The 283,294-nt window shown below is 52.2% G+C and overlaps 4 protein-coding genes and 1 pseudogene across 14 annotated transcripts; 2 read left to right on the top strand and 3 right to left on the bottom strand.

The window, feature by feature from the left end:
• Positions 1–7,901: 7,901 nt before the first annotated feature.
• Positions 7,902–37,465, bottom strand: CPZ (carboxypeptidase Z). Its single transcript, XM_008018025.3, has 11 exons — positions 37,290–37,465; positions 30,916–30,948; positions 28,872–29,246; positions 26,058–26,270; positions 22,808–23,004; positions 22,084–22,245; positions 21,552–21,710; positions 15,402–15,537; positions 13,155–13,294; positions 9,148–9,247; positions 7,902–8,401 (listed from the first exon to the last, which is right to left on the bottom strand). The coding sequence occupies exons 1-11, from the start codon at positions 37,375–37,377 to the stop codon at positions 8,046–8,048; spliced, it is 1,959 nt and encodes a 652-aa protein (XP_008016216.3). The 5' UTR covers positions 37,378–37,465; the 3' UTR covers positions 7,902–8,045.
• Positions 37,466–39,541: 2,076 nt separating this feature from the next.
• On the bottom strand, positions 39,542–48,622 carry GPR78 (G protein-coupled receptor 78). The gene is made up of 3 exons (XM_008018024.3): positions 47,895–48,622; positions 46,894–47,007; positions 39,542–42,423 (listed from the first exon to the last, which is right to left on the bottom strand). The coding sequence occupies exons 1-3, from the start codon at positions 48,560–48,562 to the stop codon at positions 42,114–42,116; spliced, it is 1,092 nt and encodes a 363-aa protein (XP_008016215.3). The 5' UTR covers positions 48,563–48,622; the 3' UTR covers positions 39,542–42,113.
• Positions 48,623–99,536: 50,914 nt separating this feature from the next.
• LOC103246433 (ADP-ribosylation factor-like protein 2 pseudogene) lies at positions 99,537–100,454 on the top strand (annotated as a pseudogene).
• A 32,045-nt stretch (positions 100,455–132,499) lies between these two features.
• Positions 132,500–178,899, bottom strand: TRMT44 (tRNA methyltransferase 44 homolog). Of its 6 annotated transcripts, none has more exons than XR_005235121.2 (12): positions 177,971–178,897; positions 174,839–174,953; positions 171,290–171,509; positions 169,190–169,258; positions 168,242–168,349; positions 166,462–166,533; positions 158,380–158,486; positions 156,590–156,773; positions 153,805–154,237; positions 150,904–151,020; positions 145,632–146,348; positions 132,500–140,955 (listed from the first exon to the last, which is right to left on the bottom strand). XR_005235121.2 is itself a non-coding variant. In XM_008018022.3 (12 exons), exons 1-11 carry the CDS (start codon positions 178,893–178,895, stop codon positions 147,778–147,780), a joined length of 2,553 nt encoding a protein of 850 aa, XP_008016213.3. In that variant the 5' UTR covers positions 178,896–178,899; the 3' UTR covers positions 146,243–146,348; positions 147,765–147,777. The 6 variants fall into 6 exon arrangements, 5 of the variants coding, with proteins under 5 accessions (XP_008016212.3, XP_008016211.3, XP_037839061.2 ...); XM_008018022.3 differs by lacking the exon at positions 132,500–140,955 and adding an exon at positions 147,765–147,980 and having other exon boundaries at positions 146,243–146,348; positions 177,971–178,899; XM_008018021.3 differs by having other exon boundaries at positions 132,500–147,980; positions 177,971–178,899.
• An 11,008-nt stretch (positions 178,900–189,907) lies between these two features.
• Positions 189,908–252,273, top strand: ACOX3 (acyl-CoA oxidase 3, pristanoyl). Of its 6 annotated transcripts, none has more exons than XR_012091646.1 (19): positions 189,908–190,115; positions 194,652–194,809; positions 195,189–195,422; positions 196,278–196,352; positions 196,826–196,915; positions 200,052–200,195; positions 202,983–203,071; positions 209,300–209,396; positions 211,806–211,988; positions 214,191–214,313; positions 216,456–216,576; positions 219,170–219,292; positions 219,609–219,722; positions 226,884–226,999; positions 233,252–233,426; positions 234,755–234,822; positions 238,644–238,730; positions 242,815–244,273; positions 245,181–252,273. XR_012091646.1 is itself a non-coding variant. In XM_008018017.3 (18 exons), the coding sequence occupies exons 2-18, from the start codon at positions 194,666–194,668 to the stop codon at positions 242,932–242,934; spliced, it is 2,103 nt and encodes a 700-aa protein (XP_008016208.2). In that variant the 5' UTR covers positions 189,908–190,115; positions 194,652–194,665; the 3' UTR covers positions 242,935–252,273. The 6 variants fall into 6 exon arrangements, 4 of the variants coding, with proteins under 4 accessions (XP_008016208.2, XP_072868650.1, XP_037839057.2 ...); XR_012091645.1 differs by having other exon boundaries at positions 245,178–252,273; XM_008018017.3 differs by having other exon boundaries at positions 242,815–252,273.
• The last annotated feature ends 31,021 nt before the right edge of the window (positions 252,274–283,294 follow it).

Here is a 283,294-nt window from a genome sequence, read left to right as displayed (position 1 = left end):
TCTTCTCTGCCCGGTGAGCATCAGGGTGGCCAGCTCTCTGCTCGGACCTGGGATGCAGAGGGGGTCAGAAGGACACAGCTCGCTGCTCCCTCCCGCACAGCCTCACAGGTCAGCAGGGACCCCAGACAGGGCAAGCCGAGCACCCGGTGAGCCAAGCACCCGTGAGCCAAGCCGAGCACCCGGTGACGGGGACGATGGGAAGCCCTGGGTGCACACCAGACCCCACACGCGTGCTCTCTCAAATCCCCTCGCCCTAAACACTCCCACCAACACTGTTGCCTGGTTTCACTTCCTCCTCTCTGGAGACTCCGTGCTGGTCTCTTCACAGAGCCTTCTCCCTGACTCCTTTTTATAAATTGAGATAAAATTCACATAACTTAGTATTCACCATTTTAAAGTGCTATTCTTTGGGTTTTTGTATTTCACATTTGTACAACCATCACCACCCTCTAACTTCAGAACTTTTTCATCATCCCTCCAAAAACTACATCCCCATCACAGTCACACACCCCCCAGCCCGGGTGACCACATTCTCACCTCTTCTATGGTACACGAGCTGTTCACGTCATCTACTTCATCTTAGGTCAATTTTACCCACTTATATTTATATTTTAGTATATGTTACATATTTAATGCATATTTTTCTAGGAAGTCTTCTCTTTTTTTCTTGGTGTTCAACTTTAGTGAAGAGTTATATAAAGAGTTCTATGAAGTTTTTTTAAAAATATATTTTAAATCTCTTCCCATTTTTTAGTCACAACTCTTGTTTTTCATTGTGTCTCTTTTGCTTTCTTTATTTCTTCATCAGGTTTATGACAGATGTGTCTGTTTTGTTGTGTCTTTAAAGAACCAACTCGGGGGCTTCTGAGTATTTTCTACCATTTTCATTTGCTTTCTATTTGTTTTGTCATTTTCATCTCTTTTTCTAATACTTTCTCTTTTTTTTTTTTTTTTTTTTTTTTTTTTTTGAGACTGAGTCTCGCTTTGTTGCCCAGGCTGGAGTGCAGTGGCGTGATCTTGGCTCACTGCAACCTCCGCCTCCCGGGTTCAAAAGATTCTCGTGTCCCAGCCTCCCAAGTAGCTGGGATTACAGGCACCTGCCATCACGCCCAGCTAATTTTTGTATTTTTGGTAGAGATGGGGTTTCACCATGTTGGCCAGGCTGGTCTCAAACTCCTGACCTCAAGTGATCTGCCCACCTCAGCCTCCCCAAGTGCTGAGATTACAGGCTTGAGCCACCACACCCTGCCTCTAATACTTTCTTAAAGTGATAGATCGATTCCTTTCTTATAGTCTTTCTTCTTCAATACCGAATGTATTTAAGGCTTTCTTGTTTCTCACTGAGGAGCTTCCCTTTTTGTGGCTGTCAGATTAGTTTCTAATTCCAGCTTTCATTCTCTTTTAATTCCAAGAATGTCATACAGAGTGATTCCTTTCCCAAATCTCCTCCCCTCTCCCTGTAGTAACAACACCCTTGGTGTTTACTGGGTCCACATTCACCCAGGATAAAAGATGCATCTCCCAGCATCCCCTGAGTCAGCTGTGGCCATGTGACTACTTCTGGCCAATAGGGTATGAGCAGAAGTGATGGCGCCCTCCATGTCTGTCTGCTGGGGTACAGGTGTGACAGTGAGCCAGTTGGGACCATGTGGAGGAGGGCACCCCCTGAGATTGTGGACCAGCAGCATGATGAAGCCTAGGTGCTCGGAGAGCACCCAGCTCCCTGCCCACCACACAGCCCAGACTTGTGTGTTAGAAATAACAAAAAAAAGTTATTTTTATGTTCATAATGGTGATCCACTCTTCTTTGGTTCTCAGCCATGCAGCTAAACCTATTCTGTAAGATTAAAAGTACAGTTTAACAGTATATTGCTTACTTTCCATATACTGAGAGTTTCTGGGGGGAGAGGAGCAAAAATTTATTATTTCTAATTTTTCTAGAATACAACTAGAAAAAAAAATCTACCTTTTCAACTTTCTTATGGTTTTCTTTGCAACTACAAACATCATCAATGTTTATAAATGATCAATGGGTCTTTGACAAACTGTATAATCTCTATGTGAAGCAGGGGATGTTTTACACATTTATTAAATCAAATTTACTGGTTATGTGGTTCAATTCTCTAAAATATAATTTATTTATTTATCATCTATTAAATTGGTCTGATTCTGAAGATGGTACCTAGCATGGGGCCGTCTGGGATCCTGCTTTTATTAAGTTCTTATATTTCTAAATAACTTGGCTTTTATAGAGTTGGCTGCTGAATTGATTCATGTATAATACAGATTTATTTTTTATCTTACTCACTACTTATTCACAATGTCTTTCCCACTTCATGTTTTGCTCTTCACCTCGCCTCCTCTGTACTAAAGTGAGCCTTGCTGTCCGGCCTGCGGCTGCTTGGCACTTTTTTTTTTGACAGAGTCTCGCTCTGTTGCCAGGGTGGAGTGCAATGGTGTGATCTCGGCTCACTGTAACTTCTGCCTCCCGGGTTCAAGCAATTCTCCTGCCTCAGCCTCCCAAGTAGCTGGGATTACAGGCACCACCACGCCCAGCTAATTTTTGTATTTTTAGTAGAGACGTGGGTTCTCCAAGCTGGCCAGGCTGGTCTCGAACTCCTGACCTCGTGATCCACCAGCCTCGGCCTCCCAGAGTGCTGGGATTACAGGCGTGAACCACTGCACCACTTTATTTGAAGCCTTGTTTATCACTGGCCCATAATCATGCTTCTTTAAAACGCATGCGACATGTTTTCAGCCCAGTCAGATGGTCTTTTAACGGCTCCTCCCCGCTTCTCCCTCCTGTGGCTCTTTTGCGGTTCCCTGGGGTTTGCAGTGGGCTCAGAACCCCGAGGGCTCTCCCCTGCTCAGGGTCCCCGCGTAGTCCTGGCGCTCCCGTGCCACCAGGCGGCACTGTTCCCTTCCATCCTCAGCATCAGACTCCCAGTCCCGCAGGACAGGAACCCAAACACCACCTCTACCAGCGACTGGGAGCCCCTTCTCCCCACCACGCCTGAGCCCCCGGGGGCTTCCGGCCACTTATACCCCCAGGCCCGGGAGGTCAGCCGTGGGATGCATCTCGATCGCATGCTCCTCATTCCACATTCAAACCTCACTTTCCCGGGGCTCTCACATGGCCTTGAATCTCTCAGGGAGCTGGGCAGCCCCTGCTTCCTCTTCCTCCTGCTGGCCCTGTGCTAAGTCCATGCTAGTCTGCTCAGAGGAGGGTCTGGGGTCATCTTCCCTTTATCCTTGCCAATCTGGACGTGTCTTTCTTTCTCTGTGACCCACGAATTCTATCTGAAGAGGCAGTGAGAGAGTGGCAGAGAACACAGTCCCAGCCCAAAACCAGGTTTTCTGGTTTCTAACCCTGGCTCTGTGATGGTGCACAAGTCACTTGACCTGTCCGTGCCTGTGAAATGGGGATAATTCTAATGTGTCTCTCCTTAAGGAGAGGAAACAAGTTGAACAAGTTCAGACAACATTTAAGTTATGCCTGGATGGGGAAAACAGTCCAAGGGTATCAGCTATTATTATATCATTTATCATTAGTAGTAGTATTCATGCTGGGGTATAGAGTGCCAGGGCAGAGCCCTTTCCTCTGAACGCTTTATAAACATCCATCGGTCTTCTTTTATTTGTTTATTTATTTTGGAGACAGGATCTTGCTCTATCACCCAGGGTGGAGTGCAGTGGCACAATCTCGGCTCACTGCAACCTCTGCCTCCTGGGTTCAAGCAATTCTCCCGCCTCAGCCTCCTGAGTGTAGCTGGGATTACAGGTGCCTGCCACCACGACCAGCTAATTTTTTGTATTTTTTTAGTAGAGATGGGGTTTCTCCATATTAGCCAGGCTGGTCTCAAACTCCTGACCTCAAGTGATCTGCCTGCCTCGGCCTCCCAAAGTGTAGGGATTACAGGCGTGAGCCATCGTGCCAGGTCTTTTTTCTATTAGATTTTATTTCCCTATTATTTGCATATGGGGCTACTGGATCTGTTCTCAAAATCTCTTTTCCCTCATAACTTCCTCAAGGCGGCATTTTTGCTTTATGTTTCAGTCAGGTAATTCCTCCATTTGTTCCTCCCCAACATGAATTTAGAACTCAGAGACAGGAGTCGCTCCTCTGATTCAACTCGTAAATGGGTTTTTCATTTACAAATAATGATTTCTAGTTCCAGAAATTGTTCATGCTACTGTTGAACGTATCTACCTGTCTGTCCATTGTTGTGTTTTAAGAGGCAGCACCTCTCCCTGAGACCAGTCCCCTGGGGACCCACTCCTCAGGGTCTCAGCTCTAGACACATGGCCTCCTGGCCAGGCACGGTTTCTGGAGGGGCTGTGGCTCTTCATGGCACCTTGGTCTTCTCAGCTGCTAGGAATATTAAAAGTCAATCATCAGAGCTTATTTGTAGCCCTAGTGGGTTATATCCCAGAACGAAAGGAACTTGAAGAAACAACTGGAGCTGTTTGCAGTGATTGCACTGTGGGTAGCGGGCTGGCCCTGGGCTGTGAGACTATCGTGTGTGCTTTGGATAAAGCAGGCACAGTTGTGTGACTTTCTACTCTGTCCTTCCCCTGCTTTGCCCTGAAGTCTGGGATTCTCTACACAGGAGAAGGTTATTCTGGTTTGGAATTGGAAGTAGCAACATGAACCCTCTGTGTTTTTTATTTTTGTTGCTGTTTTTGAGATGGAATCTTGCTCTGTTGCCCAGGCTGTGGTCCAATGGCATGATCTCAGCTCACTGCAACCTCCGCCTCCCGGGTTCAAGCAATTCTTCTGCCTCAGCCTCCAGATTAGCCTGCCACCATGCCTAGCTAAATTTTTTTTTCTTTTCTTTCTTTTTTTTTTTTTTTTTTTTTTTTTTTTTTGCATTTTTAGTAGAGATGGGGTTTCACGATGTTGGCCAGGCTGGTCTTGAACTCCTGACCTCAGATGGTCCACTGGCCTCAGCCTCCCAAAGTGCTGGGATTACAGGTGTGAGCCACCCCTCCCGGCCTTATGTGTTTTCCCTTTAAAAACAATTGGATATCTAGCTCTGTCCATGGACAGGCCTGGAAGCAGTGAGCACCCCTGGAGCAATAGGCAGCCCTGGTGCACGGCTCCGTTTTCCCAATGCCGCGTCCACACTAGCGTCCACCCGAACCACTGCCAGAGAGGCTCTCCAAATGAAAATGAGGTTCGCTCGGGAGTCGGGCCTTGCAGTGGAAATACATATGCTGGAGTCCGCTGTGCGTATTCAGGGAGGTACAAGCACAGAGGCTTTCATGGGAAAGTGAGGAGAATCACGTCATTGTTTTGGGATAATTATCCTTGCCACAGGAATCGATAACACGGGTGGTAAGAGTCTGAGGCTGGGCAGGCGTCCTCGCAGAAGTGTTTTGTGTGTGAGGTTGTCATGGACTTTGCTCACGAGTGTGCTGTTTGCCGTCTTCTGTGATCGATTTATGGGGAATACCGTCAGGGTTGTTCCCAGCTTTATTGGTTGGGGTTCTGGTTTGCTTTGTTTTTTAACACAGGTGTCTCCATTTTGATTGTGACAGCTTTCACACTGGAAACCAGGGGACGGCGGAAAGTGAGAGGGGGCAGCAGGCCCCAGCCAGGGGGTCCTGCCAGAGGCAAGGATGTCACTACGGACTGCGCAGATTCTAGCAACAGGACACAGAGCCAGGCGTGGTGGCTCACTCCTGTAATCCCAGCATTTTGGGAGGCCGAGGTGGGTGGATCACCTGAGGTCAGGAGTTCGAGACCAGCCTAGCCAACATGTTGAAACCCCATCTGTACTTTAAAAAATACAAAAATTAGCCGGCGTAGTGGCAGGCACCTGTAATCCCAGCTACTTGGGAGGCTGAGGCACGAGAATCACTTGAACTCAGGAGGTGCAGGTTGCAGTGAACCTAGATCGTGCCACTGCACTCCAGCCTGGGCAACACAGTGAGACTCTGTCTCAAAACAAACAAACAAAAAAGGACATGGAAGTGCGGAACGGTCCCCCACTGGCTGCATCTGGGGTGGTGTGTGGAGAGAATGCCATCTCTTCGTCTCCCCCTCCCCAGCTCCCACTCTTGCCATGGCCCTCCTGCACAGCCTTCCCCAAGGCTCCCTGACCAACTCCTCATTCCCGTTTCTATGATGGGGACCTGGTCCTTGGCCCCTGACATGAACTGGGCTCTGGAATGATCCTTCCGCCCCACACACCCACTGATTAGGCTTTTCCCTAGACAATGTGAATGGATGGGACAGAATGAAGTGCAGGGAAGGCCTCGTGCAGGTGCCCCACGGGGGCACTGAGACTGAGCGGCCACCTGCACACCCTGAGTCCTGGGCAACTTGCGCCCGCTGTCTCCACACCCATGTCAGCAAAGCAGGAAGCAGAGGTCTGCTCCACACGCCTCCTGGGGTTTCAGAGGACCCCTGCATGGTACCCTGTATGCAGTGGAACCAAATAAATGTAGACCTTCAAGTCACTAGGCACATGGATGAATGTAGGGTGCAGGGGCTCAGGAGAACATTTGAGATGTTCCCCAGACACTCCAGATCATTACCCATGCCTTGCTCAGCTAACCAAGCTCTGCTGTGCCAGTGCAAGACTCGAGGGCTGCAGGCTGCCTGAGCCCTCCCCGTGCCTTCCCCTCAGAGCACACCGCCCAGCACCGGGGGTGTGCCTGCTCCTCTGGGCTTCAGCTGGGAACCCCGAGGCCTTCGCGTCAGGGCATAGCTGCCAGGAGGCAATGGAATGAGGCTGAGGGTGCTGGTGGGGACCATGCTGTCATTCGGTTGAGGTCGAGGCACTGCTCAGAGTGGATGCCCATTTCCATGGGGGGCCTGCCCGGGCCTGGAGCTCTGGAAACCAGGATAGCCGATGGGCACAGCCGGGAGCGCGTGAGGGGCCATTACGTGGCAGATGTTACCCTCTCCTAGGGGCTGAACCGTGTCCCTCCCACAAAATTCATCTGCTGAAGCCCCAGGTCCTCAGTGTGATCTTATTTGGAGGTAGCATCTTTGTAAAGGTAACTAAATTAAAATGAGGGTCACTAGGGTCTTATATTAGGCCCTAGCCCAGTATAAGAGGAAATGTGGACAGAGACACACGTAGTGGGACGATAATGGGAAGAGGGGGGAAGGATGACCGCCAACGAGCCGGGGAGTGGCGCCAGGAGCCTGCCCTGCCGACAGGGCTCTGACGTCAGCCCCCAGGGCTGCAGGAGGACACACTTCTGCTGTCGAAGCGCCAGGTCTCTGCTGCTTTTTGACGCAGGCCTGGCTGGCTCAGGCACCTTCTCTGCTGCATTCTCTGTTCAGGCTATGGGACCCCTTCCTGGAGGACCCTGGGACTGACAGACTTTCTGGATGGTGAGAGAGGGGACAGGAGAGGGTCCCTGGACCCAAGTAGCATGATCGGGATGAGGGAGGGCCCAGGAATATCCACCCCCATGGAGCCAGGCCCCCCTGGAAGCCTGTGAGCCTGAGTGTGGTCCCCTCAACCATGCCACGAGGTCCCAGGCTCTGGTCAGCTCTCCTGCCCTCGAGGTCTTGACCCTACCTTGGGGTTACCTGCTGCCCACCCCCATCCTCCCATTTAGCGCCCCCTCTTCTCCTCTGCACTCCAGGACACATGAGCTTCAGCTGCAGGATCCAGAGTTCAGCTCCTACAGAGGCTCACGCCATTGGCCCACCTCAGTTTCCCATTTGAAGTCAGTTCAAGGCCTGGTGGTCTGGGAAAAGCCAGCTAGTCCCACTGGCCCAGCACAGATGGGCTGCAGTCTCGGGCCTGCAATCGGGACCTGTGGGCAGCAGAATAGCTGCCTGGGGTTGCCCCACGGGGCCCAGGCCACAGCTGTCCTCAGGCAACAAGGGTCAGTCCCCAGCCTTCCCTGGAAAGCGCCTTACACACAGACTCTCATTCCAGTGGAAAGTGGATATAAACACTTTAATAAAACGGCAGCGGCTTTGTGGAATGTCCGTGGCAGACAAAATCAAGAGCCAGGGGCCCGGGACGCGGAGATGGGCCTGGGTCTCCACATCCGGGCGGGTGCTGGGGCTGCGGCTAGTACTTGAGCAGCCAGCGTGGCCTGTGCGTGCTCAGCGACGTGAAGTAGGACCACCACCAGGGCTTGCTCCCGTCGGCCGAGGGCTGCCTGCGTGCCCGGAGTGGGTCAGGCTCCATGGCCTCCCCCAAAGAGCTGGCACCTCCCAGCGGGTCGTGGGGCCCAGTCCTCCGCAGCCCGTGAAGAAAGTTCCTGGGTCCCACCCCCAGAGGCTGCAGAATGAAGTCGACACGGCCAGCCCTCTTCATCCGGGCAGGGAGGATGACTTTCTTGATGACCTTGGTGTAGCCAGGGGCTTGGGCAATGACAATGTGGGTACCTGGGGGCAGCAATCTCCAGTAGTCGCCATCAGGGGCTGAGGACAAATAGATTACAAATGATTCTCAGGAGGACTGCAGACCCAGCGGCGGGGTGATGGGTGATGGGTGATGGGTGTGAGTGGGGAGAGGTTGGCAGACGCCAAATGTGCACTTGCCTCTGTGAGCCTGGAATGTCCTTCCCACCTCTTTTCTCTGTCCGACTCTTTTTTATCCCTCAAAACCCTGCTTAGGCACCCCCTCTTCTCTGAAACCTTCGATGACCACTCCCATCTCCCATACCCAACCACAGTCAGCAAAAGTCCTGCTCTTCTCTGGACCACATCTCTGGCAGGTAACACACATCACAGCATACTGTCATTTTTCATCAGCTGTGAAATCCCTTTAAGGGCAGCCAGAGCCCGCACGGGGCTGGACACCCCGGCTTGTCAATGGGGTATGAGCTTTGGGATTGAAACCAATAGGTTTATGGGTGGAGTCGGCTCTCCCCAGCACTCTTGGAGAAGGAGGCATTTTCGTAGGAATACAGAGCACGCATCCACCCGTCATTCAGTAGCCATGGCCGGGCAAGCTCTTCCCTCACCAAAGGCTGCAACGAGATGCAGCCTGCAGCAGGCGCAGACCCTGCTTCCTGCCCACCCTCCCCGACCCAGCCAGCCTGGGAAGGAATGGAGCATCCTGCCAAGGGCTGGGCACACTGTGAGCGTGTGAGGGTGCCGGCTGCCACTGTGTGGCATTCCCTTGGCAGACGTGGGCCCCAGGGAACCGCCAGGGACGTGCTCACCTGTGGTGATGTCGTGGCGAATGCCTTTGACTAAGATCCGGGCGTTTTTGACGGGCTTGCCGAATTTGTCCATCACCACACCTTTGATGCCCCGGTGCACCTAAAGAGACCGGGGAGAGACCACAGAGATGGCGTGAGCTCTCCCAGTGAGCATGGAGGCCATCAGCTTGTTCCCCACATGCTCCTCAGAGCTCGGTATCTCGGGGAAACCACCCCACAGAACCCCACTCCGCCAGCCCTCGCGCTGCCATCTTTAACCAGTCAGTCACTCCCCTCTCTGAGCCTCAGTTTCCTCCCTGGCAATTGACTGAGCATGTTCCAGGCTTTTGAACGACCCTGCATCTCGCCCGAGGCCGGGCTGACTCCATCTCAATGGGCATTGACCAAAGAACCCTTTCCTGCCAGTCTTCCGACGGATCGGCATTCCTTCCCTGCCTTCCCAGCCACAACGGGACTCAATGGTTCCCTCTGAGCTGAGGCTCCTGAAGGCAGCGTGGGCGTCGGAGAGGACGAGGGCCAAGTGCCTGGACCCTGGCTAGAGCAGCGCGGTTTCTTCATCATACACGAGGATAACACGCCCTGCCTTGGTACCGCTCGCCTGGCCTTGGCACGAACTGATCCTCAGCACACAAGCTCCCTGCACGCCCACAGCGCCAACGTTTTCACCCTGGAAAGCCCCTCCCAGAGCTGCCTGATCCCATCCGCATTTCTTCTAGAACAATCAATGACAGGACACCACACGGCCCCTGCTGCAGTCAGCAGAAACAGCTTGGGGTCCGAGGATGCTGAAGGTCACGCTGAGCGGGACCAGATACCCGTGGGGAGAGGAGTCAGTCCAGCGAGGCTGCCCCGTGCCCACGCCCTGCGCGGGGCTCAGCAGCAACAGATTCCCCAGGGAAAGGGCTCCCAGCCAGGCCCTGCTGTGTTTCCAGAAACTGTGAAAATGATCTTGCTCCTCTTAAAATCAGGATAAAAGCAAAACTTTTTAGGTTGGAGAGACCGTTTTCCTATATATTCATCTTTATGTCGACAGTTGTAAAAGTGCAATTTCAAATACTTCCTATGGAGGGAGGAGTCCACAGAAGCAAAGGGCCTGGGCCCACAGGGTCAGGACCCAGCCCTGGCAACAGGAGCATCCTCCTTCCCTGGCCCAGGGACGTGAGCCTGAGAGGGGCCGGTTTTTCTCTGGGCCAGAGAACCAGCTCTGCCCCAGTGACTCCTCACTTCAGACAAACTTTTGCTTCTGGGTGCCTCAGTTTCCTCAGCTGTAAAATGTTCCTGAGGCCAAAGCATCTCTGGCTTCTGCAGGACCGATGATTTTAGCAACCAGCACGTGAGCTCTAATCCCACCGTGGCTGACCCCCACAGTGACCCATGAGGAAACCAACTCGCCTGACACACGCCGCTGGCGAGCTCAGACCCCGCGGCTCCTAACTGCCATTCCAGGCTCGCGCCCAGCCCTCAGTGGCGCGGGTGGCTTAAACGGGGTGGGCACCCAGTCCAGCTCCACCAAGCACATGCTATCACTTGTCCCTGTGCTGCAGGAATTTGGGGAAGCCAGAGCACGTGGAATCCTGATGAGCACATCACAGGGTCCCAGCCCTCCTGACTCGGTGGAGAGGGAGTGACGGCCACTGCCCGCTGCCCTCTGGGGCTTGTGACCTGCACCCAGGATGCTCTTGTCCACACTTCACTGCTTAATGGCATTGCACTCCTGAAACAATGTCTCGTGGACTCGCATTTAGCGGGAGGGGGAGCATAAAAAGTAAGGCTTTCCTGCGTGAGAGGTGATGGGGAGAAACTGGACGGCTTGAGAAGCCACCGTACCCCTCAGCCAGCCCACCCCGTGTATCCTCCTCACCCCCAGACAGCATCTGAGCCCTCTCTGCTTAGAATACCCTCACCAGCCCCTCACCGGGACAATTCCTTCCCTCCCTTCAAAACAGATCACACTCCTCCTCCTCCAGGAAGCCCTCCCTGATGACCAGCCACACTGGGGGTCTACCCCAGGGTCCCATGGCCCCAGGCTTCCTCTCTGCTAGCCCTCACTTCTGCCTCCCCCAGCCCCACCTGACAGCAGGGGCTCTCCCAGGAGGGTGTCTTATAGGAGGCCCTCACTCAACATCGGCCTGCGCTGGATGGATTTTTTTCTGTCCCTGCTCTTGGGCCCAAGGGTCACCTTCACGAAACACGGGGCACATGCGGTTCTCTGGCGGGGAAGCAGAGCTGCCACGCCGCCCCTCCCCGAGCCCCAGGTTATGTAGACTCCCACCCGAGGCCTGGCCAGGATCACTAGGAAAAAAGCCTCAATTGGCCACGACAGGCTTGATCCTTATCAGGAGGCCGCACCCAGCTCTCCGCCAGCCAGCAAACTGCCTGGCCTTCCAAGGTCCAGGCTCGCTGTAAATCTTCATATCCCAAGACTTCACGTGTAATATCCAGGAGCAATGCCAGCCATATTCGAGGCTCCTCCAACCTCGTGTTCACCAGATAGCTGCAAAATGCAACGTGCACAGGCCTGGCACGAGAGCTTATAGAAGAGTGAGACTCACTGCAGGTGGCACAACGCTGCGGCACACCCATCAGAAAGAAACTCAAATGGAAGAATGTTCCATTATTACTTTGTTTGGGTCTTTGTTTATTTCCTTCCTCGGCAGCTGCTGCCCTAAGGAGTTCGCTCAAGTCTTACTTGGAGGCAGGTTCCTGATTTTTCTAGAAAAGAGGGGGCTCATGGACAGAGGGCTTGGGAACAAGCAGATCTGGGTGACACCAGACAGGCCATGTGACTCTCTGACCCTCTGTCACCTCCTCTGGCTGTCTCACAGACACTGGCAGCCTGCAGCGTGAGCCTGTGTGTGGCCCAGAGACTCCAGGCCAGAACCCCAACTCCATCTATAAAATGGGATGGCCCCGTCTGCTGCCCGGCCTGGTGTCAAAACCGGCCGCCCTGTGTGGGTGGGCGCCCACTGTACAGTGCTGTGCCCTCACCCCTCCTTGCTGCTGCAGCTCAACCCTCCTTCTGAGGTCTGCTTCTCGCTGGGCATCTGTGCTCATATGCAATTCATGTCATTCTTGAAAATGCTTGGGACAAAAATAGCAGAAGTGTCTTCAGAACCCAGGCTCTCTTCCGTGTGACATCCCGGGTCCTTCTTGGGGTCCCCAGCACCCTCGGTGTGAGCTGTGCTGCAAGGGGAGCAGACACGGGCACAGGGTCCCCGCTCTGACACTGAGTGCTAGGGAGACCTTGGCTCTCTGGGGCAGCGAGGGGGGCATTTACATACGCTCTCAGCCATCCCTACTCACCTCCCACCTGCCTGCTTCTGGGTGACCTCAGCCTCACGACAGTAGTCACCTCTCAGTCAGGCCTCCCTGCCCCGCCCCCAGCCTCTGCCAGCCACTTCCTGCCTGTACCCTCCCCTCCAAGGCCCAAAGCCCTGCCTGAGCCACACAGCTACCCCACTGACCAGAGCCCTCGCTCCCGCGCCTCCTGGAGTGCAGTGCCCGCCCCATCCCACAGCTCAAGTCCTCACCACAGCCCCAGCGGCTCTCGAGGGTTTCAAAGCCCCATGGGGTTCTAGTATGCTCCCCTCTGCTGGGAGCTCTCCCTGTCCTGTGGTTTGATATCTCCTGCCCTTCTTCAAGATGAAGCCATGCGGCAGCCTCCAGGAAGCCCCCCGGCCTCCGAGTCTGGGTCAGACTCCTCACCGGGTTGCCCAGGCCCGTGCTCCCTTGTTTAACTGTGCTGCTTTAGGTCGTGACACCCTTGCTACAGGGATTCCAACACACGGCACTGCCGCCCCAGCACCCACAGGGCACGCAGAGGAGCGCCAGCTGCTGCATCTCAAGTTGCGCATGGTGGACAGTGAAAACCAAACAAGTGGCAGCGAGAGGAGCATGCAGTGAGCATGCGGAGGCAGTGAGCTGCTGGGGCCACCCTGGGAGCCCGAAAATGACCCACCCCACCCAGGCCCCACCTGGGCCAGAGCCTGGAGACCGTCGGAACTCACCGTCTCCACGAAATTCAGGAGTGACTCCTTGTTGTGCTGCCAAAGCGTGTACAGGGCCTCCTCGGGGGGGAACTTCACACAGCCCAGCTCCACTGTGATCTCAAAGCAGTTGGTGTGCAGATAGTTGAAGTCGGACATGCCTGTGGCACAGAGACAGCCGGGATGTCGGGGGCATCGGCCGAGCGCCCAGCAGGCAGGTGAGTGCAGCAGGTGCTTGGCAACAGACGCCTCTCCTATGGCTGAGGGGCTGAACAACTGTGAGGTGGGCCATATGATCCCCACTTTGCAGATGTGCAGATGGAGGCCTGGGATATTACAGGAAGGGGCAGAGCTGCATCTTGAGCCCAGGCAGCTTGGCGGCAAAGCCCACAGGCTTCCCCACCCCCGTGCTGTCTCTGGTGAGGTCGGGGATGAATCGGTTTCTAACAGAGAAGCCCACAGCACGAGGCAGCCACACAGGCCCCTGCCATCCCAGCTGCTGGCCTGGAGGCCCCATGGTGACAATGTCCATTGACCCAGACGTTGTCCTGACAAGAGTCTAGGAGGGCGATCCTATTAGCTCCATCTCCCAGAGAGACCACAGGCCCGGGCTAGGGTGGACAACTAGCCACCTGGCCAGCCAAGAAGGCCTCAGAGCAAGTTGGGCCTACCCCAGCTGCACCTACTTCTGCCCTCTGTGCCACCTGCTTTTGGAGTTTCTTGTACAGCAGAAGCCATGACCATCTCCAAGGCAGGCCTAGGGCGACGGCACCCACAGGGAGTCGCAGGGAGCCCTTCTGAAGTTCAAGGCTCCTGAGCCACCGACCCTGCAGCTGCTGTTGACAGTCCCTGCCCAGACCCCAGTGTAGCCACAGTCACTGTCCCTGTGGTCCAGCTAGCTCTGGTGCCCGGCCTTATGCTTTCCCAGGGCCATGTCAGGTGCAAGAGGGGACAGAGGCCACTCACAGTGGCTCACGCTTATAATCCCAGCACTCTGGGAGGCCAAGGCGGGAGGATCAGGAGGTCAGGAGATCGAGACCATCCTGGCCAACATGGTGAAACCCCGTCTCTGCTAAAAATACAAAAATTAGCTGGGTGTGGTGGTGCACACCTATAATCCCAGCTACTCGGGAGGCTGAGGCAGGAGAATCGCTTGAACCCAGGAGGCAGAGATTGCAGTGAGCCAAGATCACGCCACTGCACTCCAGCCTGGGCGATAGAGTGAGACTTCATCTCAAAAAAAAAAAAAAAAAGAGGGGACAGAGAGGGGCCTCTCCCAGCTCAGCTCCTGGATGTCTGTTGCAGACCCCAGTCACAGGGCTATGACGGGGTTCAGGGCCCTCTGTCTGGGTTCTGGAAGGGAAAGAGGCTGTTCCGCACCAGGGAGACCACAGGTGCCAATCATTGAGCAGGAGAGAAAGGTTTTCAGACCGGGCTGTGAAGGTGGCTTCAGAGTGTGCAAGAAGTGCCACCTTCTCTGCCTGCCTGCATGGGAGGAAGGGGCAGAAGGGGATGCCACGTGGGTCCCAGCTCTGCCACCTGTGGCCCTGGGCCTCCAGCAAGTCCTTCTCTCCGCTGAGCCCAGTGCTCTCATCTGTGTTGTGCTGGCAAGGAGGGGTGCAAGCAGGGCCCAGAGCGTGTGTGCCTAGTCTGGCGGGTGCCCCTCAGGACACACAGTGGCATGTGCCCATTATATTGCTCTCGTGCAGCCTCCCCCAGGGCAAATTTAGCAGATAAAAATGCACACGCTTAAAGTCGGGCTCCAGAGAAACCACAGATACAATTGTAGTATCAGTCCACCCCATGCGGGTTCTCGTAAGCGTATCCCATGCATTGGAACGTCCTTATATTGTCCTAAAAACAATTCCTCACTGTCTCTCGGGAATTCCAATTTAACTGGAAGTCCAGCGTTTCATCTGGCAACTCCACTTCCCTAAAAGTCACAAAAGGATTGGTCATGGGTAGAACCGTCAAATGTAAGTGTTCATAAAATAAACTACGGAAGCCGCGGGCCTGGGGCCTCCACAGCAGTCACACAACAGCTTTTCATCAAGACAGAAACCAAAACTCAAGCCAGCCTCCTCTCCATCAGGCGAGGCACCGCCATGTTTTCCAAGGTCTCCAACTGGATCCCAGCAGAAGACCTTGGAGTTAGGCCCTGCCCCCACCCCACCCAGCCTCCACACTCCCACCCCCACCCCAGCCCCGCCCCACCCAGCCTCTACACTCCCTGAGTCCCACCCCAGCCCCTCCCCGCAGAAGTCGCACCTCCTGTGAAGCTGTACCAGTCCGCCCCATTGATGATGCTCCCCCTCTTCAGGAAGTTGCCTCCACACCTGTTCTCCGACCTGTCCATCATCATGGGGTGGACATCAGCATAGGCTCTGGACAGCAGCTTGAACATCTGGAAAAGAGACCTGGCTCCGATGAGGAAAGGGTCCCCTGCAGGACGTCCCATGAGCTGGGGTCAGTGAGGGGATCAGAGATAGGAGAGGGGAACGGTGTCCCGCAGAGGACACCATGTATGTGAAGGCCCGGAGGTGGGTCACAGGCATTCTGGCACTGCTGGACTTCAGGGCCAGGTCCCCTGGGTATCTGGGGTAATCACTGAGCCTCTGCCCACCTGGTCGGGTAGTGAGGCCTTTCTCTCCTGAGGTTACACACAAACATGGTGTCCACAGGGCATGTGTAGGTTGGCCTGACAGTTTATAAAGCCTGGGCTGTTGGCACAATGAAGGCTGGGGTGGGCTGCATTTCCCCCCACTTCATCTCCAAAGCCAACTTCTTCTAAGAATAATAATAGATTCATTCCCCATCCCGCTCCAACTCCAGGCTGACCAGCACCATCAGAGGCTGGGACTCAGCCTGTGGGAAGCCCCTCCCTGAACACCCCACCCTCCACCTTCCACTGCAGTCAGTAGAAGGATAGAACACAGCTCATAGGACCTGCCACCCCTGACATGTTTGGATGTGTGGCTGGGATCCTGGGTCCCTCCCCACAGGCCTCCCTCCCCAGCCCGGAGCTTCCCCACATTGTGCCCATCCCCCAGGCAGAATCCACAGGTCCTCCTTTGTGGGGGTTCTTGGCCATCTCTAAGTCCCATGCTGACCCTGGGCAGAGGCTCTTGGTGGGTCAGGCAGGCGAAGGGCTCCCCCTGCACAGGCTCATCAGGGTCCCACCATGCGGGACAAGTCTGTGCTGAGGAGGGGGCTCCCTCTGTCAGAAAGGAGGAGTGGAGGACACTGGAGGGTGGACAGGCCAGGCCCAGTGAGAGAGTGAGTGAGTGAGTGAGTGAATGAGGGAATGAGTGAGTGGGTGAAAGAATCAGTGACTGAGTGAGTAAATGAGTGAGTGAATGAGTGAGTGAATGAATGGGTAAGTGAATGAATGAACGAGTGAGTGAATGAGTGAGTCAGTGAGTGAATGAGTGAGCAAGTGAAACAGTGAGTGAATGAGTGAATAAGTGAGTGAATGAGTGAGTGAATGGGTGAGTGAATAAGTGAGTGAAGAGTGAGTGAATAAGTGAGTGAATGGATGAGTGACTGAGTGAATGATTGAATGAGTGAGTGAATGAGTGAATGAATGAGTGAATGAGTGAGTGGTTGAGTGAATGAGTGGTTGAGTGAATGAGTGGTTGAGTGAATGAGTGAGTGAATGAGTGAGTGGTTGAGTGAATGAGTGAGTGAATGAGTGAGTAAGTGAACGAGTGAATAAGTGAGTAAATGAGTGAATGAGTGAGTGAATGAGCAAGTGAAACAGTGAGTGAATGACTGAGTGAATAAGTGAATGAGTGAGTGAGTGAATGAGTGAATGAATGAGTGAATGAGTGAGTGACTGAATAAATGAGTGAAGGAGTGAGTGACTGAGTGAATGAGTGAATAAGTGAGTGAGTGAGTGAGTGAGTGAGCAAATGAGTGAATGAGTGAGTGCTCCAGGTCAGAGTGAAGATCTCTCCCTGGTGGGGGTCATGTGACTCGGACTCCCAGACATGGGATTTGGGGGAGGCGGGGAATGGGTCCAGCTCCTCAGAAGTGAGGCTGTGCCATATGGACTCAGTCCCACAGATACAAACCAAGGGCCGAAACACAACCCCACTCAGGCCCTATGGTTCCAGGGTAGTGGACCATGGACCACTATCCTACCAGTAGCCCCTGCACCTGTGGGTGGGACCAGCATCAGCTCTGGAGTTGCCTGCCCCGCCTCATAGCGGGAAGCCTCACTGGACTTTCCCATCAAGAACGAATCACGCCCAACAAAGGGTCCATCTTCCCAGGACACGTCTGCTACATTCTACCTGCATCTCACCTCTGACCTGCCTTTATCCAACAGCATGACAGAGTGTAGACTTGGGGGGTAGGAGGGTGGGACCAGACTCTCTCCAAAGTCTGCTCCTGACCCAGCCCACCATGTCACCCTTTCTCCCCACAAGGCCTCCTGCCCTACAGTCCCTCCTCCCCACCCTTGCCTGGGGCCTCCCTCCCATCGCTAGTCAGTCTCTAGGGCTAAGGCATGGAAGGTGGCTGCCGACCACCAGTCCCCAAAACCCTGGGGTGCAGGAGCCCAGGTCTGGCTAAGACAGGCCTGACCTGGGAGGGCAGGTACAGGACAAGGACATCAGAGGAGCTGTCGGTCCAGAGGCTGGGCACACATGGGCAAGGAAGACACACAGATAAATGAAACCAGGTAGGAGCGGGTAAGCCGCGACTGAATGGGGACACAGGAACACAGGCTGAGGACCATGGGAAACCCAGCCCACCCAGCTCCTGCCCCAGGAAGCCCTTGGGAAACTGGCTATGCTGATTCCCACAGTGGGTGTAGGCGGAGCCAAAAAGGGCTTGGCAGGCAGGACAGAGCGTGAGCAGGATTCGGGCAGAGGGGCAGGTGTGGAGCGGCGAGAGGCAGCCATGGCCAGCCTGCAGGGCCTTGAACACTGCCCCCAGGCGCTGGCTCTCGTCTGTAGGGCATCATGGAAGTTTGGCGAAAGCGTACCTTGGCATACCCCAGCCAGCCCGTCTCATGCTCCCTGGCCAGCCCCAGGCGCCTCCTGGGACCCTGGTTTCCAGAGATCACTGCTGGCTGCAGGACTGTATGATCACTGCCCGATGACTGATGGCTTGGGAAATGTCTCATTTTCTCTGGCTCTGATGGGACTCTTTGGGGTGAACATTCCCCCTGGGGACATCTTCTCACATCTGGTTCTAAGGCTGAGAGACACTGGGCCTGTGCAGAGGGGGACACCTGCCCTACCCAGCCATTGCCCCCAAGAGCATAGGGGCGCAAGGCCAGGCCAGAAGTGGAGGCCACCCAGTCACCCCTGGGGGCACTTGCAGAGGTCCGAGCAGAGAACCAGACACCTCACCCCTTGCACCCTTGGTGTGCACTGCCTGCAAGCATCAATGAATGACTGAGTGAGGGAGGGAGTGTGGGAATAAACAAATGAGTGAAAGAATAAGAGTGAGTGAATGACTGTGTGAGTGATGAATGAGTGAGAGAATGAGTGAGCAATGAGTAAATGAGTGAATGAGTGATGAGTAAATGAGTGAGTGAATGAGTGAGTGAATAAGTGAGTAAATGAGTGCATGATTGAATGAGTGACTGAATGAATGAGTGAATGAGTGACAGAATGAGTGAATGAATGAATGAGAAAATGAGTGTGTGAATGAGTGAATGAATAAGAGAATGAGTGAGTGATGAGTAAATGAGTGAGTTAATAAGTGAATAGGTGAGTGACTGAATGAATGAGTGAGTGAATGAGTAAGTGAATGAGTGAGTGAATGAATGAATGAGTGAATGAGTAAATGAGTGAGGGAATGAGTGAGGGAGTGAGTGAATGAGTGGGTTAATGAGTGAATGAGTGAGTGAATAAGTAAGTGAATGAGTGAGGGAGTGAGTGAATGCGTGAGTGAATGGGTGAGTGAATGAGTGAGTGAGGGAGTGAGAGAATGGGTGAGTGAGTGAATGGGTGAGTTAATGAGAAAATGAGTGAGTGAATGAGTGACTGAATGAGTGAGTGAGTGAATGAGTGAGTGAATGAGGGAGTGAATGAGTGAGTGAGTGGGTGAGTAAATGAATGAGTGAATGAATGGATGAGTGAATGAGTGAGGAAATGAGTGAGTGAGTGAGTGGGTGAATGAGTGAGTGAGTGGTTGAGTGACTGGTTGAGTGAATGAGTGAATGAATGAGTGGTTGAGTAAATGAGTGAATGAGTGAGTGAAGGAGTGAATGAGTGTGAGTGAGTGAATGAGTGAGTGAATGGGTGAGTGGATGAGTGAGTGAATGGGTGAGTGAGTAAGTGAATGAGTGAGTGAGTGAATGGATGAGTGAGTGAATGGGTGAGTGAATGGGTGAGTGAATGAGTGAGTGAATGGGTGAGTGAATGGGTGAGTGAATGGGTGAGTGAATGAGTGAATGAGTGAGAGTGAGTGAATGAGTGAGTGTGAGCAAGTGAGTGAATGAGTGAGTGAGTGAGTGAGTGAATAAGTGAGTGAGTGAATGGGTGAGTGAATGGGTGAGTGAATGAGTGAGTGAATGGGTGAGTGAATGTGAGTGAATGGGTGAGTCAATGAGTAAGTGACTGGGTGAGTGAGTGAATGGATGAGTGAGGGAATGGGTGAGTGAATGAGTGAGTGATAGGGTGAGTGAATGAGTGAGTGAGTGAATGGGTGGTGAGTGATTGAATGGGGGAATGAATGAGTGAGGGAGTGAGGGAGGGAGTGAGTGCATGAATGAATGGGTGAGTCAGTGAGTGAATGGGTGAGTGACTGAATGGGTGAGTGAATGAGCGAGTGAGGGAGTGAGTGAATGGGTGAGTGAGGGAGTGAGTTAGTGAATGATAAACAAGTGAAGGCGTGAATGGGTGGGAGAATGAACAAATGCAGGACAAATGCTCCAGTAGCCCAGGTGTTGCTGTCACGGCCCCTGGTCCGCAGGGTGCTCAGCTTGCTCTCCCCATTCCCGCTGGGCCACAGCATTCCCTGCACCCGGCTCCCTGGGGCTCCCCTGGGTCTCTGCACCAGGTGGCCTGTGCCTCCAGTGCCCCTCCCTGCCCCACAGCTGGAAGTCTCCACCTCATCTGTGGGATCCTTTTGGGAAACCACCACCTCAGGGAAGCCCTCCTGAAGTCCCAGACTAGGCTGGGGGTTCCCCCTGCGACACATGCACGTGTGCACATGCACGCACACGCACACACAGGCATCCATGCACACACGTGCACTCACACCCCTCCTGCAGCCCTGGCGATCTTCTCCTTGCCAGTTTCAGGCTCCATCTCCCACCCTAGGCTGAGGACCCCCAGAGCAGGGACCAGTACCATTGCATTTCCAATGATGGCCCCAGGACAGGGAGGGGCCGGGTGAGGCAGGGTTGATATCTGAGTGCCAGCCACGGGCCCAACTATGTGCCCGGCCCGGTGGCCTCAGAAAGGAGAACAAAAGACATGTGAATGCCACTATCGGGGCCTGGCACCTGGCACTTGCCCACTCAGGTCCAGTCCCTCTCTCCCTGCCCCTTCCACCAAACACCAAGGGAAAGTGCCCAGAGGGAGGTGGAGGGCAGGCCTGGCTCTCCACGGGAGGCCTGGGGAGTGACTCTGGGCCATCAAGGGACCAGGTGGGCAGGCCTGGCCTCCGGTGGAGTGGGCAGTGCCCCCTAGTGAGGGGCAGTGCAGGCAGCTAAGCTCCAGGATCCGCAGCTGGGGGCTGGGGGCTGGAGGCTGGGGCCCACCTCAGATCACAACCCCTCCCTCAGCCTCCGTTTTTTCATCCACAGTGTGGGAAGGGACCAAGTCCACGCCCTTCCCCTGCAAGTCGTCCCAAGGTTAGGGTGGGTGGGGAGGGTCCCAGCATCATCACGGGTCTCATCGCCGGCTGCTCTACGAACAGTAGGAGAAACCGAGGCCCAGAAAATGGAGGGCCTCACCTAAGGGCCCCGTGGACGGTGGAACCAGAACTCCTTCCCCATCCAGAGGAGCCCAGTGCGAGACAAGCAAGCACGACCTCCAGGAAGCAGGACAGGTGGGCACCATGCGCGCTGCAGCACTGCCCTCTGCCGGCGCTTCCCGGAAACGCACCCCCTGCGGTGGAACGCACTGGGGACCCCTCCAGGTGCAGGGCGCAGCTCAGAGCAACAGCAGCACTGAGCCAGGGCCCCCACCCCAGGAGCTCCCAGATAGGGACATGTGAAAGGCAGTGCAGCCAGCCTTGGGGAGACCAGGGGAGGGACGGCTCCTGAGGTCGCAGACTTCCAGGAGGAGGGGGCTTCTCTGCAGAGCTGGGCCTAGAGCAGGTGGTGCTGACGGGCTCTGAGCAGAGTTTCCTAGGAGCTTTGTCTTCACTGAGATCAGGACTGGAGGGGCACCAGCTCCAAGGGGACCGCGCACACTGTCTCCCTCCCCTGCACACACCCCGCAGCCCTCTCACCTTCTCATCGGGCGTGGGAGAAAACATCTTCTCCTCCTGGGGGTGCTTGGAGAAGTCGAAGGGGTAGGACACCACCAGGTCGCCCCCATGAAGGCTGGCCGAGAGCACGAAGGGTATGGTCTGCATCCACTTCATGATTGCCTTCGTCTCCGGGGCCACCTGCCCAGGACAGACGAGGCCGCCTTCAGGTCTGGGCTTCCCTGCCGGCCCCTAGCCATGCCCCGGGCTTCTGCAGCCCTCTGGGCTCCAATGGTGCAGACCATTAACGACCGGTCTCTAGTCGATGCTCCAGCTGGACTTGGCCCCCATCACCGGGCCCCTGCGGGGATCTCGGCATTTCCAACATGAATCTCTGCAATCTCACCAACACCCCAGCAAGGAGGTGTTCCCATTTTACAGACAGGTAACTGAGGCAGGGAGGGAGCACCAGGCTCTCCTTTCCCCGGGGAAGGACAACTCCGGAGAGCCTGGAATAACCAGGGACCCTTGGATGCCTTTGGTGGCGACAGGCGTGGGCAGCGGCGGCTCCTACCTTACCCCACCAGTAGTGCTGCGGGATGGGGATGTGGTCGCTGCGCGCGCCGCGGGTCTCCGCCAGCCGGTAGTACTCGGACGTCAGGTCCGGGAAATTTCGGTTCAGATCCAGGTTCTGCGCGTTCTGCCTCCCGCTCGTCCACCCGTTGTAGCCGGCACCCTGAAAACACGGCCAACCCCTGGCTGGGTGGGGTCAGCACACCCCACCCTCCTCCTTCCAGATGGGTCTCACACTGGGCTGAGGGTCAAGGCCAGGGGCTTCGTTTTTCGCGGCTTTATGTGATGAGCTCGGGGACGCTCCTGACCCTTAACCTCCTCTCCACCCTGGGGCTCCCTCCCTGGGGTTCCTTGCTGATGCCACAGCCTCGGGGCCTTCCCTGGCTGCTCCCCCTGAGTGGACACCCCCGACAGTGACCTGCTCTGCTTGTTACCCACCTCCCCGAGAGCTCCCCTGGCCACCGCTGACACACACAGTCACCATCCACTCCCTATCCACCATTTTCCTCTATCACACGCATCACCTTTTTAATACAACTAGAATTCTCAGTGCCTTCCCTCTCCCCAGCCCCTAAAGCAGGGGTTTGCCAGTGTCCACATCTACTGAATGCTCCTCTCCTAGAGAGGCGGGAGCTAAGCACTGCTAAGATAAACTACTTGTACATGAATGAATGAGGGGGTGGTTTGGGCGGTGGCCCACAGGATCCAGGCATCTGGGCGCTCACCTCGGCGGCTGCCACCTCGTAGCCATCAGGGTTCATGGAGGGCAGCAGGTGGATGCGGGTGGTGTTGAGCAGGCGCTGGATGCGGGGGTTGCCCAGCAGGTACTCAGAGCACAGGTACTGGGCTAGGTAGATGAGCATCTCCCGGCCCGCCACCTCGTTGCCATGAATGTTGCCAATGAGCTTCACCTCGGGCTCCACTGGGGACAAATACAGAGACTTGGGGCATCATCTCAAAGTCTGGGGTCCCCAAAGGCATGAGGCCCCCCACTCAGCAAGGATGACCAGATGGGCTGGGACCAATTCATACTTGTTTTGACTCAGGAATCTCTGTATATAATGAGGTCTCATCAAGGTCATCACTTTTGTTAAGCTTGTTTTTTACACCTAGCCAGAATTATTAGTTAGCATAACTCAAGAATATGAATAATATATGTTATCATTGATCCATGCTAATTTCATTGATGGTCTCTCTTCAGGTTTGTGTAATAAGTCAAGCTATACATTGGTGCTTAGCTGGAAAGGTGGTTGGCCCTTGAGTGGATGAATGGATGGGTGAATGGATGGATGGGGGATGGATGGATGGATGGATGGATGGATGGATGGATGGATGGATATATCAATGATGGATGGATGGATAGATGAATAATGGCTGGCTGGATGGATGGATGAATAGATGATAGATGGATGGGTGGATGGATAGATATATCAATGATCGATGAATGGATAGATGGATAGATCAATGATGGATGGATGGATGAGTAATGGCTGGATGAAATAATGGATAAGTTGATACATGAATGAATAGATGAATGGATGGATGTGAAATGGCTGAATGAATAAATGGATGGGTGGATTGATGGATGATGAGTGGATAGATGCATGGATGTATGAATGAATGGGTGGATGATGGATGGATGTGTAATAGCTGAATGAATAAATGGATGGATGGATGAATGGACAGATGCATAAATGGATGGATGAATGGATGAATAGATGATGGATGGATGGCTGGATGGATAGATATATCGATGATGGATGAATGGATAGATGGATAAATCAGTGATGGATGGATGAGCGAATAATGGCTGGATGAAATAATGGATATATCGATGCATGAATGAATAGATGAATGGATGGATGTGAAATGGCTGAATAAATACATGGATGGATGGATGGATGATGAGTGGATGGATGCATGGATGTATGAGTGAATGGGTGGATGATGGATGGATGTGTAATAGCTGAATGAATAAATGGATGGATGGATGGGTGGATGGATTGATGGACGGATGCATAAATGGATGGATGGATGGATGGATGAATGGACTATAGGAAGAAGAGTGGACCAGGTCCCATGGCCTTACTAGTTGTGTGACTACAGGCAAGTCACTTCTCCTCTCTAAGCCTCGCATTGCTCCCCTGGAAAATGACGTCTCCCTCCCCAGCTGTGTGTGGCCCAGGGACGTCCAGGGATGAGAGGAAACACCCACATTCCTCAGATGCCACATGTTGGGGTGTAAATGACCTGGGAGCTTTCTGCGCTGGTCACCTCCCTTGGCCTTCTGCACAGGGGCACCTCTTGCCCTCAAATTCCAGTGCTGTAAGGAGAACCTCTGCCTCCTGCCCAGAGCATGTTATAGTTGGAGGGGGAACGTAGTGAGCCTTGGGGGCCAGGGCATGACCAGGTGGCCACTGGTCCCTGGTACGAGATAGAGCCCTTGGGTTTATGGTGTCCGTGCTGCCCAGGCCAGTAAGATGAAGACTGGCTGAGGCTGCCAGCCCTTAAAAGGCCCCTGAGTCCACAAACAAAGAGCAGGTGCATTTTTCAGAAACTGGTGGGGACCAAGGGTCAAATGGAGGCTGCTTCTAAAATAATCGATTCTGTTTGAATAATGTGCTCGTGAGACAGGTGTGGCTGGGGGCTGAGGCCCAGGCAGGACTCAGACTCACTGACCCCTAGGAAGCCCTGGACTCCAAACCTGAATGTTCTCTGTGCCCTGGGAGAGGGGGACCTCCACACGCGGGAAACAGAGGCCACCCATCCAGAAGGTCTGGGTGTTTGCTAGAACATCCTAGATTCTTAGATACCACCAGCCTGAGTGGCTCTTTGCAACTTAGGGTAGCAAATCACGACAGCAATAAAATTTGATTTCCTAATTTGCCCTGCAGGAAGACCCCTCTGAAGGAACAGAAATGCCTGGCATTTTCCATACTGCCCGCTCCCGCCTAGCATTTTCCATACTGCCCGGTCCCGCTTCAGAACAAGATCCAAAGCCTGATGGAATGAAAACGGACTTGGATTTTTAAAATAGAAAAATTTATTTATTTGTAGCATTCTGTGGTGTCACACTCCGGGAGAGGTTTGGAAAAGGAGAGGCCGGTGCCCAGGGACAAGGGTTGTACAGACCTGCCTGGGGTCCAGTGTGCCAGGACAAGGTCTTCAAATGGCAAAGATGCAGCGCATGGCCACACACTCCTAAGTGCAGAAGGGCCTGGCACTCCTACAGCCTTTGTTTTGCTCCTCCCTGACTTATGCCTGTGACTTGCAGGGATGGTGCCCTCCTCCCTCCAGCATCCCAGGCGACTCCCAGACAACCTTACTATCTCCCTGCAAGCCCACATCCCAACATCATCTTTTCTGTCTAAAATGTATTGTTTGGCCAGGCACAGTGGTTCACGTCTGTAATCCCAGCACTTTGGGAGGCCAAGGTGGGTGGATCACTTGAGATCAGGAGTTCAAGACCAGCCTGGCCAACATGGTGAAACCCCGTCTCTACTAAAAATACAAAAATTGGCCTGGTGTGGTGGCCCGTGCCTGGAGTCCCAGCTACTCAGGAGGCTGAGGCAGGAGAATTACTTCAACCCAGAAGGCAGAGGTTGCAGTGAGCCGAGATCGCATCACTGCACTGCAGCCTGGGCAATAAGAGCGAAACTCTGTCTCTAAAAATTAAAATAAAATTTCTTGTTTGTTTTATGTCTTTTCAGCCACTGGATCAATGTCTCCATTATTATCAAATAACCTAGTCTGCAACCCTAAATTTTGAAGTAAAATGGATATCTGGAGAAATTCTCCTTTATACATACAGTGGTTGCACATGCCCAGTGGGACGTGGCCTGCACCAAGCAGCTCCCTGAGGCCCCCAGCTGTGCCCAGACCCCAAACACCCAGGCAACTTGTGTGCCCCAAGGTGGAGCAGCCCGAGCCCTTTCCCGAAGTGGGGCCACGCCAGGCCCTCCCAAGGGCACTCACTCAGCTCGTGCTGGCCAGGGCGGCTGGAGAACTCGATGACCAGCAGCTCCCTGCCGTCGAAGCTGCGCCCGATGCTGTAGATCCTGGCCACGTGGGCGCAGCGGGAGGCCGTCCGCCTCAGCACACGTACCATCTGGGCGTAGGAGTGGTGGCTGAAGCGGATGAAGGTGGGCGGCAGCCCCGAGGGCAGCGCCTCGTCAGCCTCCAGGCCTCCTGGGGGAGCAGTGGGGGGGCTCGGTCAGTGTCAGACCCCGAGGCTTCCTACCGCTGCCTGGGAACACTGACCACGCACGGCACCCTTAGCCCCCTCTGCATGACAGCCATGCTTGGACAGCCCTATCTTTAATTAGAGTTCCCTCTGCAGTGCCTACAGCGATATCTAAGCCAAATGGCACCCGAGGTATGTACACAGCACAGCGCCATGGTTCCTGACCGAATAATGTGACTGAATACACGTACTGTGGGGCCACTGTGGGAAGTTCCTAAAATACAGGGCAGGACAACAGAAAAGAAAAGAGATCTATGGGGTCCTGGACCCCCCAGGGCAAACCCCTGCTAGGTGTGCAGAGGGGCTTCTCCTGGGTGTGCTTTCCAGGACAGTGGCACTCGGGCAGTTCAGTATTCTGCTCCATTTGCTTGGCCAATGGTGGAAACAGGAAGCCTCCTTGTGGTGCCCCCTCCGGCCGCTGTAAGGTGCCCCCTCCGGCTGCTGTAAGGTGCCCTCTCCGGCTGCTGTAAGGTGCCCCCTCCGGCCGCTGTAAGGTGCCCCCTCCGGCTGCTGTAAGGTGCCCCCTCCGGCTGCTGTAAGGCTTCCCACTGTTTCTGTTACAGCCTCACCAGCACAGCAGTGAGCACCAGCCCGGGAAGGAAACAGAAAGGGAGGTTCTGGGAAGGACTTCGGGGAGGAAGAAAAAAGGGGGTGGGGGGAAAAGGGAGGGGTTCTGGATCCAGAATACAAATGTGTCTATGTCACATATGCACGAGCTTCCCCACCATCCTGTCATCCACTAGAATAGAGGCACCCCGAAAACCGCCCCGGTGACCCTCAACTCCCTCCATCCCGCCAGGGGCTTTGCAGCAGCCAGGCCCACAGGAGCAGGACGCAGGTGCCGCAGGCTGTTCCTGGGTCCACGAAGAGTTAATGTGTTTCTCTAAGCTTCTCCTCACCCTGTGGTTTTGCTTCTGCTCAAAGCGGTTCTCCAGGGGAGAGACTAGCAGAGGAAGCCGGCAATTTGGCGGCAGAGATGCCCAAAATAATCCCAAACTGACTCCTTGGGCTTTCCCAGGGCTGTGGGCTTGGCTTCCTTCCTCGCCTCCCTGGCCTCCCACAGGCACCTCCACCGCCTCTGCAGGGGCTGAGCTCTGCAGACAGACGGCTCCCACCTGCTGGCAAAGGGCACCCTACCACCGCATCTGCATGGAAGCCCAGGGTGGACAGAGTCCACCCTTCTCAGATTGGGAACCAGAGGATACAGGACGTGCCAGGAACAGCCCTGAGCACCTGACACAGCCCACAACCCAGGGCTTGCTGGAGCCTGGCCCAGGTGTGTGTCTGCTTTCCTTCTCCTGCCCTCCTCAATGTCCCAGCATAGTCATATGTACAGTGGGTGCTCGGTAGCTATTTGATGAATGGCCAAATCCATCCCTCCATCTGCGATGGGCTTGGGCCACTCCAGCTAAGGACCCTACCGCTGTCACCCTTCCCGAGGCTCTGCTGACTCTTCCATGGAGCAAGACTGCCGTGCGACTCGCATGAGCCAGCACATGTGTGGCACCCGCAGTCAGATCCTGTGAATCCAACCACGAGCAGACGCTGCCCTGCGCAGCTGAAAGTGGCACACACTGGCCCTGGGCTCTTCAAAGGCATGTTCAGACTCATTCAAATGCGATGAGACACCCACGTCCAGGCCTCAGTGGCAAGAGCCACATCCCAAGCCTTGGGGCCACATGCGGCCAGTGGTGACCGTCTTGGACAGCACAGAATAGAACATTTCTTTCACACAGGAAGGTCTAACGGGCCAAGGCTGCTGCGGACCATGCAAGGTCTCTGGTGGACACCGACTCGTGAGACAACAGACACAGGGGGCTCCATGCAGGGCCCCCACCAGCCCCACCGCCAAGTGGCCCTCTGGGACAGCCTTGCACACCTCAGAGACAAGTGGCCCATGGTGGCCCAGGCTTGCCCGCTCCCCCTCCACTGTTTTATCTGCAAGAGACACCAAAGCCTTTCTCCACAGCTCCTCTCCGTCCTTGAGCCCACAGGGCAGCACAGACCTGCTGGAGGAGTCACTCCAGGCCAAACCCTCTGTGTGATCTTCCAGGCCCAGCGATGGGCAATCATGAAGCTTTGCCCACCAGGTCTCCCGGGGGAAGTAAATGTCCTGCCCACCTTCGACCAGGGGTAAGCACTGCTGTTCTGGAGGGTCTGTGGCCAAGAACTGGACCCCTGGGGCCAGCCCTGCACTCTGAGCCCAGGCTCCTTGACACGAGGCCTCCTGATTGCACCCTGGGTGGGGGCACTGCCGCCACTTGGACTCAGCACCCTTCCACCCCAGCCTGCCCCTAAGGGCTGGAGGATTCTGCTGGGGGACCCTAGGCGGCGAGAGGATCCTCCATCTGCACTGAGTCCCCAACCCTGCCTGGCACCCCTTTGTGGGGAGCGTGCTGCCCTGGGGAGCAGCCCCGCCCTCTACCAATGCCTGCACTGTCACCACCGATGGAAAAGGCTTCAAGTTCCTTCCAGTGTGGCTCTTGGTCCTCCATGACCACCTGGACCCTGTGAACACACAGACAGCCCCCGCCACTTTCCCTTACCCCGAAGCTTCTCCAGTGGGTCGTAGCAGCCCTCGTCCTCACTCGTGAAGTAGCGGTGGCAGTCGAGAAAGTAGGGCCAGGCCATGTCGATGGCATCGAAGGCGGGCTGGCAGGCCTCCCGCAGGCCCTCGCAGATGTGCCGGCAGGGTCTGCGCACCCGGCCGCCCTCACACCGGGGGGCCAGCACAGCACAGCCCAGCAGCCGCAGGTCTGGGTTGCACTGGCCCTCCAGGAGCTGGTGTAGAACACTCAGCAGGATGTACTCGGAGCTGGCCTCCACCACCTCCCACGACCGGTGCTGCAGGAGGGTGGGGAAGGTGGTGTGGTTGTAGGCGGCATCGCTGCAGGTCCTGAGCTGCAGGTCCACACAGGTGACTGGGGAGGCAGGGTCGGCATGTCAGTCCCTCCTGCAATGGCCCTGACCGTCACGCGTCAGACATTTACGAAGGGGACCCCACGCAGGGCCAGGGCCTGCAGGGAGGAGGCACCCACAGTCTGGTAGGGGAGGACCAGGACAACAGTTACTGTGCAGGAATCAGAGACTGTGAGAGACCAGAGAAGGCGCCTAAGACCAACCAGATTCAACTACCCACTAGCAAGCGAGCTGCAGCAGAGGCTGCCCTGAGCCTCGGCATCTCCATCTGCAAAGCAGCTGTGCCACACAAGGGCCCGTGAAGGCAGCCAGCCGATGCTGTGTTAGGCAGGGACAGGCACAAGCCACCCAGGAGCCACAGCCGCCGCACAAAGACGTCCCAAAAGACGCACCCTGCTTTAGACATCTTGTGTCTTTGGGGACCCTAATGGGTCAGGTGGGCCTCAGGACTTGGATGAGAAGCAGATAATGACAGACGTGGCTCAGCCAGGCTCATCTCTGCTCTGCAGCCCACAGGGATGCCTTAAGCCCAGGCGGGGGGTAGGGTCCTCACTGTCGCGGGGCACCTTCCTGCTTCCTCATCACAGCTGTTTGTTTAGCTCCAAATGCCCCATCTCTAAGGCCCTCCTTGGCCTAGCAGGGCCCTCCAGCCCCCTCAGGAGCAGACTGTGTCCCTGCAGCCGCTGGCTCCAGGCTCACACCCCCAGACAGCCTTCTCCTCTTTTCCTCAGCTGGACTTTCCAGATGTGGCATTGCATGGGACAGGTCGTGACATTTTGTCACTTCTCATGTCAAAGTTTAGAAAGGACAGGATTCTTTCTGCCTCACATTGCCCTGCTCACCACATTTTACACCTGGGCAAGGTAGCTCACACCTGTAATCCCAGCACTTTGGGAGGCCAAGATGGGAGGATCGCTTGAAGCCAGGAGTTTGAGACCAGCCTGGGCAACATAGCAAGACCTCCATCTCTAAAAATAAAAACAAATAAAATAAATAAAATATAAAATAGACATGTTACATAGGTCATTGACTTTGTACCCAGAATTTTTTTTTTTCTGATTTTTTAAAAGCCTCCACTTAGAATACACCAGATGCCCAAATCTGTCAGGAGGCGACGATGAAATGTTTGCCCCTTTCAGGGAACGAGTCCAGTCCTCAGCCCTGACCTGAGCACTCCACATTAGTTGGATCCCACGCCACTTTTGAAGCCATCTCACAAGATTCGTTTGGCATTTCTCCTATCACAAGGAGGAAATCGGGGCCCGGCGGGGGAGGTGACTCACCCAACCCCAGACTCAGCAGGGGCCCGGCACAGAGCCAGTGACCATGAAATGCATGTGGGCAAGGTCCAAACTCAGGACGTGTGACTGCAGCAGGGGCTGGAGTGGGGACGGGGGCAGGCAGGCGTGGGGAGGGATGGAGAGGCCATCTCTGCAGGGGCTGCGTGGGCAAAGCCCGGTGGGAAGCCGGTGCACCTTTTCCTGGCTGGTGTTTTTTTGTTGTGTCTAATTTTTCTCTGGCTGTTTACGAGGGGGTTCTGGTTTGATTGATGGGCTGTGTTATCCATTACCCACTTCTGAAATCACAGGCTCAGCTGCCTAAAGTGCTCTGACAGTGTGGGGGCCGCAGCCCTCCTACAGAACAGAAGCCAGGGAGGTCCCGGTACTGTACCGCTGTCTGCAGCCGGCGGCCTGTGGCATTCACCTGGAAAGAGAGACATGGCACTGTTAGGGACCTGCCTCGCCATCCGTCACTCACCGGGCAACACACGCCCAGGGCCCTGAGTGCAGGCGGGGACCAGCCCGGGCCACCCTCCGCCAGCTCCTTCTCATGGAGTCTTCACAGCAGCCCCTGAGGCAGATGCTGCAGTCTCCCCCATTTCCCAGGTGCGAAGGCTGCGTCTGAGAGGTCACATGACCTGCCTAAGGACAGACAGTTGGACAGCAGTGGGGGTCAGTGGCATCCATCTGGCTCGAAGCCCAGGCCACAGTGCCTGCAAGCCTGATGTCCAGGACAGAAGAGCCCTGAGGTGGCATCTGAGAGTGCCGTGGCACAAGCACCTCTACTGTAGCCAACCTCAAGCTTCCCACCATAAGCTGCTGAGTCCTCAGAAGATTCCAGAAGTTTTAATAGTTAGCCTCCGGACCCCTCACCAGCAGGTACTGCCGCACTCAGACCCAGGCCCCTCCCAGAGTCAGCCATGCAGGCTCCGTGCCCCCAAGGACACCGCCAGGGTGTGGCCTCTCCCTGTTTCCTGAGTCAAGGGCCCTCTTCCAAGAAAAAAGGACCAACATACAAAACTATCCTGGCAGTCGTGGGGTTTCAAGGGCCCTTTCCGAAGCCCAGACACATGAACCCAACAGTAAGGCCTCTGGGAAGGCCAAACATAGCCAACCCTAAGTAATGCCAGCTGCTAAGGGCCCTGTATGAAGCAGGACCCAAGGCTCTGTGCACTTCAAGCGGGGAGAACGCATTCGAGGAGGGGAATCCGGCGTCAGATTTAAAACCTGGCTAGTGCTGGGACGGGCCCGTGTCGGAGACCACCTGGCCAGAGTGGGGGCAGGCTGGGCGGTGGGAGCAGCAGGACCCTGGAGAAGGGGACATGACTCACAGGCAGGACATGTGGAGTGGGTGCAGGGGGCCAAGGAGAGGGGGTCAAGCAGGCTGGAGCAGAGGAAAAGGCCTGGCTGTGACTCTGCACCTCCAGTCAAAACCGGGGACAGAACCTTGAGGCTGGGAGAGTGCAGGCCGCTTTTTGGAGCTCACCCTAGGATCTGGGGGCTGTGAAAGCTTGGCTGAGCACATGGCAACTCTTCAAATGGTCAGAGAGACCTGGGCTGCTCTGTGGCCAGGCAGCTCCCACTCTAGGGAACCACTTGGGACTCGGTTTCCCCACTGAGGACTGGGCAACCATAGTCCCGGATCCCTACACCATTCAGCTCACAAAGCTCTTGTGAGATGGTGACGTTTAGGGCACCCGTCCACCACCAGGCACTCCTAGGAGAGTTTCTGTTTCCATCCTCACAACAGATGACGAAAGAGGTCCATGCAGTGCTCTCTGGGTGTGGAACAGGCGTGTGCGGGCGGCCCTGGGGAAGACGCGGCTGCCTCGGGGTATGGAACAGGCATGTGCAGGAGGCCCTGGGGAAGACGCGGCTGTCCTTGGGTTCGCCCTTCCTCCCTGTCCAAGCTGGCAGGGAACATGGACCATGAACCACAAGGATTGTGGAGGACAGGGAATATGCCCAGCCCCTCCCCCGCCCCACCACATCACAGCAGGGGGCCCCAGGCAAGTGGCTCTTTTGTGTCTCAGTTTCCCCCATTTCACATGGGTTCATTATAATCACTTTGCAGGGATGCTGTGAGATGAGATGACCCATGGTCCGAGCCCAGCACAAGATCTGCCGGGGGGAACAGTCTCCATCAGCCACAGTGTGCATCATTCCTGCAACGGTTTCAGAACAACCCGGAGACGAGCTGCAGGAGCCCGTGCTGTGCTAAGTGTGGAAGAGCAACAGACAAGGGCACTGTTTTCCTAAAGCATCTGGGAGTGGAGCGGCCCTAACTGGAGAGAGGGGGGCTGCAGTGTGACCACCCACCCGTGCCCACCCATCCATGCCCACGGATGCCCACAACGTGCACTGGGATGAACACAGAGGAGCTTGAGTCCCCCTGGATGGCTGTCACGGGCCTGTGGGCGTGAGGCTCTCCGGGCACCCTCCCTGGCACCCTCACGTGACTCCCAGGCCTTCATGGTCCAGAGCATCCCCAGACTCCACCAATCTGCAGCATAAAGGAGGCATGAGAGCTTGAACTTTAGGAAAAAAGGAACGAAAAAAAAGCTGGTCCGGGATTCCGCTTGGAACACTGTGCTCTCACCCGCCTGTCTGTGTGGCTAAAGACAACTGGGTGACATTGGGAAGAACAGATGAAAGGCTTGCATCCACACAGGGCCCCGTGTGAGCACCCATCCCATGCAGGGCCCTGAGTGAGCACTGGTATGCAAAGCCGGCCGCCGACAGGGCCACTCTGGCAGCAGGGTTTGCACTCAGCTGACCCACGGTCTCATCCTGCACTGAGCTTGAACCGAGGCAGATGCTGCAGCACAGTGAGCTCAAGGATCAAGGTGATCTCAGCCCAGTGCCCTTGTCCCCACTCCCTGGGTAACCATCACAGGGCTCTGATGGTGCCCGGCTGGCATTGAGCTTGGCCTGGCCCTGAGCTGGCGAGCCTGGGTAAACCTGGAACTTTGTCTATTCACTCAGCAGGCGTGAGCGAGTGGAAGAACTAACTTTGACTTGACCCTGGGGCTTCTGCTGGCCTCAGGGAGCTGCAAGGTGAGGTGTCCATCCCTGCACCTGCTCCTCCAAAGCCAGCAAGAGCCCACACGAGTGACTGGACCATCACACAGGGACTGGACAGGCGATCCCTCTGGCTTCCTGTGGCTTCGAGTCTCCCTTTTTCACAGATGATGGCGCTAAGGCTCCAGGATGAACCACTGCCCGTGCCTCAGTTTCCTCATGTGTAAATTGGGATAATGATCACGCCTACCTCATAGGGCTGTTGGAGGATCCATCAAGATTATTACGACAGCAGGGTGAGGTGCCCAGTGAATGCTCAACACACAGAGGCTCGGGGCGCACGGTGGGCAGGAGCAGGACTGTCTGCTGTGACCCCCCAACCAGCCGTGCAGCCCCATTGGGGTTTCCCAAGGGGCAGGAAGAGCGTCTGCCAGCTGGGTTGCCCCAGCTTCCACTGCCCGCCATGTGCAAGGCACAGAGAGGGGTGGGTTTGTTTGCCAGGGCTGCCCTAGCAAAGTGCCCACCATGCTTGAGTTAAAGCAACAACAGCTGGGTGTGGTTGCTCACACCCGTAATCCCAGCACTTTGGGAGGCTAAGGCAGGCAGATCACGAGGTCAGGAGTTGAAGACCAGCCTGGCCAACACAGCAACCCTGTCTCTACTAAAAATACAAAAATTAGTTGGGCATGGTGGCGCACACCTGTCCCAGCTACTCAGGAGGCTGAGGCAGGCTAAGTGAGATGAGCTCCATCTCACTTGGACCTGGGAGAGGGAGGTTGCAGTGAGCAGAGATTGCACTACTGCACTCCAGCCTGGGTGACAGACTCTGTCTCAAAAAAAAGAAGAAGCAACAACAGCTCAGAGTGCTGAAGCCTGGAAGTCTGCAGTCAGGGGTCTGCAGGGCCGCACTCCCTCTGAAGGCTCTAAGGGAAGAACCCTCCCGCCCCTCCTGGCTCCTTGTGGCCCCAGGTGCTCCTTGGTTCGTGGCCACAGCACTCCAGTCCCTGCCTCTGTTGTCATGTGTGAAATTTGTCCCTGTTTCTGTCTCTGCCCAAATTCTCCCTCTTCTTCTAGGGATACCAGTTATTGGCTTAGGGCCTGCCCTAATCCCTCGTGGCCTCATCTGAATCAGATTTCATCCACAAAGGCCCTGTTTCCAAGTAAGCTCCCATTCACAGGTGCCAGGGATTACGTCATCAGTATGTCTTTTCTGGAAGATGCAATTCTTCCCCCAACAATCACCAAGCCCCAGTGGGTGCTGCTGTGGCCACAAGAGAGTCAGGATGGTCTGGGAGGAGCCCTCAGGGGCTGCAACTGTCCCAAGACCACACAGCCAGTCCCATGATGTGGCTGGGCCTTTGCCAGCTGGCTTGGCCTCCGTAGGCCTCTAGTTTTGCCACTTATTGCATGGGGGCAGGCCTGCTGACCCAAAACCCACTCTCTGCCCTCCTAGGCCCCGCCTGCCCTGGCAGCCACAGAGCAAAGCCAGCGAGACTGTGGGTGGTTAGACTATTCACCATTGCTTCCCCACCCCAACCACTGTGGGGCACCGACACCCCTGGATCCTCCTGCAGACTTGCAAATGCACAGCGGGGTGAAAGCCTGTGCCCCTAGAAGGCTCTCAAGCCACGCTCTCCAGTACAGCAACCACGAGCCACACGTGGCCACTGAGCCCTTCACATGTGGCAAGTTCAAACCAATGTGTGCAATGTGTAAAATGCACACCAAATTTCAGACGTAGTACTAAAAACAGTGTAAATGTTTCATTAATAATTTTTATATGAATGCCAATATACTGGAAATTTTTGGACATATTGGATCAAATAGAATTTGTTATTAAAATCAATTTCATCTGTTTCTGTTACCTCTTTAGTGTAGCTACTAGAAAACATAAAATTCTGTATGTGAATGGCTTTGTGTTTCTGTTGGATTGCACTGGTCTGAAAGCTGCTTTTGAAATGGTTCTAAGCCTTTGAACCACGAGGTGGCAGCATTTCTTCAACAGGGGAGTGAGATCTCGGCTGTCTTTCCCATCCTGAACTGACCAGCGGCTGTGCCTGGGTCAGGGATGAGACCTGAATGAGGTCAGAGAGGTCAGGCCATCTGCCCAGGTCACACAGCAGAGTCAAGGAGTCAGAATCTGAATCCCAGACCCTAGGACATGAAAATCCCCTCCGTCCCCAGGCTCTGGTGAGGACAGGGAATCCTCCACCAGGAAAGGGTGAGGCAGAGGGGAGAGAGCACCAGGCTCGCTCTGAGCAAGACCCAGATGGCGAGACAGGGACACGGCAGCCTGGGGTGTGGGGACCTGCACTGCAGCTGACCGGCTCTGCCCACTTCTGCCTGTGGGCTGGAAAGGTCCTTGACTTCCACGCTCGTCCGTAAGACGGGAGACTGGACTGGAGGATGTGATTCCTCCTAGAAACACTTGCCGATGCCATGGCTGTGCTCAGCACCTGCCAGGGACAGAGATCAGCCCGTGCATCCTGCTGGGTGAGGACAGGGCGATCTGTGCATCCTGCTGGGTGAGGTCAGGGTGGTCTGTGCTGCCTGCCTGCAGAGGAGGGGGCTGCACTTCTTCCTGGGAAAGGGCAGGTCAGGAGAGCTTCCTGGAGGAGGGGGCTGTGGTCTCCAACAAGCTTATGATTCTAGATACTGTCTGGGCTCTCAGGGGCTGAGGGGAGGCCCACCCATGACACGGCACAAGCTCCAGAGCACCCCACCCGCACACGTGCATGAGCACACACGCAGGGGGTAGAAAAGAGCTGAGGTAAGGCGAGGAGTAGAGGTGGGGGGAAAATCCAGGCATCAACAGGACGGAAAGGAAAAGCGTCAACATCACACCCCAGGGTGGGGTATCGTGGTCCTGGCACATCCACTCGCAGGGCTCAGGCAGTTCTCAGGTATCCACAAACCCCAGACAACAAGCAACTGAGAACCTGACACCCTGCACCCTTGAACCCACACAGGGCCCCACTCCTGAGGAGCCCAGATGTCTGTTCCTGATGAGAGCCCTGAGCACGGCTTGCTAGATGCACCCCCATACCTGGAGAGGCTGTGAGGCCAGGTGGGAGCCCAGGATCCAGCCCCCAGCCTCTACCTACCTGCTCCCCACCCCCGCTGCACATCCCTTGGGTGAGGTCGTGCAGGCACACACCTCCCAGAGGGTCCCTGCGTCCCTCCCTTCTCCCTCCCTCCCTTCTCCTGGCCCCAGATCCCTCCAGGGGGCCCACGCCCCCTCCCAGCCCTCAGGGCCACTTCCGGAGACTTGCTGTCCACATCACAGCTCTAGCTGGGAGGGAGGGGTGGAGAGTTTGCCATAGCCCAGAGAGACCGCCCCGTTCCTGGAAGGACCCGGGGACCTTGGATGGCCTCTCACCCTGCAAAGTCCTGGCACCTGCTCCCTGGGACCCACCAGCAGGGCGCCCCTGCTGCTGTACCCGACAGGAGAAAGATCTTGCCCCTGGCCCAGGCATGGTGACCCTCTGCTGCCTGGGGTCCCGGCCTGGATGCCGTAGAGAGGCTCCCTGGTGTCTCCGTCCAGGGGAGAGGTCACCCTACCAGTCCCAGGTCACATGCTGCCCACTTTGGAGACGTTCTCGCGGGGGCCATAGGCGCCTAACCTACTGGAAGAAAGTTCCCGGGCCCCTGGGAAGCGACGGATCACACTCCCCGGAGGTTGCAGGGTGGAGGGTGGAGGGTGGAGGGTGGAGGGTGGAGGGTGGGGGCAGGGGACGGCCTTACCGGCGGGGTTCCGCTCAAACTCGCACCCCGGCCGGGCAGCGGCGAAGACCAGGACTGTGAGGAGCAGCAGCGGCGGCAGGGGCGGCATGGTGGGGCGGCGGGCCTTGGACGGCCGGCGCAGTGATGTGGCACTCGGGCCGCGCGGGCCGGGGCTCTGAGCTCGCTGGGCTCCCGCCCCCGGCGCAGGGAGGGCGCCCCAAACGCAAATGCCGGAGTCGGGTTACAGTGGGCAGCGCCAGAAGCTAGAGGGAGGATGCCGCTGGGGGAGGAGGAGGGGCAGGACAGCAGATAAAGGCCCCTGCCTGCCCTGGGTGGGGTGTCCCGCCTCCTCCAAAGGGCTCCCTGCACCTCCTTGGGACTCAGTTTCCCCATCTACCACCTGAGCGCACTGTGGAGCTGATCCGCAGATTCCCTGCTGATCCTGCCTAAAACCCCTGGTCCCGGGCACAGGCTGCATCTGCGGGTGAGGGGGCTCCGGCTGCAGCACTGACCCCAGCTGACCAGGGCCTGTCAGGTGACGAAAGTGAAGGCATGTCCCCACCTGCTAACCCTTGTCCCCAGTGTGGATGCAGGGGAGGGGGCTTTGCTGGGCAGCTGGACCTTTAGGAGCCATTTGCCTCATGGATCCTTTACCAGCTATGCCAGTGCACCAGTATCAGGCCCCGGAGCCAGCTGCCACTCAGCCCTGAGACTTAGGACAAGCCCCTTTGCCCAGAGGCTGGTGTAATGGAGACAGTGCTCACAGTGGCCCCAACTCATCGCTGGCACCCAGCAGGTGCTGCTTCCTGCGGGTCATCTGCTTGAAGATGCCCATTTCAACACCCCTGGGGATCTGGGGCGTCTGGGGCTCAACGCTGCCCTGGACGTGGCTGGGTCCTTCCGGAAGCACCTCTGACTGCCCTGGCCAGCCCATGGGGCTGCCCTGCAGGACAAGCTTCTAGGAGAGAAGCCAGTTCATGTCATCAAAAGAGCACAGACTCACTGTTCAAAGGATCTTGAGCCAGTGGCCTCACCTCCTCGAGGCTGGGAGCTCTCCACTAAGAAATAGCACCGCGCTCACCTTGGGGCTCATGAGGATGGGGTGGGGGCAGTATGGCAGCCGGGAGGAGCCCATCAGTGGTTGGAAGCCAGCTCCACAGCTGGACATGATGTGTGCGTGCCGGCATCCTCAGCACTTGCTGCACAGCGGTGCTGGCGATAAAAGCGGGTCTGACGCCTCTCCTACCCACCCCACGGCTGGACCCCTGAGAGGGGTGCTGGGGCTATGAGAGCCTGAAGACGGAGGGTTGTGTCAGCCTCGGTCAGGTGGAAGGACTTGGCTAATCAGAGGAGGAGGAAGTACTAAGAGAAGGCCCAGAAAGGATGCAGGCTCCCCAGGGAGGGGCCAGTAGACTAGAGCACCCAGCACTTTAGCCCGAGACCGTATGGATAGGAGTGAGGAGCAGTGGGGACAGAGAACAGAAAGGGCCAGCAATGCCAGGCTCAGGAGCAGAGACCACAGGCTCTGGCAGGAGCACAACCTGCTCTTGGCTGCATTTCCAGGAGCTCGCTCTGCTTGGTGGAGGGTGGGTGAGAGGAAGGGCTGCTTTGCCAGGGACCAGGAAGGGTTCTGGAGGCTTGGCCATGGATGGGTGTCCAGGTGAGGCAGGAGGAGAGTGAGGGTCAGCAAGCGCAGAGGGGATGGAGAGAGGGCTCCTGGCTCAGAACCCCTTCTGGCCCAGGTTTGCACCCCGTGTGAGCAGGAGGGAGGCTCGGGTGAACGAGATCATGGTCTCGAAAGGACAAGAAGGCAAGCTGAGTGAGAGGACTGTCACTCCAGGCTCCCACAGGGCCTCCCTCTGCCTCACCTGTCATGGAATGCTGCAGCCCTCTGACAGATGGAATCAATAAAAAACTCCTGGTCCCCCAAATAAAATAAATGAGCAGTTATGTCCTTCAAGGTGCCTGCCAGCCTCACAGCCTCCATGGCTCTCTGCTTCCCGCCCACCCATGGGAAAGCCTCCCAAGCTTGTAGCTCCACCGTCAAAACAACAGGAGAAGCCTCCCTCACTCGGCCGCACACAGGGCGCAGGGCCTAGCCTGGAGGTCTTGGAAGCCCAGCAAGGGATTGCATGCGAGCCCAGGCATCTAGAAAGCTCTGCTCTCCTGGTAATTGAACTGTGGCTAATGCGAGGCAGAATTCCCCCCCTTTCCATGGAAATGAGACACCCTCTGAATAAGATGTTTATTGATTCACAGCATTCGTGAGACCCAGCATCGTATCATTTTGCAACACATTTAAGTGCACATGAAAAGTATCTTTCAAATTACAAAAAAAAAAAAAAAAAAAAAAAAGGCCCCATGCCTAAAGCAAGTGACAGCCTAGCATGGGAGCCACATGGGCTGACGGAGAAGGGCGGAGGGAATGCCTTAAGATGCCTGTTCCAGAACACCCCATGGAGCTTCCGAGGAAGGTGAAACATGACAGCAAGCAGTCCCCGTCTCTAATAAACAGCGTGCCTCCCTCTAACCGTGGTGCCTTCCAGCAGGGCAGGGTGCACGCGTTTCCTTGAGTGGCGCTAAAGCAGTGACAAAGCATTTTAGCCTGGTGGACATGCAATAACACGGAGGGTAGGCCCCGCTGGCTGCCGGGCTCCTTGCACCTGGGGAGCTCCCAGGGACAGGAGAGGGCTCAGCCAAGGAGCTTACAGCCTGGGCTCTGGAGCTTTAAACAGCAGGGACCAACCTGCTTCTGCTGTGCGAGTGCCCTCCCTTGTAAGCACAGGGGCACCGGGGTGCAGCAGGGTCTCGAGTTCACGTGCCCTCTGCGAACCAGGGCCTGACACCCACCTGCCCCAGCTTCTGCCTGGAACCCCTGGGTTTGATTGAACTGGCCAGGTCTGTGTTCTAATGTTTTTAACTGTTTAATGGTTAGTTGCTATTATTCCAAACAATAATTTGTTTTATTTGAATTACACTTCATGATTTACAAACATTTTTAAATTTATCCTTTTGAGGAAGGCATTGGCAAGTCAGCAAATAACACCTGGTTTTGGCTGGGCGCGGTGGCTCATGCCTGTAATCCCAGCACTTTGGGAGGCTGAGGTGGGCGGATCACTTAAGCTCAGGAATTCAAGACCAGCCTGGGCAACAAAGTGAGACCTCCATCTCTACAAAAAAAAAATACAAAAATTATCCAGGCATAGTGGCCCATGCCTGTGGTCCCAGCTACTCAGGAGGCTGAGGTGGGAGGATGGCTTGAGCATGGGAGGCGGAGGTTGCAGTGAGCTGAGACTGCACCACTGCACTCTAGCCTAGGCAACAGAGTCAGACCCTGTCTCAAAAAGTTGTTTTAAAGTACAATAATAACACCTGTTTTTTGGAAAAGACTCTGTGAAGCCACCTCGGCTGGGTTCTCCACTGTTAATGCCAAGAGCAAGTGACAGCCGCATGTGTCTTGGAAGAATTCAGCCTCTGGAAGGAAATAATTGGATGTCCACGCTCTCCCTGCATTGCTGGCCTTGGGTGTAGGGTGTCAAGATACAGGCTCCACGCCTGCAAGAGCCCACGGGTGAAGCCCATCAGAGAGTCCCATGAGGCGGGGGCCTGAGGTCTTGCAGTCCACCCTACCTCTGCAGGGGATGGCCCTGGGCCTTGAAGAAAACAGCAATGACAGAAGCTGAAGAGAGAATCGTGTCCATTCATTCACTCGCTCACTCATTTATACACACACCTCTCCACTGGGGGCCCATGTGCACTGTGTACCATTCTTTCCCTGAGCTGTGAAATAGGACAGATGTGCACAAAAGTCCTCAACACTGTCCCATGGGGACATTCAATGTCATTGATGGTGGGTGCCCCCACCGAGGAATGGCACCCTGTGATTACTAAGCTGGGGGTGATGCACACGGCTACTCAGGGACGCTCCACCTTCTCTTGGCTCCCCCAGCACTGCTGCTGGGGAACAAGGGCCCTTCCCATCCTGGGCCACCCTCTCTGGACACCTGGGCCCTGGCTACTACTTCAATCTCTTGACCATCTCAAGTCTAGGATCCAGAGGCCCAGCGGTGGGGCAGGAAGCAGAGGTCATGTGCTCTGATGATATCATCACCAGAAAAGGCTCTGAGCACACAGACTCCACATCCTCCCCAGTCAAGACACCAAAGCCCTGGCAAACCACGGAAGAGGAGGCAGGAGACAGGCTCCATCTGCTTGCCCACACAGGCAGTCACAGAGGACAGGCCTGGAGCTGGGGACCTCTAGGTTTCCAGAGATGGGCACGTCCCAGGGACCGCCTGTGCCTGCCAGGCCCTGACCACAGACTATCAGATGTGAGCTCTGGGAGCCCCCAACCAGACTCTGTCCCGGCATTTATCTCCCAAACCTGGGCAATGCTGAGAATAAATCAGAACAATGCTAACAACCAGGTGGGAGTAACAGGTGTCCACCTGGGCTGCAGAAGAGACTCTGAGCAAGCGTGACCACCTCACCCACATGAACAGCAGTCACTCATAGGACGCCCAAGGGTACCACGTGCCACACAAGACGCTTCCCTACCCACCGTCTCGAAGTATCGCCACGACCCCAGAACAAGGGCGAGGAAGCTGCGGCTCAGAAAGTAAGAACCGCTGTCCCGGGCCGACCAGCAGCCAGGTGGCCGAGCCTGGAGTTCTCCTCCCCTGCTCCTGCTGTCCACACCCACATCTGCCCTCTCCTGTACGTCAGCCTCAGCTCAAAGTCAAGCCGCCGGTGTCTGGGGGTTCCCCAGTGGCGTTTCTGTGGCAGGGCCAGTGCCCTTTCCACAGGGTTTCTTAGAAGGTGGGGCGGATGAGCCCTGCCAGGCCCTCAGTGTGTCTGCTGCAGGCAGGAATCATTCTCTGTGTCCAGGGAGCTGTTGTGGGTGGACGCCGGGTGTGGGGTTCTCTTCAGCACCTGGTGCACCATGCTCGCCAGGTCCAGGGAGCTGTTGTGGGTGGACGCCGGGCGCGGGGTTCTCTTCAGCAGCTGGCGCGCCATGCGGGCCAGGACTTGGCGGAACGACCGGCGGAGCAGAGAGTACGTGAACGGGTCGACCGCCGCCTTGCTGTAGGTCAGGCACTTGCTGAGGATGCCCCAGTGGGCGTTCACGGTGACGAAGGGCACGAGCTCCGCCAGCCTGTTGGGGAAGTGGAGCAGCTAACTCAGCCACAGTGACAGCACCCGCCACGCACTCATGCTCCGGGGCAAGGCTTCTGACCAGCGGCAGCACAGCCTGAGGTGGGGGCCACAGAGTCAGGACAAGTACACACCGCAGCCCTGACGCTCACTAGCCAGGAGGCTCTGCGCCAGCACCCTGAGCCTCGGTCTCCTCTTCCTAAAACGGGATTACAAGGCCGGGTCCTGGGACTGCAGAGCAAGCCGACATCAGCCTGCATACAGCAGGTACTCAATAGTTGGCAGCACCGCCACCGTCACCGTCACCCAGGCCTTTTCCCACCATCCTCACTCTCAGCTCAGTCCACCCACCTGCGCGCACACCTGCCGTGGACGCCTGCACACAGAACCAGCTACCGAGGGAGCTATTACCACTACCATGCTGCAGACCGAGACACCCCAAATGTGAGCACTGGGAGCCCCCAACCAGACTCCCCTCTGGCATTCATCTCCCAAACCTGGGCAATGTTGAGAACAAATCGGAACAACCCTAATAACCAGGCTGGAGTAAGGTGTCAACCTGGGCTGCAGAACAGACCCTGAGCAAGCGTGACCACCTCACCCACATGAATCGCAGTCACTCACGGGATGTCCTCGGGCACCACGCACCACGCAGGGTGCTTCCCTACCCACCGTCTCGAAGCATCACTCAGAGAGGCTTGAGGGCGTCTCTAGGACCATCAGGCATACAACTCTCAGAGGAAAGGCTCAGTCCCACATTCTGAGTCTGAGCCCAGTGCTTTTCTGAAATCAGACTAGAACGCAGAGTGGAAGGGACTGGGCTCTGCGTGGGGGAAAGCAGCAGGGGGCCGGGCCTCTGGGGACTTGGATGGACCCCTCCGCTCCCAGCACAGCCTGGGCTAGGGGCCACGGGGTCAGGACAAGGCTTCTGACCAGCGGCAGCACAGCCTGAGGCGGGAGCCACAGTCAGGACGAGGCTTCTGACAGCTGTCACAAGTGCATGTGCTGACCAGTGGCAGCCGTTCCACTTCCCAGGTCCTGGCTTTGAACCAGGGCCCCCAAAAGCCAGGGCTTTCCCCATCAGCCTGATGATCCCCCAGGCAGTGAATTTCTGTCCCAGGATGTCCCACCCCCCACTCAGAAGGACTGCAGCCCTGTGATTTACAAGTTTGGCTGGGTCACTCATTAGTTTGGAGATCACCTGCTGACTACCCACAAACACAGCAGCTGCTGGGGTGCAGCAAGGATCAGAGTGACTCCCTCCCTCCAGGGCACCCAGTCCAGCGGGGTGGGGATGAGGAGGCAGGCAAGCAGGCAGGCAGCCACCTCAAGCTGAGAAGCAGGGCCAGAATGTGAGGACAGGGAGAGCTGAGGGGTGTGGCCAGAGAAGAGGCATCCAGAATCCAAACATCAGAGCAGGGACACAGATCCAAGGCAGTCATGGCCCTAATCACCTACCCCAGGCTGAGGTGAGAGTCCAGTTACAGTAAGTGACAGTCCGCAAAGGACTTTGCCACTGGCCAGCATAGGCACATCAGGTACACTGTCACCCCCACGTCCACGAAGCCCACCATCGGGCATGGACTGGAGACTGGTCACAGCCAACCATCAGGCAAGTGGGAAGGAGGGTCCTATCGAAGGATCTGAGAAGCATGGCGTTTCTTTCAGTCACTAGGGGACTGAGCTGCAGGTGAGTAAGAAAGCCACACATGGAGAGTGTCTATCCCCTAGCGAAGCCACGGTGCAGATGGAAGTCATAGAAATACCCAGCTGAGGCTGTGTCTGGAGTCACACTGGGACCAGAAGTCATGTGTCAACCACCAGCATTCCAGCCAGCCACGACCCTGCAGAGAAGGGGGCTCACTCACGTGTCCACTGATGCTCAGCACCTGGTGACCATATCCATCTGCCCTCCCCGCACCCCCACAGTAGACCACAGACTCCACAAGGGAGGCTCTGTATCCCCACCCTCCTGGTCTCACTGCTGCACACCCCAGGGACTTCATCTGCACCATGGATTAAGTCAGTAAAACTCAAGAGTGACAACCAAGAAACAAAAGAAAAATCCTATATTCTGCATCTCCTTTACCTACTTTATCCACATGAACTGGCTCAAGGTGACTTTGAGTTATTTCTAACCAGATTTAAATTCACCTTCAAGATGTCCACAGAAGAGTCTAACAATGCATCCCAGTTCTGAAAACAATTCCCAGGAGAAGAGCTCTGAAATATTTTTAGCAATTGCAGAACAATTGGAACGAGTGCACTACCTTCTAAGGGGCAGCAGGGACAACATGCTCCTGGATCTCTGACTTCCTGTGGGTTAAGCCAACTGCATTAGAACCTCGTCCACACACTGGGTGGAAGCTCCGGCTGGAGCCTCAGGGCAATAACGGAGTGAGGTTCTGATTCGGTACATTCCTATGATGTGAGAGGCGCCTGTCAGGCAAACCCGTCCAAACTCTGATCCAGCTGTGCTGCTCCCAGTCTCCATCCCCCAAGGCCCCTCCCCCACTGAAACACCTGCCTGGTCTTGCTGACCTGCATCTTCCGCCATCAGAACCAAGAGGAGCCTGTGTTCCATTTGATTTTGTAACTGCAGGACCAGGCACAAAGCCCAGCACAGAGTAGGTGCTCATTAAATGTTTAGCGAGTGCGTGAAGAAATATGTATCCTCATTAATGCTATATTGTACCCACGTTTTTCACGGAGAAGAAAGCCTGAGCTGCCCAGATCCCAGAGTTGGTAACAGCATTGTGGAAACAATGCTGCAAAGGCAGGCTTCATGACTTTGTTTGGGATTCTTCCTTTTAACACTTGCGTGCACGCTCATCGCTATGCATGCTTCCACACATGGTCAGGACCTTGTACCCATGCAGGAAAATAATGGTTACACCCATTAATCAACATAATATCATGGCCAAGTGAGCCAGTCTCACTCCTCATTCATTTAAAATTTCAAAACGAAATGCTGGAGCTCTGGAAATGTTAGCACTCACCTACTACATGTATGTACATACATGTGCATGTATGAGTACACACATGAAACCTCCCAACATACACCTGCATGCATAAGCAGGCACATGGGCACACATACACACAAGCATGATAATCAGATAAACAGCTAGTTCCCAAGAGAAGGGCGCCACAGTTTCTCCATCCACACTTGTGCCCATGAAGTTTCCTAAGAACCAGAGGCCTTTGCCAGGTTTTATGTGAGCAAGGAGGGTGCCTGTGATCCACAAGAAACCTGGCTCTCTGTCCCTAAGCCAGATGGGATCGGTGGCCAAGAGCTCCTGTCCCAAGTGCTGATTCCAAAGAGCTCAGAGGGAGCCTAGTAGGCAGGACAGAGCTGGTGCCACTCATCATGGGCACTCTGGGACCTCCCAGGTTCCTGGGACACAATTGTTGCCCCACACACACACAACATACCTAAGCACCCCAGTGACCTGGAAAGACAGGCGGGCATCCTGGACAGACCGGTAGACCTTGTAGGGCATTAGATAACAACCCCGGGAGGACCCTACACAAACAGAGCCAGAATCCTGGTACCATACTCCCTGCTGGCTCCCTCCCCTGGGGTGGGGACCTGGGCCCCTTGAGGATGAGGGCCATGGACCCCTCCCGGGAGCTTCTTCCTTTAGGGCAGCCTCCTGTGGTGGCTCAACACGTAGGGTGGAGACCTCCCAGCCAGCCTGAGTACTACAGAGGCCTGGCCAAAAATTCCATGGAGCTTCCAAGAAAGGCAAAACATGATAGCAAGCAGTCACTCTCTCTAATGAACAACGTGCCTCCCTCTAACCGTGTTGCCTTCCAGCAAGGCAGGGTGCACACATTTCCTTGAGTGGAGCTAAGGTAGTGACCAAGTGGCCAAGTGGGTGACCCAGGAACCCTGGAGGCAGAGACTGCAGACTCCCCTGCCCCTCAGCACAGCACTGGGACAATGGTACCAGCAGAACTTTTACCCACAATCTTTCCCAAATTACCTGTGACTCCAGGTAATTCTGACCTGACAAGCACTCAGGCCAAGGTCTCCAGGAAAGAGAGGAGCAAAGAGAACATTCACCTGGCAGCGTTATCGCCCTGAGGCTCCAGCCGGAGCTTCCACCCAGATTCCCGACTCCACACCCAGGAGATGCGGAGTGTAAGGTCTGGGTTAGTCCCAGGTCGCCTGATTTTGAAAGCTTCCTCGGTTTAAAGAGCCAGGTGCTGATTCACAGACCCCATATCTGCCTGTGCCTGGACAAGGAGAGTCTCCTCATTTATAGGACAGGATGGGGGCCAGTGCCATCTCTCTCCAAGGGTCTTTCCCAGGAGCTGCCAGCACAGCCCCCAGCCTGTCAGGTGTGGAGGAGGGTCCTGTGGTGATGGCCACCCTCCCAATACCCGGCTGGGAGACCTCAGAGTCCTACTCAACTGAGGCCAAGCCCTCCCAGCTGTTCCCACGACAGGAGCCGGACTTGGGACCCACCTGGTCACGACATACGGGGCAAAGCAGATGAGGAAGCTCGCAATAGAGATGCCAATCTTCCTGGTGGCCCGGTGGCGGCGCCGCTTCTGCTGGATGAGGCAGCGCTGCCGCACACTGTGGGGACAAAGGACAGTGGTCGGGATGATGGCAGGGTGGGGACAGAGCCCAGGCCCAGAGCCCAGGGGTCGAAGTGAGGGCAGACAGGAGGGTTTCAGGATGTTTAGCCTGGAACCTCAAGAGGACAGAGGGATGGGGGAGAGAGAAAGAACAATGAAAAGAGGTAGGCTTGCTTTTTTGTAGGTGAAATAAAGGAAGCCTGGAAAGAAGGGCCAGCTCCTCCTCCTTTCCCTCAGGCTCATCCTTCTCCACACAGAGGGAACTGAGGTAGGCCTGCTGATGGAGGGCAAGGCTGGGGCCCTCAGGGAGGGAGAAGTCACCTGGTCTGCCCACCCCAGTAGCAGGAGAGCCTCTTGGGGGTTCTGTGGGGGGCCGAGGGCAAAAGGGGAACACCCTACGGGAGGTAATTTGGAACAATGGCAACACTAGCTAGAGATTCAGGAGACAAATCCTGCCAACTAGTGAGCAGAAAGCATGGGGGATGGACCCTGCTCAAGACATGAAGCCCAAGGCCATGTAAGGGCACTGGGTCAGCAGCAGGCAGAAACAAGCAGATGCCTCAGACCCACAGCTACTCCCTAGAAGGGGTGTGTCTGGCCGTCCACAGCAGAGCCCGCGGAACCCCTCCCGGAGACGCATACCCCACCGCTCTGCGCAAAGTTCCCTCTGTGCTGTGAGCACATATCCCAGGAAGCAGAGGCCCCGGCGGTGTCTGCACCAATGAACCAACTGGAACCCCCCGCGAGCAGCATGCAGGGGCAGTGCTATGGCTGGTGAACTCTGGGCGGAGTAAAGGTGATGATGCCCACAGGCTACTCGAGCCAACTGCCCAGGGAGCACCTGAGTCCCTGGCCTGAGCCAGTCGGCATGCACTGGGCCAGTACCTGGGGTGCAGGTCGGCAAGCAGCATGAGCGCCTTCATGGTAACGATGTCCATGCGCTGGCAGTGGCTGCGTGCCACCCGGTGCACCCGGAGCGAGGTGAGGCAGAGCACCGCCAGCGGCAGCGCGAAGCCCATGGCATGGAGTGTGGCGGTGAAGGCTGCGAAGCGCGGGCGCTCAGGCTCGGGTGGCAGGCGCAGCGAGCAGGACGCAAAGGCGCTGCTGTAGCCGAGCCACGAGCAGCCAAGTGCAGCGACCGAGAAGACCAGCGACTGTCCCCAGGCACAGCCCAGCAGCAGGCCGGCATCGCGCGGTCGCAGGCGTCCAGCGTAGCGCAGCGGGAAGCCAACGGCCAGCCACTGGTCTGCGCTCAGCGCCGCCACGCTCAGCGCCGTGTTGGACGCCAGGAAGGTGTCCAGGAAGCCGATGGCTTGGCACGCGCCGGGCGCCGACGGTGGCCGCCCGCGCATCACACCAAGCAGCGTGAAGGGCATGTCCAGCGCGGCCAGCAGCAGGTGGCCCAGCGACAGATTCACCAGGAGGACGTCCGAGGCGCGAGTGCGGAGCTTAGAGCTGTAGGCGCAACAAAGCAGCACCAGTGCGTTGGATAGCAGCGCCACAGCCAGCACCATCACCAGCAGCCCCGCCAGCAGGGTCTCGCCGAGGCCCATGGCGCTAGCGTCTCTGCAGGCACCCTGAGGTTCTCATGGCTCTTCTTCCGGCGCGGGCCTGAGAAAGTGCTGCGATGGAGTGGCTGAGCGGCGCGCCCACAGCTTCTGGGAGGTGCAGACCCGTCCGGCAAGGCCCAGAGTGGCGCGACGAAAGCTGCGGCAAGTGCGCGGTCCGGGGTACCCAGGCGGAGGGCGTTGCTCTTCTGAGCCGGAGCAGCCCGGGGCCGCCCTGGAGGCAGCGCAACCGCGGTGCTGTCCAGGGTGCTGAATGCGCTCACCGTCCCGGCAGGACTGTCCTGAGGCTGAAGCGAGGCGTGGGGGCGCGGGGCGTAGGGGCGAGGGAGGTCTCTTTGCTGACACTGTATCTTTCCTTCTTCCCTCCTTGTAGCGTGGCAGGATGGGACTCTGGGCTCTTCTGCTCCGGGCCAGGTCTGTCCCTGCCCTGGTCACACCTCCAGCGGAGCCTCCCAGCGCTGGTTCATGCGCAGTTGAGACGCCAGCGAGAGCCACTAGGTGGATCCTAGGCTGCACAGCCCTCACCACGCCTCTGCCCCCAGGCGCTGGCACCAAACTGGAGCGACCTGGTGGCTTATAGGGGCGGTAGGGGCGGTGGGGGCAGGAATGAAATGGTGAGACGCTGTGCAGGCGGGGCAGTGGGAGTGACGGGGCGGGGGCGGGGGCGGGAGCTGCCCTCAGGACTTCCCTCCCATCCCCCAGCCTCAGCCCAGGAACTGTGACTGCATTGACGTTTGTTGAAGCAAGAAGGGCGACAAGAAGTGGAAACAAGGTTGAGAGAGGTATGGGGAAAGGAGAGAGAGGAAGAAGAAAAAGTAAAGAGAAGAGGAAGTGGGGGGAAGAAGAGGGAAGAGGAGAGTAAAGCAACAGAGGGAGAGACAAAGAATGGGGCCCCTTGAGAGGACCCACCCAGAACGGGGTGCCATACAGAAATGCCTGTCCTTCGTCTGGCTCCTGGAGCCCCGCGGTGCGAGGTGCGTACCTCTCCCACCTCTACCATCCCCTGTGATGGCTTCTGAGCCTTCTCACCCAGTGGGAGTCTTCCAATCCATTCGTGGCCAGTTGGCAGGACTAGGATATGGTGAAGGCTCCTGGAAGCTGCTTCTTCCAGGAAGCTTTTTGACATTTTCTCCCCAGTGGCAGCCACAACATGACAGAAATGAAGGGCAGACCATTGGCCACCCCTCCCCACACCCACCCTCACCTGCAGGCTCTGCCAGCCCTTTCTGAGGGACAAAGGGTGGCTGTGGGGTGGGGGTTCACCCGTGGGCCTCTCTTGTACCAGTGCTGCAAAGTGGCCAGGGGAAAAGCCACAAATGCACGACTGGCCTCCTGCAGCACCCCCGGCTGTGTGCCTTGGGCACATGACTCCAACCCTTTGGGCCTCACTGTCAGATTCTCATCTGTCAGGTGGGGTTATTAATAGCTAGCAATAGCAACTGCCTGTGGTGGTTGCTGTTAGGGTTAAATTGGCCAACATGCACAAAATGCTGAGAACATCCCAACAGGCAGTGAAGGATCAGAACAAAGTCAGCCTTTATTAAGAGGCCCATCTTATAGCTGTGCAAAAGAAGTTTCATTCAAGTGTCTGTGCCAAGTCCCCATAACTACAAACCAGGAATGCCGAGATTCATACCTCAGTCCTTCTGGCTCTAATTCCAATGTCCTTGTCATCCAGAGAGGCCATCACACCAGCTCCAAGCCATTGCCATCTATCAGATGCAGTGGCTTTCTCTCTCCCCATTTCTCCCTGGCACCCCCACCAAACTGCTTTCAATTTTCACCAGATTAGACCTTGCCTGAAGCCAGAGCAGCCATATCAAAGTTTTCCTCACATGCCCAAGAAGAGTGGGTCACTCTGGAGCTTCTGCAGGTCAGGCAAGGTTGCAGGGGAATAGCTTGGACAAAGTGACTGTGATGGTGGCGGCTTGACAGCAGGGGCCTCCCCCAACCCCTCCAAGGCTTCTGAGTGACCATGTGCAGCTCTGGGGAGCAGTGGAGGTGCCAGGTGACTTCACAGGGAGACTGGTCTAGCCACTCACCGAAGCCTCTGTCATCTCTCAACTACTCCAAAGGGAGACAATTCCACTTGCAGGGGAGCAGAGAGCATCTCTTCTGAGACATGAGTGTGGAGAAGTGCCACCAGCCTGTATTATGAAAGGCAGACCATTCGCTCATCTGCAAGGATGTACTGGGCACCGGCATGAATGAGAAAATGTGTGCGGTGAGATCTCTGGACTCTGGTGGGAGCACCTTGATAGGTCTAGGTCTGTTCTGTTTGTTGCTGTCCCCAAAGCCCCAGCACTCCTGGCCTCAGATCTTGCCAGCCTGGCTGCCCCCCTTCCCTGGGTTGTAGGGGGTGGTTTTGAACCCTGTGGTCTTATCAGTATACTATCATTTAATCTTCTTACACTCAAATCTCATTCCTGATAAAAAATTTAAATCCTCTGTAGGATGAAATGCTGGACCTAATCCATTTATCTTCCAAAAAGAAAAAGTATATTAAAATATTAAATATTTTCACCACTTCTTTAAAAAGTAAGGCAGTACTCCTGACTATGCCATCCTGCCCATTCTTGCTGAGATGCGCATGGCAACGATGAAGTTCAGGATTGGTTCCCGGAGGCTCCTCCCCTGCCTAGTGATAGTTAATGGTTCCCCATTGCCTATGAAATTCCTTAGTGGCCCCTCCAAGTCTACCTAAATCTGGTCTCCGCCACTCATGCTGGGCCCTTTGCTGTTGCTGTCACTCACACACACAAAGACACACACACACGCAGGCACACGCGTGCAGGCACACACACACACACAGCATTTAGCCACATCTCCATTACTCATCACCCATGCACTTAACCCACATGACCTGACTTTGTCTGTGTTGCTGACTTGGCCTGAATGCCCTCTCTGCACTTTCCTTCTCATCTACTCCTCCTCTAAGACAAAGCTCTGCTAAGCCTTCCCCTGTCAGCCAGGGAGAGCCACACCTCCTCAGAACACCCGCCACGATTTTCATCTCAGCCCCAGTAGAGGTGCTGGGCTGAGATGAAGTGCAGAGGCTGAGATGCCTCTGCTGCTTAATTAAAGCGAATGGCTTAATTGTTACCTCATCTGAAAACCAGGGGCAGGAAGACCCATCTTTGAGGGGTGCAGTAAGAATTAAATAAGGTTACATTCAATACAAGAAATAAGCTTAGTACTAAAATAAGTTTAAATGAAATCAAATGAGCTCAGTTAGCCATTATTCTTTTCCCTCCTTTCTCATTTTTCCTCCCCAGTTGCATGTAACTGGCTGTTGGTGTATATCTGTGGAAATGAAGTTGTCATTAGTGACAGCACTTCAACATGATGGAATTGATACAATTCACTTGTCTCACAAAACAAGCTTGTTATTTCTCTTGGGGGGCCAGGGTGGTTGTGTTGATCAGATCTGACTTTGTCCACATCTTCTCTCTGCTCAACAATGTGAAGGAATCAAGCCTTGTGTGATCCCTACAGTCTGCTGTGTCCAGCACGTTCTCTTGTACACTCTGGGTGCCCAGCACATCCTTGCAGATGAGTGAATGGCCTGCCTTTCCATAATACAGGCTGGCAAAGCTTCCCTGCGCTCATGTCTCAGAAGAGATGCTCTCTGCTCCCCTGCAAGTGGAATCGTCTCCCCGTGGAGTCATTGAGAGGTGACGGGGCTGCTGTGAGTGGCTACACCAAAGTCTCCTTCTAAAGCCACCTGACACCTCCACCACTCCCCAGACCTGCACACACATGGTCACTTAGAAGTCTTGGAGGGACTGGGGGAGCCCACTGCTATCAAGCCCCGACTGCAGGAAAGCATCTGGAAGGAACAATCTGGCATATTAACAAAAATGATTGCTCATAAACAGGCGGAAAAGGGAAAGGAGGAAGATGGAAAGACAGGGAAATGAATGAAACTCCCAACAACAGGAAGGCGGCAAGTGCGTGATTCAATTCCCCTAGAGCATAGCACTGCACCACCATTAAAAAGCAGGTGTCAGCCAGGCACGGTGGCTCATGCCTGTAATCCCAGCCCTTTGGGAGACCAAGGCAGGTGGATCAGGAGTTTGAGACCAGCCTCACCAATATGGTGAAACCCTGTCTCTACTACTTAAAAAAAAAAAAAAGTAGAAAACTTAGCCGGGTATGGTGGTGTGCACCTGTGGTCTCAGCTACTCAGGAGGCTGAGACAGGGGAATCGCTTGAACCAGAGAGGCAGAAGTTCCAGTGAGCTGAGATTGTGCCACTGTATTCCAGCCTGGGCGACAGAGCAAGATTCCATCTAAGAAAGAAAACAAAACGAAAGGAAAGGAAAGGAAAGGAAAGGAAAGGAAAGGAAAGGAAAGGAAAGGAAAGGAAAGGAAAGGAAAGGAAAGGAAAGGAAAGGAAAGGAAAGGAAAGGAAAGGAAAGGAAAGGAAAGGAAAGGAAAGGGAGGCAGGGAGGAGGGAGAGAGAGGGAGGGAGAGAAGGAGAAAGAGAAAGGGAGGGAGGGAGGAAGAGAGGGAGAGAGGGAGGGAGGGAGGGAGGGAAGGAAGGAAGGAAGGAAGGAAGAAGAAAGAAAGAAAGAAAGAAAGAAAGAAAGAAAGAAAGAAAGAAAGAAAGAAAGAAAGAAAGAAAGAAAGAAGAAGGAAGGAAGGAAGGAAGGAAGGAAGGAAGGAAGGAAGGAAGGAAGGAAGGAAGGAAGAAAGAAAGAAAGAAAGAAAGAAAGAAAGAAAGAAAGAAAGAAAGAAAGAAAGAAAGAAAGAAAGAAAGAAAGAAAAGCAGATGTCCCAAGGACAAATCCCACTGTGGACCGTTTAGTGGAAACCACTGAGAACTCTGGGACCTTGACTCTCTGAACAAGGCGCGGAAGCACCGGAAGCTGATGCCAGGCTGCCAGTCACAGTTGACAACGGCTGATGGAGCTAGGAGTGGTTGGTTGTTTCTCTGTGTCTTTACACTTTCCTGTCACTTTTACATTTTCTGTGAGAGCATTTCGAAAAGCAGAAAATCACTCAGGAAGAAGAGCCTAGGTCAAGCGCTCCATTTGGAGGCCTCACCATCATTACTGGATTTAATTTTTGTTTTCCTGCCTTGGAGCATCTTAGTTTTGTAAAATCCCAGTAGAAATTATCTTCCCAGGAGAAGGGAGGAACGGTGGAGGGAGGAAGAGCGAGAGAGAGAAAAGGAGGGAGGGATGGAGGGAGAGAGAGAGAGATCACGAGCATGGAATTCCTTAGAATAGCAGAGGTAGGAAAGTATTATAGCTGGCAATATTATCCACACACATAGAAATCACACACGCCCTCAGCAGCAACACATTCCCACTCATTCCTCAATGAAACATGGAAGAGTCCCTCAGTGCCTTGGAGCCAGGACCTGTGACTCCAGGGCAAGTCAGATCTGTCCCTGTCTTCTGGGAGTTCATGGGCCGGGGGCCGAGGGCAGGTCAGAAACCGGGCATGACTCCCCCAGGTATGACTGAGGCTGGAACAGGGGGAGGCTCCGGACTCTGGGGGACCCTCGGGTGGCACCTGACCCAGCCTGAGCAAGAGAATTTTGAAGGACAGCAGAGTTCGACAAGAAGGGACGAGTAAGAGACAATCAGATTGTAAGGAGGAGGAAGGGGTCGGTGGGAAGCAGAGTTCAAGGTTATGGACTATGGCCAGGGCAACTCCTAAAAAACCTGGAATGTCAGGTGAAGTGAGTTGGGATTCGCCCCAGAGGTTGTGGGATGTCAGCAAAGGCTCCTGGCAGGGGCTGTGTCCCAAACTTTCAGTCTGGCAGCCCTGGAGGCCTTTGGGGTCTTGGTTAGTACAGCCTGAACTCCTGCTGCTAAGAAGCTCTTAGCTGGGAAGGACCAGCTCTGCACTGGCCCCACCCTGTGTGAAGAACCTCCAGAGGAGGAAGGGGTTTGGGGGGGATGGTCCTAGAGTCTCAACTGAAGATCACCAAACAGCCTGGAGCCCTGCCTGCCTGACCACCTGCATGGGGTCCCTTTATCCTCAGAGACAACCCCGCAGCCCGGGCTTCATGCTGGGCCACTCACCTGGCCTCCTCTCCTCCTGAAGCACCTGCAACTCTGGAAAGTTGTTCCCGGAGGCAGCCCTAGTACAGGGAGCCAGCCAGGCCCCTTGGGCTGCTCTGACCCAGGGGTGGCCCACCCTGGCAAGCCTCCTGCAACAGGAGGCTGAGGAGGGAGGCCCCAGCCTCAGTCAGATGGAAGACATCAGGATGGAAAGAATCCGCAGCCAAGGTGAGAGCGTCTCCTGATACTTGGAAGAAAACTCCAGCACTAGGAAGGAAAAGGGTTCCGGCTGAGGAGACATTCGGGCCTGGGTTCAGATTCTACACCTTCTCTTCTGAGCAGTATGGCCTCATCCTCCCTGAGCCTCAGTTTCCTCATCTACAGCATGGGAACTCAGGAGCTTCCCCACAGGGTTGGTATGAGGATTAAAAGGGGCATGAGTTGCTGGGCACAGTGGCTCATGCCTGCAATCCCAGCACTTTGGGAGGCTGAGACGGGCGGATCACTTGAGCCCAGCAATTTGAGACCAGCCTGGGCAACATGATGAAACTCCATCTCCAGAAAAAAATATAAAACTTAGCCAGGCATGGTGGTGCACAGCTGTGGTCCCAGCTACTCAGGGGAGTAAGGCGGGAGGATCACTTGAGCCCAGGAGGTAGAGGCCGCAGTGAGCCGAGATCACACCACTGCACTCCAGCCTGTGCAACTGAGCTAGACTCTGTCTCTTTCACCCAGGCTGGAGTGCAGTGGCACGATCTTGGCTCACTGCAACCTCCGCCTCCCGGGTTCAAGCAGTTCTTCTGCCTCAGCCTCCTGAGTAGCTAGCATTACAGACATGCACCACCACGCCCGGATAATTTTTGTATTTTTATTAAAGACGGGGTTTTGCCATGTTGGTCAGGCTGGTCTTGAACTCCTGATCTCAGGTGATCCACCCGCCTTGGCCTCCCAAAGTGCTGGGATTACAGGCGTGAGCCACTGCACCTGGCCCCCAAAAAACATTTTTTAATAAATAAAAGAGGCATGAGTGTCACAACCACCCCCACGGTGGTCACCCGGAAACGCCAATGCTCAGATGGTGCCACCTGCGGTGCCCTCACAGAGGGGCTGCAGCCAGGACAAAGGAGACCCATGGGCATCACTTCACCCACTTATTCCGCCAGCGCTTTCTCCTCTTATGTGCCAGGGCTGAGCCAGGAACTGGGAGGTTGGTGGCTGCCTCCACACCCAGGGTGGAGCAGGGGCCTGGAGAGAGGGGTGCAGATAAGGTGGAGCAGGCCACAGAGGAGAGGCCTTCAGCTCTCACTGGGTGGTCAGAACAGCCTAAGAGATAGGCTCTCCCCCGGGTTCAAATCCCTCCCCTCTTCCCCTCCTCCGCTGCCTCCAGGATGTGAGTGGCCTCGGGCAGGGAAGGTGACCATCTTTCTGCCATCTTCTTATCTTTAGTGTGGGAAGAACCTTCTCCTGTCTCTTATGGACCCCTAGGCACAGTAGGTGTGACATTTACCATGAGAACAGTTAGGATTCTCACTCGGTGGAAGGTAAGGGAACCCACGGTGTGTCTTTAAGTAGGAATCGAGAGACAGAGGGGCCCTCCATGGCCACAAGGGCCGACTGCTTGCTTGGGGCTGAGGCTGTGGGTCCCCGCAAGGTGCACCTCCTCCACCCAGGACATGGCAGGCCCTGTCAGAGCAGAAACCGCCTGCGTTGTGGTTCCAGGGAAGAAGCTGGACAGTGGACCTAGGTGGCACACACCTGTGGTCCCAGCTACTCTGGAAGGTGGGAAGATCACTTGAGCCCAAGAGTTCAAGGCTGCAGTGAGCTATGATTGCACCTCTGCACTCCAGCCTGGGAGACAGAGCAAGACTGTGGCTCAAAAATGAAGAAAAAAAGAAAGAAAAGAAGAGAGAGAAAAGAAGAAAAGAAAAGAAAATCGGTTGAAAATGTGAAGAAAGAGGTTGGGGAGAGGATGTGTGAAGCTTCCCAGGAAAACTTCAACCTGAGTTTAGTCTTCATGGGAATAAAATTTTAAATAAACAGTCCAGTTGTTCATTTGTTCATTCAGGAAATGTTGGTTGTAGGTCTGAAGACAAGACGGATAAAACCAGGGCTTGTCCTACAAGGTAGGGTCCAAATGGGCCTTGTGACGTAAACCTGTGAAATGCACCTCTGAGGAGTCTGGAAAGAGCCCATCACACACCTGGTCTGGACAGGACACACAACCCGGGCACAGGCAGTGCCACCTTTGGCAAAAATGTTTCCAGACATCGCAGGTAATGGTAACACAGTTATGACCTCCACCAGGAATCATTCTCATGATATTGGGAGCAGCCAACACTTATGGGGAGGTCTTCCCATGCGTCACCTCCTCCATCTTCCCAGCAACCCTGTGAGGTGTGGACTCCACCTGCCCAGTTCCTGTGAGCCGCATCTACTCACCACAGCTTACATGCAATGACCAGATGAAGATGCAAGGCAAACATTGTAAACAGCTCTTAGAGAGCACTGGACATTTCACCTGCTTAACCCCATCTGATAAGCACCCAAACAATGAGGCAGGTATTTTCCCTCTCAACTGGAGAAACTTGCCCACAGAGAGACCAGGGGGCTGGTCTGGGGCCACAGAGCTGAAAGGAGCCTGAACCACCCCCACTGTTGGACTCCAAGCCCTGGACCCTGCCCTCTGGCGCCAGCTGGAATCCAGGCAGTCATTAGGCGGGCCTGCCCACCCTCCATGCTGGTGGCCAAACTGGGAATTCCAGTTGCTGAATTGCAGTTAAGTTTCCTGGAGAGAACTCAAGGTCTCCTTGTCACTCTGCACAGCACCCATTATTTCTGTTTCAGTCACTGTTGGGCATGTCCCCCACATTTTTTCAATTCTTTGCCAGACAGATACAAGGAGACACCCCAGCCAGAAGACCTGTCCCATGGCCTCCATAACTGGCCCAAAGAGGACACCAGGACGAGGTAGTGGATAATTAAAACCCGTATAATGACTGCATGAGTCAGGCCTAATTACACTCTGCACTGTGGCTGGTGACTCAGGGGTGCCTATGGGAGGCAGAGCACCATCTTCTCTAGCCCAGCATCTGGCAAAGTGGTCCCAACCCTGGCTCAGACACTGGGTCACTGCATGACCTTGGACAAGTCACTTCATCTCTCTGCATCTCAGTTTCCTCTTCTTCAAGACAACAGGAGCCATCTGTTTAGATTGTCGGGGGTGGCAGGAGGAGATAAAACAAGTTGGAAGCAGCCCAGGCTAAGCATACAGCAAGTGCTTACTAAGTGTCCCATGCTATGGAGCTGCAGCTAAGCATACAGCAGGTGCTTACTAAGTGCCCTATGGTATGGAGCTGCAGCTAAGCATACAGGAGGTACTTACTAAGTGTCCCATGTTATGGAGCTGCAGCTAAGCATACAGCAGGTGCTTACTAAGAGTCCCATGGTTATGGAGCTGCAGCTGGGCTGCCTCAGTCACTGAAGGCCAAAGTCCCCAGTGGAATTTGGAGATGGGTCACACTGTTGAGTTGGTTCACTGGATGCGTAAAGCAACATACTCAGCCCCTTGGTTACTGTTATCTGTAACAGCCAAACTGGAAGTCAAATGAAATGTTGGGCCTAGGGTGGGGAGCCTTGAGGCTGGACCAAACTCAGATGTGGTCTGTCTGGACTCAGATCACCAGCCTCAAAGCTATCCACAAAAGGAAAAATTAAGCCAGGGCAGCAGAAAGTACCTCTGAGACCTGTGGGCACCAAGAAGACAGTCCGTGTGGAGAAGGAAAAACCAACTAACTCTGAAACCCAGAGGGTGTGGTGTCAAGGAACTGTTCCATTTTACAGATTGGTGTCATCAGCTTCCTGCACAACTTTTACTAAAATGGTTGTGAGAGGAACTACTTCATGGACAGTATCTTTAATTTTAAATGCTACAGAATGAAAGGGCACATTTGGGTTGATGCAGGACCCACAGCTCACTCCTGAACACTCCCTGATCAGTATATGTGATCCAGCTGCACAGGAGGTTATGCCTGAGGGAACGGCCAGCCTGGCAAACTGGATGAAAACCTCCATAGAGTCTGTTTACCCTGAGAAGGGGACTGCCCAACTCTTGCTATAAATGCCAACTGGAGCACCCCAGATGAAGCAACTGATATGCTTCGTATGCAAGCTGCAAGCCATTTACAACTGGCTTTATGATGACCAGGATATTCACCCATAGAATATGCCTATTACCCAGGTCATGGTAAATGCTGTGGTTAAGGGGGTCCCTCCTATGTGGGCACCCCAGGTGACATTACTCCTACAGAATCAAACAACAATTTAAGAAGTTCTCTCAAATTTGTTGTTGTAGGGCTGGGCCTGGTGGATCACACCTGTTATCCCAGCACTTTGGGAGGCCAAGGCAGTTGGATAATTTGAGGTCAAGAGTTCAAGACCAGCCTGGACAACATAGTGAAACCCTGTCTCTACAAAAGATAATTTTTTTAATTTGTTGCAGCTTTCTTTCATATCCTAAGAAAGCATAAGGATAATTAAGTTTTAAAAAAATGGGGAAGCCAAAAACATGCCAGGTTTTCTAGTACTCCAGCTGGTTACATATGATGGTCTATTCTTGTGCAGATTTTAAACTGATAGGCAAATTTCATCAAGAAAAATTCAGAGCTCAAAGTTGGACCTGCAACTATAGGGTGCCTAAGTTCTCTGCCTATTTCTCTATTTTATTTTCTACCTGCTTTAAGTCTACCATTAACTTTCTACTGGTGTTGAGATAAAAACCAGTTGGCATCTGGTTTTTGTTTTTGTTTTTTTTTTTTCATACTCGTGAGTTTGTATTGATATCTCATGGCTAGAGTTCTGAAGTAAAAGCTACAGGATCTTTGTATATATGTATGCATATGCTTAAATGTGTTTACATGTGTGTACATGTGCTATGATCACAAGTTACCAAATTGGCTTAAAAATAAAAGTACTCATAAATTAAGTAATAAGCCCTAATGCTTTTCAAGTTAATGTGACTTAAGTAAATCTTTTATAAATAAGCTGGCTTTAAAATTATTAGTAAAATAGGCCGGGCGCCGTGGCTCAAGCCTGTAATCCCAGCACTTTGGGAGGCCGAGACGGGTGGATCACGAGGTCAAGAGATCAAGACCATCCTGGCTAACACAGTGAAACCCCGTCTCTACTAAAAAATACAAAAAACTAGCCGGGCGAGGTGGCGGGCGCCCGTAGTCCCAGCTACTTGGGAGGCTGAGGCAGGAGAATGGCGTAAACCCGGGAGGCAGAGCTTGCAGTGAGCTGAGATCTGGCCACTGCACTTCAGCCTGGGCGACAGAGCGAGACTTCGTCTCAAAAAAAAAAAAAAAAAAATTATTAGTAAAATAAAATTAGAGATGTCTTCATAATTATCAGCATACCTTAATGTTTAAATTTATTGATCAGTTTTATATTTATCTCTGCTAGATATTATAAGGTGTCAAGGTTTAGCATGAAGGTTATAAAACTATAAATCCAGCCTGAAGTCAAATGACCCTTGAATACTTGTTGATAAGTAGAGTATTTAATATTGTTTATTAAATGAAAACAGCTAAATCCTGAGTTATTGGCAAAAATCCCATTTATTTAACCTTGAGGTTCTCACTTAAGTAAACACCTGATATTCACAGGCTATAAAAATGGTCAAACAGGAAAATAACTTTAAATAATGACTATCCCAGTTTTCATAAGTAATCTAAGTAAACTATTAAAAATAAAAATATGGTGGCTCACGCCTTAATCCCAGTACTTTGGGAGGCTGAGGCAGGCATATCACAAGGTCAGGAGATTGAGACCATCCTGGTTAACATGGTGAAACCCCGTCTCTACTGAAAAACTACAAAAAAATTAGCCGGGCATGGTGGCGGGTGCCTGCAGTCCCAGCTACTCGGGAGACTGAGGCAGGAGAATGGCATGAACCCATGAGGCGGAGCTTGCAGTGAGCTGAGATCATGCCACTGCACTCCAGCCTGGGCGACAGAGTGAAACTCCATCTCGAAAAAAAATTTAAAAATAAAAAATAATGAAATTAAAATATAAAATATAAATAAAAATAATAACTAATTAGGTAAATGTAATAGAATAAAAACCTATAAGTAGGCTGGGTGCAGTGGCTCACGCCTATAATCCCAGCACTTTGGGAGGCCAAGGTGGGTGGATCACCTGAGGGTAGGAGTTCAAGACCAGCCTGACCAACATGGTGAAACCCCATGTCTACTAAAAATGCAAAAAATTAGACATGGTGGTGCATACCTGTAATCCAGCTACTTGGGAGACTGAGGCAGGAAAATCACTTGAACCAGGGAGGAAGAGGTTGCAGTGAGCCAAGAACGTGCCACTCCACTCCAGCCTGGGCAACAGGGTGAGACCTGGGTCTCAAAAAAAACTTATAAATAAATTTACATATAATTAAGAATCTAAAGTCATATTACATATTCATTAGTTTAAAAAATATATTACAAAAAACATTTTTCAAAAAAATGTGTTATTAAAAGGAAAATAATTTTTGTCTAATTCAAAGGTTATTTATGAAATGAAGTAAAAAGAACCAGTAAATAAGAGAGATGTAAAGAAGGTTATACATACAAGGAGGCATTTTTGGCAAGAAAGATTAAAAGAAAAATAATTTTATATGAGAAAAAAATCTTGTATGATACATTTTTGTCCTGAAATAAAATGATTTTTTTTTTTAAGAAAAAGAATGTTTAGGACAAAGCAGGAAGTTCAAGCATATCATAAATGGTTTGTGCAAGTCCTAATAAGGTTTATAAAAAGAGAATTTATATATATATGTGTGTGTGTGTGTATGTGTACATATATACATAAACTTTATGTGATTAAATTGCCTATAATTAAAAGGAGATTATGTATAATAATCTTTCTACAGATTGGGCCTTGATATTAAAAATGCACTAATGCAGCCTGGCCAATGTGGTGAAACCCCATCTCTACTAAAAATACAAAAATTAGCCGAGTGTGGTGGCAGGCGCCTGTAATCCCAGCTACTCAGGAGGCTGAGGCAGGAGAACTGCTTGAACCTGGGAGGCGGAGGTTACAGTGAGCTGAGATCGCACCACCGCACTCCAACCTGGATGCCAAGAGCAAAACCCTGTCTCAAAAAGTAAAAGAATGCACTAATACACTAAAGAATCGGTTAGAACAAATTTTTCTTAAAGTATTTACTTATTAATAAAATTGCAAGAGATTTTAATTTTTAACCCAAAAGTTCAACTTTTATTGCATGTTGCTCATAAACCAAAAGTAAAATTCTAAGCCTCCAGCTGATGGACCCCCGACCCCTAGTCAGTGAAGGGCATTCCAGCGAAACCTGAAAAACTAGCACAGGCCATGATGAAAAGCGTGTTGGACACGCCTCATTATACTCTCCTCCCTTTGGAATTCAAGCACTGCTAACCAGCATTAACAGTAAAACAGAGACTTAAGAAGGACAGAACGGACTCTTTGTAGCAATAAGACACCAAATTCCAACCTGACGCCAGCCTAGCATCACATGAGAAATAGCAGGCCCTGGAAGAAACTGAAGTATTTTGCCACAAAATACATTCCTTTGACATATTTTGAAATGACCCTACAAAGCTGTCTCTGGTGGAGAAATCTGCAACCTGCAGAGAATCCCCTCGCTTCCCAGATCTTTTCCCTGATCCAGGAGAGAATTAGCTAAGAGTCTGGCACCGTTTTATGTCTGATCAGAGCTCTGAAGCCTGCTACCTGGAGGCTTCATCTGCACCATAAAAATACCTTGGTCTCCACAATCCCTTAGCTTAACCCAGACATTCCTTTCTATTGATTCTAGGTCTTTAACTCATAATCCCAACTGTTTAAACCAATTGCCAATCAGAAAATCTCTGAATCCACCTAGGATCTGGAAGCCCTCACTTGCAGAGCTCCTACCTTTCTAGACTGAACCAATGTATACCTTCTATGTATTGACTGACATCTGCCTGTAACTTCAGTTCCCCCTGTGAAAGGAAATTAAATTTTGGGATCCCCAAGCTCATTTAGCCAAAGGGAAGAGTCAAGCTGGGAACTGGGTCATGCAAACCTGCCTCCATCATTTGGTTTCTGAATAAGATGGCTACAAGATGAAAAGCTACCTGCCTCCCCTATATTTGGCCCAGAAGTAAATTCCTAGTGAGCTGTTAAAACTTCATCATGGCAATGCAAATTGATAGCTTATCTTTACAGGTGTAGTCGTCCCGCCCATTCCCCTGCCACTGCCAGACCAAATGCATATCTGACTGCTCCCCTACTGCTTTTGTTGGTGTTCTCTTGTGTAAAATGCACATGCCCCGTGTTTTCCCTTTGACCCTTTTTTTAATGTGAAAACTGTGTGCTTCTCAATATCCCACCCTTTCTCCTTTAAATTTGGAGCCCTCAAAATCATCTTCAGAGAAAGGCATAGACGTATCTCCCAGGCACATCCTTAAGGTCAGCAAATAAATCTCCTAAAATGATTGAGACTTGTCTCGTCATTTTCTTCGACTGACACCCTAAAATTCATAAAATCAGACTGTAAGCCAGCCACTTCAGGCAGGTGTTCTCAGTGCCTCCTGGGGTTGTGTCAAGGGTCATGATCCTCACATCTGGCTCACAATACACCTCTTTAAATATTTTACAGAGTTTAACTCTTCATCGACACGCTATTTTCAGCTTTCTCTCCCATTTGAGAAGGTCTGAGATAATCTCTCCCCTTCAACTTTTTTCTCAACTCCTCTCACTTTTTTCCTCAGATTCTAACTATTGTTGTGATCTAATGCTAAAGATTTTTATCTTAAACGTCTAAAGGTAATTTTCTTTCTTTTTTTTTCTTTTTTTTGAGACAAAGTCTCACTCTGTTGCCAGGCTGGAGTACAGTGGGGCGATCTTGGCTCACTGCAACCTCCGACTCCCTGGTTCAAGCAATTCTCCCGCCTCAGCCTCCCAAGTAGCTGGGATTATAGGCATGGGCTATCAATGCCCAGCTAATTTTTGTATTTTTAATAGAGACAGGGTTTCACCATGTTGGCCAGGATGGTCTCGATATCCTGACCTTGTGATCCAATCCGCCCGCCTCAGCCTCCCAAAGTGCTGGGATTACAGGTGTGAGCCACAGCGCCCGGCCCTAAAGGGTATTTTCTTCTAATATAACATTCTGTACTCTTTGCTGTTCCTAATATGTCTAAATTGTTCTATGAAACCCCACATCTTCACTTACAACCCAGGACACCCTCTTCCTTTGTCTAATTAATTCAAGTACCATTTTCATTAGTTTTGACTTGCAAGGGCATCTAACTAGATTTCCCGTAGGGGAAAAAATCACACTGCAGAAGGTGGGGTTTTTGTTTTTGTTTTGGTTTCTGGTAACTAGCATAACAAACATATTTTATGTTCTGGGGTTTGTTTCTCTGTTACCTAGGCTGGAGTACAGTGCTGCAGTCATGACTCACTGCAACCTCCACCTCCTTGGTTCAAATGATCCTCCCACCTCAGCCTCCCATGTAGATGGCATGACAGGCACATGCCACAATACCCAGCTAATTTTTGTACTCTTTGTAGATACGGGGTTTTGACATGTTGGCCAGGCTGGCCTCAAACTCCTGGGCTCAAGTGGTCTGCCAGCCTCGGCTTCCCAAAGCACTGGGATTATAGGCATGAGCCACTGCTCCTGGCCATATTTTATGTTTTGTTGAAATAATTCCTATGTCATCATTATTAAGTTTTTTATTCGCTTACTAAAACTGAGATTTTAAAAAATTATTATATCCATGTAACTTTCTGTATTGCTTACTTATTTATTTTGAGACAGAGTTTTGCTCTTGTTGCCCAGGCTGGAGTGCAATGGCACAATCTCAGCTCACTGCAACTTCCACCTTCCAGGTTCAAGCAATTCTGCTGCCTCAGCCTCCCAAGTAACTGGGATTACAGGCGTGTGCCACCATGCCTGGTTAATTTTGTATTTTTAGTAGAGATGGGGTTTCACTATGCTGGTCAGGCTGGTCTCGAACTGCTGACCTCAGGTGATCCACCCAAATGCTGGGATTACAGCGTGAGCTTCCCAAAATGCTGGGATTACAGGCGTGAGCCACCGCGCCCGGCCTTGTATTGCTTCTGAAGTCCTTGTGCTGTTAAGTTATAAGGATTTGATGGCTGGATCCAAAAGGACACCAAGACCTGCTAAATCTTAAACACTGACAGCAGTTCAAGTCTCGTCTTCAGACCCAGGAGAAAATGATAATCAAAATAAGCTGCATTTTTGAGACACAGGGCCAGAAATTAAAACCGTTCAACCTCTCAAGGCCAAGGGACTATCATGGAAGAGGTGGGTGCGTGAGATTGTAAAGACAAATTTTGAGAGACAAAATTTAGTTCAGTTTCTCTACAAATTAAACATGAACATCAAAAGCACACTGATATAAGACCAGTATCTGGGCCTCCGTGTCAGATTAACAAGGTTTCTGGGAGCGTTAGCCCACTCTTCAATAATAATAATAATTGTATAAATACTGGGGATTCTTTTTTTTCATAAATAAATTGTAAAAGTAAAAAAAAAATTATAAAAGATTATAAAAAGGCTTATAGAAAGTATATCTTAATGGTCAAGATAAATAAAATATTTGTTTATTTGATTAAATTTGGCAGGATAAATGACACATTCATGTAGAGGTAAAATTTGTTTTTCTGTCTTCTGAACCAGATTTGTGTGTAACTGTCCTTTGAGAAAACAGCAGCAACACCAAAAAAAAAGAAAAAAGAAAAAAAAAGGAGTAGGGTCCAGGAGAGAAAGAGAGAGACAAATTTAATGGACCTCATGCTGTCTTCATTAGGTCGTATTGTTTGGGAAAGTAAGCCGCCTCTCAAAGAGTAAAAGTTTTTGCCTTTAAAAAAAAAAATTTTTTTTGGCCGGGCGCGGTGGCTCAAGCCTGTAATCCCAGCACTTTGGGAGGCCGAGACGGGCGGATCACGAGGTCAGGAGATCGAGACCATCCTGGCTAACATGGTGAAACCCCATCTCTACTAAAAAGTACAAAAAAACTAGCCGGGCGAGGTGGTGGGCGCCTGTAGCCCCAGCTACTCGGGAGGCTGAGGCAGGAGAATGGCGTAAACTCAGGAGGCGGAGTTTGCAGTGAGCCGAGATCCGGCCACTGCACTCCAGCCTGGGCGACAGAGCGAGACTCTGTCTCAAAAAAAAAAAAAAAAAAAAAAAAAAAAATTTGAGGGCCGGGCGCGGGGGCTCAAGCCTGTAATCCCAGCACTTTGGGAGGCCGAGACGGGTGGATCACGAGGTCAGGAGATGGAGACCATCCTGACTAACACGGTGAAACCCCGTCTCTACTGAAAAATACAAAAAAAAAACTAGCCGGGCGCGGTGGCGGGCGTCTGTAGTCCCAGCTACTCAGGAGGCTGAGGCAGGAGAATGGCGTGAACCAGGGAGGCGGAGCTTGCAGTGAGCTGAGATCCGGCCCCTGCACTCCAGCCTGGGCAACAGAGCAAGACTCCATCTCAAAAAATAAAATAAAATAAAATAAAATAAAATAAAATAAAATAAAATAAAATAAAATAAATACTTGAGTCAGCACTTTGTCTAAATAAATGAATGATACAATGACCTGTGACCCTGTTTTGTGATATCAAGAGTTTTAAACCTTTCCTGTTTGACAAGCTTTCCAGAATTAAATGATTAATGCAGTCTTTTTGACCTCATTCATTATTTTGATATTAGGTCCCTGAAGTTCAAACGAGACATATTCAGCTTATTTGGTATGTTAAAATCATACAGGAAGCATTGTTGAATATGAAATGGTATTTAACTTTCTTTGGATTATATATATATATAAATGTATTATTAGTATGTGTTCCAAAGTTGTACCAGATTCCTGTGATTCTGGTATATCTTTTTTTTTTTTTTTTTTTTTGAGACGGAGTCTCACTCTGTCTCCCAGGCTGGAGTGCAGTGGTGCGATCTCGGCTCACTGCAAGCTCAGCCTCCTGGGTTCATGCCATTCTTCTGCCTCAGCCTCCCGAGTAGCTGGGACTACAGGTGCCCGTCACCATGCCCGGTTAATTTTTTGTATTTTTAGTAGAGACGGGGTTTCATCGTGTTAGCCAGGATGGTCTCAATCTCCTGACCTCGTGATCCGCCCGTCTCGGCCTCCCAAAGTGCTGGGATTACAGGCGTGAGCCCCCGCGCCCAGCCTCTGGTATATCTTAATATATGTTATCAGTAGCAATTATGATTATGTTAAATTGTTGTATGCCATAGAAATAACCAAATTTCCTTGTCAATCGTGTCTTTAACTATGGCTGTTCTAACACTTCTGACATCCAATTGTTTTACTTTAATCCTTACATAGTGTGGTTTATAATCAGCTATAGAATTCCGAGAAGTACTCTGATAACTTTAAAGATTGTGCCATTGGAATAGAGATAAAAACTTCCAGGGTTCTCATGGACAGCTGATGTATTCATAAAGTTTGCTGACCCAGTATTGAGCAGAACAGGAGTTAATTCCATGGACTGAACTAACAGATTGAAATAATCTTTTTTTCTTCTTTGAGATGGAGTCTCACTCTGTTACCCAGGCTGGAGTGCAGTGGTGCAGTCTTGCCTCACTGCAAGCTCCACCTCCCAGGTTCAAGTAGTTCTCCTGCCTCAGCCTCCCAAGTAGCTGGGATTACAGGTGTATGCCACCACGCCCATCTAATTTTTGTATTTTTAGTAGAGGCAGGGTTTCACTATGTTGGCCAGGCTGGTCTTTTTTTTTTTTTTTGAGACAGAGTCTCGCTCTGTCACCCAGGCTGGAGTGCAGTCCACTCCAGCTCACTGCAAGCTCCGCCTTCCGGGTTCACGCCATTCTCCTGCCTCAGCCTCCCGAGTAGCTGGGACTACAGGCGCCCGCCACCTCGCCCGGCTAGTTTTTTGCATTTTTTAGTAGAGACGGGGTTTCACCGTGTTAGCCAGGATAGTTTCGATCTCCTGACCTCGTGATCCACCCGTCTCGGCCTCCCAAAGTGCTGGGATTACAGGCTTGAGCCACCGCGCCCGGCCGCCAGGCTGGTCTTGAACTCCTGACCTCATGATCTGCCCGCCTCAGCCTCCCAAAGTGCTGGAATTACAGGCATGAGCCACCATGCCTGGCCTGAAATAATCTTTTATTTACTTATTTTTTACACAGAGTCTCGCTCTGTCACCCAGGCTGTTCAGTGGCACAATAGCTCACTGCAACCTCCTGGGTTCAAGTGATTCTTCTGCCTCAGTCTCCCAAGTAGCTGAGATTAAAGCACCCACCACCACACCCAGCTATTTTTTTTGTGTGTTTTTTTTTTTTTTTTTTTTTGTATTCTTTGTAGAGATGGGGTTTCACCATGTTGGTCAGGCTATTCTGGAACTCTCAACCTCAGGTGATCTGCCTGCTTCAGCCTCTCAAAGTGCTTGGATTACAGATGTGAGCCACTGTGCCTGGCCTGATATAATCTTTTACAACTCTTTGTTTAAAACATTCGTTGATTATTTTTATTTTGTTTTTCTTCTTTTAAGCTATTGACACCTTTCAACAATTGAGTAAGGTAAACTTTTATGAGCAAAATTTAAAACATAATTCCTTTCTCTCTACTTAATTTCTCTGAAATTTGAAAACTATCTGTCAGTATTCTTAATCTATGACAATATAGTTATTTGCATAGGGTTCAATCAGAATTTGTTTTATCTTATCGCAGGACATAATTGGAGACACTGGTTATTTTACCAAGGCTTTGCTTAGAATGACATCTTCAGATTGCCTTGAGAAAATGAAGCTGACCTGTAGAGCCAATAAGAGCCAATAAAAGCCCGTTGGAAAAACTGGCCTCATAACATCCTTTACAGGGTCCTGACCTGTGGTGAGTAAGAATGTCACTTTCTGACGGGCCCAGGATCCCCAGGTTTTCTTGGGACCTTGAAAAGAGAAGTCATCCAATTCATACAGGTATCTGCAGGCACAGATAAATCCTTGGCTGGGCTCGAGCCTTTTGGAAAGGTCTAATCTTAGATTCCTTATGAAAAACCTTCCAGCCAAGCAAATATTTTTTAAAGCCTATACGGCAGATAATTCTTGCTGCACTTTATGCAAATAATCAAGCGAACTATAATAAAACTAAAACGTAATTTTACAAATAAATTGGTCCTACTATGATTTTGTTTTTAACAACATTGGGGAATTGGAAAGAGAAAAATTTTGTTTCAAGAAAAACTATAGTAGACTTGTTATTAGATTGTAGCCTTGTCCAGGATTTTTCAATTTTTATTATTTTTCTACAGTTTGGTCTGAATCCTAAAATTTTTCCTGACTACAAGTCTCCAAAATAATATTTTCAATTTTTTTTATTTCTTTTCATTGTTTTCTTTTCCATTTTCTCCTGATTTAGAATCAAAAAAATTAAAGCTGTGCCTTTCTTTAAGCCCTGCGAACTGAAGCTAGACAAACTTTGGAAGAAAATAACAGCGACATATTTATATATCAATACATAAGCTACTTTCATCCCTGCACACTGACTGATGTATGGACTTCAGAGGGATATGGCCCATGTCAGTTTTCCAGAATTGTTTTCCTTTTTTTCTTTGGTTATTCCTCCCATTTTTTTTTCTCTTTTCCTCCCCTATTTTTCTTTGTGAGACTCAAGACTACACAACCTACTAAAAGTGAGCTTCCTTAACCACCTGGGACCTAAGCCATCTCAGAATAAACCATTCTAGCCACGAGAGAGATCAGACAAAACCCAAGACCAGAGACTCACTTTTCTTCTAAGATGCTTTCTTTGAAAGGTTTCTTTTCAATGGGAGTGGGAGGAGAAAAGTGAAAGGAAAATAAAATCTTGGGAGCACAATTCACTATGTCAAGAGGAAGAACATTAGGCTGAAAGCCATGCAAGAAGCTGCCTTTCCTCTTGTTCCTAAGCAGACAGAGAGCTACAGATAAAAAGTTATTTACACAGATAGCAACTCTATGAGCACAAGACAAATACCTAATTGGCTATTTCCATACCTGCTCCTTTTCTCTTGCAACACAAGTATTCGCTAATGCAACCACACCCTCCCCTTTTCCCCTCCAGCCTGCTTCTCCCTTTTAAACACTGAAGCCCTCAAAATCATTTTTGGAGAATGGCGCAGGCCACAGACTGTTTTTGTGAATCTGTGTTCTTTTCTTCTGAGCATGTCCTTAACCCTGGCAAGATAAACTTCTAAATTGATCGAGACTTGTCTCAGATACTTCTTGGTTTACAAGGACGATAGCAACGATGATGCGAGTGGCAGTGCTGAAATGGCGGTGGTGGTGGTAGTGCTGATGGTGGTCATGACGGTGCTGCTGGTGCTGCTGGTGATGATGATACACAATAATAACGAGGGTGATATGCACATTTAATCGTCCTCACCGTGTCCCAGCCCCATGCTAGGTGTTTTTTTGTTTTGTTTTGTTTTGTTTTCAGACGGAGTCTCGCTCTGTTGCCCAGGTTGGAGTGCAGTGGTGCAATCTCAGCTCACTGCAAGCTCCGCCTCCCGAGTTCAAGAAATTCTCCTGCCTCGGCCTCCCAAGTAGCTGGGATTACAGATGCCTGCCCCCATGCCTGGCTAATTTTTCTATTTTTAGGAGAGACAGGGTTTTGTCATGTTGGTCAGGCTGGTCTCGAACTCCTGACCTTATGATCTGCCCGCTTCGGCCTCCCAAAGTGTTGGGATTACAGGCGTGAGCCACCACATCCAGCCTAGGCGCTTTCATATGTTACCCCATGAAGTCATCTCACCAAGCCTATGCAGCAGATATTGTTACTGCCTCTATTTTTAAAAAGAGGAGACTAATGGTGAGGGAGGATGAACACCTAACCCAAGGCCCTGCCTGTGGTCAGTGGTGGAACTGAGACACACGGCTGTTTACCTCCACGGGCTGTTGCAAGAACGCCTGAGGTTAGGTGGGCAAAAGGCTGTGTGAAACGCCAAGCCCAGAGGCCTTCCCTGAGGACATTCCCAGAGAGGGGGAGGAGGGTGAGAGCAGGAGGCCCCAGGAGGTGTTCAGATGCTTCCAGCAAACAGAGCAGAAAAGCTGGTTCTTTCACACCAAACAGACTGACTCAGAGGTCAGAGCAAGATGTGAGTCAATGTCTTCACATCCATCATGCATCACTCAACAAACATTTGCTAAGAGTTCTACACAGAGTGGTGACTCTTAGGGAAATCTTCCCGGCTGTGCCAGCGAGCCAGGCTGGCTGCACAGTCCTGGGCTCAGTGGGCCCCTCTTTGCCCCAGACAGCTCCTCCCACGGCAGCCCAGCCCCTTCCCAGGGGGAGCTCACTCACCTCCAGCCTCGAGCCTGAGAGAAGCCCAGCCCGGTGGAGAAGCTATTGACTTACCTTTCTCCAGCTCCATGCACAGTACCCTGCATTGGTAACTGGACATGGACTGCGGTGGAAGTATTCACACTGTGGAAGTGACAAACATTTCAAACCAAGGCTTCTGTCCTGCGGGGCTGGTTGTTCCACATTTACCAGCGCAACACTGTCCAGGCCCCAACCCTCCCCCCAGCTGTGGCCTCTGCAAGGCCAGGTCTGGGGACCCTGAGGCATGGAGGAGGGGTATACAAATGGCCTGTCTTAAGCTGCTGACGGTGTTGAGGCCCCACACGGCCCTGCAGCCAGCAGGCCAGTAGGAAAGACGAGACCCTAAATCAGATCCGTTTCCAGAGGTAAGCCTTTGCCGTTTATTGTCCTCCATCTGATGCCACACAGCCAAACCCAGGCCAGGATGGATGCTTGTCCATGGGAGCGAGGGAGGGAGACTGCCTCTCAGCCCCTAGCACAGACAGAAACTAACCATCTACAAGCACGGCTCAGGTGCTGTCTATTCAGATGGTGGGGAGGGGTGCTGAGGCTCAGAGACAGTGAAAGGGTGAAAGGGTTTGCGGAGGGCCTGCCTGAATAACTCCAGCCTGTCTGACACCTGTGCCCTCAGAGAGACTCCCTAGATAAGGCTAGAGACGACCTCACCTCTTCAAATACAGTGCAATCGCACCTGATCCACCCTTGACCTCTGGGCTTGTTTAATCGTGGGCCTCCCCATTTAAAGGCAAGGATAAGGGTTTGAACTTTGTGGTCTCTGCTAGACTCTGAGCCCTTCCAGAGACTGCACATAGTAGGTGCTCAACAAATAATTGTGGAATGAAAGAATCGTTGAAAAAGCCTAGTTCTCCCGGCTGGATTATGACAATAGTATCAGTCAGGGTTCAACCAGAGGAGCAGAGCCAGTAGGAGGTTTATCATAAGGGATTTATCGCAAGGAATTGGCTTAGCGGATCATGGAGCCAGTTAGGTGAGTCCGAGGTCTGTGGGGGCTGTCATCAGCAGGGCTGGCTGGAAATTCAGATGGGCTGCAGCTGCTACCCCCAGGATTGATTCCACTCTTAGGCCTTTCAGCTGGCTGGATCAGGCCCTCCCGGGTGATCTAGGGCAATTTCCTTTAAAGGCAGCTGATTATGGACTTTAATCACACCCACAAATACCTTCAGAGCAACACCTGGATTCATGTTCGACTGGATACCTGGGCTCGTCACCTAAACAAGCTGACAGCTAAGACTGACCCTCCCAATGCCCATCAGAGTCAGCTGAAGGCACAGCTCGTCAGGATCACCACTGCCCCTCACTGGGTGCCAGTTTGCCTGCCCATCTCCCCTCGCACTTCTCGAGGCCGGGGTCTGTGCCTCGGTCTTCCCTCGATCCCAGGAAGTGAGCAGGTGCCTGGGAATGTTGCTGCCCCAAAACATGCAGGATGGTGACCGCCTCACCCAGGGCCCTGCTGCGGGAACCTACAGCCGGGGAGACACAGAGCAGTGCGGGTCTCTAATTTGGGTGATCCCGTGGTCGGTCGGCACCCCTTCCTGCTGAGGCTGAACCAGCATTTCTGGGGGTCCTGCCATCCACGGCACCAGAGATATCCCTGAACTACATCAGTTTCTCCTTCCTCTCTTTCCACCCAAACTCACCTGTCCAGGAGCTCATCCCTGAGGCTTGGTTCTCTGCTGGTCGACGAGGGGTGCAATGTACACCTTCATGGAGAGGTTCAAGGCCTGTCCCACAGCATGAAGGTGTGCAGTGTGCTCCCGACTCGGAGCCAGAAGACCCAGCTTTGGGCAGGCTCTGCAACCCGGGTGAGTCCTCACCCTCACTGAGCCTCAGCGTCCCTGTCTGCAAAATGGGGGAAGCAGCACACCCCCCGGCACAGCCCGACTCTGGAACCAACAAACGTATGCCAAGATGCCAAGGATTCTCACCCGCCCTGTGGCTCGGTGCTGGCCAGGGAAATGGGGGCCGAGCTGTGGCCAGTGAGGGCTGGGCCTGGCTCCACACTCAGGATGATTGAATTCTGCATGGTGGCTCTGGTCGGACTTCCCAGACAGGCCTGGGTGAGTCAGGGACAAGGCAGGCCTGGGTGGGGCTGGGGGAGGGAGGGCAAGAGTGTACGGCAGCTGCCACTATGGCCATTCTAACAATGCGTCCCCAGCATGGCGCCCCTGCCTCTCTACTGCACCCAGATCCCAACTCCCACCCTGGAAACGTGGAACATTGGGAAACTTCACCCCTTCCTTGGATCACAGCTGAGGCTGAGGCAGAGAAGGTGACCCGTGACTCTGTGGAAGGCCAGGAAGCAGAGGGCCCAGCTGACCCTCCCTGCCCTTCCATGAGCCCCAGCACTGTCCCCGGGCCATTCTTCATCACTGCCGCCTCTCCGTGGGAAAGCCCCAGCCAAACTCTGTGCCAAGCCAGGAAGCCAGTCCCGGCGACAGGGTGGGCGAGCTGACGGCCAGGTGGCACTGTCCATAACCTGCTTAATCAGTGCCCCCCGATCACACTTGAGCCAGCTCCCAGGGTCTCAGGCAGGTGGTGGGTCACAGCAGTGATCAAGGAAGAGTGGCCTCCGGGGTGCACAGAGAGACAGACCCGGGCACAGGGAGGTGAGGGTTCAGGAGGGGCAGATGGGAGGCCCCCAGCCCAGCCTCGAGCATCAGGGCAAGCTCTCAGTGGGAGGGGCCTGTGCCAAGAGCTCTGGGCTGGGGTGGGAGCTGGGAGCAGGCTGGAGGAGTGACCCTGGCAGAGGGAGCGGCATGGGTGCCAAACACTGCCGTGGTGGGCTGGGGGCGGCTCGAAGCCTCTTGTTGGAGCTGGATTCCCAAAGCAGCGGGCCGGCGGGGGCAGATGCTTTAAAGGGTCCTCTGCTGAGCGGAAGGTGTGTGGGAGGGGCACAGGGGGCCCAGAGCTGAGGAAGGGCTGCCCCACTTGTCCCAAGGAGAGGACGCCAAGGGCCCGAGCCCGAATGTGGCAGGGAAGCAGGCTCACAGCACCCACTTCACAGATGAGAAAACTGAGGCTGCCAATGGCCCCTGCCCATTTTGGCTGCCTTGTGATGGTGTTGGCTTTCGGGTAAGTAACCTGTCTTTCCACATGCCATGAAGGGTTGGCAATCTAAGAACCTTCTTCCTTTCACTAAAAATTCCCTCCCAGAACCCACTTTCCACTTCTTCACAGGACCTGCTGGCCGGGTCTCCCACCACAGTGAGGAATCACGAGGGTGCCCTCGTTGGATGCTCAGGTCACACTGCCCTCGGACTTTCTGCACAAAATGCTCACGCCCCTCCCCACCTCCAGGCCTCAGGACCAGTCACACAAGAACTCTCCAGGTTTGTTTGTTTGTTTTTGTGAGAGGAAAAAAATACCCAACAGAAAACTGACAAAGTAAATGAACAGGAAATTCACCAGCAACAACAAAACAGAAACAAAAACACGTAAATACTGTATACAGATGGACCACAGCAAAACTGTGTGAAAGGTGGTCCCGGACAGGTGCAGTGGCTCGCATCTGTCATCCCAGCACTTTGGGAGGCCAAGGTGGGCGGATCACCTGAGGTCAGGAGTTTGAGACCCGCCTGACCACCATGGTGAAACCCCATCTCTACTAAAAATACAGAATTAGTCAGGCGTGGTGGGGCACGCCTGTAATCCCAGCTCCTCAGGAGGCAGAGGCAGGAGAATAGCTTGAACCCAGGAGGCAGAGGTTGCAGTGAGATGAGATCACACCACTGCACTCCAGCCTGGGCAACAAAAGTAAAACTGTCTCAAAAAAAACAAAAAGTGGGGGGTCCCCATGTCCTAGTCCTTAAAGATAGGGAAAGAAGAGACAGAGCCCTTCACCATGAGGTCGGTAAAATTGTCTCCCAACGGTGATGGGAAAAATGGACACAGGATTTTCACTCGCCCTGCTGGCAGGGAGGGGCAGACTGGGCATCGATGTTAAAAACAGGCTTATCCTTAGGCACAGACAATTCTAAATCCATTCCACAATCATTTATTGAGTGCCTATAAAGTCTGCCAGCTGTTCGTCCAGACATTGAACGCCGAGGAGCCTAGCATAGGAGTCCAATGCTTTGCATGCGCAGAGGTTGGCAGTGTTTATATAGCACACACCTGGAGAGTGGATTCCCTGCACAAGGAAACACCAGGAGCTGTGAGATCCACGAGCCACCTCCACATTCATGGGCACAGGAATCTGCCTAGGCTTATGGAGGTGATTTTAAAGATAACACAGGAGATGATACGTGACATATGATCTCGCTGTGCGTCCACATCTGGGCGTGCACAGGAGGGCTTGGAGTGTGGAGGCGCGTGTGTGTGTGTGGAGGGGGGTGACCTTCATGTGCCCAGAGAAGACCCTGAAATGGTGTTCATCAAAAGATCAGCATCTGTCTCTCTGGCCAATGGGCCTCCATTGATCTTTTTTTTCCTCTAATTTTCTGTATATTTCTTTTTACTTCTTTGATATCCCTTCTTTATGATATCCCTATGCCATGTTTTAAAAATGCTGTTTTCAAAACAATTTTCTGTTTAGTTACCCCCGGAGAACTCGTGGAAAAATACATATCAGCCCTCTTAGGTATTTTCAGTCTTAAAGAACAGCTTGAAATGATTTCTTCTGCAGGCTGGTGGCAGGGCTGGAGCGCCCATGGCAGGCCCTGCCAGTCCCCCCTTGCCAAGAGACACTGGAGAGGAAGGAGACAGTCCCAGGTGGCCAGTACCAGCAGCCTCCCTCCTGGGTGCAGGCCTGACCCGGGGGAACCCAGGGCCTCCAAGCACCAGAGCAATCCTTAGGAATTATAGTTGGCCCTTGAATAATGTGGGGTTAGGAGCACCAACCTCATGGGCAGCCAAAAATCTGTGTATGACTTTTGACTCCCCCAAAACTCTGTGTGTGTGTGTGTGTGTGTGTGTGTGTTTTGTTTTGTTTTTGTTTTTGTTTTTGAGACAGAGTCTCACTCTGTTGCCCAGGTTGGAGTGCAGTGGCCCGATCTCGGCTCACTGCAACCTCAGCCTCCCGAGTTCAAGTGATTCTCCTGCCTCAGCCTCCCAAGTAGCTGGGAGTACAGGTGCGCACAACCACGCCCAGCGAATTTTTGGATTTTTTAGTAGAGACAGGGTTTTGCCATGTTGGTCAGGCTGGTCTTGAACTCCTGACCTTAAGTGATCCATCCGCCTTGGCCTCCCAAAGTGATGGGATTACAGGTGTGAGCCACTGTGCCCAGCTGACACCCCCAAAACTTAACTAAGAGCCTACTGCAGGCCAGAGCCTTACCGATAATATCAACAGTCACTGAACACAAATATATACTGTGTTCTACCAATGAAGGAAGAATCTGACAATCTAGCTTTAGCGAAAACATTAAGAAAATCATAAGGAAGAAGAGATGTATTCACTGTGGAAGCCGGCCATCATGAAGGTCTTCATCCTCATTGTCTTCACCGTGAGCAGGCTGAGGAGGAAGAGGAAGAGGGCTGATCTTGCTGGCTCAGGGGTGGCAGAGGTGGGTGAAAACCCATGTATAAGTGGACCCACACTGTTCAAACCCATGTTGTTCAAGGGTCAATTGTAGTTTAAAATCCATTCATTCAGCACACACTGTGGAGGAGGAGGACCCTTCAAGGCAGGACCTGTGCTGGAGTCAGGCTGGCCCAGGAATCGGCAGTGCCCTGGGGTCGCTGGGGTCGGGGAAGGCTCCTCCAGGCCTGGTTGAACACAGCCTGGCAGGATGCATGGGGCTTTGTGGGTGGGCACCAGGAGCAGAAGAAGGCCTCAAACAAGAGCAGATAGCACCAGAGAGAAGCGACACTGGGGCGCCACCGAGGACGTGGAAGGCCAGAGGAAGGAGTCAGAGGCCACGCCTTCTCCTTAGGTGTTAGTTTCCTGTGCTGTGTAAGGAATGATCCGCTTCACCCCACATCCATGTATTCATTTCTGCAGAGCAAAAGTCCGGGCAGGGCTCAGCTAGGTCCTCAGCAACTCACAAGGCTGCAGCGATGGTGTCCGCTGGGTTGTGATCTTATCTGAAACGCGGGGGCTTCCTCCAAGCTCTCAGGTTCGGTGGAATTTGGTCTCCCAGGGCTGCTGGCAGGGCTTGCTCTCGGCAGCTAGAATTCCCACCCAGGTCCCTGCCAGGTGGAGCCCCATCTTCAGAGCAGCAAGAACGGTCCCTCCTGTAAAGTCCCTCCCTCCTGGAGGAGCCCGGTCGGTTTGAAGGCTCCGATGATTAGCCAGGCCCACCCAGGATAATCTCCCTTTCTTAAAGTCCACAGTACCAGGAGATAACCTAATCATAGCTGCAAAATCCCCGCAGATTCACGGTGGGCCCACATCCCCTGGATTATACTGGATGGTACAGTAGGGCACAGGATCTTGGGGCCACCTCTGAATTCCTCCTGCCACAGTCATGGCTCGCTCTTGCGGCCCTCGCTCCCTGCCAGGTGGCATCCTGAGCATTGCCATCCTAATGGTACTTTGAGCACTTGCCCAAGCTTTTAGTCCTGTAGTCATTATTTGCAGAACTAGTCAGAACTGCCAGCCGGGCCCAGTGGCTCATACCTGTAATCGCAGTACTTACGGAGACTGAGGCAGGTGGATCACCTGAGGTCAGGAGTTTGAGACCAGCCTGGCAAACGTGGGGAAACCCATCTCAGCTAAAAATAGAAAAATTAGCCAGGCATGGTGGTGGGCACCTATAATCTTGGCTACTCAGGAGGCTGAGGCAGGGTAATTGCTTGAACCCGGGAGGTGAAGGTTAGTGAGCTGAGATGGCACCACTACACTCCAGCCTGGACAACAGAGTGAGATTCCATCAAAAAAAAAAAAAAAAAAGAACTCTCAGTATTTCTCTCCGGCTGCCCCTCCCCTTCACAGCCACATCCGGAACAGGAAAAGCTGCTGCTGATGCCATTGGCCTAGCCAGCCTGCCAGAGCTCCAGGGCCAGGAGCCAGGATCAGAGGGGATGCAGTTCCAAGGAACCTGGCCCCTGGGATCTGCTGATGAAGATGCTATCCTGCACCCTCCCTTCCAGGCACCTGCAGCCCCAAGACCACGCTGGCTGCCTGGCAAGGTCCCCAGAGCTCTCTTCCCACCTTTCAAGAGCTGGAGACCTCCCAGGCGGGGTGGCTGATGCAGGAAACAGCTGGTCTGTGCTGGGCACCAATGCTGAGGGCAGCTCTGGCTGCAGGGGCAGCCTAGCCTGGGGCTCATCCCTGGCCCTGCAGCTCCAGAATCTAGGTCAGGCCCAGCCCTACAATTCTTGATGCTATAGCTCATGTGCACTTGGAGATGGCAGATGCCATCGCTCATTTTACCAATGGGGAAACTGAGGCCCCCCAGACTATTTTCTCATTTAGGACTCACAACCACCCTGGGAGATGACATATGCCCCTTTTACATGTGGGAAGCAGAGCCCATGCTGGAAGAGAACTATGGAGGCCACAGACGAGTTATTAGGACAAGGACCGGGGTCACCCTTGCATTCACTCAACAGATGTGTACTCAGCATCAGCTCTGGGCTGGCACCTGCTGGGCCTGGGGACATAGAAGCAGATGCAGTACAGTCGCCAGCCTCAGGTTACCCACAGCAGCGATGCTGGCATGTGTGAGGCAATAGAGGCTGGGCAAGCTCCTCAACCAGCAGCCTAGAAGCACCTGCCAAAATTCCAACTATCAGCTGGGGTCCCTGCATACCTGGCACCAGGCAGGAGGGTGAGAAGGCCCCTCCTTGGGTCATTTAAAGGCACCATGCCCAGAGAGACCTTACTGCCCACAGGCCTGAGGCTGTCAGGACCTAGGGAAGCACGTGCCCCAGATTGAGGAAGGGTCTGCAGTGGTTCCCTAGAGGTGGGGCCTGGTGGAGAGTCAGAGGCAGTGGAGAGCAGAGGTTGGGGTGGAGTTGGGAGAGCGCTCCAGCTGAGGGAATGGCATGCGCAAAGACCTGAGGTTAAGAGGAAGACATTTAAGGCTATTAGAATGAAGGAATGAATTACTTTACCAGTAAGTGAGTTCCCCATTCCTGGAGGTATCTAAGCAAAGACTGATGTCCAAGAAGAGGGACAGGACCTGCAGCTGGTCTGAGAAGCAAGAGGACGGAGCAAGAGAAGCCACAGATGCCTCTGAGGGTTTGAGTTGGATAGTCGGGAGGATGGGGATGCCCTTGGCAGGGAGAGAACTCTAGGAGAGTTGCGGGCATGAGATAAGTCATGGGCAGCTGAGATAAAGCAGTGAAGATGCGGGGGCAGGCTGGGAAGCATCTGGAAAGAAGTGCAGCCGATGAGAGCCACATCCCCAGGAAAGGGGCCCTGCAGTCCAGCCAGCTGAGGGTGCGAGCAGGAGCAAACCCACAGCCTTCACTGTCCCTTCTCCTACTGCATTGCAATCACCCACTCATGTGGGCCACCACACTGAACTCAGGACCAGGGGCTGTCTTAGCACCACCATGCCCCATTCCAGGCCTGAGCTGCTTCCTTGGAAACCCCAACATTAATTCACAATAATTAACGTGAGCCCAGAAGCCACACCAAAAGTCTCATTCTTCATTCCCAATCAGGAGATAGCTTCCCAGGATGCACACTCCCACTCCCTTCCAAGGGCAACTGGCATTCTTAAGTCAGGTCCTAGGCCATGGTTGGCCACCCATGGTGCAATCCTTCCAACAAACAGACTGCATAGACATTTCTTACCCCTATCTTATGCAGGGGGTACTTGCATGTCAGTCCTGTAAGGTAACAGCTAAAATCAACACACCAATCAGGATTTGGCTCTGCTGCATATGAAGAGAAAACCCAAATAAGATAGAGGTTTTGTCTCTTGCATATAGGAGTCCAGAGGGAAGAAATCCAGGACCAGTTGGCAGCTCCGTGGTCATCAGAGACTCAGGCTCCATCCTTCTGCTCCACTGTCCTTAAAGAATAGCTTACATCTTCAAGATCACCTCCTGCCACAATATGGCTGCTGGAGCTCCAGCCATCACATTCCAAGTTCCAGGCAGAAAGCAGAAGGAAAGGGAAGGCAGAGGGAAAGGATATATACAAATAGCCTGTCAATGGCCGGGCACAGTGGCTCATAATCCCAGTGGCCTCTAATCCCAGCACTTTGGGAGGCCAAGGCAGGCAGACCAACTGAGGCCAGGAGTTTGGGACCAGCCTAGCCAACATGGTGAAACCCCATCTCTACTAAAAATATAAAAATTAACTGGACGTGGTGGTGCATGCCTGTAATCCCAGCTACTTGGGAGGCAGAGGCACGAGAATCACTTGAACCCAGGAGGTGGAGGTTGCAGTGAGCCTAGATCCTGCCACTGCACTCCAGCCTGGGCAACAGAGTGAGACTCAATCTCAAACAAACAAACAAAAACAAACAGCCTGTGATCCTTTCAAGATTTCCCAGTAGCCATATTCAGTGACTCCCATTACATCTCTTTGACCATCCTGGGTGACAAGGGAAGATGAGGACACTGTCTCTTAAGCGAGAGCATCACCACTGGGCTGGTCACTCACTGTTTTGCTCTCAGCCTCATTCCTGCCATAAATGATCAGAATCAGCACTCCTCAGCCTCCCAGGCCAGCTGCCTCCAGTTAAGGGTCCTGCAGTAGGAGATGTGGACGGGGAAGGAGAAGACAGGGGAACTCTCCTGCTGTTTCCAGTTCTTCACGATGTCTCTAGATGCCTGCAATGGCAGCAGCAATGTCCCTGATAGTGGCTGCAGCTGGCCAAGGCAGCAGCTTTTCAGTGACCCCTGAACTGGGCTTGACATCATCTCCACCAGCAATCCCAGACTCGGGGTCAGCCCCGCTGCCTCAGCAGCCTCTGATGTTGGAGCATTCCTTGTGTTTCCTCTCGCTCCTGCAACCCTTCCAAATGCTCTGACCACTGCGCTGGACTAAATCCCACCTGCTTGAAATCCCTGAATGGGTTTCTGCTTTCCAGGCTGACAGTGGGGCAGCATAAAATCAGGATTCTGTCAGAAAGAAAGAAGGGGGGCCAGGCAACGAAGGAGCAGCTCCCAGTCTCTGCCAGTCCAGCTCAAAATACAACTCACTCCATGAAAATGGAAGATCCAGGCCCACAGCCCACAGTTCTCACCGACTCCCTTGCTTATTAGGAATGAGAGGCTGTACCTTGAAAGGATGTTAACCCAATTTACGGGCAAAACTTAAGGCATGAAATTTCCCTACTATAGAAATCTCTGGAACGTGCCTTCACAGAATGTCAGGGTTCTTCCCCTTGCCATGAAAAATAGGAATAGAAAAAGAAATGTTTTTCCCATGCTAGTCAACAGGGAAGGTGACATTAGACTTGGGAACATGTCATTCCTCCAAATAAATCAGGCAATAATGGGGAAGTTAATTTCTTCAAACAGGCTTGCTGTCTTCATCCACTTTCTGCAGCTATAGGAGAATAAATACTGCAGCCTGAATGACTTATAAAGAGCAGAAGTTTATTTGGTTCCAGAGGTTGCGAAGTCTAAGAGCATGGCACCGGCGTCTGGTGAATGGTCATCCCATGGCAGAAGGCAGAAGGTGGAAGGGAATGCAAGAGACAGAGCAGGAAATGGGGCCAAACTCATGCTACCTCCCAGAAAGCTCAGGCCAAAAGGCTGAAACCGCCAACCAGGGTCCCCAGTGAAGACAGCTGGCAGGGAAAGAAATGTGCAGTGGGGTGGGAGGGGGTGTCCAGCCAGGCTCAGCCCCAGGAACAGGGCAGACAGAGCCCACTGCTAGACCCTGGGCCTCAACTTCTGGCCTCAGCCTCCCTGCAAGTTGTCCCAACTTGGCAGCCTTTATCACTGTCACAGCAAAGTGTTGGCAGCAGTTGGGGCAGGGACAAGCGAGGCCAAGGAGGAGGCCACAGCAGGGAGGCTGCAGAGCCCCTGGCTCACTGCTCACGGAAGCTAAGGTCACTGTCAGGTTCTGGGGCAGCCACTGACAAGGGCTGGGCTGTGATCTGAAAACTCCATGCACCCCCCTGACCCCAGCCTCCCACCCCCACACACAGAGGTGGCCGAGGGCTTTCTGCCTCACAAGGCAAACCATCCCAGAGCAAGACCGCTGCTGCCGACGGGCCCAGAATCCTGCCACCTTCTGGGTGGTGCCGATTCCGGAACCAGGAGCTCTTCAGTGAGAGGCCGTGTCCTCCAGGTTCCAGGAAACAGTGTCTGGGGACACTTCCTGGAAGGCAGCAGGCCCAGAAGCAAAGAAGCTTAGGCAGGGATGGCCTGCAAGGTGCTTTCATTCAGCCCTGCGTGTTTTCCCACTCAACAAACACTGTGTTTGGGCTCTGGGGGCAGGACAGAGAGCCAGTAGGTCATGGGTTCTGCCTTCTCTGTCCAGCCCTGATGCCTGCCAGCTGTGGGGTTCAGGCAGCCACCCTTTGGCATAGTCATGGGAAAAAGGAGGTACAAGCTGCTCATGTATTAGCAGAAGCTGCCAAGTCCCCCAACACACCGGAGACTCGGGAGATGCGACCATTCCCTGGGCCCGCCAGTCAGCAGTGCACAAGATGCATCCGCTGGATGGCACGCATCAGAAAAGAGCAGGTGTAACGCGGGGTTCTGAGAGGGGAAGCCTGGGGCCCCATGTGAAAAGAGCAGTTTCTCTTGGGAGGAAAAGGAGGTGCTGGGCACAGGTGAGCCACCTGCCTTTCCTCCCGTGCAGGGGGGCTGGTAAGGAAAGGAACTGTGAAAGGCCCTGCTATAACTCCTGCCAATGTTCATGGTGTAAACACTCTCATCTTGGTCGACTCCAAGCTTCCCACCGTGACACAGCTGCCTCCCCAGAGGTCTGAGTCAGGGTTCTCCAGAGAAACAGAAGCAATACGACAGAGAGAGAGGGGAGAGGGGAGAGAGGATGGAGAGAGATTTTTACGGGAATTGGTTCCTGCAGTTATAGAGACCAAGAAGCCTCGCAATCTGCCGTCTGCACCCTGGAGACCCAGGAAAGCGGGTTGTATGACTCAATCAATCCCGCACCCTGAGAACTGGGAGCAGGTGCCAAGGACCACGGGCAGGAGGTGTGCACGTCTCAGCTCCGGGAGGCAGAGAACCAGTGCCTCCCTCCTCCGCTGCCTTGCTCCATCTGGACCCAGAGTAGATGGGATGATGCCGCCCACACTGGGGAGGGCCATCTTCTTTTCTCAGTTTCCTCAGTCTAAGGCTAATCCCTTCCAGAAACACCTCTCAGGCATCCAGAAATAATGTCGCACCAGCAGCTACCTGGACCCCCCGAGCCCCGGTGAGTTGACGCATAGCATCAGCCTGCACAAGACATTCCCGAGTGTGGAACAAGCTGCTCTGGAGGAGGCAGCGGCCGACCCCAGCAACCACTGCCTGTGGGAGACAGAAGATAAACACCAAGCCTTGTTGGGCCCACCCCAGACAGCCCCAGGGTATGTGTCCAGATGCGCCCTCCACCCTCATTTCCATGTGTAGGGCTTACCCTGTCTGCAGTACCAGGCATGCAGCTGCCTCCAGGGAGCCTGTCTAAACCATGGCATGTCCAGACACCTCCAGGGGCCATGCAGCCAGAGGACAAGGAAGCTCACACGGCAGGTCCCGCTGCCTCCAGAGGCAGTCCCTGCTTTTCCTTGTCCTCCTCCTGATCTCGTGGGAATGAGACTTTCCTGCTCTGAGAGCCTGCGGGCTCTGCTAGGCCCTGAGCCGGACACTGGCCTCAATGCCACCTCATTGGCCGTCTCAGCCCAAGAAAAGGCACAAGCCCATTTCACAGGTGAGGAAGGTAGAGGCTTTCAATGTAACCACCCAAGGGGTTCACCTTGCCTGCTGTCTAGACAGAGCTGATCCATCAAGACGGGAATTACAAGAGAAAGCGTATTTCATGCAGGGCCGGCTGTGCGGGAGACCGGAGTTCTGTTACTCAGATCAGTCTCCCTGAGCATTCAGGGGGCAGTTTTTAAGGATAACTTGGTGAGGGGGAAGCCAGTGAACCAGGAGTGCTGACTGCTCAGGGGTGAAATCATCGGGAGCGGAAGCTGTCTTGTTGTGCTGAGTCAGTTCCTGGGTGGGGACCACAAGATCAGAGGAGCCAGTTTATCGATCTGGGTGGTGCCGGCTGATCCATCAAGTGCAGGGTCTGCAAAATCTCTCAAGCGCTGATCTCAGGAGCAGTTCAGGGAGGGTACAATGAGGCACGTTCGACCCCCACTTCCTGTCATGGCCTGAACCAGTCTTTCAGGTTAAACTTTAGATCACCCTGGCCGAGGAGGAAGTCCATTCAGATTGTCGGGGGAATCTTTGAGTTTTAGTTTGGTTTACAGCAGGCTACCAAATCCTCAAAACGGCCAAAGAGGGCGCCATTCACCCATTTTACAGGTAAGGAAAGCACGATGAGGTGAACTTGGGGTCGCAGGACCTGTCTATGGAGTCCCAGCCTCCATGTCGTCGTGGAAGCTCTGAGGTCCCCTCTCTGGGCCCTTTCCTGGCTCTTTGCCTGGCCTCCTCTTCCACACGCTGGGTCCCCAAGCAGCTCACCCCAAGAGGGGGTGTGAGAGATGGTTAAAACCACCATCCTCTCACAGCTCGGGAAACCAGGAGTCAGAAATCAAGGTATGGCAGGGCTGGCTCCTTCCCGCCTCTCCCGGCTCCTGGTAGCCCCAGACATCTCTTGGCTGTGGCCACTCCCTGCATCCGTCTCCATGTGTGGCCTCCTCCTCCCCCTGTGTTGGTGCCTTCTCTTCTGTCTCTCATGAGAACACTTGCCATAGGATTTAGGGTTCACCAGATCAGCCCGAAAATCTGAGGCAGGTCTCAGTTACTTTAGAAAGTTTATTTTGCCAAGGTTAAGGATGCACACCCATGACACAGCTTCAGGAGGTCCTGACGACATGTGCCCAAGGTGGTCAGAGCACAGTTTGGTTTTATACATTTTAGGGAGACACAAGATATCGATCAACATCTGCAAGATGAATATTGGTTCAGTCTGGAAAGGCGGGAAGACTCCAAATAGGGAGGAGGCTTCCAGGTTGTAGGTGGCTAGGAGACAAATGGCTGCATTCTTTTGAGTTTCTGATCAGCCTCTCCAAAGGAGGAATCAGATCTGCATTTATCTCAGTCAGCAGAGAGGTGACTTTGAACAGAATGGGAGGCAGGTTGGCCCCAAGCAGTTCCCAGCTGGACTTCTCCCTTTCACTTAGTAATGTTGGGGCCCAAAATCATAGTCTCATCTCAAGATACACAATCACATCTGCAAAGATCCTTTTCCAAATGAGGTCACGGCCACAGGTCCTGGGATGTGGCGTATCTTGAGGAGGCCACCGCTCAGCCTATGGATTGCAAGCATATCTTCCCAGGTACAGAAGAAGGACAAGAGCAGAAGTCACCTCTCCGCCTGTCCCCAGCCAGATGCACGGTTGACTGTGCCCTCTCCCCCTTCTTTTTACTCATTCACCTTATCTTACATCAAATGTACATTTACTCAAAGTCTCACAAGAGTGTCAGCATCTGCCTCACTGTCTACCCCTCCTGCCTTTCCTCTCCTTAAGTGCTCCCTTCCCCTTAAATACTGAGTTCCCAAAACCTTCTTTGGAAAGTGCAGGTCACAGATGCCCCTGGGACATGTGTTTGTGTTTTCCCTGGGCACGTCCTCACACTTTGGCTTGTGAGTCTCTGCTGATTGAGACACCTGCCCCCATCACTTTTTGGCTGAAGAGGACTCAGCTTCAACACATGGGGAGGGGAGGAAAGTGGCTGTCCTGGTGCCTTGGCAGGGCAGGGGCAGGGAAGTGGGTGGTTTGGATGTGGAGGGGGTGGGAGGAGTCCACACAGGTGTATTATCCCATTAGCCACATAGTCCTGCTCTTACCCCACCCCTGGAAGGGAAGATTAGGCTGGAACAATAAATATTCCTGGAAGGAAAGGCATGAGGGGCAGGCCAAAAGGAAGGTAGGGAACACAAGGGGAGGACGGAATACATTCCAGAAGGGGTGGCTGTGTCTGTGTCACGAATGCCCAGCAAGTCCTGGCAGCCTGGGGACAAGGTGGAGTTCCCGTGGGGAGGGTGGGGCAGCTGCCGTCCTCAAGGAAGCAAGTAGAGTGAGTAGGGGGGTGTTCTAAAAGGGAGGTCTGGGACGACTTTGCTGAGAAGGTGACGTTGAACAGAGAACAGAGGAAGTGAGAGACAGCACGGGGCTGTCCAGGGAGAAGAAGGACCCTCGATGGGGACACCCTGGGGTGGTCGTGTGCCCAACTAGGGTGAGGAACAGCAAGTGGCCATGGCGGGCAGGCCAGGGAGGGGGTGCCCCAGGAAGCGAGGTCATGGAGTTTAAGTTCTTCCTCCAGAGATGCAAAGCCTCGAGGGGCTTTAACAGGGCAGGGGAGGCTCAGAGGACCTCAGTGAGGCTGTTGCCTTAGTCCTGGGAGACGCAGGAGACGTGGGTGCGGTCAAGGCCCTGGTGGAGTCCGGATGTGGCCAATGCTGCAAGCAGCTGGGAAAAGTCCTAAGGGAGCAGCGAGCACAGGAAACCGCTGGGCCCAGGTTTGCTCTCTAGACGTTCGAGGAATCTCCAGCAGCCTTTTGGGAAGCTGTTATTGCTCTTTGCTGCCGACCTGGGGTTGCAAGGACCAATTCCAGCCCCGCGTCCTGCAGACCCTGGTGCCCCCACTGCCGGGGACACGCTCAGCTCCACCCCCAAGTAAGTAGGACAGGAAGTGCAAGCCAACTGCCCTGGGGAAAACAACATCGGGGACAGTCATGCAGAGCAGCGTCATCGCCAGGCAGCCAGGTCAAGGCGGGGCTGACCAGGATCTGGGAGCGAGGAGTTCCCCGGCCCCCACCATGACTGCGCACCTCCACCCGCCTAGGCACCCAGAGTCCAACCTGGAGAATAGCCCTGAACGCTCCCTCCCCAGTGCCCTCAAGCAGCACCAAGCCTTTCCTTTGTTAAATGCCTCAGGTCCCATCCCCTCCACGCCTCCCAGGAATTTCTTTAGATATGCACCCGGCTCCACTCCTTCTACTCTTAAATCCCATCAAGGATTCTCTGTGACTTCTATAAGATCGAAACCCCACCACAGGGCTTATGAGGCTCCATCTGATCAGGCCCTGTTCTCCTCTCTGCCTCCACCCCCATTCCTAGAATCTGCCACAACCCCCCAACTACACTACCTTTGCACTTGCTGTCCCCATCATGAGCCTACTAACTGCTCCCTGCCTAGCTATGCTGGGTCTCCTTCCAGGCCTCAGGTGACATCTCACTTCCTGACCCTCCAGGTCTGTTGGAGCCCCAGCAAGGCTCTTCAGAGACATTCTCCTTCCCCGACTCCAGCACATGGCCTGTGTGGTGTGGGCTGTCGGCAGGACAATTCACAATGGCGGGCTAACTCTCCTCTTCACTGCCAGACTCCAGGAGGGCAGGGACCACACCTGCTCTCCCAGGTCAGGAATGGAGCCTGAGATAATGTTAAGGCTGAGACTGTCTATTTTAAACTGTGGAAGCAGCAGCTGCTTCTGTGCAGAAAGGGACAGAAAGTCACCTTGAAGCTTTGCCCTCTCAAGTCACCTGAGCAGGCTTCCTGGGTCATGCAGAGGTGGGTGGCATTTAGCTCCTGCCCTATAGGAAGGGTACAACAGAACATTTTAGGTCCCCATATTAGTCCGTTTTCACGCTGCTGTAAAGAACTGTCCGAGACTGTGTAATTTATAAAGAAAGAGGTTTAATTGACTCACAGTTCAGCATGGGTTGGGAGGCCTCAGGAAACTTACAGTAATGGCGGAAGGTGAAGGAGAATAAAGGCAACCTCTTCATAAGGCAGCAGGAGGAGGTGCTGAGCAAAGGGGGAGGAGCCCCTTATAAAACCATCAGATTTCACGAGAACTCACTCAATATCACGAGAACAGCATGGGGGGAACCACCCCCATGATCCAACCTCTTCCACCTGGTCTGTCCCGTGACATGTGGGGATTATACGAATTATGGGGATTACAATTCAAGATGAGATTTGGGTGGGGACGCAAAGCCTAACCCTATCAGTCCCCCAAGGTGGACCCCGATACTATCCCTTGCCAGGCTGGGGGCTTGCGAAAGGGGAGCAATGTGCATAAGAAACCCAAGGCCTTCCAGAGAAAGGGGCTGCACCCTAGGGTGTGAACAGGGTCATCGAGGGGAAGCACTGGAATGACAGGTGGACATCCATGTTAACAGGAGCCAGGTGCTGGACAGGAATGCCGGTGCTTCTGCCCTGGGCTTCTCCTCAGGCTGGGGTCGGGGCAGTAGGGACAGCCATAAGGTCGCAGAAGCCCGTTGCCTCATGCTTTAATCAGTGACACTTCCCCAAGGGACCCACAGCCCAGGAGGGGAGGAAAGTGGCTCTCTTGGTGCCTTGGCAGGGCAGGGGCAGGGAAGTGGGTGGTTTGGATGTGGAGGCACTTCCCCACGCCTCCTGTGCTTCATGGCCTATGTGCCCTGCCCGTACCAGCTCTAGGGGCCTGGGGGTGAACCCCAGTGTAGTGTCCATCACAGACTCACTCTTCTGGGCTGGAACTCACCACACTGGCCACTCCATGTCTAGGGCTGTCAACCCATGCAGGCAGGGTCCATGTTTTGTCCCTTTGTCCCCACAGGCTTGCACACCATCAACTTGACTCAGTGCTAAATGCATGAAGGAACTCATGACCTCAGAGCCCAAGGAAGTGCCTGGGTTAGACCTCCTGGTGCTCTGAGAAGCTCAGCTATACAGACACCACTCTAAACGCCAGGGGACTTTGAATGAATGGGGGCCCAAATGTCACCACCTTTGGCAAAAGCTCTTAGCACAATTAATTTAAGGATCTTGAGATGAGATCGTGCTGAATTGTCCAAGTGAGCCCTAAATCCAGTGGCCAGTGTCCCTGAGTCCAGGGCCCACCCGGGGAAGATGCTCAGAGAAGAGGAGCAGGCCCGCACTGGGGAGGCCCAGGGAACCCACAAGTGGAGTGCAGGGATGCGGCCACAAGCCGGGGAACGCCTGGGGCTGCCAGAGGCTGGGAGAGGCATGAAATGGATTTTCTCGAAGGCCTCCGCAATGAACCAACCCACCTGGCAGCCGGATCCCAGACTTCCGGCCCCCAGAACACACGTCTGCTGTTTGAAGCCACTCTGGTGGTGTTTTGTTCGGCAGCCTAGAAACATGGCACAGATGCTATCAAGTTCAAGTCTGAACTTCTGGGCTTCTGTACCTTAGAAAGGGGCAGACGGGTCACACGGGGAGGTGACACACATGGTGCCCACAGGCCCAGGCCCCGCCCCTGCACCACCGGAACCTCTCTGTGCCTCAGTTTCCTCCCCTGTAAGGCAGGGATAATAGCCACCATCTCCCCCAGGGCTGCTGAGGGGATTGCACGAGAAGGCGCGGGACTCTGAGAACTTCCGGCACTCTGTAACCGGCTGTTACTCTGTTGTTTTTCTTGTCTGGGGGCAGAGAGATGGATGTGCGGACTCTGAAACCAAATAAAAACACAGAGGCAGAGGCCTTCACCACAGGCGAGGAGTGTGAGGGCGTGTTCAGGATCCAGCGTTGAGTTAAAGGGAAGCAAGAAGCGAGGCAGCCGCCCAGGCCACCCCGGCTTCCTGGGCCTGTGAGTGCACGAGCTGAGCTCGTGGGAGCATGGGTGTCTGTCTGCGTCTGCACACCCAGAGACAGGGCAGGAAATTTCTTTCTCTTTGAAAGGCAATTCGTACTCTCCTCATGGTGTTTTTCTGTAGTTTCCAAATATCTGACAGTAAACAGACATTTTTTTGAAAATAGGAAAAGCCCCCTCTATCAAACATTATCAATGAGCCTGTTCTGGTAAGAGCAGAGGGAATTTTCCGTGTGGCAGCAAATTTCACTGGGAAATCCCCAGCATCTCAAGGCGGATGTGGTAAGCCCTGGACACTCTTGAAAGTGGCAGAGTGATGTGCGCTGGGCTAGTGAGTCTGCTCTGCAGAACCCTCGAGGGCAGGCGGTGCCCCAAGAACCCAGACTCATGGGACTCCAAAGCCTTCTCCTTACTCCCTTTTCCTCTTGTGAAAGAAAGACCGAGGTGCCGAGCAGGTGTCGGCTCCTGTGCAGTCCTACGCCCACTCCTTTGGTGCAAACAGGACTGGGGGCAGCTGGAAACCCCAGGCACTAGGGAATCCCACATCAGGCTTAAGGCAGCTCAGTCACTCCCCTCTGTGTGCACAGAGAAGGCTGGCACTGGAGCTTGCCAGGGCTCTTCTGCAGTGGGACATTCACTGCATCATCTTCATCCGTCATCCACCCGGCATTGGTGATGCTGGGTCCCTTGCTGGGTGCTGGTGGCACAAAGTGACCACAGGTGATCTCTGAGCTCGAGGGGCTCCCATTGAGTAGGAGGGACAGATGGGAGGCCCCTCCAGATAGCAAGGACACCATGGTGCTGACGTGATGCTGGGGATGGCAGATGAGTGTGTGTCAGGCCACAGACACTGTGCGGCGCAGCTGCTGGTGGTCTGGGAGCCAGGACAGGTTGGAGCCGAATTTCAGCGAAGCTGCCAGGAATTGAATTCAGTGCTCATGACTTCACTCTGGAGCTACTTCCAGCTCCTCTGGCTTCCTGTGGCGGGGACCCAAAAGGAACTCACACCTATCGGGCCTGACTGCGTGCCAGACACGACGTACGTCATCCTTTCTGATGCTCACAATGGCCGTTTACAGTTACCATGCCCCTCAGGGTTGTTAGAGAGAGGATCAAAGAGGTTCTGCAACCTGTGTGAAGTCCCACACCACCAGCAAGTGGCCATGCTGGGGTTGGAACCCGTCTACACCACTGCAGAGCCCACGGTCATGTCCTGGAGCCATTCTTCCTTCTGTCCGGTCCCACCTGCTTTCAGTACCTATCTTATACATCCCCAAAAGTTTTGTTTTCATCAAACTGTCCTCAACTCATCCCACAACCCACTGGCAGAGGAAGACAGAGGCCTGAGTCACCGGTGAGCCGGCCACTTGGCACCATTTGGCCACTGACTCACCTGTGTCCTTGAGCAAACCACTTCCCTCTCTGGGGTGAGGGTGAGGACTGGAGTGAGCACTCCCCATTCTGCCTGCCCCACATCCTAACCACATTTGCTGGGACCAGAGACATCTCCTTGGGGACTCATCCCTTATAATCACCCACAGTCTTGATGAAATATCAGTGAGCCTTCCCTGGCCTGGCTGGGAGGGGCACACAAAAGTCCTCTTGGTCCCTCGGTGCAGCCTCCCTGGAGCACAATCTGGAGGCAGAGAACACAGAACACAGAAGTCACACTCCGGCCCTCATGCCTCCCTGGGGCCCTGCTCTCACTCTGCTCTCTTCAGACCCTGGTCCTGCAGCACCTCCCTCACCCCTGCAAGGGCTCCAAGTGCTCTCAGTACCTTCTTTGTTAGCTCGAGTCGGCCAGGGTCAATTTCTGTTACTTGTTTTTTTTTTTTGAGACAGAGGCTCGCTCTGTCGCCCAGGCTGGAGTGCAGTGGCCGGATCTCAGCTCACTGCAAGCTCCACCTCCCGGGTTCACACCATTCTCCTGCCTCAGCCTCCCGAGTAGCTGGGACTACAGGCGCCCGCCACTTTGCCCGGCTAGTTTTTTATATTTTTTAGTAGAGACGGGGTTTCACCGTGTCAGCCAGGATGGTCTCGATCTCCTGACCTCGTCATCTGCCCGTCTCGGCCTCCCAAAGTGCTGGGATTACAGGCTTGAGCCACCGCGCCCGGCCTTAACTTCTGTTACTTATAAGTGAAGAACTCTGATGGGCCCAAGGGGACTAAGGTCATTTCTGGATCTCAAGTTCCAGGTAACTTCCTCGCTCAAGAACTTCAGGTGGCTTCCCACCGCCCTGGGATCAGACCCAACCTGTCCTCAGATTCCCCACCTCTGTCCCCACTGCTGCTCAAGCTGCATCGTCACCCCACGCCTGACTGCAGACCTGCCCTGCATGCTCCCGGATGCCGCCCTCTGCTCTCACCACCGTGTCTTCTCTTCTCTCTTCCCCTGGGCCTCCCAAATCTAGTCCATCCCAGGAGGCCAGGGCTGTAAACCCAGGGTTTTGTCTTCCCCGTTTACGTTCCTCCTGGTATCCAGAAACACGTGGCCAATGGTGCAGACAACCAGGCAGGGCGTGGCCCTGGGCAATTGGGCCGGGGTCTGCTCCTCGATGGCCTCCAGCTCAGGGCACATGTCACCTGAGAATTTGCCCTTCCTACAAGCCAAGACCCCACCTCACCCCACCTGCCCAGGTTCCTTCCAGCTCCCCTGACAGCCTCCTTCTATCAGGAAAAGACAGGTCTTCAGTTCCTAGGAGGGTCTCAGCTCCCAGCCCCACTGGCCGCCTTCTCCTATCAGGAAAAGACAGGTCTTCAGCTCCTAGCAGGGTCTCAGCACCCCATTCCCCTGACAGCCTTCTCCTATCAGGAAAGAAGATGACTTCAGGAGCTGGGAGGGTCTCAGCTCCCCATTCCCCTGACAGCCTTCTCCTATCAGGAGAGAACATGTCTTCAGGAGCTAGGAGGGTCTCAGCTCCCAGATCCCATGCCAGACTGAGAGCAGTAGCGACGGATCATGCGGAGTGACTGAAGGCCTGCGGATGGACAGACAGAATGAATGGAGAGTCTGGAAGCAAGCGGCCTGGTTCCTGGTCCAGGAGTCTCCATGGTATCTTTGCCAAGGATCTCCCCGCTCTGCCACTTTCACTTTTCGGTTGAGTCATTCTGTAGTTTGAACGTGTGCCAGACTTCAGCAGTCACGGGAAGAATGACAGCTCTTCTTGGCCCCAGATCTCCCTTTGTCCTCTGCAACCAATTACACTGCACCCGGCTCGGCTAAACCCACTGAGCAAGCTTGGGAAGGGTGGGTGGACGGTCAGTGTTCTGGAAGGATCTCCCAAGAGTCAGCAGAGCTGAGCTAAGGCCCCAGCTCCACCAGCACAAGCAGATCTCCCAAGAAGCTGCGCTGCCTCTGTGTCCCAGGAATACCTGTGCTTTCCTGCCTCTCTGCCTTTGCTCAGGTCGACCTTCCGCCAGACTGCCCTTCCCGTCTCCATCACTGGACCTTTCCTAGCTATGAAAGGGGTCCCGGCCAGAGGTGACGGCCCCTCCTCCCCTCTGTCCCCCAGTACTCGTGTGTGCCAGAAAGACCTGGATGGAGGAGGGGACTTGATCTTTTAACATGGGGCCAGACAACTGATACCCTTTCCTTGATCTGACAGCAAATCTGGGGCAAAAATTCTATTACCCTCATTAATGAGAAAAGTGAGGCTCAGAGCATTTGTCCCCTGTGGCTCAGCAGGTGCCTGGCTGAGGCAGCAAAGGATGGTCGCTGAGCCTGTCTGGCCCCCGCCCCGTCTGCTTTCCCCCAGTCAGTACCAGCCCTCGGTTTAGCTCCTGCTACTTCTTTATCCCACACGTGTTCAGTGGGAGCTGGTTCCCGGGGACCGTGCTGGACGCAGGGCACCCAGAGTGAGATGAGGCTGGCCTTGCTCCTGTGCCTCTTGTGGGATGGTGTTGGAGGTGGAGAGGCCCATGTGTGAACAGGCACAGGTGCGCTGCCAATGCAAGGACAAGCCCCAGCCACAGTGGACAGTTTTGTTAGTTTCTAAAATCACCTCCTTCTCCCACAGTGGCGATGGGGACCTTGTCCTTGGCCCTGGTGCCATTTCTCTTGGCTCTGATTAGCCACTCTTTCCATGTCTCCACGCAGCCGTTCCAGGCACAACTACCGCATGTGCTGGGTTTGCAGGGGACACAGAAATGGCTCCTTTCCTCTGTAGACTTTACTCCCTCACAGGCAACTGGAGGATTTGGGGGGCTACTTTCAGTTTGATGCCTACCATCCCCATAAGTACAGGGCCTATTTCCCTGGTTTACAGCTCTACCCTCAACAAGCCAAGCACAGGGCTTGCCCCAAAGAAGCTGCTTAACACACACTTGCAGAATAAATGACTGAGAGTTGTGGTCTTTGGTCTCCAAGAGTGCACAGTCTAGAGGGATGACAAAATACAGACACATCTCCAGGAGAAGCAGTCGAGCTGGCTGGCATCACCTGCCAGAGCCTGCCAGGGCTGCTGCTGAATTGCTGGGACCTTGGTTCTGGCCAGGCGTGTCCCTCTGACTGGGGTCTGCAGTGGGGAGCTCAGTCAAGGGAGGAGAGAAAACCCAGGGGGCTTCCTGGAAGCAGCTCTTCTGGGCGCCTCCCTGTAGGCTCAGGACCCTGGGCAAAATAAAAACGCACAGCTGTTCAACAAGCAGGAGGAAACCTTTATCCTCCCTTCAGAGCTCTCTCTCTCTCTCTCAAGTCGTCATGGTGTTTTAATTTGCTATTTGATATTACTCTTCCTTGGACGTGGATGCTTACAGGGTGAGGGCAGACACAGGCAGGAACTCAGGACCCTGCTGTGCAATTCAACATGCCAGGCGCCTGATCCCAACTCTGACTTCCCTGCCCCTGAACCCAGGCCCCAGGGCAGAGGGCAGCAGTGATTGTCAGGTGAGGGCAGGAGGCATGGGACAAGTATCAACCTATATCAGAGGCTTGGCAATAAAAAAGAGTCAAACTCTGTAAACTATGTGAAGGGATTTATTCTGAGCCAACTATGAGTGACCATGGCCAAAGGCACAGTTGCAGGAGGTCCTGAGAACAGGTGCCCATGATGGTTGGGTTACAGCTTGATTTTACATATTTTAGAGGGAGAGAAATCACAGGCAGAGACAAAAATCAGTATATGTAAGGTGTACATTGGTTCAGCCTAGAAAGGTGGGACATCTTGAAGTAGGGGCTTCCAGCTTGATACGGTTTGGCTCTGTGTCCCACTCAAATCTCATCGTGAATTGTAATCCTCATAATTAGTCCCCATATGTCTAAGGAGGGACAAGGTGGGAGGTGATTGGATCATGGGGATGGTTTTCGCCATGCTGTTCTCATGATAGTGAGGGAGTTCTCATAAGATCTGATGGTTTTATAAGTGTTTGACAGTTCCTCCTTCACACACCCTTCTCTCTCCTGCCACCATGTGAAGAAGGCCCTTGCTTCCCCTTTGCCTTCCACCATGATAGTAAGTTTCCTGAGGCTTCCCCAGTCACGTGGAGCTGTGTGTCAATTAAACCTCCTTCCTTTATAAATTACCCAGTCTTGGATATTTCTTTATAGCTGTGTGAAAACAGACAAATACACAGGTCATAGGTGGATTTAGAGATTTCCTGATGGCAAGTGGCTGACAGGGTTAAGCTCTGCCTGAAGAACTGAAGTCAACAGAAGGAAATGTTTGTTAAGAGAATTGGGGATGTGGAAGCCAAGGTTCTTGTTATGTAGATGAAGCCCCCAGGTGGCAGGTTTCAGAGAAGAGATGGTCAGTCAGTGTCTCTTATCAGGCCCTGAAAGGTGTCAGACTCTTCTTAGTTAACTCTCTCCTGTATCAGGAAAAGAGTTGGAAAGGGACAAGGATTCTCTACAGGGTGTAGGTTTTCCCAGTAAGAGACAAATTTGCAGGGCCATTTCAAAATATGTATTTGTGGAGGGTAAAATGCTTCGATCTCTTTCAGGACCTGCTATCTGTCACATGATGCTACGCTAGAGTCAGGTTGGAATTTGGTATCTTATTGCTGCAAGGAGTCTGTTTTATCAGCCTCAGGATCTCTGTTTCCATGTTAATGCTGGTCAGTTGTGTCTAAACTCCGAAGGGAGGGGGTATAATGAGGTATGTCCAACCCACTTCTATCTTAGCCTGAACTAGTTTTTCAGGTTTACATTGGAATTCCCCTGGCCAAGAGGAGGGTCCATTCAGTCAGTTTGGGGGCTTAGAATTTTAATTTTGGTTTACAGGCTCCAAGCCCCCAGCACATGCTCCACTCTCCCTCAGACTTTACACACAAGACACAGATTCAAAGATAAAGTACCAACTCCAGGGCACTAAACCCCAGGCCTAGGGGCCTGTTTGTCTATGGCCGAGCCAGCCCTGCCCCCTTCCACCCCTGCCTGAGGCCACTAGCCGGCTAGGGACCACGCAAACCCATCCTGCTGTGGTCACGGGCTTTGGCCTCCCAGAGGACACTTGGACTCCATGGCCCTGGGTCCCGGTGTGGCTCCAGTGACTGTATATAAAAGGAGCTGTTGCCTTCATGAAGAGGGTGCGAGCTTTTTCTTTTTTTGGCGTAGAAGCAATCTGTCTACTTCACCTTTAGTTCAGGTCTTCCAGCCCTGCTGCTGTTGGTGTCCCTTTCTTATTTCCCTTTACCCTGGATCTTTCATTTAATTCTTTGAAAATATGCTATTGGCGGGGCATGGTGGTGTACACCTGTAATTCCAGCACTTTGGGAAGCCGAGGCAAGTGGATCACTTGAACCCAGGAGTTTGCGACCAGCCTGGGAAACATAGTGAAATCCTGTCCCCACAAAACATACAAAAATTAGCCAAGCGTAGTGGTGCACACCTGTAGTCCCAGCTACTCAGGAGGCCAACGCAGGAGGATCACTTGAGCCCAGGATGTCAAGGCTGCCCTGAGCCAGGATTACACTACTGCACTCCAGCCTGGGTGACAGAGCAAAATTTCTGTCTCAGAAAAACAAAAAAAAACAAAAAACAAGAAAAAAAGAAAAAAAGAGAAGAGAAGAAAATCTGTTATTCGTAGTTTTTCTGTTGTTCAGACACTGGTTTATGCTCAGTGCTTCCAGGAATGACCCGCCTGCCCATCTCACCTTCATGTCTGCACCTGCCCTCCACTTATTTAAGGTTCTGCCTCTGGATTTTCACTTTTCATTCTTGTTCTTGCTCTCTCATGCTTTTTACATTCATGGAATCATTGATTTTTACCCAAAATTTTGTGTGGTTATCTCCTTTTTTCAGTTTCTCACTTTGATATGTGAATTTCAAATTTATTTCAGCATACTGAGCTGATTTAACATTAACACAACATTTCCCTTAATTTATCCTAATAGCCTTTTTTTTTTTTTGAGACGAGATCTTGCTACATTGCCCAGACTGGAGTACAGTGGTGTGACCTTGGCTCACTGCGACCTCCACCTCCCAGGTTCAAGCAATTCTCCTGCCTCAGCCTCCTAAATAGCTGGGATGACAGGCATGTGCCACCACGCCTAGCTAATTTTTGTATTTTTAGTAGAGACAGGGTTTTGCCATGTTCCCCAGGCTGGTCTCGAACTCTTGACCTCAGGTGATCCACCCTCCTCAGCCCCCAAAGTGCTGGGATTTCAGATGTGCGCCCCTGCGCCCGGCCACTAAAATCTTTGTTTCAATGTCTATTCCTAACAGATATAACAACAACAAAAAAATGCCTGAACTTCAGCAGCTTCATGTGATGAACTCTTATCTCTCTCCTCCCCAATACTGATGTTCCTGGTGGTGGGGGCAGGGTGCTCTGCTCCACTCAGTCATTTAGGGATTCAGGATGTAGGGACTCTGCCGTCTTATTGTGCGGCCCTAAGTCACACTGGATGATGTAAACTAAAAATTAAATTTTAAGCCCCTCAACCAACTGAATGGGCCTCTCCTCACATTCCAAATTAACCTGAAAAACCAGTTCAGGCCATGATGGGAAGGGGGGGGTCAGACATGCCTCATGTTACCCTCCCCTCTTTGGAATTCAGGCTCAGCTGACCAGCATTAACATTAAAACAGAAGCGACCTTCAGACTTTTTGTAGCAACAAGGCATCAAATTCCAGCCTGACTCTCCTACAGCATCACATGACAGATAGCAGGCCCTGAAAGAAAGTGAAGCTTTTACCCCAAAATATATTTATTTCACGTATTTTGAAATAGGCCTGCAAAGCTGTCTCTTGTGGGGAAAAATCTACATTCTGTAGAGAATCCCTTCCCTTTCCAGGTCTTATCCTGACCCAGGAGAGGTTTAACTAAGTCGGGTACCTTCTTTTTTTTTTTTTGAGATGGAATCTCACTCTGTCGCCCAGGCTGGAGCACAGTGGTGCAATCTCGGCTCACTGCAACCTCTGCCTTCTGGGTTCAAGCAATTCTCCTGCCTCAGCCTCCCAAGTAGCTGGGATTACAGGTGCCCACCACAACTCTCAGCTAATTTTTTTTTTTTTTTTTTTTTTTTAGTAGAGATGAGTTTTCACCATGACGGCTGGGCTGGTCTGGAACGCCTGACCTCAAGTGATCCACTGGCCTTGGCCTCCCAAAGTGCTGGGATTACAGCTGTGAGCCACTATGTCCAGCTACCCTTTTAAGTCTGATAAGAAACATTTACCATCTATTCTCTCTGAAGCCAGCTATCCAGAGGTTTCATCTGCTTAACAAGAACCTTGGTCTCCCCAACCCCTTATGTTAACCCAAACACTTCCTTCTATGGATTCCCAGTTTTTAGATAAATTCTTTTAACCTATCGGAAAATCTTTGAATCCACCCACCGCCTGGAACCCCAACCCCCCATTTTCTTCTAATTGGCTGACTTTCTAGACCAAACCAGTGTACATCTCACAGGTATTGATTGATGTCTTACGTCTTCCTAAAACATATGAAATCGAGCTGTAGCCCAGCCACCTTGGGCGCATGTTCTCAGAACCTCATGGAGCTGTGTCATGCCATGTCCTTAACCCTGGCAAAATAAACTTCTAAACTGACTGAGACCTGTCTCAGATACTTTTTGGTTTACAATGTCAGCATTCAGGTGGTGGAGTGCGAGGGAAGGGCTAAAACACAGCCCTTCCCACCTGCCCAGGCCCCGAGGTGAACCATCGTTCCGGCTCCCAAGGGGGAGAACTCATTACGTGGCCCTACTCTTGTGGCAAGCTGACTGGTTCAGGGGTCTAGTTAGTGTGGGTGTTGCTGCTGTTTATTTATCAGAGACTCTCAGGGCCCAGAGCAGAGCACACCCTCAAGATTCTGTGAGCCCGGACCTCACAACCCCACAGAGACACAAGGCCGTGCAGGAAGGGGGCTGGGGTAGGGCTATGTGGTGACTGAGAGCAGGAACCACCACGACAGACAAGGCCTAATTACCTTGATGAGGCGCCTCTGCTAGCAGTAAGCTTTCATTTTCCTGTCTCACTTTTCCCTGAGGGAGGAATTAATGTGCATTCTTGGAAGGCAGAACAATTACTAACCCCTCTCCTCCTCCTCAGCTGAGGGAATTAAAATAATAACTTCAGTTGAGGAAAATTGGATTAAACTCCGCCCCTGTGGGATTCCTCTGTGGGTAATCTTCTTCCTGATCCAGGAGAGAATTAACTAAGAGTCTGGCACCTTTGGTTTTTTTGTTTTTTTATTTGTTTTGTTTTGTTTTTGAGACAAAGTCTGGCTCTATCACCCAGGATGGAGTGCAGTGGTGCCATCTCGGCTCATTGCAACCTCCACCTTCTAGGCTCAAGTCATCCTCCCACCCTGGCCTCCTGAGCAGCTGAGACTACAGGCATGCGCCAACACACCTGGTTAATTTTTGTTCTTTTTGTTGTTGTTGTTGTTGTTGTTTAGAGATGGTGTTTCATCATGTTGTCCAGACGGGTCTCCAACTCGTGAGCTCAAGCAATCTGCCCACCATGGCCTCCCAAAGTGCTGGGATTACAGACGTAAACCACCACGCCCAGCCAAGAGTCTGGCCCATTTTAAAGTCTGATAAGAAACATTTACAATCCATGGGGCTCCTGACCATTCTGAAGAAGATGAAGCAGAAAGAGCGGGAGCTGCGACTGCTCATGCTTGGCCTGGACAATGCTGGAAAGACAACCATCCTGAAGAAGTTCAATGAGGAGGACATCGACACCATCTCCCCAACGCTGGGCTTCAACATCAAGACCCTGGAGCACCGAGGATTCAAGCTGAACATCTGGGATGTGGGTGGCCAGAAGTCCCTGTGGTCCTACTGGCGGAACTACTTTGAGAGCACCGACGGCCTCGTCTAGGTAGTGGACAGTGCGGACCACCAGCGCATGCAGGACTGCCAGCGGGAGCTCCAGAGCCTGCTGGTGGAGGAGCACCTGGCCGGAGCAACCCTCCTCATCTTTGCCAACAAGCAGGACCTGCCTGGAACACTGTCCTCTAATGCCATCCGTGAGGCCCTGGAGCTGGACTCCATCCGCAGCCACCACTGGTGCATCCAGGGCTGCAGCGCCGTCACCGGGGAGAACCTGCTGCCAAGCATAGACTGGCTCCTGGATGACATTTCCAGCCACATCTTCACAGCTGACTGAGCCACTCCAGATGTCCCTCCACCTAGCAGTCCAGGTCCCCCAACCCTCACCAAACACTATCCATGGGGGCATGGGAGTCAGCCAGCCAAATTGATACTCCCCCTCTTCCACCCCAGCCTGCTGCTGCTACTGCTGCCCGCTGCCGCTCTGTGGATACCCAGCTCCTGTGGCGGGAGGGCTGTGCCCTGGCTGTTTCCCTGGCTCCTGACCTGGCCTTTGGCTACCATACCAAGAAGAGAGGACTGGGCGGGGAGGAGCTGCTACTGCTGCTACCGAGGCTGTGGGCCTCATCCTTCACTCAGCTGTGAAATAAACCACTCCTTGCCCTGAAAAAAAAAAAAGAAACATTTACAATCTATTCTCTCTGAAGTCATGTACGTGGAAGCTTCATCTGCATAATAAGAACTTTGGTCTCCACAACCTCCTACCTTAACCCAGACGCTCCTTTCTATGTGTTCCAGGTTTTTAGATAACCTCCTTCAACCAATTGCCAATCAGAAAATCTTTGAATCTTCTGGGTGTGGTGACTCATGTAATCCCAGTACTTTGTAATCCCAGTACTTTGGGAGGTCAAGGCCGGTGGATCTCTTGAGGTCAGGAGTTCGAGACCAGCCTGACCAACATGACGAAACCCCGTCTCTACTAAAAATACAAAAATTAGCCAGGTGTGGTGGCGGGTGCCTGTAATCCCAGCTGCTTGGGAGACTGAGGCAGAAGAATTTCTTGAACCTGGGAGGGGGAGGTTGCAGTGAGCCAAGAGTGCACTCCAACCTGGGCAACAGATCGAGACACTGTCTCAAAAAAAAAAAGTCTTTGAATCCACCTACAACCTAGAAGCCCCTCCTACTTCCTTTGAGTTGGCCCGCCTTTTGGTCCAGAAAGAACCAAACCAATGTGCAACAAAGCCCAACAGCCAAACAGTCTTTAAAAAAGAACAACATTGGGGCCACATGTAGTGGCTCACGCCTCTAATCCCAGCACTTTGGGAGGCCAAGGCAGGTAGATTGCTTGAGCTCAGGAGTTTGAGACCAGCCTGGGCAAGATGGTGAAACCCTGTCTCTACAAAAAATATAAAAATTAGCCAACATGGTGATGCATCACTGTAATCCCAGCTACTTGGGAGGCTGAGGCAGGAGAATCGCTTGAACACGGGAGGTAGAGGTTGTGAGCTGAGATCACGCCAGTTCACTCTAGCCTGGGTGACAGAGCAAGACTGTCTCAAAAAAAAAAAAAAAAAAAAAAGCTGGGTGTGGTGGTGCACACCTGTAGTTCCAGCTCCTCAGGAGGCTGAGGTGAGACTGCTTGTGCCTGGGAGGCTGAGCCACTGCACTCCAGACTGGGCAACAAAATTGACAGTCCAGAAAGAAACCCATACAGCTATGGCCAAGTAATTTTGACAAGGGTAACACAATCATTTCATAAGAAAAAAAATATTTTTTTAACAAATAGTGATGGAACGAGAGAACATTCACATGCAAAGAAGAATGAATGGGGACCCCTACCTCACATCACATACAAAGATGAACTCAAAACTCTCAAGTCCTAAATGTAACAGCTAAAACTATAAAACTCTTAGAAAGAAATATGGGAGTAAATATTTGTGACCTTAGATCAGGTAAGTTTCTCGGATATTAAACCAAAAGCAACAAAAGAAAAATTTAAATTGAACTTTATCAAAATGTAAAACTTTTGCTGCAAAAGACATTCTCAAGTAAGTGAAACAAGAACACACAGAATGGGACAAAATGTTTACAAATCATGTATCTTATAAGGGTTCAGTGTCCAGAATATATAAAGAGCTTTCACAAGTAAACAAAAAAGGACAAATAATCCAATTAAAACATAAGGAAAGGATCTGAGTAGATATTTCCCTAAAGAAGATCTGCAAACGGCCAGTCAGCACACACTACAGCCTGAATGTTGAGGTCCCTGCCAAATTCAAATGTGGGAACGTAACCTCCAAGATGGTGGTCTTAAGAGATGGGCTCTTTGGAGGCCCTCTGTTCTCATGGATGGGATTAATTTCCTTATAAAAAGGGTTTGAGTGGTAGGTTTGTTCCATCCACCTCTTCTGCCATGTGAGGACACAGCAAGAAGTTACCATCTTCGATGCAGACAGTGGGCCCTCACCAGACACCAACTCTCCCGGTGCCCTGATTATATTCCTCATTTTCCAGAACTGTGAGAAACACATTTCTATTTTTTGTAAATTACCCAGTCTTAGGTATTCTGTTGTAGCCATAGGAACAGAATAAAACAGCACATGAAAGATGCTCATGATCATGAGTCATTAGGAAAACACAAATCAAGAGCACAGTAAGATACCACTTCACATCTATTAGGACAGCTATAACCAAAACCAGAAAACAAGTGTTGTCAAGGATATGGAGAGGTCGGAACTCTCATACACTGCTGGTGGGAATTTAAAATAACGCACCTAGTGTGGAAAACAGACTGGTAGTTCCTCAAAAACTTAAACATACAGTCGTGTGATGTCCTAGCAATTCTACTCCTAGGTATATGACTCAGTTCAAGAGAATCAAAAACATGTTTACATAAAAACTTGTGTACAAATGTTCGTAGTCAAAATAGCCAAACAAACGGAAACAAATATCCACCAACTAATGAACAGATAAAGAAGTATTGTATGTTGCTGGGCGTGGTGGCCCATGCCTGTAATCCCAGCAGTTTGGGAGGCTGAGGTGAGCACATTGCTTGAGGTCAGGAGCTCGAGACCAGCCTGGGCAACAAGGTAAGAACCTGTCTCTACAAAAATACAAAAATTAGCCAGGTGTGGTGGTGCATGCCTACGGTCCCAGCGCTTTGGGAGGCTGAGGTGGGCAGATCACTTGAGTCCAGGTGTTCAAGACCAGCCTGACCAACATGGCAAACTTCATCTCTACTAAAAATACAAAAAGTAGCTGGATGTGGTGATATGTGCCTGTAGTCCCAGCTACTCGAGAGGCTGAGGTAGGAAGATCTTGGGAGCCCAGGAAGCGGAGGCTGCGTGAGCTAGGATCATGTCACTGCACTCCAGCCTAGGTGACAAAGCAAGACCCTGTCTCAATAAAGTAACATAAAAATAAAAATTATGACATGTTCATATTCACACAATGGAACATTATCCAGCCATAAAAAGAAAGAAGTACTGATACGTTTCACAGCATGGATGAATATGTGTGAAAGCTTGTTAAGTGACAGAAGCCAGACACAAAAGACCACATCTATGATTCCATTTCTATGAAATGTCCAGAATAAGCAAATCCACAGAGACGGAAATAGTTGAGTGGTTGCCGGGGGTGGGTTGGGGGAGGAAGGCCTGGGGAGGGACCGATGATTGGCACAGGCTTTCCCTTCGGGGTAGTGGAGCTGCCCCGGAATGGGGGAGTGATGATGGCTGCACAACACTGAGAATTTACCAAAACCCACGGACACTTTAAAATGGATAAAAGAGTAACTTTGATGTTAGGAGAACTACATCTCAATTAAAAATACAATTAAAAAATAAACAAAGACCTATGGGGTCACAATAAAACATCTAAAGTTTGTGCTCATCAGATTCTCAGAAGCTGAAGAGGAAGTGGGTGTGCAGAAAAAAAGATATTGAAAGAAATAATGGTTGAAAATGTCCCATATGTGGCAAAAGACATAAATGGGAAACAAACCAAACAGGTGGGTAAACAAAGTAGGCAACACCTACAGCCCACAGAGATACTGCTCAGCTCCGAAAAGGAAGGGCCCTTGGCATGGGCAGCAATGCCAAGGGCACAGCCCGGCTACCTGGAGCACTCCTGTAACAGCTGCTCTAAAGTCTCTGTCAGAGGATTTCCATGTATGCAGCATTCTCTTGTTCTTTTTTGTTTTCACTGAGACAGGGTCTCACTATGTTGCCCAGGCTGATCTCAAACTCCTGGGCTTAAGGGATCCACCTGCTTTGGCCTCCCAAGGTGCTGGGACTACAGGTGTGAGCCTCCCCGCCCGGCCACATGGCATTGCCAACAAGGCAAAGCTGAAGTGACAGGCAGCAGGTCACCGGTTGCTGGATGATGAGGGGTGGCATGGGGAGTTTCTTTGGGGTGACTCAGTGGTTCTGCGTCCTCACTGCGGTGGGGGGTCACACAAATCCATACACCTGTTAAAATTCATAACACTGTGCACCGAAAAAGATATGTTGACGGCATAATAATCTAAAAGGTAAAATATACAAATTAAAAAAAAATTTTTTCAACCTAGGCTCAAGAAAAGACATCCCGGGGACCCCAGATTGAGAGAAGGTGGAAGATCATCACGGCTAGGATCCTGTGTTCACACACTCCACACGCGGAGGACTTTGCCTCTCACAAAGCCCAGTTCCACCATTTCCCAGCGCGTCCTTCACATCCGCTGGGTGAATAGGTGGGCAGAACTCTGCTCCCTGGTGAGGGCAGAGGGCAGAGGTGCAAAGAGGAGAGTGCCCAACATGCGACCACATGTGGCCGTCCGTGGCTGGGCAGGTTCTCTGCCTCCCACACTCGGCTTTTCCTGCACACACCTCATCTGCCTGGACAACCTCGCTTTACCCATGAGGCCTGGGCTGCCAGAGGGCCTTGCCTGAGCTAAATAAGGAGGTCGGAGGGAGCACAGGTCCCTTTCCCCAGGGCACCACCAGGGAGCTGGGTTCCCAAGGGAGACCCAGTTTCTCCAAACACCACCCTGGATCCATGATGTGTGGACACCACGCTGGGGCCCAGGAAGGAGCTCAAACCCAAGCATTTCCCCCTCAAACTGGGTGACCTACAGCAGCCATAGGCTCTCTCCGTGCCTCGGTTTCCTTAGCTATAAAAGTAGAAACAAGACACGAAGATACAGAAATAAGGAGACGTAAAGATCCCAGCTCATCGACTGACTCTCCCACTTCCCGTCTCTGAGATAGGCTGCACCCCGCACCCTCACACTTGAGCCTGTCGTCGGCCGGCAAGTCCCATGCACTGTTGGCAACACATGAGGAATGGTTCATTGCCGTTTACAATGTCCTCAGAATGTGAGCTGGTGCCAGAAGGAAAAGCACCACACATGCTTTATTTGGCAGCAGTTTTTCCTCTTAGTGATGTGGAGATGGTGCCGCCACGTCTTGCAATGGGTGGTGTCCAAGAGTGGAGGGCATGTGGTATTTATTTATCCTTGCAGCCTCCTACGAGCCACCCACTGTGCCGGCCTGGGGCGTAAAGAAGAAAGGCCACCCCCAGCCAGCCAGGAGATCGCAGCCCAGCAGGGTGGCCACACACGGATGATGCAATTCTGCCCAAGCCGTGGGGAGGGGGAGCGAGGCCCGTGGAGCCTGTCCCAAATGCTTCCCATCTTGAGGCTCAGCTCCAGCTTCCACACCCCTGGGGGCCTGGTTCTGCCGCAGCCCCCTTCATCCCCCGACACCGGCCCATGTGCTCCCCGGAAGCGCCCGGGCTCACCACCTCACTGCAGAGCTGCCCCTCTGGAGCCAGCAGTTTCGCCCCTAAAACAAGAGCCTGGGCAAGTTGATCTCCGCAGGCCTCCTCGGCCCTCGTGGCCCAGGAACATAAATTTTCATTTCTTGTAAACTTGGAATATTTGGAATTCCACAAGTTGCCCCATTGAACTTTTCCAGAAATATTTCCCAAGCAGCAAATTCTTGGGCCTCCTTTGAAATGCATCTGCCTTCAATCCTGCTTCTCTACGCCCTTGGCCTCCCCTGAGGCCCAGAAACTCCTGAGCTTCACTGGGAGGTCTTTTGAGTGGGTCTCCCTGAGGGGTCTCCATGAGAAGCTGTGAGCTTTCAACCCCCACGCCAGGGAGACCAGGGGGATGGGGCTCCATGGTGGTGGAATCTGAAGCTCATGTAACCCTGGAAACACCTCCTCTAGGAAGGCCTCCTGGCCACCACCCCTTTTCCCAGCAGGGTTACTTGGGCCAGCTCATGTCCAGCCGTCTGTGGGAAGAACTAACCTACCCTAGGCCATCTGCAGTTCTTCTGAGTGTGACTAGCATGCGGCTCTAAGCACATGAGACTCAGCGTGCGAACAGGTGTGTGCACATGCTCCAGCCAGGTGAGCCATCTCCCAAGGATGCGCCTGGGTGATACCGCAAGGCCAGGCCACCAGAAAGTCTCCAAACACTCCGATTTTTGTACTCATTGTGGGCCTGGAACGCACATTTTGCAGACAGATCCCAATCTGTCAACTGTGCTGTGTCACCCTGTAGGGGCCCCTTAGCTCTGTGGCCAAAGGGCCCACTCCAGCAAGGTCACCACATCCCATTCAACCCCCCATGCCCGGCACCCCAGGACAGGGTGTCCTGGTAAGGAAATGGCAGGAGGAATCAATGCCTGAGAGCGTGAGCCAGGAATAAGTACGTGGAGGGGCGAACGGTGGGATGGAGCCATCTTTTCCTCACTGATCTCTGGAAGTGTGGTGTGGGTTTGGATGCCAGTCCTCCGGTTCCTGTGTCGGAAGCATTCTCCCTTCTGTGGTTTGTCTTTGTACCTTCCTTGTGGCACGATTCTGCATGCAGAGCATATAAAATCCTTTATGGCTTGAAGTCTTCATGTCCCAATTGAGAAATCATTCTCTTCTCTTCTTTTTCTGTGGAGATGGAGTCTCGCTCTGTGCTCTGTCACCACCCACAGCACAGGCTGGAGTGCAGTGGCACAATCTCGGCTCACTGCAGCCTCCACCTGCCGGGTTCAAGCGATTCTCCTATCTCAGCCTCCCGAGTAGCTGGGATTACTGGTGTGTGCCACCACACCTGGCTAACTCTGTATTTTTAGTAGAGACAGGGTTTCACCATGTTGGCCAGGCTGGTCTCGAACTCCCGGGCTCAAGTGACCTGTCTTGGCCTCCCAAAGTGTTAGGATTACAGGCGTGAGCCACCGCACCCAACCCTTCTTAACATTTTTTTAGTTTTGCTTTTCACATTGATCCCTGATCCACCTCAAGTTTGTTTTTGTGCATGGCGTAAAATAGAGCTGAAACGTTTTCATTGTCCATACAGATAGGCAGTGACTCCAGCCCCATTTGTCAAAGTATCTGCCCTTTCCACACCAAATGACGTGGAAAAGGCACGGCCACTGTCTGGGGAGAAACCTGGCATGCTGTCCCTCACCTCCTCCACTGGCCAACTCCTGTTCGTTCCTCAGTACCCAGGGGTGTGCTCAGGCCTCCAGGAATGCCCGAGTTTGATGCCTCCTCTGGGCTGCCACTAGCTGTCTGTTCCCATCTGTGAACGGCAGAAAATAACTGGACAAGCAGTCCAAGCCCCTGGATCAGCCGTCAGAGGCTGGAGCTGCTTCTCTTATAGCTGTGTGACTTTGGACACATTCCTTGACTCCTCCAAGCTCAGTTTCCTTGTCTACAAAGACAAAACAAAGATTTTAATGTGTGTCACAAAGTTCGTGGCAGATATTAAGTAAGATCATCTTTATAAACTTTCTGGCCTATCAGGAGGTCTTTAGAAATTATTGCTATTATGGCTCCAGTGCCACTTGCAGATGTGAGCGCCACCTCTTTCCTTGGCTGCTTCCCCACAAGACCGAGCACTACCTGGGCATAGGAGCTGGAGCTGCCCCCAGGCCTGCCCATGGGGACTTTGGTTTGCTGAACTGGGTGTACACAGCCCTGGGCAAAGGCGGGAAGAAGGGAGGGTGCCATTATGGCCATCAATGGGGAGAGGAACATCGAGAAGACAGAGCAGCCTCGGGCTTGGCAGGAAAAGGGAGTTCCAGTCCACGTGGCCACCTCGTCCCTTCCAGGCATTCCTTTCACAGTGGAAAATCAGCCCTGGCACGCTCCTGACTGGAGGCACAAAGCCCTGGCAAGTTCTGTGAGGACTTCTCCAGATGGCCCGGGAAGGCCTTCGTCTCATTCTGGCTAAACGCTCTCCAGCCACCCTCAGCAGCCCTGAAGTGGGCACAGAGTGGGGAGCGGCTCGGTGCAGTTGCTGGGAACAGGAGTCCTCCCCTTGGCACCACCCTGACCTCCCCCTAATCCCCACCTCCCTGTTGTCCCACCAGGGACACAGCCGAACAGGCTCAGCATTGACATCTCAGCCTTCAATGTCCTCTCTCCAACTAATAGTCAAAACAGGAAGCTTGAAGTGTTTAAAACCCATCCGTTGTCTCAACAAGGCTTCCCTGGGCCATCTCAGTGTCCAGCCCTGTGATAAAAGCAGGAGGTGAGAGAGGATGGAGACCCCACCCTGCCCTCCCCTCGGGGCCAGCGACCCAAGTCCTGGTTCCTCCTCTCTTTCTCCTTCAACATATTTGGTATGTGGTGCCTGTTTTCAAAGTGACAATCTGGCTGCCAGAGCTCCAACACCATCCCTAATCCCTCCCTTTGCCCCTTGTACAACCCCACACCCAAAGAAGCCAGGCACCTTCCCTGACTAAGCCCCAGAGGATGCTTTTCATTCCTCTGTTCTATAGATGGGGAAACTGAGGCCCTGAGAAATGGTGTTTGGCCCAAGGTCACTCACAAATTTGGTGGCCAAGCAGGGCAACCATGCCAGCCACTCTTCCCAACCAGAGCTCCTGCCATTGCATTATTTTTGGTTCTTTGAAGATGATGTTCAGGGAGATTGACCAGGTGGACCCAAGACCATCCGGTAAGTGGCTGAATGAGTCATCTCAGGGTAAGTGTGCCAGTGCCACTGAACCCCCCAGAACATGGCTGGGTTTGGTCTTACTTATCATGAGTGATGTCTCATTCACCGCACAGGTTTGCTCCACCCTGACCCAGACCACAGCAGGGTTGCAGATGGGGTACCCTGAGAAGGTTCCTTTTGTCTTCCTAGAGCAGGGCTTCAGTACCTGACACTGCCGACTCACGTTCCCATCTCCCAGAGTGAGGGATCTCACACACACACGCACGTGCACGCACAAACACAGACTCGCGTGCACACTCTGGAAGAAGCTGGGCTGTGGGGTTTTGCGTGGAGGCATCTTGCACCTGGGAACGAACAACGCTAATTCCACAGGTGCTCACTGAGGGCCTCCTGGGCTCAGACCCCTGGACCCTTGGGAGCATGAGTGTTGGGCACAGGGCTACCCCGATGGCACCACTGACCAGGAGGGGGTTGATAGCCCCTGGGATGGCAGCCAGCTTGTCCTTCTCCTCAACTGAGATAATGCTGGGACAGAAAAGATTTCGAGGCAAATGACACCCCATGCATGGCACATCCCACCCCACCTTCAGATGATCAGAGTCGGAGAGAATGGGAGAAAACATTAGATGAAGCTGCATGCAGCTGTCTCCCTGTCTCCCTGCACCCCTGCCCATTTGACAGGGGCAGCCCAGGAGTCCCAGTCACACTTTTGCTAGGCTGGTGCAGCTGGAAGAGGAGAGGCAGCTCCCAGAGGGACTGTGAGCAGAGAAGGGCCTGCACCGAAGGCCATTCTTTCTTTTTCTTTCTTTTTTCTTTTTTTTAAGATGCAGTCTCACTCTGTCACCCAGGCTGGAGTGCATTGGCTCTGTCTCGGCTCACTGCAAGCTCCGCCTCCTGGGTTCACGCCATTCTCCTGCCTCAGCCTCCTGAGCAGCTGGGATTATAGGCGCCCACCACCATGTTCAGCTAATTTTTTGTATTTTTAGTGGAGATGGAGTTTCACCTTGTCAGCCAGGATGGTCTTGATCTCCTGACCTCGTGATCCATCCGCCTCAGCCTTCCAAAGTGCTGGGATTACAGGTGTGAGCCACCACGCCCGGCCCAAAGGCCATTCTTTACCCAGGATGTGGGGACACCCTCTGACATTTCCCAGCCACCCTGCATGGTGAGGGCTCCTTTCACATTTTGCAGAGAGTGGCTTAAGTTAAATTGCCTGAAATTAGCTGGGGGCACATGAGACCTGGTACCCAATTGTCCAGGCCAGAGCCCACACTGCCCAAATCCCAGCATCTTCCCTGGGCTTCTCTCTGCAGCAAGGAGAAGCTCAGCAGCTTTCCACCCTCCCTTCTGCCCTAATGCCCAACTGCAGCCTGGATGGACAGAATCGCTTCCTTCTAGGAGTGCCGGCGCAGAGAAAGGTCACTTTCAAAATAGAGAGATTCTAGAATGAGCCTCCGTTCTTGGGAGTCACAGTTTCCTTCTCAGCCAAAAGAGCAAAAGCAGTTCCCCAGGCACCCGCCCTCTGTTGTCCATGCCAGAAGTTTGTGCCTCGTGCAAACTCGAGAGAAATGGGCGCCTCCCAGCCATGGCCCACTGCTGACGTGGCCTCAAGTCTGGGCCACCACAGGGAGAACTGGGACCTTCCAGAGAACTCTGGACCTTCCAGAGCTTGTGCAAGAAGAAGCTGGTCATGCCAAAGTGTCAGGCCCTGCCCTGGCCAGAGGGACTAGGCTCCAGCAGGCGTGCCTTTGCAGAGGGACTGGGCTCCGGCAGGCATGCCTTTGGGGGCTCTCTGAGTGAGGGGCTGGAGGTGGAGCAGGAGAGGCCCTTGGCTGGGGCTGGCCCTCTCATGCTGTCACTCAGCTCCAGGAGTACACAGACCCCACAGGGCCCCACCCAAAGCTACCTCACCGGCCCCACCCCACCCTCCCTCCCTGAAAGCCAGGAGGTGCCATCCGAGCACCCACGCTGTGCAGGCAAGGACAAGAAGGGCCTAGCGCAGGGTACTCAGGTACACGGGCAAGGCTGGGTACCAAGCCAGGTGTGTCTGACCCCAGAGCTGCTGCCTTCTCTCCTGCATGCCCTACCCTCCCCCAACCACAGCCTCATGGGGCCAAAGACAGACTTCTTGAAAGGGCATAACACCCAGCCAGTTATCAAGGTCAGAGGACTCATGACAACTAAGCTGGAAGGACCCTAGAGCCACGTGGCCTGTGTGCAGGTCTCAGATGAGGACCAGAGGCCCAGAGAGGACAGGACTCCCCCAGCCTCACATGGCAGGTTGAGGAACAGAGTCTGGACATGCCTGCTGCCCGCTTCTGAACTCTGGAGACCTCGAGCTCCCTATCAGACGGCTGCTGTTTCCTCTGCCCCACCTCCCTCTTTGGCTCCCTGGCCTGAAGGCGGGACAGGAACCTCAGGAGGGCCATGTCTTGACATGCCATGATCACCACTAGATACAAATGAATTTTTCAAATAAATTTCTAGGTGAATCATTGTACCAGGAAACCTCGAAAACTATCTGTGTCTCCTGGAGCCTTCTGTCCTCTGTCTGGTCCAACAGCTGCCTGCAGTCTCCTTTCTTAAAAACTTGTAAATAATTCATTTGGCTGACGGGGCTGTCGACGACTATGCCAGTGCCTGCTGCAGCCCCAGCAGCTGGAACCCCAAGCCCAGCGAAGGCCTCTGGCTGTTAAAATCAGCGCTGAGTCCTTAGCTCCTCCTTCAAGTCCATTCTCTCCCCAGACACTCATGAACTGGGCAATAGAGCATGGCCCTCATGAGGCTCCATCTGCACACCAATCCTTCATTCCGGGTTTCAAATCAGCCAGAAGAGATGCAAGAAGCTTGTTCAGGTTACGCTGTTACAAGGTTACACTGTTACAACCGTATATCATTGCCAAGGCCACGTTGCTCATGAGAAGATGGGAGGGACTCTAACAACCCTCTCTGATGAGTTCTGGGCTGCTGTGGTGTTGTTTTTGTTGTTTTGTTTTTTGTTTTTTGAGACAGGGTCTTGCTCTGTTAACAGCCCAGGCTGGAGTGCAATGGTGTGATTTTGGCTCACTGCAGCCTCAATCTCTTGAACTCAGGCCTCCTGAATAGCTGGGACTACAAACACCCACCAGCATGCCCAGATAATTTTCTTTATTCTTGGTAGAAATGGGTTCTCACTATGTTGCCCAGGCTGGTCTTGAACTCCTGGTCTCAAGCCATCCTCCCATCTTGACCTCCCAAAGTGCTGAGATGACAGGCATGAGCTACTGCACCTGCCCTGGGCTGGGGTGAGGTTTTTAAGGGAATGGTGAAGTGTGAGGGGCTGGAGAATTGGACTTGTTGATTGGTCAGGTCAGGGAAGGGAGATGAAGTCATCAGTATCTGGGACTGCGTTCTTGGGCGAGTCAGCTCCTCCGGGGTCCTCAGGCCAGCTGGCGTCAGGAGTGTCGTTGGCACACAGGGTCTGAAGGGTAGCTCAGGGGAAAACACGTTCCCAGTGCTCAGGCTGTCGTCTGCAGAGCAGTCGAGGGGACGATGGTCTTGTGGCCGGGCCTGTGTGACTCTGGGGCCATAGCAGCAGATGGGCACGAGGTGGTGGGTTGGAGCGTGGCCGCCCAGGGACGAGCACAGAGGGCGCCGTGCTAGGTTCATTTCTGTTTCCCCCCGCATTCTTCCCTGGTTAATTTTATGAAGTTTATAGGGATGGTTTCAGACCCCCAGCATACAGCTGGGCAGAACTTCCATCTTGTCATGGGGGAGACACCACGGACAACCATCTTACTCCCGGGAATGCAGGCACTCAAAGGAGGGTGTCGCAGAGAGGCATGGAGAGCCTGGCGAGCTCGTCCAACATTTTCAGGCACTTCCCACTTCTTACTGGACTATCACGGACACGAAGAAGTACAGGTGTCACCAGAGGACAGCTTGATGGACTTTCACCAAGTGGGCAGAGCCCTGAACCAGCCCCCTGTCACCTCCCACTGGGGAGGGAACGTTTGAGCGGAGGCTGAGGGCATTGGGAGTGAGCCATGTTAGTGTCTGGGGAAAGAATATTTGGGCAGACGGACCAGCCTGTTCCTCGGCCAGGAGTACCCCAACCCCTGGCCCAGCCCCCACTCCCTGCCCTGCCTCCTGCATGGCCCTCAGGCCATCCCGGGGATCACATCCCCCTGAAAACCTTTCCTGACTCACCTGATTCAGGTTGGATAAGGCACTCCTCTGGGCTCCCACTGCCCCTGGTGGCACTTGCTGTCCCCCTGTCTCTGTTAGGCTGGGAGCAGCTTGGGAGCAGGGACAGTGTCTGCTCAGGTAATGCTGTGGATGCCAACTGCTCTCACCATTCTACGGGCCTGCTGCAGGAGAGAAGCCAGGACAGGCCTTCACCGCTGCCCTTCGCTGGACCGTGAGTTCCCAGTGGGCAGCCTGAATCTTCCATGACCATTTCCTCCAAGCCCAGAACAGGACCCAGAACAAACTGGGTGGTAAATAAATAAGTGAAGCAAGGGGCATTGGCTCACGTCTGTAATCCCAGCACTTCAGGAGGCCAAGGCAGGAGGATTGCTTGAGCTCAGGAGTTCGAGACCAGCCTGGGCAGCATGGTGAATTCTTGTCTCTACAAAAAAATACAAAAATTAGCTGGATGTGGTGGCAGACGCCTGTAGTCCCAGCTCCTTGGAAGGCTGAGTTGGGAGGATCACTTGAGCCCGGGAGGTGGAGGTTACATAGAGTAAGCTGAGATCATGCCACTGCACACCAGTCTGGGTGACAGAGTGAGACTTTGTCTCAAGATGATAATAATAATAATAATAAGTAAATGAATTGAATGGTGCCCCGCCAAGTGCCCAGTGCATGTGGGACAGGCATCACGCTGTGGCTTCACACCCTGCGGCTTCACACCCTTCATGCCTGCCATGCAGTGCTCCCCCCACAACTGGGTCCCAGATCAGAAACTGTAGAACATGACCCCACTGTGAGGTCCTCTGCTATCGCCTCAAAGGATGAGGGTAGCCACCGTTTCACCCTCCACCCCGACAGATGCTCCTGCCTGGCTGGAGGGTTGAGTAAAAGGTAGTTCCCGCAGTGGCTCACGTCTGTCATCCCAGAACATTGGGAGGCTGAGGCGGGTGGATCGCCTGAAGTCAGAAGTCTGAGACCAGCCTGGCCAACGTGGTGAAACCCCATCTCTACTAAAAAAAAAATACAAAAATTAGCCGGGTATGTTGGCGGGCGCCTGTAATCCCAGCTACTCAGGAGGCTGAGGTTGCAGTGAGCCAAGATAGCACCACTGCACTCCAGCCTGAGCAAAAGAATGAGACTTTGTCTCAAAAAAAAAAAAAAAAGTTAGAGCCCTAGGCCTGGTCCCATGGGTGCAGCATCTACTTGGCTTCTTGGCAGTGATATGTGCCAGGTGCCCTGTGTGGAGCTGGCTCATCCCTGCTCACCTAAGCCTCTGTTGTATATGTGGACCACATGTAGTGCCTCCACTCCATGTGGATGGGTGCGTGGTGGCTTCCAGGGGGCTGGACCTGTGCTTTGGTGCACATATGTGTGTGTTTCAGTTGGGGGTTTCACAGGAGTGGGAACGCCCGGGCGCAGCACGGCTGATGCTGCTAGATTGTTTGGGTTCAAACCAAGTGGTTCAAAGCATTGAACCAATCCTTTCCCACCAGCCCCACCCAGGAGTTCTGGCTGCTCCACACAGCACTTGCAGGCATCTGCCTGGAGGGTTTCACGCACCCTGGTGGGTGGGTAGTGACCTGGCATGGTCGTGTCAATCCTCATTTCCCTGATGGCTGATCAAGATGAGACACCTTTCCATGTTTATTAATGATCCGAATGTGCTCTTCTGTGATGTGTCTTTTTAAAAGCCCTTTATCCATTTTTATGTTTGATCTGCCGTTTTCTTATTGATTTGTAGTGATTCTTGATATATTCTAGGTTCCAATTCTTTGTCAGGTCTATGTACTGTTAAGATTCTCTCCTGCTCTTTGGCATCTGTTCCTTCTCCATGGTGGCTTTTGATGAGCTGACATTTTTCATTCTATTATGGTCTGACTTATCCATTTTCACCTTTATGATTAGACGTTATGTTTCCTGGTTGATATGGTTCAGCTGTGTCCCCACCCAAATCTCATCTGGATTTGTAACTCCCACATTTCCCATGTGTCGTGGGAGGAGCCCAGTGGGAGGCGATTGAATTATGGGGGCCAGTCTTTCCTGCGCCGTTCTTGTGATAGTGAATGAGTTCACGAGATCTGATGGTTCCAAAAACTGGGAGTTTCCCCACACAAGCTCTCTTTTTGCCTGCTGCCATCCATGTAAGATGTGACTTGCTCCTCCTTGCCTTCCGCCATGATTGTGAGGTCTCCATAGCCATGTGGAACTGTACTTCCAATAAACCTCTTTCTTTTGTAAATTGCCCAGTCTCAGGTATTTCTTTATCCTGAGGTCAGGAGTTCGAGACCAGCCTGACCAACATGCTAAAATCCTGTCTCTAAAATGCAAAAATTAGCTAGGCGTGGTGGCAGGTGCCTGTAATCCCAGCTACTGAGATTACAGTCTGAGACAGAAGAATTGGTTGAACCCAGGAGACAGAGGTTGCAGTGACCCGAGATTGTGGTACTCCAGCCTGGGTGAGAGAGTCACACTCTGTCTCAAATAAAATACATTTATTTACATTTTTAGAGGAGATTTATTCGAGAAACATAAAAACGAAATGGAACACCTCACTGGCTACTTTACACAATAAAATAGGCAGTACTAACAGACATATTTTTGCAAGTATAGATACTCGGTGATGAGCAGACAAACCGTATTCATGAAGAAATTCCTAAGATAACAGCAGTCATTTGAAAACCCATGATGGACACCCCACATCTTGTGATGAGATCGATCAGAAACTAACGGGTCAGCACTGCACACGCAGCTGCCCAAAGGGCCAAGATCTCGAGAAATTTACCTTTCATAAATGCAGGCGTACAAAAAGGACATCTCTTCATTTATTGAGGAAGTTTCAACGATTTTATATACACACACAATGCTTACACATAAAGCCAATGTTGTGATAATGCATTTTCATGGAGTCAAATTTGTAAAAAATGCATACAACAAATTAGAATTCTCAAAGTCTTTACACAATTTATGCCTCCCATAGTGGAAATTATGCAAAGATGAAATACATAGCATAGCAAATTGTAAAACATAATGTTGACAATTAAAAACAATGGGGCCAGGTGCGGTGGCTCACGCCTGTAATCCCAACACTTTGGGAGGCCGAGGTGGGCAAATCACTTGAGGTCAGGAGTTCAAGACCAGTGTGGTCAATATGGTGAAACCCTGTCTCTACTAAAAATACAAAAATTAGCTAGGCATAATAGCAGGTGCCTGTAGCCCCAGCTACTCGGGAGGCTGAGGCAGGAGAATCGCTTGAACCTGGGAGGCAGAGGGTGCAGTGAACTGAGATCTGCACTCCATCCTGGGTGACAGAGACTTTGTCTCCAAAATAATAGTAATAATAATAGGAAAACAACAACAACAACACGAAAACTAAAAACTAAAAAGAAAATTCAACATATGACCAAGTGTATTAAAGGGATCCATTGCAGGGATAGATATGGGCAACTGCACAGAGATGGTCCAGAAGAGCTGGCCAACTTTCATGATCACTATTGTTTTTGAAGTCTCTCATCTCAATGAATAGTTGCTTCTCATCCTTTAGGACAGGACTCCGCTAGAATTTCATCCGTTGGAAGAAATGCTAGTGCAGGCAAATGATGCAGTTTTAAACCAAAGTTTTTGTCACTACCGTATGCCTGGCCAATCCACTCATCTGGATTTTTTTTTGCCAAATGCATTGGGCTGAATGGAAAAAAACAAACTTTATTGCTAACACCTTGAAATGCGCTTTTAGAAGCCTTGATTGAACCTAATTCCAAATGTGTCATTATGGTTTAGGGATCCAATCAGATGTTAGGGATTTTAGACTTTAGGGATTTTGATCTTTCAGGATTTTGGCATTCCGGATCCTGGCTTTTGGGATTGTGTTTTCTGGGATAATGACCAGCACCAAGCCAGGATAACCTCCCCATCTCAAGATCCAAAATCACTTCTGCAAAGTCTCCGTTCCATGTAAGGTCATAGGTACCGGTTTTAGAGACTAAGAGGTGGGCATTCTGCGGGGGGTGGGGGGCGGGGGGCATTATCCTGACTCCCAGTCAGTGAAATTGCAAGTGCAGACCACCACAGAGAAGGGAGGCACCCCCATAACCAACCCCCAGGATTGAAGTGCTCTTAACGTTTTCAGGCCTGTCCCTCTGGACGTTTTTCAGACTGCGTGTGTTTTCAGGAATGGGCCCGCGCACTTCTGTAAGTCGCTGTTATTAAAGCTCAGGGCACTCTGGGCGTCTGCCACATCGCTAAGCATAGACCTTCCTCCATGCTGCCACAAGGCTGCCTGGGGTTCTGCTGGACCCGATTGGAGTAACCAGTTTCCCACGGGGCCGCCAAGCCGTTCCTGACTTTCTGTGCCACACACAATGGCAGGGAGCATGCTTCTGGCCCATCTCCACGCTTGCCCTTCACCAGTGGGACCCCGGTGCCAGCTCATTCCCCAGGATGTCTCAGGACAGCCTCAGCTTCTCTCCATCCTCATTGGGTGATGATGGTCACTGCTGGTCACTGCCGTGGGTGTTCAGGCACGGGAGGAGGGGTGTGGAGCAGTGACGGCAGTGACAGAGGCAGACCCAGGACCTTGGGGAGCCCTGTGCCCCCTCCACTCTATGACTCCCTCCTTGGCCTTCAAGTGCTAGAGCCCCAGGGCAGCCCCTCAGCTTCCCCCACCAGCTCCACCCTGCTATCCCATGGGCACCTCACACCCAACACATCTAAACCAAATGCTTTCTCCTTCCCGGGCCCTCTTCCCCTAACACCCCTGAGGTCCACGCTTCTCTCTCCGACCACAGCCTGGTGGTCTCTTCCCCTCCCACCACTCCAGTTGCCATCGGGGTCAGCAGAATAATTGCCCTCACCCAAGATATCCCAGTACAAACCTCCAGGACCTGTGACTAGTCAGGTTGCGTGGACAAGGGTCGGAGACACCATGCAGGCATGAAGGCAGTTCACCGGCTGACCTTGGAGGGAGGCCACCTGGATTGGTGGGTGAGCCATGTGATCACAGGGGCCTTCAGTGTGGAGGGGGGGCCGGAAGTAGAGCCCCATCGAAGGGGAACATGACTGTGGAAGGTCAGAGGACACACCGTGGCCCGCTCTGAGATGGAGGAAGGGCCCCTAGCCCAGGAACGTGGGAGGCTTCTAGGAGCTGGAAAAGGCAGGGAACGGATTCTCCTCTGGAGCCTCCAGGAGGACCCAGCCCTGCCGACACCTTGACTTCGGCCCAGAGGACCTGGATAACCAAGTCCGGTGAGAACCGGTCACGCGTCTGGGCACTCCCACCGCTGAGTTCCTGGTGATTTGTTACAGCTGCAAACAGAAGCAGGCCACCTCCACCGCGTGGCTCCCCGTGTCTATGTCCAGCCCGGATCTCGCTCTGGAGCTGCAGACACAGGTACCCATTCTCCCTAACATCTCCACGGGGATGCCAAATCACTCAAACTCACACTCCACCCCACCTGGCCACCCCTTTGGGTGCCACACCCAGGGACTCAAAACCCTGAGGCCTGGCTCAGAGCCCCGTGTGGGGCGGAAGCCAGTGAGCGTCTCTGATATCCAGACGGCAACACCACTGCTCTCGCTTCCTGTGAGGCCTCGCTCGTGGCTCACACCCGGCTGTGTTCTCCTGCCTGCAGCGTGGAGATGGGGTCGCTGGACGCAGCAAACGAGGGCCTCCTCCTGGTGAGAACGGCGACGTGGTGCAGGACTCCAGCACCGCCCCTTCTGGGAGTGGTGTGGGGCCTGGGCAAGGTCCTGGGTCTCTCCAAGCCTCAGTTTCTTCATCTGTGAAATGGGAACAAACACCACTGCAGAGAAAACTGCTGGTCCTGACCAGGCCCCTTCAGGGCCACTGCCCCTCCCCAGCAGCTGGGAGCGCCCCCTGCAGGGAAAAGTTGCCCCCAGTCAGTGCTGCCCTGGCTCGGAGTTGGGGCAGAGAGCAACTTCTTAGGCAGCACCCCCAATCGCATGATCAGGAATCCCCATCTCAGCTCTGCTTCTAGGGAACCTGGCCCAAGGCTGCCTGCTTCGCACACGGCTGCCTGCGTGCCCCTGCCCGGGCACCTTCCACAGCCGCTCACTCGCCACTGCCACTCTGGGGCAGCCACCGTCTTACACATGAGGCCGGGAAGGTCCAGAGGGATCAGTGCCACTTTCTGCAGTGGCCTCCTTCCCTCCCTCCCTCCTCCTTCCCCCCTCCCTCCCTCCTCCCTCCCTCCCTCCCTCCCTCCTCCCTTCCCCCTCCTTCCCTCCTCCCTCCCCCATCTCCCTCCTCCCTCCCTCCCCCATCTCCCTCCTCCCTCCTCCCTCCCCCCTCCTTCCTTCCTCCCTCCCCATCTCCCTCCTCCCTCCTCCCTCGCTCCTCCCTTCCCCCTCCTTCCCTCCTCCCTCCCTCCCTCCTCCATCTCCCTCCTCCCTCCTTCCTCCCTCCTCCTTCACTCCTCCCTCCCTCCTCCCTCCTTCCTCCCTCCTCCCTCACTCCTCCCTCCCCCCTCCTTCCCTCCTCCCTCCCTCCCTCCCCCCTCCCTCCCCCTCCTTCCTTCCTCCCTCCCCCATCTCCCTCCTCCCTCCTCCCTCCCTCCTCTCTCCCTCTCCCTCCTCCCTCCCCCCTCCCTCCTTCCTCCCTACCCCCTTCTTCCCTCCTCCCTCCCCCCTCCCTCCCTCCTCCCTCCCTCCTCCCTCCCCCCTCCTTCCCTCCTACCTCCCCCCTATCTCCCTTCTCCCTCCCCCCTCTCTCCCTCCTCTCAGGGCTGCGAAGGAACGGAACTCTTTAAAGCCTCAGCGTTGCATTTGCAATGAATGTCCTGGTGTTTTTTGGTTACCAGAGAAGAGTTGCATCTACAAAATCTCAGATGCATCTGTGTTCTATTTTCCCGTTTCCATAGTAACTCCCAGTGTTATCTGTCATCTGCTCAAGAGAGGGGTGACGGCTGGGCCCTCTCCGGGTCCTGCCAGCTGCTGGCCCTCCAGGGCAGCGGCCAGCATGGTGCATGAGGCTGGGCTGGTCGGTGGCATGGCTAAGAAGAGGAAGGGGCCCCAAAGTAGATGGCAGGAGGAGGAGGAAGAAGGCAGCCAAGGACACAAAAGAGACACTTGCTCAGACAGGGGCGTTCTCTCACTTCACAGGTGAGCATCTGTAAAGGAAGGGAAGGGTCTCACCCCAAACCCGACAGACCAAAGCCTTGGGATCTATCAGCGAACACGGGGTTGTGTTTGTGGGCTCAGGGGAGGTGCAGGCAGCACCTCACACTCGCGGCGGCCTGCAGCCACAGTTGGTCGGCCAGACCCCGGCCATGAAGGCTGAGGCTGGGGTCCCTTCCATCCAGTCCCATGGACACTTCCGAATGTCTGCACCACTCAGAGGTGACTCCGAGCAGACATCAGGTTCAACTCCACAGCCCAGCAGCAGGGGCAAGGTGGCCAGGCCTGGCTGGGGGTCACTGGGGAGGGAGCTTGGAGACTCCTGTTGCTCCCCAGGCCCAAGCACTAACCCACACAACAGACACAACCCATGGCACCCAGACCCACCCGCAGGGCCCCAGCAGATCAAGCTCCAGCAGCAGCCCCTGCTAATAACAAGGTCAGTCCTTAAAGTCCCTCCTCACCCCTGCAAAAGAAATTGCCCAGGGGCTGCCTCGGGACCTCACACAGACACCTGAGCTGCAAAACCTGTCAGATGTGAGGCCAGGTATGGTGTCTCATGCACTCTGGGGGGCCGAGATGGGCAGATTACCTGAGGTCAGGAGTTCGAGACCAGTATGGGCAACGTGGTGAAGCCCCATCTCTACTACAAAAACAAAAATTAGCCGGGCATGGTGGCGGGCACCTGTAATCCCAGCTACTCAGGAGGCTGAGGCAGGAGAATCACTTGAACCCGGGAGCCAGAGGTTGCAGTGAGCCGGCTGTTGTTGCACTCTAGCCTGGGCAACAAGAGTGAAACTCCATCTCAAAAAAAAAAAAAAAAAAAAACCGGCCGGGCGCGGTGGCTCAAGCCTGTAATCCCAGCACTTTGGGAGGCCGAGACGGGCGGATGACGAGGTCAGGAGATCGAGACCATCCTGGCTAGCACGGTGAAACCCCGTCTCTACTAAAAAATACAAAAAAGTAGCCGGGCGAGGTGGCGGGCGCCTGTAGTCCCAGCTACTCAGGAGGCTGAGGCAGGAGAATGGCGTAAACCTGGGAGGCGGAGCTTGCAGTGAGCTGAGATCCGGCCACTGCACTTCAGCCTGGGCGACAGAGCGAGACTCCCTCTCAAAAAAAAAAAAAAAAAAAAAACCTGCCAGATATGAGGCCACACCTAAGCTTCCCAGGGGGCCTGGGCTTTCTGGGCTCAAGGCTCTGCCTGCCGCCGGATCTGTCACTGGGAGACAGGGCAGGGGTGAAGGAGCCGGGGCCGGAACACACTGTGGCTCCTCAGGTTTTTCCTGGACTCCTGTCTGTACATGGAGCGACAGCCCTGACTCCAGGTGACCAGGGGCAGGACCCAGGATCCCAGCAAGCTTGCTTGTTTGAACCCTTTTTGGATGCAAGTAATAGAAATGAATTCTGACTTCAGCCAGGAAAGAAGAAAACAGAAAGAAGGAGAAAGAGGAGAAAGGAAAGGAGGGGAAAGAAAGAGGAGGGAGATGGCAGGATGTTCCCAGAACCCACAGACACGGATGCACACTGAGCTCGGGAACACCCAGAGCAGGCGCTGGCGGAGGATGGGAGTGTTTCCGGCACGCAGCCTCCCCTCCTGGCGTTTTCAGCCACGTCCCTCCTGGTACAGTGTTAACTCCGCAGAATAATTCACTGCCAAGCGATTCAGGGCTTCTAAACTATCAGCCAGCCCCTCAAACAGACTTATCCTTCTTCATTCACTTCCCCAGTGGGGACATGGCCTGGTCCCGCCTGGTAGGGGGCCCCCATGGTGTGAGCACGTCCTCTGCTGGGCCCACGTAGGCCAGGGCTGAGGTGGACAGAAAGAGCCCCCAGGGCCTGCTCGGTGCTGGCCACGCTTCTGCAGGGAACGGAGCTCCATCCAGCTGTGGGGACTCAGAGCTGGGAAGCCCCAAGAGGTGCTTGCTGGCCTCCAGGCCCAGGCCAGGTGGGAACCTGCTGTGGTCACAGGCCTCCTCGTCCCACCAGGTGGCAGCTGACTCCCTGTGCGCAGCCAGCTTCATTCCAGTGGGGAAGCTCCATCCCAGGCGGGTCTGATGACAATTCCACCCGCGCTGCCTCCAGGAAGCTCTGCTGATGAGGTTCCCGTGGCCCTGCCTGTTGCTGACTGAGGGCCGGCAGCCTGGCCAGCCCAGCTCACCAAGCAGCATTTCTTACTTGGAGCATGGGAGAGCTGGAGTTGTGTTTTATATTTGTGCCAAGAAATGGCTCCAAGCACTGCAGACGTGGGCTCTGGCGGAGGCTCCAACAGGGCAGGCCACGCGGGGCCAGCAGCCTCCTTCCGCCCAAGGGCTGGCCCAGGAGGTGAGAATTCCAGAGAGGAAGTGCACACGTAGCACTTGGCCCGCTCTCCCTGGGGCAGAGCCATGCCTCCTGGCCCGAGAGGACCCCAGGCTGAGGGGGAAAGGGTCTGCCCAGGTCACACACGGACCCTGGGATGCAGCAAAGCCCAGCACCAAAGGTTAAGTCAGGCCAAATCAGCACTGAGCGTGGAGTGGTGCCCGGGCTGGAAGGACAGTCACTACCTCCCACCCCAGCAGTCGGCTGAGGGCTTCTTTGTTTTTGGTGGAGTCAGGATCTGGCTAAACAGACTGTTAAAGAAATGCGGAATTTCAGTCCATGCCGTTTTCTCGGTACTGGAGGGTTTAGGAGAAATCCCTTCTGCTCTACTTCTGTTGAAAATATTTCTGCACTCCAAGTACCCTCAGCAGAGTCAGCAGGGCACAGCCCCTCAGGAGCTTGTGACGCCCATGTGCCCTGGTCTCGAGGAGGTCCCCAGACGCTGCACTGAGCACCAGGTCTCCTTGTGAACGTCCCTGTGAGAGCAGGGAGAGCCCCTTCTTTAGCTGGTGTCCCGTGTCCTCATCAGGAGCACATACTCAGGGCCACACAGCCCTCGTCCCCAACTATGGTGCTGCGATTTGCTGTGTGTATTTGTCCATTTTCACACTGCTATAAAGAAATACCCAAGGCTGGATAATTTATAAAGGAAAGAGGTTTAATTGACTCACAGTTCTGCATGGGTGGGGAGGCCTCGGGAAACTTACAATCATGGTGAAAGGGGAAGCAGGCATGTCTCACATGATGGCAGGAGAGAGAAGTGCGAGAAGGAGGAAGAGCACCTTCCAAACCCATCAAACCTCATGAGAACTCCCTCACTCTCACCAGAACAGCATGGGGGACACCACCCCTGTGATCCAATCACCTCCCACCAGGTCCTTCCCTCAACACCTGCAGATTACAATTCAAGATGAGATTTGGGTCGGGACACAGAGCCCAATCATATCAGTGGCCTTGGGCAAGTGTCTCAACCTCTCTGTCTCTGCTTCCTCATCTGAATGAGAGGGTGACAGCGAAGACTCCTGTCTCCTAGGGTTGTGTGGGCATGAAACAGTGCAGCTAGTGCCACTGAGGGCAGGCACATTTGCTGCTCCCCTCCCACCACAGCGTGTGAATCGTGTCCCCACACTGGCTGCCTGTCCAGGTCCACAGAGGAACTCTGGGGATCTCCACCCACCCCACCACGTCTTGCAGACGAGGATGCCCAGGCTGCAGAAGTGCTGGGAGGTCAAGGTGGCAGAGCGGGGCTGAGTGCTGGCCTCCCAGGGCAGGAGGCTCCTCCTATGCCCTTGAGCCTGAAGCACCCTCCCTGCATCTGACTTCCCACGGGCAGAGATGCCACCGCCTCAAGGGCTGCAGGCTCCTGTTCACAGATGGAAGATGCGGCTCTGAGGGGTGAGGAGTCACAGCCAGAGCAGCACCCGGTCAGAAGCCTGCTCCAGCCACAGTTTCTGCCATCTCCGTCCTATCTCTCCTTCGAAAGGGGACAGGGACCTAGAGAGGTTGCCAGGGCCCTCAGTGTGGCACTGCCTCTGCCTGAGAGGTCATGTGGCCAGGAGAAAGGACAGATCAGTTGTTGTTGGTGGAGGGAGTGGGACCTGGAGGGGGCGTTCCTCTGCAGCTGGGGGCAGCACGCAGGGGAGGGCGGGTTGAGCAGAAAGTGAGTAATGACCAGAATCAGCAGGACCCAGACCAGGAGGCTGGGGGAAGCGGTGGATGCAGGAACAGGTACCCTGCGGGGGCCTATTTAGAATCCAGAGAAGTGGCGTCCAGCCCCAGGGAGCTCGAGGACTGGGGTGGTGAGGCAGAGGGGGCTGGCACCAGCAGGGCAGGGCTGCCACCTCAGAGTGCAGTTTGCAGGTGCGGCCAGGGTGCCTGGAGTGTGACAGGGGTGAGAGCAAGGGTTTGGTGCAGACCCTTGAGACCCCAGGAAGAGCTCTGCCAAGCATCAGTGCCTTCTTCCCCACAGGGAGGACAATGGGACCTTCCTCCCAGGTAGAAGAGATGAGCTATTGCAGGTGGATACAGACCCGGCACAGGTCCACACCCAAGGACTGGCAGGAGCTCTGTACACACTGTGGGTCAGCATGGAGCCCAGGTCTGGGCACAACGAGCGGGGCAGGGCGGGTCAGCATGGAGCCCAGGTCTGGACACAATGAGCGGGGCAGGGCAGGAGCTGCTGGCTGAAATGCTGGAGCTGGCACAGCTCCAGGGAAGGAGGGCAGCAACCCAGGCCCAGGAGGAAGAGGGAAGGCAGTAAAGCTGGCACAGGGACCTGGTGGGAAAGGGAGCAGGCACAGGCAGAATGGACTCACTGCCTCAGTGAATGGGGCCATTGCTCAGTCCTGCGGGAGCTGCAGGAGACTCAGGTGGGCCATGGGGAAAGCCTAGGAGGTGGGGGCATGAGCTGCATGGAAAGGGCGCTGAATGTCAGGCTGAGGGGCTCACACCACGCCATGTCCATTTCATGCAGTGCAGACCCATGATGCAGCCCCTGCCCCACCCTGAGACCCGCCCAACAGCCACCACCAAGATGCCCACCAACCTCAGAGGCTCAGTGGCTCAGAGGCTGGAGGGGGAGCAAGAGAGAGCAGGTGTGGACGGGTGCAGGGACTGCAGAGGGCACCGCGGGCTTGGGAGCCTCTGGGGAGATGCCCTGTCCCGTAGCTTGGGAGCGAAGCCAGGAGAGGCTGAGGTTTGTAAGCCTTGGCACAGAGGTGCATGTGAGGGCTTGCTGGAGATGAAGCTAGTCAGGAGGATAAGAAAAAGAGGGGCTCAGAGCCTCCTGGAACTCCAACATTTAGGAGGGTGGAGAAGCAACCAGGGCACTGAAGAACAGCCAGAAACGCGGGGACACAGGAGGGAACTGGGAGCCGGGGCCCAGGCCAAAGAGAGAGGAGAGGAAGTTTCTGGAAGCCTCGGGAAGCCCGAGGAGCCCCTAGCAAGCACTGCAGAAGTCGACAAAGGTGAGGCCTGGGAAGCGGCCCTTGAACTTAAAACAGGGAGGAGGCCCCTGGGTTTGGATCTTGGGCTTGGGAATTACATGGGCAGAGAACTCCCGGGAACCAGGGGCAGCTGGGCTGGCGGGCCCCACAGAACTGGGCGCTCCCGGCCTGCACATTGCTCAACCCCATAGTGATATGGCCAGAGGGAAGACAGGGGCCTTGCCCCGTGTCCAACTTGATCAATCGCCAGAGCCTCTGTGCCAAGTCTAGCCACCGTCTAGCAGTGCTGGAGCAACTGGGACCCCAGCAGGGCAAAGCGTCCCAGGCTATAACAACCGTCTTCATAAGAGGCCGCTGCTTTGACGGTTCCCCTTCTGCCACACCAGCGCCACAGACAGCAGTAACGGGTTCTGCCTCTTATGAACAACCATCCTCACCATCATCTCTCCTGTCGTAGGGATGCAAACACAGAAATCCACCTCTAATTGGGGACGTATTCAGCTCCTAATCATGAAACGAGTTTGCTGTTACAAAGTACCACAAATGAAAGAGGCTCAAGCCACAGAAATGTACTGTGTCCCAGTCCTGGAGGCCAGAAGTCCAAAGCCCAGGTGCCAGTGGGTCCCACTGCTGAGGAAGGTCCTGGGGAGCGTCCTCCTGGCTCTTCCAGCACCCAGGAGCTGCTGGCCAGCCTTGGTGTTTCCCAGCTTGTGACCATAGCCCAATCTCTGTCTCCATCTTCGCCGCCTCTTCCTGTGTGTGGGTGTGTCCACTCCTCATAATGTCACTGTCATTTGATTTAGGGCCACCCTAACCCAATATAAGATCATCTTACCTTGATTGCATCTACAGAGACCCTGTTCCAAATCTGGTCACATTTTGAAGTTCTGGTGAACACAGATTTGAGGGGACAAAGTTCAGCCCATGACAGGCGTGAAGCAGATTCTTCCTGGAGGGGAATTCTGTTCCCAAGAGAACCCTGTGTCCACCTGACCCCCGTTGGTAGCAGGACCCCTGTGTGGGCATCGGGGTGGAAAGTTCCCTGCATCTTACTGGGCGCCGGTTCTGTCCTGTGTTCTCTGAGGTGTGTGGCCCAGGAGCTCCACCCAACCCTCCATCTGGGAGGCCACCTAAGATCATTCTGCAGGCCGGGGCCGTGACAGAGGCCACCTCTGGGACCAAGTGCTGTGTCCCTTACTGGTGGGTGCATGGCCCTGTGCACACTGTCAGCCTAGTGTCCTCCACGCCTGGGTCAGGATTCCCACATGGGTGATTCTCTTGCTTTAGGCTGCTTCCCAGGGGCAGATGCTCCAGCCGGTCTGACTGCTGCAGCCACCGCTTAGGGTCTGCTGGGATAGAGCACCGCCCTTCCTGGGGCTGTAGGGGGTAGGTTGCCCTGCAAGGTGAATGGAGTGGACCCTCAAGTGTGTGTGTGCCGAGGGATCATGTGGGAGAACACCCCTAAATGCGGTGCCTGCAGCCTGGGGAAGGGGACCGGCTTCTTTGGCTGAGAATTGTCCAGGAACCCCTGCCAAGTCCGAGTCCTCTCTCTACAGATAAGGAAGCAGAGACCCAGTGGGAGGGCAGCCCAGGGTCACAGCCAGAAAACAAACCTTGGTCTCTGCCTCTCATGTGGAAGGTGAGGGGTGAAGAACGCCCCCTCATTCCATGACATTACCTCATCCTGATGGTATTCAAGCCTGTACTGTGTCTGTGTGTGCCTGTGTGTGTTGTGTGTTCAAGGGTAAAAAGAAGTGGTCTTGGGCCAATGCAGAGAGTGGCAGACAGACCCTGTGGTGGCCCATGTTCCCCGCCTCCTGGTGCTGACACCTTTGATTAATCTCTGCTGAGTGCAAGCGGGACCTGGGACCTGCGTCTCACCAACAGCATCCACCAAGGCAATGGCACTGCTTCCTTGACAACCTTGCATAAGATGGTAACCGGTTGTGCTGTCGTGTGTGAGCTGACCCTGGGAGCGGGCACTGTGGCCAGGAAAAATCAACCCCACTTTGCCAAGGAGGAAACTGAGGCACAAGAAGTCTCTGGCCAATAGCCAGCAAGGAATCAAATACTGCAAACATCCTGGTGAGTGTGGATGCAGAGCCTGCCCCGGCTGAGCCTCGGCTGAGACCACCACCCTGGCTGGCACCATGACTGCAGCCTGATGTGACCCTGAGCGGCGAACCCTGCTAAACTGCCCTCATACTTCAGACCCACCACACTGTGAGATAAATATGTATCCTTGAAACCACAAAGTTCATTGTAGATTTTTAAGCAGCTGAAGATTAGAAATATTCAGAAGCTTCCTCTCCCTCCACCTCACCCCCTGCTCCATCAGAGGCTTGCAGATGTGGTCAACAAACACCAACAGGAAGCAGGCAGGGCAGGATGCCTATTTCATGGCAGCTGCCTGTCCTGAGGACCATCCCTATGGATGCACTCACGGCAGTTTCTGGAGCCATTCTCAGAACAGTGTTCTGAAAACATACCCATTAACCTTCAGGGCTGATATCACCAGGAGCCCTCGTTTTATGGGTCAGAACCATTTTGGTGAATGTCATGTTATGACTCACAAAACCAAATTTGTTCTCCCTCTTTGAACAAAACAATCAATAGCTCTTCTGTAAAATTCAGTTGCTGCTCAGAGGACCAATCATTGTCTCCTCCTGGGAGAGGGGTGACTTCCCCAGGGACCCAGGAAGAGGCGGGAAGCCAGCTGTCCCCAGAGTGGAACCAGTCTCCTCAACAGATAGACGTGGGCAGGGGTCCGGGCCAAGAGCAACTTCTGGAACCTTCCAGGCAGCCTTCTGGTTTTTGGATGGAGAGGCTGGGGCCCAGAAAGGGCGGGGGTTGCTGAGCTCACAGCCGATGGCAGCAGAGCCTGAGACTCCAGGCGCTGACGGCCCCAACTGAGCACCTCCCAGCTAGCTTCCCATAAGAAGGAAAAAGGGAAGAAGGGGAAAGGAAAAGGGAAAGAGGCAAAGAGGGAGAAGAAGAGTCCAAAAACATCTCAAATAGCAAAGGAATGTCCCATCTTCTGGAGCCTGGTGAGAAGGTCCTTGTGTGAAATCGCTAACCCTCACAGAGTTCTCACAGTGGCCAAGCGCCCGCTAAAGCTGTTAGACTCCAAATGTACTCAACCTTCTCAACAATCCTCTACCAAGATTATCCTCATCCCCGTTTTTCCCAGGAGGAAACTGAGGCACAGGAAGTTGAGTGACTTCCCCAAGGTTGCAAGCTCTTAAGAGGCAGAGCTGGAATTTGAACCCAGGACATCCGGTCCCAGAGCTCACGCTGCTATTAATAGCAGCACCCTACACACCATCTCTCAGACTTCTAACTGCAGAGGCCAGTTGTGGGGGCGGGGTCTCTCCTGCCCCACACCCCTGGATGGACCAGGTGTCCCCCCAGGTCCCCCATCAGCCCCACCACAGGCCACCTCCTGCCCTGTGCATGCACAAGCCATCACCTCTGCTGTCACTCTATCCCCAACACATGGAATTGCTGGCCACGCAGTAGGCACTCAATCGGATCCACTGAGTGGTGGCACGGCCACCTGCCCCTCAGCTGGGGGCTTGGCAGGGCTGCATCCAGGTTTCTGGCCCAGGGCAGTGCTTCCTCATACAGCGCTTCCCAAGTGTTCTCACCCCTACACCGGAGAAGTCGTTCAATCTATGGGTGCTACGGCACAGGGAGGGGTCCCAGCATCACAGGAAATACACCTGTCTTCCCAGCACTTTGGAAGGCTGAGGTGGGCAGATCCCTTGAGCCCAGGAGTTCAAAAACAGCTTGGTCAACATGGTGAAACCCCCATCTCTACTAAAAATACAAAATAATTTAGCTGGGATTGTTGGTGCATGCCTGTAATGCCAGCTACTCGGGAGGCTGAGGCACAAGAATTGCTTGAACCCAGGAGGCGGAGGTTGTAGTGAGTCAAGGCCAACGCCACTGCACTCCAGGCTGGGCAACAGAGTAAGACTCTACCTCAAAAAAAAAAAAAAAGAAAAAAAAAAAAGTAAAACAGTGCCCGCCAGACACTTGTGAAAAGTGGCAAGATTGGCTTCATTCAGACCCCTGGAGCGGGGAAGAGATTCCAGGACAGACTGAGCTCAGCCCCAACTAAGACTAAAGGGACTAGGGCTTTTATTTTATTTTATTTTTTTCAAGAGGCAGTCTCACTCTGTTGCCCAGGCTGGAGTGCAGTGGCATTATATTGGCTCACTGCAACCTCTGCCTCCCAGGTTCAACCGATTCTCTCTTGTGCCTTGGCCTCCCAAGTAGCTGGGATTACAGGTGCATGCCACTAAGCCCAGCTAATTTTTGCATTTTTAGTAGAGACAGGGTTTCGCGATGTTGGCCAGGGTGGTCTTGAACTCCTGACCTCAGGTGATCCACCTGCCTCGGCCTCCTAAAGTGCTGGGATTACAGGCATGAGCCACTGCACCTGGCCGTTTTTAATTTTTTTTTTTTTTTTTTTTTTTTTTTGAGATGGAGTCTCACTCTGTCACCCAGGCTAGAGTGCAGTGGCAGGATCTCAGCTCACTGCGAGCTCCGCCTCCCGGGTTCACGCCATTCTCCTGCCTCAGCCTCCCGAGTAGCTGGGACTACAGGCGCCCGCCACCTCGTCCGGCTAATTTTCTGTATTTTTTTTTTTTTTTAGTAGAGACGGGGTTTCACCATGTTAGCCAGGATGGTCTCGATCTCCTGACCTCGTGATCCGCCCGTCTCGGCCTCCCAAAGTGCTGGGATTACAGGCTTGAGCCACCGCGCCTGGCCCGTTTTTAATTTTTTAGACACAGAATCTCACTCAGTTGCCCAGGCTGGAACTCCTGGGCTCAAGTAACCCTCCCTGCCTCAGCCTCCAGGTAGCTAGGACTACAGGCACATGCCACCACTCTCAGCTAATTTTTAATTTTTTCATAGAAACAGGGTCTTGCTATGTTGCCCAGGCTGGATTTGAACTTCTGGACTCAAGCAATCCTCCTGCCTTGGCCTCCTGAAGTGATGGGATTACAGGCATGAGCCACTGTGCCCATCGGCTGAGAGCTCTATTTTAGCTTTTATTTCTTGCTCAAGTGTACATGTGCAGGTTTGTTATATAGTAAACTCCTGACTCAGGGATTCAGGCTGCAGATTGTTTCATCCCCTGGGTACTCAGCCTAGTACCCAACAGTTCTGTGTTTTCTTCTGAACCCGTCCCTCCTCCTAACCTCCTGCCTCAAGTAGGTCGCCATGTCTATGGTCCTCCTCTTTCTGCCCACGTGTTCTCATTATTTAGTTCCCACTTACAGATGAGAACACGCGGTATTTACTTTATTGTTGGTTTCATCTTTGGTGGTGCTGGTGAAAGAGGCATCACCCTCAACTGACCCTCAGGACACTCCCCTCCCTCCCCACCCCACAATCTCCCACACACACACCCTCACCCCTGCCCCAGCCTACTCAATTCTAAAGGGAGAATAGAGAGGAAACCAAAATTGGAGGGTTGAAGAAGAGAGAAGGCAAAGGCCTGGGGCTCCGTGGATGGAGAAATGTATGGAAGGTGCAGGAGGAGAATTCCTGGAAAGGGTTTGGCCAGGCAGGCTGCTGTTTGGCAGCATTGCATTTTCTTGTGCAACACCTCAGCTCAGGGGCTGGGGTCACCTTGAGAGACATGGCCCAGGGCAGGGGGCCCAGGCAGAAGATGGGGCAAGTCTCTCAGCACAGTGTTGGGGCAAGTCCCCTGTGCCGGATGGGAGTTCACAGCTCACCCCAGAGCCCCAGGCCCCAGAGCCACGTCTCAGGAGGCCACCTCTAACCCAGGCCTCCTCGATGGTCACACTCTGAAGCTTCTGGGGAACTGAATCTCCAGACCCTCCTCCTGGGCTGAAGGCCACTGCTGCAGCTGCCCCTGCTGCAGCTGGATCTGCCCCTGCTGCACCTGGAGCCACAGAACCACAGAGAGGGGAAAACACAAACTCACCTCCCACGAGGGACCCCCTTACCTCTCAAGCTCCAGCTCAAGGGTACCTCCTCTGGGCAACTGGACCACACAGGGTCCACCATTCCCCGACAGATATAGAGGGCCCCATGGCTCTCACTGTAAAGGTGGGGTTCACTCCCATGCCCCCTGCCCCTGCATCTGCTGACTCCCCACCCAGAACACGTGGCCCCTGGCATCTCTGCACAGGGCACGGGGGCATCACTTCTACTCACAGACCATCAGCCAGACCCGTGGCCCAGGCTAACGCAGGCAGCTGGGAATGAGGGAAGGCATGGATGTTGGGCGGGTCTCAACATGGGACCCTCCTTCAGCACCCTGGCAGGGGTAGACACTGCATTTTATCAAACCTAAGTAAACAGCAGGAGGCATCATCCTTTCCATAACATTGAGAAAGAAAATTGCGGCCTCTTCTCTCTTCCTCCTGCACTGGCCATATGGAAACATGCCTGCTTCTCCTTTGCCTTCTGCCATGACTGTAAGTCTCCTGAGGCCTCCCCAGAAGCTGAGCAGATGCCAGCATCATGCTCCCTAGACAGCCTGCAGAACCATGAGTCAATTAAACCTCTTTTCTTTGTAAATAGCACAGTCTTGGGTATTTTTTATAGCAATTTGAGAACAGATGAATACAGGAGTCCACCCCTACAAGAAGGGAGGTGCACGAGGTAGAATCTACATTTACCGGGCTTTCTGGAAGAAACTGCCAGACCACGCAGTGCACAGGGTGCAAATCAAGAAAAGTGTCATCATCTTCACTCCCTGAGGAATCAGGGGATGGAGTTCACAGCTGCCCAAACTACTGCAAATTGAGGAGAAAACCCCAGAGAAGGGGAACCCACAAAGGGAGGATCTCCAAAACCTGCATGTCCACTCTCCTGATGTCTTCCATTGAGTTCTGATTTGCACTGGAGTGGGTGGGAGTCCACAGAGCCTGGGGAGGGACCGTGAGAAGTACAGCTGAGCAACACCGTGCACTCAGCCCAGCAGAGGGCACAGCTCCTGCTCCCTGCCCCTGGGATTTTCCCAGCCCTGCCATGACAGCCCTAGTGGCACAGCTCCCATCCACTATGCTATGAAGGTAGCTCAGGTGGGCAAAGGGAAGAACCCTGAGGGGAAAATCCTCACTGCCTCTCACCTGAGTGGCATCTAAAATGTTGTGGGAAATAGAGGACTAGAGAGACGACTGATATGGAGAACAGGAGGATTGTTTATTTTAAGGTACACACTGGCTCAGTGGACTCACATCCAAAAAGCTGAGCCTTGAACGAAGACAGAGCCAGGATTTTATAAGCCGGCTTACAAAAGCAAAACAAAAGCGGTTAATCATATAGTGCATAGCTTGTGGCTTTGCATAGCCAGTGGCCTTGTAGCTGCGTCCAAAGAAAAACAAGAACTGGCTAAATACAGATATTTGCAAAACATAATCATGCTTAAGAGACTAAGGAAAGGAATAACAGTAAAGGAATTTGTCTCTTTTTTTTTTTTTTTTCTCCATCAACCTTGCTGTGGAGAAGGAAAAAGTGTCTAAAGCCCATTCCTTTAGCCTTGGCTTTTCAGACGGCATTATCTTATAACTCCTTGAAGTGAGCTGCTAAATAGAAAAAAACTTGTTCTTTTCTTTTTAGTCCTTGCCTTGACACATTCTAGGCCTTAGCTTTTACTTTTCTTAGACTGAATAAACACAGTATTTATTTTTCTTTAATTTCTGCCTCAGAATAAGTAAGAGGGAAGTCCAGGGCACCATCATAAAGACCTCTTATGGGCTCTTTTCATTAAAAATCACTAAACCCCTTTTAAAAATTAATTTTTAAAAATTAATTTAAACAAATTTTAACCCCATTTGGTGCTTAAAAAAAAAAAAAAAGAAAAAGAAAAAAAAAATCACTGAACTCCTAATTACCGTAGAGGTGAAAATTTACTGGCCACCCCTGAGACTCAGTCCTCTCTCCCTGAGGGAGCCACAGTGACCGCCTGCATCTGCAGGATAGATTAATTTGTGTTTCTAATTAACGACACAGCTCTGTGACCCTGAGCAATTCACTTTCCTTCTTGGGGACCTCTGCATCTCATTTAGAGGAGCTGCCTCTGGTTCACCGCCCAGAGGTCTTTCTACTGTCGAGTGCCCTGTAGCAACTGACAGTCCCAACTACACGACTGAGCTCCTGCATGGGGTGGGCCGGAGACGTAAACACCCACTCCTGCCTTCCATTTCAACTGCAGCCTGGCCAGCAGGTGTCCCACCACCGTCTAAGAGATGAGGAGACCAAGGTGCTGCTGCAGCCCAGGCCGGGATGAGAACAAGGGAGTCAGAGACTACTGTTACTGAGTGAGGGTAGTTGTCCAGGTTCTTGGTGTTTTGAACAAAGAATTGGACACAATGCACAAAGGAAGGAAGTAAAAGCAGAGATTTATTTTAAACAAAAGTACACTCCACAGAGGGAGTGGAGTTGAGCAAGTGGCTCAAGAGCATCTGTCACAGAATTTTCTGGGGTATAAATACCCTCTAGAGGTTTCCCACTGCTTCACTCTATGGAAATGAAGGCTTCCCATTGGTTCACTCTATGCAAATGAAGGTTTCCCATTGGTTCACTATATGCAAATGAAGGTTTTCCATTGCTTCACTCTATACAAATGAAGGTTTCTCATTGGTTCACTCTATGCAAATGAAGTAGTGGCTTGTGACTGGTCTGATTGGCTGCAGGGGGGGAACAATCAGAATGAAGAATAGGCCTGGCCCACAACCAGTCTGATTGTTTGTGGGAGGGAACCAATCAGAGGTACTTTCATGTTTCAACTGCCAGCAAAAAAAGGAGGGATTGAAAAGGAAGTTGCCTCCGGTATCCAGTCAGCACAAATTGGCCTTAGGTCCCCTGCCTCGAGACCCGATTCTCCTGCCTCACTGTCAGGCGCAAGACAGTGACAGGGTGTGCACTGAGATGCGGGTGCTGCCTGCTCCTGATTCTAGAAGGAGACATGAGGGAGTGGTTTCCAAGCTTGCATAATTTGAGGGTTGCCTTTGTGATATCGTCCCTCTCCATGCACCAAAAAAACTGTCACCTAGTTAATATTTTTTGTTTAGTTGACCCACTTTTTTTACTGAAATGGATTCATTTTGAAAGCTCCACTTCACCACCAATGAGAAACCACCATCCACCATGACTGGAGGGTGAAAAACAAATGCATGCCCCCACCCCCAGACTAAACCCCGAGTGTCTCTCTGGTCAAGGGCCTCACAGGGAAGAGCCCTGCCAGGAGGCTGCAGCCCAGCATGGAAATCCTGACTCTGGCAGTTGCTGTGTGACTCTGGGCAAGTCACTTAACCTCTCTGAGCCTCAGTTTTCTCCTCTGTAGCACCAGGTCACTGACACCCCATGGGGGTTTACCTATGACAATGGATGAAGACTGCCAAGTGCAGCAGGGTTGTGAGGAACAGACAGGGGCACAGCTGCCTCCTGTTCCAGGTGTGAACAGTCTCCCTACCCTAACCTGGGGTCTCCAAATGTTGTCTTCTCCTGAATGAGGACTCTCATGGTGGACAAGTCAGGTTGTTCCAAACAGCCATGGCAGCCATTTCCTGGATAAAAGCCCATGTTGGGAAAGAGCAGCTGGGAGCTGATGAAAGCCCACTGTTCACCCGTGTTTAATGCTTACGCATGCGCTGCATCGCGATGTTTCAGTTCACCACAGAACACACCGATGACGGTGCTCCCAGAAGACAATCACCAAGTCACGGGGAAGAGTCAAGCTGGGAACTGCATCAGGCAACCTGCCTCCCATTTTATCCCTAAATAAGACAGCTGCAAAGACTGAAAAAAAAAAAAAAAGCTTCATACCTCCCTTAGGTATTTGAACCCAAAATATCTGAGACAGGTCTCAACCAATTTAGAAAGTTTACTTTGCCAAGGTTAAGGAGACGCCCATAACACAGCCTCAGGAGGTCCTGATGGCATGTGCCCAAGGTAGCCAGAGCACAGTTTGGTTTTATACATTTTAGGGAGACATGAGACATCAATCAACATATGTAAGATGAACACTGGTTTAGTTTGGAAAGGTGGGACCACTGGAAGCAGGGGCTTCCAGGTCACAGGTAGACAAGAGACAAACAGTTGTGTTCTTTTGAGTCTTCGATCAGTCTTTCACTGAATACACAATTTAGTCTGGTTCGGTGAACCTGCATTTCTACTAGGATAGAACAAACATAGGACACAGGAAGCCATCAGGCATGCATTTGTCTCAGGTGAGCAGAGGGCTGACTTTGAGCTCTGTCCTTTGTCCCGTACCTGTGAAGATGAGCTATCCATTTACATTGTGAGGGTGAAATTTAACACAACTGTTTTAGGGAAAAGATCTTGGGGCCCACAAGGAATTTCCCAGGGTCAAACTGTGAGGGAGGTATGTAGCTTTTTAAAATCTATGTAGCCATCTTATTTAGGAATAGAATGGGAGGTTTGTCTAGTGTAGTTCCTGGCTTGACTCTTCTCTTCGGCTGAGTGATTTGGGAGTCCCGAGATTGATTTTCCTTTCACACTTTGTGCGTTCCATCACCCCACAGCTGCCTCACACACCTGCTGTTTTCTGCATCTCTCAATTGCACACTTTTCTCTTGTGCCTGATCTCGTGTGGTTTGTTCATCATGGTCCCTAAGCATACGAGATCCACAGCTACTGTTGCTGGTAAAAGACCAGTAAGAGTCATTACTGCCAGTGACTGACCTGAAAATGGAATGACAAGCGACTAAGGACCATGAAGGTGGAAAATCAGAGGTGGTTATGCTCGCCAGGCAGCAGGTCCCATTCCACCAGAGCTACGGCCCTGATGAGCAAGGACAAAGTGACGCCTGCTCAAAGAGCCCACTTCCGTGAAAGCAAGGCGACCATTGTAAAGTGGATGCCGAAAGGATCCGCTTCGCTGAAAGCAAGGCGACTAACAGAAAGTTGAGAGGTGCCTGGATCCGACATGGACTGAAGACCAGACAGAGCAGCGAATCCCTCTCCGCACCGTAACCGCCCAGTGGGTTCTCCTTGCCCACTGCCTAGACAGAGCCGATGTATCAAGATAGGCAAATTGCAATCAAGAGCTTCATTCACGCAGAGTTGGCTGTGTGGGAGACGGGAGTTTTATTATTATTCAAATCAGTCTCTCTGAAAACTCAGGGATTGAGGTTTTTAAGGATAACCTGGTGAGTAGAGGGCCAGTGGCTTGGGAGTGCTGATTGGTCGGGTCCAAGATAAAATCTTAGGGAGCTGAAGTTGTCCTCATGAGCTGAGTCCATTCCTGGGTGGGGGGCCACAAGACCAGATGGGCCAATTTATCTATTTGGGTGGTGCCAGCGGATCCACTGCATACAGGGTCTGCAAAATATGTTAAGCTCTGATCTTAGGTTATCACAGGAGCAGTTTAAGGAGGTTCAGAATCCCACCACCTGCAGGTGCATTACTCCTAAACCATAATTTCTAATCTCATGGCAAATTTGTTAGTCCTACAAAGGCAGTCTGATCCTCAGGCAGGAAGGGACTTTGTTTGGGAAAAGAGTTGTTATTGCCTTTGTTTCAAAGTTAAAGCATTGTGAACCCCAAATATCTGAGACAGGTCTCAGTCAATTTAGGAAGTTTATTTTGCCAAAGTTAAGGATGTGTGTCCGTGACACAGCCTCAGGAGGTCCTGAAGACATGTGCCCAAGGTGGTCGGGCACAGCTTGGTTTTATACATTTTAGGGAGATATGAGACATCAATCAATATATGTAAGGTGTACATTGGTTCCATCCAGAAAGGTGGGACAACTCGAAGCAGGGAGGGGACTTCCGGGTCACAGGTCGATAAGAGACAAACGGTTGCATTCTTTTGAGTTTCTAATTGGCCCTTCCAAAGGAGGTAGTCAGAGATGCATCTATCTCAGTGACCAGAGGGGTGGCTTCGGGTTCTGTCATTTGTCCACAAGGAATTTCCTTGTGAGGGAGGTATGTCGCTTTTTAATCTTAGTAGCTATCTTTTTTAGGAATAGAACGGGAGGCAGGTTTGCCCTAAGCAGTTCCCAGCTTATCTTTCCCCTTTGGCTTAGTGATTTTGGGGCCCCAAGATTTATTTTCCTTTCACACCATAAACTAAGTTCCTCCCAAAGTCGGTTGAGCCTACGCCTAGGAATGAACGAGGACAGCTTGGAGGTTAGAAGCAACATGGAGTTGGTTAGGTTAGTTGTCACTTTCACTGTCATAATTTTCTGTTATGATTTTTGCAGAGGTGGTTTCAGCACTATGGTGATCATGACCAGAGCAAAATGTAAGTTTGCAATGTTGAAAGGAAAGGCGGGACCCAACTTTGGTGTCGGATTTACTGCTAGTTCTGGGTGGTCTACATGGTTCGAGGATCGTTGTGCATTACATAATGTTAACGTGAGTGCTGAGTCTGTGGGTGCTGACGTGAAGGCAGCTGAAGAGTTTTGGAAGTTCGATTATGGAGGAAATTTACTTGCCACAGCAAATCTTCAATATGGAGGAAACCTCCCTATTCTGGAAACAGATTCCTGAAAGGACTTTTGTATCTGCCCAAGGGATTTTTCCTGTTCACTGCACAAAGAAAGACCATGGCATTTTTGTAGAGAAAGAGTTTAACAGACACAAGGCTGGCCACTCCATGTGGGAGACTGAGTCACTACTCAAATCATTTTCATCCAAAGCTTGTAGGTTAGGGGTTTTTCAAAGGCAGTTTCGGGGAAGGCGTGGGGAGTGGCCAGGTAAAAAGTTCCTGCTGCTGATTGGTTGGGGCAGAGATGAAATCAGAGGATCGAAGCTGTACTCCTGCGGGCTGAATTGCCTCTGTGGGGGCCACAGGAGCAGGGGTGACGGGTCCAAGTGGAGCCATGGGTGTCAGACATGCAGAAAACCTGAAAAGATACCTCAAAAAGCCAATCTTGGGTTCTATAATAGTGATGCTATTTGCAGGAGTAACGGGGGAAGTTGCATGTCTTATACCCTCCGATATAATGGCTGGCAATCATTCATGTCTGCGCCTTAGCAGGACTCCTCTCCTCCCCCATTCTGATGCCTTCCATTAGCTTTACAAAAGCAGTTGAGTTTGGGGCAAGGCCTACTGTAATTTAAACTACAGCCGAGGCTGGGTGCCGTGGCTCACCCCTGTAATTCCAGCACTTTGGAGGGCCGAGGCAGGCTGATCACCTGAGGTCAGGAGTTTGAGACTAGCCTGGCCAACATGGTGAAATCCCATCTCTACTAAAAATACAAAAATTAGTTGGGCGTGGTGGCGGGCACCTGTAATCCCAGCTACTCGGAAGGCTGAGGCAGGAAAATCACTTGAACCCAGGAGGCAGAGGTTGCAGTGAGCCAAGATTGCACCACTGAACTCCAGCCTGGGTGACAGAGCGAGACTCTGTCTCAAAAACAGGAACAACAACAACAAAACTACAGCCTGTCTTCCAAAGTTAGCCCAGCACTATTAATTCAGGGAAAGGTAAGATGTGGGGTGGGTTAGCTCAAATCTTTCACCATCATCATTTTCTCACTGATAGAATTTTTGCATAGGTGTTTCACTTTCATCCATAAGGAGGCCAAGTCAATGCCAGGCTTCCAGGCTTTTAAGGACAGGATACCAGCCTTGCCTGGCGGCCATGTTGCAGGCTATGAATGTGATCCTGCACAATGAGAGCCCCAGGCCCTTCAAGACAGTGAGCACACAAGGCCAGGGCAGTGTGGGAACAAGGGAGTTAGGAATGGCCCACTCCTCTTCCAAGAGGCCCTCCTGAGTTGCCAGATGACAGTTCCTTTCAAGGTCTTGCTTGTGGGTGGTGCTGCTCCTGCACATCCTGCTCTTATTGGTGATTTTCATCCCTCCTGTGTTGCCAGATAACACAGTTCCTTTCAAGGTCTTGCTTGTTGGTGGTGCTGCACCCACACTTCCTCCTCTTACTGGTGATTTTCACCCCTATGTCACAGTGGTTCCCCCTCCAAACACCACTCCTTTGATCCAGCACTCACAGCAGCTTTTAAGGCCTCCTGTCTGACGACGTCCTTTGCCCGGGCTACAGCTTCAGCTGAAGAGTCTGCCGAGAAGGCACTGATGCAACTGTGGAAGGATGGCAACTAGGGCTGCGCCAGGAACCTTGTTTGAGCTTGGGGTGATGACCCAGGCGTGCTTGCCAAGATGTGCGTGAGTGGCATCCAGAGGAGGACACGCAAGAGTTCACCCAGGACTTCAAGGGTTTTGCCCAGGATGAGGAGGCTGCAAAACTCAACACGGCTGTGGCTGGGATGGCAAACAACTCCAGCCTGGACTGGAGGAGGACGGCGGTGGGAGCGCCTCCAGGTGGTTCCTGAAGAACTGACCAATGAGGAGCTGTTGGAACTGGAAGACGGACGCAGAGCTGAAGAAGGGGCAAGAGAAAAGGCAACTGGCAAAAAACAAGATGAGCCCCAAGAAAATTTACAAAGAAGGGTTTAGCAAAAGCTTTGCAGACCTCAACAGACACCTTAACAAGTCTGAAGCATAGACCTCAACACGGAAGGCTTTCTTTCGTAAAGAGGAATGTTCAGAGTGCCTTATCTGCTTACAAGCAAATCTATGATGAAAAAAACCAAGCACATCACCATGATCATGTTTCTTTAAAGAGTGACGCTTCCTCAAGAAGAACCTCAGGCAGGCCTTTCAGGACGGATTCAGAAGGCAGCCGTTACCATAGGCGGTGACAGCCCTAGGTGTGCTAGTCCCCTAAAGACCTGATGGGACAAGATGAGGAGGCGGGAGACAGTGATATTGACGATCCTGACCCTGTGTAGGCCTAGCCTAGGCTAATGTGTTTCTGCTTTCATTTTTAACAAAAAAGTTTAAAAGTACAAATAAAGAGAAAAGCTGATATAATATAAAGAATATTGGCCTGTAACCCCAGCACGTTGGGAGGCCGAGGCGGGAGTGACACAGTAGGCTGGCAGGCGGGCAGCAGCGGGACAGGAAAGGGCTACCCCAACCCACCAGGAATGTCAGGTGAGTATCAGGTTGACAACGAAGAGAGTAAAACTCTATAAAGTATTTGTTTTCTGTAAAATATCTGAAGAGATTTATTCTGAGCCAAATAGGAGTGACCATGGCAGGTGATACAGTCCTCAGGAGGTCCCGGGAACATATGACCAAGGTGGTTGGGGTACAGCCTGGTTTTATACATTTTAGAGAGGCATGAGATATCAATCAAATACATTTAAGAAATACGTTGGTTTGGTCGGGCGCGGTGGCTCACGCCTGTAATCCCAGCACTTTGAGAGGTCGAGGTAGGCGGATCATGAGGTCAGGAGATAGAGACCATCCTAACATGGTGAAACCCCGTCTCTTCTAAAATACAAAAAATTAGCCACATGTGGTGGCAGGCGCCTGTAGTCCCAGCTACTCGGGAGGCTGAGGCAGGAGAATGGCGTGAACCCAGGAGGCAGAGCTTGCAGTGAGCTGAGATCACGCCACTGCACTCCAGCCTGGGCGACAGAGCGAGACTCTGTCTCAAAAAAAAAAAAAAAAAAAGAAAGAAATACGTTGGTTTCATCCCGAAAGGCAGGACAACTCAAACGTTGGAGCGGGGGAGGGAAGCTTCCAGGCTATTGTGAATTTAAACATTTTCTGGTTGACAATTGGTTGAGTTTGTCTGAAGACCTGGGATTGATAGAAAGGGAGTGTTCAGGTTAAGATAAAGATTGTGGAGAGCAACGTTCTTTGAAGTCTTATAGTGGCTGCCCTTAGAGACAATAGAAGACACATGTTTCCTATTCAGACCTTTCAAAGGTGCTAGACTTTTAATCTCTTTAGGATTGGGAGGGTCTGGAAGAAAAAGATCTAGCTATGTTAACAGAGATTCTTCACAGGTGCAAATTCCGCCCCCCCAACACACACACAGAACAGCTTTGTAGGGCCATTTCAAAATATGGCAAAGAAACACATTTTGAGGTAAACTACTTTGATTTTTCTTCCTTGACTTGTAATGTTATGCCAGAGTCAGGTTGGAAAGTAAGTCATAATATACAGGGTTAAATAAAACCCATCTGATGAGAATTTATGATTTGCAGGGCAGGACTCCCCAGACCCCTTAGACAGGAATTTGGGCGAGATAAACAATCAGTTTAGTCCTCAAGGTGATGGTCCTGCAGTTGTCACTCTTCCTCTCTAAAAATGATCATTGGTCGCACGCGCCAGGGGGAGGCAATTTCCCAACAGATAAAGTTACTTGAAATTGGTCACCAGCGGCTTCCAGTAAAGTCTTAGGAATTGGGTGAGTGGGCTAGAGCATGCGCATTAGGAGACAAAATGGAAGAGCATGACTTTCTGGGGGCGTCCTACCGGAAAAGGGAAGCAGCCTCAGGTGAACATACATACAACTTTTCAAACACACTGCGAATGCTCACATCCCGAGTGCAAGGAGGGCACCGTGCATGCAGGCAGCCCACCCTAAGGTAAGCATCACAGGAAAAGGGACACAAGACCCCAGAAGTATGCCAACATATAAAACCCCAAGTCAAAAGGTCAAATGCTGCACTTGACCTCCAGAGTGCATGCTTGGGTCTCTTCCAAGGGTACTTTCTTTTCTTTCCTGCTCTGAAGCTTTTTAATACACTTCCACTCCCACTCGGAAACTTGCCTCGGTCTCCTTTTTCTGCCTTATGCCCTTCAGATGAATTCTTTCTTCCAAGGAGGCAAGAGCTGAGGCTGCTGCAGACTCATTAAACTCACCACTGACAGCTGGGATATTCGCCACCCCTAACAGAAGGATTGCTTGAGTCTGGGAGTTCAAGACCAGTCTGGGTAACATGGTGGCGTGTGCCTGTGGTCCCAGCTACTTGGGCTGAGGCAGGAGATCAGTTAAGCCCAGGAGGCTGAGGCTCACTGTAGTGAGCCGAGATGGCGCCACTACACTCTAACCTGGGTGACACAACAAGACCCCGCCTCAAAAAAAAGAAAAAGGAAAAATATTTTTATACAGCTGTACAATGTGTGTTTTAAGCTAAGTGTTATTACAAAAGAGTAAAAAATGTTTTTAAAGTTCATAAAATTAAAAAGTTAGAAATAAGCTCAGGTGAATGTGTTATTGAAGGGATTTTTTAGTATAAACTGAGGGTGGCCTAAGCGTGCTGTTCATCCAGCCTGCAGCAGGGCCTCAGAGGCACCCCCCTCCCTCACGGACACCCACAGCCTTGTCCACAGGCCCCAGTCAGGGTGAGTGCCCTCCACAGCTGAAGCATGTTTTCTCTTTTACATCATATTTTCACTGTACCTTTTCTACGTTTAGCTACACAGACACTTACCATCGCGTTACAACCCTACGGCATTCGGCACAGCTAATGAGCCGTGTAGGCGTGTGTTCCGAGAGCAGGAGGCCGTCCCCCACAGCCTGGGTGTGGGGCAGCCTGTCTCATCTGGCAGCGCGGGGCACTCTCATGTTGCAGGATGATGAAATCACCTAACAACGCATTTCTCAGGGGGCATCTGCACTGTTAAGTGACACATGACTGTGCTTTCTCATGAACCACCTTTTCCCAGAACGATCAGGTCCACAATACAGTTTTCTGAGCAAAACCAGCAACAAGGAAGGGTCAGGCAGAAATGAGCTGGGGCAAGTCAGCAGAGGGCTCGGCCTCTTCCCTGGGACTCTCACCCACACAAGGCTCTTCTGCACGAGGCCCGGGTTCCTCGTTCTGTGACAGTTGTGGCCCTGGAGAGTCGCCCCAGCGGACGGCAAGATGAGAGGGAAAATACGCGGCCTCAGCCCCTCCTCCAGGAAGCTTGCCCTGCCAACCCCGACAGACCCCAGAGCTTGGCCATGCCATGAGCCAAGGCCTGTGCGACCTGGTGTCTGAATCCCCAGCACCAGTCCAAGGGGCTGCGGTCACCATGGTAACTCCACTAGGGCGCCTGCAGGCCCCAAGACCACAATGCTCACCACAGGTGGGTCTCCTCTGCAGCAGATGGGGCAAGTCGGGGCGCCGGGGGACAGAGGCTGCCTCTCAGCCAGTGAGACCTAGGGCCTGCCTGGCACTAGTCTGGAAAGCAGTGTAGACGCGCTGTACTCCTGGCGAGATTCCCCCTCATGCCCACCTTTGTGGCATTCCCTCAATCCCACCTGTCCAGGGGAGACCCACTCAGGCTCTGAGAAGTCACTGGGAAGCCCTTGGGGCTGGCCACAGCCAGGCTGCCATGATCAGTGCCCCACCCCATCCCCCGCCAAACCTCTATCTGCCCACCTTCATCCACAGATGCATCGTTCATTGCCGCAAGGTAACCTAGCGGACCCCCAGTCACATGACGTGTGGACAGGGGCACCGTGGTGCCGGGGGGTAGTAAGAAACGGCACCTAGAACCTGGAAGTCAGGTCAGGTGATGTGGTCACCAAGGGCCGTTTCTACCAGCTGATTATGCCAGGTGACACAGAGGGGCCTATGGCCATGGTGGGCCCTACTTAGCACAGCTCTTGGCCTGGCAGGACCCCATCTGGGAGAGCTAGGGCCACCCCACATGCCCCCAGCCCCATCTGATGCTCCTTTGAGATGGTGTCCTTGCAGCTCATGACTGGAAACTGCTGTGCCAAGTGTTGGGGGAGCTCGTCTTCCCCAGGGCCACCACCCTCGCCAGGACTACAGCACCGGAGCCAGGTTGGGAGTCCAGCCGCACCGAGCGCAGAACCAGGCTCTGTGGCCACTTCCTGTCTCCCCACACTGGAAAATTAAAGCAGGGGCTCTGGGCTTGGGAAAGACCTGGGAAGGGGAGAGGAGACAGGGGCCCAGCAACCTGGAGCTATCCTGGGCCTGGCAGAGGCGATGCACTGTGGCCTGGGGAACACCTTGGGAGGCCCCGAGGCTTGGGTGGCGTCCTGGGCTTAGCTCAGGAGGTGTGCCCCTTCCAGAAGGCAGTGGCAGGGCTGCTCCTCTGGGCCGGGCTCCCTGCACTCCCTGCTCTGCCATCCCTTGATGTCGCCCTAAGCCCCTCTGTGGTTGGGCTCAGCCCTTCCTGCTGCAGGGAGAGCTCCAGCGAGACTGCAGGGCTGGGAGGCCGAGGGGCATCAGGTCACTTGTCCTGAAGTACGTGACCCTGGATATGCTGAGCAACAAAACCCGCAAACCCTGGTGCAGCTTGGCAGGAAGATGCCTCAGGGCCTAACACAGCGGCTGAGGGAGGGTGCGGCTCTGTGGCTCATCTTTGGGAAGAGAGTTCTTTCCATCTTCCTGCTCCACCACCCTCAGTGCTAGGCTCCTGGTTGCTACCTCGGGGCTTCTACATTAGGTGTCCCTTGCAGGGAGAACTCCCCAGTGTGGAGACCCCAGAGGCCCCAGCAGAGCTCCCCTGTGCCTCACTAGCCAGAGCTGCAGCGGCTCGACCAACTGGGGCCTGCCCCAAGGGGCCATGGAGCGCCAGTCTCCCAGTAAGACGAAGGGTGGACACTTCCAGGGCCAGGTACCTGCTGGCACATCCTCAGCCTGGGCTCTGGGCTCTGGGACTGACTCGGAACTCAGAGGGCAGGATCTGGGTCCGTGGCAGCACTGCCCTGTGGTGCTGCAGAGCTGAGGTGCCTTCAGAGCAGATGCCCATTTATTCTCACTGCTCAGGAGTGATGAGTGCGGCGCTGCCATGGAATGCCGCACAGTGGCTGTGAATAACCAGGTGGATACACCCAGTGGAGAGGCACCAGGGTACACTGCAGAAAGTCAATGGCAGAACAGTGTGGACTGCATGTGACCTTTTGTATAAAACCATAGAAATAACTTTAAATAGAAACATCGGGGCCAGATGCCATGGCTCGCAGTTGTCATGCCAGCCAGCACTTTGGGAGGCTGAGGTGGGAGGACTGCTTGAGTCCAGGAGTTCAAGGCCAGCCTGGGCAACACAGCAAGACCCCCGCCTCTAACATTTTAAAAGTTGGCCAGGCATGGTGGTGTGCATCTACAGTACCAGCCACTTGACAGGCTGAGGCAGAAGGATGGCTGGAGCCCGGGAGTTCAAAGCTGCAGTGAGCTATGATCGTGCCACTGCACTCCAGCCTGGGCGAGAGATCAAGACCCCATCTCTCAATAAAATAAAAGAGAAATGAATCAGGACTTTTTTTTCTAGAAGGACTAAAAAGAACTACCGCAGTATTTCTGGGGAGAGGGTCTCGTGGAGGAGGGAGGAAGGTGTAGGTCTTACCTTTCTGTCGTCTGTGATATTTACAGTTTTAAAGCCCTGTCAACAATTCACCTATGATTTTTTTTTTCATGCCACTTGAGTGGCCCATGTGAGGAAATTATGGGTGTTTTGTTTTATTCTCTGTAACTGTAAAAACAACCTCAACAGAGCAAGCCTTATACCTTTTTTAAAAATACCAGTCTGGTGGACCCCTGCTCCAGAGCGGCTGCTCTCCAGTGTGGTGAGAAACGCTGGCAGATACGGTCTTGCTTCCTGGGGAGCCCCATCCTCTTCACAGAGATGGACATGGTGGGGCAGGCGTCGGACCGCGCCCTGGGAGGGGCCTGTGCAAGGCATCCCCGGCTGCGCTCCCCCAGGAGACACTGTAAGGATCCATGCACAATCTTTGTGATATGAAGATGCTGTGCACATTTCAAGTGGCTGCATCTGAAACAAGCCAGGCACCCAGCTGGGGGCTTCTGAGTAACTGTGGCTTCTCTGGCGGGTGATGTTTATGAAACACGGTTCATCGGCGTGAGGATCTAGAGAAAGCTGGGAGGAGGTGGGCTGAAACACAGCCAGAGCAGAGACCGCAACACTGAGGATTGCCAGGGAAGCTCTCCTTGGTTTGGCCCCCACCGACCAGGACTTGGCTGGCAAGGACACAGCTCATGGAATCTTCTTCCTCGGGGTGGTCCGGGATGGCCGCAGTTCCGCAGGCCCATGGGCAAATGGGCAGCAGTCTGCGGACAGAGCACAGCCGTCAGGGTGATGCATGAAGAACCAGCAGAGGCGGGTTTTGCAGGCTTCGGAGAGCACTCTCTGTTTCACTTCCGGTTGCTTTGTTTCCCACAGCGTCTCCTCTCTCCAGTCGCGGATGTGAACTCTCCCATTCACAACTGTGGTTTGGAACAGAGAAAAGACACACTGAGAAGTAAACCTGAAAGTTCCTTAATTCACCAGCCTCTGCTTAGCTCCACACCATGGGAGGTGCCAATCCAGGGTCAGGGATACAACCATGACACAGCCCAGAGTTCCTGCTGGTCACTGAGAGCCTGCCTCCAGTGGGAGTGACTGAGGTATGGGATGTGTCTTCAGGCAAGGATGGGGAAGGTGAGCCCTGCGGGAGGCGAGCGGCAGCCCCGCGCGGGCCCAGGAAGAGCATTTTAGGCAGAGAAGCAGCAAACCTGAGTGTCCCAGGACAGACTGCACCAGGACAGGCTGCGTTTCAGGGACAGCCAGAGGGGAGGGCAGAGGACAGAGCTGGGTCCCAAGTGGCCTCATCGTTGAGGCCCCGACCTTCCCTCTGGCTGAGTGGCAGGTCCTGCAAAGCCACCATTTTAGAAGGATCACTTGAGTGAAGGAAGGATGGAACACAGTGTGAGAGCCAGAACACGAGAAAACATCTGTACTGCAGCCCTAACCTCTGAGGACTGTCAGCATCATAGGCAGAAAGGGGCAAGGCGCCGGTCCCTCCACATAGTCTAAGGGCGGGGCTGCTGCAGGGCGGCCTCTGCTCCTTGGTGCTGTCCTGGTGCACTGGGTTTACATGCACCTCCCAACCGGAGCCCCTCCAGGTGCAAGTGTGGAGTAAGGGAGGCCAAGGGGCTCTGGAAAGGAACAGGAAGGGGTACCCGCCTCTGCGCAGTGGTTTAGATACCCACTCTGGAAGTGCCACTGGGACTCAATGGCCAGGGCTGATCTCCAAACTGGGGAGTTGGAGGGACATCAGAGTGGGGTGGGACCAGGAGAGGGCTGCTGTGGGCCTGCTCATCACCTGGGTGCCAGGCCTCGCGGGCCTCCTCCAGGCTGCCTCCTGACCCTGCCCTCCAAATTGGGCCAAGATACCCCCTACACTCCCATTTGGCCGTTTCCTTGTGGGAAGCCAACAACTCCCTGTGAAACGTGGCCAAAGCAGCCAGCTCCTTCCTGGCTCTCCCTGGAAGCTGGGACAGCGCTCGCGACAGAGGGCTTGGGAAATAAAGGAGCCTCAGTGAGGAAGTCTGGCGCACCGACTTCCAAGGAGAACTTGAAAGTGTAGGAATTAAAGCTTGAATTCTGCTTTCAAATCACCTTCTGTGTGGCAATAACAAGCCTGTGTGCTTTTGACAGACTGATACTTTAAAAATAGTTTCCCCCCTGAAACCAGAGAAATGAGCCCAGAGAGCGGCGCCTCGCTGCATCCAGGGACACAGTTGGGGGCTCACCCTCACAGCCTGGCTGGAAGCACCGCCAAGGCCAGGCCTGACCCCGTTTGCCCTCCCACGGCCGCCTCTCTGTCTCGCCTTCCAACATGGGAGCTGAGGTTGCTTAACCTGAAGGCTACGGTTAAGGCAGTCCCACGACGCTCTGCCGATGTCCCCACAGCAGCATCTCCTGGCGCGGCACAGAAGGGCACATCCCGGCCACTGAGGGAGCTGGAACCCTCTGAAGGGTGCTCAGGAGGAGCCCCAGGGGCCAGAACTTCCCTCCAACTCCCCATGGGGCACATGACCCCAAACACTGAGGGGCCTCTGGCCTGACGCCCTGACCTGTCAAGAGAAAGGGGTGGGGATCACTGAGGCCAAAGGCTGAGCGCAGATTCCCACCCTCAGAGCCAGCCTGGGTACCCCCTTCCCTGCCGCAACGTGACAGGCCAACTGGCAGCAGGCCCTCCCGGGCAGCTCTGGAGTTAAGAGCACACCCAGCCATGTTTTGGAAGCAGGACCTGCAGGGTGTCTAAGGACTGAGGAGCGGGCGCTCATGATAGAGATGAGGCTCCCAGGATGGCACAGGCAGGCTTCAGGCTGGCCCAGCCTCGCTGACCCACTCCCCGTGTCTACAACCCTGGACATGGCAGGTAGCTCCCAGCCCCCCCACAACACCTGAGCCACTATGTGGCCAGGTGCCAGAAGGGGCGGCCTTCCAGGGGGACTTGCTCCAGCCAGCTAGAAAGACAACCAACAGCTAGAAAGACTCCTCCTCTGGAAATGTGCTCCTCATTTTGAAATGGAACCACAGGGCCACAGTCTGCTCGACCCAAGTTTCTGCCGCCTCCTCCCTCCCTACTGTGCGCGTCCCCTGGGACTGTCACTCCGCACAGGAACCGCCACCTCCGCCACTGCTTCTGAGAGCAGACACTCCTTCTCACCAAGCTGCTCTGAGGAACGGGCTAAGGATTAGAGTCCCTGGATGATGCCGCAGGCTCAGGGATGCCAGTGCTGGGTCAGACCTGGCCTGGACTGTGGCACGGCCTCTCCACTCACTGGGAGACTTCGGGCCGGCGCACTGACCTCTCTGAGTCGTGTCTGCGTGTTCAAGGAGGAAAGGCCTGCTCTGCCCCGAGTGCAGGATACGATGAGGCCCCGCGTGTACCCAGCAGCACGGTGCCAGGTTCCATACCAGCCAGCATGGAGCCACCCCTCGGTGGCCTCAGGAAGGGGCGGGGACAGAGGCAGGGCTGGCCCTCGTGGCCCTCACAGGTCATGCTCAGGCTGGCTGACCTGAAACCATCTGGAAACATTTCCAATTCCTCACTCTCGTAAATATTTTCTGAGACTAGCCACGTTAGCTTAAAACAAAACCTAAACCTCATACAGAGATAAGACCCAGCTTCAGAGCATAGTTTTCTCATGACTGGAGGAGAATGTTTATTTGGAACCCAACCCCCAGGCCTCCTACTCAGAAGTGTTTCCAAAAACACGTCTGCCCCGCAGGGTGACCTGCACAGAAAAACACTGACACACAGGCAGACTCACCCACGTGGGTGAAAAGACAGTATTTCAGGAAATCAACAAAAACAAGCGTTGGGAAAGACAGAAAGAGGCCCCGTGGAGGCAGGAAATATTCTAACTGCCTGAAGCTCTGTGCAAGGAAGAACAGACTCCAGGCAGCAGGCCCAGCCCAGCCACCACTGCAGGCCCAGTGTCTACTCTGGAGGAAGCCTCAGGGACATGCTTCCGCACCTGTCCCAGGAAACAGAGGCTCCAACCATGCTCATGGGCCCCCCACCCAATAGCAACTGTCACCTAAAGAAGCCAGTTCAGCTGAAAGCCAAGTTCAGCTCTCCAAGAGCAGGCGGGCACCCAAAGACAGTGTGTGTGTGCACAAACCCACACGCTTGCGCTGTGTACACAATAGGCATGGCACGCACACCTGTGCTCTCTCACACATGCACAGAGCCAGATACCGCACTGCACCTGACCCCCATGGCAGCCTCATGGACAGGGGACCCAGAAGCTAGGGTGTGAACCGGGCCACTCCTTCCCATTGTGACTTCGGTGTCATCCCTACCCATCCGTCAGAGGCCCAGTCCTTCTCCTGGTCACAGCGGCTATAGCCCCGCCAGCTCCCACTCTTGTTCCTCCCAACCCTGGCTCTTCACAAATGCTGTTCGCTCTGCCTAAAAGCTGTTCTCCGTTCCTGACTCCTCTTTTCCTTCCAGGCCCAGCTCAAGTGTCATTTCCTAAGTAAAGCCCTCCTAAGCCCACTCTGGGCCAGGCCAGTTCTCCCTGCACATCGCGACTCACAGAAATGTGTGCTTAGGGCATGGTGGTGACACAAGACACCTAGTACTTTTAAAGATGCATGTGGAAGTACTTAGGGGTGAAATAGGGTGCTAGCCGGAATTCACTTTAAAATACTTACAGAAAGAGGGGAAAAAAAGCTCCACGAAGCAAGTTACGGCAAATGCCCCAACTGCCGGTGCTGGTAAACTGTGGCTCCCCCGGTCCCTGCCCCCTCTGTGCACACCTGGAAGCTGCAGATGATGGAACTGTGTACACCGCCAGCCCCTGGGGGAACACCTGCTACATCTCCCTCTCCCTCACTGCACTGCCAGCTCCAGCAGGCCAGGGATGTGTCTGCCCTGCTTTGTGGGCTGAGTGAATGGACAAGCGGGTGGAGGGCCCTCCTGCCTCCCCATGCCCTGGCAGTCCTGGAGTCACAGGGCGTTGCCCAGCAGTGGAGCTGGGTACCAGGACCTCCCCGTGCCCAGGCCCGCGGAGCGAGGGCCGAAGGAGTCCAGGCCACCGCCTGTGGGGAGGGGCTCACTCCTCCCACTCCCCAGCCTGGCTCTGTGGCTCTGGATGCTTCCAGTTTGCAGCAGCTAAAGACGAAGCCAAACAAGGACCCCCAGCCAAGAGGGGCCCGGCCAGCGGCTGCCCGACTTGCTCTGTCCTGTGTGGAGCAAGTGGAGCTGAGGTGTCAGCAAGCACAGCATAGGGGGAGGGAGACCGGCCTGGGGACATCGCATGGGACAAGGTCCAGAGGAGCCAGGAGGGAACGGGGTAACCCACGTCCCACCCCGAGGTCAAATGCTACCCGCGTCAGAGCGGGGTGGAGCGCCATGGAACTTGGTGCTTCTGCCAGATTCTTCTGCGAGAGTCTAAACCACTCTAAAATAAAACGTTATTTAACGGAAAAAAGGGGGAAAGGGAAGGAAAGAGAAAAGCGGTGAAGGGGCAGACCCCATACCTCGGAACACCTGGTGGCTGTTCCGGAGCAGCGTCTGCAGGCCCCCACACTCCCGCTTCAGCCTCCGCAGGGTCTCCGTATCCAGTTCACTGGCTACTTCTGCCAGAGATAGGCTCTCTGTGGAAAAATGGTTTGTTTTTTTTCCCTAAAACCACAACAAAATATTACAAACCTGTCACACAGGCAGAAACGGTCCATTTCAGTTCCGTACACTCACGCCTTATGCACTCCAGCACGAAGGACCACGATTCCATCTCAACCAACCCACGCCACACCGCAGCCAAACCGTGAGGGCCGCGGTGTCCCCACCCAGCTGAGGTGGCGCAGCCTGATGAGGCGCAGCCCCACACATGCCTCCTGCCTGCACAGGGCCAGGTATCAGGTGATGCTGCCTGCTGTGGGTGGTCACCTCAAGCTCTTCTCGCTGGTGACCCATGAAGGGGGTGGCTGTTTGGAGGCAGGGTTTCTCAGACTAAAGAAGGAAGGCCGAGCTGGCAGGCCTGGGGCCTGAGCCTACCCAGTGGCTGCTCCAACCACGCGGCAGCAGGCCTGGTGCTACCGGCTCCAGGGTGGCCAGCAAGGCCACACTAGGTGTTAAAAAAAAGCAACAGCACAGACACCACAGTGATGGTCTCTTTCCCGTTCGAATTTCTGCTTTGAGAGCCTGCATGTATTTCAAAATGCTCTAATCAGAAAACCTGGCGACAATAAAGTCATTTATTACCAAAACATCAAATTGGATATGAATGAAAGCTGGTTTTCCTATGTGTATTTGCCAGGAACTTCCTACCTGCCAGGTGCTGCACTTCACGTCTTATCTGCACCCTCCAAGCTGCAGGAGAGTGGAGGAGACGGTGCCTGCCTGCGTGCAGCTGAGCCTGTGGGACCCCCACAGATCAGGGCACCACAATGCTGACCCAGGACCCCGGTGCGGGCAGCCGCTGTTGCAGCTGCTGCGAGAGTCCTTCCTATCCCAGCCCGGCCAGTCGTCTGAGTCAACCTCTCGTCTGTCTCAAATCCATTCTGAGAGGAGTGGGAGTGTTTTAAAAAAGATGACCCAGTCAGCCTTCCCTGTGCCCCCGCCTCTGGCCCGGCACGGACTCCATAACAGGGAATCTCACACTTGCAGCCGTGGGTGCCTCTGGGCCTGGCACATCCAGCCTCTTGGTTACTCATCCTTTGACGTGTGCGGCCTTGACTCCTAGCAAGGCAGGACTTGGAGCCTCTTGAGGGCAGGGCCCCTTCCCACCTTGTTTCTCAGCAATGTCCCACAGGGGCAGACGTGGAGCTAGGATGGGTGAGGTCTTGGAGCCAGAGCCACACATGGCCCACAGGCACAGAAACACAGATGGGCCTGTCTGAGGACACGCTGGGTGGGGGTGAGACCAAAGGCCCTGAAGGCTGCCTGTGGGCAGGAGGGAGGCGGTAGGCTGAGAGGCCAAGGGCACAGCTCCTCCCTTCTCACAGCATGGCCACATGGAGAGCCCCTAACAAGCCCCAGACCCACGGACACCAATCTGGAGGGGATGGGGGTACGGGGCTTGTTAGGCGCCCTGGTTCCCAGGTTCCAAGGGGCAGGCAGGACTGAGCCCACCACTCAGCCACCCCTGCTCTCCATCTCCAGGTCTGTTCCTCCTTCCTCCTCACCCACCAAAAGCTGTCCATCCCAGGCACAGCTGACATCTGTGCACCCGTCATCTCCTGGTAATTTAAAGGTCAAACTGCACTCAAGAACTGTCACTGCTTACTGCACATGGGAACTTTCAGACCACACTGATGTCCCTGGGGCTCTGGGGCCCAGCTGCCTCTGCTGGGCTCCATGCTCTGCCAGCCTCAGCCTTCCTCCTCTGTGCTCCAGCCCCACCACAGCAGGGTGCCTTTAGTCAGAGGCGCCAACCCAGAGACCCCACGGTGCCTGGTGATTTACAAGCAGCTAGTCGGCCCCATCAGCCACTGAGCCAGGGCCATTCTCGCCAGATGGCTAGAGGCTCTGCTGACCAGCTACCATCAGGTTCGAATGATTTCTGGAGGGGCCGTCTGTGCTCAATGGCCCAGCCCCATTCCATGTACACATGGTGCAAGAGGACAAAGGATGAAGAAGGAAACGGGCATGATTTTGTCCCAACATTCACAGGTGAGGAAAGCAAGGCCTGGAGAGGAAGGGTTTCCCTCAAACGGGCAGCCAGGCAGGAGTCACTGACCGAGGGGCCAGGAGGGGATGGGGCTCCATGCTCTTCTCCAGTTCCCAAAACTGCAAGAAGCCAGGCTCTGGCTGCAGCTCCACACCACCCTCTGGCGGCCAAGCAGCATCCCTGCCTGGAAGGAGGCGAGGTCCTTACAGCCCCGGCTGGCTCTCTGAATGCCATTAATTTCAACGCACCACTCACCCCATGAGAACATAATTTCAGCACACCACTCACCCCATGAGAACAATCGATGTAATTTTCTCCTTTTGCCATGGCTGACTTTTGTGTTTCGGGGATTTCAAAGAGAATTAAATTATCGAATCACAACAGCTCCAAATCTTACCGCATACTCAAGGGGACAGTGCCTTTTTCTTGCCTCAGTAACCTGTTTTCTCTTTGGATAATTTCTGGATGGAAAACAAGTAGTTCTAGCCCCTAAACCTGTTTTGTAAAAGTTAATTAAGGGTCCAAACTCTGTCACTCCCTGGCCTGGCCTCGGCCTTCCTCTCTGGAAATAACAAAGTCCTTTATGTTTATAGGAACTATTGGGAAAATTTTAAAGAATTTGCTTGAAGAGAGCCTATTCACCCACCATCAATGGCTTTTTCAGTGTGTGTAGTCACAGGGCCACACCATTTTATGCTGGTTATGAAGACGTGAATTCCTGCCCTCAAGCCTGGGAGCATGCTAGCCCCTGAGGTGGTGGACAGCTTACCTCCCCCATTCCAGGTCTTCAAACTCCCATTTTGAGAACTTCCTGTGTTTAATTGCTTTCCGCCTAACAATAAGTTCGCCACTTGCAAAACCACTTGGTCGATAAAACCTTGCGGCAGGGCGGCACAGTTCCTCACGCGCTCAGCCTTTTCCCTGGGATGAAATCCAGGTAGCCAGGCTCCTTCGGCCTGGGGCCCTGCTCCACGCTCAGCGGCCCAGGCCCCGGCTACACACCCGACCCTGGCGTCCAGAGCCTGGTGACCGTCACAGTGACCAGCACTGCCGGGAGCAACCCGGAGTGGAGAAGGGCAAAGCTCCCGTCCAGTTGGGCTTACAGGGCAGCCCCGCCTGCTCTTAATGTACTGAGTCCTCTTTTCATCCACAGAAGCTTCTCTGGAGGGAGGGTATGTTCTGGATCTCCCAATGAGACAGACCTGCGTTTGAAAAGAGCAAAGCAAGTATTTTAGCTGGCTTGTCTATTTCAACATTCTCCATGGAATTCTCTCATCCTGGAGTACAAATCACAAGTTTTAAACATCTATCATGAAAAAATCCTGATTTAAAAACTGACACCAGTCGGGTACGGTATCTCACACCTGGAATCCCAGCACTTTGGGAGCCCAAGGTGGGCAGATCACTTGAAGTCAGGAGTTTGAGACCAGCCTGGCCAACATGGCGAAATCCTGTCTCTACTACAAATACAAAAATTAGCCGGGCATGGCGGCACACATCTGTATTCCCAGCTACTCAGGAGGTTGTGGCAGGAGAATCACTTGAACCCAGGAGGCAGAGGCAGTTAGCCAAGATTGTGCCAATGCACTCCAACCCGGGTGACAAGAGCAAAAAAAACTCCATCTCAAAATAAATAAATATAAATAAAAAATAAAAGCTGACACCAATATAAGTTACTTAAAAATTAAAAAAAAAAACAAAAACCAGTAAGAGCCCATGGTTCCCTCTCATCACTTGGAGCTTCACAAGACCTAACAAAGGCACCCAAACTCAGAATCCACACTCCCGGGCCTGGCAGCTGCACTGTCCTAAAGCTTTCCTGCTGCCGCCCCTCACTCCACCCCTTGGCCACCCGGGGAGGGGGGGCACATGCTGATGGTAACACTGCAGAGTGTCCCAGGGGCTGGGAAGGGAGGTAGCTTTGTCCCCACCTTGCCAGAGCCAGCAAGTGCACATGGGGGCTAAGCAGAGGGCCTGGAGCCACAGAGGTGCTCCACGCATGCTCGCCTTCCTTCGTGGCACACCCCAATGGAGGATGCCCTTCAGACAGTCCCCTCCAGACAAGCAGGCCCAGCCAACGATGGCAAGGGCGCCTTATTTCTGGGCTTCCTCTCCAGGCATCAACTACAAGGCCAGGCGCAGGTGATAAGAAAGCCGACCTCCTCGCTACGTGACAGCCACGCCTCTGCTCCCCAGCTCTTCCAGCGGGATTTTAAATTCTCAGTGCCTGTCACACACCCAGGCCCCACCAGACATGTGCTGTGTGTGAACTGCTTTAAAAATGACAAAGCACATTCACATCCACTCTCACATTCCATCCCCAAACCTGCCAGTGATAAGAAAACTGAAGCTCAGAGAGATGAAGCGACAGTCCATGGTCTCTACCAATTAGTAATGGGACAGCCAGTCCAAAAAACAAAGCCACAGGCTCCTCGGACCTGCCTAGAGCACCCAAACCTTAGCAGTTTCCCCAAATCAGTTCTGACCTCAGAAGACCAAGACCTGCCAAAATGGAGGACACTGAGAGGATGACGGGACGGTTCAGCAGCAAGTCCTAAGGTAACTTCCCATGGTAGCAGGGCAGTGACAGCGCCAGCAGCCCTGAGGCCTTGCCACCAGCCAACGCTGCTCCTGGCGCACGGCTATGACTGCAGCCGGCCAGCGAGTGCCCACGACATGCCCTCCCTGCCGTGGGCTCTGAAGACATCATCCTGTTAAGCCTCCACAAAGCACCAGGCAGCCTCCTGGTCTCACAGAAGCGGACAGGCTTGTGGAGCTCCGCGATCAGTTGGAGTGAACCACCAGCAGCAGCAGAGCTGAGGTTTCGCTCAGATCAGCCGGGCCCTTTCTTGCTAAGGCAGCCATCAAACTCTGTGGCCTGGACATGACGGGGTTATTTTTTAAAAGCACACTGTCTGCCAGCCACAGAGTGTTGTCAAATAAAGTCACCAGAGACTGAGGTGAGCGGCTGTAAACACTTCCATAGTTCTTTAGAAAGGTCAAGCCCTTGGAGCAGCAAGAGGGCCTAAGTCTGCCCTGTCCATACAAGGTTCAGAGGCACAGTCACACTGCTCACAGAAAGTCCCCGGGCAACTTCTGCCCAAATGACATTTCAGGTGAATCTGAATGAACCAGGCCTTTAATGAGAAAATGGGAAATCACTGTGAACTTCTGAAACACACTTCAATCGCAGCCAATTATTTGCGACTTGAAGGAGCAGGAACTTTCCACAGGGAGTTCAGCCACAGGCCACACTGAGGCCTCCTCTGGGCAGGTCCCCTGGGGCCACTCAGAGCTTCTGGAGAGGCAAGGAGGGCTTGGCGAGGGCGCCTGCGGGCCTGGAGGAGGGAGCACCGCGGTGCCTTTAAGGCGGGTACCATGAGACAGAACAAGCCTCTGGGCCTCGTCAGTGACAGAGGCACAGAAATCAGCACCAGCATGTTCTGGAACATTCTGAACATTACAGCAGGGTTCATGGCTCTGTGACAGAGTCCTGAGCTCTCCATCCAAACACCGACACACCGCCAAGAACAACAATGAGAATCACCACGTACTCTTTTGGTTGAAGGAATCCTGAGGCAGTCTTCGTCCACGTGAAACCCACAGGTGAAGCCCACTTCTTTAATGAAGTCAAGGTATTCCCGGTACTGAGTCTTCTTACTCTGCCTCCGGGAGTATTTTCCAATGAAGTCAAAGAAGCAGCAGGGGAGGACAAAGAAGCGGCACTTGTAGGAAGACCTTCAAAAAGAACCGACAACCAGAGCGTCAAGCATCCAGAGCAGACACAGTCAAGGAAATTCGGGGCAAAGCCACACGGCAATCACGTAGCAGGGCAAAATAGGGAAGTGATGTTCCTGGCCAATACTGTTTCTTTTTTTATATATACAATGTCCACTTTTATTTCAGCTTCAGGGGGTATGTGTGCAGGTTTTGTGGCATGAGGGTACTGCAAGATGCTGAGGTTTAGGGTAAGGCAGATCCCATGACCCAAGTAGTGAGCATAGTAACCACCAGGTGGTTTTTCAACCTTTGCCCTCTCCCTCACTCCCCACCCCAGTAGTCCCCAGCGTCTGTTGCTGCCATCTTGATGTCCCTGTGTACTCAATGTTTAGCCCCACTTACAAGTGAGAACATGCGGCATTTGGTTTTTGGTTTCTGCAATAGTTTGCTGAGGATAATGGCCTCCAGCTGCACCCATGTTGCTGCAAAGGACATGATTTCCTTTTCTTTATGGCTGTGTCATATTGTTTTTCACATTAAAAGATGAATTAGGCCGGGCACGGTGGCTCACGCCTGTAATCCCAGCACTTTGGGAGGCTGAGGCGGGCAGATGACAATGTCAGGAGATCAAGACCATCCTGGCTAACACTGTGAAACCCCGTCTCTACTAAAAATACAAAAAATTAGCCGGGCGTGGTGGCAGGTGCCTGTAGTCCCAGCTACTCGGGAGGCTGAGGCAGGAGAAGGGTGTGAACCTGGGAGGTGAAGCTTGCAGTGAGCCGAGATTGCGCCACTGCACTCCAGCCTGGGCAACAAAGCGAGACTCCTCTCAAAAAAAAAAAAAAAAAAAAAAAGATGAATTACAGCCTTCCCTAACTTAATTTCTAGAAATAAGGCAACACAATATATCTTTTCAATAAAATATGAATCTAATGACTTTTATAAAAAATGACTTTTTTTTCAGTTACTATTATCAAGTGTCATCTACAACTTCCTAAAGTACTTTAAGATGTCAGCTTTGAATAGGAACTGTTACAGGGAAGCACAACCAAGCCCGAGTGAAGACCTATCTTTAACCTAGTTACTCCTTGAGAATGAAAACAGCTCAGAAGAACCTGAGATAAGGAGACTCAGCAACAAAACGTCAACGAGCAGCAGCACAACCTGCTTTGTGACCAAGTCTCTCGGACACAGGACCAGCTGCCTGTGACGCACGCAGCTCCCCGTGCAGAGGCAACTGTGGCTGCAGAGGCTCCACCGATGGATAGACTTCCCCTTTAAAGACAAACCCTCATGTTTTCAGAAGACAACTTCCAAAAAGGACACCTCTTTTGGCACCGGATATAAATACTGTAGAATAATCACAGTGCCAATCAGTGCTGGCCAGTAGAGATATAATGTGCATAATCTCAGAAATTTTGTATTTTCCAGTAGTCATATTTTAAAAGGTAAAATAAAACAGGTGGAATTTATTTTAAATTTAACCCAATATAGGTGATATGCAAACATTTCAAAAATTGGAAATACCCACATTTCAAGTGCTTGACAACCGCATGCAGCTAGTGGCTACCCTTTTGGACAAGCATTCCCCAGTCATTCACCTGGTAACTCCTCTACTTCTCACCTGGCTGCAATGACAGGTATCCATGGTGTGAGTTCATCAGAATGGTTACCGATTAACCAATCAACATCAGGGAAAAGGGTCTTATCGTTGGGTGTGATTGCATCTTCCTAAAGGAGTAACAAGACAAAATGTTTTGTGAATCAACGTAGAGCTACTGCGTGGGCAGGACACGGGGGGAGGGTACAGGCTCTGGGGTCACACAGTGCAGAGCTGTAGTTCACCTGCTGCACGACCAGGAACGACCAGGAACAGGGAAGTCAATGTATCTGCCCTAGGTCTGCCTAGAGGGCAAGAAATGCTGGCAACTTTTAGGGAAATCACTGGAGAAACTAACACTCTTTTCTGAGTGCTAATCGCCTTTTGATCATTTAAAAGCTGATTTTTCCATAGCCATAAGAAGGAGCTCTAGGAGAGACGGCCACTGAATGGTTTCACCTCTGGCAGAGTATGGGGACAAGCAATGGCTTCAGAGGAGGTGAATGGAAGGCAGAGAAGTCTGAGGGTGATTCAAGTGCACAATACAACACAGCAGTCTCACCTCACAGGCCATTCAATCTAGGAAACCAAGTCTAAGAAGAGACAGAGGGAGAACTTACACATGTCAATACATGTAATTCTTTACCATTAGGCTATTTTTGTAAACTATCATGAAGTGATTAAGATCCCCCTGAAGAGGTACTCTAACCATTCTGACAAATTCTGCAGTTAAGCTGAGGACAGCTTGCTTTTACGATTTCAGAACTTTGAATAGGCACCCTACCCTTTCTGATCTTAGCAGGCCATCATTAATTACTGAAATCAACAGTCTCAATAGCAATTCTGTCAGTAAAAACTGGAAAGAGAGAGGGGGAAGAGAGACTACACAACCACTGAAAATCTTCTCAATTTTCCAGGGGTAGGGTGAGTCCCCAAGATAAGCAAACAGAAGTTCCCTGATCGGAACGGGGAAGCCATTCTGAGACACTCCCTCTTCAAGGCTATTCTTTCTAACAGCAAAACCGCAACACAAGAATGTTTTGCAGATATGATATGTAAAAAACTAAAACTGAAATTCTGTCTCTCTCTGGTTCTTCAATAAGCACACGTGTTTCTCTTTACATAGATGTTAAAATACTGAAAATAGTATTGTTCAAGGTATACGTATAATCTACAGAGAGGTCAAACCTTTGGGACTATTTATTCTTGATTCCCACTCATTCTAGGTTTGTTTGCCCATCTGTCTCTTTAAATGGTGTGAATAAATTAAAGCATAACTGACATTTAGTAAAGACCATAATCATATTTTATATTGCCAACAGCACTAGATATCAAAGCCCCACCTGTTTTATGAAGTTTGTTTTTGTGTTGTTTTTTTTGTTTTCTTTGAGATGGAGTTTCGCTCTTGTTGCCCAGGCTGGGGTGCAGTGGTGTGATCTTGGCTCACTGCAACCTCTGCTTCCCTGGCTCAAGAGATTCTCCTGCCTCAGCCTCCCGAGTAGCTAGGATTACAGGCATGTGCCACCTCACCCGGCTAATTTTGTATTTTTAGTAGAGCCAGGATTTCTCCATGTTGGTCAGACTGGTCTTGAACTCCCAACCTCAGGTGATCCGCCCACCTTGGCCTCCTAAAGTGCTGGGATTACAGGTGTGAGCCACTATGCCTGGCCATTATGAAGTTTTAACTGGCATTTTGAACACAGCAAATTCCAATATTCCTGTTTCATATATAGGTTCACACAATTAAGACAATTTGTGATCACCACCATGCTGTTGTTATAAACAGGTGTTTTTAGTTTTTTAACACTCTCTTGCTTGCAATCAAATGAGGTTTTTGAAAGAAAGAAAAAAAGTTGTATTGTACGCTTGGCCTTTGACTTTCTAGATTGTACCTGTTCACAGAAACCACTCAACTGCAGCTGGGAGGAAATCATTCACTAGAAAGTCCACAAACACCACGCACATGTCAACAGAACCACCCTCATTCTGGCCATGCTCCTCCAGGGCAGAAAGCATGACAGAACTCCTGGCATTTACTTAACACTAGAATAAACACAGCTATTTTAGTACCGAGACTGAAGATTGGGAGGTAACGAGGAAAAAACCTACACACTTGATTAGAATACGGCACTCTCACCAGCAGGCTAAGTGCTTGGGGTAGGGTCTCCCCGGGTCAGATGACCCCACAGAAAAGTCTGATGCAGGCTGCTGGGGAACCTCAGCTAAAGAACTAGAGCTTCTGCCCGTTCTCCAAGGGGCACCCCCAGCAGTTCTTCCCTAGGGTCTGGGCTTACACAGATGGCCTACTCACTGCTGCTTGAATTTCCTATCCATAGGTGCTTTTTCACCTGGGGACACACGGAATTTTGTAATCAACCACATTTTTAAATTTCATAAAGCAACATTCTGCCTTCTGGCAGATGAGGCTCTGTGACCTAGTCGCATCCAAGCGTTTACGTGGATGAGGTCGTGAGGCAATCTGAGCAGCTAGGAAGCAGCAGCTGTTTGGCGAGAAGGACAACCACGCCCACAGAGCTACACAGAGGGAGAGGCCACGCCCTCTCCACCACCCACAGGGAGAGGCCACGCCCACACAGACTCCCAGAGGCGGCGAGGCCACACCCACACCACCCAGAGGGCGGGGCCACGCCCTGACCACCACCCAGAGGGAGAGGCCACGCCCACACCACCACCCAGAGGAGGCGAGACGACGCCCAACCACCACCCAAAGAAAGTGAGGCCGTGCCCACAGGCCCACCCAGAGGGAAAGGCCACTCCCACACCACCCTGGGAAAGTGAGGCCACGCCCACAGAGCCACTATAACCTGTCCTAGGACTGCTCCTGAGGCGACTTATGACTTTTTTCCCATTAGGGAGTCATTTCTCTGTCCTCAGTACCAGGCTACTCTTGACCAAGGTCTGACACCTGAGTGCACTTTAAGCTCATGGTCACATGGCTCTAGTGCCCAGGACTGGCTGACAGCGAGGAATAGATGGGCTGTCAGGTCCAGAACCCCAGGCGTCTGGATGTCTGTAGCCCACCCCGGCCCAGCCTCTGTTCCATTATCTTCTCCAGCGGTGGCCACTACGCAACACCCCCGGCCTCCTCAGCACCTGCCACCACCCTCCAACCTGCTGCACGCACTGGCTGTGTGTCTGCAGGTTGTCTGCCTCCTGCCCCCTTCCCATGACCATAAAGGCAGGGGTCTTGTCACTGTTTTTTCGTCAGCACCTAAGAGTGCCTGGCAGGGAGTGGGCACTCAAATATATGATCAATCTGTACAGCTGTTTTTTTCTCCTATTGGATGCATCTCTTGTAGTGCTCAGAATTCTTTCTGAAATGAAGTGTATCTGATGTAGGACCTTTTTGAAAAGCAGTATGGCAATATGTATTGAAAATCTTTAAAGTCCAGGTATGAAAAATATTTTTTAAGTGGACGATTTACACACAAAGATTTATGTAGTGTAATTTGTAATCTGAAAACAGATGGCCAAGAACAGAAGAGCTGAGTAAATAATTCTGCCTTCACCGCTTGCTGTACACATGGCTGACCTAACCTCCCCAAGTGTACCTCGGTTTCCTCGCCTGTAAAATGGGGATAATAAGAGAATCAACCTCCCAGTGCTGTTGTGAGGATTACAGTAAGTTACTGTACATAAAGTACATTTACCTTTAGAAAGGCATCCACACACAGCACTGGATGACTGTCAGTTTTTATTACTATCCAGCTGGTCCTTGAACAATGTGGGGGTTAGGGGGTACTGAAACCCTACACATGCAGTTAAGAATCTGTGTACAACTTTTGGAGTCTCACCTGCAGCGCCCAGGCTGGTGTGCAGTGGCACAATCGAGGCTCACCACAGCCTCAACCTCCCAAGCTAAGGTGACCCCCCCAACCTCAGCCTCTAGCATAGCTGGGACTACAGGTGCATGCCACCACGTCTAGCTAATTTTTTTTTTTTTTTTTAAGTAGAGACGGGGTTTTGCCATGTTGCCCTGGCTGGTCTCACACTCCTGGACTCAAGTGATCCTCACACCTTGGCCTCCCAAAGAGCTAGGATTGCAGGTGTGAGTCACTATACCTGACCCATGTATAACTTCTGACTCCCCCAAAACTGACTACTCATAGCCTATTGGTGACCAGAAGACTTATCAATAATATAAACGTAAAAGTCAATTAAAACACATTTTGTGTATTATATACTATATCCTTAAAATAAAGCTAGAGAAAATGTTATTAAGAAAATCGTGGCTGGGTGCGGTGGTTCACACCTGTAATCCCAGCACTTTGGGAGGCCGAGGTGGATCACTTGAGGTCAGGAGTTCGAGACCAACCTGGCCAACATGGTGAAACCCCATCTCTACCAAAAACACAAAAAATAGCTGGGCATGGTGGTGAGTGCCTGTAAACCCAGCTACTCGAGAGGCAGAACTGCTTGAACCTGGAAGGCAGAGGTTGCAGTGAACCTAGATCACACCACTGCACTCCAGCCTGGGTGACAGAGCGAGACCCTGTCTCAAACAAAAAAACAAAAAAAAAAAAGAAAAGAAAAAGAAAAGAAAATCACAAGAAAGAGAAAATGTACTGTTCATTGAGTGGAAGTGGACCAACCATCAAAAAGATCTTCATCCCCATCCTCTTCACACCAAGCAGGCTGAGGAGGAGGAGGAAGAGAAGGGATGGGTCTTGCTGTCTCAGGTGTGGAAGACGTGGAGGTGGTGGAAGGGGAGGCGGGAGAGGCAGGCACATTCAGTATAACTTCATGGAAGTACATCATAATTTCTGTCTGCTTTACTTTTTAGTTTCTAGCAGTGCCAATCCTTCTTCCACCATTTCCTTTAGTTTCGGTGCGTATCGCAGAAGTGAGTATGTCACAAAAGAAGTCAAATGCAGTCTTGACTAATCAGGACCCTTCTGCCACACTGTCTGATGCCAATTTGCTTTCTGGCACTGTCTCTTTTACATCTTCTTCCTCATCATCTGACGCTGGGTTGGAAGCACTCATCTCCATCAGGTCGTCTGTAGTTCATTCCTCTGGAGTGGTGTCTATTAGCTCTGGAATTTCTCAAGAGCCGTATCTTGCACCCTTCATCTCCCACCTTTGTTTGCCATACCCACAATCTCTTTCATGATTTCCTTGACTGGCTCTATTGTAAATCCTGTGAAGTCAGGCCAACATCTGGACACCGTTTTCTTTGGTGGGAATTTGTTTCAGGCTCAGTGGCTTTCATGGCCTTTTCCGTAGCAATGATGGTGTCTTCAGTGGTAAAATCCTTGCAGGATTTTCATGCTGGTCTCTCTCTCTCGTAGTTCTCTTCTGCAGCATCCAATCCTTTCCATTGAATACTGTACATAATGAGGCTTCAAGGTCCTTGTAACTCTCTGAAGAGAGATGCTGTTTGGGGTCAAGCAGACCACATCCACACCACTGGTGTTAACTCAAGAGGTTCTGGGTGGCCAGGAGCATTGTCCAATATCAACAGAACATTGAAAGGTAGTCCCTTACTAACAACGTACTTCCTGACTTCAGAGACAAAGCCCTGATGAAATCACAATAGAGTTCTTGCTGCCCAGGCCTTCTTGTACAATTGAGCGACTGGCAGCTGGTGTTTCTCCTTTCCCTTTAAAACTGAGGCTTAGCAGCTTTACAGATAAGGGCAGTCCTGATCATAAACCTGACTGCATTTGCACAGAACAGCAGACTAGCCTGTCGCTTCCTGTCTTAAATTCTGGGGCTTGCTTCTCTTCTTTTCGGCATTTTTTTTCCAGAATAGGGCATTTTCACCTGCATTAAAAACCTGTTCAGGCAGACATCCTTTCTCCTTGATGATTTTCTTTTTATAATGTTTTGTTTATTTTTTGTAGAGATGCGGGGGGGGGGGGGGGGTCTTGCTATGTTGCCCAGGCTGGTCTTGAACTCCTGGCCTCAAGCGATCCTCCAGCCTTGGGCTCCCAAAGTGCTAAGATTATAGGCGTGAGCCACCAAACCTGGCCTCTCTGGTGATTTTCTTAATGGCGTCTGGGAACTCATCTGCTGCCTCTTGGTCAGCTGAAGCTGCTACTCCTGTTATCTAGATATTTTTAAAACCCAAATCACTTTCTAAAACTATCAAATAATCTTTTGTTGGCATTAAATTCTCCAGCTTTAGAACCTTCACCTTCTTTCTGCTTTGTCATATAATGACTTTGCTTTTTCTTAAATCATATTAGAGTCTTTATGTATGCTTTGCTCATAGCAATCCGGCAACCACATCAAAGCTGCATTCTAAATATGAGACGAAAAGGTATTTTGCAAAAAGTGAAGGTTTTCCCGCCTGCTGGTGTAGCTGCAGTGAGAGTTTCACAAATTTCTTTCCCTCTCTTGCTTTTTTTTTTTTTAAACAATCCTTACACTGGATTCATTTATCTTGAAATGGTAGGCAACTGCAGCTGCAGACCGAAATCCGTAAGACATATCGAGGAACTCAGCCTTTTCTTCTAATGCCTGACTTTTCTCTGCTTCCTGGGAGACTTCCAGCATCACCAGTGGCATTGTGCATGGGTCCCACGGTGCTGCTCGAGGTTTACAGGACTGCACCAAACACGTTGAAAAATACCAGAGATCACGTTTCACTGGGCTCTGCACCTGACTGGAGGAATGAGCGGGTGCCACGGAGGTGATCGGTGTCACTCAGCATTTTAAAGGGCACTGACAACACTTGGGCTCACTGCAGTAGCAACGAGCGGTGACCAGGACATTTTACAGTAGCGTAGTATGGACTACAGTTAATTTCATGCAATTATGATTCAATACTGCATCTTTACGTTCACATTTCTCTTGACAGAGGATGACACCACATACAGTCTGGGTTTGTGTAAGTTTTGATAGATTTTAACTTTGTATGTATTTCATGGTAGTAAATGGTATATATTTGTATATATTTCAATAAATGGTAAAATAGACTAGTATGTATGTGTGTTTAATGCATTCAGGACATATCTAACTTTTTCTGAATTTTTTTCACTATTTCAAGGTTATGCATTTCATCTGTAAGTTTTTTCAAATTGTTGCAAATTTCCAAAAAAATTTTCCAATGTATTTACTGAATAAACTTTGCATACTAGTGGGCCCACAAAGTTCAATCCCGTGTTGTTCAAGGGTCAGCTGTACTTGTTTGTGTTGCTGTTACCTTCAATTCAATGGAACATTATTCAGCCATTAACAACGTGCTTGCAAATAATTGTCAAAGACTTCAGAAAATGCCTAGGATGGGATGTTAAACGAACAGAAGCAGCCAGGGTCAAAGTTCTGTTATTTTTTAAAACTCTAAATGTGTACATATTGATTTCCCTAAATAAAAGAGAGTGATTATCTCTGGGTAGGGGCATTAAGAAAAGTGAGACTGTCCCTTTCAAGTCCTAAAAAAGGGAAATGTGAAGGCTAAAGAGGACTGGCCCAAAGATATGAGAGAACTTACGTGGGGCCGCCCAGTCTGCCCTGCACCTCATCCGTGTGCCCAGAGGTGATCCCACCGGGGCATCTCACTTCCATGCCGGGCACCTGGCTGCCTCCATTTGCTCATGGGGGTGCTCCAAGAAGCCTTCTCAGAGGCCCTGAGTGGGGTCAAGGTTTAGAGGGCTCTGAGTCCCCACAGCCCTGTAAACCTATCCAGCCCTGGCACAGCCACCACCCTAGGTGGCTCAGCTGCAGGTGTCCCCATCCTGGTGGAGTCCTGGCAGGCATGGTAGTCACTGCTTGCTGACTGCAAAGAGCAGCCTTTGGGAGGCCTTGGAGAAGACTTCACAAAGGGCACGGGGCACGGCCCCCACCTCAAGGCGGCACGGGAGCACCCCACACAAGATACAAATGGCACCGACAGACTCAGGGAGAGACAGCACCTTCGCCTGGAGGTCAGCGCCCTTCAGTCAGTTTAACCAGAAAGCTCTGCAAGGTCTAGTTTTGTCTTTCTTTCTCTCTTCTCTAATTTCAGGGCACTTAGATGAATGTGAAGGTTTGCTATCAGCATGTCTGCTTGACCTACACAAAGAGACACATTCATTACAGCAGTTCCCACTGGGGGCTAAGCCATGCTGAGATCAAGGGCATGCATAACAAAGACGGTACCTCTAACTGAGTCTGTGGTCCATACATGTCCCAGATTTTTCTTCTCCGGACATCAATCCCTCTGCCTGGATGCTGAAAACATTAATTTTAGAAATCAAAGGTTAAGCTTAGTACTTCATAATAAGTTAGCAAGAACACATTAAAGCTCTGCAGGCACTGCCAGCAGCACAAAGGGCAAGAGAAGAGTTTCCTGCCAGCAACTCGTACCCCTCCCGGTGTGTCCAGCGCACCAGGTGCCATTACCCCATGATACGATGGTGAGCTTAGCCACTTCCTGCTAGGGGCAACAGCTGGAACCTGCAGCCCAGTCTGGTGGTCCCAAGCTGATTTTCTTCCTGCTGTACTGTACAGTGCTGTACTGATGGGCTGCACATATTTGCCTACGCCTCCAAGAGCTTGAAATGGTTGTTACAATGCCCTTTTTCAAGTGTGTCATTAGCATTCGCGGATGGCACAAGCACGATTTCTCAGCCGTCTGAAACAGACACCCCCACCCCTGCGAGGCAGGTAAGAAGGTGTACTCCGCTAACGGTCATTATGAGTCTTCAAATGGGCCATGGAGTTGAGTGACCACAGTGGCCTTTAGTGTGGGAACATTTCCAGGGCAGTGCCCCTGGGAGCACACTTGAGAACGTGAGCCAATTCTCTGCTCTTAGTCAAGGTCAGCTGCCTGCTCTTCTTGCACCTTGGCCACCCTCACTGGCTCTCACAGGGCAAACTTATTTATTCCAAGCCTGCAGAAGAGGAGGGGTGCATGAGACACCTCCCAGCTGTCTCCAGGTACCAGCTTCCAAGCTGCCACCTGATACGCTACCACCCCCACAACCAATTTACAGGTATTATGATTAGAAACTCATTCTTCAATAACACACTTGAAAAGGGCATTGTGACAACCATTTCAGGCTCTTGGAGGCGTCGGCAAATATGTGCAGCCCATCAGTACAGCACTGTACAGTACAGCAGGAAGAAAACCAGCCTGGGACCACCAGACTGGGCTGCAGGTTCCAGCTGTTGCTCCCTAGCAGGAAGTGGCTAAGCTCGCCATCGTATCATGGGGTAATAGCACCTGGTGCGCTGGACGCACCGGAAGGGGTACGAGTTGCTGGCAGGAAGCTCCAGGCACGAGCCACCGAGAGCTGACCCACCCCTACTGACAGTGCTCCCTGGGCAGGTGCCGCCACTCCATCAGGTGAACATCCAGAAAACGGGGGCAAAACCCAGCACCACACTGTTCCATATTGTTGTCTGTGTATACATGACTGGCCGTCCGAGCCAGAACTGAAGCTTCTCTTATTTGTTTTTATTTTTTTGCAGAGACGGGGTTTCACCATGCTGCCCAGGCTGGTCTCAAACTCCTGGGCTCAAGTGATCCTCCCGCCTCGGCTGACCAAGTGCTGGGACTGAAGCCCCGTGCCTGGCCTGAAGCTTCTAAAGTGCAGAACCTGCCTTGCTTTTTATCTCCCTCCAGCTCCTTGAGATGGTGGGTTTCAAAAGAAATTTCTGACAGCAAAAAAACATCCACGCTACTCAAAGCCTGTCATTTTATAGGTCCACACCGGGGCCTGGGGACTTCCACTTAGGTCCAATTCGATTACCGCGTTTCTTTTGTTTTACGAGCTGTTTATCAAATTAACAGAAATTTATAAGTCCCTACCTACTCTGAGAGCCGGCTAACTCCAAATCCAGGCTGTACCAGCAGAAAAAGATGTCAGTGAACCCTGTGCCTGACCTGAGGAAACTCTGGACAAGTTACCAGAAAAGGTGAGGGAGCCGGCCTTACCCCCTCACTGTTGAGGATGTGGACCAGGAGGCCATTTCCACATCCCAGGTCCACAAAGGACTGCCTGGCAGTTAGTCCCCTCTCGGCTCTTTCTTCTTCCCACAGAATCTAAGTGAAGAGAAACACATAACAAAATCAGGTAGTAATTCACTCTACGCAAGAATAGTTCAGACACAAACTGGTCAAAGAAAACTCTGAGTGAGAGGAAACTGGAAATTATCTACATTAAACATTCTTTTTTTTTTTTCCGAGATGGAGTCCTTCTCTTGCCACCCAGGCTAGTGACATGATCTGGGCTCACTGCAACCTCCGCCTCCTGGGTTCAAGCAATTCTCCCGCCTCAGCCTCCCCAGTAGCTGGAACTATGGGCACCTGCCACTAAGCCCAACTGATTTTTGTATTTTTAGTAGAGACGGGGTTTCACCATGTTGGCCAGGCTGGTCTCAAACTCCTGATCTCAAGTGATCCGCCTGCCTCAGCCTCCCAAAGTGCTGGGATTACAGGCATGAGCCACTGAACCCAGCTTACTCTAAACATTCTTATAGATAAGTAAACCAAGATGATTAAATCAGAGGGCATGTCCAAATGTAGCCAGCTAGCGAGCCAGCTGAGGAAAGGGCCAGAAGGTTCTAGGCCAGGGCTGGAAGACATGCGCTCCTCAGTGCTTCCCTGTGCCAGACAGCGCCTCCACGATGACTGCTGAGTGTGGACATACAGTTCCACCTGCAGGTCAAGTTTGAACCCGAGGTCAAGTTTCAACCCAAACTTGTTCTAGACGCATCAAAAGGACCATATGAAGTCAAACCGTTACATGGGTAACCAACCTTGGCCAGCAGAACTGTGAGCACCGGCTGTTATGGATTCGGAAAATGTCCTTCACTACTGGGAACATCTGCCCGTAGCAACCTCCACCCGCTCCAGAGAAGCTAAGGTTGCGCACACCCTTACCAGCAGGTATGCTGCAATAGCCACATCTTCATACACGAACTTCTCAGGATCAGTGACTTCAGGCCACACCTAAAACAGTTTCAAGAGCAAACGTAAATTGTTCGGTTTTTCCACCACCATGTCCCAATACTTAAGTATCCCTATAAAGCATAAATCAAACTGGACTAATCGTGCACTAAAATAGGAAATATAAGCTCAAAGGCAGGAATTCACAACTGGTTTCTTACAATAAAAGATTTCCATAAAGAAACAAGGCATGCCAAGAACACTACAATCCACAGCAAGATTTCACAATCAACAGAATGTACCTAAGGTGCTGAGCTGAGACAGTGGACACAGGAAAACACTCAGCTACACGGTGCTCACCGAGGGCAAAGAACAAGGAAACGAGGGGCGGGAGTGAAACTAGGGCAGGGAAAGCCATGAGCCACGGACTAGGAGACCAGTGCTCCAGCCCCTGGTCCATCAGTGGCTGCTGTCGCCCTACCTGTCAAACAGGAATAAAGCCCGTGCCTCAACTAACACACAGGATAATCAAGGTGCTCTGAAAACTGTAAAGCACGAGCTGTGCAAAACTGAGCTCTCATTATTAAAAGTAGTCATGTTCAGAAGTGGCATTAGGCAAAAGAGGAAAAACCAATGGCCAATGTTAAAAGTTGAAATTTGTATTTCCAGTCATAGTGCCTTAGACAATCCAGATGAACCATCTCACTAGAAACAATTTCAAAAGCTGGAAAAACAAAAAGTACCTTCTGGATGGTACTAAATAGCTAACAAGATGGCAAAGGACCACAAGGCCAGGATGTGGGAGGGAGCCCAGCCTCAGTCAGCCAACCCCTGCGACCCACAGGTGCTTCAGCAATAATGAAAAGTCACAGCTTTAAGCCTGCGACTTTTGGGGTGCTTTTGTTACAGAGCAAGAGGTGACTGATTAAAAAAATACATGGAAGCCGGGCACAGTGGCTCATGTCTGTAATCCCAGCACTTTGGGAGGCCAAAGCAGGCGGATCACTTGAGCCCAGGAGTTTGAGACCAGCCTGGGAAACAGAGCAAAACTTTGTGTCTACAAAAAATACAAAAAATTAGCCAGGCATGGCAGCATGCGCCTGTGGTCCCAGCAACCAGGGAAGTTGAGCTGGGAGAACCGCTTGACCCCAGGAGGTTGAGTCTGCAGTGGGTGCACCACCGCACTCCAGCCTAGGCGACAGAGTGAGATCCTGTCTCAAAAACAAAACACAAACAAACAGAAAACCATGGAAATGACAAACTGGTTACTCCTCGGAGGGGGAGGAAGATGGGAACTTGGAAGAATATTAAGTAGCTTTGACTCTACCAGCAATGCTTTCTTTCTGCCTTAAGCTGGGCATAAATACACAGATGTTTCTTGTTATGCTGTTTTTACGTCTCAGAAAGTTTAAGCACATGTTATGACGAAATATGTCTCCTTTTGGGAACTGCTCTATTGTACTTGAACTTTTCATATATTTTCTTAAAATATCTTTAGGTTTATACATAGAACTATGGTAATTTAGCCTTTTTTTTTCAAGGTTCCATTACTTTTCAATTAAATATTTCCCTTTAGGTCTCTTGAAAATAAATAATACAGGAGATCAATCCTTTTCCATTATGTATCTAAGTTTTTGTTGTGTGCACCCCTAAGTATGTCAAAGTACAGCCTGCAACAGGAAAAACAATTTTACCTGGCAAAGTAAATTGCCAGGTATTTTACCTCATTTCATTTAAGGGGGAGTGGGGCACGGTGGCTCACGCCTGTAATATTAGCACTTTGGGAGGCCGAAACGGGCGAAATGCCCAAGCTCAGGAGTTCGAGACCAGTCTGAGCAACATGCTGAAGCCTCATCTCTAATAAAAATACAAAAAATTAGCCAGGCGTGGTGGCGTGTGCCTGTAGTCCCAGCTACTCGAGAGGCTGAGGCAGGAGGATCTCTTGAACCCGGGAGGCGGAGGCTGCAGTGAGCCAAGATGACACCACTTCACTCTGGCCCTTTTTTTTGGGGCAACAGAGCAAGACTCTGTCACACACACACACACAAAAACCATGAAGGGGGAAAAATCACAGATACTCTCCACCAACATTACCTTAACCATTTCCTTATACTTCTCTTTAAGTTCCTGGTAAGCCTTGCTATACTTCATAACGGAGATGAGGGAAAGGGTGCTTTTAAAGTCACTCTTCTTGTTCTCTACAGACCACTTGGCCAACTTGGCCAGCAACTCTTCTCCAAGCCATGCGGGTTTGGGATACACAATTCCATCTGAATGCCATCTTTCTGGACAGAAAATTAAAACAGATATGAACCTTTAAAAATAAGAGAAATATGAATGAGCACAGATATGTTTAATTCTTATTTTAAAATTATCTATTTATTTACCTAATGAAGAGAACAGAAGCTAAGACATCTATAGTTACATTACCAAAAACATAAAAGGAACTAGAACTAGTTACAGAACTTTCACCTAATAGAGAAAAACATGTACAAAGCACAGAGAATCCTCTTTTCTTGCAAACTTTGTTAAGAACATACTTACACACCCGTGAAGCCCCTGAGGCAGCCGAACAAATAAAGGACTCTCGCCTGCTGCTTCATGCACAAGGAGCCAGAGTCTAAACGTCCGAGGATTTTCCTAACATTTCTTTACGCATTTTCACATGTGCAACTCAAATGAGTATACTGGCTCACTGAATGCTACTTGCCAGAAAGTGAAGTGCTCAGCCACAGGCTGCTGTGCATTTTGCTGGCTTATTTTGCCTTTCACATGTCTTCTGCCATCAGAAGGTCACGAGGGCAGGGCTTCTGTCTGTCTTGCTCACTGCTCCGCCCCCAGGTCCCAGCAGTGCTGACACACGGCAGGCACTGTTCATGGATGCATTCAATACATGAGTAAAAGCTCACAATCCTTGGGAGGACTGGCGGGACAGACACGAACCCAGATAACAATACACTGCCCAAGGGCTGCATTTGGGGCAGCATAAGGAAGGGGAGGGAATTAAGTTTGCTGGGGAGATGAGAGAAAGCTACCATAAAAGCGCCATTCAATGGACATTCCTGAGAACAAGCAAACCCAGCCACTGGGTGAGCGGGGAAGAGCCGGAAGGCCTGACAGGAGCGCTGAGGGCGCAGCAGCAGCACGGCCCCGGTGCAGGGACAACGGCCAGTGGCCCGTCTGACGGGAGCGCTGAGGGCGCAGCAGCAGCACGGTCCTGGAGCAGGGACAACGGCCAGTGGTCCGTCTGGTGGGCGCTGTGGTGTCCAGGTTTTCTGCCGCCACGGTGCCTCAGAGGGACACAAGTCACTTCCAGAAGATTCTCCAGAGAGTGACCCCAGAGTGGGTCTGAACCTTTCCCCTGGCCCAATTCCTTCCTCGGGACTCTGAGGTCTGTCCCGCTCAGTCAGAAGCGTTCCTGCTGGGCCTGACACTAACTTCGGTGGCCCCTGCGCGCTGCAGACAGATTCTGCCCAAGGGGCACTCCTCGCTCTTCCCCGGGCCTCGTGCTCTTCCCCAGGGTCCCCCAGAGGTCCACACGGCCTCCTCCTTCATCCGCCTCTCTTCCATGTCCCTTCTCAGAGGCCTTCCCACATACCTTGGCCACACACTGCCACTTCTAATGAGGGGACACAGTCCTGCTCGGTTGTTTTCCTCCCTGCACCACGTGGTATGGGAGCATATTCTCCACTGCCCCAGGAGACTCGCTTCCCGCTGGGTGCCCAGCCCCAGCACATGCTGGGCATGTAACAACTGTTGCTGAAAACGCATTGAGCTGCGAGGAAGCACGCACATCGGCAGTGGAGCCCCTCATTTGTGTTCAACTCAGAAGGCAACACAGCTGGCCCCTCAAGTGTGACCTGTGCCCAGAGACTGCGAGGAACAGTTGCCTGGTGAGGCTACAACTAGAAATGCCACGCTGGGAAGGCAGGGGCAGCAGCCATGTCCTCCGTAGCTCATCAAAGAGCAGTGAAGGTCACTCCAATGCAGCAGGCCCATGCCGAGCACCTCCTGCAACCCCGCCCTGCGCCGCGTGCCCACCGCACCCAAGACAGGCACCACCTTCGGGCTAACAGGCACACAGCTCAGCATCACCGAGCATGGAGGTGCCTGGCACAGGTAAGCCTGGCTTCTCCTAGTGTCTACTGTCCCTCCCCACTCTCCAACAAGGGCATGCTGGCAGGAAGGGACCTAGGGCCAACCTCTGGATGGTTCTCAAAGGGCTTCATGCTACAGGACCTAAGCACCCTTTTCAAGCGCGAAGGCTGCAACAGGTCCATGTGAGGCCCAGCCCTGCCACCTCCTCAGAGGCTCAGGAATGATTAAACCCATTTCAACGTGAGCAGACGGAGGGCCAGGAGGTAGAGCACATACCCAAGACCACACTGCTAGTGGGAAGCCCACACTCTTCTCACCACACCCCTCTGCCTTCTAGGAAGCCCCAGGCAAACTCATTCCAGTTACTCAGATGTTATCCCCAAGACTGTTCCAGAAAGTACAGGTTGGATGTCGCACTCAGGAAAATATCAGTTGACGAGTAATGAATGAATTCACCCCTCCTCTGACTTTTTTGTTTTAAAAATACCAAACGATCAAGGCCAGGCGAGGTGGCTCATGCCTGTAATCCCAGCACTTTGGGAAGCCGAGGCGGGTGGATCACGAGGTCAGGAGATCGAGACCATCCTGGCTAACACGGTGAAACCCCGTCTCTACTAAAAATATAAAAAATTAGCTGGGCGTGGTGGCAGGCGCTTGTAGTTCCAGCTACTCAGTGGGCTGAGGCAGGAGAATGGCGTGAACCTGGGAGGCGGAGGTTGCAGTGAGCCGAGATCGTACCACTGCACTCCAGCCTGGGCGGCAGAGCGAGACTCCATCTCAAAACAAAACAAAAAACAGTATGAATTAAATTTCATACTTTCTGTACAGGCCCAAATACCACATGGAATTAAGGGTGCTTATTAAACTGTCGCTTTATAGTAAGTATCACTGAATACTTACTACAGGAGGAAGCATCAACTATTCCCCATTACTAAGTCATAAAAAATAACAAAATAGGCTGGGCATGGTGGCTCACGCCTGTAATCCCAGCACTTTGGGAGGCCAAGGCAGGTGGATCACCTGAGGTCAGGAGTTTGAAACCAGCCTGGCCAACATGGTGAAACCCCCTCTCTACTGAAAATACAAAAATTAGCTGGGTGTGGTGGTGGGTGCCTGCAGTCCCAGCTACTCGGGAGACTGAGGCACAAGAATCACTTGAATGCAGGAGGTAGAGGTTGCAGTGAAATGAGATGGTACCAGTGCACTCCAGCCTGGGCAACAGTGATAATAATAATAATAATAACAGTAACAATAAAGGAATTTGAGTGTATTTGACTTCAGAGCTAACACTGAGGGTTGCTGAACATCATAGCCACAGGGAAGGTAGAGATCAGAGACCCCAGCCAGGCTGTGACCACCCAGACTCGCAGTACCAACAGGAAGAGCAACATGGCATGGGCACATGAGCTAGCAACTGCATTCCTACAAACCACAACCACCTCAGAGACAGGACCTTAAACTCTCTGGCAACCCAGAATCCTTTGGCTACCTAAAGAAATCCTCAATGGAAACCATAAAACTAGGAGTCCACTGTCCAGCTCTTACCATTCTTCTTTGCTATGACTGAGCTGAATTTGATATACATTGCTCATCTTAACCTTTAACTTCCCCTCATCATCTTCTTCCAAAGGCAAAAACGTTACAGTTCCATTGAGGACATCTGGAAAGAAAAAGAGAAGAAGGACAAATTACAACTGCCTAGCTACTGTCTCATGAGAAGCAGTATTACAAATAGGGATGAGTCAGGCCCGACGCTCTCAATGCCCAGCACTCGATCCACAGTGGCACTCCAGGAGAGGAGCCGTTGCCTTTCATTCACTGCTACAGCCCACAGCCTAGAACGTGCCAGGCACGCGGCAGCCCTTCTCAGCAGGTATCTGTTGAGGGACGCATGAGCCAGGACCTGAGGGAAGAGCCAGCCAACGTGGACTGTGATGGAACTTGAGAGCTACAATCAGAAAAAACAGGGGACCTCTGCCCTAGCTGAATGTCTGCCACAGCCTGACCGTGATCTTCGAGTGTGAGCAAGGCACAGAACACTGCTCAGCCATCAGAGGCCAGTTCAGGAAAGTGGACATCAGTCCAGGCCCTCCTAACAACGGCTTTGTGTTGTGTGGAGCCCTCGCTGCATGGAGGGACTCCGCAGTCACCTTCCCATTAAAATATAAGCAGAGTGGCATACTCCCTAGCTAAATTTACAGCATTCTGTCAGTTTGTGTGGATACTTAAGGTTTGGTTGTATAAAGTTCTATCTCTAAAATCAATCATGTTTACCTTTGATATTTAAAAAAAAATGGCAAACTCTCAGTTAAAGAGGAATATACACTTCACAGGCCAAGTATGCACAACTGCGGTTCACCTTCCACAGCAAATGAAAGAACAAGACCTGCCAAAGGGAAGCAGAGGCTGAAGGAGCTGAGTGGATTCAGATGGAAAACAAGCAGTGTGGGACCGAGAAAACTCCGACAGATTCTACTGCTATGGAATAGAGGGTGGCCAGGGAAGTCCTCCCTAATAAGGTGACATTTGAGCAGAGAGCTGAAGGAGGTCAGCGAGTGTGCCATGGGGCACCTAGAGGAAGAGTGTTTCAGACACAGGAGCAGCAACTGCAGAGGCCCTGGGGCAGGCGTGCACTCAGGTGCATGGGGAATGGAGGTGAGCGGTGTGGACAAGGTGACAAGTGGTGGCAGGTGAAATCAAAGGGTAACAGGGCCCACCCAGGTCACACAGGGCCTTGCAGTTCACACAACTACAGTTTTTACTGTGAATGAGACCAGAGAGAAGAGGACTGACGCAATACATCATTCTTTCCATGAATGATCTCATTTAAAAACTGCAAGAGGACTAGGCGTGATGGCCCATGCCTGTTGTCCCAGCACTTTGGAAGGCTCACTTGAAACCAGGAGTTAGAGACCAGACTAAGAAACATAGTAAGACCCTATTTATACAAAAAATAAATAAAGTAAAATAAAACTCACATCTTTATCATCCAGTATTATTTTCCCCATCCTCTGGATCAGGGTTTCTCAGCCTCAGCGTCACTGGCATTTGTGGCTGGATAACTCCTTGTTGGGAGTTGTGCTGTGCGCTGTAGGATGTTTACCAGAAGCCCCAGCCCTACCTACTAGATGCCAGCAGCATCCCGTCCCTCCCTACCCAGTGTGGCAACCCCAAATCTGCTGTCACTGTTGTCACTACACAATGACAAATTACCATTTTTTAAATGTTTAAATTTTTCATTTTTGTGGGTACATAGCAGGTATATATATTTATGGGGTACATGAGATGTTTTGATCCAGGCCTGCAATGTGAACTAATCACATCATGGAGAATAGGGCCTCCATCCCCTCAAACATTTATCCTTTGTGTTACAAACAATCCAATTACACTCTTTTCGTTATTTAAAAATGTACAATCATGGCCGGGCGCGGTGGTTCACGCCCATAACCCCACTTTGGGAGGCCAAGACGGGCGGATCACGTGAGGTAAGGCGTTCAAGACCAGCCTGGCCACAGATTCCTTCCCAGAACCTCCGAATAAGAGCCCAGCCAGCAGGCTGTTTGATTTTGACCTTGTGAGAGAGACCCGGAGCGGAGAAATCAGCAGAGCCAACAAGGATTCCTGACCTACAGAACTGAAACAATCAATTTTTTGTACTGACCAATAAATTTGCAGTAATTTGTTACAGTGGCAATAGGAAACACACACTGCTGAATAAAGTTTGAGGTAAGAGTGGCTGAGGCTAACTGTCAAGGTCACGGGCAGTAAAAACAAATGCGAGAGATTTAACAAATGCTGAGGACTAGCAGGTTCCCATCCATCCAGTAATTATGCTCTTTCTCAGTTTCTTGTCTCAGCATAAATAGCTCCCTTTATGTTCGGGAAAAGGCTTTTGGAGTGCCTGTATAAACTGGCCATAAAAATATGAGACAATAAGTTGTGGAAAGCCACAAGAGGCCTCTGAAGAGGAAAGCCTTCTGATTGCCACAATGTTCCCATGCTCCGAGCGAGACCTACTGTCTTATCTACAAACGCTGTGTTCAAGGAGAAAGACACTCCTTTGAAGCATGAAATGCGGCCGACATGCTCCTAGTTAACCCCGCTCCCACTAGTTACTCTCCGATAAGTTAAAGATATGCTGTATGAGCACAAAGGAGATTCATTTAAACCGCCACTACTATGAGGCACTGCCTCCCTTTCACCGTTTCGCCCTGAACGTCCGCTTCTTAGATCTAAGTGATCGTACTCAATAAACAGTGTGGAGACCAGAACTTTGGGTCTTTTGCAGCCTCCATTTTGCAAGTGGCCCCCTGGCCCCCACTCTTTATGAACTCTTAACCTGTCTCGTCTCATTCCTTCGTCGCCACCGGACTTTGGGTAGCCTACAGATGGTGCTGAGGCTGGTCCCCAACACTTTTACACCTACAGCTTTACCTGCTAAACTCCTAGTTATCACGCAATATCCAGTTAGTCCTTCACTGTCTCTTTGAAGCCTTCCAGGCACCAACCCAACCAATTATCGCATCTTCTGAACTAAGGACACACATTTCTATGCGCCGACTCAAAAAACTATAAAACACCTAACAACCTCCCTAGGACATCGCAGAACAACTGGCACAAGTTCTGTAAATGCTTTCTTTATCTAATCGTATCCGTCTACTATCAAAACACTCTTACCTTGCACGACTATTTCCCTCCTGGGAGCTGTAAGGGGGCAATGTGGGCTAGTTTTCGGGATGACGGTTCTGAGAACCACGTCGAGCTCACGCTGCGCCTCTGGCTGCGATCCAGCCCCGGAGCAGGTGAGGAAGGCCAGCATCTCCGAATTGCCACGGGCGAGACTTCGGGAGAAATCGTCCCAGAGCGAATCCAGCTCTGCGGCGGGGAAGTCGCCCTCGTCTCCTTCAGCATGGCCCCGGTGCCCGGAGTCCTTCAGCAGCGCCGAGGCGGCTTCCCTCTGTGCCTCCTCTTGCTGGCACTGGCCCTGGGCCTCCTCAAGTTCGCAACATGCCATGCCCTGCTTGGGTTCTGATCGCAGCCTGGGACCCGTGCCCCCTTCGGGGGAACCCTGGCCGGGAACCGGACCCCGCTCCTTCTGCTCCGAGCCTGCGCTCGTCCCTGGGCCGCGGGCCTCGGCGCAGGGCAGGGGAGCGCTCCAGCGGGCCTCCAGGCGGGCGCCGCAAAGCCGTTTGTTGGCCACCTGCGGCCTCTCCAGCCACACCTCCACCGCAGCCCAGAAGCCCCGGGGGAGCAGCGCGCCTGGGTCGCTGATGCCTGCTCGGCCCACCTCCGCCATGGCAGCCGGTAGGTGTACAGCCCTGGAAGCGGCGCGCCGAGATGACGCAGCCAGGTGGCGCGGCCCGTTGACGTCATGGAGGCGGGGTGCTGGGACCTGAAATGAGAATGGCACGGCTGGAGCTGCTTTCCTGTGGACTGTGGAATGTGTGGATGAGGAATTTGACCTTTGTTTTATTCGCTGGGGATCCATCCAAGGGGCATTGCTGCCTGATAGTAACATGATCTGAGCTGAGTTTTGAGAGAATTCTGGAAGTGGTATAGTTACAGAATCAAACATCAGCCAGCCAGCGGGTCTGGAACGCATTGTTCTCAGTACTGATTATCGATAAAAGTCAGGGAGCCTAAGTTTGTGAGCGTTGAAGATGAGTCCTCTTATGAAAGCTCACTTTTCTCCATTTGGGTTCTGGTTTGCTCTTAGTGCAAGCGTTACAGTCAGTGCCTTCCTAAATCTGAGCGCAGCCATGACTGCTTCATAAGAATGATGTAACGTTGTCCTATGAGGGATGAAGGTCATCTGTCACCTACTGTAGCAGGAGAAGCGCAGACAAAACTCCTCAGAGACCAGATTAAAGAAGGAAGAGGTTTATTCCGGGAGCGTCGGCGGACTTGCGGCGGACTTGCGACTTCAGAGCCAAGGTCCCCCAAAAAGAAATTCTTGGCCTTTTTAAAGGCTTACAACTTTAAGGGGTCCACGTGAAAGGGTCCTGATAAATCAAGCAAGCGTGGGAATCATGACGGGGGGCTACATGCATCAGCTAACAACAGAAAGTTTTGCAGTGCTTTTTCATACAGTGTCTGGAATTTACAAGTAACACAAGTAGTTTAGGTCAGGAGTTGATGTTATTATTATTATGTTTTTTAACTCCTAGGGCCAGGTGGTGGTGCCAAGGCTGTCTGGCTATTTATCTTACTTTTTTTGCTTCTTTCTTTTTGCTTTCTTTCCTCCTGTCTTGTGAACTAGGCAAGGTGCGGGGGGAGAGGGCAGCAGGAGTAGTAGTGGTCTCCTTTCTTATCCCCCCTCTTTGAGAATTTCACTAATTAGTGGGAGTTCTCACTTTTATTTTTACTTTCCGAGTCTCTTCGGGAGACAGAGTGATAGTGTTTTATGTAATACACTTACAATGAGGGTTTTAAATTCTCTTATAGCTGGAAACTATTTTCTAAATAAAGACCTAGGATCAAACCTGTGTTAAACCTGTACAGGCACATGTGCCAACTTTGTCATTTCCTAAGCAGGTTACTTCTTTTACTGGGTCTTAAAAGCTTTTTCCCTAGCGAGCAACACAGTATTTCTTAATAATAGAAGTTTTTGAGAGCCAGATGCTTGAACTTGGCATCTGCTTAGGGAAAGAGTTAAAGTTATCTTGAGGCATTAACTCTTTTGCTTCTCAAGGCCATTGGTCTCTCATATTAGCCTTTTCATGAACATAACATGAAGAAATGTCTAGGCTGCCAGCAATGTTTTCAGGCAGCTGAGCAAATAGGTTTTATTTATTTTTTATCTTTTTTTTTTTTTTTTTTGCTAAAGGAGGAAGCTCTGGTAACTTCTGGTTTATATGTTTAAACACTAACTTAAAGACTCAGAATTGTTGCTGGGTTGGACGGGTCTGGGTTTCCTGACTAACTAGTATGTGTACAGTGGGGACACCTTATATAGGTGTTTCTTCTAGCATGGTTATGGGGGGTAACAACAACAAAACAATGTACAGCATATTTATATGCAGCAAGGACGAAAGAGGTCCTTACCTGGGAAAAAGGTTGAATACAGTGACAGAACAATAGGAAAACAGTATTACAGGAAAACTATTAGTCTTAAGATTTTTAACTACAGTTACTTGCTCAATGAGTCCTCAAGCTTCGGCCGAGCACAGACTAGTCAGCTGCTAGTGTGTGACTAGAGCAGGGCTTGTTGTTTCTTCAAGCTTCAGCCGTCTGTAGACTGGTCAGCCTCTGGAGTGATCAGAGCAGGGCTGTCGTCCCGGCAGCAGCTTGGTCTCGTCTCAGGATCAGCCAGGTTGGATGATCTGCATCCTGCTGGCTGGTCTACTTGTCCTAAGCTGCCAGTGTTAACTGACTGTGGTGGATCTAAGACACAACACCTGCAACTTTAACAGCAGTGGGAGTGGACAAGATTACAGTATAGGGCCCATCATATATGGGTCCTAGAAAAATTAGATTTTACTTTCTAACTTAAACAGAGTCACTAGATTTAAAGGGGTATCAGGCTTATGGGCATTTTTATGTATTTAATTATAAAAACTTTGTATGGCTATTTCTAAAGTCTGCATTTGCATTCTTAAGGTTAATTCCTTTAGTTCTTGGAGATCACCTTTAATTTGACCTATGATTTGAGGGTGGCTGACTGAAAAAAATCTTATAGGGCAAATACCTAGTTTGTTTGGTGGGGGTGCATCTGACTCGGAGGAGGATCATAGGCAAAATCCTGATTTTATCTTAAATGAATTTTCTGGCAATATTTTTTCAGTAGCTGCTCGAGAGTCCAGTTCGTGTGTTCCACCTTTTCGTGAATTTTGCTTCCAATAGGCTGTGTGTAACTTCTATTTTATTTTTAACAGTCTTGTTAAATCTTGCACTATTTCTGGTACAAAGGCTGGCCTGTTGTCTGACTTTAAAGTTAGAGGCAGTCTAAACCTGGAGATAATGTCTTTTAACAGTACTTTAGTCACTTCTTGTACTTTTTCTGTCCTGGTGGGGAAAACTTTAACTTACCCTGATGTAGCAATAGCCTCCAGCACGGGGCAGTTCTGTGAAGTCTGTAAGCAAGTTTTCACAAGGAATGGCTCTTTCTCCTGTGTAAGTTTCTTAGAGGAGGGGTTCTTTTTCTTCCCTCCCTTTGTAACTCTATCTAGTGGCTTAGCCATCAGTGAGAAATTGGAATCCAGATGTGGCAGAATCCTGCTGCTTTTAACTTGTAATGTGACCAGGGGCTCCTGGCAGCCTAATGAGAAGGTGCCTAGTCTGCCCTAGTCTTTACATTCTTTAGGTCCTGCCAGCCTGATCAGATCAGTATTTGGTTCCTCCAAGGTGCGGCAGTCCTTGGCTGATGGCCTCTTTGTCTTGCAGCCTTGGCTCTTTCCTTTATTGCCTTCCGAACACTCACCCTTCTAGTGTCCCTTCTTTTTGCATCTCGCACATTATTTTCTCTCTAGCCTTGTCTGGCTCTTGAATCCTTGCCTAACGTCTACATCTGCGTCCATGTCCTCTCACATTGCTAATCACTCTTTGTATAAGAGCTGTTGCTAACAGATTGGCTTTTTTTCTGAAGTCTTTAATTTATTTTTCTTTTTCCTTCCTGAGTTCTCCTGCTCCTATGGCCAGCTGGCAGGGCCAGGCAATGGCATGGGCACTGCTGTCTGTCTCTCCTGTTTTCTTCTGATTCTCTTTTTTACACTTACATTTAGTCTTTCTTTCTGTTTTGCTCTTCTCTTGGTGCCGGTCTCTAGCTTCCTCTTTTTTTCTAGATTGCGCTGGGCTGGGGAGAGGGATTTAACCTTTGGCGTGCCTACCTGCCACGCTTGTTGCTTTTGCTCTTTCCTGTTTTGTTCCTTGGTCACAGTTAATATACACCTTGGTGGCCAGTTTTATAGACTGGGTGATATTCATGCCTGCAACTTCTGCTTGATGTTACCCTGGGCTTGCTTTGCAAATGAAGTATTCACTATATGCTGATTTTTTTTTTTTAATTTTAATTTTGTTTATTTTATTTTATTTTATTTTGAGACAGAGTCTTGCTCTGTTGCCCAGGCTGGAGTGCAGTGGCACAATCTCAGCTCAGTGCAAGCTCCACCTCCCAGGTTCATGCCATTCTCCTGCCTCAGCCTCCCGAGTAGCTAGAACTACAAGCACCTGCCACCACGCCCGGCTAATTTGTGTGTGTTTTGTTAGTGGAGACGGTGTTTCACCGTGTTAGCCAGGATGGTCTCAATCTCCTGACCTTGTGATCTGCCTGCCTCGGCCTCCCAAAATGCTGGGATTATAAGCGTGAGCCACCAGCCTCAGGGTTAAATGGGTTGTAAAGCCAGAATGCTTTACAGAGTCTCTTATAAAACTGACTTAGGTTCTTGTCAGCTCCTTGAAGCACTTCTGAAATCTTTTTTATATTAATTGCTTTTTTTCTACCAACTTTTAGCCTCTGCAGAAGTGCCTCTTGGTCCCGCTGCAAACACTGAGGCTGAGTTGCATTCTCTGGGTCTTTTTTCCCCCTTTTCCTAGAGTTTAACAGGCCCTTTTTATAGATATATAATTCTCCATGCACTTGGAGGGTTAAACAGGCATGCTGAGAGTCAGTGTAAATATTTAGTCTTACCTTCACTGAGTTCTAAGGCCCGAATTAAAGCAATGAACTCAGCTTAACAACAGTGTCCAGGGTTATCACCACATATCCTGCACGTCTCTGTCCTTGTGGGTTGATGAAGCTGCTCCTGTCCACATATAGCTCCCAGTCTACCGATGCCCAAGGCTGGTCCTGGAGGTCAGGTCTGCTAGAGTAAACTTGAGTCCAGCACCTCTACACAGTCATGCTCGACAGGGCTCTAGCTGCCGGGAGCAAGGTGGTGGGTTCAGGGTGTTTCCAGTTTAGTAGATCAATGGTTGAAAAGGGCTGAGAGATGAAAGTCTGCCACCCCACCCCCGGATGTGGGCTTGGTCATTATAATAGACAGGTCCTCACATCTTCCTGAGAGGCATTTGCATAGCTCGAGCAAGACCAGATCTGAGAGGGTCCACTTGTCCACTTGACTATCTTGACTTCCTTACTTGGCCTCTCGAGACTCCGATCCTCCCCTTCAAGGTGAAACCTGGGGCGTATTAGCTCCTGAATCTCATTTCTTGGGGGGGGGTGTTGACCTTGGTAAAGGAGGGTAAGCTGGGACATATGGAGAAAGAATTTCTGTTATCTCTGGTGGCTCCTGCAAAACTGGCTTCTCTTGCTGTTTCTAGGACTCCCTTGTTTAACTCTGTGTCTGCTGGTGAAGCTGCTCTTACTTTCACTTTTCACTTTTAGCTTTTTTGCAATAAGCTGTTAAACAGGGCTAAATTTATGCCGATTTTTGTCTATATTATATTTAACCACAAATCAATATAAAGAAATTGATCTAGGTACACTGGCTGTCCTCCAACCCCTGTCACCACCTTAAATACATGGCCAGTTGTTCCCTGTCTATAGTGGCTTCAGTGGGCCATCCAACACCAAAAGAGGGCAATTCTAATTCACACAGAGTTCTTAACCTCTGGGAGGTTAACTTAACTCTGTAATCCTCTGCAAAACCTTTCTTAAGGTTCTGTAACATGCATTTTAATAGAGTAAGTTTTGATGATTCGATGACTTTCCTTTTATTTTTCTTCTCGAAATTTTTTTTTAACTCAGTTTCTAGTGGAGTGGGCTTACTTTGTGTTGGACCTATTTTTCTCTCGAGACAAAACAATGTTCACACTACAAGAAGGAAAGGGTAAAAGGTTACTCACTCGTCTAATCCACACTAAATCAAAATCAAAACTAAAACCAAAATGTCGTTAAAGGCACACCTATTCATCAAGGAATTTAAACTAAGTCAAAATCAGAACGAAAACCAAAGTGCCAATAAAGGCACGCCTGTTTATCAAACAATTCAAGTCAAATCAGAAACAAAAACCGAAGTGCCGGTACAGGAATGCCGTGGGTGATCAGGCCATGCTTCCACTCAAATGGAGTGGGCAAGTTCCAAAGACCAGTCTTACCAAGTTTCAGATGTCCAGACTTAGGAAACTGCCAGTTCCTTCCCAGTGTTCAACCACTGTGTTGATCCTTTGCCGGGGCCTGCCATGCACTGCTGTGACGAGGTGTTCCACTGGGGCAAATGCCTACCCGACAGCACTCTCAGGATCTGCATCGCTCAAACTGGCCAGAGTCCCCCACAGGGATGCTCTACAGGGCAGGCATAAGCTGCTTAAGGGGCTGCCTTGAACGTCCGTTAATCACCTCGCTTCCCAGTCAGGGAACCAAGAATTGTAGCAGGACGAGCAGCAGGCAAAACTCCTTAGACACTGGATTAAAGAAGGAAGAGATTTATTCGGCCGGGAGCATTGGCAGACTTGTGGCTTAAGAGCCAAGCTCCCCGAAAAAGAAATTCTTGGCCTTTTTAAAGGCAACTTTAAGGGGTCCACATGAAAGGGTCGTGATAAATCGAGCAAGCGTGGGAAACGTGCCTGGGGGCTACATGCATCAGCTAACAGAACAGAGAGTTTTGCAGTGCTTTTTCATACAGTGTCTGGAATTTACAGATAACACAAGTCGTTTAGGTCAGGGGTTGATGTTATTATTTTTTTAATTCCTAGGGCCGGGTGGTGATGCCAAGGTTGTCTGGCTATTTATCTTACTTTTGTTTCTTTCTAACTTATTGCTTTCTCTCTTTCCTCCTGTCTTGTGAACTAGGCAAGGTGTGAGGGGAGGAGGGCAGCAGGAGTAGTAGAGGTCTCCTTCCTTACTACGTGTCCCCAGGAGGAACAAAGAAGGTTGGATACTGCCAATTTAGTCCAACATCATCAGTAGCTGGTCTGCAGAATCTCTAGCGAAATCCAAAAACCTCTAATATTCTTAATTATTTTTGTACATTAATCCCTCCATTGGGATTTTGCCACTCCCTAAAGGATCTCTGTCGGAGTCAGATAAGTGAAAAAATAATTCAAATCATGTGTTTTATTAGAGAGAAAAGCACAGACCAAATGTCGGTAGAATTAAGTAAAAGGCAAATGAGATCTATCCTTGCAGACACACCTGCTCACCCTAGCCCGTTCAGTGTTTGATCACATACAGTAATGGATTTTTACGCTGTCTTAGTTTTCCAGGGCTTCCATAACAAATTACCATAAGTTTGGTGGCTTAAAACAACACTCATTTATTCTCTCATAGTTCTAAAGGCTCTGAGAATCCATTCGTCTCTCCTAGTTTGCGGTGGTTGCCAGCAATCAGTGGCATTCCTTGACCTATGCCTCCAGCGCTTCAATCTCTGCCTACGTGGTTACGTGGTGTTCTTGTTTCTCCGAATCTCTTCTTCTTCTAATAAGGGCAATGTTCATATTGGATTAGGGCCAACCCTAATCCAGTAGGACCTCATAGTGAATGATTGCTGAATGAAACAGTGACAGAGATGAGAGAGTGTGTCAGGAGAATGGTGCAGACGGCAGAACTATCTCGACTGTTTCCCTGTGGGGAAGCAGGCCTCAGCCAGAGGCTGCTGGGTATAGGGAGCAGGGAGAAAGCTGGAGATACCCAGGCTTAGGCCAAGGACCCACTGCCTGGTGCTGGAAATAGTGTCTACATAGCACTGTCCTATAGGACTTTCTGTGATAATGGCAATGTTCTATGTCTGCACTGTCCAATAAAGTAGTTACTTTTGGCTACTGACCCGCACTTGAGTACAGCTAGTGCAACTAGGCAACTGATTAAATTAGATTTATGGGAAATTGAATTTATTGAACTAATGCACGTTTAAATAGCCACATGAGGCTAGGGGCTACTGTTGAACAATACAGCAGTAGAGACATTCACATGGGACCCCTAAAGCCTCTCCATTCTGAGTCGTCAGCGTCTAAGTGCTGGAAGCTGACTGGAACTCGAGAAGCAACAGTGAAGGCTCCAGCTGGAAGGCCCTGGCTGCTCTGAGCACCCTGAGTGGCAGCTCTGGTGTGCTGATCAGAATGACGGCTCCAGTCACTTCACAGCAGCCCCCATTACCTTCCAGGGCCTCAGCCAGAAACTCACGTGATGCCAAGACCTTAATAGCATAGAAACCCTTTAAATTGAATATGTTGGGTTTGTAATTAAAAAAAAATTCAGGCCAGGCACGGTGGCTCACACCTGTAATCCCAGCACTCTGGGAGGCCGAGGTGGGTGGATCACAAGGTCAGGAGATCAAGACTATCCTGGCTAACACGGTGAAACGCCGTCTGTACTAAAAATACAAAAAATTAGCCAGGCATGGTGGTGGATGCCTGTCATCTCAGCTACCGGGGAGGCTGAGGCAGGAGAATGGCGCGAACCCGGGAGGCGGAACTTGCAGTGAGCCAAGATGGCACCACTGCACTCCAGTCTGGGCAACAGAGCAAGACTCCATCTCGAAAAACAAAAAATTTCATTGGCTTATGCTGGTAACATTTGCCATAGGGACAGCCATTTGTACGTGCATCTTTTACAAAACTGCATTTATGTTCCACAACTCTTTCCCAACACCATTCTCAGCTGCCTACCACTTAATGTGGTGTGACTAGGGGAAGTGAGGTGGCTGCTGGGTGGTGGTGACCGTGGCCGAGCTGTGACGGGTCATTCTTGGTGTCGAATCATCACAACCCATTCCCTTCCCAAGGACCTGGTGACTTCTTCCAGCCACTCTTTTGGGAATGTGGAACCAGCCAGGGAGGTGGTTGTGGGAAAGACAGAAGGGATAAAGGCAGACAAATGACCAGAGGGTAGGAGGCAACTTTAGTTTTAACCATGTGTGCAAATTACCACAATGGCCAATGACAGTCAATAGCACCAAGGTCTAAAACTGAGCAGGGAATGGGTGTGCCGAAGGGAGCAGAGTGGGACAGAAGTCAAGATAAACAAGAGAGGGGGTGGGTGGGGCCCTATGGCAGTTCTCCCATGGGTCATTGTCCACTGAGTTACTGATGACACTCATGCCACCCCTGCTGTTCACACCAGGGGTCCACGTGCAGCTCCTGGCCGTTTCACCCAGAAATAGCTAACAAACATGTATAAAGAAAGGCAAATTCCCCTCTTTTTTCCCCCAAAGTTGTTCCCTTGGTGCCAGTCCCAAGTGGCTTCTCCATCCACCCAGGTCCCAGCAATACAACCGAGCATAGCATGACCCCTTCCTCTCTTCTTACCTCCCCACCACCCTGACTCACAGAGAGGCCCGTGTTCCCTGTCAGATGCAGCTCAGCAGTGTCCTCAGGCCCAGGAGAGGAGCACGGTGGATGAAGAGTGCTACAGGGTGAGCAGGCAAACACCAGAAGGTGGCCCCAAGGTGAAGCCATGGTCGAAGCTGAGAACTACAGTCTTACCTGCAGATGCCAATCTGGGAAACTAAATGGAGAGAAGGAAGAGTGCTACAGGCCAGCCCTGACAAGCCAGAGGGTAGAGGCAGACAAGTGTGAGAAGAGGAGGGTGAAAAGGGAGAAGCAGAGAAGGGAGGGGAGCCTGAGGACCTGACCAAGGCTGGAAACCTGTGCTTTGTTTTCTCCATGTCATTTTGTGATGATGCCCTAACTTAAATAAAACCAATAATAAAAAGTCACTCAGCTCCCTCTCCAGCCTCCGACTCCACCAATATGGCCTTATCTCAGGCCCTTGTCTCTTACCTGTACTGGCCACTAGATGCCCTGAGTTCTTCCCCTTTAGCCTGCCTTCCAGTGTCTACCTAGAAATGGCTTCCCTCTGCCTGTCACTCCTGCAGTGGACCCAAATCGTTTCCCAGTGGGAAGATATTTTTATTTTTTGAGATGGAGTTTCACTCTTGTCCCCCAGGCTGGAGTGCAATGGCGCTATCTTGGCTCACTGTAACCTCCACCTCCTGGGTTCAAGCGATTCTCCTGCCTCAGCCTCCCAAGTAGCTGGGATTACAGGTGCCTGCCACCATGCCCAGCTAATTTTTGTATTTTTAGTAGAGATAGGGTTTCACCATGTTGGCCAGGCTGGTCTCAAACTCCTGACCTCAAGTGATCTGCCCACCTCGGCCTCCCAAAGTGCTAGGATTATAGGTGTGAGCCACCACACCCAGCCGGAAGATGTTTTTCTAATGTCAGTATCACACGTGAACCCAATTTATTAGTACTTGTAATTTTGGCAGAAATTGCGACCTAAAGGAGGTGTGAGTTCTGCAATAAATGGTTATTTTATTACTCTCAACAGTATCTCCAAACATTTGAAAAACAGTGGCGTGTATTTTTGTTAGACCACGATGGCTTTGTCTTCAGGCAATCCTGGTTGCTCTTGAGGATTCAGGGACCTTTGCAACAACACAACAGAGCCCTGGCTGGGAAGGCTGGTCTGGATTAAGGATCACTTCTGACTGCTTAGCAGGGTACCTGCCAGGCCTGAAATGATCGTTCAGTCCCTTCCTCCTCCTTTTGCAATCGGATGCTCCCACTGATAACCATAATTATAGGTCTGTTTTAAATAAGAGTAATGACTAAAGAAAAATGTTGCCATGGAATCAAGGAGAAGGTATTTCAGAGTAGAACAGAAGTAGACAGAATTTCCAAACATGAGCTGAGTATCCCCACCCAGATGTCCTACCAACATCTTAAACTTGACACACATTTTAAATTGTACTTATCTTTCTCTTCCCCATAACTGAGCTGTGCTGCCCATCTTTTAGTTCCCTGTAAATGCAAACCTTTGGATTTATTTTTCCTTGTTGTGCTTTTTTCACTTTTTTGTGTGTTTTGTTTTGTTTTGTTTTAAACACGGAATTTCACTATGTTGCCCAGGCTAGACTCAAACTCCTGGGCTCAAGTGATTCTCCCGCTTCAGCCTCACAAGTAGTTGGGACTGCAGATGAGAGAACCATGGCGCACAGCGCCTGGCTCTTCCTTGTTCTTAAATGGCGAATTACTAAGTCTAGTTGATTCTGTCTCTGTAAATTTCATAAGAGGTGTGTGTGTGTCTTAGTTTGGATCTCCCAAAACAGACCTTGAGATAAGGATTTGGGTGCAGGTAATTGAATATGGATTTGATCTCGGAGTGCACGAGTGAGGAAGTGGAAAGTGTGAGACAAAGAAAAACAAGTAAAGGGTGGGTGATTGAGCTGGTTGCTGCTCTGGTCAACGAGGGCCCACTTCCACTAGTCTGAGGAACTCTGTAGAACCACGGTTCTCAAACTTCAGCAAGCCCTTGGGCATGCCGGATCTTGCTATGTTGCCCAGGCTGGTCTCAAACTCCTGGCCTCAAGCGATCCTCCCGTTTCGGCCTCCAAAAGCGCTGGGATTACAGGTGTGAGCCATCACATAGTGCCTGTTGATTAATTTGAAAATGCCCGGCCCCAGACTGGGGGTCCTGATCCGGTAGCCTTGAAGTGGACCCCAGGAAGTGCCGGGGTGTGAACTGCATCTCAGAACTACGGCGCTCCGAGAGGGCAGCGACTCGCCTGAGTCGGTCAGCCAGGGCTTGCCTAAAGGCAGAGAAGCCAAGAGTGCCCGGGAGCGCCTGGGCGAAGCTTCCTGGTTCCCGGCCCTGCCCGGGTGGCAGCGGCGTCCACGTTTCCCGGGCGACGAAGGTGGCGCGGCACGATGACGTCAGGGAGCCCGCGTCCCTGGCCCCGCCCATGGGACGGACGGAGGCCGAGAGGCACTGCGGGAGGGCAGTGGGGCCAGGCCGGAGACAGCAGCACTTCGCGGACAGCTAGTCCTCATCCTGCCGGGTCGGTCGCGGGCCTACAGGCATCCCCTGAGCACCTGCTGCGTGAGTTGGACCGTGCAGAGCAGCGGGGACCGGCAAGCCCGAAGGTGGAGGCTACGTTAGACTCCGGTGCGCGGTCGCGGCGGGGCGGGAGAGGGGGGGTACCGCACATGCCGGGCCCGGGGACGTGGGAGCTGTGCGGATTGGCGGGTGGCGGGTCCAGGATTACACAGAGCAGGGGCCGGGAGTGCAGGTGGCCCACGTGCTGGGCGTTTGGAGGGCTTTGCACATTGAACTGGGCAGCTGTTCATGAAAGGGAGAGTGATCCGCACCGCAGAAAGAAGACTGGTGGAGGCTGTTGCCAGAATAGTGGTCTTGAAGCCCCCACTTCCATGCCAGAAGCTGCTCCGAGCCTCTCATGTGAATGACAGCAGCCTAGATGGTAGACCCTGGGCACTAGGCAGGCGTCACTGTATTTGGAATGCAGAAGCCCCAGACAGTAGACCCTGGGCACTAGCCAGACCTCACCGTATTTGGAATGCAGCAACCCACACAATAGACCCTGTCTAGACGCCGGGCACTATCCAGGCATTGTTATTGGGGGGTCTTTGCTCCCAGAGCTCCCAAGGTGGTGGCGAGCCGCTCCCAAGATGGCAGCAAGCCTCTCGCTCTCTGACTTGGGGCTCTTGGCCTCAGGGATTCCAAGGAATGGAACCTTGGGCCGTGCAGTGAGTGTTATAACTCTATGAGAAGCTGTGCGTCACGGAAGAGAACCATGGAACCCAGTGACTAGTGTTCAGCTCCATTAGGAGGAACCCAGGCACTTAGCCACGCAGGAACAGTGGCGAGCCTCTAGCTTGGGAGCGGTAATGGGTGCCTGGCTGGATCAGAAGCGCAGCGGACACCCTGCTGGATCCCTAGGGGTGGAAGTCAGCAGCAGGTCTGCAACAGCCGCCATCAGCAGTGGTGGATGGCAAGTGAAAGCCCAGCTCAGGCTGGAACAAACACGGACCAGAAGAGTGTGCAGTTCCAAGATTTAATAGAGTGAAAACAGAGCTCCCTTTACAATGGGAGGGGACCCAAAGGGGGTTGCCTGATTCGTCCTGACTGCCTGGGTTTATATGCTGATCATTGTCCCTCTGCCTGTGCTCTCAGATGATAGATGATCAGATTATTTCTTTACCTCCTGTTGTTAGCGTCACTGCTATTTTAGTGAACTCTCTTTACTACCTGATTGGTTGGGTGTGAGCTGAGTGACAAGCCCCATGTTTAAAGGTGAGTGTGGTCACCTTCCCCAGCTAGGTTTAGGAATTCTTAGTTGGCCTGGGAAATCCAGCTAGTCTTGTCTCTTAGCCCCCCTCTCAACAGGAAAACCCAAGTGCTGTCAGGGAGGTTGGGTGACGACCGCTCTAACTGCTTCCTGTTGAATTGAGGCATAGTAGGGGTTGTGCTGTTGAGATTTCCTCAGGAGAGGTGCCTTTGATGTCATCAACATCGGAGCGTGGGCTAGCAGGCCGGTCCATGGGTCCGTTGTAGATCTTAGTCATGGACTGCATCTGGGGCTCCATTTGAAGAACGATTTGTAGTTTTACAGCTTTGATTTCTGGAAGAGACAAACGTAACAAGGAGGTTAAAGATACAGGGATTGAAATGTATGGCCTGAAGTGCAGGGGCATATAGGTGTGGGCGGTGAAAGTGGGGTTTCCTTTAGAAAAACTCCTGTATGATGGGGCATCAGTATTTCTGGGAAGCCACATTCTCCATAGAAACTCTTGGTAAGGGGAGCTGGTAGTACAGTGGCATGGCCCTGAATGGTCAAGCATACCTGGCGCTCTGTGAGGGTGATGGCATGGGCTAGCGATTGCCCCGGGCACCCTCAGTCCTGCTGCTGGATCATCTGGTTAGTGGCTTCAGACTGAGAGGACCTTCGTCCCCTGGGGCAGTGGGTCTTCCAGTGATTTCCTTGACATAAGGGGCATGGATGAGGGGGCGGCTTATTTCTATTCAGACAGTCTTTCTTAAAGTGTCCTTGTAGATCGCACTGCAAGGGAGCCCTATTAGGCGTTCCATTTGCCCAGCCTTTCCCTTTTCCAGAGCCTCCAAAGTAAGATGCTCTCCTCCCCCAATTTCTACCCAGCTTACCTCCCCTACTGCGATACAATCTCCAAGCCTTGGCTCCTCAGTCAGGGCCTCAGAACTGATGACCCAGTACTTTAACAACAGGAACTGTGTCTACAACAACACAATAGATCAGGATGAAAGCAGTTGAGCAAATTAAAGGGAGGTGCATATTCCTATAGTAGCAAATGGGGGCAACATATAAATGTCCGCTAGCCTGAGGGCCCATTTGTCCCGTTCCGCCTGCTCCTCCTGATCTCTTGTGAAAAAAAAACCGAGGTTGCCAAGTTCAATAGGGTTTGCCTGCTCCTCCTGATCTCTATTTAAAAAAACACCGAGGTTGCCAAGCTCAGTAGGGTTTGTAAGTTTTACTCTGGGCCTAAGATGGAGTTTTGAAGTTTTTTTCCTAATGTTTGCATTACACTGTGTAACTGACAACAAAGCGGTATTGGAGTGTTACAGGGTCACGGAGAAGACCTTCAGTTATCAATTACAGGTTTTAAATTTACCCTGGCTTTTAAAGGAATGGGGTGCACTGGTTTTTCTTAACTACTTGTATATCTCTCTCTTCCTTTCTCTCTTTTACTTTTCGTCTCTCTCTTTCTCTCTGACTTTCTGCCCTTCTCTCTTCCCCCTCTGTCTCTTTCTCTCTCTTCTCTTTTTCTCTCTTGGTAGATGGATTTTGGGAACACAGCGGAAGTACATTCGCTCGTTGCCCCATTTGCCACTGTAGGAACATGTGCTTCCCTTTTTTTTTAAGTTCTAGGGTACGTGTGCACAACGTGCAGGTTTGTTACATATGTATACATGTGCCATGTTGGTGTGCTGCACCCATTAACTCGTCATTTACATTAGGTATGTCTCCTAATGCTATCCTTCCCCCTTCCCCCTCCCCGTGCCTCCCTTTAATTTACTCAATTCGCTTTCATCTTGATCTATTGTGTTGTTGTAGACATAGTTCCAGTTGTTAAAGTACTGGGTCATCAGTTCTAAGGCCCTGGCCTAGGAGCTAAGACTTGGAGATTGTATTGCGGTGGGGGAGGTAAGCTGGGTAGAAACTAGGGGAGGAGAGCATCTTACACAATGGGAGAGCAATCCTCCTAGCCATTTACAAACTTGGGGCCCTGGCAACAGTGGTAGGTCCCACATAACTGCCCATGTCGAGAGCTGTATACCTAAATTGGGAGGGACACCAGGGACAAGACTCCCTGGGTTCATACCCTAGGTGCCTAAGGACACAGCGTAGAGCTTCCTTAGATCCCTTTGGAGATACAACTTGCTTTAATACTTGGGAGAGGAAGTGAAAGTCTGAAGCATTACTACCTAGGAGAGATCAGAGGAAGTAGATTCAGAGGTAAGGAGAATTTTGGGGGCTACACTTTCAAGAAAGTCGTGGTTGGGACGCAGGAGGTATGGGTCAGAAGGAGAAGGAGGGCGCACGCATGGGCGACTGTTGAGTAGAGACTTCTGGCTGTGCCATGATCTGGACCTGCCAATGCCGGGAGTTTGGGATGACAGCTTTCTGCCTCTAGTCAGCCCATGACTTCCCCAAGAAAATTGTGGAAGTGGAAGCTGGTTCCAGCAGACCAGTGCTCAACCCAGAAGGGTTGGGGGTTGTTAGAAAGCCTTTTCCCAGAAAGCCTCACACCTGAGTCTTAAGTCCGGCGGCCACACTAATTGTTTTTAACCGGCCGGCCGGTGCCGTGTACTTTCCTCCGATTCTAAGGAAGGATAGGACAGAATAGCAAGCCAGACTCAGGCTCCAGCACCGCAGGCTGTTTCAGCTCAAAGGACTCAAAAGTTCCTCTTTCCTCTAGGCCTTAAAGAGTGAAGGTAGGGGGCCCACGCCCAGGACTCAGCCAGACCTGGGTTCACTAGCCATTCCCTTCAGTACCTTCATCAGCCAAGCCACTTGGAAAAGGACCCAGTCTATCCAGAAAATTCCAGAACAGCTATTTGGTCAAGAGAGCTGAGTTTGGGAGGCCTGCTGTGTTAGCGGGAAGCCAGGTGTCTATATGTCGAGGGCAATCAGTGTAGAAGCCTGTGCCAGAGGTCCTGTGTCCGGGTGGACCAGCAGCAGTGGGTGGGGACGTGAGGTACCATCATGTGTGGCCAGAGTGGACCAGCTGGCACCGGCTGGATTCCAGAGGGAATGCTTCCTGACCCTGGGTTTAGTGAGCCTTGGGGATGGGTCTGGATGTCCAGGGTGCTCCCAAGAGGGCACAGTGCTCTCAGACAAGGCCGTGCAACAGAAAGCAAGGCCTCCGATGAACCCTCTGCACTGTGTCCCTGGTGATCCCCAGGCTGTGCCTGGCTGTCTTCTGTGTCCTTGGCATCTGTCTTCAGGAGTGGACGAGGGAATTCTTCTCGCCTTTTCTTTTGGGAAAATGATGCTAGCCATTCACAGGGTGATTCTCTTTTGCTGTCCTTTTGGGTTTCGAGTTTGCTTTTCTCTGACTTGTAAGGTGTTGCCGGCTCTCCTGTTGGTGGAGGTGGTTTGAACCCATAGATGGGAGCACATGGATTCAGGTTGCATGTTTTGTGCAGGCTTTCATCACACGATGGCACCCACTGTAGAAGGAGGTGACGCAGCTCTGCTCCCAGAATTCCCCAGGGGACCCCTGGACGCCTACCGGGCAAGAGCGTCGTTCAGCTGGAAGGAGCTGGCGCTGTTCACGGAAGGGGAGGACATGCTCCGCTTTAAGGTGAGGTGTGCGGTTGTGTGCAGCTTGTCTTTTTTCCCGGTGGGGTCTTAATTCATTAGCACAGTGGAATTTCTGGCTCTTACAGCTCCCCCTCTGCCGGGTGAGGCTCATCCCAGGCAGCGCAGCCGCTCTCCTTTCTGCACCCCAGGAGAGGCCTCAGGGAATTGATGAGGAGTCTGGAAATGAACATGGATTGTTGATGTTTCTTAAGCCTCCAGCCCTCTAGTCCGTTGGGAATGATAGTCATATCTCTGTCTGGGTGTCTCTTCAGTCAGACAGCGTCCCATGAAGCCTGTGACCTGGAGGTAAATTATATAAGGGCACATGGAGAGTTCATCTTTTACTCCAAATAAACCTTCCCCATCTCCTGCATTTCCAGAAAACCATCTTCTCAGCTCTTGAGAACGACCCTCTTTTTGCCCGTTCCCCTGGAGCCGATCTGTCCTTGGAGAAGTATCGTGAGCTGAACTTCCTTCGATGCAAGCGGATCTTCGAGTATGACTTCCTCAGTGTCGAAGACATGTTCAAGAGCCCTCTGAAGGTCCCCGCCTTGATTCAGTGCCTGGGGATGTATGACTGTTCTCTGGCTGTCAAGTACCTCCTCCATACCTTGGTGAGCGTGCGGCCTAGGGGAGAAGGACACGGCTTTCGTGCTGCTGCACTGAGCCTTGAGGGATGCCTGTCCCAGGGCCAACCAGGAAGCAGAGAAACTCCAGTTTTTCCAGCTACATTTGCAAATTTTTAAAATTATCTTTTTTAATGTTTTTAAAAAAATTTCAGTCCCCCTTTTCATTCTTTTGTTTTCAAGCCCATCCACCATCATGTATTTGCAAATTTACACACATAAGTCCTTGAATAAAATACAATGTGGTGAAGCTTCAAGTCCCATCAGAAGAGGAGCTGGTGGGACTTTTTTTTTTTTTTTTTGCCTCATACAAAAAAAGAGACAAATGATTAAAAAAAAAAAAAAAAAAAAAAAAAAAAAGTGGGCCAAAGTAAGAAACCTGTGTTGTCCTTCCTTTGTAACATACCAGCAGAGCTGAGCTTGGGCAAAATGGCTTTGCCCTTAGCCTTGCCTGCAATGTTTGATGGGCCGGTGGTCTCTGCGCTCCACACACCCTCCTGTTCTGTCTCCCTGCTGTCCTCAGACCCCCAGGACTCCTTGCAGGCATCTTAAGTCCCAAGTGATTCTGTGTGCCTTACACAAGCTGCTCGGCACAGGGACACAGGTCTTACCAGTCACATGAACTCAGGGACCTGGGCCGCTGTGTGTTGGGAGACCCTGGCCTGGGGCATCCGGGCTGCTGGCTAACCTCTCGTTGCTTCGTTCTCCACCTCGGGGAAAGTGCATTGTGGCAGGGAACCAGCGTGGGCATGGTGTTAGCGTGCCGTCCTCTGTTGTGATGTTCCAGAAGAGCCATACTCTTCTTACCTGCCCCCTGTTGATAGGACAATGTTATACTTTCAGGTTTTTGGATCAGCAGTTTACAGTTCTGGTTCTGAAAGACATCTCAGCTATATTCAAAAGATCTTCAGTATGGAGGTAAGTTCTGGTTCCCGGTGAATTGTGAGCCTGGTTCTCTTGCTTGATCTCCGTAGAGATTTGTGAAAAGGGACGATTGTAGAAGGGGGTGCCTAGGGGGCTCATGCTCTTCTTGTTTCCTAGTGTTCTCAGGCTTCTCACCAATTAGCTAGCACTGTTCTTTAGCAAACACAGGCACATTGACTTCCTCAGCACCAGGCGAATTGTCGCTGAGGCCTTCCACTGTCTTCTCCTGACAAGCAGTTCCTGCCACCTTGCTGACTTGGAGCAGCTGCGGTCAGCTTGGTTTAGGCTGCTGTGGTTGCCAGCCAAGCGTGGCAGCACGACTCAGTCAAGTCACTAGTTGGGTAGATGGAAATTTGGGGCTTTGATATGTGGTTTCATCTTTAAAGGAAAGATGGCGGCACATGCCTTCTGGGCATGTGCACCAAGAACTTTTCTTGCTTTCCATCGTTTTGTGCTTTGACTTTTAGATTTTTGGATGTTTTGCTCTGACCGAATTAAGCCACGGCAGTAATACCAAGGCTATTCGTACGACTGCCCACTACGATCCTGCCACTAAGGTAGGTGTTACCTTCCGCCGGCTCCCTGGGTTTGGAGTGTATGAGATGTCATGAGTGCAAATGTGGTTGCCAGGAATAAGAAAAAAAAATTAAAGCAAGAGGCCTGTCCACACACACATATGTAGAAATACGCACTGAGATTCATCACACTGAAAAGTGGGGCTCAGGAGACCAGGCGTTGGGAGACAAAGCCTGTGCCCACCACGAGCTTTATGGGGAGTTGATCGTGGTTTGGATTTGTGTGTAATTTGAGTGCAGTGAAGAAGCTCTCATTCTGTAACATTTATTGTCTTGTTTACCTGGCTGCCTATTCATAGTGGATTCATAAACTGTTCATATGGCCTGTGGTTTCTACGGTGGGCCCCGTGGGTATAACGTGCTCCCTGCCCTCTGTCCTTTGTGGCTGTCCCTCTGCGAACAGCCTGCCTTGTCCATTTCTGCCACCGCAGTCTGATTCCTCGGGCCCTTGCCATCCTCTTGACCTCTCTGGTACCTGCATCGAGTCCGCTGCCTGGGAGCTTCTGGTGTGGTGGAGGGAGACGGGCCACAGATGGATGCCCTGAGGCTGTCAGTGCTGAGGAGGGTGCAGGGGTGGAGGGAGACGGGCCACAGATGGATGCCCTGGGGCTGTCAGTGCTGAGGAGGGGCGCAGGGGTGGAGGGAGATGGGCCACAGATGGATGCCTTGGGGCTGTCAGTGCTGAGGAGGGGTGCAGGGGTGGAGGGAGATGGGCTACAGATGGATGCCCTGGGGCTGTCAGTGTTGTGGAGGGGCGCAAGCCTGGGACGGAGGATGGGGAGGGTCCCCACCCACCCCGCTCTGTTCCCCTGGCCCTGCCTCCCTGCCGCCACGTCACTCTCCTTGGCCTCCGCTTGTCCCTGAGGCGCAGGTCTCCCTGCCAGTCTTTCCTCACCCGCCTTCCACCCTCTCCCGTTGGCAGTGGTCAGGAAGGACTGTTGTGTGGCAGGAAGTGAAGCTCTGCACCTGCAGATGTGCTCAACGGTCATCCTTCCATCATTCTTCCATCCATTCTTTCTTCCATCCATTCATTCTTCCATCCATCCATTCATTCTTCCATCCATTCTCTCATCCATCCATTCATTCTTTCATCTATCCATTCATTCTTCCATCCATCCATTCATTCTTCCATCCATCCATTCATTGTCATCCATCCATTCATTCTTCCATCCATCCATTCATTCTCTCATCCATCCATTAATTCCTCCATACATCCATTCATTCTTTCATCCATTCATTCATTCCACAGCATGGGCTGTGTGGACTCTGCCTGGGGTACTACATGGAAGAGCCCAGTAATGAACCCAAGTGGACCCCCGGCCCAGCAGGGATAAGAGGTGGTCCTCTTACAGGGTGCCCCTGCTGTGGGGCCTTGGGAGTGGGGCCAAGGCTCCCTTGGGAACTTTCTTTTAAGCCACAAGATATCTTTATCTGAACCCAGGTCTTTCTCGCCCCGTGGCTGCTTCTCCTCCTGCTGCCCTCTTTGCCTGTGGCCTGCAGTGCCAGGAGGTGGGGCCCTTTCTGACAGTCAGATGGACGACAGCACCCAGGTAGCCTTGGGGTGGGGCATCAGAGGACCAGTTCCCATTTCCACCTCCTCCTTGGCATTTGATCCCTAAGCATCAGATCCGTAGAGTTGGGGTGCCTGGGATCCAGGCTGGGCTGCTGGCTGAGCGTTTATTTGGACAACAGGCGTTGCTGGGTACCTGCTGTGTGTGAGGCACAGCTTTCTGCAACTGGGCAGGAAGCAGTGAGCACAGCAGACAGGTCTCTGCTGTCCTGAAGTTGTGGGCCGGGGGGAGACACAGACACCAACAGGGAGAAGTGAGGTGTGCCAGGTGCCATGGAGGCCCTCCAGAGAGCAAAGCTGGTGTGCTGGGGCGCAGGGAGGCAGCCAGACAGCTGAGACGGTGGGAAAGATCTGTGTGGAGGAGGGCAGGCCCCGAGGAGCCGGCTTGGGCTGGTGTTGCAGTGCACACCTGCACTGCGGAGAATGAGTGACGGGTGGAGGTATCAGAACTGCCACGTGCTGAAGAGTGAATGGGGAAAGCCTGGCTGAGACTGGCTGAGACTGGGAGCCCTCCTCACCCTGGCAGGCGAAGAGCTGGTGGTCCCCTGAGAGAAGAGAACAGAAGGCATGGCTGGCAGCCACCCCACCTCCTACTTCTCTGTGAAACTTAAGAATCTGTAGGATGATTGTTCACTACTCTCGGTTTACAAAGTCCCACTGGCTGGACAGGAGGAAGCCCTCCCGGGCACCTCCCACCCTGCAGGGGCTGGAACCAGCACCAGAACCTATCGCCGACAGCCCCTGGCAGTGACTGGCAAGCCCCATGTGGAGGATCGGTGTCTCCCAAGGTGGCCCAGGGCGGCTCTGTGGGCCACCTGTAGGCTGTCTGCCTGAAGGCGCTCATCTTTGTTCCCTTGCACATCCTGGCCACATCCACATCCTCCCTCCCAGCCTTACTCACGGGCTCCCAGCAGACGCCCCTGGGGCAGGCCCAGCCCCAGCAGCCCAGCTCCTGCCTGTTCCCACGTGCTCTTCGCTCCCAACCCATGCAGCACCCTCAGTGTTCCTGGGGGATCCGTCCACACCCCTTCTAGCCAAACCCCGAACGCTGTGATGCCACAGCCTTTCTGCTAGTTTACGCATGCGTTCATTCCTTCCTTCCTTCTGATGTGCTGAGCGGCTGCCTTGTGCTCGGGGCGTTTGGGATGTAACTGTCAATCATGGAGCTGTGGATGGGAGAGACAGCCAGAGGGCCGTGGTGTGTTGTGAATTAGATGTCCTAAAGGACTGAGTGGACTGCAGGGCAGGGTTTCCACCTAAGGGGTGTGGTCAGGGACGAAGACTGCATGATAATGAAAACTCCCCAGAAGCATTTGCCTGCCTGTGGAGTATTTTGCATCTGAAGGTTCTTTAAGTCATAAGGCCCAGGAATAGGCTCTGTTTAAAAAAGAGGCCTGCCTGTGCCATACAAGAACTGAAATGTGCGATCAGTTTCAACTCTTGCCTCAGAGATTTTGAAGGTAGAAAATGGAACCTGTCTAAAAGGAAAACACCCATTCTGCATGTGCTTCAGTTGCTAATTATAACCAACCTTTTTCCCTTGTGCAGGAATTCATCATACATTCCCCTGATTTCGAAGCTGCCAAATTTTGGGTTGGCAACATGGGCAAGACAGCCACTCACGCAGTGGTGTTCGCCAAGCTGCACGTGCCGGGGGACCAGTGCCATGGGCTGCATCCCTTTATCGTGCAGGTAGGACACTGGGGTGGCCCTCAGTGGGGGCAGTGTTTACCCCCAGGAGGCATTGGGAATGTCCAGAGTCATTTTTGTCATAACTAGGGTGGGGGATGCTTCTGGCATCTGGTGAGTGGACCAGGGACACTGCTGAGCACCCCACAATGCATCCCATAGCCCCGCCCACAGTGCACAGACAGCCTGGCTCGCAGTGTATCCCACAGCCCTGCCCACAGTGTATCCTACAGCCCCCACCTGCAGTGCAGAGACAGCCCCGCCCACAGTGCACAGACAGCCCCATCCACAGTACAGATAGCCCTGCCCACGGTGCACAGACAGGCCTGCTCAAAGTGTATCCTACCGCCCCACCCACAGTGCACAGACAGCTCCACCCACGGTGCAGACAGCCCTGCCCACAATGCACAGACATCCCGGCCCACAGTGCAGGCAGCCCCACCTATGGTATATCCCACAGCCCCTCCCACGGTGCACAGGCAGCCCCACCCACAGTGTATCCCACAGCTCCGCCCATGGTGCAGACAGCCCTGCCCATGCCTTAGAAAGAACCAACCAGCCCAATATCCCCCAGTGACACAGCTGAGAGGGCCTGGCCAAGGCTTCCGGCTGAGACCATCCAATTGATTTGATGCACAAAGTTTTTCAGTTTCGATGAAGTCCAGTTTTATGTTTGTTTTTTTCTTTTGTTGCTCGTGTTATTTTTCAGTTGACCTGATGTTTGAGCTATTGCAGACCAGAGAGATTTTTTTCATTTCAAGGATACAGGACAAAACCGAAGTGTTTTTCCTACTGTCATGCAGCCAACACAACACTCTGACATTAGATGTGTGCGGGTTTCTCCCCACCAGCACGCAGCTCTGCAGCAGAAAGCAGCTAGCTGTCCTCTAATTTAACTCCATACTGATGCTGTTCACCTGGGGTGAGCCTCAGAGCCCCACAGTGAGGGCTCAGTCCCACAAGAAGCTCCCCAACCCTTTGGATGCCGATGGCAAGTCCAGGTTGTGGCCTGTGCCTCTGACCAACCCCCTAATTGCACCTTGGTCTTCATCCTGAAGCTACCTAGGGGTCTGCAGCCATCTCATGAGCACGCACAAGACTCTCACCACTGCAGAGACTCAAGGGTTTTAGGAGTTGTGTGCTGGGAAGCAGGGACAAGGCCAAATACGTCTTATGACAGCATCGTAGTTACCTGAGGCCCGTTTACCTTGTTTCTGTGATTATAGATTTCTACCTGGAGTGGACTTCTTGCAGGAGTTGCCTGGACTAGAATTCAGCAGCTTTCGGGGTGTCTGATTTTCGGGCCATAGAACCGCAGTGTTTTAGACTCATTTATGTTGTGCTAGAAACACTCCGCAGGATTGTGTCGCTCCTCTCGCCGTCGGAGCGCCACTGCACCAAGTGCTCAGGACACCTGAGTCCCCTCCCAGAGCCACGGCCTCCTGCCTGATAAGGAGGGATGGAAACGGTGGTCTTGGGGTTATTTGGACAGGATTGTGCTCCGTGTCCCAGACCTGAGCTGATGGGTGGAGGGGTGGGCATCTTTTGCAGGTTTCTTTCTTCTTCTCTTTTTTTTTTGTGTGTGTGTGAGACAGTGTCTAAATCTTTATTGGGCCTTGCTGAAAAATTTTTGAAAAGGAGAGGGTGTTTACATTTGGGTTTTAGCCCTTTTGGAGTGTTTCTTTGTTTTAGAGTTCAGTGAAGTTAGACGGTGAATTCACAGACATAAACAGAAGCCAGCAGGTCATGCACATAGCCACATTCCCAGCAGCACCACTTCCATGTTTCTCTAAAGCAGCTTTTCCACTTTGGCACTGTTGACAGTTTGGACTGGGTAGCGCTCACTGGGGCACCCTGTATGCCCTGGGCTGGACTGAGCACCTCTGGCTTCTGCCCTCTCTGTCAAAGCTCCCTCCAGTTAAAACAACCAGAATCTCTGCAGACACCACCCGTGTCCCCTGGTGGGGAAGGGGAAGGCGGCGCGTCCCACGGTTGGGAATCCCTGCGGTAACAGTGCCCAAGGATGAAGCTCCACGCCCTTTCCCTTGGGTTCCCACAGTGTGCAGCCATCAGCTGGCTGGCCCTGTGTCTTGGGGCATGGTGATTGACCAGAATAATCATAGCCGTTTCTCCCACTGCACCTATTTACGCAGCCATTTTATCACTTTACTAAGATCTAGCAGGAAGTCCTGAGTCTAAAACATGAGTATGAAATTCCCAACGTCCTCCCAGCTGCACCGGCCCCCGTGTTAGTCTCTCGCTGCTGCCGCAGCAAAGCATCACAAACCAGGGCACTCGGAACAGCATAATGCACTCTCCCGGCTCTGGAGGCCGGGGGTCTGAAATGGAGGAATCTTTAGGGCGGCATTCCCTCTAAAGGCTCCAGGGCAGGATCCTTCCTATCGCTTCCAGCTGTTGGTGGCCCCAGGCCTGTGGCCCTAGCGCTGCACTCTGCCTCCATCTCCACGTGGCCCCCTCTTCCCCACGCCCACTCCTCTTCTGACTCTCACAGGACACTTGCCGTGGGATTTAGGGCCCGCCTGGGTGATTCGGGTTGACCTCATCTTGATGCTCTTAAATTCATTATATCTGCAGGACTCTATTTCCAAATAAGCTCCCATTCCCAGGTCCTGGGTTAGGACTTGGATGTATCATTTCTGGAGGATGGTTTAACCTATAGCCACCCAGCGTTGAGCCCATGGCCCACCCTGTGGGTTTCTGAACACATTTGTTTTGATTTTTGTGTGATTGTAACAGTTGCTGTTTGCTGCTTTCTGTGGCTTTGTATAGATCCGGGACCCGAAGACCCTTCTTCCCATGCCTGGAGTGATGGTCGGCGACATGGGGAAGAAACTCGGGCAGAACGGTCTGGATAACGGGTGAGTGACGGAGGCTGTTGAGCCCTGAGCTTCCTGCCGAGGCCCAGGCTGCGTGTTGCTCATGTCTGAGATCTCACCGGCCCCATGGGTGCCGTGCCCTGCCCTCTTAGACTGAAACGCTGTGGGGACCTACGCCTAGCCCCTGTGTGTGCACTGGCCGTGTCCTGCCTGAACTCCACTTTGGGAGGCCAGCTTGATCAGAGACCTCAGCAAACCAGCTTCACCTTGGCAGGCGGCTCCTCACTCTCAGATCAGACCCAGGCGTCTGCGTGCAGCTGGTGGGGCCCCTGGCTGGGGGGCCGCCTCCTCTGTGTGAGGTCCTCGTCGGCATCCTGAGCCTCCCCCGTCTCGGCCTCCACACACATCCATGCTGATCTCGAGGGACCCATATCTGCAGTTTCTGCCTCCGGAGTGGGCTTGCTCCTTTCCGGGTAATCTCAGTGTCACGGTGGTTAGAAAGAGAATTCCGCTGGTTTATTTGTTTCATCAGCCCACAGATATCCATTTAGCAGCACAGATGTGACACTGGGTTGGTGTGGCCAAGGTCTGGCTGAAGGGTTGGATGGGTGTGCAGACCCTGGCTTGGGGAGGGGCCTGGAAAGACTAATGAATGCTTGATGGCCACCTGGAGGCCTGGGTGGCCGGGAGAAGCGGCCAGTGATTTTGGAATGTGCAGTGTTTCAGGTGGAGGGAGCAGTGGGAAGTGTCAGGCCCAGGCGGGTGCTGGGATGGGGGCAGGGTAGGGAGGCCAGGCCACAAGGGCCTTGAGGGTCTTTGAGGGATCGGATTTTGGGGCTCCGGGTCGTTAGCAGCATGACCTTTGGAATGAGATAGGTGTGTAGCCAGCCCTTTGTGTCACCTTGACCAGCTTTCTTGGTGTTTCCTCATCCATAAAGTAGGTGACAACAGAAGTCCCTGTGCCAGGGTCCTGCCAGGTCCTGCCTGAGCAGGCCGGGCTTGAACTTCCTGGCCCTGGCCCGGTTGGTGCCTCCCTCACTGGGAATGCTGGACTCCACACGCCATCTCCCTGAGAGCCTGACCCAGCAGGGTGCAGACCCCTCTGTGCCCACGAGATGATTTATAGCTTGGGGGTAGTGGGACAAGGTGTGACCATGCCTGAGCCTGATGGCCTGCAAGATGTCTCAAGAGTGTTTCTAGATACGCGGCTTCATAGCAAGGCTGGTGGAGGGGAGAGGAGGCTGCCTTGCAGGAGCTGCTGGAAATAACTGGTTGTTGTGACCAGGGTGTCTCCAGAGGGAGAAGATGGGCCAGTGGGCACCTGCCCAGCCGTGGAGAAACCGCCTTCTGCCTGTCTCTTCTAAGAAGTCAGGGTGACAGGCAGGGAGTGTTTTAAATCTCTGCTAGTCCTTTGAAACAGGCAGGACCCCAGACTGTACTAAAGAGGAAAATCTTGATTTGTATACAGTGTCAACTTGAGAAGAAAGTAAAAGGACATTGTTAAAAAGCAAATTCTTGTGATTTCAGGCCAAAAAAAAAAAAAAAAAAGCGAAACAAGACACAGATGCACAGCCCTCCCAACTCCACCTGTCCTGCGGAATTCTGGGATCTCACTGGCCTATACTAACGTTAACACAAGGAACCTGCTCGTTCATGTTGGAGTTGGCAGGGAGGAGAGCGTTACCCCGACCTGCGGCTGCCAGTTCTCTTGCATGACTACTTTCTCAGGGTGCCTGGGAGGCGCTTGGCAGGGACAGTGCCCGTGTGGCGGGTGTGGAGGGTCGCTCTTCAGGCCCTTCGCCCTCAGGGCAGCGGGAAGCCCCCAGCCATCGGGAGAACGTGATACGGTTTGGTCTGTTTGAGAAGGATGGCTCTGGCCTCGGGGTGAGAAGCTCTGAAGCGCCGTGCAGGAAATGGGGTGTGGGAGGCTCTGTGTTGTTCTGGAGAACCTGCATCCTTTCATTAGACCTGGCTGATCCCGTTCAGGTCTCTGCAGCCACAGGCACTGTTACCCCATCTACTGAAGTGTCCTATGTGTACACGTGAGGCCCAGCAGGCGTCTCCTCCCGGGCGTATGGCGGTGGTGAATTGTCACATCCAGTGGGTGGCCTGGGGTGTGAGCAAGGCTCTTCACTGCTCTTTCAGTTTCATGAATGAGAGGCTTTGACATTATTTTGGGACATTGCAGAGAAACCCTGCACTTGGTTCCCCCCTAATAAATGTATTTCTAGAGATTGAATCCACACCTCTTACTGGGATAATAGTCAAAGGAGCATTAGATCAAACCATTAATGATTAATACATCACACTGATACGGTAAAGGCTCTTGTAAGACTCAGAAATATGGTCTGCTATAGGATCGTCGTGGACACAATGACGACAACCCTTTGATACTGCTTGGGAGCTGCTCTACCAAGCCAGGTCCCCATGCCTCCAGAGCCTTTCCACCGTGGCTTTCTGCAGGGTGACAGGGATGCAGTGGGATGCGCCTGTCTTTGATCCCTGAGCCTTTGAAGGCCGAGGTCGGGCTGGGATGGGAGCCAGCAGGGGTGATGCCGGAGACCTGCTCTCTGCCCCTTTCCAGAAATGCACCTTCCCGTCCAGGGCTGGCGGGTGTGGGCAGTGCGCCCAGCAGGGGGCGCAGTGATACCGGTGTTCCCTCCAGGTTTCCCCGCTGAATTCTGCCTGGATGTCCATCTTTTCCAAGATCAGCGTTATCATTTAGTGATTTTTGTTGCCAATGTTGAAATCATTTATCTTGAAAAAAGTGGTTACAATTTATAGGTTAGATTTTGTCACTTTACAAGAACTCCTGGGTATGTGGGATGACTGCCTACAAATCCGAGGTAAATGTAAATTGTGTGGATTAATTTTAGCCAAATAGCTCTAAAAGCAAAACCATAAAGATGTTTTCAAGTGATAGTTTCAGCCAGACTCTTAAGGTGGGCTGCACTTAAGGGTCTCTCTCCTTGCGTTTGCCCTGAACTGAGGCGGTGGCTGGGAGGAGGCCCGCCAAACTCAATGGCCTGCTCTGGCCGACTGGGCTGGGCTGGGGGGCCCTTCGAGGCCCCAAGGGAGGAAGGAAGCTGCTGTGATATGAAGCAGGAGGCCCAGGGTGCGGGGTGAGTGCTGAGGCCTGGGCGCTCCTGGGGGTTGGGGTGAGGGTTTCTGCGCCACACTCAGGCCTCTTGTGCCATATGCATGTCCAGTGACACACACACACACCTCCTGTGGTGTGCGCACACACACCTGTGACATACGCACACATCACCCGCCGGGGATCTGGCTTGTGTTTGAGTTGACCACATCTGACTGCCGCTGGAAGAACTTTTGTGGAACAGAAGGGATCCCATGAGACTTCGCGGAAGTTTGCTGTCCTTGAAACTCCCGGGAATGTTTTTGCAAGTATAAATATATTCTGTATGGTGAGAATGGGCGGAGAATTTCCACTCCTTGAAAAGCGCGCTGACTGGGACCAGATCGTACTGGAAAAGGCTTTCCGTGGCTTTCAAGTAACGGGCTGGAGCACGCTGGGGCCCTTGGCACCGAGGCAAGGTTTTTCTCACGAGGTGGGGTGTTCTGAGTGTATGGCTGTGGCATGGGGGAAGCTGCCACCCAGCTGGGCAGTCGGGCCTAGGGCTTTGGAGGAGCTGGCCCCCCCCCACTGCCATTCGCTTCCTGCAGGTGGGCAGGTGCCCGGCAAAGCGGCTGAGAGCCCTTCCCTCACCAGGTCGCCCAGGTTTCCCTGAGGAGCTCCAGCCCCATCCCCACCCGGCCCCAGGGCCTTGCTCCTTCTGGGAGCGTGGAAACTGCTGTGTCTCTCCCTCAGGCTGTCCCAGGAGTCGGGATCCTGGCCTGGCCCTTATGCCTCAGAGGATGTCATCTGACCCCACCTGACTTGTTCATACCATGCCACTTATGTGCCCGTCCCTTAAGTCTGGGAGGCCCCATGCACGGTGGCCCCCTCATAGAAGGGGGTGAGCCCCGGGAGACTGCTGAGAGGCAGCTAGCTCACCCAGGAACCAGGAAAGGTGACGGTCGAGGGACCCCACCCTGGGGTCCGCCTCATACCCTTCCCAGGGTGGGGCACAGAATTCCCGGGTGGGCCGAGGGCTGCCTGGTGTCAACAGTGACTGCAGGGAGGGCACGAGGCCAGGAGAGAGCCTGGTGGATGGGGCACCACAGGCAGGCGGGACCACCTCACGGCAAGGCGTCTTTGCTGTTAGAGGGGCAGACGGAGGTCGGCTTTGGACGGACTCTCCACATTGGCCACTGCCATTCCGAAGGCCTTTGGGAAAGGGCTCTGCTCCCACAGGGAGGACGGGCTGAAGAGGTGGAGTTAGGGAAGAGCCAATATGGTTGTTGCAGGAAATCTGCTCAGGGGAGCTGAGTAGGGATGGAGGCGCTGGGTCCTAGGTAGGAATGGAGGGCAGGAAGCAAATCGGGCCAGGCCGGCAGAGCTGACAGCCTGGGACCAGGTGGCGACGGGGGTATGGGGGCATCCAGAGCAGGACTAAAGGAAGAGCTCATGCAGGAAACAGGGGTGCCTCCGTTTCCCTCCCAGCGTGTGCGATTGTTCTTTGTAGACGGTGTTTTCCATGGGTTAGTAAAAGACTATTGTGTAAGGCAGGGGTCCCCAAGCCCGCAGTACTGGTCTGTGGCCTGGTAGGAACTAGGTCACCCAGCAGGAGGTGAGCATCCAGTGAGCCAGTGAAGCTTCCTCTGTGTTTAGAGCCACTCCCCATTGCTCGCACGAGCACCTGAGCTCCTCCTCCTGTCAGAGCGGTGGCAGCATTAGATTCTTATAGGAGCGTGAATCCTACTGTGAACTGTGCATGTGAGGAATCTAGGGCGAGTGCTGCTCTTTATGAGAATCTAATGCCTGATGATCTGTCACTGTCTCCCATCACCCCCAGATGGGACCATCTAGTTGCAGAAAAACAAGCTCAGGCTCCCACTGATTCTGCATTATGGCAAATCATATAATTATTTCATTATGTGTTACAATGTGATAGTAATAGAAATAAAGTGCACAATAAATATAATGTGCTTGAATCATCCCGAAACCACCCCCACCTCCCCCTCATTCGTGGAAAAATTGTCTTCCATAAAGCCGGTCCCTGGTGCCAAAAAGGTTGAGGATTGCTGCCCTAAGGCATTGCATGTGATCTTAGGAATCAGATAAGTTGCTATAGGAACTATTGATATTTTGAAGTTTGTTTTGGGGGGTTTTTGCACAGTTTATGTAATATTCATAACCTAGCATAGCCTTATTCCCTAGACTGTTGTGGAATAGGTTTTCCTGACCAGACGACCATAACAGATATCTTTGGTTATTAACACATCATGAGCCATAACAATGTGTGTGTAATCCTATGCTCATCTGTTCAAAAGAAGTGAGTTTGCTTGCCGAGGGAGCACCGATGCCATCACAACACTTATTTTGTTTGACTTAAGAGTTTTAAACCTCAGTTTGCCAATATTATCACATTGTGGATTCTGGTTTGAGATTGAAGTATGAGAATCAGAGATTTCAATCTTTAGAAACATAGTTCCTGTCTTTTCTGTTGAATACCTGGAGTTCTGTACCTAGAGTACAACTTACCATACACACAATGCTTTTGTTGTTGTTATTATTATTACTATTATTACTACTACTATTTTTTTTTGAGATGGAGTCTTGCTCTGTCACCAAGGCTGGAGTGCAGTGGCGCGATCTTGGCTCACTGCAACCTCCGCTGCCCGGGTTCAAACAATTCTCCTGTCTCAGCCTCCTAAGTAGCTGGGACTACAGGCACATGCCACCACTCCCAGCTAATTTTTTTAGTAGAGACGGGATTTCATCATATTGGTCAGGCTGGTTTCAAACTCCTGACCTGAGGTTATCCTCCTGCCTCAGCCTCCCAAAGTGCTGGGATTACAGGCGTGAGCCACCGCACCCAGCCTATTATTTAACCTACATTTTTTTTTTTTTTTTTTAGAAACAGGGTGTCACTGTGTTGCCCAGGCTGGTCTCGAACTCCTAGGCTCAAACAATCCTCCTGTCTCGGTCTTCCAAAGAGTTGGGATTCTGGGTGTGAGCCACTGTTCCTGCCTAGACTACTTTTTTGAATAGAAACTTGGTTGAATGTTCCTGTCTACTGGCGTGCCTTCTGCCATTTTCTTTGTCTTCGGGGATTGCATCACCTTCTTGGCTGCCGTTGGGGGAGAAGAGAAGAGCCTCAGGGCAGGACCCCCTTTTAACAGAAGCCCTGCTGCTTCCCCGCACAGTTTCGCCATGTTCCACAAGGTCAGAGTTCCTCGCCAGAGCCTCCTGAACCGGATGGGAGACGTCACCCCCGAGGGCACCTATGTCAGCCCCTTTAAGGTACAGGCATGGGGTCCGTTTGTGTGCCGCACTTCCCAGTGCCTTCTTCTGCAGGGCCTGGCTCTGTGCTTCTCCCTCCAAGTGGGCCAGGTGTCGCTGGGGCATACTTCTCCTGGTTTGGGTTCTGGTGCTCCCACTAGAAGGGGACTCGGGACAGCCACAGCACCAGGTGCTGGTGTACAGGGGGTGAGTCTGGGTCTGACAATGCCCACTCCCCTTCGAGGGCTGCAGTTAGAGGACTGCCCACTTCCAGTGATGCTTTCCTGAATATTCAAAGGAGACGGGTCTCCTGGCAAACTGTCCACAAAGGGGGACGACAAACAGAGTTCCCTGGTGTCCAGAACTCATGCCTGGCTTAAGTTCATGGAGAGCAGAAGAGAGATCATGGTCTCGGGGGGCGATGGCCCAGGTCGTAGCTGATGGCCCTCAGGAATCATGAGCTCACAGCAGGTGGGCCCCCCCCGAGCACACACCCTTGGAATACCAGTTCCCAGCAGCATGCAGCATCTGACATGCAGGAAGCACGATGGAGAAGGAGCGTGATGGGGATGGCCAGAGACACACAGGGTGCCCAGAATGGGAACAGCAACACGAGACCAGGGGCCGCTCACAAACGGAGATCCAACATCAATTAAAAATAAAGTGACTGGAAGAACAAGCACAGCAGATGGGATGACTATCTCAGGAGGATGAATTAGGGATTGGAAACTTGTCCTCTAGAAGGCAGAAGGAGAGGATTAAAGAAAATGAAGACTGGGTGCAGTGGCTTATGTCCATAACCCTAGGACTTTGGAAGGCCAAGGTGGGCAGATCGCTTGAGCCCAGGTGTTCCAGACCAGCCTGGGCAGTATGGCAAAACCCCATCTCTACTAAAAATGCAAAAATTAGCTGGGCGTGGTAGCACATGCCTGTAGTCTGCTACTTGAGAGGCTGAGGTGGTAGGATAACTTGAGCCCAGGAGGTCAGGCAGCAGTGAGCCATGATTGCACCACTGCACCCCAGCCTGGGCAACAGAGCGAGACCCTATCTCAAAAAAGAAAGAAAGAAATGAAGTTTAGAGAAATAAAAGGAGAGAAATGTCTCTAAATGAGAGAGGAGAAGAAGGCCTTTGGTTGAAGGGACTCATGGAGGACCAAAGAGGAAAAGTAAGAAAGTATTTATGCACGTACCCAGGCACACGGTAGAGAAATTGAGGAATTCCTAAGAGAAAATTATAGAATCTTCCAGATCTGACTCCAGTGGAATAAAAAACACTTGAACTTCAGATTTCTCAAACATGACAGTGAATGCATGAAGACAGTGAAATCATATTTTATACCCTTAAAGGAAAATCACTTTAAATATATATGTATATATATTTTTTGAGATGGAGTCTTGCTCTGTCACACAGGCTGGAGTGCAGCAGCACAATCTCAGCTCACTGCAACCTCTCCTCTGCCTCCCAGGTTCAAGTGATTCTCCTGCGTCAGCCTCCCGAGTAGCTGGGACTATAGGCACCCGCCTCCATGCCTGACTAATTTACGTATTTTCAGTAGAGACGGGGTTCACCATGTTGGCCAGGCTGGTCTTGAACTCCTGACCTCAGGTGATCGGCCTACCTCAGCCTCCCAAAGTGTTGGGATTACAGGCATGAGCCACTGGGCCCGGCTTAAATATGTTTTTAAACACAATGAGATTGTGATTCCTATGTGAGAGTGTGATGAATACGCTCAGACACACAATTACCATGCTGCCTTGGAAGAAGGACCTAGATGGTCAGAGGAGCAGGCCTGATAGGGGCAGCAAGGGGCAGGGCAGGAAGGACGGTCAGATCACGTGGCAAGGGCTGTAGATTAGATGTGCCTACAACAGCCTGGACAGGCCTTAGCAACAGCCGCTGCTGACGCTGGTGATGCGTGTGAGGAGGTAGTGGATGGAAGATTCCAGCTAGATGTATGGAAAGGAACTGCCTGTTCATAGGCACACAAGGAAGGAGAGGTGTCCGTGAAACCCCCTGGAATGGCTGCCTTTAATGGACTCTGCCCCTGCCCTCTGGCAGTACAGGCCACATCTGATTCTTGCCAAGGTTAAAGGTGGGCCTTGGAATCTCCAGGCAGATGGTTTGCAAATCCCCAAAGTGGGAGCACTGTTACCCAGTGCTGTCATACCGTTCCCTCTGCAAGGACTGTCCCTTCTCCAGGCAGCTGGGTGTCCCCTCCCCGGTGCCCCCATTCCATCCACGGTTCATCAGTGGCACCTGTACCCACTGCCGCACCGTCCTGTGCCCGGGGCGCCCTGGGGAGGAGACATGGGCAGGTGGGCACCGGTCTACTCTGCATGAACAAACGAGGGCACCTTTGCCTCTAGGCCATTCTGTCCAAGGTGGCCGCGCAGCAGGGCTTGCGCTCATCATCTGCACTCCTTCCGCAGGACGTCAGGCAGCGCTTCGGAGTGTCCCTGGGGGGCCTGTCCTCGGGCCGGGTCTCCATCCTGAGCCTGGCCGTCGTTAACCTAAAGCTGGCCATGGCCATCGCTCTTCGCTTCTCAGCCACTCGACGTCAGTTTGGACCCACCGAGGAGGAGGAAATAGCAGTGCTTGAGTATCCAATGCAGGTACAGGGTTTTCAAGCATCCTTTCATTGTCTATTTTATGTGCAAATTCACTTCTTTTACATAGTTGCAGTTTGGTTACTGGGAGTTGATCAAAGCTCTTAAGGCAATTAACAGGATGATTAGTTAGCGGGAGTGCAGCATCTCAGGCCACAAGGCTTCCAGTAAATAGTTTTTAATTTAAAAAGAGTATATGTGAAGTAGCCAAAATAAGGAAGATGGAAAGAAGCAAGTCTTTTTTTTTTTTTTTTTCAGATGGAGTCTTGCTCTGTCACCAAGGCTGGAGTACGGTGGGCATGATCTTGGCTCACTGCAACCTCTGCCTCCCAGGTTCAAGTGATTCTCGTGTCTCAGCCTCCCGAGTAGCTAGAATTACGGCATGCACCACCATGCCCGGCTAATTTTTGTATTTTTAGTAGAGACAGGGTTCCGCCATTTTGGCCAGGCTGATCTCAAACTCCTGACCTCAGGTGATGCACCTGCTTCGGCCTCCCAAAGTGCTGGGATTCCGGGTGAGTCACCGCACCCGGCCAGAAGGAAGCAAGTATGGGGCGGCTCTGGGAGGTGGATGTGTGCACAGCCGCATGTTCAGGTGAGGCCGCCACAGCTTGGCAGGCAGTGGCCTTGCATGCCCTGTACATGCTCTTTGACACTTTGATCCCATCCCTAAGAAATGATGCCTGGCAGGTGATCTGGAAGAAGCAGCAGCTGAGCGTACAGCCCTGTTCACTGCGATGGCATTTAGAACAGTGGCGTGGGCACAGAACGTGGGCCCTACACGTCCTCAGAGATGGGGCAGCTGTGGACGTGCACACACGCAGCCCAGGCAGCAGCGTGGAAAAGCACAGATGTTGTTACACGGAAGGGGGATGAATTTTCGCAGTGAACGTTCCTGTGGTGCTGGCAGGGCATGAGCCCTGTGCCATGGGTTTGATCTTCACAGCTAAGAGGGTTGGGATTACTCCCATTTTACCGGTGGAGGAACTGAGGATCAAATAGGAAATCCAGTTAAAGTGCATAGGCTAACTCAGGCCCAGGTCCCGGACCAAGCTATGCATGAACAAAGGTAGATTTGGGTGAAACTTCAAGGAAATTGTAACAGAATTGCAGTTGTTTTTTTCCCACATCCTTTGACCAGAGCTATGAGCCTGTTTAGTAAGTGTTCTTGTTCATGCCTGTGTGGCTCCCATCCCCTCCCGTGTGTGGTCACAGCACTCTGGGTGCCAAGGGCAGCTCAGCAGTCAAGAGAGCGCACTGGGGCCACCATGCTTGACCTCACCACCAAGGCCCACCCCCAACTGGCTTTGTGCCCTCAGGCAAGGTCTTTAGCATTGCTATGCTCTCATTTTATCATTTGTAAATTAGAACTGATGATAAAACTTCTTCCTAGGATCAGTGTGAGGATTTTAAAAAGTTAGGGCATGGAGGCAGCTGGTGCCATGTCAGCTCAGCACTCTTGACACGTTACACTGTGTTGGTGATGGCGGTTTCCTCAGGATCCTCTCAGGCTTGTCCTGCCATGTCCCCAGCCACCCACCCACCCACCCATCCATGCATCCACCCACCTGTCCACACATTCCACCCACCCATCCATCTACCCATCCACGGATTCATCCATCCACCCACCCATGCATCTACCTACCCACCACCCACCATCCATGCATCCATCCATCCACCCAGCCACCACCCACCCATCCAACAATAGGTGGACCCTATCCTGTTTCAGACAAAGTGAAAAAGACGTGCACTCTGCCTTTCGAGGGGCTGCCAGCTCTGTGGGCCTGAGCTTTCCCGTCTGTCCCAGGGTGATGGCTTCGTCCTCACAGGCTCATGAGGCACGTGCTGTCAGCCAGTCAGTCCATGTGCCGGGGAGTTGGCCCCTGGCAGCGCGGCCTTCTGAGTTCACAGATGGACTGGCACTTTGTTCTGTAGTGACTTTGATGGGACAGCTGTGAATAGTGGCTGTTTAGGGAATTGCGTTTGGGGTTGTCCGTCAGGGGCCATGGGGGAAAGCCAAATTGGCTGAGTTGAAAGCGTGTCAGGGCGAAGGTTTTCTGATGTGCCGGGAAGACACGTGGAGACCTTCAGCACTAGTGGGTGCACGGCCCTGACGGCCTCTCCCTGCACTGGCTTTCACGGTCCCTAGGATGGGCTGCCCTTCATGGGAACCGTGGTGTGTTCACACAGGTGTCTTGTCTGTTCTAGCAATTCCGCTTGCTTCCATATCTGGCAGCTGCCTACGCCTTAGACCACTTCTCCAAGTCACTCTTCCTGGACCTGGTGGAGCTCCAGCGAGGACTTGCCTCGGGAGACCGCAGCGCCAGACAGGTGAGGTGGTGTCTGCTTCCTCAGCAGCATCGTCTGAATCTCACACGGTTGGAGCAGCACAGATTCAGCCTTCATTTCAAAGCAAAATCAGTCGTTTGATTTGCAAGGACAGAGCCTAGGACGCATTCCTCCAGTTGTTCCCACCCACTCGGAGCTCTTGGCCTCTGCTGCAATTGAACAGGCTGGGCACACGTCCACACTCCTGCCTCTCAAGGATGTGCTGACACGACTCTTGGTTCCAGTCTGTGAGTTCAGCTGTTGGTCTTCTTTTGAGAACATGACGGTTTTGCAAAATCCACATTACCCGCCCCTCAGTGGCTTTCATGGTTCTGAGCCTTTTGTAAACAGCTGCACAAAGGTCTGAATCCCACTGACTGGATTTGAGTTGACAGTCAGAGGATTTGTGCCAGAAACAAGCGTGCAAATCCCGAGATCAGCCTCGGCATAAAGAGACGTCGAGAACGGATTTCTTTGTAGATGGTTATGAACTGATTTTCCGTTGTCCCTCCTGCTGCCTCCTGAGCAAGAGTGAAATGTGAATCGAAAGAAATAGCCATGTTTGAAAGCAGAGGAGAAATGCCGCAGATTGCAGTTAGGTACAACATCAGAAAAAGCCTGCATCTAATTAGCATATCTTGAAATATTACTGGTGTCCGCATTCACGGCAGGTGATGGCAAAGGGATGACCTGCAGGACTGATGGCAGAGCAAATCCCAGGCCCGGGAGGCCTGAGGAGGGAGCGCTTCTGACCACTGAAGGGGTTAAGCCTGTGTTTTCCTGGGAGCGTGAGTCAGTGGAGCTTTTGCCAGCTCTGACACTCTCCTGTGAATAATGTTGTAAAGGGTGACCGGGCTCATTGTTGCTGAAACTCAGCGGTTTAACCCAGGCAGAGGAGGGCCTCGACTCAGCCCCTTATGTGAAGTTGAAAACACTCATGAAATGGGTCATTGGACTTAACGTTTGTGTGTGTGTGTGTGTGTGTGTGTGTGTGTGTGTCTTCCTCTTAATTGTTTTTCTTTTTAAATTTATTTCTTTTTTAAAAGTAAAAATTCTTCTTTTACCTTGAATCAGTCTCTTAAGTTTTTTGTTTGTTTTTTTGTTTGTTTTTGAGACGGAGTCTCGCTCTGTTGCCCAGGCTGGAGTGCAGTGGTGCGATCTTGGCTCACTGCAACCTCCACCTCTTGGGTTCGAGCGATTCTCTTGCCTCAGCCTCCCAGAGTAGCTGGGACTACAGGTGCCCGCCAGCACACCTGGCTAATTTTTTGTATTTTTCAGTAGAGACAGGGTGTCGCCAGTGTTGCCCAGGCTGTTCTCAAACTCCTGGGCTCAAGTGATCTGTCTACCTTGGCCTCCCAAAGTGCTGGGATTACAGGCGTGAGCCACTGTGCCTGGCCCAGTCCCTTAAGTTTTCATCATTAGATATCAAGCAGAAGCAAAGGAGTCTTATTCTTCTTTTTTTTCCCTTAAAAGAAAAGGCTGCATTACCTGCTGGTCCTAGGCAGTCTCCCATCCAAGTACTAACCAGGCCCAACCCTGCTTCGCTTCCAAGATCAGGCTCATTCAGGGTAGTGTGGCCATGGACAGCAAAGGAGTCACAATAAAACATGTTAGGCCTGAGGGAGGCACAGTGAGCACCCACGCAGAGCAGACCGTCAGTTACCGAGGCGCTTGCAGCCTTCTGGAATGGACTAGTCCTGTCCCTTCCCTGTCCTGGGAGGGAGCACTGTCTGTGGTGTTGGGTCTGATTCTCTGGCCTTTCTTCATGGTTTCACTGCAAACAGTTGCAACCTTCCATGGCATGTCATTCACTTTGACATTTGTGAACTTTATATAAACTGGGCCATGACGTACATTCTTCTGCAGTTTGCTTCTGGGAGCCATGTCAGGGCCCCGAAAGCTATTTGCTGTGTGGAGCGGTGTTTTCATTGTTGTGAAATGGTATGAGCGTACCACAGTGTACCCATACTTGGATAAAGACCCTTTTTTATTTCCAATTACAATTAGGTTTCCTATTCTGTCATTTTCAGGATGTCTTGTATTAGACTAGAGGTGATATGGTGGTTTGATGTTATTGCTGATATCTGACTTTTTGGTGTCAAAAGTCTCTTTTCACCTGTTCTTGTTGGATTCCCTCACCCAAAGGCAGAGCTTGGACGAGAGATCCACGCTCTGGCATCAGCCGGCAAGCCCCTGGCCTCGTGGACTGCCCAGCAAGGAATTCAGGAATGCCGGGAGGCGTGTGGAGGACACGGCTATCTAGCCAGTAGGTTTTGGAGAAGCGCATGGTGGTTTCCTGTCCTTAACCCTGCTGTTTGACTCTAGACCAGGGGTCGGCAGACTGTGGCCTGAAGACCAAATCCAGCCTGCCACCTGTTTTTGCAAATAAAGTTTTATTGGAACACAGCCAGCCACCCCCGTTCATTTGCACATTTCCTGCAGCTGTTTTCACACTGCAAGGGCAGAGTTGAGTAATCCCAGCTGTGACAGAGACCATGTGGCTTGCAGAGCTGAACATATTTACTCTCTGGTCCATTGCAGAACAAGTTTGCCAACCCCTGCCCTAGATAGATCCCACTGCTTTCAGATGCCTGATGCTTTGGCCAAAATACAGGCAGAGAGCAGCTGATCTGCTCATTTGAATTTTAACTGTTTGGTTAACAGCTTGGTAATAAACTAGCACTATGTTTTATTTGGATAGAAAATTCTTACACTTAGAAAAAGAGTAAGTTATATCAGCATTGACGATAACCGAGGCAGCTGTTGTGTGGTTAAGAACAGGGGCCACCAGCTTGCCTGGGATTGAATCCTGGCTCCGTCTTAACAGCCTGGTAACTGTGAGCAGTTTGCTTAACCTCACTGTGCTCAGTTTTTTTATTTTTACAGTGGGGGGTGATAATAGTGTACCCACAACATAGGTTCTTGCCAGAATTAAGTGAATTAACACGTATGAAGTGTAAGCTTGGTATCTGGCTTGTAGTGCGTGCCCACTGACTTTTTTATTTGCTAATGCTGTCACTATTAGAATTATCATCAGCATTATTTACAGCTTACCTGCATAACTTCCTGTGTGCTAATCTTAAATAATTAACTGGCAAAAACTGATTGCTCAAAGAAGGCCATGTACACACTCAAAACAGCCACAGCATCCGCAAAACTCTCTTGCCCTCCAGGAGCACTTTAGGCCCTTGCCAAGTTTGTGAGAGTTTTGGCGATGCTCTGTCTAGAACTACACACACACTTTCAGCAATCATCCGCCCACCACTGCAGTTCTAACTCGCACCTGTTCCAGCATGGGCCAGCAGCAATGTGGCCTCTCACTCCCACCACACTCTGCCTTTGTCGCCTACTGCCATGTGGGTAGCCATGGCTGTACATAAGTTACTCATTTGCATGCTTTGTCCTCTGTGCAATGCCCTTAGTAGTTTTTATTTGTCGTCGTAACTCATCGGGATTCTATAAGTAGTTGAATAAGGAAATTGAATCTTGCAGTACTGCAGACAACAAAGACAATGGAATCAAGATTCATCATATACATATACATATATATACACATATATATATACACATATGCTGGGATTGAGACCAACACAACCGAAGCTCCATCTAGGTTTAGAAAATCAATTGCAAATGTTTCTGCTGGGGACTCTCCCAGCTCTTGTTCAGTGGCCAACCTGTTACATGACAGGAGGCATGTGGTAAGATTTGACAGCAAGTCAGGAGAAAATGATCAGGTGTTCCAGGTGTTCACAAGCCTAATCACAAGCCTGCTGGCAGCATGGCTGCAGTAGGACTCCTTTCATGCTCTCAGGATCCATCAGTCATAGTATGTGAGTGTGAGAAGTCGGCTCCGCTCCCTTCCTGCTGGGCCCATCCCAGCCTCACATTCAGAGAACACTTTCCATCAGAGCAAGACAGGCTCGAGTGCGTGAGGGTCTGGAAAGCAAGCCTTATAACCTGTGTGAAGGCATCCAGCTAATTGATAGGAAAGACAAAAGACAAGTTGCCTTGATATTTCCTGTGTTGAAAGGAGAGTTCATTCAGTTACGGAAGGAAGAAGGGCAGGCCTGGGGGCGTCAGCTTGCTGAGATGGTTCCCTCCTGTCAGCGACCCCATGCCGGGGGAGGCTCTGCGGGATGACCATGCAGGGCTTGCTGACAGCAGTGAGGAGGAGCTGGAGCTGGGACGTGAAGCAGTTCTTTGTGTCTGGTCAAGCTGGGTTTAGGGCTTTTTTTTGCTGGGTGGGGGGGACAGTCTTGCCCTGTCCCCCAGGCTGGAGTACAGTGGCATGACCATGGCTCACTTCAGCCTCAGATGCCTGGGTTCTTAGGCAATCCTCCCACCTCAGCCTCCTGGGTAGCTGGGACTACAGGTGCTTGCCACCATGCCCAGCTAATTTTTTTTTTCATTTTTTGTAGAGATAGGGTCTTACTATGTTGCCCAGGCTTGTCTCAAACTCATGGCTTTTTTTTTTTTTTTTTTTTTTTTCCTGAGACAGGGTCTTGCTCTGTCGCCCATGCTGGAGTGCAGTTGCGCAATCTCAGCTCAGGGCAACCTCCGTCTCCCAGGCTCAAGCGATTCTCCTGCCTCGGCCTCCTGACTAGCTGAGACTACGGGCACACACCCACCACACCCGGCTATTTTTGTATTTTTAGTACAGGTGGGTTTTACCATGTTGGCCAGGCTGGTCTTGAACACCTGGCTTCAGGTGATCCGCCCACCTTGGCCCCCCAAAGTGCTGCATTACAGGTGTGAGCCACTGCGCCCAGCCTCTTAGGGTGTTTTAAATTCTCACATAGTGACTGGCTGTTTCACAAATATGCATCTTAAATGATGGTACTATTGTGGCTTTATTGCAGTGAACCGGTTGGGTGTCCTTAGAGATGACAACGATCCCAACTGCACATACGAAGGTGACAACAACGTCCTGCTGCAGCAGACAAGCAACTATTTGCTGGGCCTCCTGGCACACCGGGTCCAGGGTGAGGCTCCGCTGCATACTGATGGGGGCCCTGGAACCCAACCTGGCGGGGTGGGTCCTCCTGGCCCCACTGATTCAGCTTCTGTGAACGCACCCTAGATTTGCAGAAGAAAGGTTATCAGATAGTGCCGACCGACTCCCCAAGGCATGCAGAAAGGCTGGGATAGGGAGGGTCCTTGAGATCCAGACCCTGGCTCATGGGTCTGTGGCCGTCGGGTCCTCTGGACACTCTCCATGCTTTGGGGTGCCCCCGGCTTGGGGTCCCCAGTGGCTTGGGTTCCCATCTTCCACCAAAGTCACTGGAATGTGTGTCCTAGATGGAGCTTGCTTCCGCAGTCCGCTGAAGTCGGTGGACTTTCTGGACGCCTATCCCAGCATCCTTGACCAGAAGTTTGAGGTCTCCAGTGTTGCCGACTGCTTGGACTCCGCAGGTAAACATGCAGGTGGAGGGCTCCCCTGGCCTCCTGATTTCCCGTTATTCCCACCAGGAAACGCACCGTGCCTTGGTGAGGGGGCCCTTGGCAGTTCCAGCTGGGGCAGCAGTGGTGGTGGGAGGCCCTGCATGCAGCTTGTCCTGGGCTGGCTCGTGGAATATCTCTTTGCACCCGATGCCAAGTTAGACACTGACTCCACAGATGAATTGAAGGACGCCCACTCACCACCCTATGCCTTGCCTCTTGCCTTCCCCTCCCGTAGGATAAAGGGCGTGAGGGGCCACCTGGCCTGGTCTCTGTCCACTGAGCAGCCTCTGCCCCCTGCCGTGGTGCCTGGGCTGCTGCTGTCCCTGGGCCCTCCCAGTCACCTCACCTGTCAGTCTTCCCCACCCCCAGCCCCTCCTGGCTCCCCAAACAGCAGATACCCCTTCCCTCCCTGGCACATCTCACACGCTTCCTTCCCTCGGCCGCTGTAGCACAGGCTCATCTCCTGTGGGTGTGGTGGTTGGGGTGGGGCCTCCTCCCAGGGGCCTGCACAGAGCTGGTCGTGGACATCCTCCTGCAGGTATGTCATGGGACCTGCTGCAGGCTCCACCTCACCCACGCAGGGTCTGCTCAGAAAGGTGGAAATGAGAGCTGGGAATGGGGCGTCCGGCTGTGCTGGCAGCATGGAAAGCAAAGCAGCTTCCCTGTAGACTGCACTGCATCCTGACAGGGGATCCGTCTCTGGAGAGCAACTGCTCTCTCGTTCCCTGGTTAATTCAGCACGTGCTTGTTACGCGCTTACTCTGCAGTTCGGGCCAGCGGCCGGCATGACCGAGACCCCGTGCCTGCCCTCGTGGGACTTTGCAGTCTAGACCAGCAGACACAAAAACATCCCAAGGCCTCAGTCTTAGGGCAGCGGGAATTCTGCAAAGTAGTGATCCTGGCTGGTGAGGTGGAGCATGGCTGGTGACCACCTTGGAAGGGTCTTGGCCTTTGAATTGAGGTCTCAGTGAAAGGCAGGGGCAGCCATGGGTATGCCCGATGGACAGGTGTCTCAGGAGGAGGAGGCGGCAACAGGGCCCAGCCCGTGCGGAGCTCATCTCGATGCGAGCGTGCATCTTGTTCCCCTGCTGTGAATGACGGGAGGTGAGCGCCAGAGGCCTGGTGGAATGGGGTGTGCTACTTGTTTTGATGATTCATATTTTTAAAAATGTTCCTCATGGAAAAAGGCCACTCTGGTTGCTCTGTGGAAACGGAAGTGAGAGGCGGTTGGGACAGGTGAAAGGGGCTGCCCTGCGCCCCTACACAGAAGCACCCGGCGGAGCTCTGCGTGTCCTACAGGGCACTCCTAAAGGCTCCCTCGGCTCCGGCTGCCTGGGTGCAGGCAGGGACAGAGCAAGGATTCAAACCCAAGCCTGTGGGACTGCAAAGCTCTGAATCTCTTGTTACTGCTCCTGGATGCTTCTTGCCCAGTGGTCTGGGTGAGATTTGACAGAAAGAGCAGGGCTGGAGCTACCCCCACCTCCATGCCACCTGTGTCCCTGTGAAATGCCTTCCTCCCACCACAGCCCCCATCTGTCAAGCCGCATATCACAGAGAACAGCACGAAGCCGCAGCGACGCCTCCATCTCCCCATCGCCTCACTCAGCGGTATTTAGTGAACGTCTTGTCTTTGCCGCCAAAGCACCTATTTGTGCAGAAGAGAAGGGCCGAGAGGGGTCCCAATGCGCTGTCCCCGGTGGGCCAGGTAGAAACTAACCCCTCCGTGACACCCGAGACTGGAAGAGCAGGCCCACCCTCCAGAGCGAGACATCAGCTCCCGCCAGGCTGCTGGAGGTTGATCCCGGTCCCTCCTCCTGCCTGCCGTGGAACCTACAGCAAGTTCCTCAGCCTTCCTGCCTCGGTTTCCTCATCTCGGTCCCTGTTCCGCAGCACAGGGATGGTAATGGTATCCCCTTCATAAGGTTTTCGTAAGGTGGACTGAGTTCAGCGCCTAAAGCACTTAGTGCAGCACTTGGCGCCAAATCAGTGCTCAGCTCAGCAGCCACAGAGTTTGGGCAGGAACCGCTCTCAAGGTGCGGCACACTCAGCTGGGCGGATAGAGCAGGGATTTGGAGATGGAGGACGCTCTTGGCTTTGCATTCAGGAGACCAGAATGTGAGGGTCCCCAGGGGTTCTGGGAGGCCCCTGGATCCTCGGGAGGAGGGAGCGCAGGCCTCCCCCATGCAGGGGACAGGCGCACGTGGAGGACGCGTTCCGGCCTTCAGGACCGACGCCGTGGATGTGATCGCAGCCCCCGATCGTGTGCCTTTGTCCGTCTCCAGCCCTGTGGGCTACTTGTTCACACGGCAAAGAACACACAGCCATGGCCGAAGCCAGTGTGGAGCCTGGGTCGGGCCGGCTTCCCGGCGCCTTCCGCTGCCTGCACCGTCAGCATCGTCATCAGGAAGTGCCGCGTCAGTGCTTGCTTTCCCGTGGGCCCTGCGCTGGGTTACAGCTTCTGACGGTAACTAACCGTGCAGACCTCAGCCTGCCTGTTTGGGTGCCGGTAGGAAATGGGGACACGTTTGATGACCTATTTCTGATGTTTGCCACTCACTTTTTTTTGTTTGTTTTTTGGACGGAGTCTCTCTCTGTCGCCCAGGCTGGAGTGCAGTGGCGCCATCTCGGCTCACTGCAAGCTCCACCTCCCGGGTTCACACCATTCTCCTGCCTGAGCCTCCCGAGTAGCTGGGACTACAGGCGCCCGCCACCACGCCCAGCTAATTTTTTGTATTTTTTAGTAGAGATAGGGTTTCACCCTGTTAGGCAGGATGGTCTCAATATCTTGAGGTCTCAGCCCTCAATATCTTGAGGTCTCGTCATCAGCCCCCCTCGGCCTCCTAAAGTGCTGGGATTACAGGCGTGAGCCACCGCACCCGGCCGCAAGTCAGTTTCCAAGCTTCCCAAATGTTGCCACAGGAAGAACTAGAAAATGACCTAATCATTGTAGTAACTTCAACCCAACCAAAACCTTTTTCCTAAAACCATCACTCCCTATATTAATAAAATCAAAACATAGATGGCGCAGCCAGCTTCTCCATGTGCCCATCACCCTCTCCTCTTCCCTCCCCTTCCGCTGAGACTGAAAGCAAAAGTAATTTTATAGTCTCTCTATCACTGGGAGAGACACCAAAGTCATCTACTTTTCCTGCAACTGCCCTAATGTTTACAAGATGCAACAAAGTGAAAACATTTTCCAGAGTAACAAAGGCAAATGACTTTCTCTTGTGGAAAGTGGTGTGGGAGCGAGATCACCATTATCCCTCATGCCGCAGGGAAGCTTGTGGGTTCTGCCAGCCCCATCGTCTCAAGGGCATTTGGTCACAGAACCCAGGGCTCAGGGCTGACTGCAGCCTTAGTCATGTGGATCTTTGGTAAAAGCTGTGTAAGTGATGTGGGGCCCTCAGGCTCTGCAGGATTGAAGAGACACAGGCCTCTTCCAGGATTGCGCTTGCCTGTGAGGAAGGGTGGAGGATTTGCCAAGCCCATGGCTGGTCTTTCAGGGGTTCCTATTCTGACTTGGGTAGGGAAGGCCGGGTTTTCTGTTGAGTTCCTCTGATTTTTGCACAGGCACGTGTGCTGGGCTGAGTGTCACAGCCCTGTGCCTTGGGGCCTGTGCTGTTGCTCCCTGCGACGGGCCCTGTTCTCCTTTGGCTGGCTGGTGTGCATTCGTAGTAAGCAGTTGCAGTGTTCACTACCCAGACACGTGTGTATGTGTGGACTGCAAGGTCACAGAATGTGGGCCAGAGGTGACATGGGGCCATGTGTGAGTGGTGGAGTCACGTGGGGTGAGCGGTGAGGTCACGTGGAGTGCAGGGTGAGGTCATGTGAGGTGAGCAGTGGGGTTCATGGTGCAGACGGCATTCCCAGAGGATGGGAGCACAGGCTCTTGGGTCAGCACTGCCCCCCGCTGTGACTCTTGAGCTAGGCTTTAATCTCTCTGAGCCTGTTTTCCTTCTGCAAGACAGTGGAGAGGGAATGCGGTCACCTCGTGCTGCCTGGCAGGTGCCAGGCCATGGTGCCCTCAGTAGGGGGCTGCTGTGTGTGGGGGGCCACTGTCCTGAACACTTCATTGGAAACAATAGACACAGGTGCAGGTGAGGTCTGCCTTGGTGGGTCAAGGAATGTTTCCCACAAAGCCGGCACCTGAGGGTGTCTTGGAGGGTCTGTGGGTTGTGCTTTTGGGAAGCACCGGCCGTTCAGGAGCACCAGAGCGGTGGGCATGGTCAGACCCAGGCCCGTGATCTGACTGAGGAGTCGGGGCCGCCATCCAGGCCTTGCTTTCCAGGGCTTGCCTGGGTCCGAATCCGAGTTAGGAGTGCTCTGATGCTGACACAGCGGGGACTGGACTCAGAGACAGGAGAGGAAGCTGAGACCCGAAAGGCAGGCAGTGCATGCGAAGAGCTCTCCATGGGGTCAAGGACAGAGTCCCAGCTGGGGAGGGGGGTAGGTCGAGGGGCAGTCATTGGGTGCACAGGGCAGCTGGGGGCACCTTCGAGAGTCCATCTGGTGTGTGGCACATGGAAAGGCTGTGGTGACCCAGGATTCTGGGAGAGTCTTGAGGACAGAGGTTGTTGACGCTGGGTGTGTCCTCGGGCCGCCAGCAGCCGTATTCCAAGCAAGAGAATTCGCTGCCCGTCAGTGCCCGTTTTCCACGTACTTTGTTTCAGCGATACTGTTTCACTTCCAGATTAACTCTGGAAATGACACACATGGCACCCACCTTTCGTTTGCTTTCATCTGCTTTTTGGGGGATCTTCTCCCCTGCATGTGAACACATCAGACTGACATGCTTTATTTTTTAATGAAAAACCAAGAACCAAAAGCAGAGTGTAAGGAAAAACACGGTGCAAACATAACTCATTTCTCAAGCGTTCGTCTCACTTGCAGCCCACAGCACAGTCTAACTGGCCGTCGACGGGAAGCCTCATGGGTTAATTCTGGTTGCAGAGATAGATTGGAAAACTCGGGTAACTGCCGTGAAGTGTCCACCACAGAGGGACACCTCCTGGGGCAGTGTTTGGGAACGGCCAGGACAGGCTGGGAGGGAAGCCGAGCTACGGCTGATGCGTGGTGGGACACGGGGGTCTCTGGTGTGGTCAGAAGGAATTTGCACAAGCGGTTTCTGGCCGGACCGTTTCCTTGGTTTTGTTGCTGTGTAAATAAGTCATGGAAAGCACAACTGCACAGCGTCCACCTTTCCTTGCTGTTCGTGACCATCTGCCCTGCTGGGGAGAGCTTGGGATGTGGCAGAGCCTTTAGGAACAGGCGGTGGTCATGAGGGCCTCCCCTCAGCATTGGTTGCAAAATGGACCTGAATATTCCTGTAATGTCCTGAAGGGTAGTATGTAAGGCTCAAGGATGAGCCCTGGGCAGCCTGCCAGCAGCAGAGGGCCACGGCCTGGGCACCAAAGATAGCAGACAGTGACTCTTTCAGTGCAGAGGCGGAAACCCCAAGGCAGGATGGGGCAGGGCTGCCCCGCTCCCTCTGCGGGGGAGGGCTCCTCCTGCCCAGGCTCCTGGCAGCTCCAGGAGTCCTTGGCTGTGGCTGCATCATGCTGGCCTTTGCCTCCTCTGTGACTTTGCTGTCTCTGCGTCTTGTAGGGACACGTGTCATTAGATTTAGAGTCCACCCTAGTCCGGGAGTCCCTGATGACCTCCCTCAATACCTCAACTTCATGACATCTGCAAAGACCCTCTTCCCGACAAAGGTCACATTCACAGCTGTGGGAGTCAGTTGGGGCCACCATTCAACACCTCATGCCTGGCAGGACTTGGCAAGGGGAGCCTTGGCTCCCTGAAGATGCCTGTATGGAGGAAACCTCTGCCCAACCCTGCCTGCGCCCCGCCTGCGGGGTCAGCAGCACCTGCCTTTCCTTCCCTCTAGGGAGCTGAGACCTCCGGCAAGCCCCTGATGTCTGAGCCTGGGGAACGGCCTGCTCTGCCTTGTGACGGGCTTCTCAGTTATGCTGTGAGGGTGAATGGATGTAACAGCCGAAAGCAGTCGGGTGTGCTGTGGCAGGAACTGCAACGTTGGGTGTTTTCTTCCCAGTGACCTGGGCTGTGTGACATAGAAGGAAATCCTAAGGCCCCCTGAGTTCAGCCTTTGGGCTCAGACTCAGCGTGACTGACCCCATTCTCCTGCCTGGGATCTCTGAGCAAGACCAGCTGCCAGGCAGAAGGCCCCCTGCAGCCTGGAGGCGCCTCGTGTCCGGGCACCAGGCCCTCTGTGCCTGGGCAGGGAGTGGGTGTGAGCGTGGCCTCCATGTGTGGCTGGTCCGCACCCCTCCCCTACATGCTCGCCATGTGCCTGTTTCTTGTTCTGAAGGGCCCATGTCCTCATCAGGGGGGTGGTAGCAGTACAGCCTGGTGGGGTCTCAGGACCATGACTGGTCCATAGGGAGTACTATGGGAGGCCAGCTCTGGCCATGCTGTAGGAGGCCCTGCAGATGTGGGCACCACTGCCCGGGGAAGGGGAGGATGAAGAGGGGGCTTCAGCTGTCCTGCCTGACATCCCACCTTGGGGCCTCCCTGTCTGCTGCATCTGCTCCCTCCTGCCCTTTTGAACCTTGTGGGAGGGGGCCCCCCAGGGTACGAGGCCTCAGGTACCCCCTCCCCCACCGTGTCAGTCCCTAGTTCCACAGCTCCAGCAGGCAGTGAGGTCCAAGGGCCAGGCAGGGGGAGGTGAACAGAAGCACCCCTTCCTCTCGCCACTGGGCACCACCGCCAGGCAGTTGTCCTGCTGCCCATGCAGTCCTGGCTGATGCTGCAGGGACAGCACCATGCTTCACACAGACCGAGCCTGGTGTGTGTGAGAACGTGCGGCTCGAGGGTCTGCTCTAGTGGTGGCACCGTGCCCCTGTGGCCTCCAGGCTGCTGGAACAGTGTAGAACTCAGGACAGCCCCAACCTGATCCAGGAAGTGCCTCCAGCCAGAGGGGCCCTGGGCAGATGCTGTCCCTGTGCCTCAGTTTCCCTACCTATAAAATCAGACCCACCCCATAGGCCTGCTCGTCACGAAGATGACACCGTACCTGCAGGATGCTGGCAGTGCCTTCTCCCTGGGGGTGAGTTGTGACAAACGCTGCGTTCTCTATTGTTACTTTTTCTCCTTCTGTTTCTTGTTCCGAAGTCGCCCTGGCAGCATACAAGTGGCTGGTTTGCTACCTGCTCCGAGAGACTTATCAAAAATTAAACCAAGAGAAAAGATCAGGAAGCAGTGACTTTGAAGCAAGGAATAATTGCCAGGTAGGTATTTGTTTTCAAAATTCCCTTTTGTATTATTTGATCTTAATTCCCCGGCCGTTGTGTCCCTGGCAGTTCAGGCTCCAGACCCCAGGCTCCCGTGACCCTGGGCAGATGACTTGATGACTTTGCTGCTTGCTCAACTCCTCTGTAACACAGGGATGGCAGCACCTGTCTTGCTGGGCTGGGGAGGTCATGGATGTTACATTTACCATGCCTTACGGTTCCCAGCCCATAAACCGGAGCAGTGAAGTGCTGGGTTGTGAGAGCCTTGGATGCACAGACGGGCAGGGACACCACTGCGGACACTCAGGGTGCTCCCTCCTGACTCATGGGAGTGACGCCAGCGCCCTGCTTGGTTTTCCACAAGTTGCTCTTGCCTTCCCGAGGGGCTGGGGTGGCAATGGTGAGTGGGTCGTCATTGGCCTTGGAAAGTGCTTTGGTTCTCACACCTGGACAGGGCTGTCTTTTGTGTTCTGGGAAGCCACAGGGAAAAAACAGCCTGTTATAAAACGCCTTGTCATGCCAGGAACCTGGTTCCGTGTGATTCCAGCCCTGTCCCGGCTGTCTGCCCTAGAGCAGAGCCCAGCCCCTCCCCTGTCTAGGGGGCAGCTGTTGGGGGCAGTGGGGCTCCTGGATGTGTCTGTAGGTGCCGTGAACACTCTTGGCTGCAGTGCGCCAGCCCTAACCATAGCTATGGGGAGACTCAGGCCATGAGTGTCGTGCAGGGAGGCCATGGATACGGAGAGAGCTGCTGTCACCCCTTCTCCCTAGTGTCAGTTCATGAGGTTATGGGTCAGCTTCAATAATGAAGCCGCTGTGGGGACCTAGGTCCACGTCTGCCTGTCTCTGGGAAGGCCTGGCACCCCGCAGCCTGCTGCTGGGGGGCAGCCCCGCCCCTCAGGCCAGCACCTCTAGAACCTACTGCACACACCTGCCCTGGGATGAGGAGAGAAGGCGGGAAGGATGGGCTCCTGCCGAGCTCAAAGAGACCTGGATTGGACCAGGCACAGTGGCTCATGCCTGTAATCCCAGCATTTTTGGAGGCCAAGACAGGTGGGTCACAAGGTCAGGAGATCAAGACCATCCTGGCTAATACAGTGAAACCTGGTGTCTACTAAGAATACAAAAAATAGCCAGGCATGATGGAAGGCGCCTGTAGTCCCAGCTACTTGGGAGGCTAAGGCAGGAGAACTGCTTGAACCTGGGAGGCAGAGGTTGCAGTGAGCCGAGATCGCACCACTACACTCCAGCCTGGGCGACAGAGCAAGATTCCATCTCAAAAAAAAAAAAAAGAAAAAAAGAAACCCAGATTGAATTTATAGCTGAAAAGAAGTCAGCAGGTGGCCAGGGTCAGTAAAACTTGTAGTTTAGGCCCATGGTGACCAAAAATAGGAGGCTTGAATTGACCCTTCCAGAACAGGCTGCCTTCTGTACCCACCCTGGCTGATAACACGGCAGGTTAGGTCATTCAGAAACCAATGGATGCCTGTCAGCTTCCACCGCTCCCTCCTCTGCAGGCCGCATCTTTGTGTTAAGGTGGAATAGGCTGCTGCACTGGCTCGTGTCTGTAATGCCAGCACATTAGGCAGGCTGAGGCAGGAAGATCACTTGAGCCCAGGAGGTTGAGGCTGCAGTGGGCCACGACCACATCACTGCACTCCAGCGCGGGCAACAGAGCAAGACCCTGTCTCAGAAAAGAGAAAAAGAATTTTTTTAATGGAATGGAGATTCTCCAATGAGTTATGAAACAAGACCCCCAGAGACGGAGGGCACAAAAGGACCCCATTCCTAGCAACACCTGTGTCTCTTAGAACTGCCTGGTAGGTCCTTAGCACCCCCTTCCAGCCCCGGCCTATGCTGGGGACGCGGCATGTGTGACCCCACGACACCCCAAGTGTGTGGCTCAGCTGCTGGGAAACCACTCACCTTCAGCTTTTCCTTCGAGAACTTGGTAACAGAATTTCAGGGAGTCCTGTGGCAGAGGCCAGGAGGGGTCCTGGGTTCTGAGTCCGGCTGAGACAGTGACCCTGGGCCAAGCTGTGGAGCTGACAGACACCCACAGACACCAGCCACAAGGCCTTGGAGGGAAAGCAGTTGCCAGGGTGGGGCTTCGTGCTCCAGACCTGCTCTGGGTTGTGGAGCTTTCGAGAGCAGGGGACATTTGTGACAGCTGAGAGCCCTTGGGCCTGGGCTGGATGCTAAGGGGCCCATGGGAGATGCAGCCCCTTCCCCTGCAATACGGCATGAAAAGAAAGCCTCAGCCTGGACCAGCCTTTTCAGGAAGATGGGAGCCGGAAGCTGTTAAAAAATAAAACCATCGGATTTGGCTGCATAAAGGTTCAGCATTTCTGCTTTGCAAAAGATGCTCCGAACAAAATCAGAAGCCACACAGCAGACTGGGGAGGCCCACGTGGCATGTCGCTGACAGAGAACACCCCCAGGAAGGAAGGAATTCCTTCACATAGATGCCTGCCTGGTCGGAAACCAGCCCTAGCAGCCGCTGACCTGGAGCCAGGGCCAGGAGCTGCAGGTCAAACCCATCCTTCCGCACGCATCAGGCTGGGCTCGGGCAGCAGCGCCGTTCGTGGAGAGGGTGACGGCTGTGTCCTTTGAGAAGGTTACTGGCCATTTTTGTTAAAAGTGTGCTTACTCTTTGACCTGGTGGGGAAAATTGATTAACTTTTAAACATTTTCTGGCTCTTGCCAACAACCGCTGTCTACCATTTACTCACCGTAAGCCAGGCATGCGCAGAAAGGTCTTTAACAATGCATTTCTCTCATTTTTTGGCTGAGTGACACCTTCACGTGTTCAACAGCCAGTAGATATAGAAGATGGGTGGTGGCGTCCCCGCACCCTGCCTCGAGCCTGGGACTAAAAAGGTGGGTGGTGGTGTCCCCACAGCCTGCCTCCAGCCTGGGACTAAAAAGGTGGGTGGTGGCGTCCCCGCAGTCTGCTTCCACCCTGGGATCAACCCCTGTCACAAGGGCTCCAGGTTCCCTTCAGGGATTTGCACATCAGAAGGTGGACAAGGACAAGGACATTTGTTCTCCCTGATCCACATGCTGGATTCTGTACCTGGGTCGTTTCATGTTGTCTACTTTGGGAGTGAAGGAAGTTGAGGCCAAGAGAAATGCCCAAGGTCCCCCAGCTCGCCTGTGCCGGGGCCAGGATTGCACCCGGGCCAGCTGTCATAGAGCCCAGCCCTTTCCCCAGGCTGCGTGGCTGCTGTCTGAATTTGGACCATTTGGGGTTTGTTTTTTTGCCTGAAGTATCCATTGCCTCTTAAAATGTACTTCAGAAATCAGAGTGTACCAGACTGGGACCCTCCCCTCTCTCTGTGCTGAAGATTTCCTGGGTGTTCGATTTATTGCTGTAAAGGGACAGCTGACCATAGCTGCATGGAGCCTGAGAAGTGCCTGTCCCAGTCCTAGCTGGGGACAGTTTGGCAGCTCTGGAGGGGCAGCTGAGGTGGTCCAGAAGATCCCCGTAGAGCACAGTCCAGCCCCTGCCCTGTCTGGGGACAGCTGGTGGGGGCAGTGGGACTCCCAGATGTGTCTGTGGGTGCCGTGAGCTCTCTTGACTGGAGTGTGCCAGCCCTAACCGTAGCTACGGGGACACTTTGGCCATGGGGAGGGACTGCACCTGAGACATTACTGACCCCCCGGGTCTCCAGAGTCCATACCGCGTGGGATGCTTCCTGGGCCCCAGCCCACCTTGGCTAATGCTGTGGTCAGCTCTGCTGGTTGCCATAGCAGACACTGTTTAGGGAGCCCATCCTCGGAGCCTGTGTCCCCCCGGTGACTGCTGGCCTTATGTGGACCTTTCCTGGAACAACAGCTCAGTGTCATGCAGGCAAATCCCGGTGACTGAGATGCCATTGAGCACAATAGAGCTGCCATCGCAGGCGCTTCCTGTGGGAGGGCTGCCCTGGCCCCAGCAGCTCCACGTGGGAGACAACACTGAGGCTTGGAGCCATGACGCCTTTTGCTCTCTTGCACAGCTGCAGAGCCGAGTGACTCTGTTTCAGAACTCACTGGCACTCGGGATGCATTATTTGACAGCAGCAAGGTTCCAGAGGGGGCTGTCTTTCTGGCCCCCGCGGCCTGTCTGGCCTGTGCCATCGCTGTATCACGCTATGTCACTTTCATGGAAAAACACACTGAAGCGGTGAGGCGACTGCAGGTGACGGGGAGAGTGGTGCGGGGCACAGGGCTCAGACTCAGATTTGGTTCTGAGGACCGCCTCGCTGTGCCCAGGCCCTGCTGGGATTGGCTGGGATTGGGGTTCGCAGAGGACCCATGGCGAGAGGAGAGGCCCTTGTGTGGGAGCATGTTTTGGGGTGTGGGCAGGATTCAGTGGAATTGCCGTGTTCTCGTGGACACAGGAGCAGCTTGCGGAGGTGCAGGTTCTGTCACCCACTTGTTTCATGGAAGGTGAAAGGAGGAGGGGCTGAGGCCTGGAGCTGCAGCACCACACCTGGCAGCTCCCCCACAGGCCTGTGTTATCAGCCTCCTGCCAGAGGCCTCAGGTGGGAGCCTGAGGGCTGCCCCGCCTCACTTGGCAGGGCTCTGGGAATTCTGGGCGCTAATCCTAGCTGGGGTCTGTCATGCAGTCCCCACGTCCCCAGTGCAAGTCCAGATCCCGTCAAAACCAAGGCCCAGAGCTATGGCACGTGTGAGATCAGGAGAGGGCAGGAAGCCCCAAGGCCCTGGGCTGGCACACTCCATGCTCAGACAGCAGGGAGCAGGACAGGCCTTCCTGGCACCAACAGGACAGCCCACCCATGAGTGTGCAGGACCCAGCGGGGGTCTTGGGACGGTACCAGTCAGGCTGGCACGAAGCAGGGCGGGAAAGCAGCTTCTCCCGGTTTCTGTTTTCTCGAGGCTCCTGATCCCAACAGGGCCCTGGAGGACACTGGCTTTGTGACTGGAGACCCTGCTGCCGTGTGCTTCGCCCTGCTGTGTTCTGGGAAGATTTGGGGCAGCAGCATAGGCCAGGCACGCGGCCGGGTCCTCCTGCAGCAGTCGGTCCCCCATACCCTGTATTTCATCGCTGGGCTGGATTTTTTTTAATTTTAAAAATGGCACCTGCTCATCCTAACAAGTCAAGCAATGCGTGTATTGTTTTCCTAATTTAAAATATCTGGTGAGATGATAAATGGGAGACAGGGAAAGAAAGGCTAATAAGTGAAGTTGATGATTATCAGCAAATGTTTTTGATATTATAGCAGATGCTGGTAAGGCTGTGGAGAAAAGTGACATGGATACACGGTTGGTGGGAACGCAGATTAGTTCAGCCACTGTGGAGGGCAGCTTGGCGATTTCTCAGAGCTAAGAGTTGCCCTTCCCCTCGACCGAGCGATCCCATTACTGGGTACATACCCCAAAGAAAAGCAATCATCCTGCCAGCTGGACACATGTACCTGTACGTCCATCGCAGCGCTATTCACAATAGCAAAACTGTAGAATCAACCCGGGTGCCCCACAGCGGTGGACTGGATAAAGAAAATGGGGTACATAGACACCACGGGATACCGTGCAACCATCACTACCAACAGTCATGGCTTTTGCAGCAACATGGATGCAGCTACAAGCCGTTATCCTCAGCAAACTAACGCAGCAGCAGAAAACCAAATGCTGCATGTTCACACGTATAAATGGGAGCTAAACATTGGGCACTCATGGACATAAAGATGGGAGCAGCAGAGCCTGCAGGGGACGTACAGCATGGAGAGAAAGGAGAGAAGCGTGCTTTGGAGGCTTTGGAGGAGGGGGTGGCTGTTCCTTTGGAGAAGCGAAGTCAATTCTGAGCTCAGGGAGGAGCTTGACAAGCCCTTTTTCCAGCTCCTCCGTGTCTTCCCCTGTGGAAGAAGCCAGGTCCTGGGTCCTCGGGGGCCTCCTGGTGGGCGCCCACACTGTAGCCGCAGAGCATCGCGAGGCCTGCCCCAGGCCCCGTGTGCAATGACCATGCCTCTCCCAGTCCCAGATGGGAGCTGAGCTGAGATTGAGGCCTTGGAGGGCGTCGGTGGAGCCAGAGCACTCCCAGCTCCATCTTCACATAGGCCTTTTCCATTGTGTTCTAGAAACGTTTTATGCTGCACGGCATCTGTGTGCTGCCTCACCTCATGTTACTGTCCTAGGACTTGCACGGGAATGCAGACCCGCGTTCGTGTTTCCTGAGAACTTCCTCCACCGGGAATCTGGGCAGGGCTGGGACTCTCATGGTCCTTATGGTGCCGTCCTGTGTTCCAGGTGTCCCACGGCCGTCCCTTGGCGCTGGCCTTCCTGGAGCTCACCGTGGTGCAGAGGTTCCACGAGCACGTGCACCAGCCCTGCGTGCCGCCCTCGCTGCGGGCCGTGCTGGGGCGGCTCAGTGCTCTGTACGCCCTGTGGTCCCTGAGCCGCCATGCGGCCCTGCTCTACCGAGGTGAGGCTTCTGACTGCGGGCTTGCTGTCCTCCCCAGAGTCAGGGCCCCGCTGTTGTATCTAGGAAGCTGCTTCCTGCGCCATTGTCCTCCTTCCACAGGACTTACTGAGCATGGCGGAGGGCGCTGTGGACAGATGAGGAGCCCACTTCCATAATGAGAGGCATATGGGGCAGAACAGCGTCAGGGTGGTGCCAAGAGACCCAATTTTCCTTTCACTTGGGGTTCGGTTCAGAGAGCACTTCCAGAAGGCCCCCTCGTGCCAGGCAGCCTGCCGGGCTCTGCAGAGAGCAGAAGCCCACCCCCTAGGTCCCATAAGGCACAGAGAGACATGAGCCATGAGTGTCTAGACTTGGGAACCCTGGAAGACTTCCTGGAGGACGGGGTGCTGGGGCTGATTCCTGGAGGATTGGTGGGAATGGGGTAAACCAAAGTTTGTCAACCTTTTGTTGGTTGTTGCCCCCAGGAAGTCTTTTTAGGTGGTTCTTCCCAATGGCTGGCACCCGTGCATCTTTGGTACTAGGATATACCGCGTATCCATTCATGTCCTGCGTCTCTGGGCTTGTGAAGAATAAGAATAAGATCCTCCCCACCCCAAGAGCCAGCGTTTACCCCCTGGATGGTGGTGCTGACCTTATGAAGGCCTTGACAGTGCTCAGGTGCACCAAGGAAGGGACACGAGTGTCTGCCAGAGAGGGCGGGCACAGGGCAGGAGCCCCACTGCTGCCTGAGAAAAACCCTAAGTGGTAAGACACAGTTCTCGCCAGCAAAAATCACAGCAAACGCAGACCCCGCCACAGATGCGCTCTGAACGCACGAGGCCACGGCCTTGGACCTCTTAGGGCCCCACCAGAAACCACAGCAGCTGGAGGCGACACCAAGAGCCAAGTTCCCCTGCAGCCTCTGAGTCCCTGCAGGCGCCCACCGCCCCCCCCACTCCCCTGGGTGGTCCCAGGTACCCCCTCGCCCCTGCGCCCCCTGCCACGCACCCCTGCTTCGCTCTGCCCGGGAGCCCCTTCCTTGCTTCCTCCCAAGGGAGGAACCCACCCAGCCTCCCTGAGCCCCAGGCCAGGGAGGGGACCTTGCCTCCCTCGTTGCCCCAGGCCAAGACCATCAATGCCTGGGCGGGAAAAGGGTGTCAGAACTCGGCCCCTGAGCCAGCACGTTCCTCGGGTCACAGCTGGGCTGGGGACAGCAATGACACTGATGTGTTCGCCCAAAACAGGCCTCCTCTGTGGCCAATTCGGAAAGTGCACTCAGGCCATGTTGGTGTTGGGGTTGGTTTTGGACTGAGGACCCAGCCCCCACATGACCGAGGCTATGCTTGCAGGCGGATACTTCTCTGGTGAGCAGGCAGGAGAAGTGTTGGAGAGCGCCGTCCTGGCCCTGTGTTCCCAGGTGAGCCGTGGGTGCTGCCGTGTTCTCTACATCCATGTTACACAACCGCCCAGAGCCGATACACACCCCCTTAGCATCACCCAGACCAACACGCACCCCCTTAGCGTCACCCAGACTGACACACACCGCCTTAGTGTCACCCAGAGGAGCCGACGCGCACCGCCTTAGCATCACCCAGAGCCAACACGCACCGCCTTCGTGTCACCCAGACCGACCCCTACCACCTTAGTGTCACCCAGACTGACCTGTACCACCTTAGCATCACCGAGACTGACACGCACCACCTTAGTGTCACCCAGACCGACATGCACTGCCTTAGCGTCACCCAGACCGACACGTACCACCTTAGTGTCACCCAGACCGACACGTACCACCTTAGCGTCACCCAGACCGACCCGTACCACCTTAGCGTCACCCAGACCGACACGTACCACCTTAGCGTCACCCAGACCGACACGTACCACTTTAGCGTCACCCAGACCGACACGCACCGCCTTAGCGTCACCCAGACCGACACGCACCGCCTTAGCGTCACCCAGACCGACACGCACCGCCTTAGTGTCACCCAGACCGACACGTACCGCCTTAGTGTCACCCAGACCGACACGTACCGCCTTAGTGTCACCCAGACCGACACGTACCGCCTTAGTGTCACCCAGACCGACACGTACCGCCTTAGTGTCACCCAGACCGACACGTACCGCCTTAGTGTCACCCAGACCGACACGTACCACTTTAGTGTCACCCAGACCGACATGCACTGCCTTAGCGTCACCCAGACTGACACATACCACCTTAGTGTCACCCAGACCGACATGCACCCCCTTAGCGTCACCCAAAGCTGATACACACCCCCTTAGCGTCACCCAGACCGAAACGCACCCCCTTAGCATCACCCAGAGCCGACACGCACTGCCTTTGCAACCCAAACATTCATGTTTGTTCAGGGTTTAGTAAAAACTGGAGGATTACAAGAAAATATGCCCACATCAGAAATTTCTGCAAAAGTAACCTGTCGGGGTGTCTCCAGATCTGCACACACCCAGGCCCTCTCACACACCGTTTGCAGCTACTTTGAGAATTCTCCGAGTGTTTAGGGGACTCAGTCTCCAATTTGTTTCCTGGCGGTGTCCTTGTTTACTATATTCTATTACTTATGTCACCCAGGAAATCAGAGGGCCCCAACCCCACGTTCTGATCTGGCAGCTCTTCCATCCAGGGACAGAAGCCCCCTTGCTGTGCTGTTTAGCGCGGTAGACGCTGGGTGGGGGGAAGGCGGCTGTGTGAGTGAGGGTCTCAGATTTCCTTTCATTGCACTGAATTTGAGGAGCCACTTGTGCTGGTGCTGGTGCTGGTGCTGCCGCGGCGGGCAGGACCACTGTGTCCACGGAGACGTCACTCCACTTTTGCTGGTAGGAACCGGACCGCGTACTGCTGCCTTTTAGCGCAGTGTCTCCGGTGACTGGAGACGTGGCCTTTCATCTCCCCTGTCGCTGCTTTCACACTTGATCTGGGACTAATGGAATGTCCCTGTGACTGGCTGTGAGCCCGTCTTGGGATTCACTGTATAAACCCCTTCCCTGAGCCTGCGGTTCTGGAGAAGGGCGTGTCTAATTGTGGTACACATTTGTGGCCACTTTCATTCCTCTTAACATCGAACCGGCCACAGGGAGAGGTTTTCCTTGGCTCCTCTGAGAGCCAAATTTTACCCGCTTGGGGCCGTGTTGACCCCTGTGGAGGCCTTCGGAGTATGCAGGTGAGCCAAGGAAAGCACAGGGGTAACCTTGCAGAGGGAGGCATAGCAGGGAGGTGTTGTTTATAAAAAGTGCCTGGGTGTGGTGACTCATGCCTATCATCCCAGCACTTTGGGAGGCCAAGGCAGGAGGATCACTTGAGGCCAGGAGTTCGAGACCAGCCTGAGCAACGTAGTGGCACCTCATCTCTACAAAAAATAATTTTTTTTTCTTTTTTTTTTTGAGACGGAGTCTCGCTCTCACCTAGGCTGGAGTGCAGTGGCGCAATCTCGGCTCACTGCAAGTTCCACCTGCTGAGTTCACGCCATTTTCCTGCCTCAGCCTCCCCAACAGCTGGGACTACAGGCGCCTGCCACCACGCCCGGCTAATTTTTTTGTATTTTTAGTAGAGACGGGGTTTCACCATGTTAGCCAGGATGGTCTCGATCTCCTGACCTTTTGACCTAGCCGCCTTGGCCTCCTAAAGTGCTGGGATTACCAGCATGAGCCACCATGCCCGACCTACAAAAAATAATTTTAAAAAATTAGCCAGGCCTGGTGGCACATGCCTGTAGTCCCAGCTACTCAAGAGGCTGAGGTAGGGTGGCTTGAGCCCACGTGTTTGAGGCTGCAGTGAGCCGTAATTGTACCATCACACTCCAGCCTGGGCAACAGAGCCAGACCGTGTCTCAAAAAAATAGAAAAAAAGCCACAACTGATTTCCCAGTGAGGCTATGGCCAAGGCTGGCTGACCGTTGTGTGCCACTCCGCGTGTGCCCGTCCACACCACTCTCGGGGAGGCCACGGTCAGCCAGGTGGAGAGGGTGCCAGCCATCTGCTAGGCCAGGGCCAGCAAACTCAGCCCAGTCCTGCCGTTCACCTGAGTGTCGTCCGCGGGTGTCTTTGTGCTTCCACGGCACATCTCCTACCTGGACCCTTACGGAACATGTTTGTTGGGCTCAGCATCTGTGCTCTGCCAAGAGCTTCTCTCTGGGAGCAGGGGCGTTTGTCTGTGGCCTCCATGCCGAGGCACGTGGACCAGGACCAGGCGGCCACACCCTGCAGAGCACCGCGTTGAAGCGCGGAGGCGCAGTCAGTTCCTCCATGCGCAGTCAGTTCCTCCATTGTGGCCTTTATTACTCTGTGCTGACCGATTGCCTTTGATCCATATCATTAACGGTGTCTCCCGTTCCTGGGTTCCATGCAGTGTAGCCACGGCATTTCATAATATTTTAAGGAGAATTTTTTTTTTTTTTTTTGAGACGGAGTCTTGCTCTGTCCCCCAGGCTGGAATGCAGTGACACGATCTCAGTTCACTGCAAGCTCCGCCTCCCGGGTTCATGCCATTCTCCTGCCGCAGCCTCCCGGTAGCTGGGACTACAAGCGCCCGCCACCACGCCCGGCTAATTTTTTGCAATTTTTAGTAGAGACAGGGTTTCACCGTGTTAGCCAGGATGGTCTCGATCTCCTGACCTCGTGATCCGCCCGCCTCGGCCTCCTAAAGTGCTAGGATTACAAGCTTGAGCCACCGCGCCCGGTCTTTTTTTTGCATTTTAAGAAAGTTCTTGAGAATCCACTCATATAAATTTCATGTGTCATACTGAAGAATAATTTGTCCAGTGGAATAGGAGAGTAATAAAACCACTGCCAACTGAGGAGGCTTCATATGCTTACGGCTTTTCCAAGTGCTCATAAATGCCTTCTCTATTACATGTTTTCTGGACATATTTTCCTTTACTGGAACAGCAGTTGCCCACATAAGTCAAGGCTTAGAAATGAGCCTCCGGAGGCAGCTGCTAATTCACGAGCTGCAGGGTCGTCACTTTTAAGGGCCTTTTCTACCTTGTTGGGAAGAAACCAGCCCTGGAAGTCCCGAGTGGAAAGCAGCATGGTGAAAACATTCCAGCGCACAGCAAGGGACTCGAATCCAGGCCAGTGAAGAGATCATGCATTGGCAGCAGAGCCGCACGTGCCGCTCAGGTTACCCGTTGCTAGTGGGTCCTAGCAAACACGGACAGGGCTGTTACCCTTTGGTCACCATGGAAATTCCCGGGCGGTGCCAAGTGTCTGGGCTTTGTTTTCCAACAGCTGAAAGACGACGCAGTTGCCCTGGTAGACGTGATCGCTCCTCCTGACTTTGTTCTGGACTCACCAATTGGCAGAGCCGACGGCGAGGTAAAGGGAGGACAGGGCCTCGCGGGGCGCCCCAAGGGCCGATGGGCATTTCTGCAGAGCTGAGATGCTCCTGTGGGTCGGGGGTCCGGCGGCTTCTGGAAAGTGGTCACACTTGGGGGAGCTTCTGTGGGGAGGGCCCAGGACAAGTCGGGACAGCCTCATTCTGGTGTTTCGCCATGCTGGCTCTGTGGTTGCAGGGGATTTGCCCGTCCCCTGCCTGCCTTTTCCTCTCGAGATGGGGTGGTGGCACTGTCTGCCTGCACAGGCAGAGGTTGGAGGTCCACACACTATGGCCTCTGCCCTCTTCCCACTCCCCACTGGCCTCCCCGGTCCCAGGTCTTACCCCCATCTGACCATGCAGGCTCCTGGCCCTGCAGGCCTCTCCCCCGTCCCTGTCCTGGACTCCCCAGGCCCCTCTGTCCCCTCTGACCATCCATGGCTGTCACTGGCGTTACTCTCCCCTGTCCCACTTTCCCCCAGCTGCCTCCCTGTGGCTCCCCAGCCCCCCATGTTCCATAATGATTTCAAAGCAGATGGAGTCAGGCTGCTCCCCCGAGGGAGCCTCCACCAGCCTCCTTGACGCTGCCACGCCCCAGCCCCAGGCAGCCACTGCATCCCTCCAGGGTCCTTCACCCCACGCTCCCCTCCTGCCCACCAGATCCAGCCCTACTGCCTCTCCATCTGTTGTGCCAGGCCCGTGCCCACCCCAGGGCCTTGTGCCTGCTGCTCCGGCTGCCTGGAGTGCCTCGCATTCTTTCGGTATAAGCTGACTGTCGCTGCCTTGGAGAGGCCTTCTCTGGCATCCAGCTGAGGCAGTGCCCCAGGCACTGCAGTGTGGCCCTTGCTGGCCTCATTACTGACCCTGTGTCTCCCTCCCACCTGATGATGCCCTCAAGGGGCAACGCTCACAGGTCCACTGGGTGCCCTGCAGCACCCCACTGCTTATAGGGCTGTGTCCATCTTCTGCTAGAGGGACTCGGCATGTCAGTGCCCACGTCCCGTGCCCTGAGGTCCCCCGGCTGTGAGCCACAGAGGGGTCAACCCCATCCCTGCCCCCTGGCCCCACGACTGAGTTCTTTCTGCTGAGGCATCTGCCAGCACCTGGGTCTCTGCTCAAATGGAGATTGAGCCTTAGTGGGCAGGACCCACCTCCTCAGTCCTCGGGGAATGCTGAAGTCCATGCATGAGTCCTTACTGGCTTAGCCAGGGAGGGCCCAGTGCCTGGCCTCAGCCTGGCCCAGGCTACACCTGGGTTGGGCTAGGTGTGCCAAGAGGCAGGTAGTGCCAGGGGCCAGGTGAGCAGGGCAGGAGGTGAGAGTTCCCAGTAGTAGGAGAGGCAGGGATGGTCATCTCTGCGGAGGGCCTGCTGTCCCGCATCGGGGGGCTGACCACTGACCATCCCCTGAGCCCATACAGCCCGGATGATCACTGCTGCTGAGAACTGAGATCCAGAGAAGCCCAGTGGGTTTCCCAGCCAGGGAGTGGCGGAGCCAGGATTTGAAGAAACTGTGCCCTGCTGTAGGGAGAGAAGACTTGGGGGGAGCCTTGGATCCTGGGGGAGCACGTAGGAGGGGGACTTGCCCTACCCACCTCCCTGGGAGAGGCAGTCTCACCAGGAGGTAGGGGGCTCACCAGGTAGACAGGCATTCGAAGAGACAGTGGAGCCAGACCCACCATGGAGGACCCCCGAGCACACAGGACTGTCTGCCCCGTACAGGAGCAGCCTTGAGTGTCTATTCGCTGCGCCTGGCTCTGCAGAGGCAGGGAACAACCGAGGGGAGGAGAGACCTTGCCCATGGTGGAGGGCCCCTCTGGCTCTGGGTTCCACAGTTAAAACCAGAGCCGACTGGAGGTGTTGCTGACAGGATGGTTTATAAAACGTGCACTCCTGGTTGAGCGTGGTGGTTCATAGCTGTAATCCTAGCTCTTTGGAAGGCTGAGGCGGGCGGATCCCTTGAGCGCAGGAGTTTGAGACCAGCCTAGGCAACATAGCAAAACCCTGTCCATAAAAATTACAAAAACTGGCCGGGCGCGGTGGCTCAAGCCTGTAATCCCAGCACTTTGGGAGGCCGAGACGGGCGGATCACGAGGTCAGGAGATCGAGACCATCCTGGCTAATACGGTGAAACCCCGTCTCTACTAAAAATACAAAAAACTAGCCGGGCGAGGTGGCGGGCGCCTGTAGTCCCAGCTACTCGGGAGGCTGAGGCAGGAGAATGGCGTAAACCCGGGAGGCGGAGCTTGCAGTGAGCTGAGATCCGGCCACTGCACTCCAGCCCGGGCTACAGAGCAAGACTCCGTCTCAAAAAAAAAAAAAAAAAAAAAAAAAAAAAAAATTACAAAAACTGAGGTGAGAGGATCCCCTGAGCTTGGGGAGGTCGAGACTGTGGTGAGCAGTGATCGTGCCACTGCACTCCAGCCTGGGCAACAGAGACCTCATCTCAGAGAAAAAAAAAGTAAGTACATTTCTCCCAGTTGCAAGGAACTGGTATATTAACCAGGGGCTGCCGGGTAAGAAGTTCACTATAAAGGAACAAACAGAGCCGTAGGGGAGTTGAGACCATCCTTAAACCAAGCCTGCTGCTCCAAACTGTGAAACGTAAGCTGGAACCTAGGCCTTGTGGAGCAGCAGCCTGGATCTGTCTGTGGAGCCCAGAGTAGCAGAGTGGGGAGGAGGGGTTGCTAAGTGCATTTAGCAGGTACAGGCAGAGGGGTTTCTTGTAAATAAAAGGGTCAACATAAGCTGGATGCAAAATAGACCACCTCCCCAGGCTCTGGAGATGGGCTGGGCTGCCCCTTCCCACCTGCACGGGTGAAGTGTCTGCTTAGCCGCCCTTCGCCCTTTGTTTGTACAGCCTTCCTCCGAGACAGGAGCGTCTCTCCCCATCTTCCCAGCGAGGCTGCTTAGGCTGAGAGCAGTGAAGTCTGCACATCCCGTAGGGGAGTGCGGGCCTGGGGCAGGACAAGAGGAGCAGGGTGTGGTGGCCCAGGTCCCGGAGTCAGCCAGTAAGGGCAACCAGGCGCGGGCGTCCTGCTGCTGGTGGCCATGTGCCGCCTGTGCGGCCTGTAGCGGCCTGGGGTGTGAGAGCAGATTTCAGAGCGGCCGTCGATGCAGCCTCGCAGAATCCTGTGGTGGCTGCAATTACTAAGAAACAGGGTGTCCACTGCCCACAATCATTTCCTTTTTTTTTTTTTGAGATAGGATCTCACTCTGTCACCCAGGCTGGGGTGCAGTGGCACGATCTCGGCCCACTGTAGCCTCAACCTCCTGGGCTCAAGCAATCCTCCCACCTCAGCCTCCCAAGTAGCTGGGACTACAGGTGAACTCCTCCATGTCCAGTTAATTTTTTGCACTTTTTTTTTTTTTTTTTTAAAGATGGGGTTTCTCTGTGTTGCCCAGGCTGGTCTCTAGCTCATGAGCTCAAGTGATCTGCCTTCCTCAGCCTCCCAGAGTGCTGGGATTACAGGCACGAGCCACCTCACCCAGCCAATAATTTCCAAAGAAGAGGGCGAGGGGGTGATTTTCATTATAAATGTGTTTTATGGTACTTTATAATTGAATTTTCCTAATTGGTTTCTACTAAAAAAAAAAAGTTCATATAAATTTAAATCATTTTAAAATTTCTCTAAAAAGTGAGAGAATTTCCTTTTTGTTGTTATTGTTGTTTGTTTGTTTGTTTTGAAATGGAGTTTCACTCTTCTTGCCCAAGCTGGAGTACAATGGTGCAATCTTGGCTCATCGAAACCTCCGCCTCCCAGGTTCAAGTGATTCTCCTGCCTCAGCCTCCTCAGTAGCTGGGATTACATGCATGTGCCACCACGCCTGGCTAATTTTGAATTTTTTTTTAGTAGAGATGGGGTTTTTCCGTGTTGGTCAGGCTGGTCTCGAACTCCTGACCTCAGGTGTTCTGCCTACCTCGGCCTCCCAAAATGCTGGGATTACAGGCATGAGCCACCGCGCCCAGCCGAATTTCCTGTGTTTTTAACAAAAACTTTGAGGAGCTGCATTTGCACACTCACCTGTCTAGGAATCTTTTCCTTCTTATTTCTTTGTCTTCACTTGCTGTGTACGTGTTGTTTGCAGCTCTACAAAAACCTCTGGGGCGCTGTCCTGCAGGAAAGCAAGGTGTTGGAGCGGGCGTCCTGGTGGCCAGAGTTTTCGGTGAACAAACCTGTCATAGGAAGTCTGAAATCAAAGCTGTAGTGGCGCCGGCACACATTCAGCCAAGTCTAATGAAACGAAGGGAACTAATCAGACGTGGACCTCAACTTCTGATTCCAGAACACGCTGGAGATTGCTGCTGCCTTCTGAGCCCGCACCTCTGCACTTAAACTGCTGATTGACCTCACCGCCCAGGCAGATGGGAGGGAGGCGCCCGGCCGGCTGGGCTAATCTGGGATTGTGGTGATTTGCAGCGTGGAAAAGAAATGCACGTGATCATGTCTGCCTGACGCGCCGTGGGTTTTTTGATCATTAGAATTTCGCACATTCAGTTTTCAGGGTTCAGCTCCTGACTCTAAAGTAGACAGCCCATAGTCAGGGGTTTTCTGGTCAGACAACCTGTGATTTGTCTAGATTTTTTACAGAGCTCCACTTCATTAAGAAGTCAGTGGTGCCAGTCTGGTTCTTTGTCAGCTCTCCCTCGGCTTTGTCACCTAATCAAATTATGTTACAACCTTATTAATTTGCACATAGATCATCTGAATGTCATGGTTTAAGACTTAAGGAGGAACATCTATTTGATTACTTTCTTTTGTGGAGCTGGAAATGTCCATCGAGGAAATGTTTTTTTAAAAAGTAATGATTTGAGTGGGCATTTCAGTCTCCAACCCCCACCCCCCTACCAGTTATATACAAATCGCTTTATTCGTAACATGTTTGATCTGTTTGTTCCTGCAGATTCTGCCCAGCAGGTCCTTGCACACATGTGGCCTGTCCCCGTGGTGCTGGCCACAGCCTGATTGCAGCAGACCGGGGCCATCGGTGCACGCCTCCCCCGGTCACTCCTGCTCCCCGCAGGGCTGTGGGCTTGGCTGCCGTACCCAGTGTTAGGTTCCCAGAGCAGTGCCGTCTTGGCGTCTGGGTCCTGCTTCTTAACTTCTCATCAGCTCAGGGCACAGAAGGGCTTTGTCATCAGTAGCAGGGAGTCGGGTCACTCTGGTGCCCCCTGACCCCTGTGGCCACGCTCTTGTCACCACAGTTCATCAAACAGATGTGACCCAGTGTGTCTCAGGACGGTGCTGAACCAACCAGGACCAGTTCTTATTTTTCTGAGTAGCCCAGAGAACTTCTGAGCGTCTGAAGGGCATGGTCCAGAATGGTTTTTAAAACTGAATTTCCAGTACCGGAAACCACTTCTCAAGCTCATTTTCATGTTTCGAAAAGGGGCAGGACACCCCACCACCACATCCCACCCCTTTGGGGCTCCAGGGGCTTCTGAGGGGTAATTAGTGGCTTCTTTGATGAGCACCTACCGCCTGCCAGCGCCTTGCTGAGCACTCAGGATTCATCATCTTATGGGACCCTCAGCCAACCGTGTGGGGTGAGTTGTGCCGTTAGCTGTGTCTGCAGAGGGGGAGACCGGCCCCAACAGGCTGGACACTGCCGCAGGCAGACAGCAGGAGGTGTCCAAGTGGGATCAGAAGCCATGGGACCTCCCTGGTGCCCGAGGGCCCCAGCACAGGGATCAGACGCAATAGGTAGGCTGAGACGCTGGTGTCCGTCATCAGTTGAACCCAGGAGAACCCCCACCTGAATTCATCTTGCTCTGGTTTAGAAGTTTCCTTGGGTTTAAACAAACTCTTCATGGTTTAAGTGTGTTTTGTCTATGATACTCTTCCTGCCTTCAGAGAGAATGGGAATGAGAGAGAGTGCTCAGGCCCTTGGCAATTTCGATGGGGCGGTTCCTAGTACAAACCCAGAGAACACGTCAGTGGTGCCTGCCAGTGTCGGAGGGCCTCATTCCCCACTGAGGCTGCCACCCACAGGCCTCACGGGCCTAGGGGTCCCCAGCGCCACTGCCTGGGGGTCCCAGCCCAAGAGAGCAGTTGGGCCTGGGTGGGCTGTCAGCCAGGGTCATGCAGATTTCCACCAGGGGTCCCCCTCACGGGACACCTGAGTGTGTGTGTGTGTGTGTGTGTGTGTGTGTGTGTGTGTGGACAGCTCCTTTGCCTAGACCTGTAGCTTTTCTAAGTGAGAAGGAACAGGCTCCGAAGTCCTCTGATGTGCCCGCAGCCAGATTCTTGGTGGTGGCCAGCCTGAGTTGGAGTCACGGTCACTCCTGCCTCACCGCCCTCTGGAGCAGGCCCCAGCTGTCCTTGTCTCCCAAGTAACTGAGCTTCGGGCATCTCTGGAGGGGTTTTCATGTTTTGTCTTTTTTATCACTTGGGACCTTGGTTTGTGGTCTAGTCCAACCTTTGGTCTGAAACTACCTGTTTTTCCACCAGCAGGTCATAGAAGTTGTTCAAGGTCAAGGGTATGTTCAAGGTTTACAGAAATAAACACGTTTGACTTTGGTGTCAGACACGACGGGTTCTCATGCAGGAGCGCTTTGTGATGCTTGTAGCCACAAAGTCACCATGTCAGACACAACAGGTTCTCATGCTGGAGAGCTTTGCGATACCTGGCCACGGTGTCACCATGTGAGACACGACGGGTTCTCGTACCAGAGAGCTTTGCGATGCCACAGTGTCACCATGTGAGATACGATGGGTTCTCGTGCCAGAGAGCTTTGCGATGCCTGTGGCCACGATGTCACCATGTGAGACACGACGGGTTCTCATGCCAGAGAGCTTTGCGATACCACAGTGTCACTATGTGAGACACGACAGGTTCTCGTGCAGAAGAGCTTTGCGATACCTGGCCACGATGTCACCATGTCAGACGCAAACGAATTCTCGTGCAGAAGAGCTTTGTGATGCCTGGCCACTATGTCACCATGTCAGACACGATGGGTTCTCATACCAGAGAGCTTTGTGATGCCACTATGTCACCATGTGAGACACGACGGGTTCTCATGCCAGAGAGCTTTGCGATGCCACTATGTCACCATGTGAGACATGACAGGTTCTCGTGCTGGAGAGCTTTGCAATCCCTGGCCACGATGTCACCATGTGAGACACGACGGGTTCTCGTGCAGGAGAGCTTTGCGATGCCTGTGGCCACGATGTCACCATGTGGTCTGCATTTTCATATCCACCTGTTGGAAAGGTCCTCGTTCCTCAAATTGGGGAGCTGGCACACTTTACTGGCAGTGTTGACAAAAAGCCAAGCTCTGTGAAATATTTGAAGAGGTTTTTTCTGAGCCAAATGTGAAGACTATGACCTGTGACACAGCCCTGGGAGGTCCTGAGAATAGCTGCCTAAGATTGCTGAGTTACAGCCTGATTTTATACATTTTAGGGGGACAGAAGTTAGAGGCAGAGACGTCAATCAGTGCATGGAAGGTGCACATTGGTTCAGCCCAGAAAGGTCTGAAAACGAGCTTCTAGGTATAGGTGTGTTACAGGAAAGGGGTCCCCATCCAGACCCCAAGAGACGGTTCTTGGATCTCATGCAAGAAAGAATTCAGGGTGAATCCATAGCGTAAAGTGAAAGCAAGTTTATTTAGAAAGTGAAGGAATAAAAGAATGACTACTCCATAGAGCAGCCTCAAGGGCTGCTGGTTGCCCATTTTTATGGTTATTTCTCGGTGATATAATAATCAAAGGGTGGATTCATGCCTCCCCTTTTAAGACCATATAGGGTAACTTCCTGACGTTGCCGTGGCATTTGTAAACTGTCATGGCGCTGGTGGGAGTGTAGTAGTGAGGACGACCAGAGGTCACTCTCATGGCCATCTTGGGTTTGGTGGGTTTTAGCTGACTTCCTTACTGCAACCCATTTTATCAGCAAGGTCTTTACGACCTGTATCCTGTGCTGACCTCATCTCATCCTGTTAATGCCTTAAGTGTCTGGGAATGCAGGCCAGTAGGTCTCAGCCTCATTTTACCCAGCTCCTTTTCAAGATGGAGTTGCTCTGGTTCACAGGCCTCTGACATTTCCCCCATCCCTTTTATAAGAGAACCTTTAATCCTAAGGGTTGCAGAGGGATGAAGAACCATCTTCTGTAACTTCTTTAGGCTGAATAGGGTCAATGATACCCTTGCCTATTAAGGTCTCTTCTGTTCAGGGTAGAGAAGAGCTCAGCCAGAAAGCCTTGGAATGGTGAGAGCCATTCATAACTTGAGTTCTGACAAAAGGTGATATCTGAAAGATTATTGTTTAAGAAAACATTCAGTAAGCTTATCCTGCATTCCTACACAAAGGGCAGAACAGCAATAAAACAGAATAAGCAAAACTATCACAAGTAAACCGAATTAGAAGGTTTTCCATGAACTGAGCAGTTGGTGGAACCAGGCTGACACGGGGTTGTTAGCTGATTCTAATGTGCCCAGAATTAGAATACTGATCTAGATTTTTACATTACCTATCCCTCTTGTTTCTTCTGAGCAGCAGGCAGAGTTCACTGGTTGGTTCACAGGAATAAGGAGGGTTAGCCTAAATTGCAGAAACAAACTTAAAAACAACTGATGAAATTAGAATTTAAGAAGTGTGCCATAGTTCTTGAAACTAATTTCTCTAGTTTCCCATTTTCCATTTTTACTAAAGACAAATCATGGTAAGACTGATCTGCTTCATTATACTTGGCCTGATTATTTGTATAAAGTACAGCAAGAATAATTGTTTTTCACATAAGCTCTGTTTAAATTGGCTTTGATGGAACGCTGTTCCATAGAAGGAATCTCAGATAAGACTTCTTTAGAGCCAGGCCCTGCCACGGGTTTGTGCCCTCAAATACTTATGAATTGAATAAATTCCTCTCCTCTTGAGGCCTCAAGATAGCCTGGGGCTCCTGGACCTGTTAGAAAGTGACATTCTTTACTTACCACAGGTCAGGAACCCCATACAGGGACTGTGAAGACAAAATATGAGGCATTTCCCCAAGGGGCTTTTATTGGCTTTACAAGTCAAGTGTGATTCCTTAATGCAAAACATCCCATTCCAGTTAAATTCTTGGTAAAATAACCAGTTTTTCTAATTGTGTCCTGTTACAAAAGAAATCAGATTTTTATTGTGCTTATGCAAATAACTCTATTGCCATAAATTAAGAATACTCACAGTTTCCAAATTCTGAAGAAATCAGAGAAATATGCTCCAAATTTTGTTCACAGGAGTATAGTTTACTCAGGAGTGTATTTTACTCAATTGCTAAAAGCTGTAAATAGCTCAAAAGAAAAGTTTCCTTGACTCTGAAAAACAAAACAAAGGATCGGCAACATTTTAAGTAAAGTTAAAAACATTACTTTAGTTCTTGGTTTGGTTAATTTAGTTAACTCCTGTTTTGCTTGATATTCATTAACATTTCAGCCTTCTATGAGAGTTCTGAAAGTTTTTTCTCTCTTCTAATATCACAATTTCCAAAGTTATTAAAAACCTGCATTTAAGAATACCTGTTAGAGCTCTATAGTTGGTTATAAACCACCTTCTAAAAAGGATTACAACAAGACAATTGTCTGTGGATAACAAAATGTTTTAGGGCAGCCACAATCAAAAACATGAAATTTGGTTGCCTTCTTGGCATACAATGATTTTATGTGACAATTATAATTATTAATAACATACACTAAGTCACATTAGAATTATAGGATTTTCCCATACTTTTGGAACATATACCAATAACACATTTATATAAATATAGCCCAAAGAAAACCAAACACCATTTCACATTTGATAATGCTTCCTGAGTGGTTTTTGTACCAAATAAGCCAAATGTCACTGTTGCATTAGTGCACCATTGATGTCAAACCCAATTAATTCTTAATGAAATCTTATAGACAAATATCTTCCATCTTAATCAGTTTGGCCATAAGGTAAGATTCTCATAAGCCTTTGATAACTTACCTTTACACATTTTTATTAAAGAGCAGATCATAGGGAGGTTTTTGCTCTAAGAAAAAACCTGTTGTGCTTTTATTCCAATGTTCAGTTTACAGAAAAACTGATTAATACTGCTTTAACTGTAGCCAATTTGTTCAGACACAGAATTTTTTTACAAGATTAACTTTTCACAAGCCTTCCACAACTTGCTTAAAGCTTCAGCTTGATTCTAATTTAAAATAATCCTTTTTTTTTTTTTTGAGATAGAGTCTTGCTCTGTCATCCAGGCTGGAGTGCAGTGGCGTGATCTTGGCTCACTGCAAGCTCCGCCTCCCGGGTTCACGCCTTTCTTCTGCCTCAGCCTCGCAAGTAGCTGGGACTACAGGCTCCCGCCACCACGTCCGACTAATTTTTTTTGTATTTTTAGTAGAGACGGGGTTTCACTGTGTTAGCCAGGATGGTCTTGATCTCCTGACCTCGTGATCCACCCACCTCAGCCTCCCAAAGTGCTGGGATTACAGGCGTTAGCCACCATGCCTGGGCTAAAACAATCTTTTAACCCTTTCATCTAGGTAAGAAAAATTCACATTCTCATGTCTTCTTATAATCTTTTACCAAAAGACACATTTCGCTTTTCTTACACATCTTGCACATAAAACTTTTTTTAGCAATCTTAATTACATGTTACAATGTTAATTCTTAGTGACTTACTTTTGGTGAAAACCTTGGTAAGCTGGGGATTCTAATTGTGTACCAGGTGTGGAAGTTAGCCTAGGACATGCCAGGCAGAAGTGCAGATAAAGACAGACTGTGGCATAGCTAGGGGCATGGCTAACTCCACATGTCCCTGGCCTTATCTGGAATCTAATGCTCCAGAGTAGGAAACTGAATAAATTTTAAAAGTCAAAGAAGCAGTTTATGACCTTAAAGCATTTAGCAAACTTAATATCTGACCTGCATAATTTAGACCACATGTTTACATGTTTGAAGATATTTTCATTTTACCAATAATCTTTAAAAATCCTTATTTCCCAAAGATTACTTAAGTCATATGAACTTAAAGGCATTACACTTTTTACTTTTCTGACAAAATATTTAAGCACTTATTTTTAAACCAATTAAAGCTCTTTCATATATAAACATCACACACATAATACATATAAATACATAGGAGATAACTTATTTTCCAAGCCAGGAATTGAATCCTGAACCTGGGCCACCATTGTGAAAAGAGAAAGCACGGCCGTGTGGTTACAAGGTCAAGCTCCCAAGAACATAGAAGACAAGAAGGAAACCTCATCCAGTTTTTTCAGGGACCTGCAGCAATGTTTGTAACTGACTGGTTTGCCGAGCTGTCTTGAAAAGCAGGCTTACAGGTGTCCTAAGTCCATGCTCTATCTCAAGGCACTCCTCTTTATGACAGAACAATACAGAAAGATGCGCAAAGCACACCAGACCTGGTTGGCTACAGCTGAAGACTAGCCTCACAAATCCTTTATTCCATTTATGAAAACTTTACAGGAGATAAACAATTATTTTTACAATTTATTCAACCAGTTTGCACAGAGAGAGAAAAGCATTGCCTGAGGCAGCATGGGGAACGCGAGGCGCTCAGGGAGGTCGGAGAAAGACCTACCCATTGCAGCCACACTGAAAAGTTGCGGTGGCTGCTTGTCGGTCATGAAGGGATCTTTTCCACAGTCCCATCAGCTCTCAAGTTTCCCTGTTTAGGGAGGAAAAAACTCCCCAAGTCCCACAATCCTGTACATGCCTAATTCTCTCACTCACAGCCATCAGCAAAGAGTGCAAGGCAGATTAATCCAAAGAGAATAGCAGTTAACATCCCGTAGTGCCAAACCTGGTCTTAGCCAGAAGGGACTTTACCTAGAGGGACCTTACTGAGAGGGGCCCCTAACCCAATGTTGGTCAGGCGTCCTTACTTTTTCTTAAGAGGCCCCTCTAACCCACTGTGTTTTAGGAGAGACTCTAAGTCCCCCAAGTTGGGCCTCTAACCCAATCCCATCCTTTACCCAGGTACCCCACCACTTATTCAAAGTCTGCCAATCAGTGGTGCAGTCTACTTCTTTTGGATCGAGAGGTCTCCTCAGTATCATCCCTTCCATGATTCACCAGAAAGATGTTACCAGACCCCACCACTTACCCAAAGTTACCCTTTGGGTCAAGGGTTTCCACACTGTGGTTCCTTCCATGGTCACCAGAAAGATGTTACAGGAAAGGGGTCCCAATCCAGACCCCAAGAGAGGGTTCTTGGATCTCACGCAAGAAAGAATGCAGTGCCAGTTCATAAAGTGAAAGCAAGTTTATTAAGAAAGTAAAGGAATAAAAGAATGGCTACCCCTAGACGAAGCAGCCCTGAGAGCTGCTGATTGCCCATTTTTGTGGTTATTTCTTGATGATATGCTAATCAGAGTGTAGATTATTCATGCCGCCCCTTTTTAGACCATATAGGGTGGCATCCCGATGTTGCCATGGCATCTGTAAACTGTCATGGCACTGGTGGGAGTGTAGCAGTGAGGAGGGCCAGAGGTCACTCTTGTTGCCATTTTGGTTTGGGTGGGATTCAGCCAGCTTCCTTATTGCAGCTTGTTTCATCAGCAAGGTCTTTATGACCTGTGTCTTGTGCTGGCCTCCTATCTCATCCTGTGACTTAGAATGCCTTGGTCATCTGGGACATGCAGCCCAGTAGGTTTCAACCTCATTTTACCCAGCTCATATTCAAGATGGAGTTGCTCTGGTTCACACGTCTCTGACAGGTAGATTAAAAAATTTCCTGATTGGCAATGGGTTGAAAGAGTTAAGCTTTGTCTAAAGAGTTGAACTCAGCTTGAGTTAAGGTGGGGGGAGGGTGATTGTGGAAGCCAAGGTTTTTGTCATGTTGATGAAGCCTCCAGATAGCAGGCTTCAGAGAGAATAGATGTGTATGTCTCTTACAGGACCTTAAAAGGTGTCAGACTCTCCAGAAAAAGCCTAATAAGGAAAGCAGATTCTCTGCAGAATGCAAATTTCTCCCACGAGAGACAGCTTTGCAAGGGCCATTTCAAAATACGTCAAGGAAATATATTTTGGGGTAAAATACTTTGATTTCCTTCAGGGCTACTATCTGTCATGTGATGCCATACTGGAGTCCGGTTGAACTGGGTATCTTATTGCTACAAAGAGTCTGTTTTGTCAGTCTAGGATCTCTGTTGTCATTTTAATGTGGTCATTTATGTCTAAATTCCAAAGAGGGGGTGGGTATAATGAGGCTTCCCCAACCCTCCTTCCCATTCATGGCCTTAACTTGGTTTTCAGGTATCTTTGGGTCCCCTTGGCTGAAAGGGGATCCACTCAGTCGGCTGGGGGACTTAGAACTTTAGTTCTGGTTTACAGCAGGATTTGATGGGCATGCATACTAATCAATGTGAAAGTGTCGTCCGTGGGCAGTGGAGGGCTTGGGCCGTGTCCAGGCCACACACTGCAAGGGTGCAGCCCCCACACATGGTCCCTGCTCCCAAAGCTGTTGCCCCCACTGCAAGAGTGGGGTAGGTTAAGGTGTAGCCATGACATTCTGGAAACTACATTTTTTTTGTGATGGTCATTTTGAAAATAAAACATTTGAAAACATTGCACAGGAAAAACTTGAATAATTGGAATAAAAATGTTCAGTTTAATGTCATCGCTTTCTGCCACTCGCTTTCTGATTGTAAAACTAACGTGATTGTTGGGTGCTATTTTGGTAATGTAGAAAAGTTTAAAGATGAAAATAGATATCACTTATAACTCCACATGGAGAAATGGTTGCCCCTCCGATTTAATTGATTTACTTTTGGGCCCAGAATTTGATTCATTGTACCCCTTGGTTCATGCCCGTGATGCTCCACTCAGCACTGAAGCCGGAAGCCGGACATTGACAGTGACTTGCCCCTGCCCCAAAGTCCTTCCTGCATCCCCTCAAGGGCCCCTGTCTCCTGGCCCTGGTGTCTGCTTTCCTCTCAGCTGCCGGGAACATGTTAGTGTGCACTGTTCTCCTTTCCCTCACCTGCTGGCATCATGTTAGCGTGTGCCGTTCTGCACACTTCCTTCCACCCACAGGCCAGGATCGTGTTAGCGTGCGCCGTTCTGCTCACTTCCTTCCACCCGCGGGCCGGGATCGTGTTAGTGTGCACCGTTCTGCTCACTTTCTTCCACTCACCTGTCGGGATCGTGTTAGTGTGCACCGTTCTGCACACTTTCTTCCTCTTACCTGCTGGGATCATGTTTGCGTGCAACTGTTCTGCCCACTTTCTTCCTCTGTGTACGTGTGTGTGGTTTTCCTATCAGAAGTGGGTCATACTCTGTGGACATCTTTTTCCACTTAAAGTCATGTCACAGCCATTTTCCCAGTCAAGTAACATGAATGTACAAGATTAGCAAACTTCCTCCTGAGAGATGGAGAGTTCAAGGCTTCTGCTCCGTGGCGGCCATCCGTGCACATGCATCACGGTACGTGGGTTGGTCCCAGTGGCTTTGCTGAGACACGCTCTGCACAGGGGAGGTTTCTGAAACCACCAGGGTAGGAGGCAGTGGGGCAGGTGGAGCAACAAGTGGGAATGAAGGAGCAGAGTCTAGGGCAGGCTCCTGGGTGGACACCAGCTGCACTATCTATTGGATGTGGGACTTCCCTCACTGAGGAAATAAGAGAATCTTCCCCATCCCGCTGTTGACGGTGTTAAAACGGGTTAATGCATGAAAGCAACAGAGCCCGGCCTGCAGACAGTGCTTGGTAAGCCTCCTCTTCCCAGCATGCTCAGCAGGAAGCCCTCATTCCCTCTAGAATGTAGGAGTCTTGCCAGCAGTGGCCTGTTTGTTCTCTGCCTCTTACCAACTTGATGGGAACATAAAATTGGTGTCTTCTGTATAGATTTCCTTCTTATTGCCCCTCCTGTGGCTGAACATGCCTTCCCCTATGCTTGAAGTCTGCTCATATTTGTTCTGCTGTGGTAACTGCCCATTCTTATTCTCTATCTAATAAAGCATTTAGTTTTGAAAATATTTTGTTGGCTTGTAAAATATTTGTTCCTATTAAGCACAGCAAACCTGTAACATATTCACTGTAAATCATTATTCCTCAGGCATCATTTGCCATTTAACTGTATTTTTTTTCTTTTTGATGTCACCTGCTAAAGTTTACATTTTTAAATCAGAAATACATGCACATTTTAAAATGAAGATTTTATGCTCTAGCCTTTGAGGTCATGCTTGGAAAGTCCTTTCCCACACCAAGATTATTTACATTTTCATCTCTTTTTGTCTGAGTACGTTTCAGTGTTTAATTGACTGGGAATGTATTTCGAGATGTGATGTGAGACAAGGATCTGAAATGCTTCACCCACTGAATCATACACTGACCGAAACGCCACCTGTATGAGTGCTAAAATCATTGTCGCTGGACCTGCGTCTGCACTGTTTAAATTTACTGTTGTTTCTCACATCAGCTTCTGTTGTTTTCATGGTTGTAGTTCTCATACTTTTAATATCTGTTGGAGCAAATAAAGCCTCATTTCTCATCTTTTCCAAAAATGTCTTATGTATGTGAACTTTGGTGTTACTTGTCAAGTCGGAGCATTCTCCCACCCCCATATTAAAGAATGTTCTCTGGAGTTTGTCTGGAGGTTTTGTTTAACTTTTAGATTCCCATCAGGAGAGTCTGTATCTTCATGGTAAGTGGTCTTCCCATCTAAGACTATTTCTTCAAGCTGTTTTTAATAAAAAGCTGTGTGTTTTTTGTCTGTTTATTTTGGTCACCTTATTGAAACATTTTTATTGTTACAGTTTTTCATTGATTCTCTTTGATTTTCCTTCTCTATCATTGGCAAATAGCGATGGTTTACCCTTACCCTTCTGATATGGTTTGGCCATGTCCCCACCCAAATCTCATCTTGAACTGGAGTTCCCATAGTCCCCACGAGTCATGGAAGGGACCTGGTGGGAGGTAATTGAATCATGGGGTAGTTACCTCCATGCTGTTCTTGTGATAGTGAATGAGTTCTCATGAGATCTGATGTTCTTATAAGGGACGTTCCTCCCTTTAATCGGCACTTCTCCTTCCTGCCATCATGTGGAAAAGGACGTGTTTGCTTCCCCTTCCGCCATGATTGTAAGTTTCCTGAGGCCTCCCCAGCCATGCTAAACTGTGAGTCAATTAAACCTCTTTCCTTTATAAACTACCCTGTCTTGGGCAGTTCTTTATACCAGCATGAGTGAGAACGGACTAATACACCTTCCAAAACTTTTACCCGTCATTTAACTTTCCCGTCTAATGACATCTGCTGGCCCTGCCGGAACAATCTTCCACACCGTGCTGGGGCACCATTGCCTAGTGTCTGCCATTATGGGAATGCCTTCAGCCTTCACATTAGTTTGATGCTGTGTGGAGGGTGGACTGCAAAGACAGTCTTGCTTGGCAGTGGACACAAGTGTGTGCCCGTGACTGTGCCCACGGCCAGGAATCTCTGTGACTCACCAAGGGAGATGCCTGCAGAAAGAGAAAAGTTTCTCACCCTGAGCATAAACACAGAGCGAGCTTCCTGCAGCTACACGGAACCAGCTGGGATCCATGCATGCAGAGACATCTCAAAACCACAGGCGGATGAAGAAGATAAAAATCAGCCAGACCCCATCATCTGTGAAAGCCCAGAAATATCTTGGGGTTGAGGTCTTTGCAGCTGTCATCGCTAAGGATCTTGATGGTGGCAGAGGCGTGGGAACGCTTTCATTTTAGGATGTGTAGTTGACATGGAGCAGCCACTTGGAAGCTTGGTTTGGATACACTTCTGACGGCTCAGCCCAAGCGTGAATCACGTTCCCCCATCATTGTGTATCCAACCCGCCCTCCAGGTTTCAGGTGGTTCCAGCCCCTGGGCTGCTGGCCAGCAGGAAGTGTCCATCTGACCAGCGTTTAGTGAGCACCTAGCTACACACAGCACTGTGTGGGGACAGCATGTGCCATAGGAGCACCTCGTCACAAGAAGCTGCCTTCCTGCTTGATGTTGTTCATGTGGGCCTTTTACTAAGACACTTCCCAGGCTTTTCATGGGTCCTATAGGGCCGTGGCCCCATCTGAAGCGTGTCCCAGCCACGGATCCCCTGGAAGTCAGGGGGTCTTGGCTTCCTTCCTTATGTGGTGGACCCTTTGGGCTTCCTGTCCAACTTCCAACCCTTGCTTCTCACTAACAGAACCCCAGTTCTGTCCAGATTTCTCCCTGGATGTGGACAGCCCCAAGCCTTGGGAAGCTGCTCTGCCCCAGAACTGGCTCACCTTGGCTGAAGTGCCCTAGCACCTTCCATCCCCTTGGCCCCAGGGACTGGCTCAGTGATGAGGCCAAGCCCAAGGGTCCTGTTGGGTTCGGTCTTAAAGACTGGCTGGGGACGTTGGGATGGAAGTGGCTTCTTGCTTCTGGGGGACATTGCCATGGCCACTGCGGAGCTTCAGGTGGCCTTAGCCATGTTGCCACCATGATAAGGCCTAAGCCACCCTACGGAGTGGGGCATGCCATGGGAATCACGGACCACAGTGGAAGCACAACTACAGGCCGTGGCTGCAGGAGGGCAGGGCCCTGGATGAATGACGGCTCTTTCCTCTCTGGCTTGCAGTTCTCCTGCAGAACTGACGGAATGCAACACCATGGAAAAAGGAGGAAATGACCTGAAAAGCCCAGGGTGTGGCCTTGGTCCTCCCAGATGGGATACTCTGCAACGCGTCTGCTCGGTGAGCCCAGTGGTACCCAGGGTACAAAAACCAGGGCAGAGCACTTTTGGGTCCCTCTGCGGTACAAGGTGGGCATGCACAGATGTGACTCTGTCCACCCTGGGTGGCTCTCCTGAGCCCTGGGGCCATGGCTGGAGTGGAGCCCAGGCTTCTATTTGGAGCTGCTGCCTGCCTGTGAGCATCCTGTCTCTCTGGACCAGACCTAGGAACCTTGGGGTTGTCCTTCCTGGTGTGGGGGCCACCTCCTAATTGCTCGAGGCAGCTGGGCTGGGTATGACAGGCTCCTTGCACGGAGCCCCAGCATTGGCCACAGTGGGGACTGCTTGGCCCCAGAGGCACCTGTGGAGGAGCCCAGCTGGGTGGCTCCCCTGTGGCCCTGCCAGAGCCTCTACTCTCCATGTGAGGAGGGGAAGACGCGCTCGGTCTCTGGCCTGGGCGGGCCTGTGCCGCGTGTGCTGTGCCGTGGTCCCCGGCACTCTCGCCTTTGCATTCCCCTCTGGCGCCACTTGCTGTCATGCAGCTTACATTAGAGGGTTTTCCTTGGGCTGTGGGCTTTGATCCTAAATCCTGGAGGTCAGGGCCGCTCTGCATGAGAACCCAGAACCCGGTGTTCCTGTGGCTTCCGGGAAGGCTCCACCCACCTGCACCCATTGAAGTGCAAGGACTGACCTCAGCTCATTTCCATCCCGCCAGCCTGTCCAGCAGCCGCCCAGGAAGGGACTTGGTTTGCTTTGCGATGGTTGGAGGAGGATGTCCCCAGCTCCACAGTGGTCAGTGGGAGCCCCGTGTTGTGTCGTGAAGGGAAAATGGGCAGCGACTTGTGAAAGGACCTTCCTCCCTTCACCCCCTCCATTTACACCCAGGCCTAGGAGACAGACGAGGAGATTTGCTCGGTCCCTGGGGGCTCTGTGCCCAGCCACTGCACTGAGTTGGGAGCAAGGTTTGCCCAACCTTTTATGTGGTTCACAAGCTCCATCTGAAACCTTTCAAGCAAGGAGGCCCACATTGTGCTAAACTGTTTGCTTTGCAAGAGAAAACACACATCTAGTCTTACAGGGCGGAGCACTTGGGGAATGAAAACAACCCAAGAACAGCTGCCCACGCGTCCTCCCTGGGTGTTTGTTCTTAGATGCGTTATTTGTTTGCCAAAAATTCTTGACATCTCTTGAATTGTTTTTTTCTTTGCTGCAGAACAAGGCTTCTAAAAACAAAATAATTGTTTAGGAACGTTTGCCTGCGTCGTCATCCTTAAAGACCCTGGTGGATGTCTTTTCTGCCAGCCTTTGGGACGTGGCACAGGAGCATAGAAAGCAGACAGACTTGGGAGTTAGGCCCAGGTTCAAATCCTAACTTTGTCATTAGCTGTGAAATGGCACGTTGGGAACGTTTCTCAACCTTTCCAAATTGGTTTCCTCCTTTGTAAAGGTTGTAGAACTACCTGCCTTCCAGAGTCCTAAGCATAGGTGGAGATAATATACGTGAACGTCTCTAACAGTCCTGAGCACACAAAGGGGCTGTGGCTAAACTGGACCCTAGGAGCTGGGCCCAGGAATCTGCGCTGCTTCCTGTACTCTTAGACGGTTCTGATGGCCACAGTCTCAGGACCTCTGCTATTCACCGGGCCTGAATTCTGAGGAGGAAAGGGGGGCGGTCAGTGTCCCTGGGGGCAGGGGAGGAGCCATCCGTGCACTGGGGAACCTGCCGAGGTGAGGACAACAGTCCCGCCCTGTGTTCTCTGTGCCCTCGCCTGTGTGTGCCCAGGCCGGCTTTGCTCTCTGCTTCCGGTTCTCCCTCCTCAGCGTGGGGCTCTCAGGATCTAGGGTGGCCACAGTGTGAGCTCTGGGCGGGCCCTTGTCTGCGAATCCTGGTCCTGCACAGAAGGCCTGGCCTCTGTGGAGCCTGGACTTTGTATCTGTGTGAGCACCACCCCCACACCCGGCCATCTAGGCCTTCCCAACCCAGGATGGCTGGGGCGGCGCGTCCCATCTGTGCCATCCCCACTCTTCCCCACATCCCTGACCAGCAGCCTCTGCGTGGATGTGAATGTAGTATAGGCAGCAAGACTCGAGTTCCCCCTGGTGTCAGGGTCACAGGAGCTGTGACCCCCCTGTCATCCCCCCGCCCAGCTGTGGCCTGTTCTCCAGAAGGAATCACTTGGTGTGCCTCTGTCACCATTGGCTGCAGCAGCCCCAGCCCTCAGGACAGCACTGACTGGTGCCTGGCCAGTCCTCTCAGTGGCCTGGAAGCTTGCGGAGCCCAGGGCCCAGGTCTGGAGGGTCCCTGTGTCCAGCTCCCAGCACAGGGCCGCACACAGACACCGGGAAAGCGCTCAGCAAGCCCTGGAGTGGGATGGAGGAATGATGAACAAGTGAAGTGAGTGAATGAAGAATTGAGTTAATGAATTAAAGGAATAAATTGGGCAGGTCTAGATGGTGCAGCGAGAAGGGGGCCATGCTGGCCACTGCGCCAGTGCTGCACTTCCAGGCGTGACCTCGCCACTCCAACCAGTGGGTCGCTGCCCTCCCCACAGGAGATGCGGGCTCTGCCATCCCCCAACTACGGGCTGTGCATGAGGGGCTGGCTCCCCTCTGTCCTCCTGACCAGGGACGGATGTCTCTTGCTGTGCCCCCACAGGACCCACCCGTGAGGTGCTCAGCCGAGGTCAGTGGTGAGCGGAGGAGCTTGAATGAAGCCAGCTCTACACCAGGCAGGACATGTGGGCAGCCGCAGAAATCTTGCTGCAGGCTGCCATGGCTAGATGGAGTCTGCCAACCCGGGAAAAGTCCATTCTTCCTCTTGCAATATCATTGCAGTTTAAATGCTTTAAAAACCATCACCAGGAAAAAAAATTAAAAAAGCAAGAAGCTGTGGCTCCCTTCCAGTCCTATTAAATGAACAAATGCTCTTTCCAGAGATCCTCACTTGCCAGTTACAGTAACCGAGGCATTTTTTAAGGTATGCATTTCTACTCCTATATAGGAATCCTTCATAAAATAACAGCACCAAAGAAAGACTCTGAAACTGCCAAGGGAAGCCAGCCCGCTGCCCTCAGCCTCTGGCATTCTGCATGGGATCCTGGCCTCCGGGTGAAATGTGCTAGAGCTGGGCTTCAGAAACGCAGGCAGGTTCCTCCTGGCCCCTCCAGAAGTGAGGTCTTCATGCAAGAAGCCACTCCAGGGAGGAGATGACCCTCTGCTTCTCCTGAGGGAGAGGAGTTTGGCAACAAAGACCTTGAAGGTCCCGGGTCTTCCTTTGCAAACACAATGCTATGGGAGTCCTGGCTCCTTACGTCCTTCCCTGGAGTGATGACCACACAAGGTGTTACAGGCTGAATTGCATCCCCCTACAATTTGTATGTTGAAGCCCTAACCTCCAGGACCTCAGAATGGGACTGTGTTTGGAGACAGGGTTTGTTTGTTTGTTTTTCCTTTGAGATAGTCTCGCTCTGTCACCCAGGCTGAAGTGCAATGGTGCGATCTCGGCTCACTGCGACCTCTCCCTCCTAGGTTCAAGCGATTCTCCTGCCTCAGCCTCCCAAGTAGCTGGGACTACAGGCACCTGCCACTACACCCTGCTAATTTTTTTTTTGTATTTTTAGTAAGGATGGGGTTTCACTAAACCCCATGTTAGCCAGCATGGTCTCGATCTCCTGACCTCGTGATCCGCCTGCCTCTGCCTCCCAAAGTGCTGGGATTATAGGTGTGAGCCACCACTCCTGGCCGAGACCGGGCTTTTTAAGAGGTGATTAGGCTGGGCGCGGTGGCTCATGCCAGTCATCCCAGCACTTTGGGAGGCCGAGGTGGGTGGATCACCTGAGGTCGGGAGTTTGTGACCAGCCTGACCGACATGGAGAAACCCTGTTTCTACTAAAAATACAAAATTAGTCGGGTGTGGTGGCACATGCCTGTAATACCAGCTACTCGGGAGGCTGAGGCAGGAGGATCACTTGAACCCGGGAAGCGGAGGTTGCAGTGAGTTGAGATTGTGCCATTGCACTCCAGCCTGCGTAACAAGAGCGAAACTCCGTGTCAAAAAAAAAAAAAAAAAAAGTGATTAAGGTAAGGTGAGGTCATCAGAGTGGGCTCTAATCCAGTCTGACTGGTATCCTTATAACAGATGAGGACACAGACACACACAGATGGATGACCAGGTGAGGACACGGACGGTGAGGACATGGACAGAAGGCAGCATCTGCAAGCCAGGGAGAGAGGCCTCAGGAGAAACCAACCCTGCCGACGTCTTGATCTCAGACTGTCAGGCCCCCAGAGGTGTGAGAAAATAAGTGTCTGTTGTTCCAGCCCCCAGTCTGTAGAACCCCAGTATGGCAGCCCCAGCAGACTGATAATCATTCATTCCCTGTGGGATTTTTGTGAGCCCAGCCAGGGACCAGATGATTATTTTGTTTTTATTTACTTTATTTTATTTTATTTTTTATTTTTGAGACAGGGTCTCGCTCTGTCACCCAGGCTGGAGTGCAGTGGCGCGAGTTCAGCTCACCACAACCTCTGCCTCCCAGGCTCAAGTGATTTCTCCTGCCTCAGCCTCCCAAGTGACTGGGAATACAGGTGCCCGCCACCATACCCAGCCAATTTTTGTATTTTTTAGTAGAGATGGGGTTTCATCATGTTGGCCAGGCTGGTCTTGAACTCCTGACCTCAAACGATCCACCCGCCTTGCCCTCCCAAAATACTGGGATTACAGGCATCAGCCACCATGCCCAGCTGATTCCCCCCATTTTAGATGATAAGGAAACTGAGGCAGAGAGAGGCTTAGTGGCTCATCTGAGGTCCCTCTGACAGTGGGGCACACCACACCCTGGGGCCAGGCTTCAACTTCTGGTCTAGGCTGTCACCTCCCAGAGGAAAAATCACACGGTTCAGGGCTGCTGGATGATACAGGATGTTCAAGGGAAGCTGTGAGGAGGCACGTGCAAGGCTGGGAGGACCAGGGTACAGTTGGGGCCTGATGCAGAAGCCAGTGAGCTGCCATCTCACTTCGTCTTCCACCAGCCCTCCAGCCTCCAGAGCCCATCCTCCAGGGAGGACGTGGGCCACAGGAGGTCAGGAGCTGGGATGCAAACTCAAGTTCACTGGGCTCCAAAATGCACTAGGCGGTCGCTGGAGAGACACTGCAAGTAATTTATGACTTACAGGGTCATTCGTGCACATTATCTGATGCCATCACCTCACGCCTGTCACAAGGTCCAGATGAGCCCCGTTTTCCAGATGAGGAGACTGATTTCCAGAGAGCTCAAGTGACCAGCCTGTAGCCCCTGAGTGAGGGAGAAGAGGAGCCCTCGCTGACTCTGCCCTGGTCTCTGCCCCAAATGAGGAGCTCCCATGGGACTGGGCACTGGGCACTGGGCGTGGGGTAGGGGCCCTTCCAGTGCTGATACTGTATGCATCAGAAGGAGGTGCTGCACCCCCCACCCACCCCCCACCATGTGCTACAGAGACCCACAGGCATGGGGCATGGAGACGACTCAGTGCTGTGGGCTCTGGATGTTCTGCAGCAAACTCCTCCTTCTAGAAGTTTCCTTCCTTCTGCCCTCACTTCTGAGATGGGGCTGGGTCCATGGAGGTGCACAGGGAATTGACACCCAGTGTTAGAACACGGTTGGGTGATTCTTTCTGATTCTGAGTAGTTGGGGCAGGCAGTGTTTTAAAGCTTCAATCTAAGGAGCATGTCAAGGAACAGACTCAAGGTGGGCTTGGGGCGGTCCACCCTCACCAGGACCCGTGGAGAAACAGGTAGCAGCTGGCGGCTCAGACCTCCCTCAGCTCCCTCACTGGGGTGTGCTCTCTGGCTCTGCAGTGAGGTGAGCCTACCCTCCCCCTAACCCTCACCCTAACCCTCACCCTAACCCTAACCCTAACCATCACAGAAAGTGCACAGGGAGGAAAGGCGGAGGCTTGCGGTTCTGGTGGCATCTCTGTAGGGCCCTTGGTTTTAGGCCCTGCCTCAGTTCCCCTGTCTGCAGCCATAATGACGAGGAGGATAACAGCTCTGGGGATGCTGCTTCTGACCCCCAGTCCAGGCCTCCCACCCCAGGACTGCCTGGCCCACCTACCAGGAGTTCAGGGAGCCGAGATGACACTACTCAGGAAGCTGTGACACCATCCCAGCCTAGGGAACAGGAGCCCTTTGTGGGGACAGCATGAGGCCGGCGCGGCTCCCTGCTCTGCAGCTGGCCTCAGCCCTGTCTGGTCTGTGTTTGCTCACCGTCTTCCTGAAGGCAGGCTGGAGAAGCGCCCCCGGGCCGGCCGCCGGGCAGTGATTTCGTTTCCTTGATGTGCTCCAAGACCAGGCTGGTTTCCACAAACTCCATCCCCCACCTGGGCTCCGCACTTGCCTGACCTGACCTTGAAACTCTAGGATAATGAGCTTCAGAGGCATGAGAAGGCTGTGATGGTTGCTGTCCAGCAGGGCCAGCCTTCCAGTCCCTCCCTGCCTCCCTCACCCTCCCAGACCCCGCCCCAACTTCTCCCAGCCCCTTCCCCCATTTAACCCAGTGTTCACCCCTCATCCCTCCTGACTCTCCCCCAGATCTACCCAGTCCCCCTCCCATCCATACAGCCCTTCCCACCACCTCCATCCAGTGCTCCCATCCCTTCTGGTTCCACCCCAACATATACCCAGAGCATCCCCACATACATCCCAGCTTGTCGCCTGGACACTCAGTGGCTTTCCCGCCTCCACCCAGCCCCTTTCGCAATAAGCCATTTATCCAGCAAATACCTACTAAGTGCTATGTGTTGGGCTCTGAACAAGTGAGTAATTGGGGGTGGTACATGGTACACTGTGTTTGAACTCCCCAGCAGAGGGCCAGCCTCCGGAGGCACAGGTTACGGCTGCTCCTCATCTCCTGCTACCTGGCTCTCAGGAGGCAGGGGAACCCGAGGCAGTATGCCAAGAGAGGTGGCACCTAAGAGGGCCTTTGGAAATCTCCTGGCTCTCCCACGGTTTTGTATGTGGGGAAACTGAGGTCCAGAAAGAGCCAGGAACGTGCCTCCCATCATACAGCAAGGACCTGGGCCCTGGCCCTGCATCCACTGCCCGCTGCCAACGAGAGGGTTCTGATGACAAGTGTACTCGGCCACACACCAGAGCAAAGTCCAGGGCCAGCAGGCGAGGCAGCACGCGTGTCACAGCGGGACGTATCAGGACTGTCCTCTAAACAATGATCCCAAACACACCAGCCAGCCCGAGCGGCGCTGGCCATGGGCATGTGGGAGCAGGGCTGTGCGGGAGCAGGGCTGTGCAGCGTGCTCTGGGTTTGCCGCCCTGTCCTGGGTGTGCAGGGTGGACGCAGAGGCCGAAGGCGGTTAAAGGGGCATAGGAAGAAGCCGGCTCCCTTCAGGGAGAGACGGGGAAGCTCAGCAAGGCACTTCAGAAGGGAAAAGACGCACAAAAAGGGCCCTGTGACCTTCAGCCAGGGGTAGACGCCCTGCTGAGCGGAGGCCTCGGGGAGCTTCTTGCACCCAACAAGACATCCGTAGGGCGTCCACCTGCCCAGGACACCTGTGAATGTTGAGTAGATCTTGCCAGTCTTCCAAAGCACTCATTCCAGTTCCCACTCCCAGCAGCTGCATCCACCCCAGCTCCCCTGCCCCAGGATCTCATCGCCACCTGGTATGTTCCAGCCGCTTCACTTCGTCCTTTCTGGTGGGCACGCAGGAGGATCTCGAGGGGTTTTAGTTTGCGTGCCCTGATGGCTGACAGAGCCGAGCATCTTCCCGAGTTGACTGGCTGTGGGACACTTTCCTTTGTGAGATGCCTGCCCAACTCCTTTGCCTGCTTTTCTGTTTGAAATCAAGGTGATTTGGTTCCACGGCCCATGCCTCTTTCCTGCCCAGGCTGATGCCACCTCTGCAAAGAGGGACTCAGCCCATTTGTGTTCTGTCCACCTAAGGATTGCAAGATGGAGCCTTGAAGCCCTGAAGCCCCTGGGGCAGGGCGTGGAGGAGTGATTCCAACTCAAGGCAAATCGTGTTTGGGCACTCACCCCTCCACAGCCAGGCTGCCTTGGGAGGCCTTTCCTAGTTCCCCGCTGACTCCACCTCCATCCCTGCCTGGCCAGGCCCTGGGGGATGAGGCTGTGTCCTCCCTGGGACCCCCAGCTGCTGGCCCAGCCCGTGTGGTGGGAACAGCACCACCATGCATTAAGGGGCCTGAGTCCTCCTCTCTGCTGTGGAGCCTTGGGTGACCATCTCCCTCTGTGCCTCATTTTCTCCATCTGCTTAGGGCATTGGAACACAAAGTCCTTTGGTTTTTTCCTTCTAGCTGAGGTCATTTCTCTCCGTGAAGGTTTCTTTATAAAATCATAAACAAAATAAATACTTCATGTAAAATGTTAAAATCAAGGAAAAGAATCTCCTGGAGTTTCACCTGCTCACCCCCAGACAACACACGCCGTCATTCTGGGGCGTTTCTTTCCAGACTTGTTCCTGGAGGGATTTTCTGAATATAATTATGCTCCTGTCACTCATGTGCCTTTTCCTCTCACTTCCTCCATTGACCTCGGCTATGTTTCCCATGGCACTGTCTTGTCCTCATTCGCCTCTTTTTAGATGGTGACCTAATATCCCATGAAACCAGTGATCACCAGCACTCAGCCACTCCCCACTACTGGACATGAAGCTGCTTTCCAAGTCTCACAATGACAAACGGCACAGCAAGGGTGGACAGGCAACCCCAATATGTGCGGTGTGTTCTGGGTTTGCCGCCCTGCCGTGGGTGTGCAGGGTGGATGCAGAGGCCGATGGTGGTTAAAGGGGCATGGGAAGAAGCCAGCTCCCTTCAGGGACCGATGGGGAAGCTCAGCGAGCTTCCCTGGGCTCTGTCCTTGGGAGCTCAGCATCCCCAAGCTCCCAGCACTGATGCAGGAATCTAGCCTGAATCCTGTTCTGGGTTTGCCAGGCCTGTACCTTTCCCCTAAACCCACTGGCTCTTGTCCCTTTCCTGGGCCTGACCTGGATATCCAGGAGGGAAAGATCTCGTGTATTGGTGTCAGAGTTCCTGGCCGTGACTCCACAACCCTGGCAAGTGGCACAGACTTTCGGAGCCTCAGTTTTCTCATCTGTAAACTGGGTACAGCATCACCTACATGGCAGGGCGCCTGTGAGGACTCAATGGGATGCCAGCCTCAGCTCATATTGGGGTTCAGTGGAAGGTGATGGCCGCTGCCATGTGGCCAACAGAGTGAGGCAGGAGGGTCCTGCCTGGGGGACCCCAGGGCACACAGGGCCAGCCCCACTCCTGGAGGGATCTCAGGGGGTAGAAATCCTTGAATGGGATGCTATGGCTATGTCCGGGGACCCTGCCTGCCCAGGGGCTGGGCTCCCAGCAGTGCGTGGGACACCCACAGAGTGTGCTGGGTCTGAGGCCCCTCTGCAGAGAGGGCTGTGAGCCCATCAGAGAGGAAGAAGGAAGGAGGAATTTGTGCTGGCCTAAGTCTGAGGCCTAAGGAGGCAGGCCTGTCACTGTGGTGGCTGGGTTCTACTTCTGACCCTGGACCAGGCAGCTCAGCCCCCCAGTATGTGGGCTCACTGTGGCCAGCCCTGAGTTTATGAGCATCAGAACTTTCTCCAAACATCCATTTTCTCTCAGCCTTGCAGCTGTTTCTTCTTAAACATACACACACCCCCAAACCAAAACACAACAGCGGACTGGGATTTGGACACTTCCGGTCCTCCACTCATCCCCAGCGGCCCCTTGGCAGGTCGCAGCAGGACCCATGGACAGCACCGACAGCTGCTCTGGGGCAGGTCAGCTCGCAAGCGCCCAGCCCTCCCTGGCTGAAATTCTCTGTGTGGGTCCGGCCAGGCCTTCCAGAACCCCCTGAGGCCGCTCCAGGAAAGCGGGACAGCGGGCCTCCTGCTCAGAGCCTCTGCACAAGCAGTTCCCTCCACTCCAGAATTATTCCTGTCACTGTCCTCCCAGCTTCTCCTCATCCAGGAGCTGTTCCCAGACCAACGCGCACTGGTGCCTTCAACTCCCCGATGACCTGCCCCCGACCCATCTCTGCCGCCCCAGGAGCCTGCCTCTGTACCAGGGACCAGCTCTCAATGGGTATGAGGGGTGGGCCATGACTCTGCGGTTCTCCTCCGGGTCTTCAGAACCACATATATGACAAGCATCCAATGAATACTTGTTGGACAAAGGCCACCGTGGATTGGGTGCCTGTCGTTCCTGGGGTACAACAGCGAATCAGCAGACCTCTGCCCTCTGCAGAGCCCAGTTCGCAGGGCAGTCAGACATCCTCAGGGTCTCTGAACGTGACAGCAACCACTGGCTCACCTCCTCCAGGGGGCCTTCCTGAGCCCGCCAGGCCAGCTGCTCCTCCTCCATGCTTCCCTCCATCAGAACCACCTTCAGTCTAATCCTGTTCCAGTGCAGGCTCCTTAGAATAAAGATCAGGTTGCATGTCCTTCCTGTGCCCTTCATCCCCACCAGGCAGTCACTCAGCGCGTGCACACCGCACACCTGCCCGCTCTGGGCACCGTTCGGGCTGGGTGCACACAGAGGGCAGAATGAACAGCCCTGCTCTTCGGAAGCTTACATTTTAGTGGGAAGAGCAGGATTTAAAAAACAAACATCACAAAGCGGTTTCACAGGTAACTTCTTCCTAGTTTTTAATCGCGGGATATTCGGTTTTTCACTACAGGCCTCAGTGGGCTCTGAAATGTCCCCTCGCAGATTCTACAAAAAGAATGTTTCCAACCTGCTGAATCAAAAGAAAGGTTTAACTCCGTGAGATGAATCCACACATCGCAAAGCGGTTTCACAGAGAGCCATAACGTGGGAAGGCTCATCACCTGGCTCAGAGTCACTGCTATTTGTAAAAGGTGTAACTGTCCTGCTGATGCGTGCGTATGACTTGCACCCAAAGAGAGAGAGTGAAGGTTTTGACCCTGTAAGGGAGAGCCGGCCTTGCAGGCCAGGGAATGTAGCTGCAGGCGTGGGAGCGACGGGAGCCTCAGAGACGGAGCGGGCAGCCGAGACAGAGACAGACAGTGTAAGAGAGCCACTGAATAAAACCATACTTCAGGCTGGGCACCATAGCTCAGGCCTATAATCCCAGTACTGCGGGTTACAAAATGCCCAGCACAGAACCAAGCACATGTTAAGTCCCCTCCCCATCCCCCTCACCACCCAGGAGCACAGTCACTGCCCTGGCACACAGAGGTTAGGGCAGATGTAGGGATTTGAAAACTGGACCTGGTATATCTGGCCATAGGGAGAAAACAAAATGTTTGCAGGCTGGCGCGGTGGCTCACACCTGTAATCCCAGCACTTTGAGGGGCCGAGGCAGGTGGATCACCAGTCAGGAATTTGAGACCAGCCTGGCCAACATGGTGAAACCCCATCTCTACTAAACATGTAAAAATTAGCCAGGCGTACTGGCAGGCGCCTGTAATCCCAGCTACTTGGGAGGCTGAGGCAAAAGAATCGCTTGAACCCAAGAAGTGGAGACTGCAGTGAGCCGAAATGTCACCATTGCATTCCAGCCTGGGAGACAGAGGGAGACTCCGTCTCAAAAATTAAAAAAAAAAAAAATTAAAAAAAAAAAAATTAAAAACAACAACAACAAAAACCTAAGTGTTTGCAACTGTCGTGGGAACTGGAGAATTTGCCAGTAATGTGGAGGAAATTAGCCCAAAGCCCGAAGACAGATGGGGCCTGGGATCATGGTTCTGGCCACTCCCCCATATTGAGAAGCTGTTTGTTCCCACACAGGGTGTAGAGAGACCAGAACATCTTCTTTTTCTCAGAATACAAGTGAGCCTTGGCCTTCCCTCTGTTTGTGGCCTTCAAATAGAAAAATACAATCACTGGCTTTACATCTGGTGGAGGAAGCAGGACAAAGTCCCCCACAGAAACAAAAGCTGGCCAAGTCAGCCAGCCACGCAGGCCTGAGCACCAGCAGCTGGTCCAGGCCTGTGTCCAAGACTGAGGAAAACATGGTCCCGCCCTCAAGGGCGTCCATTAAGATCTAACAGGGGAGGTGAGGCCGAGATTCTGGAAGCTGTCAGTGGCCACAGCCCCACATCCCAAGCCCTTGCCTCCTCTACTATGATTTCTCCACGCATCTGGGACACTTAGGCCTGTGTTTTCCTCCTCCTAATGTGTAGGTGGGAAGAAAGGGTCTTCATCCGCTGCCTGTGGCAAACTTCCCTTAGGCCACCATTTGAGCTGTCCCTTATAAAAGTTGGTGGCTCATCATAAAGCCTTTTCTTTAAGTTTGTTTTTAATCAAAGTTGAATGTGCATTCAGCTAAGATCATACCAAATAGGAAAAGTTGAAAGGATGCCCACTTTCAGCACTTTTATTCAACATAGTACTGGAACTCCTAGCCAGAGCAATGAGGCAAGAGAAAGAAAGGATTAGACAAACTAGAAAGTCAAACTGTCCCTGTTTGCAGATGACATGATTATATTTAGAAAAACCCAAAGATAACCAGGCGCACTGGTAATCCCAGCACTTTGGGAGGCTGAGGTGGGTGGATCACCTGAGGTCAGAAGTTGGAGATAAGCCTGGCCAACATGGTGAAACTCCATCTCTACTAAAAATACAAAAATTAGCTGAGCATGGTGGTGGGTAATCCCAGCTATTTGGGAGGCTGAGGCAAGAGAATTGCTTGAACCCAGGAGGCAGAGGTGGCAATGAGCCGAGATCGTACCATTTCACACCAGCCTGGGCAACAAGAGCAAGACTCCATCTCAAAAACAAGAGAAAAAAAAAAAATAGAAAAACCCAAAGATGCCTCAAAAAACTGATAGAACTGATCAATTTAGTAAAGTTGCAGGATACAAAATCAATGTACAAAAATCAGTAACATTTCTATAAGCCAATAGTGAGCAATATTAAAAAATCAAGAAAGCAATGCTATCTACAATAGCTACAAAAAATAAAATGCCAAGGAGTAAATTTAACCAAAGAGGTAAAAGATTTCTATAACAAAAACTGTAAAGCACTGATGAAAGAAATTGAAGAGGACACACAAAAAATTGCAAGATAGTCCTTGTTCATGGAATTAATTTTGTTAGAATTTGAAAGAATTAATGTTGTTAAAATATTCATACTACCAAAAGTGATCTACAGATTCAATGTAATCTCTATCAAACTACCAATAACATTCTTCACAGAAATAGAAGAAAAATCCTAAAATTCATCTAAAACTGTAAAGAGCCCGAATAGCCAAAGCAATCCCTAGCAAAAGGAACAAAGCTGGAGGTATCATACTACCTGACTGCAAATATACTATTGTAACCAAAGCTATAGTAACCAAAACAACACGGTACTGACGTAAAAACAGACATATCACTCAGTGGAATAGAATAGAGAACCTAGAATTAAATCCATGCAGTTTCAGTCAACTGATTTTTTGATGAAAGTGGTAAGAATATACATTGGGGAAAGAGTAGTTTCTCCATAAATGGTGATGGGAAAACTGGATGTTGATATGCAGAAGAATGAAACTAGACCCCTATCTTTTACCATATACAAAAAGCAATTAAGAAGGATTAAAAACTTAAATGTAACACCTGAAACTATGAAACTGCTAGAAGAAAACAGAGGAAATGCTTCAGGACCTTGGTCTGGACGAAGATTTTTTGGGTAGGACCTCAAATGCTCAGGCAACAAAAGTAGAAATAGCCAAATAGCATTATATCAAACTAAAACACTTTTTCACAGCAAAGAAAACAATCAACGGAGAGTAGAGACAACCTACAGAATGGGAAAACATATTTGTTAAATATTCATCCACCAAGGAATTAATATCCAGAATATATAAGGAATTAAAATAACTTGGTAAAAATCAGATAATCCAATTAAAATGAGCAAATGTTGGTCTTGGCTGTGATATGAAAAGAAAAACAAGAAAAAAATAGAAAGTACTGAAAATGACAAGTAATAATTTTTAAATTAAAAAGGGAAAGAAAAAAAGAAAAAAATGGGCAAATGGTTTGAATTGACATTTCTTAAAAGAAGAAATACAAATGGGCAACATGTGAAATAATGTTGCTCATCACTAATCATCAGAAAAATGCAAATCAAAACCTCAGTGAGATGTCATGTTGCCCCAGTTAACGAGACTATTCAAAAAGACCAAAAAATGTTGTCAAGGCTGGGGAGAAAGGGCAACTCTTATATATTGTTGGTGGGAATGTAAATTATTATAGCCATCATGGACAATAGCATGGAAGTTCTGCAAAAAACTAAAAATAGAAGTGCCACGTGATCCAGCAACCCCACTACTGAGATTGTATCCAAAGGCCATGAAATTAGTATGTTGAAGAGATAGCAGCACTCCCGTGTTTACTGTGGCACTATTCCCAATAGCCAAGAGACGGAGTCAACATCAACCCAAGTGTCCATCAACAGATGAATGGATAAGGAAACCTGTTATATAGAATGGAATACAATTTGTTCACATAAAATAATGAAATCATGTCATCTGTAGATAATGTGGATTTTGTAGGTCATTATGTGAAATGAAATAAGCCAGGCACAGGAAGACAAATACTGCATGATCTCACTCATATGTGGGAGCTAAAAAAGTTGACCTCATAGAAAGTAGAATAGTAATTTTCAGAGGCTGGTAAGGATAGGGGAGAGGGGGTTAGGAAGAAGTTGGTGAATGAATGGAAAATTACTAGGGTGACTACAGTTAACAATAATTTATTAAATATTTTTAAAAAGCTAGAAGAGAAGATTTTGAATGATTTCAACACAAAAAAATGACATATGTTTTAGGTGATGGCTATGCCAATTACCCTGATTTGATCATTACACATTGTATACATGTACTAAAATATCACATGTACCAAATAAACAGATATAATTATTACATATCAATTTAAACACTTAAAAGATCATAGAAAAAAGTTGCATGTGCATGTAATCTAAGAAGTTAAATAATCCCCAAGGCTTGCTATAAAAACCAGCAGTGCCCTGCCCCTTTACCTCACCCACTCAAATTATTCTTCCCCAGAGGCAACCACTTCCTTCGTTTTTTTTTTTTTTTTTAAAGCCAATTCTGTTTGTGTAAGAATATCTCAGAAATATTGCAAGTTTGGTTCCAGACCATTGCAATAAAGTGAATATCACAATAAAGCAAGTCACACAACTTTTTTGGTTTCCCAGTGCATATAGAAGTTACGTGTACACTATGCTGTAGTCTACTAAGCATATAATATTAGCATTCTGTCTAAAAATGTATATACCTTAATTTTAAAATATTTTATTGCTTAAAAATGCTGACATGGACACAAAGCGAGCCCAAGCTGTTGGAAAAATGGTGCCTGTAGACTTGCTTAATGCAAGGTTGCCACAGACCTTCAATTTGTAAAAAAATGTAGTACCTGTGAAGTGCAATAAAACAAGGTATGCCTGTATTTACATCTGTTTTCCTAAATAACATTCTTATATTGCTGCTTTTCAATTTTCCAGCTTAGTCAATACCTATTGACTTCCCCTCATGGAAGAGGAGGTGTTAGCTTTCTCTCATTTCCTGCCCCTAACCTCACACCCTCCTTCCCATCACTCCACTCCCAAGCACAAAGGGAGTGTGATTCGTGTCAGATTATTTTAGTTTAAGATCTTTGAGATGGAAAGCAGCCTTTCAATGATTAGGAGAAACACAAAATGGAAATAAAGGTTTTATTACTTACAGGTCCTGGGGGCACATGGCAAGCCCAGAGGCCACACACACAGAGGTCAGGGAGCATGTGAGGGAGAGAGACAGAAGGACGCTTCCCTTTATTGGCATCTAGGGCATTATTTAAACAGATTTCCTGCAGGGAGTTTTAATCGGTGGTTTTGAAGCAAGCAGGCACAAGTTCCAGGAGTCATGCTGTGACTGAGAGGTGGCTACTGTGACGTGTCTGCACAGTCCATGTGGGGTGAGTCAGTGGGGCGAGTCAAGAAGGTTGTATCTGGATGTTCCATAGGGAGGTGTTCACCAGGAGGAAGTTAGATATGCCAGATACCTGGATCGACACATCAAGGAACTGGGAGGAAGTGGAGAACTGGAAATCGTGTCGATCGTGATTGAGTCCTGTTTCTGTGTGAGAAAGTCCAATTTACATTCAAAATCAATGTTGAGGCAACGTAAAATTATAAGAACTCACCACATAGATATGCATGATTATGTAAATGTAACTCAGAGCAGAGCTGTGTAATATACTATGATTACTTTTCCCTTCTTAACTTTTCCCTGTAAAGATATTGTTTTATTGTGTGTGTGTGTGTGTGTGCATGCCTAATGCTAATTTAACCCCAAACTCTCTGCCTGTTGTCTAAATCTCCTCTCTAGACCTTGGGACATATCAGCTACTCCATATCTCCCTTGTTTTTGTGCAAATCATGCTCTATTGGCTTTCTAATGAGGGTTCTGGGAAAGTAAAAATCATTGCAATCCTAAATTCCTGAAAATAACCTTATCAGACCTGCAGGTTTGATTGATAGTTTGGCTGGGTATAGAATTCTAGTTTGGAGATTTCTTTCCTACAGAAAAAGGCAGGCAGAGGCCAGTTTTGCAGGAATTGCCTCATCATCTTCTCGTTGTCAGTATAGCTATCATCAAGTCCAAAGCTGTTCTGATTCCTAATTCTTTATATGTGATCTTTCCCTCTTCTGGTACCTATACAAAATTTAAATGAACAAATAAATGATTGATTTTTAGAAAAGTCTTATTTGGCCCTCATTCCTGTGTTCTTTGGATAGTAAAAAAGTTAAGTCTTGGTTTTACATATGGTCATGGAGACTAGACTAAAAAAAACCCCGGAATAATTCAAGGCTGAAATAGTGGCTTTGTTTTCTCCCTCAAATTCATCCAGTGTGGAGGCACTGGGGCATTACGATGTCAGGGAATGAAAAGTACAACATGTATTATTGTCACAACTATCTCACCTGTCGGCTGTGAGCATTGGCTGAGGTGGTGTCTGGCACGCTGAACACAGTGCCTGTTGTGAAGGAGGCCCACAGCAGGTGGTACTTCTGGAACTATCTTCTCCTGCACCACAGCATGGCTCTCTCCCCATCCACCCGCCTGGAGCAGGGGGCTTTCCTGACACACCTAAAACGTACCTGGCCCTGGTCCTCTCCTACAGCAGTCACCTCTTGGGTCTCCATGGCCCTTAGTCAATGGTGTCCAGGTGCTGGCTTCGCCCTGCTCAGCTAGCAGAGCCAACTGCGTGCATCTCCTCCCAACTCGGCACCAGCAACCTTGTGTTGGCAATGTAAGGGGAGTATTCACACTGTGGAAACTGGCGAATGCTGCACGTCACACTGCTCCAACCAAGAGCTGGTTGTTAAACGTTTATCAGCACAGCACCACTTGGGACAACAGCTGAGTGCCTCAGCCCAGCATGTCTGTGTCCACATCCCCCAGGCTCGCATTGCCCGTGGCATGGAGTAGCACTCACAAAGCGAGTATTGGCTGTATGTGTGGTGCGTTCAGTGGACACTGAGCACAGCACCAGGACGATCACTGTAGGGGAGGAGTGGGGAGGGTGGTGGGATCCAGAAAGAACCCCGACTGGGAAAGACCCAATCGTATAGTGCCACAACCCCAGGGGCAGGTGAGCCCTGGCCACTCGCCCAAGGCTCCAGAGAAGCCAGGAGGGTCCCTGGGAGGAGTACGCCTTGCATTGCAAAGCTCTGAATATTTCCAGGAACTTGGAGAAGGATCTTTCCTCTTTGGAGGCTGCAGCTACTACCCCAGGAAACCTTTTTCTTATGGGGTCAGAAGACCGAGGCTGAGTCCCAGCCTCACCAACACCCAGGACCTAGCACACAGTGTCTGTAGAGTCAATGAACAGAGGTCCCACTGGGAGTCAGGCACATTGCTTTGTGCTCTGAGCTTCCCTTTCTCATCTATAAAATGGGGGTGAAAACCTGACTCCCCACGTGAAGTCAAGAGGAAAAACAATGCAAGCACCTGAAACCCGGCCCTAGAGGGTTAAGAGAATTTGCTCACTAGCAAAATTTTTTGAGCTTGTCTTGCAGGACAGCAAGAAAGAAAAGTTTGGTACAGTGCCTTTCATCTGCAACAAAATTAGCCCGTAAGCTGAGACTGGCGGGAACCAGCATGGCTGACTGGAGTCTGCAGAATAGACTTGTGCACCCCATGAGTGCCTTTTTGACGTCAGAGGGCCAGAAACTCCACCTCCAGATTAGATGTTGCCATTTTCTGAACATGCAACGCATGAAGAAGAATGCTAGGGCAACAGCCCAAGCCCCAGGGACTCCCCAAACTCCCTTCCTTCCAGCCAGTCACTGTCCAGCCCCGAAACTCCAACCTCAGAATCTCTCCCTTAAATCCATGGTGGCAAGGCCGGTACAGGGAGAGACAGATGTGAGCTCAACTCCCGTCTCCTTGTTCAGCTGCCTGGCAATAAGCCTTTGTCACTGCAAAAACCTGGTGCCTCTGTGTCGTGTTGTGAAAGTGCAAGCTTTCCCTTGCACATAGGCAAACAAACCCAGTTTGCTTCGGTGACAAACCTTGTCAACTGCAATGCAAATGCCGGATCTCACCTTTCAACCCAGAGGTCTGCACTCATTGTGACCTCCAGTGGCTCTGGAGGGTTCAGCCATAAACAGAGCCCCCTCCCTGCCCATTGGCTTTCTTTTGGCAGGAGGGGGAGGGGAGTCAAGGGGCAGCAGAGAGGATGTGACCCTGACCCAGCTGAACACTGAGGATGCATTTGCCAAATGCATCCCAGTGTCTCCTGTGCCTTTCTCTGAGAACGGACCCGGAGTGAGGTTGTAAGATACTGGAGGGCACCCGAGGCTCCAGAGCCTCCCGCTGCAGCAGGTGACTCTTGGAGAGGGAGCACGCTCTGTCCCCTCCTGTCTACTTTGAATTGGAAGTGGCAGTGTCTTGGTTAAGAGCACAGGTTGTAAGGTTAAAATCACAGTGCTGCCTTTACAGCTATGTAAACTAAGGTTAGGAGATCTGGAACCCTGGGCCTCAGTTTCCTCTTCTGCAAAACGGGGAGAAGAGAGATATTTTGAGAACCAAAACAATAATGGGACGTGGTTTGATGAGCACTTAGCAGCACCCATATCTGCCATTATTATTCCTACTGCCATTGTTGGGTGGCCTGCAAAAGAGCCAGGGGTACTTGGTTTCCCTGGGCACTCCTGATGGACACTTCCTGAGGCTCTGCTTGGAGCAGACCTCTGGTGCATCCTCAAGAAGCCAAGGCCTGATGCAGACTGTGGCCCCCTTGTCCCCACCCCAGAGCTGCAGCATTCTGGGATGCAGGAGCCTCCCTCAAAGCAGAGCTGGGCCTGCCGGCTCCCTGTGGTTCTCGTGAGGACTTGGCACCTCCCCTGCCCCTGCCCTCCCTGTCAGGCAGCCTCACTCACTGTCCTCCTGGGACCATCACAGCCAAGTCCAGTGTGCTCATCAGGATCAAACCAGGGAACCCAAACCTTCCAGAAAGGGGGTGCAGAAAGCCAGCTTGTGAACGCTGGCCAGAGCCAGGCCCTGGGCGGGACTGGGCCATGGGTACTGTCCAGCAACCTGAACCAGGTAGCCTGGGGCCTTCCAGACTCAGTGAGGATTGCTCCAGACATCTCTCTCTTGCCAGCAGTTGAACACAGCTTGGGAAGGTGGCCGTGAGACAGAGATGGGCAGGGCAAGAACATGGAGGGTCTGGAATGCTGGGATAAGGGCTGTGGAGGGTGTGGATTTCCTGGAGGTGTGGGGTGAGGGAGCCGGGTGTCCAAAGTAATTTCTGGGTGCCTGAGATCCGGCTGATGGGTGGAGATGGTGAGGAGGTCACTGAGCACCGGGCCAGGTGCTCTGCAGGGTGCTCCCTCTACGTCCCCAGGGCCCATCTGGGCTACTAGCATCACCTCCTTCTGATCACACCTCTCAGGTCTCCATCCTTGTGGACTTTCCTTCCTGTGTGGTCCAGTGATCTCATTCTGTTAGGCCCTCCTGTGCCAGTGCCCGTGGGCATTTTAGCAGGTGTCCAGCAACCCCCTGTCCCCTTCATGGGCTCCTGAGCAGTGCGCCCAGTGGGCAGTTTGCCTCTGCAGCAGGGTTGCCCTAGTTCGAGGTGTGCTGCAGGATGGGTATGTGTCTTAGTCCATCCTGGCTGCTAGAACTAAGTACCCTATATTGGGCGGCTTACAAACAACATTTCTTTTTCACAGTGCTGGAGGCTGGAGGTCTGAGGTCAGGGTGCCAGCATGGTGGGGTATTGGTGAGGGCCTCTTTCTGGCTGGCAGGCAGGTGCCTTCTCCCTGTATCCTCATGTGGTAGAAAGAGCATGAGTATCTCCCGAGCCTCTCTTATAAGGTCACAAATCCCCTGTGTGAGGGCCCCACCCTCATGACCTTATCACCTCCCAAAGGCCCGACCCCCTAATGCAATCCCATTGTGGGTTAGGGTGTCAACACGTGAACTCTGAGGGACACAGACATTCTGTCCATAGAATACAACATCTGAGTCTCTGAGGGACCAACCCTTTCAGATCCTGGCTAGGTCAGGGCTGACTCCCCATCCAGCAGAGAAAACACACATGGAAATGTTTCAATTTCTTTCAAAGTCAGAAGAAAAAGTGAATATAATAATGATGCATGTATAATAATGAATTCAGCCTGGATAGTGTTCATCTTTGTACCAACACAGCTATAAAATGTAGTTTTAACTTTTGTTTTAATGGAGGAAGACGTCCATTGAAGCAGACGCTCCTGGGGTCCATGGGAGTCATCGCGTGGCCTGGGTCAGATGGGCAGAGGGGGCACAAGGACTCAGCAAGGTGCGAGCACCTGAGGCTGACTCACTGGCACCCACTTCCTCCCTGGCATCCTCAGACCAAATCTTCAGATCATTACTTTCAGATACAGAAAACCCTCACCGATGACTGGGTTTGTTTGGACTCTCTTGATCATAAGACGCAGGAACACAATTCAGATCACCTTCAGCCAAAGCGACCATTGATTGACTCAGCAATGGATAAGGCTAACAGGAGATCATGCCTAATCCAGGCACGGCTGGATCCAGGGCTGTGTTGGCAGGGCCCTGGCCACACCTGTGCCTCAGAGACAAGCCTCCTCCACTCTTGGCAGCCTTGTGGTAAAGGCCGCCCCTCGATGGTCCCAGAGCTCCTGGCTGGTAGTGAGAATTTTGTTCCCCGATGCCCTCAAGTGACCAGCACTGGGCCGGGCACGTGAATGGTGCTTAAGCAGTGCTTTCGGGAGAGATTCACCGCGAGTACCTGGGGGCCTGTCAGCCCCCTTCCTTCCTTCCTCTGGCCTTCTGCCCACCACAGTGAGCCCTGGGAGTCTTCTGAAGCAGCCGTCTTTGTTCTGACACGCTTTCCAGGGGAAGGTGGCTTTGCATGTCCAGAGCCATGAGGACAGGTCCTGACCTTCTGCTGACGTGGACATGATATTCTCGCTCCTTCCTCTGGACACTGGTGCTCAGAGACGGTATGTATGGGACACGGCTGGAGAAGGCTCCCTGGAGAGTGGAGGGGAAGCCATCCGGTCAGCTGCCCGTATGTCTCCAGGGTCCAGCCTTCGCAGGGGGGTGAGGCGTGTGAGTGTGAGTTCAATGGGTGTGGACATATGAGTCCAGGGTGTGTGGACGCGCATGTCACAGACACTGACTAGTGGCCTCCTGCCTGCCCCGCAGCTCCCCAGCCCCTCTCTCTGTGCCCAGGCCACAGGCCACAGCCTGGATGCCTCTCATGCCCAGGTCACAAGCTTCAGTGGCTCCTTCTTTAAAATTTGAAGGATGAAGCCATTGTGTCTGCTCCTCTCCTGGTGCCCATGGGGAAGGTGAAGGCTTCTGTGAGCCTGGCTCCGGCCCTGCCTCAGCCTCACCTCCCCCAAAGGCCTCTGGGGTCTTCTTGCCTGTGGGTCTGGGGCAGCTCACTGTGACAGCTCCATCCAGGGTTCCCTGCTGTGTCCTTTTCCCGCATGGCCTGGCCCCATCCCCAGCAGCACAGAGCACGAACCGCACAAAGCTGGAGGGAGCCTCAAGCCCACAGCCAGAGCTGGCCCCTCAGAGGGGACCAGGTGTCACTCTTGTTGCCGCCAGAGCCTTCTGCAGACACACCAGCTGATGACCAGGCCTCCCCACTACGGCTGTTCCCACCCAGGCCCGAATACCCAGGCCCCGGGGCCTCAGAAGCTGCCTGGTCTGCCCAGGGCCCAGGGCGCCTCCCGGTCTGTGTGCTTCTGTCTATGGAACTATGTGTGACTCTCTGCAGCGTCTCTGGCTGCAGGTGTTTTGCTGTAACCAAGTGAGGCTCTCCGTCCTTGTGACCTCGAATGGTCTGGCTGGCAGGGCCCCGGGAGTGCTGCTGGGCCTGAGGACCTCCCACCTGCATCCTTCTCAGTCCCGTGGGCAGGAGGTCGGCTTGGGGCTTTCTCTCCCATTGCACAGGTCAAGGGTCCCAAGTGGGAAAGTGGCTCGGGGCACTGGCTTGCTTCACAGAGCCTCCCTGGAGGCTGCCCCGTGCACGACCTGGCCCTGCTTTCGTGCCCTCACTATGCAGGCACCAGACCCAGGCCCGGCACCAGACACTACCTCACCCCGCCCAGGTCTGCCAGCCGGTGGGACCTCAGCCATGGCCAGCTGGCCAGTCTAGAAGCAGGGGCAGCTATTCCTAAGTCTTCCTTGAACAGACTTGTGTGTGCTGAGGGGTTGGGAGGTGGCCTTCTTTGCTATTCATGCCTCAGACTCACGCGCTAGAGAAGGAAGGAGAGAGTGAACAGAGCGAATGCCCTCCCAGCCTCAGCTGAGCAACTGCATGGCACTTGCCCACAGGGAATCTGAGACTCCTTGTGATGAGCCTGTGAGGTGGGGACTCCTGTACCCATTCGACAGAGGAGAAAGCTGAGGCCTGAGAGATGCACTGACTCATTCAGGGTCTCACAGTTGGAGGAGGGGGAACCAGGACACGAGGCCACGCCCATTTGCCCCATCCTGGTTGGTGCCCGGGCTAAGTATCCCATCACACACTCCCTGACATCTGTGCCAGTTCTGTGCAGGGTGTCATTGGCATCTTCGTGCTGGGGCTGGAGCTCCGCAGACAAGTGGCGAGGGGCCCTGCCCTGGAGGCCTTACCTTCTAAGCGGGTCCTTGTTTCCCAAGTCATTCCTGCCTACCCCACCCTCCTACACCCCCATGCCCTAACTGGAAAGCTAGGTGGCTTGTGCAGAGCTAGGACTAGGGTGGGACCCAGGGCCCCAGTTTAAGGAGCTGCCCTCTCTCAGGGCCTTGGAAGTGCAGGACAGCATCTTGCGGGACCTGACACCACCCCAGCAGCTCTGCACCCCAGGGACGGTGGGGCCCAGGCCCAGAGGAGGGCAGAGCCCCCTAGCCTGGGCTGTCTCCGAGGTCACTTCCTCTGCACAGCCACCAGCCTGCCGTGAGTATGAGGGGACATCGCTGAGGGGGGACCAGTGACCCTGTGTGCCTGTTGGGCTTGTTTCTGGCACTGCCTTCTCCACACCAGACCCGGCACATCCCTCCCTCTCCCAGGCCAGAGTCCAGTCTCCTGCCTTCCTGGGAAGTCGAATCGGGCAGAGCTCTAGGGCATATGACCAGCCTCCTGGTCCCCGTGGTCCCTTGAGTTTTGCCGGCCTCCTCCTGGCCTCCTCCAAGGATTATCCTCCTCCTGCCTCTCTAGCCATAGACATCGCTGTCATGCAGCCCATCTGTTTCCAGGTCATTCACAGTGCTGGGGAGTCCTGGGGCTGGCTGGTGCCTCTTGGGCCTATCTCTGGGTCCCCAGCATGGGAGAAACACCAGGGATGCCCACCCCTCACTCCTCCCCAGGGCTTCTCAACTTTGAGAGAAAGCTTTTCGTGTTTCCCAAGAACCCCTGGCCCTGTGGGGATCACACCACAGTGAACTGCCTTGGTTCCTGGGGGAGCATTGTTCTGACTTGGCAGGCTTTGAGGCAAGGGTAGCATCATTTATTCATCTCCCCATTCATTCATTCATTCATGACGTTGGAATGTCTGTTCTAGGTCAGGCACCATTCTGCACCTGGGCTGGAGTGAGGGGTGGGAGCCATCGGGGAGCTTTGGCCCTAAATCAGACAGGATTTGATGACAGTCTGGGCTCAGTTGGGAAGAAGATAGGAAGTAACCGACGGGAATCAGAAGTCGACTCTGTAAGACAAAACCTACCCAGGCACAGTTGTTGGATTAAATGAAAACCAGCCTGCCTAGCACAACTAGTCTAACTAGTGTAACTAGTCTGTGCAGTTAGACGTTAGGGTAGATTTGAACAGAGTTTCCTAACCTCAGCACTTTGGACATTTGGGGCGAGAGGATTCTTTCTGTGGGTCTGTCCCGTGCACCGTGGGATACTGAGCGGCATCCTCAGCCTCTATCCACTGGATGTGAGCAGCATTCCTCTCAAATAAGACAATAAAAAATGTCTGCAGACATTGCCAAATGCCCCTGCAGGCAACATTGCCCCTGATTGAGAATCACAGGACTGGAGTTTATTTGGGAATCCCTGAGGGGCTGGTAGTGTTCTCTTTCTGATCAGGTGCTAGTTACATGGAGTATTCCCACTGTGAAAATTCATCAAGCAGCACATTTACAATTGGAGCCCTTTTCTGCATATAGGTTACAGCCAGTAAGAAGTTCATTAAAAAAAAAAATCACAGGAAAATAGGATGAAGGAATTGTTCTAAAGTTTTAGGGTTTTCAGCAACAGTGAGTTCTGAAGGTATCAGCAGTGGAATAGAGTCTCATAAAAGTCCCCAAAGAAATCAATCTGAGGCTGTTTTTAAAAAATCATAGATCTTTCCTCAAGGAAGTGGTCAACCCCATACACTTAGCCTGGTTGATCATTGGCAGATGGACCCTTGCCCTGATCCCATACTTTTAGGAGCTTCCTGTGCTCTGATTCTCCCAGGGCCTGACATACAGTAGGTTTCAGCGATGACACTGAGTGGGCGCAGATTGCACAGTAATATAGATGGCTGGTTGAGTGTGCATGAGCTGTTTTCTAAGCTTTTTGCTGAACTGCTTTGAAATTTTAATGAACAAAAGTCAAGCATGTTTTTATTATTGTTTTTATAGTTAGTGACAAACCTGAAAACAACCTAGAGGTACAATAATGGTGGATGGTTAGGCACATTTTTGTGTCTCCACATATTGAAAAATGAAGCAGTAATTAACATCTCTGCTTACAGAGAGGCTTAATATGACATAACATTAAGGGAGAAAGCAGGACTGAAACCTACTTAGAGAGTGTTTTCAATCAACAAAATTCAGACATAGATAAAAGACTGGAAAATCAAATAACTAAATAAATGAAGAGATATCCCATGTTCATGGATAGGAAGATTCAATATTGTCAAGATGTCAGTTTTTATAGACCCGATGCCATTCCAATCAAGACCCTAGTAAGTTATTCTGTGGATATCCAAAAAGACTGCTTGCTTGCTCTGTCCAGAACTTAAAAAAAAAAAAAAAAAAAAAAAAGACTGTATGGACACACACTCAAACATTAGTAGATGTCTCTGCATGTTGGCATTAGGAGTGATTTTAATTTTTTTCTTTGTGATTTTCTGGATTTTCTGCAATGAATATGTGTTACTTTTAACATTAGAAAAGAGAAATAAACTTTTTTAAAAGGAAGAAATGCAGAAAGAAAGAAGACAGGCCAGACAGGCTGAAGCAGATGAGTTTAGCAGCAGAGCCTTTTCATAACTGACTGGATGGGGCCCAGGAGTGTCACCAAGCCTGGCTGTCACACATCTCCTCCCTGGGATCTGGCAGACCCTCCTGTCCAGGGGTTCTGGTGGGGAGATCATCCTGCAGAGAAGCTCAATTCAGGCTGGCCTGGGATCTGGACCCCTCTGTGTTTTATATCTGCAGAAATGGAACACCTGGGAAGCATCCAATTTTCCATGGCTTAGATCCCATCCAAGAGGGGATTATTCCTCCAGCTGGGGTCTTTTACTTTAAAAGGCCTTTGTAATAAATGATGGAGTGGATATTGTCAAGAAATTCAACTGCAGTTCACAGTCAAGTCTCTCTGTTTACAGAACCCAGAGTGGAAAGGTCTCAGGGAGGCCTAACGGCACTTAGGGACTTGCCCCTCACACTCTGCTAAGCCTTCAAGGCTAGAATCCAGTGCTACTTCCTCCAGGAAGCCTCCTCTGATATCCTGGGCCCACAGAGCTTGCTCCCTTGCTTAAAGCACTTGACTAGCTCCATCATGGGCCATTGAGCTTTTCCTCCCTTGCAACAGAACCTGGTAGAGGGGATCAGGCTGGGGAAGGGGCCATGTCCCCTCTCTGCCACTTCCTAACTGCATTAATAAGCACAGTTTGGCTTTCCCAAAAGCTGACCAGGGAGCAAGATTTGGGGAGTAAGTAGCTGTTGATCCTGGGAAACCTTGGTAGGGGTGCGGGCAAGTGAGCCAGGGAAAGGAGGATGCATCAACACACAGGTCACAGCTGTGGGCAACTGGGGCTCACTCCTAGTGGGGCTCTCTGGGAGACTGTGGAGCACACCCCACCAAGGCACGAGAAAACTGATTTCACCCATAAGCTGCTGCCCCTCCTGGCAGAGGGCAACTGCAGACATTGCCTCTCCAGCATGTCTAGCCTGCACTGCGGACAGGCAGGCGCACTCCCAGGCTGGTCCTGTGGCCTGAGGTTGCCACAGGCAGACAGACAGAAGCGGCCCTAAGCTGGAAGGATGGAAGCCATTTGCAGGTGAGCTTGCCAAGGGTGTGGGGACAGAACATCATCGGAGCCTGCTTCTGTGTCCTCCGACAACCTCAGGACCTCTGAGACTGCACCCATGTCCTGCACGGGAGTGGCATTTGATGATTAGCCTGTGCCGAGGGCTCAGGGGAGTTGAACAGTGAGACCACCTGCCTCTTCTCTG

This window comes from Chlorocebus sabaeus, chromosome 27, assembly GCF_047675955.1.
Source record: "Chlorocebus sabaeus isolate Y175 chromosome 27, mChlSab1.0.hap1, whole genome shotgun sequence".
In the NCBI taxonomy this organism is placed as follows: domain Eukaryota; kingdom Metazoa; phylum Chordata; class Mammalia; order Primates; family Cercopithecidae; genus Chlorocebus; species Chlorocebus sabaeus.
This window is presented reverse-complemented; position numbering and strand designations above follow the sequence as displayed.

Bases quoted from the DNA above. Each gene is read 5' to 3' on its own strand.
- CPZ (XM_008018025.3), bottom strand. From the start codon at position 37,377: ATGCCGCCCCTGCCGCCGCTGCTGCTCCTCACAGTCCTGGTCTTCGCC. The intron at 22,246-22,807 runs GTGAGCGCCCAG...CCGTGTTTTCAG, and splicing joins ACGAGGTGGCAGCCGCCGAG to GGTGCCGGCTACAACGGGTG. The intron at 13,295-15,401 runs GTGCGACTTCTG...TCTGTGCCACAG, and splicing joins CTGGTACAGCTTCACAGGAG to GCATGTCCGACTTCAACTAT.
- GPR78 (XM_008018024.3), bottom strand. From the start codon at position 48,562: ATGGGCCTCGGCGAGACCCTGCTGGCGGGGCTGCTGGTGATGGTGCTG. The intron at 47,008-47,894 runs GTACTGGCCCAG...TTGTCCCCACAG, and splicing joins CTTGCCGACCTGCACCCCAG to TGTGCGGCAGCGCTGCCTCA. The intron at 42,424-46,893 runs GTGGGTCCCAAG...CTTCCCCAACAG, and splicing joins GCCCCGTATGTCGTGACCAG to GCTGGCGGAGCTCGTGCCCT.
- TRMT44 (XM_008018020.3), bottom strand. From the start codon at position 178,895: ATGCGTTCCAGACCCGCTGGCTGGCTGATGTTTGATTCTGTAACTATA. The intron at 171,510-174,838 runs GTAAGAGCTGGA...TTATTTTTAAAG, and splicing joins AGTCATAGCAAAGAAGAATG to GTTCATATCTGTTTTAATTT. The intron at 146,349-150,903 runs GTATGGGGTCTG...TCCAAACCACAG, and splicing joins CAGCCACCAGGTGTTCCGAG to TTGTGAATGGGAGAGTTCAC.
- ACOX3 (XM_037983130.2), top strand. From the start codon at position 194,666: ATGGCACCCACTGTAGAAGGAGGTGACGCAGCTCTGCTCCCAGAATTC. The intron at 196,353-196,825 runs GTAAGTTCTGGT...TTTGACTTTTAG, and splicing joins AAAAGATCTTCAGTATGGAG to ATTTTTGGATGTTTTGCTCT. The intron at 214,314-216,455 runs GTGAGGTGGTGT...CCTCACCCAAAG, and splicing joins GAGACCGCAGCGCCAGACAG to GCAGAGCTTGGACGAGAGAT.